This window comes from Drosophila nasuta, chromosome 3 (assembly GCF_023558535.2).
Source record: "Drosophila nasuta strain 15112-1781.00 chromosome 3, ASM2355853v1, whole genome shotgun sequence".
In the NCBI taxonomy this organism is placed as follows: Eukaryota; Metazoa; Arthropoda; class Insecta; order Diptera; family Drosophilidae; genus Drosophila; species Drosophila nasuta.
In genome coordinates, this window is record NC_083457.1 from 26423904 (window position 1) to 26696125 (window position 272222).

Genomic DNA, 272222 nt, shown 5'->3' on the forward strand with positions numbered 1-272222 from the left:
GGCCCCTAAGTAGCCCGAAAAAGAAGCGAGAGTCGACAAAAGCGGCGCACAGACATCTGATAAATAATTCGCACAGTTTGCAGGCGAAGAACTCTGCTTTGGCAGAAATTGAAATGTGAATTGGTTTCTATAATTAATCCAAGTTTTTGTAATCTTACCACACAAATCGCTTGCAAAGTTTCTCTACATCATTTCATTGGCGTCGTCGTCTTCTCTGTGCATCTAATTTGTCTTGGCCATGTTCATGTCGTCATTACAACTGCTAACTGAAAATATCAATGCAATGAGCCGCATAAACCGCTTAGCCAAATACATATTTGCCTTTCATTGCCATTGCCAAAAATATATAGTATAGTATAGCGAAGTAATACTCGGAAGTTTTGGCTGCTTGAAAAGTTTAGCCGCAGTTTTAATAATGCAAAGTAGTCGAAGGCAAAACCGAAATCAAATTGATGCCAATGTCGATACTTGAAGAGCGACTTCAAGAACTGCTGTTGCCCTGCTCTCAGGTGGAACTTCTACCTAGAAAAATAGAAAAGCAAAAAAAAATAAATAAATAAAGTTGCAACAAAATTAAAACAAAACGAATACGAAATGCAAAAGACGACTTTGAACTACTCTGAAATGCAATTTAATTATGAAACTATTTGAAAAGCTAAACAAAGTAAAAAAAAACTGCAAATTTATTTAATTACGTTGAGAATATAAAAAGAATTTTTCGAGAGCATTTGCGTATTGAACAGACAATTAGTTTAGGCAAAGTTTCTTAAGCGGCCGCCTTAAAAACGATAACAACAATCTTGAGACAACTTTTAGCTTAAGTATATATAGAAGAAGAAGTACATATGTAGATGTGCACACACTTATGGGTATATTTGGGTTTTTTGAGGCACTTCCTGCTGCTGTTGTTATGGACTGCGACTATTGCCATTGCTTCGCATTAACTGCAGGCGCATAACTTTTCCAATTTGCTTTTGGCAATTATTGATATAAGCCAGCGGCAACAACACTTGAGCTTAGTTTTTCTCCGCTCCCTCTATTTTCACTCTGTATTATTTTGGGGGCCATGTGAGAGAGGGCTACGTCCAAGCATATTTTCTTGCATTTTGCGCATATTTGTGCAACATTCTCAAAATTCTTGAACAAAGTTTTGTTATTATTGCCTTTTTGCTTGAGAGCCAACCGAAAGAGAGAGAGTTGGCTTTGGTTTGGTATGGTTTTGCAACTGACTACCACTTTGATTACTTTTGCAGTTGCCGTTGCAATTAGTTTGTTCATTAGACGAGGCAATAAACAGCCCATGACAGAGACGGCAAGACAAAGCTCAGAAGGAGAGAGAGAAAGTCCTGGATGTTGCCTTGAGTTGATTGGAATTCACACACTTAATTAGTTACATGCCCAGTTAATTTGGTCTTTGTTTTTGCTGCTGCTGCTGTTGCTGCTGATTGTGCACGGCGTTTGAAACATTGTATCTTAAAGTTGCACATTGCAACTGATTGTGGTACCTTATCACCATCCAAATCCACCCGCTGGGCATGCAAATAAGCCAACAAGCGAGCAGAGAGAGAGAGAGACACACAATCAGACAGACAGACAGACAGACATACAGACAGATAGTCTGGCTAGAGGGTAAGAAGTTGAGTCGAGTTGAGTTAAGTGATTTGCAAACTGTTTGGTGTTGCATTCATTTTTATGATGATGCCAGCCAGCCAGCCAGCACAGTCTTCAATTCTAATCCATGAGTCCTGGCCTTCAATGCACCTCCCCAAGTCGTAGGTCTATGTCTACGATTTAACCAAAACGATTTGCATAAGCTTATCTCCAATCTCCTCCTCTCTCTCTCTCTCTCTCTCTCTCTCTCTCTCTCTCTCTCTCTCCACTATCTGTCTAAGCTCGGGCTTTGTGTGCATTGCATTGTACACATATTTGTTGCAGAATGCCAACTTATGCGCTGGCACAATGTTGACCAGTTTGGCCCCGGCATTCTGTTGCAGACAAGCTCGCTCGGTGATCCTTTGTATTTATATTATTTGCCGATAGTCTAATGCTAAAGCGTTTTAGTTGAAATCGCATGCCGCAAAACAAAAGCGAAAAATGCCAGAGACAAACTCGCCAAGATGAATGACAGTAAGCAAATCCATGCGATTCCTTGCAGCATACCAGCATTATTTCACGTCAACCTCTTGGTTGCCTTCCCTCCATCCTTCCACACATTTCAAATTGCACATGTCCAGAGCTAGCCGAAAAAGAAACCTAAAATGAGAAACTCAACCAGTACTCGTATGTGACTTGGGGCAGTCTCAGCTCAACTTTGTGGACTGCAACTTGCAAGTACTCAAGTAAATTTCATTGAATAAAAAATAAATAAGTAAATACTTGAAATAACTCTAGACTCTTTCTTGGAGAGTTTTCCTTCTACATTTTCGTCCCTCCCCTCGTATCGTGACAATTTTCGTGCAGCGCTTTCAATTTAATTTTTACCCCGTTTTCGAATAAGACGTGAAATTGCAAAGGCTTCTTTAATATGCAAAACACATCCGTAGCAGCATTTAGGCGCTTTCACTTGCCAGTGACTGAAATCAATAATGAACTAAGCCAAATCTCAAACTCAAACCCAAACCTGAACCCAAATTCAGTTCTCAATCCCAAACCAAATCCAAACGTTCAAGATAAGGGATGTGCGAGTGTGTGTGTGTGTGTGTGGCCAAAATAAATATTGTACACAAGTCTGACAAACCCGACGTCAACGCTGCACAAGTCAAGTAAACAAATGTTAAAAGGCACAAAATGTGAACGTGCCAAATTCAGTTGACAGGGAATGAGTTAACCACAACGTATACTTGATATTTACCAACTTATTTAATAGTAATATTAAGGACCAACACAGAAGTGCTACCTGTACGCGCTCCGCACAAAGTGTGTCATATTTGAAAAGTTATTTGCATATCACATAGAATTTATTGCATTCACCTCAAATACTTGTAATTATTGCAATGATAGACTCTCGCCACATACATAATAAGTAAATAAAATTGTCGACGTGAGTCGCATACTTCTCCATAACTTTATAAAGAGCATTCGTAATAGTCTTGCATTCAAATTGGAATTTGCAATTTGTGAAACGTTTTTCGGCAGGCAACCACAAGACACATGTGACAGCGCAAGTAGTCTACAATTTCACAGAGTCCCGCAAGTTGAAGTTGAAGTTGAAGACTCAACACGCATTGTTTGCCGGCTGCCTCGTTGCCTGACTGCCTGCCATGCGACAAGCATCCCGAAGGCCCGTTTAAGATCCAGTTCCAGGAGGAGTCAAAGTCAAAGTTCACTCTGGAATTCCTTGCCGCTGACTTTGCACAGGGCACATTAGTTTGATAATGGCACTAACATGATGCGGACAAAAATAAATTTCTTCTTCGTTGCCACAATATTATAAACGTATACTATTATTTTGTGGCAGCAGCAGCAGAGGCCGCAACTAGCTGCTGGCAACGTAGCAACGTGGCAACGTCCTCGCAGCTTTTGCTGCATTCTTTTGTGTCCTAGACATGATCTCATTTTGTTTGGCGCTTTTGCTTAGCTGAGGCCCAAGTCGAGGCCCAGTGCACTGATTGTAAATTAAGTTTTAAGCAACATGTCTGCAAAAATCATGCCCGAGGACAACAGCCTCAGCTTTAGTTGTACTCCAGGTCTGCCCCCTCCTCATACCCCTCCTCATCATCCCTCTTCTCACCGTTGATGCTGTCGCAGGCAGTTGCAAGATTTCTTTTCTACTATTTGAAAATGGAAATTGTGTTTTGTGTGCTGCTGCAGCGGTCGTCCTGCAGTTCCTTGAGAAGAGAGCGAACGCTGGGCTGCTGCTTTGCTATTTTCGCATCATGTTTCCCTACTTGCTTTCTTTTTGTTTTATTATTGGTTTTTCCCTTGCTTTGCTTTTTTTATTGTATTTTTGCTCTCGCCGTGCTATTTACACTGCAACAGTCAACAGTCGGCGTCGGCAGTTGCTTTTCATGTGCCTATTTATATATGTTTATACATATATATAGCATTCGCTATAGTTGCAGTTGCCAGCAAGACGTCTCGTATTTGTATTTGTATTCGTATTTGTCTTTTAGTTTATAGGACTGGGGCCAGAGAACAACAGCTACGAAGTTTGGCTGCAAGTTTTTTTGTGTTTGGGCTTCGTTGAGGCAAGGAATTCAATTTTAGAATCGCAAAGGACTCGTCGCAATTGTTGTGGCTCACTGCCTCAGACTCTGCCTCATCCGCTGCCTCCCAGACTGACTCCGACTAACTGACGGTATTTGATTATAGCTCGTTGTATTTTAAATGATTTGTGCAGTTGATCAGTTTACGTACAACAAGCAAGCGCCTAATTAATCTGAACAACATTGCAATAAAAGCATGCAAGACTGCAAGACACTCTGTAGACCAACAAGAATACGTATACTTAATGTTGCTTTATATAATTCCAATTTAATGACTACAATATCAAAAAATATTTGCTAAAGAAAATGCTAAACAACTCTGCTTTAGCCCAGGCGACTTAGTGGAAATGAACACTTGCTGGGCAATTAATTAAATCGTAATAAGGCTAAGGCGGAGGCAGTCAGACAATCAACAACATTGATACAGCTAACGAAAAGACAACAAACCGACACAAAACCAACTAAATATATTGCAATTAAATGCAGCCAAAGCCGCTCTTAGACTTGCATGCTTTGCAACGTCCCTCGAAGGTCTTCCACCAGCTGTCTGATGGCCACACTGCAGCCCACAATGCCAAAGATAATACCAATTATAATAAGTACTATGTCCCGTATTAGCTTCCAGCGCAATCGACCATAACCCGGTGCATAGTTGATAAACATATCGATTAGAGCCGGGCATATGAGATTTAAATTGCACAGAGAAAATGCTCCTTCCAATTCGGTTAAGGCAGCCAAATTTGGCACCACAGCAGACACGATACCTAAAACAATACCAAAATTAACAAATTTTGATTTCTGAAAAGAGATTCCTCAACTCACCCGTTAAGAGCAGAAAACAAACACGCACCACAAATTCCAGAGTATAAGAATAATTCGATTCAGATCCCTGGCCATAGTCCTTAAATATAACCGTGATGACAACAAAACCATTCAGCGGATAGCTCAAAAAAATACCCAGAGCAATGGCTACTTTGATGATCTGCGAAAGGCTAAAGAATAGTTCAATTACTCATATTCAATGAAAAAATTTACCAACTTTCAAGATCAAAAACATGCGTCTAATAAATTGTGGTCTCAAATAAGACCATTTTAAGAACAAATTCTTCAAACTAAGAACATTAGTTTAAAAATTCCAAGATCTCAAAATAAGACCAAAATTACTAGATTTAACATAGGTTACAAAATTTAGTAATCCATCGAAATTCTTATAGTTTTTAAGAACTTGGGTCTTATATCAAATGTTCTTGAAATCAAGATGTGTTTTCTAACTTCAAGATTTTCATGTTCTTGACGCAATTGTTAGACCAAAATTCTTAGTACTAAGAGCAAAATCTTGATTTCAGAATATATTTTTAGTGTACCAATTAAGAGAACAATTTCTACTCACATCTCATTCTGCGGCACATTCAGCGTAATGCTCGCCTCCACTTGCTCGCCATAGCGCCAATAGCCCATGATGCCAAACAATATGTTTGAGAACAGTATGAAAAACACGGCCAAATTGAGTACACCAAAGATGCCCAGATAGCTTTGAGGATGCGCCATATTCGCCTCAACAACCAGCATCTGAGGGAAGGAATGAACGTTGAAGATGAAATCACATTGCAAGTTTTTCACGCACCGAACCCACGGCTGTCAATGAGAAAGCCGCAATGCCAAAGAACATTATCCAATCTGCTGGTGGTTTAATCAGCTCACGTTGCTGTGGATTGGGCAATCCCCTCACCAGATAATACATAATGCAAAGAAAGCCCAAATAGAGGAAACAGTTCGAGATGAGATTCAGCGGTACCAGATATTTCAGTTTGCGTATCAAAAAGAAGGGCAACTGTAACACACAGACACCGACGACATAGTAGCGTTCATTGAAGTCGCGGCAATAGTAGTCGCCGATTTCCTTAAAGTTCTTGGCCACAAAGACAATGTAGACACAGCAGAGACCGAACTGGCCAATCACCAGCACACAGCTGGTCAAAAATCCAGCCACATTGGCAAAGCAATGCACACATCGTGGCCCGCTTTGGTAGGCAATCTGTACGGCTTGCGGCATGGATACCTGAGGCACTTGAATGCGACGACAGCACTCGGTCATGCCACTGATCTGTGCGGGAAAGCTAAATGCAAATAATTCCAATTTGGACATAGCATAGGCAACAACAACATTGGCAACGGCTGCCACATACACACCAGCAAATGGATGCAATAGGTCAGCAGCATCATTAGCAGCAGCGAAAGCAACACACCGGCCACAACTCCAGAGTAGCGAATGGCCAATGGCATGGCTAAAATTCCAGTACCCATCACGCATTTGAGCAGTGAAATGAAGGCATCCAGGTTGCTATTCGAGCGAGGGAGAAGGAGAAAGAAAGAGGAGAGTGAGTAAGAGAACAAAGTGAGTTAATTATTGACCGAACAATGCATACTTCAGTGGCACCTCAACTGTACGCTTCTCGTAGGGGTCATAGTAGTAATACGACGATGCCGATTGTCTGCCAAAGTGAAACAAAAACATACAGATGAATATTAATCGTTTTGCACACACACACACACACATATACACAGAGTTGTACTTACAGCAATGTCAGTTGAGTGTGCTGTGGTTCAAGCGCTGCATTTGCATTTTCCATTGCTAGCCAACTATCGTCGTTGCTTTTATGAAATCTGACTAGATAAAGTTACAATTATGACGGGCAATTTTGACAACAAATTCAAATGAGTTTCGTTGATAGCTGTGCACACACACACACACACATTCGCACACACATACACTCGCTAGCATACACATTCAATTCACTTTAAACTAATCAGCAAGATTAGCGCCAAGCGGCGAGAGACAGAATCAAAATGGCTGCACATGCGCGTCGGCCATTACCATAATATACGCAAATTATTGCCTACTTTGGGGCGCTGCATAAAATGCACCAACTAGCTGAGACCCGGAGACACTTACAAAGCCAGCAGCGACATTGCGCCAGCAGCAGCCGCACAACAAACTTGCAAAGCGGCAGTACAGTCCTCTCTAACTATAATGAACCCAACACATTAGATAAAGCGGATTTCCTTATTAACTTATTTTTTGCTTATTTATTTTATACTCAATTTATTTTTACATTTAAAGTCGACTGTGAGCTGTACCTAAAGAAGTTATTACTTTTTAAATACTAAGTCTAATTTAAATCTAATTCAGTTATATAAAATGTAAAGAATCTTATGTTAGACTAGCAGCTTCTAGAGAGGCAGAGCATAGGCCAGTAAAGAGTCTTAGTTGTAGAAAAAAAGAATTTATAAATTTATGGTTTGCTTTTAAATATACAAATACGATTTTAATTTAATCAGCAAACGAGCAAATAAATTTGCAATTAAACAGAAAATTATATTATTATTTGCAGTACGATTAACTTTAAATTGAAAATGCACTCTTCTACTTCGCTTTCATCATAATCAGCCACTGCTTAGAGTTATCCACTTAAACTTAATTTGTTTTACCAGCATTATAATACTATACAATCACTTCCCTAATCTGCACATCCCACACTTGCATTAATAAGTACATTTGCAGCGTCGACCATCACATTGTTGTTCACTGTAGCCTCTATAAAGATAACCCAGCACACTGCACAGCTCAAATTTCAATTCCAGCTGCAGACGACTGCGACGACTGTCGACTGTCGAGTCCACGTTTGCCAGAAGAGGACGATTGTCATGCCAGAATGTGCACTTCCGCGTCCGTTTAGTTGTGTGAACTTAACAGTAAATTGAATTAAAATTTATTGTGAAAATTGCAAAATTCCAAAACGCAGCAGCAGCAGCGGCAGCAGCTACAACGAGCAATGGAGCTTCAAGGAGACATCAGCGCAAATCCAATACAAATAAAATTAAGTAAAAATGCACACATTCACATCGTTTGGCATGAGGGTTCTCCCTCGAGGGGGCGCCGTGTGTTTGCACAAAAATATGCAAATGTGATATTGTCGCTGGCGACATTTACAACAATTACAATAACAACGCAAAGCATGTCGAATGGTGGATGGGGGCAGGAGGAAACAACGATGGGTGTAGCAACTAACTGCGTGCGACATGTGACACGATATTCAGATAAAGACGGCCCACAGGCGGCGCAGCAGTGACTTAGGTGGGTAGGCGTGGCATTCATAGCATACTACAATACTATATGTACGTTCTGAATGCGTACATACACATATTTTGCATAAAAAGAAAGAGAAATATGCTGAAGCTGAAGCCGGAGCTGGAGCAGCAGAGCAAGAAAACGAGCGAAGGCAGCACAGAAATCAAATAAAACAAATTTGGAATTTCACAGCAGACGAACAGCAGAATCTTTTTATACATATGCACATACTACACTACACATATGAGTACACTCATACTCATACACCCACACACATTCACATTACATGTGCAACAGCAGCTGACTGTGAACGAGAGCCCTGCACACTGTTTCCTAAACAGTCAGTATGGCGAGCGAGTCAGTCTTGACTCTTATTTTTTTCTGCTTTTTTGTATGTCGTATGGAAACAAACAAACTGACATTCAATTTAAATTCCTATACAAATAATTGCGTGGCAGTTCAAAATCTAAACAGATGGGTTGTAGGTCGATGCTTTCACAGCTACTGCTGCTGCTGATGTTGCTGCTTCTGCTGCTGTTGCAACCTGCGCTTAGATTATGTTGATTTTTGCGAAACTGCGACATTTACCTTAATTTGCCTAGCTCGAGTGTCTGGGGAGACCGCGACGTCATGCAAATAATTATGCATTCCTTGACAGTTGCCCGGCAACGCTCGACACGCAAAATGAGTTCATCCTGTGCCATTATTTTGTGCTCATCACCTTTTTCCACCTGGCAAAGCGAAAGTGATGACAAAGAGTGCGTATCACTTTGAGAATAGTCGCATTGCAAATACCCTGTATACATTTCTTATTAAGTTGTTGCAACGCTTATGCACTCATTGAGACAGGGTATATAATCAAATTCGAATTGAGTCAAATATTTAAATATTCTCAATGCAGCGCACGCATCCGAGTTGCCCGAGTCGCTCTTCTTCCCGTCCTCTGTCATTGGCAATTGGTGGCTGGCTGGTGCTTACCTGACTGTGGCTTCAAACATTATCACTGCGGTTATCTATCTTCTCTTTGTTGCTGTTCCTTCCGTCCTACGCCATCTACTTTGCGCTATCATCATCAATGTTATCAACAGCTTAGCTAAAACTTTGCGCGACTCAAAGATGCACCACGTTCGACGTTTCGCTGCAGCAGCCACTTCCTCATGCTGCTTGCATCAATGATTTTGATCAGATTTACTGACGCGCTGTCCAGCACAGCTATGCTGATGATGACGATGCTGCTGTTGCTGTGGCTGCTGCTGCTGCTGCTGATGGAATGATGATGATGATGACGTCGCGGACACAGACTGCGTTTACCACTACTTTCATCTCGCTGCCCACAATATTTTTGCATTTATAATGAAATTCATCGTCATTTTTCATACTTGCACAAAGTGGATTTTTATTAGATTTGCATTTCTTGCAAAACCTTTTATATGACCGCGTACTCTCTACATACATATATGTTTGTGCGTATGTATACAAAATATATACATATACTCATGCATTTGTATATTCATCTTTCGACCATATGGTGGTAAAGTGGCTGTGGCAAAGAGCTTTGCTTCAATTGGCCGTCAAAAAGCATGATATATTTTCTTTGTTCTATTAAACGTAATAGAATAACCATTAATATTATTATTAAATGCAATTCTCATGCGTATTTTCCACACAATTTCATATTACGGTCGAAACTATTTATAGTATAGCAGACAGTGCTATTACAAACATATTTTTCGAGAACGCATCGTGCAGCAAATATTCTATTAAATTAACTGTCAATCATTTGCGGTGACACTAGAAGTAAAGGCATCGATGACGTAGCTGCCGTACGTGAGACCAGTAACCCTAATACGAAAGTCATCAGATGATAATTCAAATTACAAAGCGCACCCTCTAATCCTAAGCACTCTTTTGTCTAACCTCGACTAGAACATACCTTGTAAGGACAGCATTCACCTTAAATTTTATATCCGGATTAATATTGAATTTAATTAAAAGAAAATGGTTTTATTCGTATTTTTTTGTAATAAATGTTTTACCGTCTAATTAACACATTTTCTCATTTTATAGCCATATTAGCATTTTTACTTGACAGTCAGCGAGAGAGGTGCGTGCCAAGGAAAAGCCATGAACTAAGACCAACTATTGGTCTATTTTACTTGAGCACACACATGTACGTTTGTGTGTGCGTGTGTGAGCTGTCGTCTGGGCCATAATTGAATGTTACACGTAAAATATTGAAAAATGCAGTGTGTTCATTATGTGGTCACAAAACGTGAGCATAGAATACATCGACAGACTCTTAGCAACGACGCAAAAAATGCTCGGCATGTAAGCTTCGAGTGACAGACGAAAAAAAGAAAACAAATTGCGAGTTTTTGAATTATAACAAGGACGCGCAAATCGCTGGATGGCAGTGCCCTCAACACGCAAGAGCAATTTCGAAATTATACAACACTGTAGAATGGCGCTTAGTATTTCCAGTATTTTTGAAAACATGTGTTGCATTCACAACTTGGTCACACTAATTTTTTCTATTGCCAAAATAAAGACGCCGCCGCGTGCTTCGATCTCTGAAAAGTTTTAATAAAAATTAAAATATATAATGGATGACGAGGCGGAAACCTACAAACTGTGGCGCATTCGCAAAACCATCATGCAGCTAAGTCATGATCGTGGCTATTTGGTAACCCAAGATGAGTTGGACCAGACACTGGAGCAGTTCAAAGAAATGTTCGGCGACAAACCCAGCGACAAGCGTCCGTCGCGCTCCGATTTGATTGTCTTGGTGGCCCACAACGATGATCCGACTGACCAGATGTTTGTGTTCTTCCCCGAAGAACCCAAGATTGGCATCAAAACTATTAAGACTTACTGCACCCGCATGCAGGAGGAGAACATCCACCGCGCCATTGTTGTGGTCCAGGGCGGCATGACGCCCTCGGCCAAGCAATCTCTGGTGGACATGGCGCCCAAGTACATACTCGAACAGTTCCTCGAATCCGAGTTGCTGATCAACATAACGGAGCACGAATTGGTGCCTGAGCATGTGGTCATGACTGCAGAGGAGAAGCAGGAGCTGCTCAGTCGTTATAAGCTGAAGGAGAACATGTTGATGCGTATCCAAGCTGGTGATCCGGTGGCTCGTTACTTTGGTCTGAAACGTGGCCAAGTGGTGAAGATTATTCGCTCCTCGGAGACGGCGGGCAGATACATTTCATATCGTTTGGTATGCTGAAGGAGTAGTCTAAGTACTTTATTATCAATATAAGCGCAATAAAAGTCATTTTCTTGCAATTTTTGCATTTTTAATTCAGAAAAGTAGTTTTAAAGCCGGCTTTACAGTATTCTAACGGTCAACGAACTCTCTACTCTTGCTGATTTTAGCATTTAAATTAAAGCTATTTATGCTGTAAAGATTAGCACCTTTGCATAAATTATATATTATATTATTTTAATATTTTCAACAATTAATTTCAAATAAATTCGAAACTGCGATGGAACAGCTGTTTTGCACAACTTGAAGTTGGCTACGAACGCAAATCGGAGACTGAATTCAGTGTGTACATAACCCATTCAGAAAATATTTACAGAAAACAAAACATTGCTAAATGTCAGCTTATCAATAAATTCGAATTTAAAAGCAGTTTAAGTGCCGGAAACTGCAACACGCGTTGACCGAGATGTCCTCAGAGGAGCCTGATGCCGCACCGGCGTCCGCCGAGGAGGATTCATCGGTGCACGATTACATAGAGTTGAAGGCCATGGAGGATGTGGAGTCAATGGAGCAAAAGCAACTTTATGCCTACATTGAAAAGCTACATGGAATCATTAGGAAATACGACACTAAGCTGGCATCCTATAAAAAGAAACTGAAACAATTAGTGAGGGAAAACTTTTAAACGAAAGTATTTCCACTAATTTTCTTGCATTTACAATTACAGCTGAACAGAGAATCAAACAACGTTGAATGCAAATGCAAGCAAGCTGAAAATGGAGATTTGCCAGACAAAGAGAATGATCAGGATACGGAAGTCACCAAAGAACGTGAGTGAAAGAAAAAACAAGTAATCATTTTATTAAGTATAAGCACAATTCATTTGGTTTTGCTGGCAACAGCTGCCACCAAAGCTGCTCCACGTCCCGAACCGTCCTCGGACAGCATAATATCGAATTCTTTGTCCGATTTGACCAGCTTCTGCATCGTATTACGTATGTAGGTATCGAACTTAGGGTGATATCGATACACAGATCCATCAATGCCCACAACTACCTTGCGATCAGCAATGCGATTGATTAATCCACTAATTCCAATGGCCACCAGTGTCGCTGCTCGGCTTGAGATGCACTCACAAATGTATCTCAGCTTCTGGCAATCCTCAACGGAAGCCTTTTCTATACCGAACAGCTGATTGATGATGCGTCTGGTATTTGCGAGCTCAGGGAATGTATCACTCTCGATTTCCGAAATATGCTTCGTCTCGAAGATATCAATATTATGCTGAAGAATCGCGGCGTACTCAGCGCGTCTGTTGCCTGCGCCCTTAAAGATTGCATTCCGCTCGAGAGCGCGTACCAAGACGAGACGCACCAGCTCGCCTAGATACATGCCTGAGGTCATCTTCTCGAACAACTGCTGGGCACGGTTAATAGACTTGCGATCCACCTCGTTGTCGTACTCGGTGCGCACAAAGTCCAGCTGTCCACTCTCACCAAAGGCGCCCCACTCGCAGTTGACAATGATCTGCTTCTCCTTACGCTTGAATTGCGCATCCAATAGATCCACGTTGTCTACATGTTCCACGTAGCAGGCATTGCATCCCGTGCCCACAATAACGCCCACACGGCACTCGGGATTGCGATGCGCACAAGACATGAGTGTTCCCGTTGTGTCATTGAGCAAGGCCACGACTGCAATATCCGCATCGCCACGTCGTCTAATGGCCTCGTGCAGCATGCGACCCACATCCTCGCCCTCGACGCCGGGGCAGCCGAAGCCTTTGGTCCAACGCGTGAGCATTGCCTCCTTAAGACCCGCTTGGACGCAGGGAAACGAGAAGGTGAATCCCAGCGGCAGATAAGCGCTGCTCATGTTGTGCTTGTGCACAAACTTGGCCAAACACTCGGCAATGTGGTCGAAGAGCTCCACACCAGGTCCAATCATCAAGTCCTTGGGCACTGCATAGATCTGTGATTCCACCGTGGCATCGTGATGACCTTTGAGTGAGACGAGCAGCACACGAAAGTTGGTGCCACCCAAATCCAAGGCCAGATACTTGCCCATCTCATCGCCAGTAGGCAACTCTTGCACATAGGTGGGAAAGCATTTGGTATTCGACTGCGAGTTTGTCGAGCGTCTTAAGCCCTTGGCGATCTCGAGGCAGAAGCGACTGTACACCTCTTGCACCTGATAGTCGCTGAGCACAAAGGCTTGCATAAGTTCGCGCAACTCCACGTCCATCACTCTGGCGGCTTACTATATATTTTATAATTCAATTTGTTTTCACTTTGTGAGGTTCCAACTGACCGACTGAATGCCTCGAACGATGAGTAACAACTAACCAGGCACCTGCCCAGCGTGTCAGGCTGTATCACTGTATCACTGGTGAGGCGACGGCGTTAGTGGGTTGCTTTGCACCTGATAAGACACAGCTCTAAAATCGTATTGCCATTGCCATTTCCTAGACGTAGTAGCTAGTTTGCAATCTTGGCATCGAGTAAATAAAAACAAAATTTGCCTTAGTTGTGCCAAAGCGAATTCGAATTCAAAATACGCAGCGTATGCTAAACAACAGCGTGAGCCGATTTTTGTGACAATTTCCATTGGTCATTACCAGACTCATATATAAACTATATATAACATATTAAGATTTTGCTTAGTATTGTATTTATTGAAATTATCAATTTTATAAAAACTTGTATGATGAACAGATAGAAAGTCGTATAGAGTATTATAATTATTTTGTTATCACTTTATAGACATTTTAATTGTACATTATTTTATTCGTCAAAATCTATAATAGTTGAACGACTTAAAAGATACAGATTGTAAGGTTTATAGAGTATTACAATTATTTTGTTATCAGCTCACAAACATTGTCATTGTCTTTTATTTTATTCGTCAAAGTAAAAAATATTTGAAGAACTTTTGAGGTACAGACTGTGAAGTGTACAGAGTAGTGGAATTATTTGGATTTCTAATTTATAAACGAACGGATCGACTACTAAAAGTATTTGTAATTAAAACCAATTATTTTATTGACATATTGAATGCTTTAAATTAATAATAATAATATATTAACTAGGCAGATACAAATTCCAATTGTAAAAATGCAATACAGTACTGTTTACTGTTTGTTATCAATATTAAATTACTTTATTATTCCTAAGATACCCGTTGTAAAGCAGCACATCCGCTAAGCGAGTTGAAAACATCAATATTATTATATATATATATGTAGTTTATTGTTAAAAAATCATAAAACGTGCCGTCAGTACGTCAAACATCGAGTCTTCTGTAGTTAATGCGATTGATTAGCGCCAGCTAGTCGATTAAGGTTGGGGGACATCATGATGTAAGAAACTTGACATTTGTACACGATTATGATTGGATTTGCTGATAGCGTTTAGCTACTCACTTGGACCAATATTATGAATTATATAGTATATATACTAGTGCGAATAATTTGAATTCTTCTTGAATTTTTTGTTTAGTTTCGGCCAGCGATGCCTTCAGCTTTGTGGATGAAATGCGTCAGGCTGCGAAGCATGCAGAGAATCTGAACAATTTCGTATACGAGCCCACGTCGGGCATGTACTACGATCCCAAGACGGGCTACTACTATAATGCGGTAAATAATTTACAACAACGTAATCTTTATGACGTGCATTGCAATGCAATTTGCTGGGTGACTTTTGGAGGTTATCACTAACGATGAGCCTACATCAATGCCCACCACTATATATAGACTGTTTGTTAGTTGAGTTTACAATCGTATTTATAAAATTCTCTCTTTCTAGGAGTACGGGCTTTACTACGATGGGAAAACGGGCTGTTACTATAGCTATGATGAGAGCAAAGATTCGTACGAGTTTCACTCACAGGCCCAAGTCCAGGTGAGTGTGGAGTGGTCGCTGTAAAGGGACCATCACACACGTATATTCTACGCTATTTATTCTTGAATTAATCTTGAATTCTTCTTCCATCTTCCTTGTGATTGCAAGTGTGGGCAGCACGAGCGCCTCGATCACTGCGTCAATAGTAGACTCTTAGCTGATTTTCGCAAACTAAGCATAGACCGAATGCGTAGCAATGCATTAGGTAAGAGCTAAAACCCTGAATGTGTGATAAAAACGCGGATTTCTTTTTCTTTTCGCTGGTTTCAGGCTAACACCACAGCGAACGGCGAACAGCCAGCAAATGACGGCAATGTTTATGACGAGGATGATGTCCAAGACGTTGATGTTGAGTTCGATGAACACGGCGGTGTGATAACAGATCTGAAAACATTAAAACAGATCAAGGCTGAAAAGCAAAAGGTCAAAGAACGTGCCGAGAAAAGCAAACGCAAGGCCAAGAAAAAGCATAAGAAGGCAAAGAAGCATAAAAAGAAGCATCGTCGTCACAGTAGAAAACGACGCAAGCATTCCGACAGCGATGTGGACGATGATGATACCGAAAACACGCGCAAGAAAACAACAAACAAGAAGCCCGATGCAGAAGACGGTGAACTTTCACAATCATCGAGCAGCTCCAGCTCCGAGTCCAGCGATGAGGACAGCAGCATCTCGGACAACAGCGTGCCTGTATTCAAGGCATCCGGACGCTTTCAAGGTGTTAAGAAATTCGCGTTTTTGTCTCGCACATTGCGCAATGCGTTTCACACACTTCTAATCCAATCTATATTACTGCAGATATTGCCAAAAAGTATCCACCTTCGCTGCGCATTATTGTGCAGGAGACCAATGTGCAGGAGCTGACAGTTGGCAGCCTTCACTTGATAACCTACAAAGGAGGCTCTCTGGGTCGCGAAGGAGCACACGATGTCATCATACCGGATGTCAATGTCAGCAAGTCGCACATGAACTTTCACTACGACACCAAGAAGGGCATTTACAAATGCCAGGACTTGGGCTCTCGCAATGGCACTCTGCTCAATGGTGTACGCATGTCGGAGCCCAAGATAAATAGCGGGGCGCAGGATTTGGTGCATGGCAGTGTCATATGCATTGGACAGACCAAGCTTTTGTGTCACGTGCATGAAGGCAATAGCACTTGTGGTTTGTGTGAGCCTGGATTGCTAATTGGTCCAGCTGCGCCAGCAACAGCAGCTGCCTCAAGCAATGCCAAAGTACTGTCGCATCGGGAGCAGCTAAAAAAGCTGCAAAAGAAGTACGGCCTGGAGAATGAAAGTGAGTTGCATCGAACTAAATAAGACTGGGAGTGTATTTAACATATTTTCTTTTAGAATTCATAGACTCAAATGCCAGCTCGGATCCAAATTACAATGATCGCAGCGCACAAAGACGCATCAAAGTGGGCAGCAGCACAGACAAGGAGAAAACCGAGACTGCGTGTGTGCACACGTGAGTTGAAAGATTATTTCTGAAATTTAATTCCAATTAATTTATTTGTGTGAGATTTCAGTGAGATTGCCAGCTCTAACAAGGGCTTTAAGATGCTGAGTAAATTGGGTTGGCAGAAAGGTGACACTTTGGGCAAATCCAATCAAGGTCTTCTCACTCCTGTGAGTAATTAAATTTGAATATGCTTAGAGCAATTTGTAAGCTTCCTTTGTTGCTAGATCAACGTTGTGGCCAATGAGGGAACCACAGGACTCGGCAGCACGGAATCATCAACTGCAGCTCCTTCTCGATCTGTGGACAAACGCAAATTGGCTAACCTAAAGATTACTCAAGCACGCTATCAGCGTGCCAATGATATCTTCTCGGTATCCGATGAGAGTGATTAAAACAAGAACCTTAAACTAGTTTTGAAACACATTTAATTAACAATTACTCATACAATTTATGATCGTAAGTATACATATATTTCGTATAAGAGTATACGCATATGTTTATATAATTAGAAGATCTTGCTATATGTGGTTAAGCTATCAGTCAATTAATTAATATAGCTTCACTCAATAAACAAAATACATTGAATGTGAAAAGACAAAAAAAAAAATAATAATAATCATACAATGTGTGTATATTTAGAGTTATAAATAAATTAAATACATTCGCTTAACTCTTGATTCGGGTGAACAAGAGAGTGAGAGAGTGATGCGCGTGCCAATCAATAAATTTCTATAAATTATGAATTAGTTTATGTTTAATACAAAAGCCTCTTAAGATATGTGGTTTTCTTGTTGCCACTAATGTGTGACGATTTTACATACGAATCGTTGCAATAGGTGTGCTTAAAGTTGTTGTGGCCAGTGTTGTGGATGATAACGATGACGATGACGACGACGACGATGATGATGGATGGATGGATGGAAATAGTGTTAATAACGGAAATGCGCTAATACTTTGCCATTTAGTAATATCGTATATATGTATGTAGTTATATGTATGTGTATATATGTAATCGTATTTGTATATATGTATGTATGTATCTATGCTTGCTATACGCACAACGAGAATCTTTGGATGTTGGAACTACACAGAAATGCGCTATATAGTAGTATGTATGTATGTTATGTATGTATCGCGTTATGAAATTATATTTTTGCTAATTTGTTCTAACAGACGCCCGTCGATCGAACGCCAATAAAATAGCCCGTGGCACACGAATCCTTGCGCATCTCGCACCACGAGTTATACGTGTGATTGTTGTTGCCACAGATTTTGTCCGCCCGAAATTGCTATAAATATTAAGAATGAGTTGCTTGTTTTTACGAGTTGAACAGTTGCTGTTGCTGTTCTTGTTACTCACCGTCCGTTGCTGCTTGCGGGCGCATTTATAGCGACAAGAGACGCAACGTGGCATGTGCGTACGCAGGTCGATGAGGCAAGTATCCTTTGGGCCGCACTTGATGTCCTCACAGGTGACGTGGTCCGCTGCAAAAAAAAATCGAGAAGAAAAAGCAAAACTTCAGTTTACGAGTCATACACATTTAAAACAGTCTTAAGTTTTTGCCTTGTTTTTATTATATTTCGTTGCATTTTATGTCTGGCAATTTCAGGTTTTTGCTTTAATGGCTCCTCGTGCAGATCCTGAACTTTGCCAGCTGTTACGTTAACTAAGAGGAAGCAGCAGCAGCAGGCTGGAAATGTCGCGAAATTCTGTTAATGTCGCGGAAATATATTTCGCTTGCAATCATAGCAGCGAATTATTCACTTATTGGCAGCACATTTGTATGTGCAACATTCTCGATTATTGTCATTATTCAAGAGCGCTTACAGCTGTTTTGGCGTTTTTAAATTGGGTGTTGTCCTTGTTGTTCAGAGTTCGGTTAAGCCGCAAGGCAAGACAAGACACAGCACACAGCAATTTTCAACGCTGCCACATTATTCACACCACAGGCGCACGTTGCATGCAACTGCAACTGCAACTACAGCTACAACAATGTACGAAGAGAGTCCGCCCCTTTCTTGACATGCGCAAGACGGTAGCCAAGTGGCAAGTACCACAAGTGGCCACAGCCAACTCAACGACGCAGTCGCCACGATGAATGTGTGTATGTGTGTGTGCTTGTGTCTGACATATATCATTTACATGATCTTGCGTCGAGGCAACAATGTTGCAGACTGCCTTGAGGGCAATGTTGTGCACAATTGCTTAGCAGTCAACGCGGCAGTTGTAAGCAGAGACGTTGCAGCAGTTGCAGATGCATGCGTCCGCTGCACACAATTCGTAACAGTTAACGTTTATTAATTTCAACTACCAATTATTACTGTAGGCTGCAACGTCCTTTTGCCTTGCCAACCGTTCACGTTGTTGTCGTTGTTGTCGTCGTTGTCGACGTTGTCGCCTGCTCCCATTCTGCGACACACCTCGTCGCTGCACTTGTTGATTGTGATGGATATGTCGGACTTGGCGGCCTGGCTGCCTCAGCTGATAATGCCGTCACAATGCAAGCCAACTGTAATTTGTTATGTCGACGTGGTTTAATCAACTCCACTGGCTGCAGCCGGTTTCCATTCAGTGCCAGAGTTAGAGCAGTAGACGCGTCTGATACGCTGCTGCCGCCGTTGTTGCTGCTGCTGCTGCTGCTGCTGCTGCTGCTAGCGGGAGGGCGGAACTCATTGCAACATTGTGTGGCATGGCTAAAGATTCGTCGTGCTCTTGGGTCACATACAAACACACGTTGGGTTGGCTTGCCTTGCCTTGGCTTGGACTGTCTGGCCATTTTGGTATTGCGTGTTGTTTAAGGTGATTTTAATACGATCGTAAACTTCAGCCAGCCCAGACGCAATGGACGCTGAGCCAGACACGAAAGTGACGTCGTTGTTGGGGACACAACTGTGTGAGTGTGTGTGTGTGTGTGTGTGTATACAGGGGACCAGACCAAGCAGAAGTTGCAATCACAGTACCTGTGTTGCCCTCCTCTGCAGCGCGTCGTCGTCGTCGCGAAAATGGCGTTTTTAATGGCTTGTACGTGTAGTCATATTTCTTGGGGCAACACTCCGTGGCAGCGGTGGCAGAAGAAGATGTGTCTGCTCTTTTTGGGTTCTCGCTTATAGGCTCGATCGGGAGGCAAGCAAATGTTTATGTGAAAGCAGTCACATACACATACACTCTTGTTGGGGGGAAACCATAAACTTACTAACCATAAAGATAAAATACTTAAAAACCAACAACAGCAAAACAAAACAAAAAAAATGCATAAAGACACACGCACTGCAGCCAGAAAGAGAGTTATACACGATTATGTGTATGCATTATTTTATCAGATGAGGACACAGACGCAGATTAAGACACAGACAGAGGAAAGAGCAACTGCAGCAGCCGCAGCAGACTCTAGAACCTGAATCACTAAGAGGAATAGCAGACAGAGCAGCAACGTGCAGGAACTGAACAGAAGCTGGCTAAAAACACAAAAAAAAGAGTATCCTCTTCATGCCAAGATCATCAGCCAACTAAACACACACACGCACTCGCACTGCAGTGCTAAAAGCAAAAGTGAATAATTGTTAATGATCTTAATTTATTTTAATATCCGGCTACCGTGCAAACAGCTCGTGCTAAAGGGGCCAAAGCTACAATCAGCCGAAGGCAATGTTCTTTGGAATTTATTGCACGCACACTAAATAAATACGAATATGTCTGAATACAAGTAGCTTAGCACTCACACTCACACTGTCACTCGCAATCGTAGCTCTAACAGCTAAGAGAACAAATACCAAGAAATAACTATATTTTTGGCATGAGGATATAAGTAACAAATATCAGCATTCAGCATCAATTCTGGTTTAAATTCGATGTTATCTCAGTGTAATTCTGTTAAAATTACATTAAATTAAGAATTAACTTATGCGAAAGTCCCATAAATAAATGAAAATATGTCGAACAGTAATTAAAAGTAAGTATACACACCGAGAGAAAAAAATCTTGAATGATAAGTAGATAACAAATATTGATTTAAGACTTTATCGATCTAACAAATAAACTATCTTGAAATACGATTTTTAGATTGAAAAAATCTTCACTCAAGATTTTTATACTAAATTTTCATTTTTAACTTATCTAAATTTAAGATTGTTTAATCTTGATTAGGATTTTGCCTTCGTAATTAAATTATGAGATTTTTCCATTTTTCTTGACACAAGATTATAATCTTGCAATTCAAGATTGGGTAATCTAATTTTTTTTAGAATTTAGAATAATAATCCATCTTGGTTCTATTTTGACATCATCTTGCTTCATGATTTTATTCAAGATCTTAGAACATTTCTTCTTTTTGTGTAGTTAACATAAAACTGCAATACACTTTTCACTTAACTGCTTATTTTCGTTCTGTAATTTAAGGTGCTTAACTTTAGCGTAATGCTTACTTTAGCCGTCCATTGCAGTTGTCATTGCAACTACTAAATACCGATTGGCAATCAAGCAGTTAGCACTTTAGGAATCGAATGTCTAAATGGTTTAATTGATTAGCCCACGTATTTGCTTACAACAAATGAATTTGGCACATGCTAATCAAAGCAAAAGAGTGAATAGAAAATGGACAAAGCTGCTATTAAGTCAGTATTATGTTTGTAATTGCTGCAGTTCGATGTGGATGTGGATGTGGCTGTGGAGAATTTAAACGAGCAGCTGCGCTTGGTTGTTAAGTAGTTTTCCTTTTTTAGTATTTGTTTTTGTTTTCAGTTACTTTTTAACGTTAATTACAGGCTGTAATTTGCAACAAAACACTGCAATTTGCACGCAATTGCAGCCGGCAGCCGCCTATGACACACTAAACCAGTTTGGTCACTCGTCTGTCTGTCCGTCTCTCTGTCTGTCTGTCTATCTGTGTGTGTGTGTCAGTTTTCCAGATATGTGTAGATATGGCGCGCGAGAATGCAACACCCGCCACGCCTTTAATTGGCTCGTAGACTGACACCAAGGCGGCAACAACGACAGACGACAATGACTGAGATGCAACAACAACAACAACAACAGCGTCAACGGCAACATTTGATTGTGGGCGGTCAGCGGCTGCAGCGTCTGTTTTGCATGTAATTAATTGGAAATCGGAGTTGATCAATCGCATTGTAACCACAAAATTAATAAGCATGAATTATGCCGAGACCCATCGTCGTTGTTGTGGAAGCACACACCACTCAATGTAGACCAATGCTGACAGCGACAACAACAATAACAAGAGCAGCTGCGGCAGCAACTGCAACAACAACAACAGCAACTGGCTAATCAAATTGCTGGCAATCATGGAACCGTATAAGCAAATGTAGCAATTTCAGCCAACAAACACCGAGAGCAACTTAATATGGCTCGGCAGTTGCAGACAGCAAACAGCAGACAACAGTGCGACAGCGACAGCGACAGCGACAGAGACACACAAGCAACACAGCTATGACAACAACTTGTGGTTGCAAAGTTGACTTGAAACTTCAGCCAAGCCAAGTCAATCAAATGCAAAATTGCGGTTTCGCGTTGATTGTTGTTAAATTTGCACGGCCGCTTACGTTACCAACAACCACATGGATAACAGCAGCCACAGCAACACCAACAGCAACATATAGTTGCAATTGCAATAACAAGAGGCAAGCAGCAAACTGCAATTGCTGGCAATAATTTGCCCAAACCACCAGTAAAACGGCATCGAACTGACTTTCAAAAGCTTATCAATCAACAATCATCAAAATACTTGCGAGTAGGAATTCGAATACGATTCCAATACGAAAAATTACATACCTCGACACGGTCCCGGATACGCCACAGCAATTGATCGTCCAATTTTGCAAATCATACGATTTATATCACAAGTGCTCCTGTATGTTTTGCCATCCACCCCGCACACCGCCCGTCGCTGCTGCCGCTGCGACTTCTCCTCATCGCTATCCAGATCGTATGCAGCGCTCTCATCATCAACATCATCATCATCGTCCCAGGGGCAATCAATTTTGCATACTATGCAATGTGGCATCATGTACTGATCCTCCACACAAGTCAGTCCGTTCACACATTGAACGCCATTGCAGCTGGCTGCAAGGATGCGAAAAATTTAATTAAATTATAGTGGTATGTGAAATCAATTTGATTGCAATAATATTATGGCAGAGTGAGTGCACAAACAAGGTCATACTACATGGTAAGAAAATTACTTTTTAACTGCACTATATTAAAAAACGATTTTATGATTATTGATAAAAGTAAATTGATTTCCAAGTAATAGGTTTTTACTTGCTTATGAATGATATTGCGCTTTTTTAAATACAATATATTGTATAATACAATACATACATATATTATATATTGTACAATATATATATTAAAAGAAATACAACTGTTGTGAATTATGTTTAATTTGTTACTTTAGAGTGATTTTGGGAAATAAGTTCTACATATAATATTTTTGTCTGAATATGATATTATCTTAAGCAATCTTTAAATGAAATGTGAGCAACGTAAGTTCAACAATAGCTTTATTGAATGAATTTCATATGAATATGAATCTTAAGTAATTTTTAAAACGTAAGGGAAATATAGAATATATATTATATTAAATAATTTATATATAAGTCTTAAGCTTTTTTTCTCAACAGCACTTGTTAAGTTTGTACGCAGATCGTAGTAATTTTAAATCTAGAATTTTGGCACAGACAATAATAACTATCGTATTTATGATTACTGAGAATTTTATTGCGAGAAAAATGGAAAAATTGGAAAATTGCGCCTACTGCAAAGGAGTCTTAGCTGCTTTGACTGACAATCTGATGTATTTAGACTACTTTTTTATATTTCGAATGTAGTTCTTCAACGATATACCAAATATGGTGTTTAGTATACTTTTTTACATTTGAGATAAAAGTAGTTTTATTTCTTACTTTTTTATTTTATTATTGTTAATGGGTATAATTTTCATTGGTTAACTAAATTGAATACCTCAGAAATTCCTTTTTTAATGACTTCTTAAAATATGTGCCTTTAAATGCTGTCGCAAGCTTTTGCAACTTTCTCTTTAAGTACCAAACGCTTTTCATATTTTTACATGCAAATCTGAGATCATATTCACAAAATTACTATTTCCAATACTATGTAGATGCAAAATCAGTTTGCCCTTGCAATATTGACGCCATGACATGTGTTTTGTGTGATTGTTCTATAAATAAAAACTGTTGCCAATTTCATTGATTAGCGCCCAAAAATGCACGCTTGAACACTTGAATGCACAACCACACATTCGAGTTTGTGTGTGTGTGTATAGATGTTTTTATCCGCACAGCTATAAACTGTCAAATTTATCAGTGCACATGGCCCGTTGAAACGCCTTGGCGCCAATCGTGACACACGCAGCAGCAGCAGCATCAGCAGCAGCAACCAGAAGAGAGCAAAGAAATCGCATTCATTTTTCTGCACAAAATTACGAGCAAGAAAGTCGCATTGAAGGCGTTGCTGTTGCCGTTTGCTAGCAACAGATCTGCATTGCCGCAGCCAATAGCCACAGTCAAGATTGCCGATTGCAGATTGCACATTCCACAGATCTGAAACTGAGGCTGCAGCTAAAGTCGAAGCTGGAGCTGAAGCTGCTGTTTGTCGTCATTGGCACGCGCCAACATTAGATGCTTGGTTGCTTGCTGCCTATGTTGTTGTTTTTGTTGGTGTTGCTGTTGCCTGCCACTGTCGTTGCCGTTTTATGTCTGGCAAGCAGCAACAACAAGCGACAGGCGGTGCGCCGCTTGCGGCTAATCCAACAAGTTCTTTTGGCCGTGCAAACAGTTGGCTCTCCTCATCGTTCTTGTACATTTTTATTGATCATTTGAGCATGTTTGCGAGTGCTTCCTGTATCATTAAATTATTACACAACATTCGCCAGCGGTGAGCGGGGAGTGTGTGCAAAAAAAAAAATTAGCCAAACAGCTCTCGATGGCACGGTCCATTGATCGGGCGAAAAAAACCATTAGGTTGCTATGCGAACAGTGTGTCCAGTTGATCAGTTGATCGGTTGAGCAGTTGATTGCTTGATTTCAGTGCAATGCATTGGCGGCGACAACTTGTTGGCCGTAATTGAAATGTGCAATAATTTGTCATCTAATCTAATTGCGGCGCCGCTGTGTTTTTGGCACGCAAACTCTCAAAGCTATAACTGAGAATACACTGACATATATAACACATGAGTTAAATTCCTAACAAAATAACCTACATCTCCTTTAACGGACTAAAATTTAAGCGGCAAAATGATAAGTTTTACAATAAATAATCATAAATTAGTTTTCATATGAGTTTGAGGTTTGGCCCAAAAAATGTTCTCTATAATGTTCCCTACTAGCTTAATTAGTTAATAAATCTTTAATCTAAATAAGTAAGAAACGTACAGCCAAATGTGCTCGACTGTGAAATACCAGCTACACATTTACATTAAAAAGGTTGATGCAAGGTACTTACAACAATAACTACAATATTTACGTTTCCTGAAAATTTTATAAGTTACGGAAGAAATATTTTTGTATAGAAATAAATGCCTTCTGCAAAAGGATCTTCATTGCCTTGGCTGTCAGTGTGGTATATTTTGCACATCTTAGTATATTTTGTACTGGTTTTTATTAATTTGGTATATTTTTACAATATGGTGTTTAAAAAATGGGAAGCGGGTATCTCACAGTCGAGCATACTGGATACTAGCTTTCTTACATGTTTTTATTAGGTTTTTGTGGAACCTTTAAGCAAAATAAATTTGGTGCAAAAAGAATTTTTCTTTACAAATGTTGGATATGGAAAAGTTAGTAAGATTTGGTAATTAATGTAGATAAAAATTTTGTATTTCTTTACATTTTGTAGCTGTCGCTATTAAATGCACTGTGGCAGCTAAGTGTAAATGAGGTAAAGCGCACTAAAGGCGTAGCTAAAGTTGCACACAAAATTGTTTCTCAGACTTAGACTCACATTCATACTTATTGTACTTAATATACTGATAGCGATTGCGATTGCGATACTCACTCTTGCAGTGGCCGCGATAGGCGACCTCAAGTTGGGCGTTGTTGGTGCGGCAGGCACGTTTGCGCAGCTGGCATTCAGTGTTGTAGGTGCGACCATCATTGCCACAAACCGGATTTGTGTGGTGTTGTTGCTGCTGCTGTTGCTGTTGGTGAGAATAAGAAGTGGCAGAATGAGGCAATGTGTGTTGCTGCTGCTGCCCTAAAGAGTATGCAATGCTTTGCTCACTTACCACCATTGGCGCAGCCTCATAAATTCCAGCCAGAAATGTTAAATCATCGGTATTAGCCAAGTGGCTGTTGCTGCTGCTGCTGCTGCCGCTGCTCGTGCCCGATGACGCAGCCGTTTCACTTCCGTGTTCAGCCAGATACAGACGACGACGTGCGCCAGTCCCAGACCCAGACCCAGTCCCAGACTCAGACCCAGACCCAGACATTGTGGTATTCGCTGTCAGCAATATGCCTTCTGCTGCTGTTGCTGTTGCTGCTGTGTGCGGCTTATCCTTGTGGTTGTGCTTATGCTTATGCCTGCGCTGCTGCGATCCATTGTCGTATTGTTGTTCGTGATTTGGAGCAAGCTGCTGCTGCTGCTGCTGCTGCTGATGTTGGTGTCTGACTCGAGCTGGAGCATTGTCTTTCTGCTGCAGTTGCTGCTGCTGCTGTCTGTTAATGTCGTTGGCGGGTTCATTAGCATTTGCCAACTTGTGTCTAGACTGAGCTGTCTGCGCAGGCGTCGTGGACGACGAGTCATTGGCTCCTGTCGCCGTCGCCGTCACCTTCAACGCTGTTGTTGTTGTTGTCGACGTTAGCGTCGTCATTGATCTTGTTAAGTGTTTGCCATTGTTGTTACTGCTGCTGCTGCTGCTGCTGCTGTTGTTGTTGTTGTTGCTGCTGTTATTTTTTCTATGTCTGCGACGATCGTAGCCCCGTATCGGCGCCAATCTCTCCATCTCCAACTCTTTCTCCCATTCCGTCTCCCTCTCCGCTTTTATCTGCATCTGCACTCTGCCGCCGTTGCCGTTGCCGTTGCCCTCCATATGCAATCGTCTGGTTGTCGGCTGCTCTTGCAAATTGCTGTTGCTGCTGCTGTCTATAATCAAAAGTCTTCTGTGTTTCGTTTCGCCCAGCATCCCCCTTCGACGACTGGTTCGCTTTGGCATTGGCATTGGCTTCTCTTGCAGTTGATTTCTTTGGTTATCAGTACCGTTGCTGTTGTTGTTGTTGCTGCTGTTGTTGCTGCTGCTTTCGCCTTGACGTTTGGCGCCATCTAAACCTAAATTGGCATTTGTAATTTCACTAATTAGACTACGTGAGCCACGCGGCGGCATTGCGGACAACAACTGCGCTGATGATTTCGGTGGTTGCCACGACTGTTGCTCGGCAACATTGTGATGTTGTTGCTGCTGCAGCTGTTGCTGCTGCTGCTGTTGCAGCTGATGCTTGCGCCGCAGTGTTGCACCACATTCAGGTGCACACACACATTTGGGCCTTCCTTTGCGTTTCACGCACTTTTTGTTTGGCCCACATTTAAAGCCCTTGCAACTCTCTTTAAATATGACAAATTCAAAACAGAATACAAAGATTTAAAATCTACTTCTGGAATATATGGGCAACCTTAAATAAATTCGATTAAACTTACCTATGCATGGCGCACACTCAACGCCACCTCCAATGGCTGTGGCAAAGAAATACTCCACACTGCTCAGCTCGCGATCCGTGTAGGAGAATGTCTGGCTGACGCCGCAGCAATCAGACTTTGTGATGTTGGTGGAAAAGATTTTATTGCATTTCCCGCTGCCAAGATGCGTTTGCCAACAGGTGCCAGCTTTGGCAAAAGAAATACAATAATACAATTAAGTCATTTGGCAAATATGATTAGAGTATGTGACAAGAAATAAAGCTACAGTTGAGAGTTTAATCAGATGAGAAATTATATCTATGATTGTAATGAATGAGAATGCGAAAAGAAATAATAGTATAGATGCATTGCAACTCTTTTTTTACAATGAATTCTTTAATTCAATGAATTTATTAATTTATCCAATTTGTATATATGAATCTACAATGAACAATCAGTAGGATATGAACACGTGCATAAAGTATTTGGGCTGCCAGCAAATTTTATGGCTGCTGTCCCAAAAGTAAGTCGATCGTCTATAAAGTTTGCCAAAATATGAATACACTCTTATAATGACAACATCCGCTAAACACACAAACACAATTTCAGAAACATGTACTTCTAATATTAATAATGAATTGTTGAAAGACTCAAGATGAAACTATTAACAAAATTGTGTTGACAACTATTTCCTGTACAGAAAGATGAATGGGGACTAGGATAAGAGGCAAAGCGTTATTAAAAGCATATTTAATATAATATTTATTTCTTTATTTTTAAGCTTTTATAGTATTCTTTTTCGCTCCACTAAAAAGAATTCGTTTCAAATTAATTTTTGGCAAATGGGATAAACAAATATGTTGTGAATGCTGTGAAAAATTGCGTCATTTTGGGATAAAATGTGTCACATTTTTTAGGCAAATATTCGCGGAACAAAAAAAAAAAGAATAGACAAACAAACGAGGCGAGTAAGCGAAAAATATGAGTACTTAAAACGATCGAGCCGGCAATGAGTGTGAGTGTGTGTGAGTGTGAGTGAGTGTGAATGTGAGTGTGAGTGTGAGTACTCGTAAATTGGCAAGCTGGCGCCACTTTAATATGATTCGAGTAGGTTTTACGACCACTGGAGGCGATTATTTTAATTTTTTGAATGAAGACGGTCTGGGAGTGAGTAAAGCAAAGAATGAAATGAAATGGAATGTATCTGAGTGAGCTTGTATCTAGTATCTGGCCTGATGCTCATTGACAGTTACTTACCCGATGTGAGACGCATGCTCAGCAGCAATGCAATTAACAAAGTCATCAATGGCAGTCTAGACTTGGCCGCCGACAACATCACGACTCTAGTTGTTGTTGTCGCTGATGATGTTGCTGCTGTTGTAGTTGCTGCTGTTGCTGTTGTAGTTGCTACTGCTGCTGTTGTCGTCAGGCTGTTGCTGCTCTTTTGTAGACTAGAACTAGATAAATGTTGCTGCTGTCGTTGCTGTTGTTGCTGCTGTTGTTCACGTGCCGTTGACACCTCGTCATTAGCGTCATCCTCAGCGTGCGTAGTGCGTGTATGTGAGTGTGAATGTGAGTGCGAGTGCGATTGTGGAAATGCTACCAGTTGTAGATGTCTCACTGCGGTCGCATTGACGTCATGGTCATGGCCAAACACATACGCATACGCATTCTCATGATCATCGGCATTGGCAATAATGCGGCCAGCATAGCGCAGGCAGCAATTGGCTGCTGCTTGCAAAACCTTCCATATGATTACTATAAATAAACTTAGAATTGTGCTACATTTGCGAGCAATGGTTGTTGTTGTTGTTGTTACTGTTGCTGTTGCTGCTGCTGACGTCTTCGAATCCGTCTTTGACAATGTTGCCGCTAATTGGTTTGGTGTACGAGCTACGCAACAGGCAGGAAGTGCGCGCATTGTCAGAATGTTTCTGCGCTTATATTTGTAATTTGATTTTAGAAATGTCAAATTGTTCTGACTGTTTGTTTGATGCTGCAGCATGACAAGGCAAACGACAACGGTTGACGACGATTGCTGCAGAGCAAAAGAGAAAGAGAGAAAGAATTAAAAAACAATGCATACGTAAGAAATTTCAATTAAATAATCCACAACACACAAGTATTTTAGAAGCAATGTTAGGAGGGAGTCGACTGTAGATCGAGAAGAGAAGAAGAGCTGCAACAAGCACTTGAATGAAGCACATGCTTCAAGCAGCATGATGCAACTCCAGCAACAGCAACAACAACAATAACAACCATTGCAACAGTCAAGACAGTCAAGCACAAAGAATTTGTTGTACAAAAAATACAGCAAAGAAGCAACAATTAAGTCTGAAACGTTGAGTTGACATTGAGCAGGCGGTTTTCAAAATGCGACTACTAAAAATAAAGAACCTGTTGCTCTTGCCGTTTGCTGTTGCTGTTGCTGTTGCTCTGCCTCTGACTCTGAATGTGGCTGTGGCTGTCGTCGTCGTCTCCGCTGTCATCGTTGTTGTCTGCAATGTGCCCCAGCTACGTCGCAGACAAGCCGACAGACAGACGGACAGACAGACAGACAGACGGACAGACAGACAGACAGACATCAGAGGCAGGTTCGCGAGCTTTGGTAGGTTTGGCGCATAATGCAATCGCGTTTGTCTCCAGCTGCCTCCGCTTGCGTCTCCTTCTTCATCTCCACAACCATCGCTGCCTCTTCAGCAGTATATGTGTGTGTGTGTCTGTGACTTGCATTTTGTTTGTCGCGCTAGTTTGGCATTTGTTTTATTTTGGCTGCTCCCGTCATCGTCACGACATTAAGGACGTGCTCAAGCCAACATATGCAGACAGCCAGAGCAGAGCTCGATAGACAGATAGACAGACTGACAGACAGACGGAGAGACAGAGAGACGGAGCGACAGGAGGACAGACGAAGGCAGCGACATGCAACAATTGCAGCGAAACGAAACGTGACTGGAGTGTGACTTGTGCAAGCGGCTGTTAGTTAACTAAAGCATCCTAATTTGGCCAACTTGTTAACGTCCTTGAGGCCAAGCAACAACCACAACGAGTATTGTCAATGCCTTTTCATCCACCTGAATGAGAGACCGAGAGAGGCAGAGAGAAAGAGAGAGAGAGAGAGAGAACTCAAAGCTAAGAGCAGCTGCCTCGAGGCAGCTACCTATCAGAAATTAGCCCCATCAACAGCAGAGAAATGAACTCAAGAAATGCTGTTCGCTCTGCGTGTGTGTGTGTTTGTGTGTGTGTGTGTGTGTGTGTGCCTTGCCAGACATTGCACATTTCCTTGTAAACAATTAATGACCTACTGCGTCATGGTTCATGTTCATGACCAGAACACGCGTGCAGCCAACAGCCAGCAACCAGCAGTCAGCAGTTAACTGTCGGCAATGGGCAATCGTCACTTGGCATTCGGATATCGGCAGTCAGCAGGCGGGCAAAAGAGGTTCCAAAAAATGGAAAATTATTGCGTTAACATGCATTGCGACATTTTATATGATGGCTGCTTGGTCGTTTGTTCATTTTGGTTGTCGATCGCAGTCGCTGTGGCTGTGGCTGTGGCTGTCGCTTGACTTGGCCGTTTCCAGGTTAACCTGGGCAGCCAGACGCTGTCTGCACTTACAACCACACACACACATACACATAGAGAGTGCAGTCTGTGCACTCTCTAGACTGAAGCTGTTGCTGTTGCTGTTGCTGTGGCTGTTGCTGCACTTGCATTGGAGCTGCATTCCTGTCGTGCCTCGTGCAAAAGCGCTTTGGCTATTTTTAGACCCGACGCAGTCAGTGGGTTTGATAATTCTCGTCGTCGTTGTTGTTGTTGTTATTGTTGTAATAGTAGCTGTTTTCCACGTTTTTCCTTTTTCCGTTTTTAGTTTAGTTCGAAGCTTGAGTCTGAGTTTTGGTTTCGTTGCGGCTTGTCTGTTGTTATTGATTTAGTTTTTCCATGTCATATGGTGCCGTCTGGAGATGAAGGCTCTCTGCCACGCTGCCACTTGGCGCATAAATTTCGAGTGTTTACTGTACTCCAGGTTTATTTTTTTTTCGTTGCTGTTGTTGTGGTTGTTGTTGTGCTGCTCAAATGCTTGAAATTCCACTGAGTTTACAAAGCACCACACATAACAACAACAACAACAGCAACCTCGATGGCAGCAGCAGCAAACTGCAGCAAAAATTAGGTTTGAAGGAGCACAGCAAACGACAAGAGCAGCAGCAAAAATTCAAGGAACAACAACAGCAGCAACAACAGCATCAGCAACAACAACACAACAACAAGAACCGCATAAAATGCATTCACCTCAGCAGCAGGCAAAGCTTAGCAACTGCATTGCCAAACCCCAATAACAACACACTCACACTCATATACAAGCGCATACAATGCACACACACACATGCACACTATATATATTCTTATATAGCCAGCCTTTTTCTTGATGCAGTTTGACCGTTGGCCGACGTCGCTTTAAAGACCTGTTTTCATGTTTTTTGGGCATTTATTCTGGATTTTCGCAAACCAAAAAAAAAAAATCAAAAATTTTTTTTCTACTTTGTTGTTAGTATTGAATTGCATCCTCTGGTATCTGTTGCTGCTGCTGTTGTTGTTGTTGTTAGTGTGGTGGCTGTTGTTGTTGCAGCTGCTGCTGCACTTCAGCAACAAGTGCATCCTACCAACTGCACTCAACAAAAAAAAAAAAAAAACAAAATGCAGCAGCTCTGGCCAAAGTTAAACAACCTTCAAATATGGTGCTAAATTTCATTAAGTATCACAATTCAGTTGCAGTTGCCGTGTTGCAGTTGCCAGCAGCAACCGCGCGTCGCATAACATAAATTGCGATTTAAAATATTTGAATGATTCACCTAATCCCAATACTATTTGGGTCCATCTTGCCGCTGTGCTTCCTGCTTCTGGTTGTGGCAGCAACACACACAAAGTTGCCGCGATTGCGCAATAAACGACGACGCAAAACGCTGCACAGACACAGACACAGACCCCGCCAACAACATCGCCGTCGACCTGAGTTATTTTTAGCGCACTTCGCAGTTTTGCTGCTGACTTCGATTGAGACTGAGACTGAGTCTGAGACGGAGACGGAGACTGAGACTGAGTCGCAGTCTGGGTCTGGGTCGCGGTCTGGGATTCGGTTTTTGGGGTCTGTGACTCTGCGATTGCGACTGTCTGCGTTGTGTTGTTGATCAGCAAAAGGTTTTTAATCCGAAAAAAGGGTCAACGCAACGTTAACGTTACGTTTTCAGTTTCAGTTTCATAAATAACAAAATGAAATCGTTTCGGACAACACACGCGAGCTTCTTAGGAAATGTTTTCCTTTATTTTTGTTGCCTTGGTGGTCATGCGTTTACTTTTGGTTAAGGAATAACAGGAAATTCCTTTCAGCAAACTCATCAAGCTAAAGTAAACGGCGTGTCAAATGGCAACTTTCGTCGTTTTTGTCGGCTCGAAGGAGATTAATGACATTTGGATAATGTTGCCCAGTACTCAAAGTCCCGCAGCCTCGACCTCGTCTCCTATCTGTCAACTGAAATCCGCCCACTTACGCATACACATTTGCATTTGCCAGCAACCACAGCAGCAGTAGCAACAGCAACAGCAACAACTGTCGCAGCAGCGTCGTCGTCGTCGTTTGTTACGCAAGCAGTAAATTTTCAATAAATATACATAAACCAAACCAAACAAAACAAATCAAATCGACGACCGCAGAGCCACACGACGACGACGACGACGACGACGACGACGGTCAACCGACAAACGACGACAGCAGCCAAAGTGACGTCGACGACGACGACGACGACGTCGCTGCTGGCCAATGCCGGCTCATATTGTGCATATATATATGCATGTGTGTGTGTGTGTGTGTGCGTTTGTTTGTATGCGCATCAGGCGAGCCTCCCACAGCAGCCAGAGCTAAATACGTATACGTAGCTCTTGTTGTTGCTGCTGTGGTTGTTGTTACTATTTTTGTTGCTGTTGTTGCAGCTGCTATCATGTGAGTCTGGAACTGTGTGATCCATTCGGCCAACTGTTTGTTTTCTTTGCGCTCGAACGTCACGCGTTCGTTTGCATTGCACATACGCAGTGTTGCCCGAAAACCGACACTCCAAAGTGCTGGGCACACATTTGTTGTTCTTCTCTCGTTGTTGTTGTTGTTGTTGTTGCTGTTAGAACGCTGTGATCTAATGCACATAGACGTCAATGACAACAACGCCTCATTAACGCCAACAGCAGCCAGCCAGAGCCACACTCACAGCCACAACAACAGCAACCACAGCCGCAACAACAACAAACTGAAGTAAACAGGAAATCTGCAGGATTTGCAATTGCTTTGAAAGTTTAGAAAAGCGCGCGCTTTTTTCTTCGATTTCGATGTTCGAGACTCGCTTCTCTTTTCTTTTTTTTTGTATTATTTTGTCACTCTACTATTGATGTTGTTATTTGCTCGCTTAGTTGCGTGAAATTGTTGTTTACTTCAAGTGTTGTCTCTTTAGAACAGTTGTTGTTGCTGTAGTTGCTGCTGTTGTTGTTCTGTCTGCATCGAACGGCGAACAGCGAACTGAGTAAAGGAAATAAACCATCTCGTCGACGCAGCAGAAGGAAAATAAATATCGTCGCACTTGTAATTGGATCTGTTATTGAGTCTTTCGATAATTTTGTTGACAACTATGCAAGAATTTTGTTATTGTCTGAGACTTGCAATTCTACGTGGAAACACACTCTCTTTCATATTTGTTGTTATCTTTCTTTTATTTTGCATTATTATAGCATTTAAATGGGAAATGAAAATGCATTTAATTGTGCCATTTAGCTGAAAAGTGCAACGGATGTCTCAGCTGCTAAACAAACAACTCAAGCTGTCAGACACTTTTCTAAGGCATCGTAAACATTCAGTTAATGTTCTAGCAAACAAGCAATAAATAAAAGCCATTATCTGACTGTTGTTTGCAAATTAATTATTTACGTTTTCACGGCTAAGTACAATATAAAATGCCTTACCTTTTTCCGCTGTAATTGTTGTCAAGTAATTTAGCGAAATTTCTATAATTTTGTAATTAAAAAATTCACAAAGAAATTCGCAATGAAATTCGCATTCGGTAATTATTTGTTTATTCAGTGTTTGAAAACAGTCATTTCAATATTGACTTACACCTTTTGATTTGAATTGCAATTAAATAAATTAAAAAGCAATAACTTAAGTAAACTGCATAGCTTGACAATAAATTATGCGATTTATGCCTAACGTTAAGATTTCACATCGACCAAACGAAGCACAAGTTAAAAATAATATCGAAATGAAATTGCAAGAAAATTGATTGAATGGTGATAAACAAATTTAGCGTTTTGTATTTGCACACGATATTTACACTTCTGGCGAACTTAACGCAACGCAACACACACGAGACACTTTGTAGAATTTAAACAGTTTGAACACTTTCAATTTGTTTTCTGTCCGCCTTGGGCAAGTGAAAAACGTGCGCCCCAACTGATGGTCGAAAGCCGACTGAAATTTGAAAACCAAAGTTCTCGTTTAGGTAGGAAAAGAGCCAGCATGAGTGAGGGTCGGTCGGGAGAGTGAGTGAGCGAGGGAGAGAGAGAGAGAGAGTGTGTGTGCGAAAGAGAAGCAGAGTGACAGAGAGAGATGGCGGCAGCAGAGAGAACGTTGTTGATGGCTGTTGTTAATGTTTTGGTATTTAAGAATTGGCCAACACTTTGGCAAGCCATTGTTACTTGTTGCTTCGCCAGGACTTATTTAAATATATTATTGAATTTGAAAATTGATAAAGAGAATTGCCAAAGAGACGGAGAGAGAGAGAGAGATATAGAGAGAGAGAGAGAGAGCGTGTATGAAACCTGCTGCAGTTGCAGTTGCTGCCTTTGCTTGCAACTTGGCGTGGAACAGCTGATGTTGCCCATGATTTTCAATTCTTATATTTTGCATTTTTCCATTGATGTTTTGTACTCGCACACACACAATCGACGTTGTATTCTCATTCATATGTGTGTGCGCATTTCCGGCTGCATTGCAGCGTGTTGCCAATTGCCAATTGCCAGTTACCAGTTGCAGCGTGCCTCATTAAATGCCGCATATGCCATGCTGTGGCCATATACTAAACATAAACATAAACATAAAAATATCTCCTGGCCTTAACTATCTATTGTTTGCGAGCAGCGTGCAGCGTGCAACAAGCGAGTGGCAAGCTAACTGCCAACTGCCAACTGGCATCTGGTAGCCAAGAAAAGGCAATTTCTTTATGGCACTAACAGCGTCATAATTTTGATCTAATTGTCAGATATTTGCAACAAAAAACAAACTGCACATCGTGCACTCTGTGCTGCAAGTAACTTTCTGCTAGCTTCCGTGGCAAGAAATTAAGAAATTTTGATGAGCCCTCTCTTCCCCTTCTCGCTTACTTGGCGCCTCTCTCTCTCTCCCCCTCTCTCGCTCACGCTTTTAGCCACGTCGCGCCGTCGTTAAGCGTTTTATTGGGCAATGGCGTGCCGGGTGGGCATTAAGGCCAACTTTGCAAATGCAACGCGCTTCTTCTCGCGCTTTACTTTTCCCTTCACCTGGCCATCATTAATGACATGGACATCAACAATGTACCACCGAAACAAATGCTCCTCAGAGCTAGTTTAATTGTGTTTTGGGACCACAATGAAATTCATTCAATTTGATATTTGATTTTTGCATGAATGTTGCCTTGCATCATTAAAATCGACAGAAAAATTTGCATTTTCATGGCCGTCTTCATATTTATTTATACTCAAATGGCAAATGGCAATTTCTAATTTATGAGTCAAATTCCCATGCATCACATAATTGAAAATACTGCTGCTGCTGCTTCTTCTGTTTTGTTTTGATTTCCGGCCGTCGAAATAAATCAAAATGCAGCGTGCGACGCAATCGAAAAACATCAAAGTGCAATAATATTTATTCTATATAGTCTGACATTTGAACTGGAAACAGGAAATGAATCTGTTTCAAACTAAAAATATTTCATTTTTGTTAAAAAGATCATCCAACTACTGGATTACTTTGGGTCATACGCTGCGTATACGTGATGGCAAATGCAATTTGAGTGCACTTTCAAGAGGTGCGCTTGTATCGTATATCAAATGAAATGGATGACCAAACAAGCCAGCTTATGGGCAAACATCAAAGTGCCACACATGGATCACAATGTTGTTGACATTTGAAGGACCTGCAACTGTCGCAGCTCAAAGTTTAAAGTTGTGCTGCATTTATCAAATTTGAGCACACGTTTCTCACGCTAATTAGTGCACTGCACTTGCAACGTTGCAACAGCAAAGAGGATCGGGAGGGGGAGACCAAGGGGCAGCTTAAGTGGCGGCAATTTGCGGTGCCTCAAGGATATTCGATGACAAAAAGAAATTGTTTTGCGTTAAGCTGTCTGCCAGTTGTCTCGTCTAGACTGATTTCTATGTAACAGTCCATGCATATGCACATGTGTGTGTATGTGTGTGTGTGTGTGTTTGCGTGTGTCTTAGTCCGCTTAGGCTTGTTCTGCTGTCGGCAATTTACATCAAAGCGAAATCCATTGCAATTGGCTAGACAGCGTCATTATAATCCTTGTTAGTCAATTTGAAGTTCGACCATCAATGTGTTTGTGTGCAACACACACACACACAGCAACACATATGGTTAGTCGGCTTATGTGTGTGCTGCAGCATAGTTGATGTGTTGACATTTAGTTCAAATAATGCATAAATTAATAGATAGCCGCAACACACACAGGTAATTCTGCGGTCTTCGCATGAAAAGACAAGAATAATATGCCATGATTAGCAACTATGTTGCAACGATTTCTGCATGTAAATGTAATAAAATTAATTTGTCATAAATAAGACTTTAAGTGTGCTACACTTTATTTGTGTGTTTCTTACCGATTTACTTAATTCGAATTTAACGTATTTTTGCCCAAGGGCTGCAGAGCAGGCTAATATATGCACAGCCTAAAAGTAGGCAACATAAATTGCTTGAGACACATACGCACTGCTTACTTGCGCACTGCCTGCTGCACTGCTTAGCACAAGCGCAATCAATGGTTCGTGGCTGCGCTAAGTTTGCGTAGTTGGCAAAGCGTACACCTACTAATAAATTTAAAACAAGGCAAATCAAATAAATAATAAATGCACAACTTGATGGCGACTTTTTTAATAATACACATTATGCTAAATACTTGTGCATGACTAATGCCATAAAATGTGTGTGCTCTTAATATTCTATGGAGCGCATTACTTTTCAATAAAACTGATAATTAATTATTTATGCAGATCTCTCTGTGTTTTATTTTTTTTATTCTGAAACGAAGAACGACGAAATGCAACTAAAGTTATTTACGCTTCGTTGCACTCCCCATTCCCCCCTTTCCTCACGCACTCTAAACCCGTTTATCGCAGCATTTGTGTGATGTGAATTTTAATTATAACAAACGACAGAATTTGTGTGTCTGTTTGTGTGTGTGTGTGTGACGTTTAACAGATAGATTGATTATTAAGTATTTTATGAGGATAACGTGCCAAACTCTATGGACGGCTGCCAATGCACCCGCTAGAGATCAGCAATAAAATGCGAGTAGAACATGATGAGTACAAGTACGAACGAGTATGAGTACACTCATGAGTATACTCATTGAGTCATAAAAGCGAGTCGCTACATGCAGCAATAAAATTAGTTTGATAGAAATAGTAAACGTGATATGAACATGGCCCTGAGTTACATATTGTATTATGCGGGCATTGTCTTGGTTTTTTTTTTTCTTTCTATTTTGTTTTTTGCATACTTATCTTCAATTACAGCGACAATTCTGCACGATTGAATGGCTGTCTCAAAAGACACACTTAATTGTGTTGCTGAAATGGAAATCGTTCGATTTGAGGCAGCGAAAGTGCGATTGCAAAGTGCTTTAAATGATTTCGGTATTATGATATACTACGAGTATTTCATTTGAAATGTGACATTAAGTAGGCGTCTCGCCTTGAGCGAAAACCATTTCGGACCAGCATTAAAGCTGAACATTAGCATCTCAACCACGCACCTGCATGCCACACACCGCACACAACTACTTGCTACACTTTCGGTTTCAATTAGTGCAACGACAGCAACAACAAAAACACAACAACAACAACTGCAATTTTTTGCTGCCTTTTGTTTCCGGTTTTCATTTTTATGGACCTGCCACAAACGGCGCCTGCTAGCTCTTTAAAGGGGTTCGTCGGGGCTCGGATTTTATGGCAAGGCAAGGGTTAGACATTGTCTGACACTGTGATTGGCATGCCTTTCAGTTTGCCCAAAAACAACTACTGCATTACTTTATTTACGAACTGCAAACACAATATTTTGACGGACACGGCGAAAAGGTGACTCAATTAACGGGTATGCAGCACTTTTGGCAGTTGTTCATTATTTGCAATATTTCATTATATTAATATTCGATATATAAAGGCACATCAACTTTTCTCAATGAAATCATAAATAAAAAATTAATGAAACAAAAAGCGTTCGAGAGTTTTGCAGCATGACGAAGTTGAAATACACTTTGAGATTTTATTTTAATTACTTTCATAATAAATATTTAATTTTTTAAATAATAAAACGTTTAGAAGCAGTGTTATACTTTAGCTGAGTTTTAGAAACACTATCACAAAAATAACTTGTACACTTCATAGAAATATCTTTAGCTACATAAATGATAAACTAATTCAACGTTTTTCAATGCTTTTATGTTATATAGAACATTCATAAAAGTAGCTTGAATTCAGTAAAATGCATTAGCTTAGAGCCTCAACTGCAGCCAGACAAACGGATACGGCTACATAGAATGAAAAAACGTGTTAAAATCAAAATATAATCTTGATTTCAAGACTATATGATGTTAAAATTGAACCAAGTGGGTTATTGCAGATGAAAATTCTACAAGAATTCTATATCTAGAATTGAATTCAATTATAATCTTGTTTGAAGATCGAAAATATCTTTAAAGTGAACAAAGAAGGCGAAATCTTAAGTCAAGTGTTCAAAAATTCAGATTATTTTAAAATCGCAAAAATGTTAAATCAAGATTTGCTATCTACTTTTCAATCTATATTTTTCCCTCAGTGTATAATACCTACTTTATTTTGACTATTTCAAACTTTTAATTCTTAATTTATGAAAATTATAATATGCTCTTTTAGGGTATTTTAAAGCAACTCGTATTCTAGCGATTGAATGCTCGCTGACGTCAGAGGGAAGCACACCTGCATTGATTTCACTGTATACGAGCTCACTTCCTTTTGGCAGTTGTGTGTGTTGTGTGTTGTGTTGTGCTGTGCTGTGCTTTAGCCTCGACTCGCGATGACCAAATAAGGCGCCGCTTCATATAGTAATATTGTCACAGCTGCAACAAAAGGCGACTTTTGCATTTGAACGGCACAAATGAAGTGAAATGGAAATGGGAATGAAGAGAACAACAATGTAATCGAAGGAGGGAGACGATTTAGTAGTTACTTTGTTGTTGTTGATACGCGTATTTACATTATGAATGTTGATAAATTGATAACCGCATGAATGCACACACACACACACACATACATACTCGTATGTATATAAAGTGTAGCGTGGAGTTGTAGCTGAAATGTGAAAATGTGCATGAAACTTCCGTCAAGTGTGGCGACAGATAATTATGAGAACGAGTGAGACCCATTGGGGGCCTGATAAAATCGATGTAGGAGAAGGAAGAACGACAGCAACAGGCAGAGAGGCAACCAGCTGGTTGCTGCAACAACATTGCTAAAGTGAATTGGAGTGAAGATCATCTCAAGGGCAGCTAGAAGCGAAACGAAACGAAATGAATCCAATGTTGAATGCTGCAATGCTGCAACCCCCGATGCGTATGAAAGCGAAACTCATTTACAACAGTTCAATTTGCGCCTGTTTTCTTGTTTGCCTCCACATGTTGCAGTCGTTTCAATTGTGGCAGCAACATCAAGGAGAGCGAAAGATCAAACTCTTGTGTGTGTGTGTGTGTGACGCAAAGACGCGTGCGAGGGTGACTCTCGGGTCATGAACTCCAATTATGCGTTGCTGCTGCGGCTGCTGTTGCTGTTGCTGTGGTTGCTGGTTGGTGTGGTTGCCACGCAGGTGCAGTTGTTGTTGCGGCAAATTCGTGCCACTTGGCGTGGCATTGCCAAGCGCATAATGGCCATCAAATCAGCTAGCAACTGCATAATCATGCATTTCATTACAATTTTCAACTTTAACTTAAATTTTGGGGGCATCTCAATCGCAAGTTGCATCAAAATGTTTACTTGAAATCGATTTCGAGCTTCCAGACAACATAAACACAGATGTTTATGGCGTGTTCACTGTATTTATTTATGTGTATTATGGTTCTTGTTATGGTTTTTTACAGAATTCCCTTTTATGGAACTTATTTTCACATTTTCCGAGTTGAGAATTGATATTTATAGGGTGATTATAATGTGTGTTGTTATCAGCGCTTGAACTTTTCTTAGTTTTTATTGCTTTATAATTGCATATGATGTATAGTATTTTTGTAGGAAAGGGAACTACTTCAACAATGAAGTAATGTGAATGCAATGTGTGGCACGGTCTCTTATCAGCAACTGTGCGTGTGTGTAGCGAGAGAGGGGGAAGGGGAAGGGGAATAGAGTTCTAATTGAGCCAGTGACCCGCCACATGCCTCTGTGGCATGTTCGTAATTTGGTTCAATTTCATGTTACGCCACCATTAACTGCGGTCAACACACAACCTACCCCAATAATGATTTCGTGGGTTGCCTATCGTCGACCGTTGATAAGCACGTTTATTATATATAACAACGTAAGTGTATGTACAACGTATACATAAACATTATACGTAAACACATGTGATAGCATCGCAGTCAATGACCAAACAATTCGGCAATCTAAAGTACTTTACTGCAAATGCATATATAGTAAATATATATATACTATATATGTTCGTATGTCTGTTGCTGAGTCGTCATCTTTTGTGCATCTTTATGGACGACATGTGCTCTTCATTTGCATGTCCATTGATTTATCAGTGCATATTATTTTTTTAATTACGAGCGAATATGTATTTATGCGCAAAACTTCGAATTAAAAGCTGACAAATCACCCATCCAGATGGAACAGTTCCTTATAAGTGCAGTGAGTGGAGCCAAAAGGAATAGCTGCAAAGATATGCACTCACACTCTACAAGTGACAATCACTGTCTCTCTGATTGTACGTGTTCGTCTGTGTGTATGAGTGTATTCCCTTTGTGTGATAGTGAGAGGGTGTGATGAGCACAAACAACAGAGAGTGAGAGAGCGACTGTAAGAGAGCGCGCTCAACCAACAAAGCGGCTGCAATTGAGTAGAGCTTGCTGCAACAGATAAGAAAGCTGCAGCAGAAATATTGGCCAGCGACAAATTTGTCGGCTGTACCTTTCAATTTACAAAGCAGCCAGCACGCACACACACACACACACATGCACAAACAAACCAAAGCACAGCGCAGCGCAGCAAACTGAGAGCGCTGAAGAGAGCGCAGACGAAGCAGTGGCAATTGAGCTGCCCTCGACGCGCATTTCATTTCACAGTGAGCGGTCGTCGTGAAAAGATATCCGAGTTGAAGCACCGGGAACACTGATTCAAGAAAAAAAGCACGCATGATCTCTTTGAAGGCAGCACAACACAACACACAGTAGTCGAGTGTCTTTGCAACATACGCGTACGCGAAATATAATTTAGGAATTCATTTTATATAAGTGCAATTACAACGAAGCCGCTTTAAAACGTGTCGCGGCGCGAAATTTACACAACAACTTGACGGCGACGACAATAATAAATTGTAACAAAAGGCAGGCTGGCAGACAAGTTTGACTGCTGCTCCTCGTCGTCGTAAATAATTAAATAACCCCAAAGGCGATTTTCAAAAATGCGTGTTCTCGCGAATTATTTTCAATTAATCATAAATAATGCAGTGCTCGTTTTAATTGTGATTTATTAGCTCAATAAAAGGAATTATTCAGAGTATGTGTGCGTATGTGTGTGTGTTGTTCGGCTCACTCTGAAATAAACAAATTCAATTTAGTTTAAGTGAAATTACGCATGCGCAAATTAAATTCGATGTCTGTTAATTCAAATTGAATAACAACAAGTAAAACAACAACTACCAGCAAAAAGGAGTATAACACAAAACACAAAACAAAGATGAGCCGCATATTCAATTCGCTGCCGGCGTTTACGCTGCTTCTGCTGCTGCTGCAGCTCTGCCCACACAACAACAACAACAACAACGTTGCGAACGCCTTCAACTATTCGCCGCGAGCGAATTTTGTGATACGCGCACCGCAACATCTGAAATTCCAGTTACCCCAAATGCGCAGCTCCTACTTCGGCTACACATTGGTCATGCGTGAAACCAGGTGAGTGTGCTAATCTGTTATACATATATAACACATGTATGTGTGCCTGTGTTTGTGTGAAAGCCATGTTCGCAGGCGCCTTGTGCAAATATTTGCATACACATATTTTTACGATATGTTTTTTTTGTTGGCTATTCGATAAACGAGACAAGCGACGCCTTTCAGGCGTTCCACAATTATGCGATCTGAGTCAATAATAATTCACAGCTGCCTCTTCCCCTCTACCCTCTGCCATCTAAATTGAGCAATCAAAGAAGTTACTTCAGCACTGAGCAAATCATAAGAGAATAAAAGTTCAAACTTGATTTGCGTCAATTAGCATGTGCTGAAGCGCAGCTTTTGGCATTTAACACTTTGACTACTTTTCTGTTATGTTTTTTTTTTTTTGCTGCACCATAATTAAATCTGTGTTTTGCCAAATAATACAAGTATCTTATGTTCGTGTGTCAGCAAACCACAAATGGGTTCACTTTTGTGTGTACTTTTGTGGTAAGCAAACTCGTTTCCCAGTCATCAATTTCAAGTTAGCAGCTGCACAAATAAAACACACGCCATAAACAAAACATAACGTTGGATGATAGCGAAATATCTAATAGTTAAACTCAAGCACTTTAAAAGAATAACAACTACAAATTTCTAAAAATAACAGACACTTCCACAATTGCCATCAATTTCAATTGCAACACACAGATCTCCGCGAGGGGCAATTGACAAACCCAAAAACCAAAAAACAAAAGAACTCAGTCCCAAACCCAAACCCAACTCTCTCTGTCTCCGAGTCTCTTCCGAGCCGAATCTGAAGACCGGCGCGACCCACATTTGTTATGGATACACTCATATTCACTACTCATACTCGAACATACTCGTACTATGTGTGTGTACTTGTCTGTAGACCTGGCGTCCGCTTTTGGTTTAGAATACGGGTCCAACAATGACATCACATCATCGCAACTAACAACTAAAAAGAAGCGAATCAAATGAAATCAAGTTTTCTAGTAAATACACAATGAAAGAGTCCCAAAAGGAAAGTAAACATTGCCGAAAAGTCCGAGCTGAGCATTAAAAAAGAATTCACACTTTAAGTTCGCCAACTATCTCACACCCTTTTATTATAATCATTTCGAAAACTTTGCGCAAGTTTTCTTCTTCTTGTTTGATAATTAAAAATACGTGACATGCGCATAAGTGGAACAATGTTATGGACCACAGAAATTGACCTCTTGCATATCAAACTAAAACCAGTTAGTTACTTAACATTTAAGCATATTTTCACGAGGTTCCAAGAACTTAAATGAAAGAATTCAGTTTCCTCAAATGTGTTTGTTGACAGTCGGTAAAGAGTTTGTGTGTGCTTCTTTCTCTAGAACAATCTGTAAGCGTATTTGATCTTCACTACACTCGTTTTTTTTATTGTTATTAGCCTCGTTTCACTGCTCCCTGAAATTAAGTTCGAGTACGCCTAATTATTTACGGAAATTACGCGTAAAATCACGACAACCTGTAATTTATTTCACATCAATTGAAGCTAGTAAAAACATGAACTCGGTCTCTTTTTTTTAATGGTGACTTCCGCATTTTGAATAGCGCTAAAAAGATTATTAGTGCATTAAAACAAAATATGTATTATTTGCAATGCTTAAAGTGGGAATATGGAAAGTCTTCTCAATGTGTTATTAGAGAAGCACTTATTTATAAATCTGTTTCCATGTGTGAAAATAATTTCGCTGACTTTATTCTGTTGTCGTCTGTTTGCTTTGCTTCTTAGAAAATTACCGCTGCTCCAAAAGTCGCCGACGACATTTTCCATTTCGGGAATAATTATGATTCATTTGTTTTGCACAAGAATATAATATGATAAAGTGATCAGGCAATGCATTGCGCAATATTTTGACACTCGTGGCGCCTTCATGCCACAGCAATAACAACAACATAGCAACAGCAACAGCTGCATATTGTAATGCATAAGCACACTTTACTGCAAGCGCCCCCAACGACAGCGAAGAGGAGACACACAGCAACAACAACTCCACGGACTTTGACGCCACAGTTTACACCGCAAAAATATTTTTAGACGCCTTCTCTTTGGTCATTAAACCCAAATCCAAAATGAGCAGAGAGTGAGAGCACCAAAAAATGCAGCAGCGGCTACTTTTGTTCTTAAGCGTTTGTTGACCGCAAGTAGCTTTTGTTATTGTTGTTGTTATTATTATTGTTGTTGCTGCTGATGATGATGGAGATGGAGATGGCAGCAATTACACACACAAGGCGAAAAGAAAGAACGAACATTTGTGTGGCTTTTGACGTCCGCTTATTCTTTATGTCTGCTTACATGGTCGCATAAACTGTTTCATTCGAGTTCCAATCCCCCGCAGTCAACACACACACACACACACACAGACACTCAGATTCAAACAAAGCGCCAGCCAAGGCAGCAGACATACATTTGGACACCCAGTGGAACTTGCCACTTCCCATTGCCACCCCGACAATGTCAAGTTCCTTTGTGTAGTTACAAAGTTTTCTTACAAAACTATCCACACTCCTTACCCCAAAAATATATGTACTCACATCGAACAAAGCAAATCTTCTTCGTATTGCTTTAAATCGAGTAGAAAAACTATATTTAATATGTATAATGGAATACTTGGAGAATTCGCACAACTGTAATTTCGTTAAGCGTTTTCAATTTATCATTCAACAAATAAAAATTATTTCCATGTCGCTGAGATCGCAAAGTGAAAGTGAAAAAATAAACATGTGCCAAAACGGTTTTTTGTTTTGAACAAAAGCGAAATTTATTGCTCTCGATAAGGTCTTTAATTGGTGCTAAGATTGAAGTTGTTAGATTTTAAGAAAATTTGCAGCAAATTAATAGGTTTGGGTTAAGTCATTTCAACGTAACCTTTACGAATATTTTAATGCCTTTATAATGTTTTTTATTCGTCTTATAAAAGGAAAATTTAAAGAAATATATCCCATAGCGAAAAGATTAAGATAGATCTACCGAAATATTAAATAAGGCTTATTCTTAACTAGTTATATAGTTAGTTAGAATTTAGTAAACATGATTTATTTAAAAATTCATTTCATAAAATACTTGGAGTATTCCTATACCTTTAGCTAAATCAAATTCACAAATCACAGAAATGCACTTGAAAGTTTATTGAGCACAGTGAAATTTTCAAGAATTTGAATATTATTAATTTCATAAAATTAGCTTCCTTTATGTTATATATTACTTTTTTTTCTTTATGATATATATTGCAGTTGTTTACATCATGTATTTTTAAATTTAAGGGTAAACCACTTTCGTATTTAATCATCGCAACTCATGCAGTTGTATTAGTATTATGACTATACTATGTATATGTATAGTATACTTTAATTTAAATTAGATTTCATTCTAACTTAAATATAGTATTCACATTGTTAGATATAAATAAGTGCGCCTTCCAAGAAATCTTTATCCGCTTCCACTTAAATGTCCGGCATTGTATGTAATCACGAATCCCCTGCAGTCTGCATGCTCTGCTATAACATATATCTGGGTGACACATTACATAGTGAGTGAGTGAGTCATTCAGCTGAGCATGCGCTGGTTTCAATTTTTTTGGGAAATACGCGTACTCAAGTCTTGACTTTGATGTGACGACGGTCAGTTATTGTATGTTTTGACTTGTTATTGTTATGTTTACTCGTTATTGCCGAAAGTAATAACAAATATTTGTTGCTTGTTTTTGTTGAGTTTTGCATAAGTGCCGCTTCCCATTATTAAGTAGCCAACTGGCAAGTGCTTGTCATGATGTTGCGAACTACTGACATTTTTAATTACATTCGCTTTTTTATGGACCATAACAAATTTGGCCCGGAAAATTGATTACAACTATTGTGAGCATCCCATTGCAATGGGAGAGTGTGATTCATCTACCTGCTGACTCAGCAGCAAATATTAGTTGCAGGCAAAACGTTGAGGGAGCCATCTTATCAGAGAGTCTTTTGAATTGGAGAAATCAGCGTTTGAAAAGCAAAATTGGTTTAAATTAAGTAATTCGCACTCCGCCAGCATGCTAAACAAGAAAGCTTTGTAACCGGTCGGCTATGCCTTTTTTTTGCAATTTTGTTTTGCTTTCGGTGTTATCTTATCAGCAACAACAACAACGCTTTGCTGCAAGTTGCTCTTAGGTCACTTTATTTATATTTTCAAGATATTTAGAGTCCATGCAACGGCTTTTTATTTTACTATATTTAAATGTGGGCGCTCTTAAGCTAAGACAAAACACGGCCATAAAAACGAAGCTTTTTTCACTTGCACTGCGATAGGCAACGGTAAAGTGAGTAACCCGCTCACGCTTATTGAGTGAGTGAGAGAGAGAGAGAGCGCGTGACAACAAGAGAGCCAAGAGAGTGCCGCGACACGCGCTCAAAAGCTACCTGTAAGTTGCGGGTGAACGAAGCGAACGAATTCGGAAACAATGAATTCAGTCGCGTTTAGACGTTCGTTCGACACACAACGAAGTGTGCTTTGCTGTTAGCTCACCTTGGGCGTGAGTGTGTGTGCTTGCGTATACGTGTGTTTGTTGTGTGGCAGTTGTGATAATATATAATCGAAACATAGCATAGCTACAAACATATAATAAAACCCGTTTAATAATTCAAAAACATAAAAAAATGGGAATTTTTCCATTTACAATATGCAACATGGTGCGGCAAGGTCGTTGGTCTCTGCCGCCGATCCTGCTGTTACTGTTGTGCGTGCTGTGCTGCAGCAGTGTGTGGGCGTATAACTTGTCACCCCGCCCGAATAGTGTGATCAAAGATCCACAGTTTGCCACCGTGATGCCGAAAGTGCGTGCGTCATATTTCGGTTATAGCATCAACCTGAGACCTCACGGGTAAGTGCCGTTCCAAGATCAGACTTTGGTTCACTCTCAAAGCTTCTCTGTCCGTTATACTATTAGCAAACAGGTTGTGCATGTGTGTGTGTGCATGTGTTTGTGTGGCTATGTGAGTGAGTGGAGTTGTGAGCCATGAGCTCAGTGTGTTGGATGATTCATCCAAATCGGATCGAAGATCGCTGAAGTTGGGATGGGATGGGGCAGCAGTTGGACTTACAGCTTTGGGGGCCATAAAATATGTGAATGAAATAAAGCAGAGTTAAAAACTCTTTTTATAAGTTGTAAAAATGTACACTTAATACTTATTGTCAAGGCATTAAGCGGAAATAAAAATTGGATTGCAAAGAATGGCGAATGCACTTGAATTCCTATGAGCTAACAAATATTCATGAATGGCATTACTGCACGTTCTATATATAACTGGGCTGAATATGTCTGGCCGATACATATTCGAAGTCGATTTTCTAGCTAAAAGTTAGTCAATGCCAATTTTTCGTTATCAAGTTTTGCTTTTGGTCGATTTTCGTTGATAAGATTACCTTCATTCATATCGCTGTATTTGTGAGAGCAACGAATATTGCAAAATTCGAGACGGTTGCAAGTAGCAATAACTCAAAAAATGGAATAGAAAAAAACTAACAAAAAAATATGAATAGTAAAATTCTTTGTTCGCATAACTTTTTTAAAATTGCACGTGAAGCGGTGATAATTCAAGCTTTCAACAGTTGGAACAATTTCTCGCTGGCAACAACAATTTGTACACAAGTAGTTTATCAAGTATACGACAGTTATGCTCACAGATAGCGTCTTTATCTGGTTGGTCACTGAGCAAAAAAACACTCGACACACAACTGAAAAGCAAATACCGAACTGAGTTCTCTTTTTAGATGGAGAAAAATATCGACTAATGCTCGTAACTGTTGTTCATGATGATGATGATGCATAGGCAATTGCTTCTTCTATGTTTTTGTATTTTATTGGCTGACTAATGCAAGTCAATTGGGCTGCGGTTCAGTGTCAGATTGTTGTGTGTACTGAAGATATTCACATATCTTTTCTTCGATTCTAGTGTCTTTGTGGGTGCGCCCCAAGCTCAGTCAACATTGGAGGCGCAACGCAACGTCAATGAGACGGGTGCCGTCTACAAATGCACCCTTTCGACTGGCGTCTGCAGTCCGTATGTGTTCGATGGGCATGGCAATCGCAACATTGCGAATAGCGAATACACATGGGACTCGGAGCGCAGGGATTTCCAATGGCTGGGCGGCTCAATGGATGGCGGCACCAAGGATACGGACAAGTTGCTTGTCTGTGCACCGCGCTTCATAGCGCCCTCATCGAAAGATTACCACATGCATGGCATATGTTACTGGGTGTCTGATACTCTCGCCGATCAGCCACAGAATGTCACAAAGATCTCTCCGCTACGTCTTAAAACAGATCAAGTGCGCGAGGAGAACGATTACCGATACTATTACTATATACTCGCCGAGGAGGGATTCAGCGCCCATGTCTCCGATGACAACGAACAGTTTCTGATCGGTGCGCCTGGTATTTACACCTGGCGTGGCTCGGTGATACGCTATCGCAAGGTCTCGCTGGTGGATGATCCATCGGCGAGTCGTCGTGATACGAGCAGTCAGACGCGGAGTCATCGCAAGGCCAGAAGTGGTGGTGATTACATTGACTACGCACCGGAAGTTACCTATCAAACGGACATACCCAATCCGTCGCATTGGAATCAACCGGATGACTCTTACTTTGGTTACTCTGTTAGCTCGGGTCACTTTGATAGCCAAGACCTGAAGCGTCTGCTCTATGTGGCCACCGCACCTCAGGCTAATGAACAGTCTGGAGAGGGTTACATCTTCGATATACGCAGCAAGACAATCGATAAATATCACGTGTTCCGGGGCGAACAATTTGGCGAGTACTTTGGCTACGCTGTGCTCGCCGAGGATCTCAATGGCGATGGCCTCACCGATGTCATCATCTCAGCGCCGCAGCATTCCTACGAAGACTCGCATGATAACGGCGCGATTTACGTGTTCCTCAACAAGGGACGGGTGAGTAACACTCGATTGACACTCTCTTCTTTCGTTATTCTGACTAATGTGGGGCCAATCAATTGCAGTACAATTTCGAGTCCAAGATAATCCGCTGTCCGTTGCCCATTACGGCCAAGGCACGTTTCGGCACCACGCTGACCCGACTGGGCGACATTAATCACGACGGCTACAACGGTAAGTTACTCGCCACAGTTCCCGTTTCCCTCTCCCGCTTGCCCCTCTTTTGCCTGTTGCCTGCTCCACTTCCTTTGTAAAACATTTCGTGTTGATGACAGTAAAAAAAACACATTCCAAAACTGAATTTCGACACGTCGATGCTTAAATACTCTGGACAGCGTAAAGTCAATTGAATTAAGTGTTAATTATGATGCATGATCTAAATATTTTATCTTTTCTTCTTGACATTCCTTTTATCATTCGTAATGATGACAATTTTATACAGAAAACACATTTCGGTTTCTCTATTGTAAGTTTATAGACTGAACAATAAATATGCAATTTCGCAAGGTATTTTTAGAAAAGAGTTTAAATTTTTCTTTTAAAAGGTTTCACATAAATGAAAAACAAATCTAAGAAAACATAAAGTTTAAGAAAAATTCCATTTGTAACGATGCGCGTAAATCTGCTAGATATTTACTATAATTCCGACGAATAAGTTATCATTCACTATTTTGTCAAATGGCTAGAAAGCTGTATGATATAATGTAATCCGATCCAATCAAATTTGCAGCAGAATGAAAACAAATTTATATCACGTTCTATTAAGTTGACTTCAATGTTATTCTAGTTTAGAGTTATAATAGTGTCAAATTACTTTTTAAAAGAAATTAAGTTTCATTAGAAGATTAAAGATACATCAACCATATGAATATATATGATACGATTAATCTATTCTTTATGTATATTATATTGCATGACAATCTGGATTAAACTCCCAGTGAACTTACTTAAAGCATATATACAGCTTTGTGCGAAGTTTCATTAAGATAACTTTCAGAAGAATAGGTCAATTATCTATCAAAAATAGACAAGCTAAACTCTTATTTTTAATACCCTTATTGCCTGATATGTCACACAATGTGCGCTATAGTCTTAAGACCCGCGGCTTGACTTTGAAAGAAAGAATTTGACGCAGAGCACTCACTGTTTTGGGTGTGGTTGTGTGTTGTGTTTATTCAAGTTGAAATGAGAAAACACATTTGTGAAGCAGTTCCGCACATCAGCTTGCAAATTTGTAACACTTTCGCTCGCATTGATTGCGATATTCATCAAACTGTTTTCCCCTTCTTCCAGACATTGCTGTGGGCGCTCCCTTTGCGGGCAATGGCTCCGTCTTTATCTATCTGGGTGGACAGCAGGGACTGCGGGATCAGTACAGTCAGCGCCTCGACTCGCCACAGACAACTGACTCCAAGTACGGCAGTCACATGTTTGGACATGGTTTGTCACGTGGCTCTGACATCGATGCCAATGGATTCAATGACTTTGCAGTTGGAGCACCCAATGCCGAAGCATTGTTCTTGTATCGCGCTTATCCTGTGGTTAAATTGCACGCAAGTGTTCGATCCCAGAATCGTGAGATTAAACCAGAGCAGAATCATGTAGAGGTCACAGCCTGCTTTGGACTGACGACGACATCCACGGCGAGCTCGGCCAAGCAACAGGACATGGCCATGCGAATTGTGATCGATGAGCAGCTGAAACGTGCCAAGTTCACGCAATCACAATCCAATGAGTTGAGCTTCAATGCCACAGCGGGCACCACGCAACAGTGTCGCGTGTTTTCTGTGGAGGTGCGTTACAGTGAGAAGGACATCTTCCAGCCCATCGAGCTGGAGATGCACTACGAGCTGATCAAGAAGGTGCCCGACTCCGAGGAGTTCTGCGAAACTTGCGTGGCCGTCGATCCCGAGGATGCCAAGGTCTTCACCGAGAAGATCATATTCAGCACCGGTTGTGCCACTGAGATTTGCATTGCGGATCTGCGTCTGACGGCAAGAGATGCCAGGTAAGAGAGAGAGAGAGCGTGTCAGCAATAAATCAATATTAAACTTGATTGCCTATTTATTTAATACTTTGTTTGTTCGTCAAACACAGCTCCAGCTTTATTCTGGGCAGCGCGAAGGTGCTGCGGTTGACTTATGATGTCAGCAATGAAGGAGAGTCCGCTTACCTTCCGCAGTTGAATGTCACCAGCTCCAGTCAATTGAACTTTGCACAAATACCCGGCAATTGCAAGGTGAGCGAATCCGTCATGGTCTGTGATCTGAACAATGGACGTCCCCTGGGCAAGGGGGACAAGGACAGTATTACCATCAGCTTCGATGTAAGCAGTCTAACGGGACATGCGCTGACCATCAGTGCGGAGGTCTTCAGCACGGGCTCCGAGAAGAGTCCGAGTGACAACAAGCTGCAGAGTTTGATTGCGCTCAAGGAGTACACGGAAATCGATGCCTCAGGGTAAGCTAGAAAATCAAGAACTATTTAAAATGATTACTAATTTAATTTCCTCTTGCAGTGGTCAGACAAGTGCTTCGATCGATCTGGAGCATTACAAGAACTGGGCAGACATCACCAACAACTATGAGATCAAGAGCAACGGTCCCAGCACAGTAGATGGCCTGGAGATTGTCTTCAACATTCCCGTAGCCTACAGAGTTTCGGGTTCCACTGCCACCATTCCCATCATCAATGTGAGCAATCTGACCATGCAGGCCACCTACGATTCCCAGCTGGTGGCCATTGAGCTGCTCGATCAGAACAACACACAAATCATCATGAACACAGTTGAGATCTCTTCGAGCAGCAGCCGCGTTGAGCACACAGTTGTGGTTAGCCAAAATGGGGCACACTACGACTCGACCACCAGTGGACATGTGCATCAGTCGTGGCAGGAACTCGACTCGGATTCGGTGGCCACAGCATCCATGACACGCAAGCGTCGCGATCTGAAAGCGTTGACCGCCAATCGCGAGCAATATGCGCGAATTACGAACATCAAGGCGCACGATTTGCTCAGCGAGGACTTCAAGGGCAAGTTGCCGGTGAATCGAACTATTGTGTTCAACTGCAGGGATCCCGAGATGACCATCTGCCTGCGTGCTGTGATGCGTGTGTATAATTTCAAGCCGGAGAAGCCAGTCAATTTGAATATGCGCTACAGTGTCGATCTGAATGAGATCAATGCCATTCTGATTGATCCCTGGGAGTTCTTTGCCATACTCATTGATCTGAATATGCGCAAAGAGGGCGATCCTCTGGGCTCTTCGCTGGCCATTAAGCGAAAGATCGATCCTGTTGTTATATCAAAGCATCTGGAAACGACGCTAAATATCTGGATTATCATTTTGTCCGTTCTGGGTGGCTTATTGCTGCTGGCAGCCATAACTTACGGCATGTACAAGGTAAGACCAAGAATATTCAAATTAAAGATAGTTTTTTTAATAATATCTCATCAATATTTTAGTTGGGCTTCTTCGAGCGCACGAAGAAGGATGAGCTGGATAAGCTGGTGCAACAGAGTCCCGTGGAACCCGAGGCTGAGACCCTGAACAGTGACAATAACTAAGCTCAAGATTGTGATAATCATTGCTCTTAATTTTTATGTAAACTTTGTGCAACTTTCGCGTATACAAACATCACATTTTAAATGGACGTGTCCGAGGAGAATCGAAATACCAAATACGACCCAATAATGAAGGATCCAACGACAACAAACAAAACAAAAAACAAATTTAATATAGGAGTAAATGATAATCTAGTGCCACAAAGCATCGAATGCTCTTGTGGATTTTTTTATTGAACAAGAAGACGACGAGGAATCGAGAAGACGAGAGGACGGGAGTGAGTGCCTTGTAATTTGTTATTCATTCGCATTTAGTTTATGTACAGCTGAGCTTGTATTCAACCCAAGCCATATTGCCATTAAATTGTAATTATTTATAAACAAAAAAAACAAAAGATTTTGTATTAAGCATAAATGTTTAAATAGCTTTCTTCCTAGTTTGTAAGCTGAAATGGCAACAAAAAAGACTTGAACTTTGTTTACAATGTGAGATGAGAAATCCGATGGTAACTAAAACGAGAATTGTATGCAAAAATTCATCCTAGTATCATATAAGAGAAAGTATTAAATAAATGAGTTTTTTAATCGAGTAACCGAAAGTGATATTTGTGTTTATTTTACGGAGGGGGAATTTCAATACTGAAATGAGTTCTGCAATGCGATGTTTTACACGAGCCATTAATATAATAAAATTTATTTTTCTTAAAATCAATAAGTACATTGCCTAACTCTAATAAAATGCAAAAATTTCATAAAGTTTTCAAACATTTTTGTTTTTTCTTTCATTTTGTTTTGCGTTACAACTAATCATGAAAATAGCAGCGCATTGCGGCATTTAACAAGAATCAAATCGTTAACAATAATTTAACCGAATTCTTTTTTTTCGCATTTTTCCGTTGTGTTTTCTATATGAAAAATATATTTTTTGTTTATTTATATAAGTATATACACAATTTGATTTAGGTTACTTACAATTACTAGTATAATATATAGCATAGATTATCTACACACATGTACGCATAGACATTTCGACATTTAAATAAGTAACAACTGGACTAACTAATTGCTCTGGCAAACAACAGACAGACAGACAGACACATACATAGCTATGTTATATAGTATATAAAGTACACGCACAAATATACACAGTAAGTTGATATCGCGGTATTGTGAAGGTGCAATTTACACACACAGTATAAGTACTTGCAACACGTTGCATTGAGCTAAATATCGATATCTTTGTTTTTGTTTTTTCATCTTTTTAGGAGCGATAAGTTCATAGTTTGAGTTTGAGAGATATGTGAAAGTTTGCAAGTATATATGTATCGATGACTAATTCTAGACACTGTAAACATTTCATAGCTTAATTGGTGGTATTATAATGTTTTTGTTTGCTTAAGAAGTGATATTTAAAAGATATATAGGAGTTGTGAGAGAAATGCACGCATTTATCGTACTAACATTTTGTGTAACATTCTTTCCTCGGTAATAACATCATCATCATCATCAGTGATTAGTAATCTATACGTATGAGTTGTAAATAAATACATCTTATAAAAATACAGAGAATCTGTGTACTATGTATTGTCCAAAATCATTAACACATACGTAAATTGCGTTGCATACACCGGGGATTCATTTCGATCTTCATTGTATATAATATTTCATTTTTGCTTCCTTGATATGCGCTAAATGATGACTAAATCGTCAGGTGCATCTCTGCCTCTGGCTCTGCCTTTCTCATGAATAACATACAGTGATTTATCATTAATTTGTATTTAAATATTGTTCTCTCCTCTTCTTAACATTCCATTGTCGCAGTACTTTCAGCAACTGGGATATATGGGGGATTTAAAAAAGAAGAATCGTTGACTGAATAACGATATTGAGCACAAGGTGGCTTCACTTATACAACTAGTTAAACATACTATATAGTATTCTTAGATCGATCTGTTGTGTGTGTGTGTTTGTGTTTGGGCGGGTAAAACACTTAAGCACTAACTATTTTTGGTTTAATTGCAACATCAACAGGAGGGACACAACGACGACGACGCTTAACACATTGTCTCATTATATGGTGGATCCTTTTCCGACTCCGTGCTGCTCTTAATGTTCGACGACAGCTTGGCAATCTCGTCCTGCACCAGATGTGTGCTAATCTGTGGTATGGCCAACGGTGCATGGCTGCTCTTCGCCGACGACGAGGCTGTGGATAGGGCTTCGCCATCGCGCGACTCTTCGGTGCTGGAGCTGCTCTCCTTGAGCACATTCATGCCCAGTTTGCTGGCCTGATACGGCGGCTTGAGTGTTGAAATCAGTTTGGCCGCTGGAGTCACGGGCTCCGCTGAGGAGGATGTCTCGGCGCTGGTTTGCGCCGACAGCGGTTTGCCTTGGTCCATGCTAAACTGTTTCTTCAGCTGCATGGGACGCGAGGGCAGTGCTGGCAATGCTGGCGTCTGCGCCTGCGTCATTACTGGCGCAGCACTGAGATCCAGCGAACTGGAGCTATCGTCTCGCAGACGTCTGCCATCGGCAGCGCCCACAGACGCCGTGCGCTTCGGCTGGTAACGCGTTGTCGCAGCGCCGCCAGCAGCGCCAACACTCATCATGCTAATCCCCGTTGCCGAATGCGAATCGCCAGCATCCAGCGATGGCTCCGCCGTCAACGATGGCGTATCAATGTTATACGATCCCGTTTGCGAGGTATTCGTCTCATTCGAGCTCTGCTTGATGAAACGATACGGATGCGCCGAGTAATCGGTGTCCGTGCTCGAGTTCTTCTGCAGACTCTCGCTGGACTTTTTGAACAGACGTCCGCTGCTGTCGTAGGGCGGATTGAGAAAGTCGCTGGTGGCACGCGTTGGCACCAGCGGTGACTGATACGTCTGCTGTTCCATCGATGAGTTGCGTTGCCAGGGACGTTCGTGCTTCAGTTGGAAGCCACTTGTGCCCGCACCGCTGGTGTCACTGCTGTCTCCACCGCCGCCAGCGCCACCCACGGCACCCATGAGTCCGCTGTCCGCTGAGGGTTTCGAGGGCGACAGCTCAATGGCTGTTTCCCGTCGCAGCGGATAGCGATGACTATAGTCTATAGAGACGCCAATCTGTAGAGAAATCGATGAAGCATTTATAAGCAACAATAACTAAGTAAAGTATTTTGTGTGTTACCTCATAGGGCTGAACGCTGGCATCGATGGAGCCGCGTGCCTCGAAGAGACCCTCGAGTATGCGATAGTCGTTCTCCTCGCACTCCTTCAGATGCTTCTTCTCCAGCAACGCTGCGGCCTCGGCGCGTGACATTTCCGTCTTGGGGCGATCCAAGGAGGCTGTGAAACGAACGAAAACACATCGTATAAATTTAAGTATTTGACAAGCTGTTGCGTTAAGGCAGGCGTAGTGCATTTTTTTGTTTAGGGGTTTATTTGGCACAAGCAGAAGGCAAATGAATATTACGCATACGCCTGGTTAGCTATTTACAAATTACAATTTCAGTTTAAGATTTGTTTCTTTTTTGCTGGAGTTGCAGTTGGAGTTTGGCAAACAAATGATAACGCTAAAAATATATACTATATAGAAAACGCTAGGAGAGTAGAAGAAAGTAGGGGGGTGTAGTTGTTGCTTTTTGTTTGTTTGGGGGGTGTGGAAGGGTTGGTTTGGTCTTGGTTGTGGTTGTGGTTGCTTGTGGGCGTTGGTGGCTTGCCCTGAGTCGTATTGTCAACCAGCTGGGTGGATGGCCACAACACCAACTTACCTTGGTTGCTCTGCAGCGAGACGGTCGGCGAAGCAATCAAATGGCAGACGCTCTCCAGTTCGTCCGTTATCGATGTGTACTCGCTGTGCAGTTTCAGCAATATATTTCTGGAGGGTTTCGCATGCAATACTGATTTACCTAGAGTTGAGTCGAGTTTAGGTTACGGTTGGTTTTGGTTTTTTTTTTTGTTTTTGATTGAAAATGCGTCAACAACAAAAGAAATTTTGTAGTAGTGTGCGGCGAGAGAAAAAATATAGTACGAGTTGTGCATTGTATGAAGTACTCATATTTTTTGTTTATCTTTTTTTTTGGTTGTGGATTAATGCAATTTTTTAGTTGCCAATTCGTTTGCTTGGATTGGTCGCATGTTTGGTACTTTTTTTTTGGTATTTGGTTGGATTAGTTGGAGATTAGTTAGACGGATGTAGTTTTTTTGGGCATGAAAGGGTTAGTAACCAGAATTTTGGAGCGCATTTCTTGCAGCTACTGCATTCTTTCATTCTCATTGAATGTGTATGTGTTTGTGTGTATTTCTCTCTACATACAATAGATATATGTTTATGCATATCTATCTTTTGTTCTTTCTCTCTAATTTAGTATTTGTTCAACATTTACCTGGAGGTGGGCCACCACTGGCCACTGGCGTATCCTTGTCACTATCCGGCTCAGACTGTGTCAGACTCAGCTGGCGGCGCGACAGCGTTGCCAACTGATTGAGGCTAATGTGCGAGCGATTGATGTCCGCTCCGGTCAGCGAGTACGTCTCCGAGTTACGGCGGCAGAGCGAGACGGTGCGTTGTCGCATCGCTCGGTGCCTGGCAGCTGTGTAGTATGCGAATAATTTGGGATACGTTTTTATTGAGGTTCAAACAAGGCGATGGTGTCTTGCTGATGCAACATAGAAGCGAGAATAGAACACAAGGAAAATAAAGCAAACAGAAACGAGAAAACACAGAGAAAGACAAACAGAAAACAGGAGAATACACAGTAATATGAGTAAAGCTAAAGTCGAGATTGCTCGACTATGAAATAACCTGTTCCCAAAACTAATGCATATAAAAGTATATTTCACTAATGCGTAATTAACATAATAAAACAAATAAATTAATGGGTTTGTGGCAGAGCAAACAAATTAGAAAGCTACGACTGTGAGATATCCATAATCTATTCCAATAAATGCAGTCTTAAAATATACCGCAGGGCTATATTTCATTAATCAATATACTACTACATTCAAAATATACCGTACCTTACGGAAAAAATAGACCAGATTGCTAACATATTATATATAATTAAGAACATAAAAAAATATTAAAACAAAACAAAATTATATTAAAAAAGTATTTCTTGAATAACTTTTCAATATTCAATTTTCAATTTCAATATTGATTTCAAACAAAAATATGTAGTTCTTATCACTAATAGACTCTGAGTTCTTTTTGTTTATATGTAGATACAAAAATTCAGGCAGACAGACGAATATACATATATGGTATCGGATCAAGGACATATATACTTTAAGCGGTCTTAAATAGCTGATTTTTCTTATTAGGAACATTATCTGTAGACAGTGGGTATAAAAATACGTATAACAATTGTGGCTACACGTGATTATAAAGAGTAAAACAAACTTGAAACATAACATACTATGAATATCGAAAGTATTGTAATACAATTTAAACATATAGCTCTTATAGACGGACATGGCTAAAGCACTATGACAGTTGATGCCTTCTTCCTATTACGCTGCACTTCAATGGGAACAGGGTATTAAATGACACCGAAACAAAAACAAAAGAAAAACGAAACGAAACAAAATGAAACGATAGAAACAGGTGAGGCAAATTACCCTCAAATGTCATATCGGGCGCCGCATCATCGGAATTGTCGCCACCAACGAGCGTCTGATCGTCATCGTTGCCCATCGGTGTGAGCGTGTCCTTGCTCTCGGTGCTGGCTCCCGTATCCTGGCGCACAGTCACATATGGCGTCCGCTTCACTGTCTCACAGGTCGAAGGCCGCTGTGACAGTGGCAAATAGATGTCCGAATCGGGCTCGGATTGCATTGAGGCCTTGCGCACCACCTGCTCGTTGAGGGCCTCCCGTGACTTGACCACTTCGTCGGGCTCTTCGGGCAGCGGCACAACCTCAAAGTGTGTGCCCTCATCCAAGATGTACGCATCCGGCCGCACTTCGGTTAGCGAGCGATTGAAACGCCGTCGATTGTTAACCTATCAAAGAAGAGAACAGAGAGCAACAGCATCCACACACACACAAACAGTTTTGTGGTAAGAGCAACAGGCTAAAGGCAAAAGTAAAACGCAAAAACAAACTGAGGCAACGCACCTGCAGCGAATTTAAAGTAAGTGTTGCACTCAGTCCCAGTCCCGCAGCAATGCTGCTGCTGCCAACACCGCCACCACCACCACCTCCTCCTCCGCCTCCACCGCCACTGCCTGGACCAGGAACACCGCCAATGACGCCACCCTCGGTGTCGGTCATTGAAATGGTGCGCATGCGATGCATTTCACCTGGAATGTTCATCACGGAGCCGCGCAAATCGTCGGTGCCAGCGGTGTGGGTGGACATGAAGCGATGTATGACGCCCAGATGCGACAGTATCTGCTCGGCAGACTCCTCCATTTTGCGCAAACGGAATTCAATGTTCTGCAAACAGAAAGCAAACCATAGCCCCATATGATATCGAATGAAAATTGCAATAAGAATTCAAATACTCCTAGTCCCCTTTTCTCCCCTCCCCATCACTTTGAGTGTGGCCACAGCATACGAATGAGCTCGTGTCCAGCTGCTCGACATTTTGTGAACATTTCCAATTTAACTACTGCTCGCCTGATGCACGATGCCTGTTTGTCTGTCTCTGCTGTCAATACGAGTAAAAATCCAAATTAATGTGCCAAAGACTCATTCAGCAAGCACAGAAAAAAAGAAAACCTACATAAGAAAACAAGTAAGAAGGCTGCACACTTTTGTGTTCGACTGTGAAATACTCGATTCACATTTTTAGAGTATACAATGATTTCTTCGATTTTAGTTCTTTGCTCTAATGTTTAGTAATTACTCTTAGGTAACATAATTATGAATTTGTGTACTATAAAAGTTGATCATATTAATATGTAAATACCTTTTATCACTACAAGTTTTTTACATTAAGTTCCTTACTTTATTTTGCTGCAATTTCTGTTTAAGACAAGTCAGACAGACTTGTGTGTTCAACTTGGAGATATCTGATATTCATTTTTAGAGAATTTTATTATTTGTCATATCATAAATATAGATACATATAAAGTATTTAAAACAAATCGAACAGTTCTTTATAGTTCTTTATAGATTTAAAATTTAACATTCCAACTGCAATATACATTTGCCCTTTCGACTAACCTGTAATACCCTTCTACCCCATCTCGTACATAGCAGGTATAAAAATTGGCATATTTGCATAACAACTAAAATTTGGGCATCGAATTGAATGCGTAGATGAGTGTTTTGTGTGTGAGTGTATGTGTGAACGTATGCTACGCACCTGCACAGTTGCTGTTTGGATATTCTCCTTTTGATTGATGTCCTCGATTTTCTGTGACATGGTCTCGACACGCTCCGTTGTGTTCTTGACACGCTCATCGGTTGACTGATTCAATATGATTTCCTGCTCATGGAAAAAGCCCTCAACGCACTCCTCCTCAAAGTCATACAGACGCTCCAGATCGTCCTTCTCGAGAAATAGCTTGAGACCATTGTCCCGTTGCACCTCCAATCCTATATAGACAAACAGGACAGCGACACATGTCAATTGATAAGTAAAAGCACAAAAAAGAACATACAGAAAAAATAATCAAGAGAGCAGAATCACAATAGAAATTGAAATATAACATGTATATAATAATTTGGTTGATAATTCAATAATCAAAGTTGCATATCAATTCGATTCGATTCGATTTCGGTTCGATTGTTAATCGGAGATGACAAAGTCAGTTGTAGAGATGGCAGCAGAGGAAAGAGAATACAAAGAATTGTACATTATTGCTGTTCGATTGGGAGATGGGAGCGTTGCTCGATTGATTCACTCACAGGGAACAAAGCTAAACTTGCTCATGCCGGGCTCACCTTTCGCTTTTCGTACACAATACTTGAGCAAGGAATAGAAATGGCAAAAAGCGATGAACGGTGGCGGCAGCACGGGTTTCTGTTGGTATTCCATGACCACTGTAAAGCGCTGAAACATCCACACCTGCAATCAGAAAGCAAATCGAAAATGTATTGAGTTTCCGCATTAAGTGGACATTAAGTATACGCAGCGTAAACGTACCTGATGAGACACCGAGTTGACTTCGTTGAATATATTATTGAAGACGGCAATCAGCAGATTGATTAGCAGTATATTGGCAATTAAAAGGTACATGGACATCGTTATCGGCGTTACCCAGTGGCCTGTGGATTTTTTATATTAAAAAACACACACACACTAAGTGTATAAGTAAATGCCGGATGAGTGTGTGTGTTGCGTGTTTAACTCACCGGTGACACAGGCCGGTTGACGTGGATCCTCGCCACAGGGTGGATCGATATCATCGGCAAACACCTCGCCGTACAACATAAAGTAGGGTTGATAGGTGACCTGTGAAACGATAAATTAAAAACAGGCATCATTAAACGGCAGCTGCTGCTGGGGCAACACACACAAAAATGGCCAAGCTTAATTCAATTTGGGCCTTAACCATCGGCTACCGACTGGGTCAACATTTATGCAAGTTTTACACAGAGAATTTGCTGGGGGATTCTGTCAAGCGTGTGAATGTGTGGGTGTGACGGTGTGTGTGTTAAAGCGGATGTGGATGAACATTGAGTAGTTTTTTCTTCTTTTTTTTCATTAGCAATTTGCCAAGCTTAACTGCGGGAGAACTAGTTTAAGGAGTTCTGATTAATTCAAATTAATTAATAAAGAATTCAACTGCGTTCAATAAAAACAGCAGGTAGTTGATTGCAAATATTCATCAAAAGAAATTTAATCAAGGAAAACATATTTAAGCGATGTTATACTTTAATAATAATAAAATCGGATTTTATTTTTATTTATTTTTGTTTGTGAGCTAACGCTTTTCAAATCAAATATGCATCAGGATATTACTTGGAAGGAAGCACAGTTTATTTGAGCAAACAACATTTGCATATTGCGAAATTTATGTAGAAAGCAAAATGCAGCGAAAATATGCTTCAGCCCCCGGTTGAGTTGTGTTTAGGCTACGATGATGATGATGAGACACAAAGCTCTGTTAGTATCTCAACTGGTGCAGCAGAAACAGCTGCATAGAACAGCTGCAGGACATGCGCATGAGACGGGAACGGGGACAGAGTCGGGGTCCTTGTGTCCACATAAAGAGCTGCAAGGCATTGTGTAAAACAGCGAAAGCATTTCGCATGCAAAACAATAAATGAAATACACACTGCATTATTCAGAAAAGGCCTCAAATTAGAATGTAAAACGAAGAAAGGCGAAAAAGGGGATAGAAACAGAGACAGTTAATGTAGGAGTGAATGAATGAAAGATATAAGAAATGTTTACACATGTAAAACACGAATTATAATATATTGAAAACTGAGTACACACATTTACTTATCAGATGCAAGTTCTATAATTTTCTAAATGAATTAATTCAACACATGCCTCATGCATAAATTTTTCAAGTATGTAATTATTTACAGTCGAAAGCGTTTATCAAATTATTAATCATAAAAGAATTTTTGTTTTTTCCAATTCCCGATACGTTTTCTTTAAGTTATGTCTCCCAAGAGTATTGTCGTTAATTTAATGCGATTAGAAACACTTTCGATTGTACATATGCTTAATATACGAGTGCAAAATAAGTGTGAGCTTATGATATAAAATAATAAGTATAGTACATATTTATTTATGCTCCGAGCAGAAACAACAATAGCACAATATCAATCACTTTTTGGGGGGAGAGGGGCAACAACAGTCAAAGGCTCAACGCAGCATAAAGTGAAAATTGGGAGCAGAAATCAGAGAGAGAGAGAGTCACAAAGACACAAAAGGGTGGAGGGAAGAGAAAGAGACAGAGAAAGAGAGAGAGAGATATATATATAGTAGGGACAAATCGCAGCGGGTCAAAAACACGGATGTTGTACATTCTAAAACAAAGAAGGTAAGAAATCGATATGAAACCAATTAAGACAAAAAGGAGAAAAGAAAACTGAAGAAAGAATATTTTTGTAGGCACAACAATAACTATAGACATCTATAGCCATATATATATATATATAGTAAGTATATATCCATTTAGTACGAGCATCATATGATAGTATTCTAAGTATATTTCGGACAGCGGGCTCAATTCAATTTCTACACATTTCTTCTCTAGATAGCAAACCAATTTTTGTTGTACATTTGTCAGATTTCCGCCTAAGAAATTGTGAAGTTCTGGACTATCGGCTCTATGTTCTGTTGTTGTTGTTGTATCTGTTGTGGCAGATGTAGATGTAGTTGGAGTTGTTGTTGTTATCGATGGCATCATAACGTCAGGGGCCATCGTTGTTGTTGTTGATGATGCTGATGTTGTTGTTGTTGTTGTTGTTGGGCTTGTTGTCCCTGTTGCTGCGGCTGCGGCTGCTGCGGCGGCGGCGGCTGCTGCTGCTGATGCGGCATAGCTACGATGATGGCCAGCAAAAGAGCCGGGTCCAAAGCCAGCGACACGTGTATTGTGTGAACGACTATTATGGCCGAGAGCCCCTTGAAATCCGGGCGCTACAATTGAGCCAGCAATAACCTGCCATTTTGAGCGTATTCATTCAAGGGATTGCGAATGCGAATGCGATTGAGATTGCGAAATGCGAATGCAAGAAATTTATGATTGCATGGATTTGTAAATACATTGTGAGCAAAGAGTGAATAGAGTTGTTGTTGTGAGAGAAAGTCAAGAGTGAATAATGGTGAATTGGAAGCATTATGTGTGAGTGTGTGTGTGTGAATAGTGCGATTTCATATGGTGTTGCGATCGAGCGAGTATAAAAACGGCATTTTTAGAGTTTCCGTATTCAGTCAGATGTGTTCAAAAGATTTTGAACATATAAGGAAAGAAAGAAGAATACAATACAAAGATAAAAATGGGAAAGAGTCGTTAGTCCAATCAATAATCGAGAATGCTTGAGCAATGAAAACTACTTATCAGAATATGAAATATATGAAAAACATAAACATAAAACCGAGTTCTACTTAGTTACGATTATATAGATAGCATATATATATATTGTTTATTTGATTTAGTACTACTTGGAAATTGAGTTAAAAAACATTTTCTTGCTATTTAAGTAAATGCATGTACTCCGTTTTAGTAATTTTCTTTTCTTCAACAATACACAAGTCAAGCTGCAAATGGAAATTGTCAGTGTACATAGAGCTTATACATATATACGAATATACATATGTAAATATTTGAAACACACACATACATACATACACACTCGCTCACACAGACTAACAAAGTGAGCAGCTTAACTGGAGATTTATTTTTATTTACAAGAATTTCTTTTTTCGTTTTTGTTTTCCATAATTAATTACAAGAGTGTTTGCTCAGACAGCAGCAGCTCATTTAGCTCACAAATACACAAACACATTCACACCCAGACATACAAATATAAGTACATGTAGTATATGTATATTTTCTTTGACCTACCTCTCTGATTAGACGCCAGGTGGGCTCATTGTTGGGATAGAGAATGGCCTGACGACTGACACCGAAACTCATGAGCACCACAGCCAACAAGACTACGAAATATATCATATTCTTGACCATTTTGCCCATCATGGTAACCAATGGACCTATGCGGCAAATAGAAAGCGCGAGTTATTCAGCTTATATATACACAAAGAAAAAAGTACACAAAAAATCAAGGTTCATTTAAGCCTAGATTTGAACTATTTATTCTGTTTAAAATTGTTAAATTAACCGGATTATCACAATCATACGTATTTTTGATTAAATTTTTTAATTAATCCTGATTGAGAATTCAAATGACTATATATACCTAAAATACTAAATTTAATACTAAAATAAATACTAAATTTATTATTTTTACTACTAAACCAATACTAAATTTAGTATTTATAATATAACATAATACTGAATTTAGTATTTACATTTAGTATTTTAATACAAATTTAGTATTATTACTAGTAAAGAAAATATTTTAATTAGTATTTTCACCACTAAAATAAATACTATATCTAGTATTTTAGGTTTTAAACTTTTAATTTACGCACTGAGTATATCGAAACATTCTTTAGATGGGCTGAGAATCTAAGTTTAAATAGTGCACATAGGACGTACTAAATAAGAAACTACAACTGAATGCAATGAATGCAAATGAAATGAATTTATTACTTCTGATTTTGAATTCAAATGGCAATATATAGGTAAAATACTAGATTGAGAAATACTAAATCTAGTATTTTTTCACTTTTAATTTATGCATCGGAGGCCTCGTTCATAGCTCAGTTAGTAGAGCTATCACAAGACATTCTTTAAGAGGTCTCAGGGCATGGGTTTATATCCTGCGCGATTCTATAATAAAATACCACTAAATAAGATAATATTACAATAGCGTATGTATATTTAGTATATCCATTCAGTATTCAAAAAACAAAAATGTTTTTTGGTTTTACAAATATTTAAATTTTCAACCCATAAGCATGTTTTTCATTTATTAACACCACTTTTGGCATAATTCGTCATATTTATTGCATATTTTTTGTGTGTATATATAATAGTTAGCTAGACTGGCACTTACCCAAATATTTGTTGACTCCGAGAATGTTTAATATGCGCAAATACCAATAGATGCTGTCCACGCAGTAAATAACGCGACCAATGTCCATGGTGGCGGGTCGAAAGCGAAATGCGAGGCCGATGAGAAAGAGTATTATGGCAGCACCATCGCATGGATTCCACATGTTCCATGCCCACACCGAGAATTTATGCCTGCAATAACAACAACAATAACAACAACAAGAGCAACGACAAGCAGCAGAAGCCAAGTAGCAACCGCAACAGAATCGCATTAATGAATGTTGAATGTTGAACGCGTTGCGTCGAGATGGCGTAGAAATCGAAAGCCGTAAATCAAGAGCGAACAAACTGAGGGCCTAGCCTCTGGTTCTGGCCCTCGAGAAGCGCATTAAAAACGAAGCCAAGTAATCAAAATGCACAGGGGCATAAAGTATGCCCAGATCTTGTACTCGCTTGTGCCTCATTTATAATCATTAAATTGAATGCAATTAAACCGAAAAACGAACAAAAACGAAACACAAACGAATGAGTGAAAAGTTCACGCTGAACTTGTTTTTTTTTTTGGAGTTACTTACGTAATGGCCACCGGCTCGGAGGATACAATCTCACGCACCTTCTCAAACCCGAGCGTGGTAATGTATGCTATGGAATACCATTCTTGCCACCTCGGCATCGGTCCCATTTTCACCAGCACCGTGAACGAGAACATTATCAAAAAGAACATGTACGCAATCTAGGATACAAAAAAACAAGGTGTCAGGCGAGAAAAACAACATGAAATAATTAAATACAGCGAACAGCGAAAAACACTAAACACTTATCCGTTAGTCAATGCCACACAGGCTGTCTGTCAACGGAAATTAAAACACTGGCTGCTAATTTCCGCTAGCTAATAATTAAAAAAAAGAAAACGTATACGAAAATGCGCTTACCGAATCAGCCCAGAACTTGGTAATGGGCGCCGTGTAGAACTCGTAAAACTTCTTCTTTAAACGCAGCGGTTGATGCTGCTTGATCTCGTTCGTGTATTCCGACAGATGAAAGAATTCTCGAAACTGTGACGGATCCGAGTCAGTCAACGAAACCTGTGTATGTGTGTGAGTTTGTGTGTGTGCCCACGCGGACAAGAAATTGAAATTGCATTAAAATTGCTTTCGTCAAATGGCAGCAGCAAATGTTTTGCAGCTGGTGAAATGCAGGTGAATTAGTACGAGTAGTATGAATATTGAATATTGAGTTGAATTCAATTATATCGTAAGCATTCAAAGTGCAAAAACGACTAGCGAAAAAAAAAATGAAAACTATTTGAAAATGGTGCATTTGGCAAATATTACGTATACGCCGCATCTAACCTACATAAATACAATCGTATATACATATTTATCGATGTATGTAAGTGAGGTAAATTGATGCTATTTTAATTGCGTGTGCACTGCATTGGAAAGTGGTTGAGTTCTAATTAATTGACTGCCAATTAGTTTAAAGCCTCTCAATAAGCAAGTGAAACATGCAGAAAAACGTAGCAATCAAAAATTTGTATTTTTTGTTGGTGGTTTTTATGGTGGCATTTTGCATAAACATCTGTAATTAACTATGAATACTACAATACTTATGCTTATGCTAGGCTGCAATAACTGTACAACAAAATTCAAGTAATACTATTTTATATTTTAGTTGATATATGGAAAGCATCAAAAGCAAATCTAACCCAACTCATATCGATATCGATTGAAACTAGACAGCTAGATAGACAAATTTGTATTTGTATTAGCATATTTACATATCGAATTGAAATAAATAATGTAGAGGTGAAAATATGAAATACTAGAAACGAAAATTTCTAAATGAAATAAACTATAAACTTGGGGTTCAACTAACTTTGGAGGGTGCTTCTTCCGCTCCAGCAGTGAGATTAACCTGCAAAATTGATACGATACGAGTACGAGTAACATACTTTTTTTTTGGTATTGGTTTTGTCTATGTGAAGTAGTATATTTTGATAACTGAGCGAGTAAATTGAGAGTGTGTGTATTTAAAAATAATATTTAACATGTGAGAGGTAAGAGAGTAAGTAAATGGAACGAAAATTTATTGATCATATGTTTTGTCATATGTTTTCTTTTTACAGCAGCACTTTTCACTCAGCTAAAAACCGGGGGAAACGGGAGCAGGACTACGGGACGTATGCGTAACGTATGCGCACACACATATCTAAATATATGCATGTGATCGCAACTGCTAAAAATCGTTTTATTTATAATTGTGCTAGACAATACATTTGTAATTTATTTATAATTGTTTTTTTTTTTGTTTTAATTGGCTGCCACACACAAATGAAAAGTATTATGAAAAGTTTACCAATATATGTAGATAAAGAAATTTGTAGCGCATTCAATTCAAAGTTCTCAATGAAATGAAGTGTAATACTTGTACTAGTATATGTTCGTGTGTGTGTTGTTGTCTGAGTCTGAGAGAGTGTTGTTTCGATTTGTATGTAGTTGTGAATCTACTCACTTTTCCATTTTCGTGTACTTTTGTATCGCGCACTGAATAAGTATCCGCCAATAGAGCCTGCAACAGGTTGAGGGGGGGCACATAGATCGCATTTTAAATAAATAACAATTCACGTTTACGTATTTATGCTTTGCTTTTTCTTATTCTTGTTGTGTGTGTTTATAAGTTTATTACTCGCTAAATGAAGTCTATAAAAATGCGTGTGAATAAACTTAAGAATTGTTTCGATGAATGTTTGCAAATCTATTTACACACACACACACACGCGCGCACACAAAAGACACACACTTAATGCATTAAATAACTATATGCTTTATCAATTTTTACACATGCATTTCACAACAATTCGTGTTTATAGTGTAGTAGATACAATATTACAACACAAAACTGCAACGAAAAGTAGAACTCAAAAACAAAAAAAAAGGGAGGAGAGAAGAGAAATCCATTCAGCTAGTTCAATGGATGTTAATTTGATTTTCTGATTAAAGGATTTTCAACGGCTGTCATAGAATTCAATTTAGCATATATGAGTATGTGTATATAACTATGTGAATGTGTGGGAGTGAGTTTAAAGGCCTCTCTGTGTGTAAGTGAAAAACAATATTTGCGCAAATGCAGAGATTTCCTCTTCAGAGCTGGCAGCACAACACAAGCAAACAGTTTGATAGACCCTCAAGTAGGAGTCTAGAGAGGGAAGATGGGATTGAGGAGAGTATATACATTGCTCTGTGTGTGTGTGTATGTGAGGGTGCCTGTGTGCCCATTAAGATTATTACTTAATTGAACTTTAAATGAAGCCTTAAGCCTTGGGACACTGACTGCCATTAATATTATGATTATTAAATAGCTAATGGTCATTCGCACTTAATATGGAACTTAAAACAAAAAGTTGAACTGAATATGTGTGTGTGTGTGTTGTGCATTGAAAGCAGTTGAGATTGAATCCATATGTTCAAGTGGATGTGTGGTTGAAGTGTTTTGGCATTTGCTCTATGTGGAAGTAGTTGAAGACTTACATCTGTTGAGTTCCTAACACTGTGAAAAGATGGTGAGCTCTTTTCAACTTGTATTAATTTGCTCTTTGACGCGATTCATTTTGCATCGTATATAGAATACAGAGAATGAGACAAGAGAACGCAAAGAGAGAGAGAGAGAGAAAGTAGAAAGAGGCAGAGAAGACGGGGACTGTGTATGTTAGATCAAAAGTAAAACTAAACCAACTGCAATATCTATTTAATTAATTAAACATTAAATCGAGTGTGCGTGTGTTGGTGTGTGTGTGTGTGGGTGTGTGCGTGTTGCCTCGCCTGACTTGACCAAAAATAACTGACCAATTGACGGATTGCCAAGAAAAATCAATAAAAATCAACTAAATACACAATACCTTACAAATGTGATGCCATAAATTAAAGTAATGTCGTTACACATAATTAGATTGGTACATAAAAACGGAGATATATAAGTAGAGTAGAGTAGATCGAAGGAGGGAATAGGAAACAGAGATAACAGAAACGAAACCGACAGACAAAACAGACTGTGGAAAGCACATCAAGTAACATATGCGAATAAGTATAGTAAGTATATAAACGAATACATAGATAGATAGATAGGTACACATATGTTATGTTTCGAGTAATGTTGATTTCATATTATTTTGTTTTGTTTTGTTTTTGTTTCTTTGTATCTGTTGACATTTTTTTTTACTACCTTGTCGCGATTATTACTGCCCGCGCCCATCCTATATCTCAAGGAAATGGATCTTTTGGCTTTTAAAAGGGCATTCTAAAACAAATATAGAGTGGGTAGTAGTTTTTTTTTTTGGTAGGGCATATTGTTAGGTATGAATAGCAAATATATATATATATATAGTAGCAGTAGTAGTAGTAAGTATGAGTAATGCTCTGTATATATAATAATTATATTTTTAGCTTAGCTGAAATATTTATCGTAATTACAAATAAAATTTATAAACAAAACACTTGGTTAGAAATTAGCAATAAAATAAAAAATCAATTTAAAGAAAATTTCGGATACACTTAAGGATAAAATTGCAATCAATTGACAATTGTGGAACTTACCTCCGCATCGGGCTGCGAACGATCTGAATCGTCATTGTCGAGATTTTGATTCTCCAAATGCTCCTCCTCCGTCTGGGGCATCTGTTGCAGCTCCTCCTTCGACTTGAAGTCCAATTGCCTGATGTATAACGGCATGATTAGCCCCAAAATTACCTGTCAGGTGGCAACACAAAAACAGTTTAATCAATCAGCAGGAGAGAAGCTTCACAAAACGCACCTTGAAATTAGTATTCTTGCGTGTTCGCAGTCCGCCCATCCAGAGATCTGCCAGAATGACCTGACTGCAGGGATGGGCGAGTAGAGCACGATGGTTGGCTGCCACGGCGAGGGAGAGACAGCTTTGATTGGACCACGAGTGCAGTTCGCAGGTGAGCAAACGTTGTGCCTTCTCTGCGTCCTGTCGATAGCTAAAGTCCAACAGTTTGTTGCCTGCCACAACACATAACCAAAACGACAACCGCAAAAACGACAACCCAAAAGGCAATTAGTTAACCGCAAAAGGTCAGCAGAAGAAGAACTCATTAATTGGAGAAGCGAATGACGAACGAAATTGTAGTGCCATCAGCCAAATTAAATTGCATCACACTCCACTCACCTTTGCTCTCAAACTCTTTTGCATAGGAACGCAACTCCTCATAGATTTCGGTGTCCAAATCATCCTCGGCCGCCTCGTGAGCCATCGCTTTGTACAGCTTGCAGGCAACCAGCGATTTGGCCAACGCCTCCTCGCCATGTGTCCACATCAGCAGCGCCATTTGCTGACGCTTTGTTAGCACTGCCCAGATCTATAACAAGTGGTAAGAGTGAGCTTACTTGGAATTGGCCAGAAAATCGTGCGCGATTTATTACAACAAAAATCTCACTCACCAGCAGCTCGTTGAATGGAAACTCGAAGAGAGCCATTTCGGTGGTGAATGGCAGAAGTCCTGTGACCAGGCTAAGCGAATTGGCACCCGCATAGCGTTGATATTGATATGTCGAGGACTTGCGACAAGCATTTGCATAGCTGTTCATCACCTTCGCATAGATTGGACGAAATTTGCGGCGCGTGTAATAGGATCTGCAATGCGTAACGAGAATGTTGAATAAAACGACTGTCTAACTGTCGGATTCACTGACTGACTGACTGACTGGTTTATTATGCCGCCACAAAGTAAAGCAATTTTATTACTCCCAAAAAAAAAATTTGCATTTAGGCAAATCAAATAATCATAAGATGGCTAGCAGAGAAATGCGTCTGCTTTTCGCTGTTTTTATTTCGTATACCCGCTACCCATAGAGTAGAAGTGTATTATAAGTTTGTACCGCCAGGAAACTATAAAATATATATAGTCTTGATCATCGTCAACAGCTGGGACGATATAGTCATGTCCGTTTGTCTGCCTGACGGTATGAACACCTAGATTTCAAAGACTATAATAGATAGATATAATTTTTCAGCTTGTAAAGTTGTATCTTGTAAAGTTTGTTTCAAACATATCGAATATCAATTTTAATCTGAAACTAGAGTTTAACTAAGTAATTATGATTCAGTGATAAAGTATTTATGATTCCTGAAAATTTTATTGCGATCAGATTTGAATTGTATATTTTGAATTTAGCAAAATATCTATATACGAAGTATAGGCTTCGGTATATTTTAGTTTTGGGGTATATTTGTAGAATATCGTTTTATTACAAATGGGAAGCGGGTATCTCACAGTCGAGGTATATTTTAGTTTTGGGGTATATTTGTAGAATATGGTTTTATTGCAAATGGGAAGCGGGTATCTCACAGTCGAGCACACTTGCTTACTTGTTTTTTATTTTCATTTAAATTTTGGTTCTTTATTTATTTGCTAAGCTTTTTCGCGCAGCATTTATTCGTGCTCTTTTGCTTCTGTCGTTTATCATATTTTCTGTTTGTTGTGCTCTCTAGCAGGCCGAAGCGGCTTAAGTGATTTTCATCCAGTGTTTGTGAATATTTTTGTTGCTTCGTCACTAGCGAAATATCCAACAGCTGTTTGAAAGGAATTTAAAAGTGTTTGCTATCTATCGTTTTCAATTTGCAAATTGCAGCAGTCCAATTAATAGACTATTTTATGACCTGAAATTTATTTATTATGTCTGCAAACGGATATTTTATTTTACTCAAGTCAAATAAATCGTTTTGCTTTTAAGCAGATGTTGTTGTTGTTGTTGCTTGTGTTTAACGAGAGCGCAATTAAATGGAGCTTTTCAAGGGGAAAAGGAAAGAATAAAAACAAAAGAATGGAACAATTGCCGTAAATAATTTATGACACATAAACGTGCGACAATTGAGTTGGCCCGTTGGCAAATCAATTCAAATTTTATGCCAAGGCAAATCAAAAAGTTGAACGCTTTTAATTACGCACAAATTGGCAGCTCTTTAGAGCCAGGTTTCACTGCCTTTTGCCTGTTGCCTGTTGCTGACGACAGCATTGAAAATGTCTAGACAATGGCATCCAACAACAGGCAGCAGTTCCCCAAAAACAAAAAACAGTTGCCCAACAGCAACGATAACAACAACAACAACAAGAAAAACAACAGAATGGGGAATGACAAACAAATACACCAAATAAACAACATCGAAGGTAGTTGTCGGTAAGTAAGGCAGCGAACCGAGAAAAGACCAAAAAAGCAAGAACCGTAATTTAATCTAAACAACAGCAGCTTCGATGCCGATTTTGCAGACAGTGAACAACGTTTAGATGGCCATTTGTCAGATAGCTTGTGCGACCTTTGATTGAAGCTTTTGCACCCACTCGCAGTTCCACAAGGAATATTCACACACACACATACACACAAACGGGCAAAGGACAAAGAGCATTGGAGTAACATTAAATTAAGTAGTTTGTCTAGCTGAATAACATCAATGAGAATATCAAGCCGTAGGCCTCATGCAGACAAAAAAAAAGGGCAAAAGCAGTTAAACGAAAGTGCCAAAAGCAGCAGGCAATTTATTTAGTTAGTTTCGCCAAATTTATTCACATCACTTGTTGCCGTTCTTGTACAATTTACATTGTGTGTAAACTGAAATATTGAGCAGCTTGAAAATTTAATTAAATTTCGTCAATTGATACATGGAACTTTAGACAATTTGCAGCTGCCAAGCGGGAGAACAATATTTAAAGATATCTAAGCTTGGTACAAAGCGGCCGCAAAAGCCGCGGTAACTAAATTAAAGCCGCAACGTTATTCGCTTCGCTGGCCAAAATGATAATGTGGCATAATTACAGACGCCTTTTCTGCTGGCGAGGGTCCTTTTTTTCTGTGTAGAGTCTTTGACTTTTTGAACCGCGTGCTTTTTTCACTTGTTTGCCCAAGACAAGCGCACACAAGAAGAGCAACAACTTGTGCAAACTGATTACATTTTCATATACAAATTTTCCACCACGACAACGACGACAACGACGACGGTGTCGTGTCGAGCGCATCAAATTTAATCCGGCAATAAGTTAAAGGCGGCATGCCACACCAACGCAGAGGCAAGCAGAGGAAAGGAGGGAGGAAAGAGTCAAGTCCATGACATAACCAGGCCACGTTCTCGCCCACGTGCGGCACTCAGACTTTTGGCAACAATTTTTATGGTTGGGCCAAAGTTAAAAACACAGACATAAACTGAAAGCGTTGCAGTGATAAACTAATTTGCACAGTCCCTCCTCCTTTTAAAGGATTGCCACCCACTGTCTGCTTCTGCTGCTGCTGCTGGACTCAGCTGACCTCCCACTGACCATTTGGGGTAATTCTGTTACCGTTACTTTTAATTGCCAAGCGTTTTTATATTGTACTTTACCAAAAGATGATCACCACCACTTTGATGTCGAGTTTGTCGCTCGCTCTGTTTTTGAATGTTTTTCGCTTGGAATTTACGACAGCTCTCAGCTCATTTTGCTAACCTTTCACAAAAATATTTCTGACAACCAAAAAAAAACACACACAAAACTTTTTACTCTTCTAATGTTTCACCTTCTGTTGCTGAGAAGCTAAAGTTTAGTGCCAGCCCATTGTGGTTTAGATGAAGAAGAGCAGCCACAATGAGTGAATGCTGCTGACATTTTATCATAAAATGTGTAGCTGGTTGCGCTTCATAGAATTAGGTAACAAGAAATGGAAATGAGCTCGATTTAATTGTACAAAAATGTAATAGAATCCTTTCATTTCCTACCAAAAAATGCAAGTTTTTAATAATAACATCCTAAACTATAAAAGTGCACATTAAAAGTTAAAGTCTTTAATGCAAATCTTTCTATTTTAAATGTTTTCTTTAATAATCGTTTATACCATAAAAAGAATAACTAAATTCTCAATATTTTAATAAAAACTGTGTGTCTATTAAAAATTTGTTCTTTTATAATCGTTTATACCATAAAAAGTGTCTGCTGAAAATTCAAGTTTTTATTGCTTATTATAATGTTTGTTGCTCTAACAGGAAAGTCTCTCAAAACTTCAAGTTTTAATGCGATTTAACTGCCTAACATCACAAAAGAAAAGTGCATTCTTTGTGTTGTTTATTGCAAATAAGCTAAAACAATTTAATTTGATAATCTTATTTTTGCAATGCAATAAATAAATGTTGAAAATAATGCACACTAACTAGATTGGTTTGCGAGTGAGCAGTGGAATAATATCACTGAGAAAATTTGCTGGCTATTCTAAAAACTATTAAATTTAATTATAATTTGTGCACTGCAGCAAATATAAATATATTAGCAAAGGTTAAATTTGCCGTCTATTATACAAATTTTATTTGATAATCAATTTTGAGCATTTGAACTAAACATAAATAACTTAGTCATTTCAACAATTTACACAAACTAGACTATAATAATAATTATAACTGACTAAATTCCTTGCCTATTCTAAGACAATGGAATTTATGAAAGTTGTTTGTACTGCAGTAAATATAGTTGTTATATCAGATCTTAAAGAGCTTTGTTGTCTATGTATTGTACACATTTCATTTAAAAATCATTTTATTGCTTTGCTTGATAATCTCGATTTTTTTGTATTATAAGATATTGTGCAATTATGGTACACAGGATTTCCATACAGACCTTGACATATTTTAGAATTTTTATTTTATTGATAGAATTTTTTTTATGACACAAATGGCACATTATTATTGTACACATTTAACTTTCAAATCATTTTAGATCTGCTTTACATAAACATAAATACATTTTGTTAATGTCCACAAGCGAGATTAATTATTAAGAGTACAGAGCAAATGCAGTGTATTCAAAAGTTGTAAGTAAATTCGCTGTATTTTTACAAATTGAATTTAATAATCATGCTTAAGCTGCATAAAGTAAATGTAAATAATATAAGTACATATTTGTAATGCACACAAACTAGATAATAAAAGAGCTGAATAAATTCGCAGCACATTCTAAAACTTTTTAATTTAATAATCATACTTTACAGTCATTTCTGACATTTTACATAATATATTTACATTTCTATAATGCCCACGAATTAGATAAGTTATCAGGAGTACCCGCAATTGCAGTGTATTTAAATAGCAGTGAGTAAATTCGCTGTCTGCCCTTTTCGTGGCATACTTTTGAGCGCAGCACGTGTTCGCTACTGCATGTGTGTGGGTGTTTATGTGTGTGGGATGAACTGTACTCACCGATAGGCGCCGCCCATTAGTTTATTGATGACAAGGCCAATGTCGTGCAGGGTGTAAATGTAGCCCTTGGGTATATGCGGACGCACATCGCGCAATATGTAACTGCAATTGGAGGCAAAAAAGGTTGCCGAAAGGAAATAGAAAAACACAAATACACAAACAAACGGACAAACAGACAGACAAAGCCACTCACTCATACACAAATAAATTCAGCACATATATGTAGAGAATATTTGTGTAAAAGTTGGTAGCAGATAAAACGATGCTGAGCTCGTTTTTTACTTTTACTTTTTTTTATCCCCGGTGATGTTTCATTTACTCACCCTAATGTATTGGCTGGACCGTGTTTTGTATTGTAGAGTTCCTCAAGGCGTGGTATTGTTAAAAATTTCTTCATCGAGACACCATTCTCCAAAAGTAATTTGACAAAATCGATTCTATCATGTTCGAGTGCCTGCATCATTGCCTCATCCAGAGCGCCTAAGGGAATGCGCAGCCAAATTACAATAAAAATAATTGAAGAGAGTATTTTGTGCAAAATTATGCGATACTACTGAATGGAAAGCCCAAAGTGAGTTTTGGATTTTCTACAATTTTTTTTTGCCTACCATTTGGCCATTCCTGGCCGTAGACAAATATCTCGCTTCGCGCTATGTCCACACGATTCCATGTCAATGCCAAACTCAATTGCTCCGGTGGACTGAGATGCTGGGACTTGAAGAGCGCCGTTAAGATGGTCTGATCTAGCTCCTGTGCCTCGCCTTCGGGTTTCTCTTGTATGCGGAATACAGTAATCTGCCGGTGAAGCAAAAATAATAATGGGCAAAGGAAAAAACCTTAAGTACCGCTTAATGTGAACTGTGCTCTACGTACGCAAAAATATTGTTTGCTAAAGACCCAAGGGAATACCATTTGAGGAGACGGATGTTGCCCTCGTCTTCGAAAACCAATTAAAATCTTAATAACGATGAAATGCTATTTGGTTGTGTGCCACACCAAATAACGAACGAAATTCGTCAAAATTGTTGACTAGAAATAGCTAAATGTCTGCGCGAGGTGATTTAAAATTCATTACACGTTCAATTTAATTTTGTAGGCTAATTATTTTCTCAGCACTCTCTCGGTCTCTATGTTAACCTTACAATTAACTGAGCGACAGACGACCAATCCACGACCAGTCCTAATTAAATATTTAAATCTGTGCGCGTGAAAGTCTTAAGTGATTGAAAAGTTTACCTCTAATTTCAATTTGAATCTTAAACTCAACTTATAAAGAGTTTCTCCTATGTATGTATGTGTGTGTGTGCGTACTTTATGTGCTTTTAATTGCTGCTACTGCGAGTCCTTGACAGCAATCCCTGGTGTATGCTTTTCAAACATTCTTTGTGTACTCTTGGCATAATTAATGATTTCAATGCAAAACTAATGCTGCTTATTCAATATGTAAACAAGCAGAGTCTTTTGCATAACATTTTAGCTGCTACTCTGCTCTGCTGTGTCATCAACCTTTAGAATTCATTCAAGTGTATTGAGAAATTTAGTGAATTTCGCTGAGCTCAGATTACGGGTTAAGATGTTAGTTGCAAAAAGTGAAAGTAAAATCAATTTCATCACATCTTTTGTTTCCCAAAAATCATAAGCTATTAAAAACCTTTTTACACACTTTTGAATTTGCCAAATAATTAATCAAGAGCCGGATGCTTACCAAATTCTTGTTGCGTGTGCATTGCAAAAGCTCCTGATACAGCTTCTCGGCCTGATCCAGGCCCACTTCGAAAGTCTTCTGTATGGTGCCGATGAGATAGTCTCGCATGGACTCTAATACGGGTTGCTCCTCGCCATCCGATGCATATCTAAAGTCCGGGAGAGACGACAGACACATCAGTTGAGATATTAAAGAGACAGTGGCAGATGTTGCCACAATTATGCTGTCTAATTAAACACATTAAATTAAATAGAGCAGTTCGAAAGGCAAAGGCACAAAATTGTAAGGTAAACAAAACAAAACAAAACACACAAAAAGTTTTTGTTCAAACAAACACACACATTGTCAATGGGTTACACATTGCGTATGCGTAATATTGTGGGATACATTTTGATGTCGTTGTTGTTGTGGCTGTTGTTGTTGCTGGGCTGCTTTCTGACTGAATTTAAATAATTTGCTAAATGTCGTGTACTTAATGAACTCGACGCTGTCGACGCATTTGACTGCCTGAAGCTTTGAGCCTCAGTCTCAGTCGCAGGTTCAGTCAAGAGCAGCAGGAACAGCACCACTAATAACAATATCAAGGAACAACAACGAGCAACGGCAGCACCGCAAATTAAATAAGGAAAGGACATGGCAAAGGAGACAGACGTGCGTTGTGCGTGCGTTCTGATGAAACAGAACACGTTCCTAATTAAATTTTATACAAACTGCGGTCGCTCATTAATTAAGTTGATAAGTCAAGCAAATTGTCTACTACTTCTCATAGGCTGCGCAGCCTGGCCTTCATTCAATGCATTTGAGGCCGGAAACTGTGGAAATCATGGGGCCAAACAAAACGTTTAAACTTACTTGTGCACAAAGGCCAGGAGGTCAGCCGCACGACCAGAGCCATCGCAAACAACAACTGGCACTGGCGGAGAGTCCGTTACGTACTCGAGGACAGCACGTATCGTGTTCGTACCGCCCTCAATCACCAGACAGACGACCGGCGTACTGGAATGTGTAACTGCAAAGAGAAGAGAGCAAAGCGAATAAGTACTTAGGCATAAATAAATTATGTTAAACGTGCAATAAAAGGTGAAAGTCAATTAGGACTAAACTGTCTGGTCCAATCAAAATGCTAACAATGCGTCGTACAACAACGATAATAATAAAAATAAAACCAACACAAAAACATTATGTTTTGTGAATACAAATACGGCATCTTTAAGCCATCAACTTACACGGATGTAGCTTTAAATTGGATATGAATTTCTCCAGTTTGCGTCGCAAAATCAATTCGGCACCATATTTTGCTTGGGTTCCATTGTCGACTAGCAGAAAATACGCATGTCGATTGTTGAGCACAGCCAATTTCGATCTGAAAACATACAATACGTATAATATATAAATCAAATCAAGCAAGCAATTGCAACACATCAAGTGACAGCCATAAATATTTGATGTGAGTTCACTTTGCATGGCAAGTGCAACAGGTGCGCTTCGTCCTCCAATGTTAACTTCATCAAATATGCATTAAAAACTTCTTTTGATTGCGGTTTCACTTTGCCACCACACACTTGCCTCGGTGAACTAATACTGTGGCAGGGCACCTCACGATTGTGGCCCAGAAGCTCATGATTGCGCTCCACAATGCCCCAGGGCGCAATACCGATGCTGACCACACGTCCGGTGCGTTGTTGTCCCTCCAGGAGCAGCGCATCGCCGACTTGTTTGGTGACGCCTAAAAACCAAAAAAGACAACAGCCAAAAAAATACAATTCAGTGCCAGCAACAATGACCGAAATAAATAAGTTTTGTTCTGTTTTTTATACCCGCTACACATTGAGTAGAAGAGTGTTATAACTTTGTGGCCAATTCTGAATGGCAAGAATAATTTTAAAGCTAGAGCTTACAAGAATAACTACAGATTTTATGGCTCCTAATAAATTTATATGACCAAAAACGGAAACTGAATTCGAGCTAAAAATGCTTAGATTGATAATCTTGAATGTTTTCTATTCTATAGTATATTGTAAATGTGTTAGTATATCTATATACTATATAAAGTTTTTGACATATTTTAGTATATTTTTGGTTCAATTTATTGGTATATTTTATATGACTAATGCTGAATTCACATCTTAATTGCTTTGGCTGATAATCTCGAATATTTTGTATTCTAGAAGTTATTTTAAATGTTGTGGTATAGTTATATATCAAATATAGCTTGTGGTATATTTTAGAATTTTATCGGTATATTAGTTATATATATTTTAATGATATTCCAGTAGTACATCGATATACCAAAAATATATATTTTATAATAGTACCCTTTAGTTTGGTATAATTTAATACCGCACTGTTTTGTAGCGGGTATCTCACAGTTGAGCACGCTCTTCCATGTTTTTGGTGTTTTTTTTTAAGCCCAAGTACCTTGACATTCACTTTCATTTAAGTTTAGTTTTTTTGCTTGCCTATACAAGAGGGCAAGTGAATGTCTGGGAGTCTGGGAGCGTGTCTAAAATGTAATAACAGACGAAGCACAAAAGAGAAACGACAAAAAAAAGGACAATATTCTTGAAGAAAACGAAGCCATGGCACAGCAGTCTTTTTTCATACCCTCACAGCATTGTTCTAAGGCTCAAATATTTATAAGGATTTTTGCTTTAATTACATAGACTAAACCACAATTAAACATAAGCTAGTTTGACAAATTAAATATACTTTAATGATTGTTTAAAGATTGCAGAGTGGCCAAGAGATGTCCTTTTGTTAGGGTATTTAAATATGTTAGTGCTCCCATACACATACACACAGAAAGTGGAAAAAAGGAAGGAAAGGAAAGAAGCAAATAACTGTGCAATCACTTGGCTGCGCGATTTCCGCTTGGGATTTTTATTTATTTAATTTTCAACTGAGTGCCCCACTTGCGTATTTGCGGGCACTGCGTTTCATTATATTTGCTTACTTTTATGAAACTTATTTAACTTTGGCACTTGTTTTTTTTTCCCCTCTTGTATTTCTGGTTAATGCTGAGCCATAAAACTTGTAGTGTCTGTCATAAAACTTAAATGAAAAACTCACCCGTATTGGTACCGCCGGTGAATATCCAAGCGCCTGTCGTTTTCGCTGCCTTCAAAAGTCCTTTGCGTATCTCCTGCAAAAGCGAAGAAATCATTTTCAGATCCAAAAGTCAAAGCCATTCAATTAGCGTGTGAAATACGACACTTGGTATAAAAAACTTTCCCCTCAAAAAAAAAATACTTCTTCGACTTCTTCAGTTCGCTCACCTTTTTCAGCTTTGCCTGCAAATCAAAGTTGGCTTTGCCTCCCTGCACGGTGATCAAAAGTTTTGGCAATTCCAGATTCCATTCCTTTGTGAATAGCTGTACCAGCAGCTCCGGTCTTGTATCGAATGACAGACGCACATACTAAACTCGCAAAAAATATATACGCACAGAGAGATAGAGTGTAAGTATTTTGGGGCATCTTAGTCAAAGTCAAAGTTATTGCCGACTAGAAGAAGTCAAACTCAAGAGATACCAACTCAGAGAGAGTCAGAGAGAGGCACTAAAACAAATTTACTTTAAATGTGGCACGTGGTCAGGGCACGTGGCACGTGGCAAGTGACCTTTCCTCTAAGTAACCAGTGGGAAGCTCGCATTTGTAACTAATGAACTCACCTGCGCTTTTGTTGGATGTGCGCCACCTTGAAACTCAATGGTGCCATAAGCATCTGTGGGCTGTGGACGCGTGTGCTTCGTGGGCAGCCACAAATCACCTGGCGAACCACTCTCGATGCCTGCAATCGTCTGATGTGTGATCTGTGCCTGGCCGCAGCAACATCTGTGTTGATAAATATAAAAAAACAAAAAAAAAGGAAACACACATTCGCATTTAGACTATTCAATTATACGTTATCTGGCGTGTAATTAAATAAACGCACAGTTTGCTGCTTAATTCAATAAATATCAATAAAAAATAATTGAATAAAGCTACTGCAAATTAAAGCATTAAATGTAGAGATATACATATATTTGTTGGCAAATTAGTTGACTATTTTTGGGTTTGAGGTGTTGATTTATGGTCAATATACATACGTTCGTATACGGTATAAATGACACTTGACTAACTGCCAGCGATATGTGTAAGTAAACACGCACACACTCTCACGCACACGCACACGCCTACACCTACACACACGCTCATCAATGTCCAGGCAAATCTCACGTGTCGAATAAACTGTTATTTATTTATGCATGTGCGTCTCTTTTGTGCTGCTCGTTGTTGTGCAAGAGACTTTATTCCACTCTGTCTCTCTCTCTCTCTATCTCTCTTGCCATTTCAGTTGTTGATTTTGTAGAAGCCTGTCACAATTCCAGGTGTGTGTGTGTGTGTGTGTGTTGTGCGTGTGCTTGTCGCTGTCAAGGGGCTTGTCTGTATTTCTCTTCTGACAGAATTTTCATGCCAGCGTTTGCTCAAGCGTTTTTCCTCTACAAATGGCAATAAATTTCAAATAATACACAACTCACACACTTTGTTTTCCAAAATATATGTTCTGCATAAATATTTAATAAAACAAAATTCGATGCCTCATAAAAGCAGTCATTTAACCGGAAACACTTTGTCTAGATCATCGGTGGTTATGTTAAATATGGCTAAAGGCACATCTATTAAACAGATTAAAATATCAACATATTGACAACTCAAAAAAACATTTTTCACTTTGGCTGGATTAATTATTTATACTTTAAAATGTTTGTGCAAACTATAGAGATTTACTATATCTACTTGTACGTTAAATAAACAACTACAAATGTTTTTACATAATGTTTACTCCTCCAACTGAGATAGCTGAATTAAAATGTAACTAATGAGCAACAGCTTATCAAAACAAAGCAAGTCAAGTCTCTGCCAGACAAAACCTTAACCCTCTGCCACATCAAATATGCCCTCTTACATTCGCTATTGTTTGGTGGCACATGCAACACGTGCCTATCACGCCACTGAGGCGAGACTAAGCCATGAATAATGTCGAGCACACTCGGCGAGTGTTTGTAAATAAAGTAATTTATTTTGTCAGCAGCAAACACAGACAAAAGGCAGAGGCCAACAACAGGATGGTTATGGAGCATGGCGTTAATGGATTTGGCCAGTCAACAATTGGCAACAAGGCGAGAACTGCTGTTGAGTGGCATGTATCAAAATAGTTGCACAGTTATGTAGGTCTCATTGGTTGCATGCAACCCAGGCAACAGCTGGTTGACATTATTTGATGCTAGTGCGGGGGTGTGGGTTAAAACTCTGAAACAACTGCTAACCGAAATCAAATATTTGAGTAGCAAAAAGCCTGATAAGAACGTCAGCAGAGAGTTGAGAGTCGAAAGTCATAAAGCCGTCATAAAGCCGTGTGCGCCTGTATGCGTTATATACGTAACTGAAAACTTTCACCCAAATAAGCCAAGTTAAGTTAAGGCAACTTATACACTGAGGGGCGGAGGCAAAAGCGAAGACGAAGACGTTTCTTGTTAGACAGGCTGCCAAGTTTATAACGCATTTATCTCAATTGGTAAGCGAGGCGGCGTCGTGACAACGCCAGCGGGGTGATGCCGACCGCCTGTCCGCCTGCCCGTCTGTCTGCCTGCCTGCCACAATAATAAACAATAAAATGCCAACGCCAAAAATGAAACTAAATACACAACGCGCTGCTCCTCTTTCTCTACGAAAAACTAGGGCAAATAGATGTGCCGCCTCACTGCATCAGGCGTTGAGTTCGTTTTTTTTGTATTTTTTTTTTTCATTCTTCACTTGTTTGATACGCAAAAAACTGGGTCAAAAGTTTGATCCAGGCTGCAGCTGCTGTGATGCTGTGATGCTGTTGTGGGGCTAACCTAGCAAAGCCATCGGTTTTACGGGGTGGCCACATCAGATGCACTTCACTGGCTTAATTAGTAAATTAATGCAATTGGATTTGGCAGGATGGCACTTACTTTGTATCGTCCTTTGGGCATGGGATGAATTTGATGCACTCGCGTTTCTGAAAATTGGTCTCGATCCAACTTCGGGGCTGATGCTTTTTTTGTTTTTGGTTTTTTTTTTGGACAACACAAAATAAACGTTAAGAAATGGTAGAAATAAATCGATTAGTTTTCAGTTTAAGACAAATGAAATCGAAAAGCTAATTACATTTTATGTACATAAAACATTTTGAATGTTAAATCGCGTTTTTCTTTTTTTTTGCCATTAAAGACCTTTATCATTATTTTTTATCATACATAGTATGTATATATATATTTAAAGTACAGCTAGAGTGGAAAATACTCAAGGAACCGAAATAATATCATCTACAAAATAGTATAGAAAAACATTATAGTCGCAGTTTATGAGTGAATTCATGTGTGCCACTGCATTGTTGTTGCTATTATTGCTATTGTAGGTTTAAAGAGTGCTACAGAAAATAATTATATATTGCCAAGGGAAAAAAATATACATGAAAACGATCAATTTATAAACTTATTTAGATAGTATTTTAAGCAGCAATATTTTTTTTCTGTTCTACAAAATAAATAATACTAGATACTATTTTAAACAACAGTATTTTTTTTGTGTTAAACAAAGTAAAAAGTACTGAATATTTTAATTGGAAGTATTTTCTTTTCTTTTTCTACACAACAAACACTCATGGATATTATATTAATCATTAGCATTTTTTACTGGTTTAAAAATAAATACTACTGGGTAATCAGCAGTATTTTTTAATGTTACACGTTATAAATAGTACTGAGTAGTATTTTAATTAGCAGTATATTTTAACGATAAACAAAATCAATATTACTAGATAATACTTTAATCAGCAGAATTTTGTTGTTCTCTAAAAAAAATACTACCGAATAATATATTAATAAATTCTTTTTTTCGCACCACTACAAATAACATAAATACCTATTTCGTATATTAAACAAAATTACACAATTTATATAATAATTGAACCTCCACAAATAAAATGTTTCTTTTGTAGCTTACACATTTATTTCATAAAGCAGAAACTTATTTAAAGTTGAACAAAGAAATCGGTATTTACCATTTACAACCAATTGAATAACCATGGATACATGCTTAAGGCTTTGGTATAAAAAATATGGCAACATCAAATCGAAACTTTACGTATAATCAACTTTAACTAAGTATTATCGCAGTTACAAACACCAAGCAAAGCCATGCAAAATACTTCCCAAGTATAACAAAAATAAAACAAAATGAAGCCAGAGAAAAAACGATACGAAACGAAACGAAACTTGCGCAATAAGTAAGTATGTTAAGGGAAAAACTATTCTCTCGCAAAACTCAATCTAAGCCCGATTTGAGGGCTCTCAAAGTTGGTAGAAAATGCAACAGTTTGCCATGGCAAAACAATTGAGGAGCACACAAGAGCCAACTGTGATTTCCTCCTCCTCCATCTGCATCTGCCTGTCCCACTTCTGATTCTAAATAAACACTCAGAGTATAGTTTCGAGTACCTCTGTTGCTGGTGGCTCGCAGTTGGCATGCGCCTTCAGCAAATCACGCACATTGAGTATTAAAACTTTCGATAGCGTCGACGATACCGAGGAACGTTTGCGCATCCGTTGCCGCTTTCGAATACCACGCGGGGTGCTGGGCAGATCCTCGGCTCCATCGGTGGCGGTGGCTATGGAATTTTCCAGGGATAACGAGCCTGGAGTGTTGCTATAGCGACGCACTGTCGAGAAATCTTTCGAGACGCGGCGCAGATATTTTTGTGCCACAACTGGTGAATCGATAACCATTATGCGAGTTGTTTCCAACAAAGTTTTTGGGATGCAATTAATTAGCAGTTGCATTTAATTGCAACATCTCTACAGGCATCTAGTGAAGTACTACTAATGCAACCGGCTGGCAAATCTCAACTGACACGCATCGGATGCTGGTTAGATGCGGTTAACCGGCCAGATTTGCCTCTTGTTATTCAAAGCGTATATTTAGGGGAGAGACAGAGAGAGACACAAAGTGAGAGCAAGCGATAAGATTAGATATGCCAAGCTCGTTACACAGCTAAAAATAGTCGAGCGACAAGTGTGAACCGGTTGAAGGTAAAGGTCTGTTCGTCAACACCTCAATAACACCTTCCTTTCGCCCTCGACTTTTTGCACTGTGTACGACGACAGTTTTGCTGCGGTGCACTCGAGTGCAACAAATCAATTTAGCTTGTGTCCGGATCTCGTCGAGTCCTTTAGGAGGTCATTTAATGCCATTTGCGAAAGGCGAAAGCAGTTTCAAATTTAAATTTCAACCAACTTGGCAAACAACTCAACTGCTCAGCTGCTCAAAACTGTGAATGCATTCTCATTAATGATTCTCTGAATGCACATGGGCATTTGATTACATGCCACTTGACTGCCTACGTTTGTGCTCAACATAATTGATAGCACAATGCACAAATGACAATCAATGCTATAGCATTTCATTAGTTTAATTACTGCAAAATAATACTGCAACTATCATCTAATCAAATTTTGGCATTTTGCTAATCAAAAAACATGTAATTCAATTCAAGTAAGATTCAAGTTAAGAAAATATTCTATTTCAAACTTGTGCTTAAATATTAAATTGCAACCTTTGCTCTTTGCCAAAATATTTACATAACCAGAATTTCAATCAGAGAAACATGCTGAGAAAGTAATTATTCAATGCAAAAGTGAACAACAGCACAACACAACACAACAAAATTACAAATTGCATTTGGATTTTTGGTTTTTTGCACAAATATACAATATACAATATACACAAATTTACGAAAGCATTACTCAAAAACCTTAAGCGAAATGAAATGGAATTCATTTCTGATTGATATTATATGCGATACAAATAAACAAATGTGTGTTAATGGCTAAACAAAAGAACAAAATAACAACAAGAGTAACGAACAACATAAAACAATTAATTAATTGCGCATATTTGCAAAATTATAGTTTGAAGTTGGACGTTGATAGCTTACCCTGGGCACAGTTATATTTATCAGACCCCAACAGATTTTTTTCAGTCCCCATGGTATCTTTTTTTTTTGTATTTTTTAACGTTTTTACGTGTGTGTTTGACATTATTCATAATTTTGTTTGGTTTTAAATACAAAAGTTTTGCGTGTGTGTACACATATACATATTAATTTTAATTTTGTATATATATTTTTGAATGTAACACGCATGTTTATCATAATGTAATTGTTGTTGAATCGCGTGTATTTCAAAATCAGTTTTGTGCATTAACGCAGAGTAGTTTTGTAATTGAATTCAGCGAAAACACACAAAAAAGTGCATCAGTTGTTTTCACACAATTTTAATGTTCGTTTTGTGAGTGTGGTTTTTTTTTGGTGGCGTAAAGTGTAAAAAAAAATACATATGGAAAAAAATATAATGTAATAAAAAAATTAATGCATAAAGAAGTTGTAATAAGTGTGTTATTATGTCATCAAAATTAACAACCAATTTTCGTGTAGGGAAAGTAAAGTGTAGTGAATATATAGAGCATATATATGTATATATAGTTGAGTAGAAGAGGCGATGTTTTATTGTGTGTTCAGAGGAGATTTTTGGTGTTTGTTTGTGTTGTGTGCAAAGCAAATGTTTGTAAATAGAAGAAAAATATTATTGTTGTAAAATTAGTTGGGAGCGTTTCACATACTACTATGTTCTATTAGTATCGCATTATATGTTTGTATTATTATGATCAGGGGCAACTTTTAACTGATGCATTTCGTTGAGACGGACTTACTACCAGACCACTTTGCAGCTGTAACCGTAACTGTAGCTGTAGCTATATATTTTATGATTGATTGATTTAATAAAAATAAATATGGATATATATTTGTAGAACACTTTTGGGTAAAAGGTAATAATTGTCTGAAAATTTAAAGAGTAAAATTTAATAAATTGCTGTTAGCCATGGCTAAGCCTAAAAGTATGCACTACAAAATGTTAGTTGCCTTTGGAAGCAACGCAACTGTAAAAACAAAAGTAGCTCTCGAACATGCAAAACCACAAACTCCCACACAGACACACACACACACAAATATTTGTCATGTGTGCTGTGGTGTGGTGTGGTGTGATGTCGTGATGTCCTTGTTGATCAAATCTAAAATTGTGTGGGAGTGCCATGGCATACACACATACATAGACAGACACTGAGCCCCGCCCCCTCTTAAGCCACTCAGGCAGTCAACAAGTTCACATTTCATTGCCACAGATGAAATGTGACTGTGGTTTTGTCTGAGTGCAGTCGCACAAAAAAAAATACAAATAAAAATAAAAACTGTTGCACTGCAACATTCACTCGTTGACCAGGTGAGTGCTCTCTCTCTCTGTCAGAAAAAGACTTTTAGTCACCACAAAGTTGGGCATTTAGGTAACCGCAAGGCAAGCACATCGTTGCGGTCATATCACAGTTTCACCGCAAACAAACTAACCACACAAGCACTGGCAAAACGTAATTCAATATTTGGAATTTCATTAAATGTTTAATAAGTTTGTCTGCACACAAAATGTTGATCTAATATTGATGTAATTGATGGTTGCCCCGTTCATTCGCTTCACTGCTTCGACCCTGCTTTTATGCTACAAAACATTAAATGTAATTAAATTTGAAATTAAACTAATATACCCCACACGCATAGGGAATCGAGTGTGTCCACTTTACGGCACTGTCAAAAAGCCTCCTCATACATGAAGTATTATTACCTTAAAGCTCCCCGATGACATGCCCATTAAACTAAAAGCATTGACATGCTGAAAACGAATGTGAGTTCAGCTGGAAATATTATGCACTTGAATGAAATCGAAAGTGATATAATGGATATATCAACATATTGCTTGTTATTAAATCTAACCGAACGGACAGTTGATTAACGCTTTATTTGTCGAATTATGAAATGCATATTGCTGGAATTATTCGAATGTTCGCTGCAATTCACGAATTTTTGCGGAAATTGCCAAAAACCCAATTAGCAATTTTATGCCAATGTGCACAATGCATCCAAATAGTAAAACGGAAACAATTTTCATGAACATTTGCACTGCGAATGCAATTGGGACTCGTTGAATCCTCATATGATTATTATACACACACACACAGGCGTGTTTGTTCATTTGAATATGGCTACCAATTAAATTGTCAGTTCCACCTGCCTTGTCAATGAATATTAATTTTATTGCGGGGGATGGACATCAACAAATTTGTTTATGGAGAACAACCGCAAAAGAAATAACCTGGAACCCCAATTAAATCTATGCCGCAAAACAAATAAATCCAAAAGTTTTTTTTAGTAATTTGAAATAAAGTTGACGCTAGATCAAATATTTTTAATTACACTTTGGAAATTAGCTGCAACGTCTGCCCTTTTTTCGTGCTTGGCGCAACAAAAACTTTAATCCACAATGCAGCTTCAATTTGTTGGCTGCTTGGCAACGCAGCGCAGGATAAAGTTGAATCCTTGCCACGCCTTGCCACACACACACACCCACACCCGTAAGTTTTGCTTGCATTTTATTGAACTGAACGAAGAGTGCAGCTTGGCAGAAAGGCAAACACAAAATTGCATTTAATATCTGCATCAAAGCGATCCTGTTCGAGAATAATGTAAACCAACTTTTTGCCCACAGGCCCTTGACAAACAGAGCGACTTTTGCAACAGCATCGGCAGCAGCAGCAAGCACAACAATAAGTTGCAGCTGCAGCTACAGCTGTTGTTGTTGTTGTTCTTGTTACAGCAGCAGCTGTTTGTTACCTTTTTACCTTAGAGCTGTTGGCAGTTGGCAGTTTACCTGTTGTCGACGGGGCCATCGCAGTAAATCGCCAAAGTGGAAAATTGATATAGAAGCTGGCGTGTCTGATGAAGTGCTGCATCTATTTTATTGATGCATTGATTGCACTCGCTTTTTTCTTTTTGTTTTTTTCGTGAACAGCCTTAAAGCGATTCGCTTCATAAACACATTTTCCAATAACAAACTGTAATCAATGAGCACAAGAGCGAGAGCAACCACTCACCATCTCTCGCTCTCCCTCTCTTTGTTTAGAACAGCAAGTGAGTATGAACGTGAGCGAGAGAGAGAGGGAGTCGAAAATAAATAGCTGCTGATTAATAACAATAGCGAACGAGCAACAACAAGACGAATGCACTTCAATTCAACTCAAATGGAACTCGCTTCAACTTAATACAAACAAGCCAATTAAAACACATTAATTACCAATTAAGATGGTATTTTAAGGGTTTTACTTACAAACACCCAATTGGTCTCAAAGTACATGGTCAAGCTGCAGTTGTTGTCGCCTCTGTTCTTGTTGTTGTCGTTGTGGTTGTAACATCTGCAGTCAACGGCCAATTAGCAGCAGTCAAACAAACCAAATATATTACACTTTTCTAATACACTTGACGTAAACATAAAATGATCAAGTAACGAAAAAACAAAACAACCGATTTTTTGCAGAGCATAAACAACAACAAAAAATAATGTAAATGACGCGCGCGTTCTACCAAGAAAGAAGAAAAGAACACACAACTCTCACATGGCGGCGTCAAAGTCGCGTTGTACACTGAGTACGAGTAAAGTTTTTTTCCAAAGCGCTCAAACTGTGTCAATTAAAAGCGCAAATAATCACACGAGTACACACACACATACAAACATACACACACACATCGTACATATAAAATCGAATGTCAAGCAATCAGACGAATGACAAGAGACAACAACGCAGATAAAAACTCACTCGAGCAGATAGTCAACTGAGCATAACAACAAATGAGAGAGCGACCAAACGCGTGAGAAAGGGAGAGAGGGAGTCAGTACAAATGCTCTGCAATGCGCTAAGTAACTTAGTCATGAATCGATCACAGCAATACATCTCTAATCATCTACACTGCTACTCAAAGTAATAAGAACGCAACAATTTGGCAAGATATAATCAACAAGTTATTTTAAATTTGTACATATTTAAATTTTAAATTTCTATTAAATTTTTGTTATTATTTTAATTAGAAAAGTTTACCGCGACAAAAAAATCGTAGGGTTTCAAATGTTGGCCAGTAGTGTAAATGCCAAAAATAAAAATTTTAAAAATATATAATTATCTTTCATAATTAATAACTCAGTAGATTATAAGAGCATTCTCTATTCGTTTACCTCAAGGCAACATCTGCTCGCGCTTGTTGTCTTGTTTAGTCACACGCTTGCTCACTCTCTCTCTCGCTCTTAATCTGTTGCTCTCTTTTTGCGATCGCTGAGAAAAAAAACTTCATTATAAAACTTTTGGACTTGTGGGCGCGCTCACAAAACTTTTAATGTACATCATAAAAGCCGGCAACTGTTATAATAATGTTGATATCATGACCCCCCACAACTTTAAGCAATTTAAAGTTCGTCTTGCAATTACTCATATTTCTTGTCCGGTGACGTCACAGCTGCAGCTCAGCGCAGATAAGCAGAAGCAGCAGCAGCGGGAGTCACTGATAAGAAAAGATAACCCAAAAGAGAAACAAAAAACTGTAAGAAAAAAAATATAGAACGCCCACGCGTTCAACAAATTGAGTGCATACTTTTAGGCTTACCATTTGGCATACTCTTAATAAATTGAATAAACGATCAACAGAATCAGAATCATACTTAATTACGATAATTAATATTTATTTTAAAAGCAATCTACGTATAAATATTTTTGATATGCAAGGCAGGCAGCCAACTAAGTACAAAAACGCAACTAAGCTACAATTCGCAAATAGTTTTTCTACTTAAAACTTTGATGCTGTTTCATTATAAAGTTGTTCAAGGCCAGTGCCAAAAAGTTGGGCAACCATAGATTGAAATAGTAGAAAAATAGCAAATATTTAACGTAAAGAAATGGAAAAAGCAAACGCTTTATAATTAAAGCGTTGACTTTTCCTTCATTTTTAATGTGATTAATTTTCTTTTTGCTTTCGCAACAAAGCAGTTTGGCAGTCAGTCAATGTAGCAGTTAGCGGAGAAAGATTCAGGAAGGAGTTAAGCGAAAAATAATAACATATGCGTTATATCATTTTATGGGGGAAGAAGATAGAAAGCTACTCGATAGATTGGATAGATTGAGGAAATTTTACAGATTTAGAGAAGAGAGGTTAAAAAGTAAGTATTTTTCTTCTTTTTTTCCTTTTTTTTTGATTGGTTGAGTTATTGTAATTTTGATTTATGTTATGTGATTGAGAGGTGTGAAGATTTTGATTGAACTTACCGGTTTTGCTTTGGGCTTCTGTTTGGCCAATCGTTTTGGTTTCAACATAGTCCGCTATGGACGCACAGGGACGCACACATACACAGAAGATATAGATATATATATGTATATTCGAAAAGAACGAAACCGATGAAGTAGAAACACACTCCAAAGTTCTGTCACGTTTGCTGTCGCAGTTGCAGTTGCTGTTGTTAATGATGATAACGCTGTCTAGTCAAGAATAATCCTGGCAATTTGATTTCTATTTAATGAGCACAATTCACAGGGTTCTTGCGAAGGGGAATGAAGAGGGCGAAAAAGAAAAATATAATTATGTTCGATAAACTATATTTTTTTGATTTCATTTTAAATACTATTTTAATCATGCATGCGTAAAACGTGCTCTCGAAACCATTTTGTGCAAAGCTTGCAAAATGCTTTAATTAAATACTAAAGACTCGGTGACATCAGCAAAAGCTTGTAAATAATATAATTGAATGACTGTTTTACCCTAAGATGTTTTGCTTTTAAAGCTTGTGCATATTAAAGCTTGTGTCATTCGCAACAATCCCCTCTGGCATGCAAGAAGACTTTAAGAGTGGAGCGAGCAGCAAAGCAAATGGAAGTGGAAGTTGAAGTGAAAGAAATGGAAAGGAAACGTAAGTAAAAATATTACATTTAAAACGCAACGCGTGGGCATGTTAATAATAAATGTACAAAACAAACAGAAAAGGACAAATAGAAAGCCCCCGGAACCTCCCAGCACCCAATTATGAATGACAAAAACACAAAAACACAGAAAACAGAAACAAAAAAAAAAAAAACTGAACGCAATGTAAATGAAGAGTGATTGCCTCATAGGATTTTAACCCTGGAAGGCATTATACCTAATGCATGATGCTATGCTAATTGTGTTTACTTAGGCAACAACATAAATAAATCTGTGAATTAAATATGCAGGAAAAAAAGAACACACACAGAGAGCAGAGCAGAGTTATGAAAACATTGAGGACATCGCGAACTTACCTTTACGATTTTCTTTACGGTAACAGGGCGCGAATATTGATGATAAACCTGGACATGATTCGATGTAAATTTCCCCAACATATGGAGCAATTTCGCTGGCAAACGGAGTTAAGTGCTTAAGATGCAGTTGGCTTCTCTTCCTAAGGCGCCTGTAATGAAAAAATAAAAACGAGACCCATAAAGAGTTAAAGCCAGAATGTTGCAAATATAACCCGTCCAATGTTGTACTAAAAATAAACAAGCAAAAAATAAAAAAAGGCTACACCCCAAAAATATTAACATTAAAATGCAAATGACTTTGTTAAATGTCGATTAACGTCTCGCGTTGCACAGTGTAAAATAAAACACTTGCCATGCAAATTGGGCCCGCAGCTACAGCTGTATATCTATGTATAGTCAACCGTCTGTGCTCTGCTGCCATGTTGAACCCATGTTGATAATAAAAGGACAACAAAACAAGAAAGCTACAGTCGGGTGTGCTCGACTGTGAGATATCCGTTATTCATTTTATATAAAAGCAAATCAGAGTGGTATAAATTTTAAAATTTACCAAATGAATATACCGCAAAATACTAAAAGGTATATTGATATAATACTAAATTCAAAATTTACCCTAGAGTGTAAAATATACCAGATTGACAGCGTAGTAATTAGGCGTTTGACAATACAAAAGTATTTCATTAATAACTTCTAACATTTGTATCTGATCTCATAAAAATTTTAAAGACTACAGTTATTATTGTAAGTACTAAAAATCGCTATTATAGCTTAAAAACTTCGATTGTTATTCGATAAAAATTGAATCAAACACGAACTTTCTTTATCACTTATAGTCTCTGAGATCTACGACGGACAGACGGACATGTCTATATCGTCTCGGCTGTTGACGCTGATCATATGTATATACTTTATGTGTTCGAAGATGGCTTCTTCTGCCAGTTACATACATTTTTTGTCAGCCCAAAGTTATAATACCCTTCTACCCTAAGGGTAACGGGTATAAAAAGATATGTGAAATGTTGTTGCCCGCCCGCATTCGCTTGCAACGAAGGCGACAGCAAATGTGCTAGACTGACACATGGCCAGTCGCTAGCTCAAGTTGCCCACGCATAGCTTCATTTGCAGTAAGTGGAATACAAAGACAAATACATTGAGACACAGTCAGCGAAAGAAGAAAACTGAGATGTGGGGCAGAGAGATGCTGTGAGAGTTCGCGCAAGGCCAAGAAACAAGAAAACAAGACGCGACAAATGTTGCTCCCTCCGAATGCCGCTGAAATTTGAAATAAAAGAAATATTCGCAGTGACAGCAGCAACAGCAACAGCAAGCAGTAAAAGTTATGCCAAGCATTTCAACAGCTTAGCTTGAATCACAAGCGCCACAATACAGAGTGCAAGAAACAAACAAGTGGAACATCAAATAAAACAAAAAACAAAAAAACCCTCAAAATGTAACTGACTAAAGGGATGCCCTGGCAGTAGTCAACACCTAGGAAGCAGAAACACTTAAACCATAGCAATTTTTAATTATAACGACTTTAAAATTACCCATTCTTTACCTTTGTATTATAATCTAATTTTACACATGTCAGTTTAAATTTGCAGACTCTGGCTCTTCTCTCAGACGAACGCACACAGAAAACTGACAGAAGGTAATCACTGACAAATGCTGCCCCGCTGCTGTCAATCAAAAAACACACTAAAATACACACAAAGGTCAGTCAGACTGCTTACTGCATACCCAATCTCTCAAGCAGCTTGGCGGCAGGGTATGAAAAGCAAAGAAAACGTGTAACGTGAAAGAAAATGCCAAGTTTTTCGTATGTTATTTTTGTTGTAGCTGTTGCCGCCGACGCCGCCGCCGCCGCCGCTGAGCTGCCTTAATTTGCGGAATTCAAGAAATTCGCTTTCATTTGAGATTATGTGCGTATTATAATCCACTGGCCATGCGACTCAAGGATATGCTCACAGAAGTCAGAGTACAGACTCTCATTCTTTTATTCTCCCCACAGCTCAGTATCAAGCCAAAATCAATACTTAAATACGCCTCAGGAGCAGCGAACGTATGTGATTAACTTTTGTGCAGTCAGTTAGGCACAAAATTAAGATAACAGCCCATTAAATTTATGCATGAACAAAAGACATTTTAATATTGTGCAGACACGTACTCGTCGTCGTCGTCGTCGGCTGTCGTTATTTTGGATAACTAAGTTTTGTGCCTTTTCTTTTCTCTCTACTCTAATGATTGCTCAAAGTTCTAATTTGACTTTAATAAGCAATTGCGTGCCCGTCGATGTGTGAGGCACAAAACTGAGAGTCTCAAGCAGAGATAAAATAAGCAATAAGCAGAGATACTCAACGTTCATCCTGGCATTGAGCCTGAGCTTATGCTGCGCTGTAAAGTATGCTACACTTTTTCACAGGTGGTTGTTACTCGCACTTGAATCGAAACCAAAATTCTAACTGTCGCTGCATGACACATATTTTATACGCCGTGCAACTGAAAGCCATTATGTGGCAATTGTATTATTCAAATTCGCTTTACGAAAACTTAATACATCATTCAACGCGTTGCTCAAATACCGCATCAAAGCAACAAAAGTGCCGCTAGCGAACCATGAACAACCTCTCACAACGAACCTCAAGCCGACCTCTCCTTGTCAACTAGCTAGTTCAACTTAAAGGTAACTTATAAAGAAACTTTCGAACTTTGCAGTGCTGCTTCTTCTTCTTATGTAGCACTTTCATCGGCAATTTCGCAATGCAATGTCGCAACCTCAGTTTCAGTGATTGACGACAACGACGACGCCGATGCCTGGCTGCCTGCGGGTGAGTAGTTAGCACAATCAGTCAGTCAGCCAACAATAACGCGCGTAAAAGGACATGAAAGGAGCAGAAAAGCAGTAGCCGAGTGTGAAATTCATATATTATATAAAGAGTATAGTGATGGTTGCGTACTCACAAGCCCGCATTTACGTCACGTTTTTTACAGATTTCTCACTTTAGTTGTCTAACCGTGGTCATGATGTGTGTGTGATGGGGTAAAAACAGTGTTTTCAACTCAGCTATTTTCCGGTTAGATTTCTATGGATTTCAAGTGCTTCAGCCGTAACGAATTTTAAAGTATTTTTCGTATTTTTTAAAGATTTGGGGGTTGGAAAAGTTTAGAAGTTTAGAAATTTTCGGATGGGGGTATGTGTAACTTCTTTTTAGAAGAGTGCAAAAATGTGTCCTTTAGATTGTATTTTTATGAGGAAACCTTTAATTTTTAACTTTTAAGATAGGTGGGAATTTAACTCTTATTCCCAAACGTTAGATTCTTGCCATATATTTCATTGACATAAATTATGTTAACTTACTCTCTAGCTATTATGCTTTAAAGTTCGGAAGGTTCAATTATCTAACAATTATTAGTTCATAGTCTAAAATCATCAACAGAAAAGTAGCTGCTACAAAAATAAGGTTAAGAACTTCTTATAACCATTTAAACAATTCAAATTACCACCCAAACCTATTCCATTAAAATAATAATTGTCTTATTTTTCCTTCTAATTTTAGGCACATTCTAGCCTTTTTTTGGTTGTTTGTTTTATGCTTCTTTTGTGCAATTAGTTGGCAACACTAAGGCAAGACTGACAATCAGTCAGAGAAGATAGACAGGACACAGTTGGAGGCAACATCTGAGTTGAGTTTGAGCCACAAAACGTCATCAACTGTCAAGTGTGCTCAGCTGTCTGTATGAATGAATTCGTAATTGAGATAAGACTTCAGCTTCTCATGAAAAATGAGCCGAACCAATTGTCAACTACAATACACATGCCCTAGACACACACTTTCACACACACACACACACACACACACAAACGCACCAACAAAGAAGAGGTCGTAAGAGTGATGTGTAGTTTTTATAGCTGGTTGGTCAAAAGCGCTTAGCAGCAAATTAGCAGTGGCAAACAAAAAAAAAGGTCAATGGTAATGGATGTGTACTGCTGTCGAAACCTGATTACATATTGACCTAAACCAGCTGGCCAACAAGAAGGATAAAAGTCCAACAGAGACAGAGGCAGAGAGAAAAGTAGAAACACAGTCTCGTTGTGTGTTTATCGTTTAGCTGCAGACAAATGGCTTAGTGTTTGTTTCAGCCCAACAAAGCATCCTTCAGCATTGCGATACTTTCATAATAGTACTTCACTTGAATTTCACATTTGTGCTCTTCCTTCTCCCCACATCCTGTTAAATATCCTGTTCTGCTAATGAACTATCGCCAGTGGCAATATGGAAAACAGGAAACTTCATTTAAAGCCATTAAAATAAAAGAGGTTATGGCAGGTAATCGATTACACGCAAAATCACTGAACACTCAAAAATTCATCAAAAGGATTATTAAATATAGGTTTAATTGATGTCCTGCAGCACTTTTTCACCTTTTTTAAACCTGTTTGCCTTTGTAAGAGCTCTATTAAGTTTATCGAAAGTGAAATGTGAATGAAAGTTTTGCAGTTAGAACAAGTAGTAAAACTACAGTCAAGTGTGTTCGAGATACCTGTTGTCTATTCCTGGTATTATTCTTAAAATATACCGAATTAATATACCAAACTACTGCAATGTACTTAAAGCTATATTTGGTATATCGATATGGTATTGTACTCAAAATATGCACACAAACGCTAAAATATACTGACGCTTATATTTGGTATATTGTAAGACTAGATATAAGCTGCCGCTTTCGTCACGCATTATTCTTGAAATATACTATATTAATATACTTAAAAATAATAAAATATACTGACTAGACCATTCTTAAAGTAAACCAAATTAATGCTAAAATATACTGATGATAACATTTGGTATATTGAAAAACCAGATAGAAGCAACCATTTTTGCCGTTCAAATAAAATTAGTTCTTAAATATCTTCTACAATTTGTATATACTCCTTGATAACGAGTATAAAAATTCATTGCCAATTATTATATCAGTTACCACAAAAATAGTTATATCGTAATAAAATTGCACTCACACTTAAATCAATCTAAATGCAATCTGCATAACAATGACTTTGAGAATTACACAGTTAAACTCTTGTGAACAGGTCTCTTAGTGTCACCACTTGACTCTAGCATTCTTCATGGCTGTTTTTTCAAATAGTTTCGTTCAACCCAGTGTGATAATAGCGCATTCATTGAGCACAAATACGCTATAAAACTCTGGCAAACTAACGAGAAGCGACAAGAGCAAGCAAGAATGGCAAAGGATATCAACGACAGCTTGAGTCTTCGAGTAGCCATTTAACAGAAACTCACACAGGCATCATCCTTGCCCCTGGCTGACGGCTGCCTGAGTGACTGGCTGTTTGTCTGTCATTTCCGTCAATGGCACGTGTGACATTCAAATGCCAGGAAGTCGCAGAAAATGCGGCCAAGGATACACGCTAGCTGACTGGCTCACTGGCTGGCTAACAAAACAGGTGCCCTGTGTTATGCTCATCCAATCAATATGCAATTCAAATTCAATTTATTGGGCAAACAAACAGACACTCACACATACTCAGAGTCAGAACTGTCAACAATTTGATCCATACTCCAGAATACGCTGTTCGATAAGTGGACAAAATTGCTGAATCAAACCTACAGCAACATTCGCCTGTGACTCGGCCAAGGCACAAATGCAGCTGCCACCACGCATCTTCTGTTGAATCGTGTCCACAAACTGAATCATATGCGGATGCGATTCTCCCTTGCTAAAGCTCTTAAAGATCTCGGGCAACCAAATGGCACCATCCCGACACGGCGTGCACTGTTTGCACGTCTGCTTCATGTAGAACTCGATGGAACGCTGCATCACGAGCAACGGATCACAATCCTGACAGACGACAATGATGCCGCCGGTGCCCAAGCTGCTATTAATCGACTGCAAGCAATCGAAATCCAATAGCACATCGTCGGCAGAACATTGACCCACAAATGGGGTGGACAAACCACCCGGAAAGACGCCCAATAGATTGCTCCAACCGCCGCAAACGCCGCCGGCATGCATCTCAATCACATCACGCAACGGCATCGACATTTCCTCCTCCACGGTGCACGGATTCACAACATGTCCGCTGATATTGAATATTTTCGTACCCGAATTCGAATTTCTGCCCAAGCCTGTCCACCACTTGGCGCCACGTCGCAAGATGGTTGGCACCACAGCCACACTCTCGGCATTCAGCACCACCGAGGGATGATCAAAGTAACCCTTCTCGTGCAGATATGGCGGACGACGTCGTGGTCTGCCCATCTTGCCCATCAGACAATTGACGAGCGCTGTCTCCTCGCCGGTCAAATAACGATCGCCGCGCTGCATCATCATGTCAAACTTGATGCCAGTGTCACAGGCATTGCAACCGAGCAAACCGTAACGATACGCCTCGGCAATGGCAAACTGCAGGTTGCATGCCTCATTGTAGAAACGATTGCGCACATACACGATGCACTTCTCACAGCCCATGGTGAAGCCAGCCAACAAGGCGCCTTCGATGATTTTATGCGGCTCATGACGCAGTATCTCGCGATCTTTGCAAGTGCCCGGCTCACCTTCGGCACAATTGATAATAATCACTTTATTGTCGGCCTTGACGCTCTTCAAATAATTCCATTTGGTGGCTGAAAAGTAGCCAGCGCCACCGCGTCCACGCAATCCACTGCGCTTCACCTCGTCGTGTATCCAATCGGGACCCATCTCGAGCAGATCTGCTGTGCGATACCAATCGCCACGTTTGCAGGCGCCCTTGAGACGCCAATCGTGGCGTCCGTAGAGATTTTGAAAGAGGCGATCGCAATCTTTGAGTGGTCCAAATTCGGTTTTCGTATTCGTTAGCATGCCCTCGGGAGGAGCATTTTTCTTTACCGCATCTTTCTTCTCAGGCGCAGCTGCAGCTGCTGGTGTCTTCGCATCCTTCGGAGGAGTTTTTGGGGCATCCTTGGCAGGTGTCTTTGGGACATCCTTGGGTGGTGTCTTGCTTGCATTCCTTGTCACGGTGCGCAAGAGAGGCAATCCCCTCAGAAAGTGTGTAAGCATTTTGTGTAAATGAAAAACTAATATATACTTGTGTCTAGTCAACCGACTACTAAATCAAATAATTTCAATAACACCAACTGATTTGTAACGCATTTCTATAAATTATTTAAATTGGAAGCAATTGCTTAAGTTTACTGTGATTTATCTAGAATTTTTTACGTATTTCCAGGTGCAGCATTTTCACTTATTATAATTAAAATTTTGCTGCTTTTGTATATATTGTTTCAACCCGAGCATAATTCACCACTAATCCTTTTCAAAATGGAAACAAGCAAACGCAGTCAAAAATTAATGGCCATAGAACAAAATTAAATTCATTGAAAGCCAGCAGGAAAAAAATTTGTGTAGCGAAGAATGAAAATGAAAAGAAAATGTATTTTTTTCTTTTTGTATTATTATACGTATATCCGAAAGGTGCGCATAAAGCAGACGACGACAAATTGAAGCCATTGCGTCTAATGCTCGACAAATGCTGCAAAAGTTCTCGAGCTCACCCACACACACACACACACACATGCACACACTCACACTCACTCCCACACAATAGCCCACGCAGTTATCGTGCTGTGAAAAAGTATACGAGTACGTATACGTAATATTATCTGAATCGACATTTGCTGTGCGCACTGCGAGCATACAACGGACAATCTCAACAATTTTTGTAGCAGCAGCCGGGTAACTACAACAGCAACAATAACTCGAACTCGAAGCTCATTTAATTTATGCGCCCATGCGAAGAAGACTTTAATATTATGTAGCACAAAAGGCAGCTCCAATGGTAGAGTGAAAGACGAAGAACAAGAACAACTCAAGCAGGAACAAGGCTATCGCATGTGTCACTGCCAGGTGCAGAAACAGCAGGCAGCAAGCAGCCACATGCCCCATGCCCCATGCCCCACGGCCCCCTAACGATGCTCAATTAGTCGACATTGTCGTGTTGCATTATGGCGCCACCTTCGCATTTAGATTGTCTGTTCCATCCCCCTTAATGAATTGCACAACTTTAAAAATACGTTTTTTTGTTGCATATTTCTCGCTCTAAGTGCTCAGTGCAGCAATTATGCTTTCCCTCGCAGCTGCAACGGCGGCAAGTTCATTATCATAATGGGGCAAATGCCGCATGACTCGACCACCAGCAGCAACAGCAACAGCAAAATCAGCAGCAGCTGTTGCAACTCTGAAGACTGTCGCATGCAATTAAACAAGATTTTGAACTGATTAAGCAAACCGCAAGACGCAAGTTGATATGCACCTGGCAAATTTGGCCACCGCAAGCTTTTGGCTCTCAAGTACCCTTAACAAGTACACACAAGTTCAATAAACTGCCGTGCGAAAATGTATTGTGTACAATTTACAATGTTGGTTGTCTGCGTCGTTTATTTATGGTCTATGGTATATTATTGTTGTGTGTTGTCCCAGTTGGACGCATGCTGTTTACTTTATGTGCCCATTTGTTTGGCTTTTTCTGATTTCATTATTATTATGGCTGGCATAAAAAATTACGTTGCATACTTTCGTGCGCCGCGCCATGACCGTGACAGCGAAAACAACACGGAAAGTGGCACAGTGCACGACCGTAATGCACACAGATTAAGTCTAATGGAGTGGCCTCTCGCTTCTTGCCTTTCTCCTTTTTCCGCTCATCTCCCTTTTGCACTAAAAATGCGGCTTATTCGCTGCGAGTAGCTCAAGATTAAGATGTCCTGCTATGCATTTATTTCCAACTATTTCGACCATTGTTCAACTCGGGGCAAATAAGGCTTAAATTTAATGGAATTCCGACAAGGTTGAAACAACATGTTTTGTGTTTTGTGTTTCGTATTTCGTATTTTGTGCTTTTTGCTCGTTGTCGATCATAATCACACGATTTATTTATAAAATGTGTTGTGTATTGATTTTATTCGTGTTGTCGCAACACGAAGCGGTTAATGGCCAGCCATTTGGCCAATGGCAATGCAGATGTGGATAACAATGCCCGCAGCCATAATGTCACATGCAATTAACGCAAAGCTTATCGCTAAATAAACCTAGCTAAAAGCTAATGACACACACAAACACTACGCTAGCTGATGACAATTTGAATGAACAGCAGCACACGGATTCGGAGAAGGAGAAACAAAACTAATGTGCTAAGCAGCTGCGTCTTTGGCGAAAAAGGTTTGCCTATAAATAGCAAACAGCAATAATGAAACGATTTGTCTGCATTAACGGCACGTTTTCTAAACACTCACACACTTTGGCCGTGTTAAACAGCTACAAAAGGCGTCAGCTGAACAGCAATCAATAAACGCCAGAACAGGCGAAGCAACAGCAGCAGCACCTCAAGGACCCTGCACATTGTACCGCCAAGTGGCGAAAGTTAGCTAATTTGCATATGCAGCACACACATGACAATGTGCAGGAACGTGAAGTACTCGCAGCAGAGACGAGCAACAACTCAACCACAACAACAACTACAACAATAAACTGTCTGTCTGTGACCCCCGACCCCAAACAATTTGCCCAGCTGTCACAGAGTAGCTGCCGCAGACTGAAGTTATTGTTGTGAACGTGGCAGCTGCACAGTTAGTCACACACTCTGTGTGTGTGTGTATGTGTGTGTGGTTGTGGTGCAACAGCACTAAGTGTCTCCAGGGTTGCGACGTTGTGGCCGCAAAACTGTTGCAATGCGTTTGCTGGCCAGCTGACGATTGACTTTGTTGGCCGCTGTTTATCGCCACAGTTTGACAAGCACTGGCAAAACTAAGCTCTTCAAAAGTGTTACAAATTTGTTGTAGCATGCTTTCGCGCGCAGCAAATTATAATTACTGAAAAAGAAAACAATCATAAAAAGAGTGGAAAACTAAGAGAAAGCCAAACACACAAAAAATGGGAAAAAAATAACAAAGCTCCACAAGGTTTAACAGTTTTGCAATCTCAGTTATGAAAGCCCGCAGGTAAAGAGCGTTAAATTCGCATTCACGCAGAGTCGCGCACACCTACAAATATGTGTGTGTGGTGTGTGTGTGTATATGCGAGTGTAATATGCAAGTTGTTGGAGAGCCATAAACAAAACTGAAAGTATTTATAACATGCAAACACGCGGCGCATTGGATCGACACCGAGACCGAGACCGAGACTGGACCTGGTCCCCTAGTCGGTTCTGGCCTGGCCAACTCATGGTCATTTGCATATGGCCAACTCACAGTTACACACATACAACCACAAAGTAAACGGGAATGGGCACAGCGCTGACATTAAGAGTCATGCAAGTTAATCACGTGGCATGAAAAGTCACGCACACACACTCTAGCACACACACAAATGGACGTGCAACATAGCTGACCTCCGGCTGCTGCAGCTGCCCCATAGATACGCCCTTACAACGCCTTACAAAAAAAAAAGAAAAAACATAAAATAAGAAAGAAAGCTACAGGCTAGCGTACTCGACTGCGAAGTACCCGCTTTCCAATTTCTGTTAAGTTAAAGTAGATGATTAATTTTATACTGAAAAGTACTAAAATATACTACAAAATAGATACGTATAAGGGGGACAGCGGCATGTAGAAGCAATCAAAATATACTAAAAGATATAAGCGGTATAGTACTACATTTCAAATATACTATAGAGAACAAAATATACCAGATAGTCCACTAACCCTATAAAAATTCGACCTCTTAGCCAGTTTTTGCCGCATACAATTATTTTTTAAATACTTTACTACACTTGAGATCAGCTGTTGATGCTGATCAAAATCAAGATGCCACTTTCGCTTTAATACAGACATTTCCTGTCGGCACAAAGATATAATACCCTTTTGCCCTATAGCTAGTGGGTGAAAAAACACACATAAAACAAGAGGAAAACATGCGAATACAAGTGTAATATGGCGCACGAAACTGCAACAAACGAAATGAAAATGAAAATGAATCTCAAAACTGCGGCTGGCAAGGCTTTTGAAGGTTGCCCAAAAAACAATAACGAAAAACATTGCCAAAAAAACATCAAATGAATGAAAATGAAATGATTGCCAAATTGTATATTATATTCCACACATTGTTTTATCTTTTCTTGTTTTCTTTTGTTCTCTTTACAACATGTGCACTTGTAATTATCGGATTTTCTAATAAAGTGTATCTACACATATGGGCGCCTACTATCTTATTAAGTAACAGACTATCTTATAATATTTGTTAAATCAAACCCAAATTGCTTTCACAATAAATGCAAATGACATTCAACTATCTAAATATTTTGGAAAAAAGTCAAAATTGAAATGCAAAGAAAATAGAAATGCAAATGGCATATTTTTGTATGCGGTTTTTCCAGCCGCTCCAAACGAAGTTTGGTGTCTGCTTTCTCGCTTGTTGTGGGGCACGTGCATAAATAAATTCCCAAAAAAAATTTAATTTGACCTGATTCGCTTGCACTGGCAATGTCAGGTCGACGACTATAAAATAAGACGTTGTCAGCCATGTCCTTTATACCCTGTTTACAAAGTGCAAAGCAGTAATATAAGCTATTCATTTCAACTAACTTTTGGGTGTCTTTTGCCAAGTCAGAAAATTCTACAGAGTATTCTAGGTGCCAGCAGTGAATTCGGTGCAATGTTCGTTGCTTTTCACAATCTTGTGGTAAATAGAAAAGTTTGGCACTTTTTGGCCAAAACGAGCACGTAACTGGGCTGCAAACTTCTTGTGTTTCTTGTTTTCTGAACAACACAGAAAAAAAGAAAAAAAGGAGAAAAGAAGAGAGAATTTTTCACATTTGGGCTTTGCTTTGCTGACTTTGCCGTGACAACTGCTTAATGGGTGTGTACAATCCAAAACTTCACGTGGAGAGTTGAGTGACGTAATGCTTTAAGCCGGTTTGGTCAAAACTAAGCTGCTTAACAAAAAATGTTTGTGTGTGTGTGTGTGTGTCTGTGCAAATATTCAATTGTAAACCAGGCGCACAATTTAAAAAAAAAACAACAAGGAATGCAAAGATCTTTTTGAACTTTGTGTAGCTTTGATGAATTCCATTTGAATGTTAAGTTGCAATAACACGAGAATTAATTTCATATACTCCGTATGTATTTCCGCAACACTAACGCATCACACAGGGGGGCAAGCATAGCAAACGATACCCAAAGGGGCAGACAAAACCAGACCCCAAAACACAAAGAGCCAATTTGCCCACTTGGCCATTCACAAAACACAAAACAGAAACGAAAAGTGGGTGGTGGGACAGTTAAATGGTCGGTTCGGTTACTGTTTGGCATGAGTCAACAATACACGAGGATTTGCACTCATATTTACAACAGATATTCAGAGCCTCGAAATGTTTTATAAGCACAAACACGAGTGGGGCAAACAAAAAAAAAAAAAAAGAGAAGCCATTACAAAATATGTTTGTGTTTCATTAAAAATTTAAGACTCGCCTCTGCGAAAGGTATTAAAAAAAATGAATGTGCAAAATCAAGACTCGTGTTTATGACATGCGACAAATTTTGTTTTAAAGCGCATCGAAAAGCGATGAAGTTGTAAACATTTTGCGCTAGCAAATGTCGTAAATGTATAGAGAGTATAAACGTGCCCAAGCCGCTCATAAATTGTTAATTCACACAAAGTTCTTTAGTAGCAGAAAGCATCTATCTTAACAATGGCAGCTGCAAAAATGTGCGTATCAAGCCGCAATTTAATGTATGACTGCGATAATCGCATTTTTGTGGCCAGATCCAAAAATTTATAGTATACTTTTGGGGGCGCCTATGTCAACATGTTGCCATGAAATTCACTTTCGGTTTTTGGCCTTCAGCTGTCGCATGCATTTTGGCACACATTTTGGCTGCAGCTCAAAATCAATACAAGCGTTAGAAGACGTAGGCAAACATTTGGCTAATAAGATGCCAATGAAAAACTTGCAGTTGCCATCAAACTGTAAGTATGTACATGACCAAGCAAACATGTGGCTACGAATGGGGTAACGAGCTTGAACCATCTGCAGTATATGACTGGCAATAATACAGAACAGACAGAAGATGTTGTCACACAAATTGTGTGTGCGTGTTTGTGTGTTGTCCTTCGGACAGATACAAATGCAGCCACCAGCTCACTCTCTCTCGCTCTCTCTATTGTGTTCATTAACGTCATTTGGGCATCAATATTTATGGGGTTCGTATTTATTGTGGAAACGAAACTGATACTAGTCCCCAAAAATGGGAGGCTGAATCCTAGTGGGTTTATTGGCATTTGATGTTATTGTGTGCGGTCAGCAGTGCGTATACTTAATATGCAAATATCACACAATCGAATTACGGCAGCCCGACCACCCCCGCATTTTCAAATATTGCCATGTCACTCGCAATTTGGCATCAACTTAACGCACATCAATTCGTTAATTTATTTACAATTTTCATATGATCCAAGTAAAAGGCTTTGAGCGAGCCTCAATTGCCATAATTAACTAATATTTATTTATCATGTGAACGCTTGGGCATTTTAACATTAAACAATCTGTTTTTATTGCCTCTGGGCCATAAACAGCAGTTTTACAACACATTCTCTCGTCGCTTATCGCCAACATTTCATAGCAGCAGTAGCAGCAGTTGAATCTGATTTTTGCAGTTGCATTTAAGTATTCAATTTGAAATCATGACTATGCAATTGGCCATGCATCAACAAATTTCTGCGAAGCACTTACAACATTTTCGGATGGAAAGTGAAATTTTTCGTTTACGTTTTTACTCGAACATATATCACAATTTTCTCACTCATCGCTGTCAGCAGCGCTGTGCAATAAATTTGTTTTATTGCGCATACGCCGTGTGATCATACTTTGTTGACTGAGAATAAATTCAAATTTGATGAATTTTGCAAACAACTTAGTATACATATTATAGATGTGCATAAGTTATGTAGTTGTAAACATTTCAAGTTTTTGCGAACTTCTCCCAAAAGTTTTAAATGCTGAACTACTCTCGTATAAACACAAACAGAATGAAACAGTTTTAATTGCGGCTTGCTGTGACGCAAGGCGAAAATATCTTATTATTTTTCGAGTTTTATCTAAATCACAAAATACTGACTTTAGCTGACATTCAAAACGTGTGTACCTTGAAAAATTTCTATGTTTGCCCTGTCAGCTGCCGCTTAGCTTAGCTGTTCGCTGTTCTTCTCATGACGCTGACGTCGCGCCCTGTTCTTTCTCCTTCCAGTTTGTCTGTCTATTTGTTTGTCTGTCTGACTGTCTGTCTGTGTGTTTGTTTTTATTGCGCCTTGTTGTCGACTAGTAGTTGTCGACGTAGTCGTCGTCGTCGTCGTCGTTGTCGTCTCAAGTTTATCAGCTTGCATAGCAATGAGGCAAACGATATGAAAATGCGTGTGTTCTTTTTTGCTTCTTTGCTTTTCGAGCCAATACACTTGACTGCAAAATGCAGTGCACTGTCCTCGAGTAGAGCTTTTATGGCGTGACGGCGGCATTAAATTCTTATGACAGCTTCTTCGAAATGCAATCAAAAAATATATCGCAAAAAACCCAGAGAATATTGACAACTTGAAAAATCCAGAGCAATGTTTTATTAATACCCCAAAAAGTGGAGTTCTTGCTAAAATTTTACTTAACTTGGCTTAATGCTAGCAACATAAGCGTGTTGAATTTGTGACAATGACGTGAGCTGGCCACTTGAATAGAATAAACGCCCACACACATACACACACACATACGCATACACCTATACTTAAGCACAACATAAGCTGCAGATGTTTGTTTTACGTGGCTTGCTGACTGAGAGAGTAAGAGTAAGAGAAAGTGAGAGAGTGAGGGATTCTATATTTGAGCTTAGTCGTATGTGGGAGTATACGAGTTTGTCTTGCGGCTTTGTCAGTATTCTGCTGCTTCTTCTTCTTCTTCGTCTTCTGCTTCTTCTTCTTGTCGTCGTCTATTGCATTAAGTTGATTTCGCGCTTCAATGGATTTTGTTGCTGCCACAACTGTGACTTTGGTTTTTGGCTCCGAGGATTTGAGGACTCGCTAGCTAAGCCACTTTTATACGCTCAATCAAATGCTTTTCGCCTTTCGCATTGTGAAAGTAAACTAGAATATATATATTTTATATTATTTATATACGAAAATTAGTGTCGAAACTCAATCGAACGTTAATAATTTGGCCAGTTTCAGCACACACACATACGCACAAAAAATCGTATTTTTTAGGCTCTGCGTTATATATATATATATATATATATATGTGTGCATGTATTTTTATATATTGACAAAAGAGGATTCTGATGAGACTGGAATTCATAATTAATTGACAGTTTGCTTTTTGAGAGGACTTTTCATGGAAAAATGTTGCTCAACGACCTTTGTAATAATGAAAACTAATTAACTTGCCCAACAACAAACATTAATATAAATCTGAGAGCAATATAATAAAGTTCCTTAAACAGCGACCCACCCACATGCCATCAACAGCAACACAGCAACAGCAACAGCCACAGCGGCAGCATCTGATAAAAGTCAAAGGGCAAACTAAATTAACTCAAAAGAAATTTTTTGGTTGTTACTTTGTGTACTTTGTGCACTTTCTAAACCAATTAAAATCCTTTCAAAGTATTGATTGAGGCAAGTTCCTTAAATTCTACGAAATCAACGTTCCTTACACTTTCGCCTCACAAAGGCCTAAAAGTGTTCTTTTCCTTTCTATTATTATTTTTTTTGTTGCTTTTTGTTGCTGTTTGTTGACATGATTTAAAGTTATTGTATGCATGATTTGGGCTACCAATAAGCAAAGCCACCAGACTGGCTGAATGAATGAATGAATGGCTGGGCGTGCACAATGAATACGAAAAAAGGCCCAAACAGACGAGAAGTTTTTCAACAAGCAGCTGAAGCAGCAGCGTCTTAACAAGTCCCACACATACACTATACACACAATGGCTAATTTATGCAAATATTTTCAAAAGGACCTTGAGCACAGTCGTCTGCAAAGTTTGTGCGCCTTCAAGTAGGCAACACTAAATCACATACGCAAGTCGTTTGTTAAAACTCTACGAGTGTAAATCTTGACAGAACTGCAAACAAAATTTGAATATTAAAATGAATTGTCAAGGCTTTGATTTTCATTTCCAAAATCGCCGTTTCATTTTTTGTTCTCCCTTAAGCGTAACACAAAAGTGTTGTCAAAATAATATTTGAAAGTGTCAAAACATATTTTATTAACATCAATGCTAAATTCCTTGCTTCAATGTTATTTTTGTCCATAGAAAATACATGACAATTGTAAAAGAATTAAATGAACAGAATTTAAATTGTCGTTCACATTTTATTAGCTTAAATTAAATGTAGAAAGTAGAAGAGAAAGTCATATTTTGATTTAAAGCTTGCTCTGTATTGCCTAAAATTTCAAATTTTTATATAAACTTGCATTGAATAACTGCAAATATGCTAATTTGAATGAATTTTGAAGCTTAAACTTAACTTGCTTTTAAATTAAATTTTAAAGTTTTATGCATTTTTAATAAACTTCAATAGATTAAACTTAAAAACTGCAAAAATTCTGAGTTAAATGCATTCAATTTTTTACTTACATTTCGCTTTAAAATTCACTTTAAGCTTTTTAGCTTGCTCTAAACTATCAAAAATATTTCTTCATTTTTAACTTGAATGCATTTTATTAGAAAAGCAGAAAGGCTCTAAATGAAATGCATTTCATTTTTTTATCTATATTTTAGTTGATGGTAAAATATAAAGTAACTGCATAGCTATCAATTAAATTTTAATATTTAAATACCTTTTAGTCAAGCTGAATAATGACTGTTTTCTATAGAAAAACTAAAAAGAACTAATAAAATTTGTTGTTTAGATTTTTCTTGCTTTAAAATTGACTTTTTAGGCATTATTGCAACTAGTTCTATCTAATGAAAAATATAAAATTGTTATAAAATTAAATAATGCAAGCATTCTTTAAAAAGAAAACTGCAAAGATTTAACTTAAATGCTTTTATTTTATTAAATAGCATTTTACTTGCATTCAATATAATGAAGGAAAATTTAAAATTATTTTTTTTTCAATTTTCAATATTTAAATGCCTTTTAATCAACACGAAGAATTGTTGTTTTTTCCATAAAAAAAAACTCTAAAAGTTATAAAAATAACATTCATTGCTGTTTACATTTTACTTGCTTTTTAATCAGCTTTTAAATTTTTATAACAGCTTTCTTGATATACAAAGACTATTTTTCCATAAATTTCAAACTACAAACATTAAATTGTTGATTGAATTTTTCGTACTTTTTAATCCACATTCAATACTTTAAGCTTATTCTCATATGCATCAAAATTTATTAGAACTTTCGCTTTGTTTTATTATTTACACTTTATACATAATTTAGTGACTTTGACTATTATTTCATGGCTGCTATTTATCAAGTAGTTGTATTCCACGCTATTGACATTAATTACGGCTGATTAAGCTTAAGATCCTTATCAGCTAAAAGCCACCGCAGAATTTTGGTCGAGTTTGGCAACAAAACTTCAGGACTAATTTCTGTTAATTTACCATGTGCAGGCAACAGACACGACGACTGATACTTGCAAGGAAAGTGGAAAGCGCCAAGTGCCAAGGAAAAGGAAAAAGGGAAAGTTCGGGCAACTTTTATACATTTTTTTTTTTGGTAAACTTTAAGCGCCGCTCATCGCGTGCATGTAATGTTAATGTGTATGTGCGTGTGTGTGTGTGGATAAGTGTGTGTTCTTTGCGCCTAATTGTATGTAGTAATTTATGTTGAAAGTTTTGCAAATTTCTCATTTCATGCGCTGCTGGGTATGCAACACTTTTCGCGTTATTAGAAAATTCTAGCAGGTGAGAGATTTATGCCAGTGCCATTAGGCTGCCAATTGCACAAATGGAGGCACTGGCCTCGAGTCTTCTATATACATATTTATATATAGTACACTGTACTATCTAGCTGTTCAAGTCATTTGCCAGGGACAGACAGATAGACAGGAGAATTCTTTCGTTTCATTTCACATCGCAATTTTGCTTAAATACATAATCTTTTATTCGTACTCGACTCACCTTTAAGATTTTCCTGGCATTTGCCGTGCTTAATGGAACGATGCGAACGAAGCGTCGAAAAATGCTGAAATAGCAATTATTGTTGTTTTCGTTTTGTTGTTGTTGTTGTTGTTATTTGGTTATTGTTGTTTGGCGTAGTATAATTCTATTATCTGCTTGTCTATTAGATTCGTTCCAGCTTATTGTTTATAATTGTTTTTATTATTATTTTTATTGTTATTGCTAATTTCACACAGTTTTAGATTAGATAAACAAACTAACACGGTTTTACAACATTTTCAAAGGTTCATTAGCCAAAAAAGCAAATACAATTTCTTAAGCACTTTTTCATTTATTTCCACTTGCGCTTTTCGCCTTTTCGTTTCTCAATTGTGGAATTTCAATTTCATTTAATTAGTATTTATTTAGCATTTTTTCTTGTATTTTTGTATTTTTTTTTTTTTTTTTATTGCAAATTACTTTATTTGTTTGTCTTTTTCCTTGAGTGTTGTTGTCTTGAGCAGCACAAAAGGAAACCGTTAAACTCAGCAGCTTCGAGTTAAAGTCGAAAAGATTCAGTTGAGTTGGCCCTGGCAATAACCCGGAACAACTTTTTGGCCGAAAAAAGAATTATTTATCTCAATTATGTTGTTTGTACGCCCAACTTGTGATTGTGCCTGAGTCTATATACTGAATATATAGTATGCATGTAGTATACTTAGTACTTTACGTTTTGTTTCATATGAAAATAAACATCTTGGATTTTCATTTGTTCTTTTCGATCTTGTTTTTCGCGTATTTGTTTGGTTTACGATATTAAAGATTTACGAGATTAGTTGACGTGTTTTATTTAAGATCTCCTCCATGAAGACGAACTATATAATGTGGTGTATACGTAATATCCAAGTGGGTTCTTGGCCTTGTTGATTGAGAAGAACTAACAAAAAAAAATAAGGCATATGACTGTAAACCTTTTTTAAACAAAACTCACACACTACATAAAGTGCGTAATTTATGGTTAGTTTTGCTCATTAACATTTTGTTTACATAAACATATAGAAAATATATGTGTAAAAAGAGTACATCTCATGATATTTATATATGTTGCCAGCAATAATAATCGTAAAAATCTATTGAGAAGTGTTATTTATTAAACCGCAGTGTTAATTTGGCAACACTTAAACGTTTTTAATTTTAATCGCTTTTGTGGTCATAAATATAAATAACCAAATATTCAATGAAAATAAATGGATGGAAAAACACTAAAAACGTTGCCTTCATTAAAAATGTATACAAATTAATTCAAATCAAACAGGAAAGCAAATTAGAAAATGCATTTGCAATGCAACGATCAGAGTATATTCGCCCCCTTCCCACTCGCCATCTCTCTCGCTCTCACTCCCACTATTGCATTCATCTCACTCAGTAGCTAAAACGAGAGCGAGCACGCGTCACATGTGGGTGAAGTGACGAGCGAGAGCGAGAGATTGCGGCGTAAAGTGGAGAAAACGAGATGGAAATGCAATGACAGATCAAACGAATTGAAAGGCTCTCGCAAAGTTCATGGAGAGCGAGCGGTCCATAGGGCATCATTCTGATCGCACAGCAGCAGCAGCAGAGTGAGTGGGAAAGGAGGCGGGAGAGCACGCACTGACTGTTCGTAGATTGCGAGATAAAAAGCCAAGGTACATTCTACATACACATGTACATTTGTACATATATTGTAAACCAAACAAAACACACGAAAATAAACGCTATGCGTTTGTATTTGCTCTACCGAAATAAACCATAAACCAAATATACATTGAATATTTTGCAACAACAGCAGCAGCACCTCACACACACACACACACAGCTAGACTCTTATTGCGTATGTGTATACTCCATATATATTATTAGCATTATTCAATTGTTGTCAAGTTCAATGCACACGCACTCGAAAAATCACATGGCGTGTACGACGCGAAATAATATGCACAACATTTATTTTGTTTTTGCCGCCGAATTCACATTTTTGTAATTAGATTCGATAATTTTTTGTTATCCGTCGCTAACTTTGTAAGTTTTGCGTAATATTTATTGTATATCTGCATACCTTGCTTTTCTTTTTGGTTTGTTTAATATTTACACTAAGCCACACGACGCCACAACAAAATGCTGAACGCACAAAATAAAACACAACGTCGGCATTTAAGTTATTAATTGATATGAAATTGAATTTTATTTTAATGTGGCCTGCTGCCGCGGAACATAAACCGAACACGTTGGGGCCGCAAACACAAATAAAAGCACAACACAACAAATGCGACGCTAATGTTCTTTTCTTTGCTGAGCGAGCGCCAACGTTTGCTTTGCGTTTTACTTTTTTACTTTTGTCTTTGCTTTTGCGCCGCCGAACAGCTGTTGATCAAAACTGGGGTAAGAACAGTGTTACCACACCGAAAAATGCCCAATTCCAATACGGAAAAAAAACGTTAGCGTCGCCCCCATTTAAATAGTAGTTGCTTTGCAATTGTCAAGGAATAACAACGGAATGCTCTTAATAATTATACGTCTCACATGTGAGCATGTTTTAATAATTACATTTTTACCGTTTACCTAGCTGACCTTCGTACTTTCAATTTAATTATGTACGTTACGTGCAGAAGAATTTTTTTGTATTATTTTAACACGCACAACGGTTATGATTTTTCTTTTTAGTAGTTAAACACAGGCGTAGCAGACGAAACGCAGCCAAACAACACGTCTAAACACAGCCACAGTCCGAACGCAACTGAACTGACAATTCGGAAACTTGCTTTATATACCTCAAGGATACTCACCGGCTTCAAGGGGTTAAGCAGCGCAAGATGCGCAGGCGCAAAGCGAAAACGGTGTCAGCAGCTGCAGGGTGAGAGCGGAGCCTTTGGCCTGTAAAGCAAACACAGCTTTCGCTTTCGCAACTCCAGGGGAAACTTCACGACGCAGCACTCCTTCCGCACCTTACCACCCCTCTACCATTCTTAATCTACAAAAGCAACAGCCTGCAACGGCCAACGGTTGTTAACGTTCAGTGTGTCCACCCCAACCAAAAAACATCACATAGGCAACGCGTAGCTCGGCTTTTGCCTGAGGAGGTCAGCACGACACGTGCTACAAATGTTTGTTGTGTCAGTGTGTGTGTGGGTGTGTTTTTGCTTGCTGCCCTGACCTAGGCAACCGCGAAAATGTTGTGTTGCAGCGACATTAGCCTAAATTCAAACATAACAGAAATCAAATGCGAATTATTTTGTGGTTTATTTACAATTTCAACATCAGCTCAACTCATGCCGCAGTCTGCGTTCCTGTCGCCAAGCTTGTAACTTCTCTTGCCTCATTTCGTTGCGTGTGCGATGTCGTGGCTGTTGCCCACTGCGTCGCCTTGTGGCTTCCGTGTCAAAGGCATTAAAATGTGTCACTCGCGCCGGGGATTGTTCAATTCCCAATCCGGTGCGTTGCTTGCGCAGCACCGTCTTCACCGGATAGAGGCGTCCGCTTTGTGTTGGTCCCAGGCCATGTTCGCGGTCCCAGCCCTGCTTCACCATCAGTTGCAGGCCGCGATTCTTGCCCGGAATGTTGAACTTTTGGAGTTTGTTGGCGGTCACTTGGGATTTACTGTTGAAACGATGTATGGTGGATGTTTGATGTGTGCGCCAGCTGGACTCCTTGTAATCCCTTTGGCAAAGGTCGCAGAAGAATGGCGTTGTCATTGCTGTAGATTCATCATCAACTGCATCATCTGTCGCATCAACAGAATTTCCCTGTTGCAGTAATTCTACAATAGTTACATGATTTTTCCTTTTTGCAAGTTGTAAAGCTGTGTTTCCGCTTCTGTCTTTGATTTCAGTACTTGCACCAAGTTGCAGTAACCAGGCAACAGAGTTTGTGGCGCCTTCACAAGCTGCCATCATCAATGCTGTCCAGCCATAAGTATCACAAGCGTTTAAGTCTGCCTCCTCCTCAATGCACATTTTACGCAATTCATTCACATTGTTACTCTGGGCCAAGCGGAAGAAGCGATTTCTGTCGTAGGGCAACTGTGGGGGTTCCTTAGGCCTTGAAGGACTTTTGGTTACTTTTCTAGCGGTTGCTGGCGTCTCCAGAACTTCCTGGTAAAACTGGTGCACTTCGTCTCCAGTGATGCCATCGATTTTATGCTTCTCAGGTTGCTGCTTTGCCTCTTCAGCAGCGCCAGCGCGTATAAAGCGTTTTAATGGCACATGCAGTGTAGTCAGTGCTCGCCAGTTTGGATGCAGCTCGTCTCCATTAGAATTCATGTCAAATGTTATTTTTTTAATATTTCTATTTCTCGAACAAAAATAAACAAATGACGGCCAGCGTTGCCACACAAATTTCCACTGATAAGAAAGGTTGACAATTTACGGTCACTCTTCATATCAATATATCGATATATTGCAAAACACATATTTTTGTTGTTATTTAAAAGTTTTTTGCCAAGTCGAAAGCAATATAACAGTTTTCTCACATGTGTTTTCAAAAACCTGGCGATTTTTTCTATATGTTTGTATATCGCATAGCCATTAAAATGCATATTTTCGAAATCTTGCCTGGGCACATTCGTCAAATAAAACAGCTTTAAAAAAAGCTTATTTTTAACAAACAAAATCGAAAATCCATCAGAATTGTTTGAAAAATTAATGAAATTGTTTAATTAATTCATTTTAACGGCCAAAACATTCATGTGTAGTATGAAAATCGATGTGTTAAATCATATTTATCGATAATTATTTCCCCGCTTCCGCCGCCAAGCAAACCAAGCGCGGAAATGTTAATTTCGCAAAATCGTTAAATTTCTGAAAACCAAAGCGAATTAAATTGTGTATTTTGCTGTGTTGATAATAAACAAATAACAAATGCGAATGCAAGTCAATTTAAATGTGTGTGAGCAGCAGTAAAGGAAGCTTAAGCATTCCAAAAACTGCGCAGTAAAAATCAATAACTGTAAGTGGCACTCACACACACACGGAGAGGTAGGAAGAACAGTTCGACAGCGAGCAACAAGCAAACACACGATGTCCGACGAAGAAGAAGAGTCCTTGTCCGAGGGCTTCTCGGCCAGTGAAGAGGACGAGTGGAAGCCAACAAAAGATGCACGCGGTGGCGAATCGTCTGACGATGATGACAGCGAATTTGAGGAGCTGCCTCCCCAAGCAGGAGCCGGAGGAGCAGCTTCTGCTGGCGCCAGCGGACGCTCCTCGGCGTCGAGTGCATCCAAAAAGAGGTAAGTCCAGATAGAAATTATTTCCATGTATCCATGTCATTTAAGTAATCTCATTGTCACAGAGAACAAAAGTCACCCAGCGGCATCAAAGGAGCATCCGTTAAGAAACGCAAACCCAGTGGTCAATCATTGCGCTCCAAACTGTACAACAAGTATCGGCCGCCGCCAAAAACATTTCCCACATCGCCCACACAGAACTCGCCAACGGCATCGGGTTCAAACAGTCGAGGAACGGCTTCAAAAAACGCCAAAACGCCCAATGAAAGCAACAACGGTGACTCCAGCAGCGAATCAAGTGTTGAGGATTATTTAGTGAATCCGGCAGAGTTGGATCTACGATCCAGTTTCTTTACGGCCACCAAAGAGAAGTCGCCAGCGCCACAATTCGATTGCAATGCAGGCATCACGAATCTCACAGATTCCGGTTCGGGTTCCGAGGATAACAACGACAGCAGCATGGAAGATAATGCTGCTGGCAATAAAGCATTCGATTTTCGTGATCTTCTCGAGAATGCCAACAGCCTGGAACGTACCAGAGAGGCACTGCTTAGCAAGCGCAATGTGACATGCAATCCAACATCATCTGGATGCCCCGATGGGAATCTCACAACAAACGCTGCCACAATGGATGTCAATGCATTGCTTGCATTGGGCGAAAACCAAAACTACGCAAAAGAGACGGACACAACAACAACAGCAACAGTGACTAAGGATCGCCGACGAGTAGCAGGAGGTGGAGCAGCTGCATCGCAGCCACCACCACTCGATGGTCCATCGCGTCTCAGTAAGACGAAATCGACGCGCATCAAACGCCACACAAAGACACGACCAGCGTCCACTGTGGTGGCTGGCGGCGACACCGATGACTCTGACTTTGAGGAAGTTGCAGGTAGGAAACGCAATTAGACACACAAAAAAAAGAATGATTGTCGAAGTAGTTTTAAATGTGTAAGCGAACAAAAAAGGGGTTGTTTGTTATTTGTTGTCTTGTTGAATGGTAGTTAGAATTCCTTGTATCTGATTACAAAACACAAAAAAAAGCTTCCAAATTGCTCCGTATGAGACTGCGTAGTGTTTTTTGAGAGTGTGTGCAAGATATGACAAAAAAAAATCATATATATAAACTATATTTCTACAGTGTAATGCATAAATTACAAATAAGCTAAGTTCTCACAGTTTGCATATTTAGTTGTCAGTACTATATATTCCAACTGAACTGTGGAACCTAGATCTTATAGTCGATTAGACTGAAATAGCGTTGAAACCAAGATATAAACGGCTTTAGTTACAAAAAAACGCTTAAACGCTCCCCTTCCATAAACAAAACTGCGGCCTAAAAATACTCACTAAAACTCATACTACCTACTAAACTCTTAACTAACTCCAAACACTAAGCGATCTCAAAAGTGTAAATGCTTTTTAATCCAATTATAATTTACGTTCGTTTAATTTTCGTACAACAAAATCGGAAGAGAGACAATGAAGAAAGGGAATGAAACTACAACTACAAATATTAAAAGCTTCTCAATGTCATAAAACACAATACTTTGATTAGATGTTTGTGTCTCAATTGTTGTTTAATCGTAACAATAGCAAACATATTAACGATTCTAAATGTGGTTGAAAATAAATACATAAATACATATATACAAACATAAATACTTCGCATACTTTAAATATTATTTGCACACATGCACACATAATAAATGAAACGAACTAATTAAGGATTAACAAGTTGTATACTTCAAGGATGCATTTATTTTATTGATTTCAATTCATTTCATTTGCCTAAGATAGTAAAAAGACTAGCGAGCGCATCGAAATCGAAATCAAAATGCTAAATTCGAAATAAAGAATAATAATTATACAAAACGAAAAAGAGAAAAATGAATACGTAAAATGCACTTACTTTATGGCAATTTCAAGTGTTTCAGTAACATTAAAAAACAAAACAAAAATATATATATATTAAATGATGACGAAGGAAATAAATAGCTAACTGATTAGAACTGATGTTAAACGAATTTACTTTAGCAAAATTGTATTCATTCCACAAAAAAACACTAAAAAAACATATACATATAAATAAAATGCATTCGAAAAAGAAATGCAAAAAATAAAGAGATATAAAGTCAATAATAATAATAAATGCATAATTTTAGCGCAATTTAGTAAATGTTAAATGTATTTAATTCAAGAATTAATTAACAATTTGAAATGCACATCAAATGAAATAAATAAATGCAAAGTGTTTGAATGAAATAAACTAACTAAAAATGAGCAGAAACTCACTAAAGTTCTTTTGTTTTGCATTTGTGCTTGCCTAACTAAAACTAGCAACAAAAACTAGATTGAACATACATATGTAGCTCTCCTTTTGCTCCTCCAAATCATCAATACCTAGAACGTCGCCTCATTCAAAACACCCAACTTCCCCCACTTCCATTCACAGACGCGCAACTGAGCAGCGACAACGAGGATGCTGCCACACCAAACATATCTGGTGATCTGGAAATCCATGTGGGACTCCCATCGCGTCATCCCACCAAAGAGCAGAAGACACAGCTTGAACTGGAGAATGCACTGAAGCGTCGCATGAATCGTGACATCAAAGATCGCCAGTTGCTCATGCACAAAGTGAGTCTGTTGTGTCTGATATCACGCAGCCTCAAATACAATCGACTGCTTAGCGATACCGCTTTGATGGAGGCGTCCCTTAAGCTGCTGCCAAGCAAGAATTCGTATCCCACCGAACGTGGCGTTGAATTGAAGTATCTTCAGTCGTTTATCACCTGGTTTAAAGTGGCTATCAAGCTTCGCAGTCAAGACTTGTATCCCGCCAAGACGGCGAGCACAAAGCGTGGCATTATCGACGAGCTGTTGGCGCAAATCAAACGCAAGGAGGCACGTTGCAAGCAGGATATGATCCTCATATTCATTGTACTTGCACGTAGCATGGGCATGAACTGTCGCCTCATTGTCAACATGCAGCCAATGGCACTAAAACCTCAAGCGAGTGATTTGATAACAATTAAGATGAAGCCGGATGACAAGAAAGGACAAGCAAAGAACGATGCGGATGGGGCGGAGTCGGAGACGGATGAAGAGTCCGACAGCAAGCCCAAAAAAGCAAAATCCACAGCAAGCAAATCAGCACAAGTACTTAAAAGTAATGCAAGCAGCTCAAAGGCAACTAAAGTAGAGGCGAAGACAAGTTCGAAAGCTGCAACAAAAACCGTCAACAAAGAGACCGAAAAGGAGGCGAAGACAAGCTCAAAAGCTGCAACAAAAACCGTCAACAAAGAGACCGAAAAGGAGGCGAAGACAAGTTCGAAAGCTGCAACAAAAACTGTTAAGAAAGAGACCGAAACGAGTGGATCAAGTGCTGGTCGCAGTTCCAAGTCTAAGGTCTTGCCAAGCAAGAGTCTAGATAGCAACTCCGAGCTGGACATGAAACCCAGCACTTCCAGATCTATCTCCTCCAGTCGCAAGGCAACAGAAAGCAACAGCAGTGCTGAGAAGTCTACAAAGCCGCAGTTGACGCGTCTTAAACGTAGCAGCAACCCAACTGAAACAGAAGGCGGAAAGAAACCTAAGCTGAGCTTGAAAATCGAAGAAACGCCGATTGCTCGCCGCACCCGCAAAGCATCTGCCGATGCAGAGAACGTGGCCGCATTTCCGGCGGACAAAATTGGCTCGCCCGTCATACCCAAGTTGGTGCTGCCCTGCGCTAAGGTGAAGAATGCCAAGCACAGCGACACAGAGAATGCCAATCCCAGTCAAACCCTGGCAGCTAAAAGCGATACGCGTTCGCGCAGCAAATCGCCCAAAGTGCACATATCACCCGTGTTTCTCAAAGGCCACAGCAATGAACCCGAGGAACCCAAAGCGAGCAAAGTAGTCAAGAGCAGGCGAGGTGATGTGAAGCCTAAAATCTCACCCACATTTCTGCAAGCAGCTGAGCCTGCCCAGCTACGCACTCGCCAGCAGCGGGCAAAGGCGCAAAGCATTCCACAACTCGATGGCGGCGACGATAGTTTGCCTGTGCCTAAGAAGCGACCCAAGCTGGAGAAGCTCAAGGCTCACAGCCGATCCACGGAGGATACAGATGAGTCGACGCCCACTAAGCAAATTAAGAAGGCTCCTGTGCTGCCTAAGGCGGTGCAGCACTTACGCAAGGATCGACGTGTGCTCTCCACGGACGATGAGAGTGTCAAGGATAAGCGGAAGACAACGGCCTCGGATATGTGGGTGGAGGTTTGGTCCGATGTGGAGGAGCAATGGATATGCATTGATTTGTTCAAGGGCAAATTGCACTGCGTCGACACCATAAGGGTAAGCAAGGTTTATAAAGGTGGCTCGAAAAGGATATGCTAGATTCGCTTGCTATCCTCAACACCATGCTACATTTTTCCCCCAAGTCTGATCTCTTTGAGCTTGCAGCGCAATGCCACCTCGAATCTGGCCTATGTGTTTGCCTTCCAAGACGATCAGAGTCTTAAGGATGTGACAGCACGATACTGCTCCAGCTGGACGACAACAGTGCGCAAGTCGCGTGTGGAAAAGGTCTGGCTAAATGAGATTTTGGCCCCATATTTGGGACGTCGCACCAAGCGCGACATATGCGAGGATGAGCAGATGCGCCGCATACACTCCGACAAGCCGTTGCCCAAGTCCATAAGCGAGTTCAAGGATCATCCGTTGTATGCGCTGGAAAGACATCTACTCAAATTCCAGGCCATCTATCCGGCCGATGCGCCCACGGTGGGTTTCATACGCGGCGAGGCAATCTATTCACGTGACTGCGTTCAGGTGCTGCACTCGCGTGACATTTGGCTGAAGAGTGCGCGTGTGGTGAAGCTGGGCGAACAGCCCTACAAGGTTGTCAAGGCACGCCCCAAATGGGATAGGGTAAGCCAAGTTTACTCACTCAATAACAAGACTAAATGGTATTCTTTATTGTAGTTAACGCGCACTGTTATCAAGGATCAGCCGCTGGAGATATTTGGATATTGGCAGACACAGGATTATGAGCCGCCCACAGCTGAAAATGGCATTGTGCCACGCAATGCTTACGGCAATGTGGAGCTTTTCAAAGAGTGCATGCTGCCCAAGAAAACCGTGCATCTAAGATGTGAGTTTTAAGTCTATCTATTTAAACAGATTTGGATTCAATAAGTTTTTTTCTAGTGCCCGGTTTGATGCGTGTCTGCAAGAAGCTGAACATTGATTGCGCCAATGCTGTGATTGGTTTTGATTTCCATCAGGGCGCTTGTCATCCCATGTACGATGGATTCATTGTTTGCGAAGAATTTGGCGAGCTTGTCACTGCCGCCTGGGAGGAGGATCAACAGGAGCAGGCGCGCAAGGAGCAGGAGAAATATGAGGCACGTGTCTATGGCAATTGGAAGAAATTGATTAAGGGTTTGCTCATTCGCGAGCGCCTCAAGAAGAAATACAACTTTTAAAAAGCAAAATGTGGTTGTAACGTCCTTTTTTTATGTTATATTGTATTTTTGTACTTTTGCCTAAGTTGTATTAATGTTAAAATAAACAAACTGAGTTACATTCGAAATCTATTTTCTTTTTCTGGAAGAATCAAAAGTTTGGAACTAGGTTTGGAATGCATTTATTTAGCGATTGTTTAAAATTGCATTTTGCTTTAACTTTACATACATAAATATAAAGACAATAAGTACATAATTATTATTAAAAATAAATTCCTATCTTCCGATAATATACAAAATGATGTCTTCAATGGAACAAGAGATTTTAGAGACAATAATACCGAAATGGCTATAGTAGTTACAGTTATAGTTAAAAGTTATAAGATATACATTAAGTAAATGGTTTAGTTTAAGACTCTTCGTTTGTGTTCTTGGAAATTGTAAGCGAATTGAATACAGATTCTTTGCGCTATCATTCTCTCTATCATAAGTACATTTTTTGTGTGAAGAAAATGCTGTTGAGATACAAATGAAATAAAATCGAATAGGGAAATCAGAGATACGTTTGGCAACATAACCATTTATGGTTTGTTCGGCTTGGCAAATAACAAAATAATAGTTACAAATTAAAACTTTGGTGAGCAATACATAATTTCAACAAGTACGTGCTGGATTCTCATCATCATCATCATCATCAAATTCGTTAACAATTCTTCGACTAGTTTGTGGCTTCTGTAGTGTTGCTAGCGCCTCTGCTGCTGCTCCGCGGTTCTCTACGTTGTGCCTGCAGATACTCGGAGTACATGCGTCTGGCCTGATTGAGCACACGGGTCACATCATGTTTGCGCACCATCTTATCGAAGTGCATCGCAATCTCATTGTAATCCATGGCCGCCTTTATGATCGTGTTGCGATGTTGCAGCAACAGCGTCAGGCAGAGAAACATCAGGAACGCATTGCCACCACCAAATTCACTGGGCGGCGGCAATGCTGCTGCCGAACTATTCAATCCGTTCATTGGCGAGGAAGTGGCGCGATTCGGTGACCGTGAGTAGGATGTGTAGGCGCTCTCATCGTCCGCATTCGTTGCAATCTCCACCATGGCGGGTGCTGCCACACGATTGGGTTCCGTTGAGATGGGCATTATGACCTCGGGCATGCTGCTGCTGTTGCGCATGACGCCGCCGCTGCCATCCAAGAGCAAATTGTCCTCGATGAAGGGGTTTGCCGTGTGCGTATCAGGTGGTTGCACGCTGTTGCTTTTAGCGGCAGTCAAACGCTGTCGTCGTCGCATGTGCAACTCACTCACATCGGGGCAGGTGATAATCTCATTCTCCTTCAGATCGTCGACCATGTCGAGTGTGTCCTTGTCGAGTTTCTCGTACTCAATGTCATCGACAACAGTGACGGGTATTTGCTTTTCCGTAAACGGCAGTCCAAACACTTGACGATCCAAGTTCTCAGCCTCAAGTCGAAGTTCACGCGTTATGGCGTTTGTCATGGGATAATACTCTTGATCTTGATCCTGATCGGGTGTGCTTTCTTCTGGTTGCTGCTGTTGCTCCACAGTCTGTGCTTGCTCCGGGGGACACTGCATTGAGATCGAGCTGTAGACTGTAGCTACTAAGTTCCTGCGCCTGTTGAATGGCTGTGGCTGCTGTTGAGGCGCTCCAGCTGGTCTCGGGAATGGACGAGGAATCGGATTCATCTAGCGAACTCCCCAGATGTCCGCTCTTGGTCAACTGCACCACTGGTTTGCTGATGTGCTGTTGCAGTTGTTGTATTTGCTGCTGTGGCTTTTCGCTGATTTGCAGCTGCGTTGCCAAACGATCCGAAATGCGATTTTTGTTAATCGTTGCAAAGTTGAGAGAAATTCGTTAAAGTTCTTGACCAGTTTGGGTGGCGTCTTATTAGTGGTGCTATCGTCGCCACCGCCGCCGCCATCAAATGACATGCCCATGCGACTGGTGGCCGCAATTTTCTCCTTGAGATCCTTAAAATGACCGCCGCTTGTGGTGCTGACGCGTTTGACGCTTTCACTGACTGTGGTGGCATTGGATGCCAATTGCTTGGCAATGATATTGCTTACATTGAGAATGCTCTTCTGCTGCAACTTGGCCAAGCCTTGGGCCTTTCTATCGGCCATACTACTCTCCCTCTCCTTTGCTCCCTCCAGCTGATTGGATGACGAAGACGAACTGCTTAAAAAGGCGCGTGCGGCATTCGGATTATTGTTATGATTCGGTTGCAGTGCGTCATCCTTAAAGGGATTCGTTTCATGGAACTGCGGCGGCGATGCTGACAACAACTCTTCCTTGCGATCAAACACATCGTCATCGGTGTCCTCGCTAGCCGACAATTCCTGCACTGACTTCGCATTGCTTTCGGCAACGCCACCTTCGATTAGAGCCAACATTTTCGACTCATCCAAGCTCTGATGTGCCTTGGACGAGACGCGTCGCTGTCGACGCGCTGCATGCCGTGACATATTGTCATCCAGACTGTGATTCAGTCGCTTCGAGTTGTCCAGCGCATTATTGCCGCCAGCTGTTGTACCCAACGAGGAGCTGAGTGAACTCAACGATGCCGAGGAGCTTTGTCGCCGCAATGCGCACACTTTGGTATAAGGATTCTCTCGTGGCTTGGTCAGCAGATACGAAGGACTTGTTGGAGTGGCGCTGTACGAGGTTGAGAAAGTGCTCGCACTATTCGGCGCCGAAGCCTCCGCAACAGGCACAAATTCCTGCAATTATTAATGCGAATATTAATAAAGTAAATAAAATATAAGACTCTTAATATGAATATGAAACTAGACTATATTTCATTATGGAGTAGTTTCGAATTATTATTCGCAATTTCCATAAAATTATCTTGGCTGTGCAATTAAATTTACATGTCTATCGACTTGCATAATTAAATAAAAAGAAAACCAACCTTATCGAAAAGTGACAATTCCTTGGTGCCATTGTTGTCATAGCAAAAGGAGCTCCATTGCACCTCCAGCATGCGCAGCGCATCTTCGAAGGGAAACTCCCGCTTCAACTCCAACAGCAACCAGCGATAGCAGAACAACAAATCATCTGCTTGCTGCGATTTGAGATACTCCCAGAATTCCGGATCATAGAAACTCAATGCCTCCGTGAGATGGGCAAACTTCTGTGTCATGGCAACGCCATCGAGCATAAAATTACCCCGCACTCTCGCCATGATCGCACAGAAGCAAATATAGGCCTGTGCCTCGTCATTCATGGTGACGAGCAGCGGTGATGCGATGTCTGACATGCCCTGGCAATAGCTGACCACCGGATGATTCAGTGCATATGTGGTCAGTATGTTGAACAATGACGCAATGTTCTGATTGTCATCACTGCCTGCATAGAACGGATGCAATCGATCCGTGCGCAGCACATCCTTCTTCACCATGCTCGTCACATACGCTAGCTCACCGGCCACATTGCCACGTTGCACCGCCGTCTTCCACGTATCGCGCAGCTTGCAATATTGCTCCGATTTGCGACGCATAAACTCCATACGCTGATGCCCATCCATGGGCAGGCCATGCACACCGCTGGGATACACGTTGAGTAAGTGCTTCCAGACAACACGTCGCAAACTGGGCTCAATTCCGCCCAAAAAGATAATTTTGCGCAGCTCATCGTTGCGCTGAATCTGTCCCAACGCATCGAGGAATAAACGAAACTCACTGTCACACATGGGCGGACGTGGGGGCAAATTGGCCATGTGCTCGTCGGATAGATTGAAGGCCTTCTGCACTATGGAAAAGGTCTTTTCCATTTGATTCATAATCAGGCCCGGCAGTTTTGTTTGCATATGTTGTACATACTTCTGCGAGACGCCCAGAGACTGCAGAGGCGAGACGCTAGCGGACAAGGATGCAGAGCTGTTGCTGGAGACTCGGCGCTCCGAAGCGCTTGTGTCGTTGCTTGTGTCACATTCACGCACTACGGTAAAGGGTTTTACATCGATTTGCAGCATTAGACACGGTTCTGAGGAGGTTTGTATGGATATATTGTGTATGCGAAGAAATGCAGCGTCCAAATCCCAATCGGAGAGCACAGCAAGATAGATTTCATTGCCAGCTGGATCGAAGGCCTTGTACTTGATGGCAAAGTCAGATTTAATGTCAAAGGCCTTCGCCAACAATGAGTAGAGTACCTCCAATGTGGTGATTTGTGGATCCACAGAGAATTTACGCCATTCTGGCGGTCTGGTGGCTTCATTTTTCTATTTTGTGTGTGGGAGAAAGCAGAAGAATGGTTGAAAAAATGTTAGTCCTTTGTTGTCTCGTTTAAGGGATGAGCGTGGCCACGCCGCGACATACCTTAACTTTGACGCGTACCGCCTCTCTGGGATAAATGCCAGCCATATTGTTATTGTGTTTGCACTTTGTAACTAACTTAATTCCATTATTATTTTATTATAATCATTGAGCAATCTATTAATGCTCTTTGTTGTTACGCCATCTATTGGAAGCAGTGCTGGTAAGCGAACTATATTACTATTTTAACTGACAGCACTTCAGTCAGGGCTGCTACACTGCAGCTAAAATACTGAAAAATTATTTTTTGACTGCTGTCACATATCAATCTTTAAATGCCGTTACTCATATTTGTTGAGAGAAGAGTACTAAAGCAAACACTCTAGACAGTCTGCAGTTTTCTGTTTTTATTTTTTATTTTATTAAAACAGACAATAACATTTTGAAAACAATCAGTTTTTTAAAACTATTTTCAAAAAACTAATAAGTGTAACCAGTTAGTGAGTTAGCCAGAGGTATATTTTAGTATCTTTTATGACGTAAAAGTGTAGATTACGAAATTGTGCTTGCGGTCACGCTGATGGTAACACTGAAAACAAGAAAAACATACAAATATGAGAACTTTAGTGCAAAATTTGTTGTTGTTATAGTTTATTATTTTTATTAGTTTTATTTTGCAAATGCGTTGTTTGCACAAATAAAACGCAACGTGTTATCGTTTAATGGTAAAGCAACTTGGAAGTGTGTCGAACGAAGCAGCGTAATCTCATCACATCATTGTCGTCTAGAATTTGGGTGTGTATGTATGTATGTGTGTGACTCGGGCGTGTATGTGACGTGTTCGGCGAGCAAACACACGCTCACGCTCACAGACACAATCTCAAAAAAGCAGCAAGCAAGCAGCACTTTATGGCAAATTGGTTCAAGGATCATAAGGAATTGGCCGCCATGCCGGCAACGGCAACAACTCAGTTGCATTTTGCCCTCTAAACGAATATTCTATAAAGTTGGGGGTCATTGAGATAACTTTTGTTTAATTTATGATCATTCGCTTATGTACTGTTTATGTGCTATATGCGTGCCCAATTGTACTTGAGTTTATGCGCCTCTGTCTCTGTGTGTGTGTGTGAGTGAGAGTCGAAGCGATAAATTCTCTCAGAACTTAACGCTGTTGTAGTCGCCTGTTGTAGTTGTTGTGCACAGCAAGCACAATGTAAGTTGAATTATTATGCAAAATAATGCTCTTAACTTCCGTTGACGCATTATGTTTAAGTACACATGAATGTGTGTCTATGTGTGTGTGTGTAGATGTTTAACTGTGTGAGCGCGCGCCTTGTAGCGACGTGCTTATATCACAAAAAACACTGATACGATAACTCAACTCCGGCAATGAGCAGTTTTTTTTTTATTACATACAATACAATGACATTATCAAGCAAATTCGCCGCCGACTGCATAATGATCTCTATGGGTGATAATGCTGAACTTACAAACGATACTTACGAGATGCATTTTATTTATTTGTATTTACAGTTTGGCGAGCGTTTAATGGATGACACATCATCATGGGAAAGTTATTATCAAAAATTTTCGGCAACAAAGAAATGCGAATTCTTATGCTCGGCTTGGATGCTGCTGGCAAAACAAGTAAGCATCCCATTGAAATTACAAGTTTATAGCAAGTACATTAATTGATTCATTTTGATCATTTTCCAGCGATCCTCTATAAACTAAAACTGGGGCAATCAGTAACAACGATACCAACGGTAGGCTTTAATGTCGAGACTGTCACGTACAAGAACGTAAAGTTCAATGTCTGGGATGTTGGCGGACAGGACAAAATTCGACCGCTTTGGCGGCACTACTACACAGGTAAGTTTAATATATCAATATCAAAGGAGTATCTAACATAACACTATCTTTCTTTTGCTCTAAACAGGTACACAGGGTCTTATATTCGTTGTGGATTGTGCGGATCGAGATAGAATAGACGAAGCTCGCAATGAACTGCATAGGATAATTAACGATAGAGAGATGCGGGACGCCATTATACTGATATTTGCTAATAAACAGGATCTAGCTGATGGTAATTAAATACAAGCGAAGAATACATCACATGAACTAAGTAATATAATTGTGGAATTTTCCTTTTGCAGCAATGAAACCCCATGAAATCCAGGAAAAACTAGGCTTAACTAGAATAAGAGATCGCAATTGGTATGTCCAACCATCATGTGCCACAAGCGGCGATGGCCTCTACGAAGGTCTAACGTGGCTAACTTCGAACCATAAATTATGAGAATCATAATCCTACGTATTTCTATGGCATGTATTATTCGATGCGAAGCGAAGCAAAATTATTATATTTTTTATTTATACAAACTGCAAGACGCATAGTGAAAACAAAACAACAAACCATAAAAAAATCAATACAAAATACCAACAAAATCGAACAGAAATTAACAGAGTTGAAAACAATATATATATATAGAAGCCAATATATATTACACTGATAATATATATATGTGTGTATAGATGCATATATAGTAATTATACATATATCGTATATGTATACATAATTAATCAATCTATATTCTCATTAGTAAAAAATACACATACAAACGATGCAAACTCAATAAGTAAAAGAACTTCAAGCACAGTCAACCATACGAAACGAAAAAAAACAAAATAATTAAATGATAATACAAAAATTAAAAAAAAAGAAGAAAAAAAAAAACATAAAAAATAAATCAGTATAACAACCGCAAATTTAGTGTTAAGTAAGTTTTCTTGTAAATTATAATGATGAGCCACGTAAGCAATTAAGTTGAATGCTTGTTTATTGCAACTGTTATTTGACTTGAAATGAGAAAGTCGTAAATAAAATAAATAAATTGTAAATAAATATTCAAATTAAAGTGCATATACCACAACAACAAACAACAACTACAACAGAGAAAGCAACAATATACTCCGATAAATAGAACAAACCTATTGATTGCTATAGATTAAACATAGTCTTCAAATATAACGATTAGTAACTGTGCCTTCCTCAATTGTGTATCAAGTCGAAGTCTTCTTCATTTTGGTTGTGGGCTTCTCTCATATTTTTCTTTCTTTTGGATGTCGCTAATTCTCTTCCATTCTTTGCAGTTCACACTGACTTGGGAATTTTTGTGTTATTTGCTTTGTTGGTAGTTTTGCTTCTTCAATTCAACTTGATTAAGATGTCACGACTATTTATTATCATCCGCACAATTCTCTACAATTCCATTTCATCCCCTCTGTGTTGTCTTGTCAATCAGTGTGGCATCGATTGTGGCAGCCTCAACTTCAGTTGCAGAGCAGAGCAGAGCACAGCGTGTCCTTATGCATTGTTGATGGAAAGTTGAAAAGTAAATATGCCAAGTCCATGGCCACAAATTATACAAATAACTGACGAGCGGAGGCTGAGTGAGGAGTGAGGGAACTAAGCAATATTAATTGCTAAACGAGGCGTTTAAAACTGTTCTTTGTTTTGTTTTGTAAACTGGTTTTCTGCGTCTGCTGTGGTAGATACATGACTTTACCTGAAAACGGCACGTGTCATTGACTTTGATTCGTATTTGTATTAGTATTTCTATATGTGAGTTTGTGTATTTATTGTTGTTTTGGTTAGAGCAATTCAAGCGAGCAATGTGCTATCCCAAAAATTGTGTGAACTCAGTTTGTATATCTCATCTTCATCGTCGTCATCATCATCATCATCAAAAGTTTGTATATATACACGGGCCTCAAGCAGACGGAAAGGCATTTCGTATAAAGAATATAAATTATGAGAAAAGCAAGATGTACGTTTATTTTTTATGCATAATTCATTGTTTATTAGGCTTATCAGACCAAATCTCTTGGCCACGAACAATTCAAATAAGAAAAATCTGACGTTTTATTACCTTATTAGCATAGTATTTATTATGTTCCCTCAAATCGTTTTATCAATAGCGGAAACCAATTGTGAATGAATTTTCACCTTATTTTCAGAGTTTAATTTGAATGAATATTTTGTAAGAGAAACACGTTATGTTAATAAAGAGTTAAATGTAATAAAATGATCTAAGAAATTGTCTTTTTTTTTTTGGTGAGATGGGGCAAACTCTATGAAACTCTTAACATGCTTGTTTTACTGATAATAAATTACTTTACAAGTAATTCATAGTACTTAGTTTAGTGTTTCGTAATAAAAGAAATCCGGAAATTGTAATAGAAATGTATACTTTAAAATTATAAACGGAAGACACAATGACACTATGTATATATTCATGCATTTCCATCTATTTGTAACTGCAAGTTTAACATTAAATAATAAAATAATTTGCCTATCAGGTTAGTAGTATAGATAATTCATAATAATCAAAATTTAATTTACTATCTATATTTGATAATCTAGAAAATCAATGAATTTTTTTATCGTATTTTTCCCAACTAATAGAATCAGTTTTATAATAATTTTTAAATTAATTTGAAAATAACAATTTTTTAGTAAATTTTCGAAACGTTCTCTTGACTTACTTTCCACTGTTTAGAATATATTCTATATTAATCAATTTGAAAATCATGATATAATAATCATATTTTATAGATTTCATATAGGAAATTTGATGTTGGAAATAATTTTCTTATATTAATTTTCGTTGAACTGTTGAAAATGAACTCAACTTTCGAAGTTTGATTGATTAAATAAAGTGTACTGCACTTGATAATACCACCAACCAAAAAGGACAACAAAACAAAACAGCAACCAACGAAGAAAAACCAAAAAAGAAGAGGAAACAAATGCAACTCTTATTCACATTCACACACATACTAAAAGCCACGCTGTGCGTGAATGTGTATGTGTGTGTGTGTGCTTGTATCCAGGCAGAGAAGAGATGTCGCCCGTTCAAATGTCAAGAACCAACCCTCTTGACTATAGTCGTCCCGCTCGCACAGCGGCAGTCGTCTCGCTTGTGCTCGATGTTGAGCAGTGACAGTATTTTCTATGCTGCTGCTTGTTGTTGTTGTTGTTGCTGGCGGGCATTTTTGATGCACGGATATTACAGGATAACGCTCTCGCTCGCTCCTCCTACTGCATGGGCGTGGCCAGCGCTCAGCAAAGCGCTTTGACTTTTGCGTTTGTTTCACTTTTATCCTGGGCATAAACTTCTGCCAGCGAGCGTTAGGTGTCCTCGCCATGCCTCCTCTTCTCTTTCTCCGGTGTGAGGGAGATAGAGCACAGAGAGCGAGAGAGTGAATGTGAGAAATATTGTGAAGTGGGGGAGGGACGCGCGGGTGGCGAGCATGAGAGTGTAGGAGCTGGGTAGGTGATGGTGATTGTTGTATTCCGACATCTCATTTGTTACAAAGTTAATGTTGGCGTATTAAGCGCAGCAAAAGCCTCAACAACAAAAGCGCCACAGCAAAAAGGGACACGTTAAGAGGATGTGGCTGGATGAACTTTTATCGATTATTGGATTTGCTTCAGCGTTTCAACCATTTCCAGCTGCTATTCTTGAACATTGAATACATTTTGTGATGCTCCCAAAAACGCAGTTGATGGAACGATAAGGAATTAAGGGAAATATTCAGAATATTACTTAATAGAAACTATATTTTCAGGCTTTTCCATATCTAAACCTTATTACACAAATAAGTCATTCATTTATAATGTGAATTTCCAAAAATAAATATTTTTAAATTGGTTTACAAAATAAAAATAGTTTAAATACTATTCTATTTGTATTTTCGATACATATTCATAAAATGAAATTCCAAAATATTTGTAGTTTATTTATATCTGCAGTTTATACGCAATTAATTGTGTCAATTTATTAATATAACGTATTTGTTATATTTGCTATGTTATTTCTGCCAACAATAAAAATATATATGATGCATACGTATGCAAGAAATGAAATATTCTTTTTAACTGGAATAATTTTTATTACGTATACGTATCAAAAGAAATATAAATTTTACTATCTTGAACTGCAATTAGATTTAATCACAAGTATTATTTCATTATGAATTTGCTAATAAATCTGGTATATTAGGGAAATGAACTTTAAAACAGCAAAAACAAGCCGAACGCTAGCATCAAAAAGCCTTGGTCCTCAGCCCTCCACCCAACAGGCTGGCGTTCAATTCAATTACAGTTAACTGGTAGCATCGGGTTCGAAGAACCGTTCGAACTGAGGTCGAGAATGCGGTGGCTGACACAGAGAAAGAGAGAGAGTGGGAGAGGGAAAGCAAAAACGAAAGAGGGGGCAAATTCGAAAGCACTAACATCACAAAGGTATTACAAAACAAAAACAAAATGTCAAAACCCAAGACGATTATGTGAGCGAGCACCCCGCGCACCTGCGTCCCACTCACACACCAAGACCTCAACTAAAGTGTGCGAGAGCGAGAGAGAGAGGTGGGTGGGCAGAAGAGGGTGTTGCTTTTGTTGCCTGCTGGAGCTGCTGCTTCTTCGCCAGCTTTAGCAATGATGGCGGCCAGCATGCTCTTTGTATGTATGCGTGTGTATGTGTGTCAGAGCAAGAGCAAAAGCGCTGAGAGAGCAAGAGCTCTGGTGTTTATTGGAGATTGAGATTGCGGCTTGGCTTACCTACACTCAAACAACAGCAGCGTCGTCGACGCTGACGTCAGCAGCGACATCGACATCGACATCGGCGTCGACGTTGCCACAGCATCAAGAAGGAACGAATCAAAGCAAGCCAACAAGCAAATGCGCCACCAGAGTTGCCACTAAAAGTCTTTGGCGTAATATGGGAGAACTTGCATAGAGAGAGAGGGCGCTGGCTGGACAAGAACGGGCAGGAAAGTGGGTGGGTGTGTGTGTGTGTGTATTGCGGGTGCGGTTATCCTTGTTGCCAACAGGCAGCTCGCTTCTGCTCGTGCTCTCTGCTCTTATTGAGCTTGGTGGGTGGCAATGGCATGGTTTGTGTCCTCTGCTCTACTCAATGCTATGCTGTGGTGTTGTGTTCTGTTGTGTTGGCCTTGCTGGTGGTGTGCTTTTTGTTCTGCCACATACACACGCACACACACACACACACACATGGCCGACTTCTGCCCACTCACCGAGCACGGATTATATCTACAGGATTTTTTTCCTATTTCGGGGTTGGCTGGCTGGCTGGTTGGCTGCCTGGCTGCTGGAGTGGACACATGACTGTTTAGCTTCTGTCATGGTTTTATGATAAATCTGAAATCGTACATCGAGACGTTAACATCATCATCGCTATCGTTGCCATCGTCGCCGCTGCTGCTGTTGTCGCCGTCGGAGCAGCACGAGCCTTGCAAACACTCTGAGTGTGTCCTGCTTAGTTCGTCCTACATTCGGATTCGCATTTCATTTTTGGACCGTGCGCGTAACCGTCGCTTAACATTTGCCTTTTGTCACGGATAAAATATATTCATATATCTACTATATAATGCCAACAAATCAAAGTGCTCAATTAACATACAATCAATAAAAACCAATACAAAAATCATTGAAATAAATCAAGCGTGACAAATTTAGTGTGCTAAAAAAGTAAAAAAAAAAATACTTGTTACATTTGCCAACTAATTACAATGAATAAAGAAGAAAGTTTATCGGACACGCGCCCAGGATCGCAAGGTAAAATTTTGAAGTGTTTTGCAACAACAGAAGGAAACTAAAGTGACAAAAATACTGTAATTACAATAAGTGTTTGTCTACAATATTTAAAAAAAAGAAATTCTGAAGAATTACATAGAAATTTAATTAATAATAAAATATAGAAATTAATCAACACAATCGTATTTTCAAAAAGACATTTTATAAAGGTGAAAAGTTGAGCAAAAGTTAAAGGAGAAAAATAAATATCTTACATATAAAAATGTTGACTTTGCCAGCATAGAAAGTTAAAAATGAAATATGGAAATTATCAAATCAGTTGAACTTTCAAACAGACATTTTGTATTTGTGAAAAGTCTAGTAAAAGTTAAAACCAATTTAATAACATTCTTAAATATTAAAATGTTTACATTTTGTGCCAAGCAAGTAAAATAAAATCTTAGAAAAAAAACCATTAAAATTCCGAAATGCAGAGTAGCTAATTGTTTGCATAAATACACAAATTAACCTCATCCTTTCCTTTTATTCTAAAAGAAAAAACCAGCGCAGTTAATTTAGTCCCTTTTTGGGCTTTACTAATATAATTAAAAATGGACTGACCTCACACTCAGAATAATTTGCATAAAAAATTCATTTACATCTAATTTGTACTTGCAGCAAATGAAATAAATAAATTTTAGCTATTGAACCCTAGATATTATACTTATAAATAAAAATACAACAAGTTCAAAGAAAATGAATATTCAAATCGAATCACAGGCGCACGAAAGAACGAAGCTAAATTCAATTTACGATAATCAGCAAATTGAATTAGATGTCGAGTCAGGCTGCCAAAATTTCAAAATTCATAACACAATCCAGGAATCGGGGGCGGGCTGGAATATATTTTAACACTTTTGCCGGAAGGATACGCTAAAGTGAATTTCAACGAGCTCATAAAATTAACAAAGGCAAAATGCAAGCATATGACGCTAATCCGGCTGGCATTAGACCACAGTTGGTGTACCAGACAAGAAACCAGTAAAGCCGACGGACAGACAAGTGAAGTCAGAAAGAGAGTGTGAGAGAGAGAGAGAGAGGAGAGAGTTTGGCAACAGACTGCATGAATGCCAGAGAATTGAGAATCGCTCCAGTGCACGGCCAAGTGGCGAGTGTGTAACAAAGTCGAATTGAGTTGAGGGTTAAGTGCATCAAGAAATCAGTAGCGAAAACTACAATCAAATTAGGGTGTGATGGCAAAACAATTGTCCCCCGAGAGCAGCAGACGGGCAGAGAAAGAAGTCCTTCGAGCCGTTTGGCTTAATGGCACCCTAATTGAATGTGTAAATATATTTGCGGATTACAGGGCGTCAATGTCGGCACGCAGGGATTAGATCTCAGACGAGCAAAGGTTCTTTCTCCACCCCTCCTCCCCCCCTGCGCCTTTTGACAAATTGCAATTTAATTTAAATGAACTACATAAGTGATTTTTTATTGCATATCCCCTTTTCTTTTCTGTTTCTAGAGCTGCACAGTCCAGCACGTCATTGCTACACACCGCCAACACATGGCCAACAACAACAACAACAACAACAGCAACAACAACAACCGCCGCCGCCATCAACACCAGCCCACACTCCGGTCTCGGCGGCTCCATCGTTGTCCACTCCAAGTCGCCTACTTGGATGGAATCACAGTGCAGCTGCAGCCGCAGCAGCTGCCGCGGCATCCATTGCCTCCAATCATCAGGCAGCCAGTCAGGCATCGGGGGGATCAATCTGGGTTGCCACGCCTCAAGGGCCAGAATCTGGGACTCATCTGTGTGGTGTGTGGCGACACCAGTTCGGGCAAACATTACGGCATCCTGGCGTGCAATGGTTGCTCCGGTTTCTTCAAGCGCAGCGTGCGACGCAAGCTCATTTATCGGTAGGTAGAATAACAAAAAGCAGCGAAGGACTCTTACTTGATCCTACCATAAAATGTCTCTTGCTAATTATGTAATTTTTATACCCGCTACCCATAGAGTAGCAGAGTATTATAACTTTGTGCCGACAGGAAATGTATGTAAGAGGTAGAAGGAGGCATCTCTGACCGTATAAAGTATATATATTATTGATCAGCATCAACAGCCGAGACGATCTAGCCATGTCCGTCTGTCCGTCCGTCCGTATGAACACCTAGATCTCAGAAACTATAAGAGATAGATCTTTTTTTTTCGACAGCATTTGTTCTGTTTGCACGCATGCAATGGTTGCTCCTGTTTCTTCAAGCGCAGTGGCGACGCAAGCTCATTTATCGGTAGGTAGACTAACAAAGCAGCAAAGGACTCTTACTTGATCCTAGCTGACCCGCCCATGACCATAAAATGTCGCTTGCCATTTAGCAAGTGGCTAATGGCAATGGGCGGGTGGTGGCGTTGGGTGTTGGGTGGTTGGGTGGTTGAATGTGCCTCGCCTGGTGTCTGGAGGCTTACGAAATGTTTCCTAAATTTATTACAATTATTCAAATCTTTGGGATTTGGCGCGTCAACTTTTGAATGCGCACATTTGCCATCGTTGACTTCGTTGAAGTCGCGGCAACGCAACTTGAACTCCAGCTGAACTCTATGCAAATCCTGGCCGAGCATCATGTGCAGCTTCCAAATCCATTTGCTGCCGCTTTTCGATGTAGAAAAAAACCGAGCGAGTGGCGCAAAATGTAATTGAATTTAAAGTGCGGATTTTATTTTATGTTTGTTTTTTACTTTTTCCCCTAGAACGTTGACGCCATTTGTTTGTCAACTTGCTCTTGCTATAAGTGGCATTGTCCTTGGCACGCAGACTGAGAAAACTAGCATAATTTGTAGGCAAACACATTGGGGCCATAATCGTATACTATTTTATTGTCAGTATCCATTTCCATTTCCATTTCCGTTTTCAATTATCATTAAATCATCGTGGAACAGACAAATAACTTTGGCGACAAAATCTTTGCAGTCAACATAAAATTATGATTTCGTAATGTATATTCTTTGTGTGTGTGTGTGTGTGTGTGTGTTTTTGTGCCCCATCCAGAAACTTTGTGACGGTAAATCAGAAACGTCGAAATCTCTATATCCTTGCGGTCCCATGAGATTGATATGGAGGGCTTAAGCGCAAAACACTTGGCCAAATGTGACCGCACTCCGCCCCCTCTTAGTTTCATGCCACAACAGACCTTCGAAACGCGAACTTCATCCTCTCATCCATTCACCCACCAGGCAGCAAGGCAGCAGGCTAAGCCAAATCGCAACAAAGTTAGAAGATGAAAAAAGACAAAAAAAAAGGGGCGGCTCAATTCGCCCTTCAAACGAAAATGGAGCAGAGTCCTGTGAGTCCTGCACGACGAGGGTATGACACGCACACATACACACATACACACACACACACATGCAGACACTCATATGCAGACAAATGGCTTAGGGACCAACTAGAGGACCAGAACTAGTAAACGAGTATATTTTTCTTTTGCTACGTGACGTGTTTTTCCGATAGTCAGCGAAGTCAATGTGCGCTCCCAAAAAAAAAATGGGTTTACTTTGTATACTATATAATGTATATATACAAGGTATATCCCTCTGGTGCCGAAGATTTCAATTATTGTCAATTGGCTGCAATCTGAAAACATTTTATTATCAAAATTTGAGCAGTTTATTAAATTAAATTGTATTTATAATAAGTGTAATATTATTTAAATGTATTCTATTCAATTGCACTTGGCTGGGATAGTTTTTCGGCAATGTTCATTTGTTTCACCAGCGTGAAAACAGAAAATGAAAATTTGGTGGCCTGCAAGAAAGCAATAATAATATATTAGTGAAGAATTTATATTTGGCATTTAATTAACTAGTTAAAAAAGGCCAATCTAAAAATCTGAATAGGGTTTTTTCTATTTTGAATGTAAATCACAATTTCTTTTCGAAATAGGCATTTGAAATGGTTTGTTTTTAGTTCATATTTTTGAAATTCAAGTTTTAAAATCTAAATAGACTTTTAAAACTTCTTTTAAATTATCATTAACTGCATAGTCTTTGTGTATATAATGATTTAAGAAAATTCTTTACGAGTAAATTAAAATATTTTTACTAAACTGTTCGCAACCTGGAAAGTTTAAATAACTTTGACTTTTCGAAATTAATTTCTCGGATTTTGCAATATTTTTACTTACACTAATGTTGGTGGCAACGGAAATGGTAAAAACATTTCCGGCCATGAAAACAATTGGCTTCTGAAGGCTCTGCAAGAACTGAATCAGAGTTTTCTTATAGCGTTGCTCCTTGTCAATCCAATTTGACTCAAACAAGGCATCCGCCAGATCGAAGCAGTCATCGGTCAGATAATTGCAGAGTATACAGAAAGGCGTAGTCTCCAACAGCACAGCTGTCATGAATGAAAGTGCCGCTATGCGAGAGGCAAAGTTGGCAAAAAGCACAATGTTAATGATGGTGAAGCCCAGCACTAAACCCACAACAAGCAGCTGCACAAAGATGGTGCCCGAGATGACAGGACGCAGTGTATCACAAAAGCTGCAAGGCAAAAAGTAGTAGCATTAGATTGATTTTACATTAGAACTGAAAGAAAACTTCTAAATAAAACCTCGCTTAACGGCGAAGCAGTTAAATGAAAAAGACTTCAAATCAAGCAGCAGAATTTTTCATTGCGAATTATGTGTGTTTTTTGCAAAATTGTTGTCTATGCATTAAGTAAACAGTATGGCCGTTAAGTGGATGTGATGCAATACGAAGTGGCCGTTAAGAGAGGAATGATTGGAGATTACTAACAATAGAAATATTTTATTCTAACGTAGTGTGTTTTTTTAAAATTGTAATCAGTGTATTTGTTAACAGTATGGACGCTAAGTAGAAACAAAGTCATTAAGTGAAAAATGGGTGTAAATTGCACTAAAATTCACTTATTGGCATGTTTTTATTAAAAATGTAATTAATGAATAATATGAAGTTAAGGACTTCAAAACAACGCATGCGTTTAAACAATTGTACACCAAATTTCACTTATCTACACCTTTTTCTCACTTAATGGTCAGACTTAGGAAAAAAGAGATTAAAAAAAAGTATGAAAGTTTCTTAAATTGCACTAAAATTCACTTATTGGCATATGTTTTTTATATAAAAATGTAATTAATGAATAATATGAAGTTAAGGACATCAAACAGCGAATGTGTTTAAGCTACATCAAATTTCACTTATCAACACCGTTTTCTCACTTAATGGCCACAAAGATATTAAAGAACGTTTTACAGTTTTTTAAGCCAGTCATAAGTTAACTTCACAACTTCTAAACTCATACGAACCGCAGTATAACCTTGTGATCCAGTATGCACTCAATGAGCTTCTCGTGGCTCTCTTCCGGTGTTTCATTGGGATCCTGTCCCAGTTGCCTCAAACGCTCCGCAAAATTCCGCATGTGTGCACGCAACGGTAGAATAAAGTTGATGGGATAACAGTCGACACAAACATCCTGAAAACAGGCGCCCAGCATGGCAAAATACTCCAGTCCAGCTTGCAGCCAAAATTCCCATTTACTCGAACGCCAGTCGAGGAACGGATAATAATTCTGGTACGGTGGTCGGCCAAAGGAGACGGCGCTAATGAAGGTGCTGGTGGCATAGACCATGTAGACGGTCATGAAGCCAAAGAAGATCCGATTGCTGAATGAGACGGCACTGTGAACCTTGCTTCTTTCTCTCGGTTGTGTTAAGCGTTTATCCATCTGATCCAGTATCAAGTTGGCTTGCTCAAAGCGTTTGTGCAGCAGCCAGACAATGATCACTTTGGTGGAGCACGAATACGCGTTGAAGGTCACCTGCATGGAGGTGAGAAAATCACCTGGTGAGAATTCCGACAGATGACTGATGAAGCCCGATATGAAGCCAATGGGTTGATAAAAGGTCGAGCACAAATTGAGGGCAAATGACCACAGAATGTAGACGAGGAAAAAGTTCTTTGGCGGCGACTGTATGCCCATGAAGAAGACGCAGCGCAGCAGATAAAGCGTTGCATTTCGTGACTTGGCCGGTTCGGTATCCTTGGCCGGGAACATGGCCGGAAAGAGTCGATGTAGCACCATTCCTATTGAATGTTTGTGTTGAAATTGGAATTGAAATTGAAATTTCAATGCGATTGCATTGGCTTTTTATATGCGACAGACAAATGGCGTGATTATGCTCGTAAACTCATCATGAAACATTTATTAACATCAGTTGAAATCAATTAAAGTTAATATTTCAATTTACGCAGCAGGATACCAAAGGCGGCTGCAAGGACTCTCCAATGGCCTCCTTCGCTGTGTCCTCACAGCGCGTAGCGTATTGAGAACGTTGCAAATGCCACAGCGAAGACAGACAAAGTTGTTGTTTTGTTGTTGGTCACGTAACGCTTCGAGAAGTGTAAAAGTTTACACTTGGCCATCAATAATTGATGTGTCCTCAAGGCTGCCAGACTGACTTCACGGGCTGCATTAGTTCTCAGTGTTCATATTTTGTTTATTAAACGAGTTCATTCGTTATATAATTTTAGAAGCTCGCGTTGTTTGGCACACATTCGGAGCTAACAAAATTCATAGTTTTTTTGGATTCATATTTCTTAGTTTCAAATTAGCAATTTGTTGTATTGATTTTTTTCCTCCTGCAACTTTTTAAATCCGCTTTAATTTTAAATGTCTTTTTTTTTGTTTTGATAACGTTCATTTTATTTATTTTTGACATTTAAAAATTTTGCAATTTTGTATTTTGTTTAGCTTATAGTAAACCAATAATTTTATTGTTCATTTATTTTATTTTACTTTAAAATGTATTATTTTATTTTTGACTTATTTTATTTGCATTTATAAATTGTATTTGGTATTTTGTTCAAGTTATAGTATACGGTTTATTAATAATTTCAATTGTATGTTAGAAATTGCATTGATTCCGAAACATATTATTCATCTTTTGGTATCTTCAGCAGATGGGTATAAAATACATGTATATAAGCTTCGAAGCTAAAGCCTTTAGTATATTTGGTATATTTTAAGAATATTACCGCACTGCCTTGCTGTTATTCAAAACTGGCAGCAGGTATCTCATTGTCGAGCATACTCTGGCTTTTTTAATTGGTTTTATTTGAAAGTGTTTTAAAAATACATGAGTTAGATTAGAAATGTGCAATTGAACTCTTGACTTTGATAAGGCACAGTACAAATCCATATACGAAGATATATACTTAACTTTTAAATTGTATTAGTGCTATGTTATTCATACACACTTTATTATTATATACTATATACGTATATGTGAATTTGATAATATTTATAAATAGATATTGCACCTTAAACTTTTAGTAAATCATCAAAATGCAAATGACATAATTAAAATAGTCAAATATTGGGAAAAAAAAAAACACATTTGACTATTTCAATTATGTCATTTGCATTTTGATGTGGCTCCAAACTGATAATCGAGTAAACGAGTATATAAAAGCATATATTTATATTGCAAAAGGACGTGAACGGAACGTGAAAGTAAAATAATTGACTCTGGTCGCCGCCCAGCCTCAATCTACGTGATTTGTTTTCGAAATCGAAGAATTTGCATATTTTATACACAACTGCTAGTGGAGAATGTGGCACACACACACACATGCGAGAGTAGAGTTTGAGTAGTATAGAGATACATTTGGCTAAGTGCTTTGTTAGTTAGTCAAAACTTTAGCAGTGGCGCCACAAAACACATAAAATAGGAAAAAGATGGAAATAGAAATGGATGGATACACTTGCTCTGCCTCTTCGAGGAGTCGCTGTCAGTTAAGAACCTTTGCCATTTGTGTTTTTTGTGTTTTGAATTTTGGCGCAGACGCTGTCTGCTCTGTGACTGTCTGCTGGGTAGTGAGTGCGAAAGGGATGCAAGGACTGAGCACTAAGCTAAAGTGACAAAGCGATTGCCAAGAGGGGGTGGTAAATGATTTCATGCACGCCACTCAGACTGAATCGTGATTTGATTAAAATGCCACAAGTGCACACACACAGACTCCGACTCCGACTCAGCCATCGAACAAAAGGCCGATAGATACGAGTACGAACTGAAAGATACTTTTTGCTCTACTGCTACTGAAGTGGCTTTTGTCCTAAGGTCTTACGCTCTTTCGATTCGTTTGCTCGGGATCTGACAAATGTTGCAATTTTTGACACGACAAATCTTGTTATCAGACTGTATAGTATAACTCAATTACGACCGAGGTCGTTAAATTCAACTTGAATTAATCGAAACACGCATTTTTTCATTTCTATTTCGCATTTGCAGCTGCCAGGCGGGCACCGGACGTTGTATTGTGGACAAGGCGCATCGGAATCAATGTCAGGCATGCAGGCTTAAGAAGTGCCTCCAAATGGGCATGAACAAGGATGGTAAGCAACACAACAGAGCAGTGACTATTAGTTTGTACTTATTAACCTCGAATTCATATTGATAATCCCGACAACGCTCTAATGAACTGAAGCACGTTTAATTGCTGCTCAATAGAGAGACAGAGTTGCACACGCGTCTAATGTAAACATCGCTCATCAGCAGATGAAGAGCTCTAGCTCTAACCCTTTCCCACGAATGAGCAGCGGCAAAATATATATTTTCGAATAGTCTCCTGGGGAGGATTCATCTCCAAAAGCGTGTCGTGTCGTGTTGTCCTCGTTGGTTTGGTTGCGCTTTATTTACATATTGCTCACTCAATTGATTTGTTACCTGCTGGCTGGTTTGTTGTCTTTGACAGATTTTTGAAGAGCTTTGCGGCACTTGAATGAGCACACATTGTCTCTTCTCATGTCTATATGTATACTTCGACTATTGATCAGTCTTTGATGGACTGACAAACTCACGAATTGTTTTCTTTAACTCACGTGTTAGTGTAACAAAGTTTCAACTGATTTTTTTGTTAATGACACTAAATGTGTACAATACAATTTATTTGCAAAATTAATAGAAAAAGGATTAAAGTAAATTATTTGCAAATTTTAAAAATGCTTCAACATTTTCGTTGAACTAAAAGTTTTTTAAATTAGGTTTAGCAATTCCAAATGAATCAACAGAAATCTCTTTTCTGTGAGAAATATTGCAGTTGTAATGTCTCCACTATTGTCACAAGATTTAAGAGGCGGAAATCTTTTTTTCAATAATTAAAACTTTCTTGGATGTACATCCAATGTAGGGCCACTTCTGTCCATCCAAGAGGAGCATCTGGTTAAAACAATACAAAGATTGGATTTTTATATATTTTTATCGCCGTCTCAAATATTTACTTAAATTTCAATTACTTTACTTCAAATTTGAATAATAATGTTAGCTAATTCATTTCACAAAATATTGTCTTGATTTCAAGGATGAAAAACACACTACAATTTCATTACCAAAATAAAACAACAAAAAAAACTCTTTAATTAATTAGGTTTCAGTATGGAATTTTTCGATTTAAAAATGTATTCTTAAAGTTTCTTATTTCCCAAACCAGTTGTTCAAAAAAGTATTTAGAATTGCTATACATTTTAAATAGGGAAAACAAATTATTAAATTAAGAGTTGCGAAGTTTAAAATATGACTAATTCGTACTTTGATGCGTACAAACTTAATTCTGGTTAAAATAAGATCCAACATTTAAATGGAGGTATTTATTAAATGGAAGATTACGTTTATTAAACAAGAATTTTCCGTTTCGTTGAAGTTTTGGCAACGCTAAAGTCTTCATTTAAGAACGAGAATATATATTATATATTTTTTATCAGTGTTTCGACACTGTTCTCTACATCTAATATTTTTTTTATTTTCTATTATTCGACACATGATATGATTATGAAATGTCTTTTAAATCACAAGTTGCAATGTACAACAAATTCAAAGACTGAGTTTAGTTCGATAATTGTTTGAAGAAGCTCTAAAAATAAAGTCTGAAAAATAAAGGCAATATTGACCCAAAAACTCTATAAAAAGAACGTCATAGAAGGTTTCTCTTTACAAAAGGGTTTGCTAAGAAAGTTTTCACTGTACATTTCAAAATTAAATTAGACACCGTGCTATAGAGCACACTTTATACTCGTTGTACTTTTCCTAATTATAGTTGAAAATCAGTTGTAACATTTGAACAAATAATGTAGATGCAGTATTCGTGTGATATCACTGCGGGTATTCGTCATTCGAATATTCACACGCTTGTAATTTGAGTGCTTTATTAACAGCGTTTGAATCAATAGCCGCAACTCAATTGCGGATATGCAGCCTCTAATTATTTAACCATAATTTATGCTCGGCATATGCAAAACGGCAACACTCAGTGTGCGGGCGGGGAGGGGGGAAGCTGCGAGGAGGAGGAGGGAGGAGGGTTAAAGCCAACTCGAGCTCATTGTGTGGCAGAATTGCATAAACAAATGGGAAAACAATTTGTGGGCGTGAACGGCACGTGACCACAAAACCAATTTAGCATGTTTTGCGGGGCGGGGGCGGGTTTGAAATCGGGCGGCGATGATTGAGAATCGCAGCGAAGGCACGCGCTGCGCTACCTGCTGAAAATTTAGTGAGGCGTCAAGCAATTTTGTCACACTGACATTTCCTCATTATGCAGACAGACACACATTAGGCAAAGCAGTGGCTGAGTTGTGTGGTCGAAAGAGAGAAGTGTTACTTATGTGTGCTTCGTATTTGTTTTCCAATTACAGCCGTGCAAAATGAGCGACAGCCCCGCAACACGGCCACTATACGGCCGGAGACACTGCGGGAGATGGAACACGGTCGAGCACTGCGAGAAGCCGCCGTAGCCGTTGGTGTTTTTGGGTAAGTACTCACTCACTCACTCTGTCTGTCATTTGCATAACTCACTCTCTCTCTCTCTCTCTCTTACTTGCGTAACGCCCTAAATCTGCAGACCTCCTGTGCTACTTTCACCGCCCTGCTACGGCTCGAGCCTGCTGCCACCGCCCTGTGAGTATCTCCTCCTTCGACATCAACTGCCCCTTAGTTTAGTATGTGTGTGAAACTAATGTCTGTGCTTCACTTTGTAGCTTTGGGCAGCCTGCCGACGGGACGTCTGCTGCACCACAATCACCTCAGCTCATCGATGCAGTTGGCCACGAATCACATGAATCATGCCAGCGGTTTTCCCATCTTCAACAGCGCTGGCTTGCACCATTCGCCTAAGGAGAAGGCGGCCTATGGCGTCGCCATGGAGTTGTCCAGCAGTGGCAACATCTCGCACTCGACCAACTCCAGCAGCAATCACTCCATTGATCCCAGCTCACCGGCTCCAGATGCGGCCAATGATAACAACAATGCCGGCGGCAGCGTCTCCTCCATCAGCTCCGCGAGTCCAATGCCAGAGAACGATAATGATGGTAATACTTTACAACAATTTATTTTTTATTTATTCATTTATTGATGCACAGAGCAATATAAAAACAAGTAAGAAAGCTACAGTCGAGTATGCTTGACTGTGAGATACCCGCTACCCTTTTTAAATAAAAGCAGCGTGGTTTTATTCCTAAATTATACCAAAAAAATACTGAAAATGCTATGTTTTTGGTATATTGATATAGTGCTATTCAAAATATACCATAGAGTTAAACCACATTGTCAGCCAGGGTAACGGGTATAGAAATAGTAAGGAATATTAATATTATTATTATTTTTGATTGTAGTAACGAATATAATTCCCTATTGTAATCATCTTATTACAATAGGGAATTATATTCGTTATTACAATCAAAAATAATAATAATATTAATATTCCTTCCTATCTGGCTCATCGCCAGAGCGAATTAGGCCTTCAGACTAGCAAGGAATAATAATTTCATATTGATTTAATATTTCTTGTTTTTGGAATTATTCATTTTATTATACCCGCTACCCATAGGGTAGAAGGGTATTATAACTTTGTGCCAACAGGAAATGTATGTAACAGGTAGAAGGAGGCACCTCCGACCCTATAATGTATATATATTCTTGATCAGCGTCAACAGCCGAGAAGATCTAGCCATGTCCGTCTGTCCGTCTGTGTGTCTGTCCGTCTGTCCGTATGAAACACTGGATCTCAGAGACTATAAGAGATAGAGCTCTAATTTTGTTTCGACAGCATTTGTTATGTTTGCACGCAGATCAAGTTTGTTTCAAATTTTTGCCACGCCCACTTCCGCCCGGCCTCAAAAAAATCGAATAACAAGCGTAATTTTAAAGCTAGAATTTTGGTATAGACAATAAATTATGATTCCTGAAAATTTGGTTGCGATCAGATAAAAATTGTGGAAGTTATTAAAGAAATACTTTTGTATGGCAAAAACGCTTCTTAGTTGCTTTGGCCGAAAATCTGGCACATTGTGCCGTCTATGGTATACTTTTAATGGTATAGTACACCATATACCAAACATACCTTTTGGTATTTTTTAGTATTTTCGGTATATTTTGAAAATGATACCGCAATATTTTGCCTTTATTAAAAATGGGTAGCTGGTATCTCACAGTCGAGTGTAACTTTCTTACTTGTCAATTATTTTTATTATTATTTATTATTTTTAATTATAATTATTATTTGTTTTATAATTATTTTTATACCGAATGCAATTCATTAAAGCATTGAGATGTGACAGAGGGATTGAGGTCTTCAGGCCAGCAAGGAATAATAATTATTTGTCTTTGGAATTATTAATTTTAGCTTATGTTATTATTTTATTCTATGCATAGAATTTAGTTTTCGAAGATAATAAAATTTACTTATATTTGAGTGCCTTTTTGATAACCTTAAAATAAATGTACGAATTCCACTAGACATAAATTCCTGTGATATTATTTTTAAATGTATTTGAACACATAATTCTAACATGATAACATCGTCTTTACAGTATAAAGTTTCAATGGCATTTGTTTTTATTTTTCCTTTTTCTTATATATTTATTAGTTAAGTCAACTGTTCTAATATCTGCAGTTAAGTTGTGCCAATATATAGTTTATTATTAGTATTATATATATTTTAATATTATTTTTAAAACAACCTCAATAATTTAAAGCTCAAAAATTTGATTTGGTTCCGAAAAGGATACGTCAATACCGAATATAGTTAAACTGGTATAAAATATTATTTTCTATAAATATTAAATAAGCGTAAATTATAAATAGCAATATTGGCCATAAATTACTATAATTGTAATATATATTTTTGATTAGGCTCAAAAAATGTCAATAGATTAGTGCAATTTATTTAAATAGGATTTAGCTTGTTTATTATTTATATTATTTATTTTATTTTATTTTATTCTAGAGTATATATCATAAGACAATCTGCAATCAATATTATAACTAAAAACTATAGTAAAACTACATTAGGGAGAAAACCATTGGCAAAATTTATAAATTATTTTAAGTTTTAAAACTCAGACTACAATGTGAATTTTATTATTTAAGTGTATTTTTAAATATTATAAAATTCTGCACAGTTAACTTACCTCTCAATCATTGCCTTTGCAGATGACTCGATTGATGTGACCAACGATGAGGAACCGAATACGGGCAGCAGAAGCGATGCGAGCTTCATAATGCCGCAGTTCATGTCGCCCAATCTCTACAATCATCAGCACGAGACGGTCTACGAGACGAGTGCCAGACTTCTTTTTATGGCTGTAAAGTGGGCCAAGAATCTGCCGAGCTTTGCCCGGCTGTCATTTAGGGATCAGGTTATACTTCTGGAAGAGTCGTGGTCGGAATTGTTTCTCTTGAATGCCATTCAATGGTGCATTCCCCTGGATCCCACAGGCTGTGCGCTCTTCTCGGTGGCCGAACATTGCAATAACCTGGAGAACAATGCAAACGGTGATAATTGTGTCACCAAGGAGGAGGTAAGTTAATCTCCTTCATTCCTACAAAGTAATTTTAATGATTGTTCTCTTCTCTTTTTTAGTTGGCTGCCGATGTGCGAACGTTGCATGAAATCTTCTGCAAGTACAAGGCTGTGCTCGTCGATCCCGCTGAGTTCGCCTGTCTCAAAGCCATTGTGCTCTTCCGACCCGAAACCCGTGGCCTTAAGGATCCGGCACAGATCGAGAACCTGCAGGATCAGGCTCATGTAAGTTAAATTTTTCCAAGATTTATATTGCATTCTATTAATTTATTTATTGATTAACAGGTTATGCTGTCGCAGCATACGAAGACACAGTTCACAGCGCAAATTGCTCGATTTGGTCGCTTGCTGTTGATGTTGCCTCTGCTGCGCATGATCAACTCCCACAAGATCGAATCGATCTTCTTTCAGCGCACCATTGGAAATACGCCCATGGAGAAGGTGCTCTGCGACATGTATAAGAACTAGATAATTTAAAGCTTAAGTTTTTATGTAATTTAAATGAATATATGAATACGTTTTTATGTCTTGGATGTTAAATTCCATCGAGTCTTTATCTTCAACAACAATTGCTACTAATTTCTAAGCTTTTGTGATTGTGGTGGGATTGGAGATGATTTTGGAGAATATATTAGGTTAGGGAATTCTTGAATTGCGAAGTCTGAATAGAGTGTAAACATTTTTGCCACAACTTGCTTTGACAACTATATTAAACGCAAAAGTCAAAGTTTCCGTTAAGAAAAATATCCAGGTAAAATAGTAAGGTGTTCGTTAAGAGAGTTTTCACTGTAATAGGTTAATTTCTTTCTAAATCTTTTGCCTATTTTGTATTGTCTACATTACCGCCATAGCTCCGCCATATTTTTATAATTTCGTAATATCTTTGAGAGATGCCTGGAAAAGTTCCCATTATATCTATGCTATCCTATCTCTGGAAGTACTCTGTCATCTGGTCATCATGTTTATGCAATTTAAATACATTTTATACGTTTTAATTAACCCTTACTAACGTGCCTGTAGGCAACTTTGACCTTTGAGATTTTCTCCTTTATAAACATATGTCCGTATGTGTGAAACAAAAATAAACTCAATATTTCTTATTTCAATTTAACATTGAATCATGTTTTGTGAAGAAAATGAGTGTATTTCCTATATATGTATATTATAACAACAAACTGATTGCGCTGAAATTATTAAGTATACGACTTGTTTCAAGATTGCATGTGCGGGTATTTTACTACGTACATGTACAATGTGTATTGCAGCTCTCTGATATACATATGTACATGTTGTATAGTATACAATGTATACATTTATTTTAATTATGTGGTTCATTATGAAAGAGGCTTTTAATCTACAGTAAATGAAAATAATATATATTATCGACAAATATAGAGCTAATTGTGATTCAGTTTGGGTGAATCAAATTTGTGAATGAGTGACCTACGTATAGTTTCAAAAGAGTATATGTGGGTAATTCTCTAATGTCAAATGCGACATTTGTACGCATTCAAACTGAAAAAAAACATGTGCCAAGACATTATTTTAATTTTGTAAAAACTAAAATTTATAGATCTTGTTTAGCACTATAATTGGTGCTAAGATTGATTTTGGGCAATTGTTCGTTTTCAACAAAATCAAAAAAGTTTTGCACGCGACACAGACAGAAGTTACTTTTTCAAAAACCAGATCAAGCAAATGTATTATGTATATATTTATCTAAATAATGCATTTGGTTTGACTTAAAAATATTATGTTTTTTTTTTTTAATTAAATTTTAATCACTGTCGCACGTGACATTTTTTTTCATCATACTTATTATGCTGTTTTAACTAACTTATATTAGTTAAATTTAATGTTTTCCCTATAAACAAATGTGAAGAAAACATACTTTTATAGACTTTGAAGTTTTTGGCGGTGGTTGCAGTTTCTGGAGAATTTCCCATATATACATATGTTGGTAACTTTTGCATTTCGCTTAGATAAGATTAAATCTCAAGATACGAAAAAACAGGATTCGTTTAGTAATGAAATCACATAATAAGAAAACCAAAAGACAAATCATTTTTCGGGGGATGGAAAATTTCCATTGGAAATGTTTATCTCACTTATTTTAAACATGACAGTTTGAGTATAACTGTCAGTACAGTTTCAGACGCTTCGATTATTCTTCAAAATGTGGGAGGTTTGTGTCTAGGCTACATGCAGTAGACAGCTGAGTTAAGTGAACGATTCTTAACGAATACGTTTAGCTAAGAAAATGACTCAACGAATTTATCGATTTGAATCGAAATGTATCGCACTATCGAAACTGCGTGCTTCACACTATGCAGCTTACTGCTATAACACGGTTACTGCCATGCGCAGCCGCTAGGTGTCGCCGTTCTTACCTTTTCATATCAGTTGGATGCTGTAAACTTCAGGAGCAGGTTCTGATTGGCGACGCTGCTGCTGAGTTATGCTATTGGAATGCGCTCCTTAAACAAACGACGACAAACAAACCAAAAAAAAAATAACAACGAAAAATAAATTAATCCGTGAAAATTGCAATTTGTGAATATTATTGCAAAAAGTGAAATGCCGCTACATGTTTGTTTGAGCCAAAAGTGAAAAGACAACGCAGCCAGACAAAAAGTCTAAGACTCCTCCTGTATTTGTGTTTGTGCTTATGTGTGTGTGCGTGTGTGTTTGTGGGTGCGCGCACAACAAAAATATAAATAAAACACACAAGCAGCGCCCCCAACGTCAATGTCAATGAATGAAGTTGATAAAAAGTGAAATAAAAGGCCTTTAATTGCCGCTGCAGTCAATAAATCATCAAACGAAAATATGAAAGCATCTCTGGAATTTCGTGTGTAAAATTAGAATCACAGGAAAAAGATACAAAATACACTAGTGTAATGCCAAAGAGGCATACATCGTAAAGTGCGTCCATAGTTTCTCCACTGTGTGTGGAGGAGAGGCGAGGCATCATCGGCAACAGCTCAATGCTGCTGCTGCTGCTCCCCACTTCTACTTCCTGCCCATATGCTAGCTCCAACAACAGCAACAACAACAAAAACGCAACGTGCTCTCCTCTATTGCTACTGGGGATGCTGCCAATTGCCGCCGCTGTTGTTGCCTTTTGCCGTTTGCCTGCGCCAACTTCACAACTGAGCTGAGAAAGGGCGCTCTACGTAAAGCCAACTGAAGTGAGAGAGCGAGCGCCAGTGAGCGCGCGTGAGAGAGAGCGTGTCGTGAGTATATCGCTATGTGGTGGCTGTGAGCAGCAGGCAGCAGGCAGTAAGCGGTGCCACAAGTGAGCAGCCTGTGAGAGAGAGTGAATTCATTTCAATTCGTAACGTCAACGTAATCGCACGTATCGCGCAATCGTCGTCGTGTCGCGCAACTGCATCGAAAACGAAAAACGGTTAATGGCGAATTTTATCGCGCCAAACGAATAATATTCGGCAAACACATTGAACGAAAGATCGCACGTTCGAGCGAGATCAAAAGTGTGTGTGTTTTATGCGGGAAGTTTTGTAAGCTACACTCAAGTGAGTGCCCGTGATTGTGACTGTGAGTGTTTTGTTTGAGTGCTTCGAATGTTTTGCTGCCGACAGCAAAAACAACAATAAGAACCTAACAACAACAGCAACAACAACTAGCAATAACAATAACAATAACAATGCCGCAATGCTGCGATGCTGAGAAGTGATGATGTTATGATGTTGTTGATATTGTGAGTGGAGCCAAGAGCACCAGCAGGATATTTGAAACGGTGTGCGTGTGCGTGTATGTGTATCTGTATGTGGATGTGTGCTTGCTTGCGTGCACTGCGGCACCACAGGCAACATTATGTGAAGTGTTCAATTTAATGAATAAATGAATATACGCGCACACACACACAACCACATCCACACAAATACACATGCAGCTGGCAGCAACTATGAAATATTGACGTGCAGGACGCAGTGCAAACAAAACAGCAACAACAACAGCAACACAAAAAAGTGAGACTCAACTGAATAGCGATAAGGTTACAGATGCCCTAAACACACACACTCTCACACACAGAGACTGCTGGCAGGCTTAAAAAGGATACGAAGGAGTATACAAGGCAGTAACTGGATACATGTTTACTCATAAGAAGGCGCTCAGTCTCTGTCCCTTCTGTCTTCGAGCAACGTTGCCGCAGTGCAGCAGACAACAAGAACAAATAACGCCAACGCGTAAGTAGCTGCTGCCTTGCTTACCACTATAATAAGACACACTCACTCTCTATCTCTCCCTCTCGCTCACACTCACACACTCTCTGGGTGGACATTTGTGACCAAAGACAAAAGGGAACTTAGCAAAAGCGTTGACAGTGGTCGCTTCCTGCGCCGCTAAGTATGCAATTCTATTTTAAGCGCACTGCAAAGTGCAGCCAAAGTAGGTGAAGTGGAGTGCAAAGCGTGTGTGTGTGTGTGTGTGCAAAGTGTGCAAGTGGGAAGAGTAACTACCACATAGAGACACACACACACATTCGCATAGCGGACAGTTGGACATACAAAACGTATTCAAGTGTAACTAAAGACGACCAATTCACAAACAAACAAACAAGCGGACGCCAGCGAACCATGAGACCAAGGAGGCGCGAGAGACCGAGACCTAAAGACCACAGCGAATAGGAGACGATGCAGGGGCAGAGCGGGGTCAACTCCGATGCGACAGACTGAGCGAATGACTGACTGAATGAGCGACTGAATGACTGCATGTCGCCCGCTAATGTTTATTATGAAAAGCGTGCCCTTTTTTGAACGCCATCGTGTATTTCCATTTTTATTTATTTTTTGTTTTATTTTACGATTTCGGTGCTGCATGTGTATTTTGTATTTTGTATTTTGTATTTTGTATATTTTTGTTTTTCTTGTCAGCGCGCGGCACGATTGCATTTGAGTTTTTGGGGTGGATTGGGCTGAGGAGGGTGAGAGGGAGCCCTCATAAATGAGAGCGACTGCGTCGGTGGCACTTAATGCATTGATAAAGAGATGCAACAACAATAACAAGAGTATGGAACATGCCACAAACGAGGCGACGTTCGCGCAATTACTGTTATAATTTGAACATGTAACCGTTATTCAAATTCAAATTCAAATTCAAATGCGTACTGCAATTAAACAACCCCCCCAAATGCGAGGGTTACTTCAAACTTATCAGTTCAACACTTTTGCTATCTCTAACCACACACACACACACACAAAACACACTCTATTAATAAACGTTCTGAATGAATGAATCACCTTGACATGAGGCCCCACAAAAATGGTGACCATTAACTTCGAGCCATAAAACCGAAAATGCGACACCAAAAACAACAATCAGTGGGATACCAATTTGTTGAAACATTATAAATTTGGATATGAGAAAACTATTTGGTTGATGGAATTTTAAAAAGTGAGATAATTGAGGGATTTGTGAAAATATGTCAACGATTAAGTAACGCAAGTTAAAGTCTGTTACGGTCTATTTAGCAGAATAGAAAGATTAAATTACAATCCAGTTTATTTGATGATAAGTTATTTATTTACAGCTTCAAACATGAGATTGAATTTCATGATTGTACATTGCTAATGTTATTTGCTTTATGCGATTGAATTTCACTCCAAATGTGCATTTCTTTCATCCAAAAATTCACTCTTGAGTTGTAATTGAATTGTCAACCAACAAACATATAGTATTGTGTCACTAATTTGCAGCAATTAAAAATGATTTAAATTGGACAGAATGTAAATTGAGCCGCTACATCAATCGATTAATTTACTTAAAAGTCCATTAAAATTGTGTAACATTAGATCAGAAATCAATGATCCCATTTTAAGTAATTGCAATTTGGCCAAGTAGCGAAGAAGCGGGTATTAATTTAGCGACCCTCGTATGTAACGAGTGGGAAACAAACAATCGCCAATTGGCATATAATGATCCCCTTTCAAAAGTGGCAGTCAGCCGGACTGACTGGCAGACGGACTGATGGACAGACAAGCTGACAGAACCAGCAGCGACATTCAAAATAATTCTCAGGCCTTGACAAATGCATGGTAATGATTTGAACGAGTAATACTCACACTTTTTTGATATTTGGCTTTCATTTCACTTCATTTTTTTTTAACAATTTACGCGAGCTGTTACCCTTTCCAAGTCGAAGTTCCTGTCATACGTTCTCACACACAGAGTAATAACAATAATACAAGAACATATACATATATATGGAGACTCGAGAGGAGAGGCGGCGGCTAGTCATAATTTTAGGGGTTGTATAGAGTGTATTTCTGTTCTCCTCCCTACTAGATTACAGCTGTTGTTTCTAGCGTTCTAGCAAACAAGGGTTTGGTTTCAGGACAGTGTCAGCATACCTCGAACTCGAATCCGAACGAACACACAATATCCATGGGAACGGGAAGAGGGATGAGAATTGAGAATGGGAATTTCGGAAAGCGAATGGGAATGGGAAAAGATGGAAAGGAATGGGATTGTAGGAGCATCGAACATCTTTGACTCCTGCGGTGATTAATTGTCATTTGAGCACAACTTGAAAGACCAAAGACCAGAAACGCATGTTACAAGTAAGACGAGCCCGAAATATTCTGGGGACTGAGACGTTGACAGAGAGCATAATACTCTTACCTAGGCGAAGAAACAACAACGAAGCGGGGCATTTGGGTTCATAGGCTGCGACTTAACATTGGATTAGATGTCGATCATCGATACGCGTAACAAAAAGAAATGAATTCAGAAAAGTAGGTAGCTGATAGGGGAACACCTAGAGGAACCATCATAAATTGTTGGCTTAGAAAATGGGTATTAGAATGCAACGTTGATATGCTAGATAAGTTTCATGCATTATCTGCTCGAGGTAAGCGTATTAAGTAAGGGTAGAAAGTTGTTTTACTTTTACTACTACTTCTTCTGTTTCTGTGTTGGCCAGTGTTCAGCGACAGCTTGACATTGCCACTGAGAGTGTGTGTGTGTGTGTGGCATCATCATCAGTTGGTTGCCATCGATTTGTTACTTGTTGTTGCTGGGCATCATCATAAATTATTGTGTGAGTGTGTGTGTGCCAAATAAGTTTTGCGAACAACAACTGCTGCTGACCAGCAGCAGCTGAAACTTTGAGCTACATACGATAGATTGAAAGAAGTTCTCTCTAATGAGATACAAATGATAAGAGTCATCAGATGTTCAGTTTTGTGGGTTTGTGCCACTTATTTAACTGATGGCATAATAAATAATTTGCTTATTGCATGCATATGCTCGCTCTTTGCATCTCGCTCTCTACGTCTGTCTCTTTCTGTGAGTGTGTTTAATCTATTGTGTTGTATCTTTGTATCTTGTAACTACACGCGTTCGCAATGTACGATTGCATGTAACAACAGATACGGGACGTCACAGCGCAATCGAGCATAATTCATGGCTGAAACTTTTGTTTCTAATTCAACAACAATTACGCTTAATTAATTTAAAGATGTTTGTTGTGTTTGCTTTCGTTACTTCTTGTTGTTGTTGTCATCATGTCTAATGCCTCTATCTCTCATGGAACTCACAGCTTGCCATCCCATTCAGTTTGTCCTCCTTCCCCCTCGGGATGCCTCCCTTCAACTCGCTGTCGAATAAATTTTTGAGCAGTTATGAAGGCTGAAACGGAGGGCGGGTTTCCAAGTGAATGTGCACGTCGTCGCTTATAAATAGATTAATTAAAATCATCTTTAATTGTTTGATTACAAGACAAGCCAGCGTTGGCCCGAAAAAAGCAAAAAGCAAAAAAGCAAACAGCAGCAAGGCATTGTTGCCTCTGCCTTGGCTCTATAATATACTTTAGAGAGTTAAAGTGTGCGAGTGTGTGTGTGTGCGAGTGTGTGGGCAAAATGCGCAACATGTGAATTCCACATGCGGCAGCGATTGCCACAGTAACCATCAGTAACTAGAAGCAGAATCGGAGGCAAGAACATTGCCAAGCAGCACGGTCCCTTGAGTTCTGAAGATTTCATTTGTGCTACAGATGTTCAGAGATTGTACAACATAACTACACACACTCTGACACACACACACACATGCACACACGCACACTCAGAACACAAAAGTCACACGCAATTGAAGCAGCGGCATCTGCCAGATACACTTCAGTTTCAGCTTCAGTTTCTCTGCTTCATCTTCAGGCAGTCGCGTAGTAACTGCCGCTGAATTTCGAGTGGCATTTGATTTTAGTGTGTAGTATACTCAAGTGTGTGTGTGTGTGCTCCAGAGGCATAAAAATTATTGCTGGGGTCTGAGTCAGTCAGTCATCAATTATTTTATAGAATGCTCACTTGTTTTCTGCTTGTAGTACTCGCATTGTCTGAGCACACACACAAACGTATATATAACATAGCTCTGTCCCTGTGTCTCTAGTTGTCTGTCTGTCTCTCTGTTCTGTCCTCTCATCTGTCGTCAGTGAAGTTTTGAAAGTTCTTTGTGGCACACAGGAAGGGCTTCGGCGTCAGCTTCAGCTTTAGATGCAGCGTCGGTGGCAGCCGCAATAGTTGTGAAATTAAATTGAATGCGACGCAGATTATCCCACGCAATCTTTCATTCATTCATGCTAGGAAGCAGTCGCACTCCTCCGCCAAAGTTGAGAAATCATCAAAAGTTCAGGCGGAACTTCAGCATCCTCCTCCTCTTCCACCAGAGAGAGAGAGAGTTCCATATTCCATACAATATAAGATGATTATATGCTCACGCAATCTCCCTCTTTCGTATCTGGCTATAAATCTAAAGCACTCGTCTGTCTCTCACTTGTCTGTCAGTTCAGTTCACTTCTCCGCCTTCATGGCTTGGCGTGCCAAAATCAATGCAAAGTTCTTTTCTCTCTTTTTTTTTTGTGTATGCGTGTGTATGTCTTTGGCTTCCAATAAATAAAATCCATTCGATTACAAAGTGCACACAATGAAATGCCGCTGATAAGCGCTTTACACAATCCATTTGGCCTACTTCACTTCATTAAAAATCTATTTAAAATGTGCATGGAACCGACGCACACAAAAAAATGTACAAACTGATAACGTCATCGGACAACTGCGTGCTGCGAATCTCGAATTTAACGAGTCTGTGCCACATTTTGATTAATCTTCTCACAATACGCGCCTGCCGACAATTTTAATAGCCATTTTGTGTCTGATATATGCCATTATAATTGTCATAAATTTCATCATTACGTGGAAATTGCTGTGGGAAGCTGATACACAAATTTGGCAAGGATGTCGCACATAACTTTCAGGTTGAGGCACATGCGAAAATCATGTGAGTAAGCTCGACAGAGAGACACTTGAAATCGGCAATTAAATGAGTGAAGTTTGAGAATGTGAATTAATTTTTTAAATGTCAACATTATTGCCAAATTTAGCAGCTCTAGTTTTAATACAATTTGTGAACATTTATTGTAATTGAATTTGGGATTTATAATGTAATAAATTACTAAATGGAGTTGGCAATAAGCAAAGTGCGTAAGAAAGCTACTGTAGAGTATGCTTGACTGTAAGATATCCGCTAACTGTTTTCAATAAATGCAAAACAGTGTGGTATTTAAATATGGAATATTAATATACCCGAGAAATACTGAAGTGTATTAAAATGTATATTTGGTATATCGATATAACCAGTATTGTCAAATGAAGGCGAAAGAACAGATCTATCTACTTTTAGTCCCTTAGGTCTACAAAGATATTTGTTCATACGGAGAGACAGACAGAAAGCTATAACATCTTGTCTGTTGATGCTGATCAAGAATATAAATATATATAATTTATTAGGTCAAAGAGGTTCCTACTGTCTGTCATATATTTACCCTGTAGACATAAAAGTATAAGACCCTTCAATCCCATTCTAAATGAACAGTATGATAGTATGGAACGTCCAGTCTCGAAACATATAATATTTAATAAAACAAAAATTGTGAAATTACAATTTGAATTCTTTTGAAAAATGTTACCAATTTTAGAAGCTCTTGCTCTAATAGTTTTCGAGATATAGTTATTTTTAGGTGCGGATAGACGGGCAGACGGAGCTCTACTTTAAGCTGAATACTTTTGCTCATTTAATACATACATTGACACTCTTTAAGTACATCCTTCTTCCCTTCCGCATAACGTGTATAATTAAGTTTCATATTCACTCTTTAATTACATTTGTATCTTATTAAGCACAGCAAATTGGATGATAATTATTTTGCTAGAATTATCTAACACAAGCACACACACACACACACACACACACACACACACACACACACACACACACACACACACACACACACACACACACACACACACACACACACACACACACACACACACACACACACACAGTGCAGTGAGCTATCAAAATATCACACTCAACTGAGCTTAGACAAAGGATTTAGTTGTTTATAGTTGCTGGTAGTTGCTGTGTTTCGCTTTTGTTCACTCTCACAAATTAATTACAAATGCGACTTCGATTTACTATCCGAATTGTAGTTTGGAGCAGAGATTTGTGCTGTTAACATATCGATTTGGAGGCTGGTGATGCCACACCTCGGGGCAACAGAAAATGTAATTTCGTTAAGCAGCCTAGCAAATATGATAGATACAATGCATACAGGCGATGAATGCGCTTATGTGCTGGACCAGAGCGTTCGTCAAACAATGGTCTAGACAAATCGAAAACAAAACGAAACTTCAATATCCACAGCTATAATTGAATGCACACAAACAACAAAACGCTGAGTATGTGTGCATTACCATAGGGAATACTATTATTATCTGGTCAGTTACAAGAGAAGGGGAGAAGGGGGACACACACTCGCTTAGCTAGCTGGAAGAAGAATATTGACAGACACTCAAGTGTCCACAAGCACCCTGTAAATCCAATTGAATTACGCATAAAAGGCGCTTAAAGCAAAAGAAATGACAGTCGTGACGACGAACACGAGGATGACGATGACGATGGCGATGGTGATGAGGATGACGATGTCGATGGCGATGATATGATAGAGACAAGATAGAGAAAGAGCGGAAAGAGTCGAAGCCGCCTATCAAATATATACGAGCATTATTATTTCCTTTTAATTTCTGATTACCCGATATTTTATAGCCTGTGTGTGGAGCATGCTAGCCCACGACGATGTTCACGATGATGTGAATGATGATGATGATGGGCTAATCATAATCACATTTCACATACACTCGTACATTGAGCATTTCCGCAACATTTACATATCGACTTTTAACTTATGCGCCTTTTAATAGCTGTCGTCGTCATCGTCGTCGTGTCATTAAAAATGCGACTGGGAATCGTATCAAATGGGAACGGGTTGAAGTTGACTTTAAGCTTATGCATGATTAATACATAATTACATAGGTAAACGCATAAACTCTGCGTCGCAGGTACAAAACAATTCATAGTAGAGAGTTCTGTTGGACATTTTAATGGTTTGGGCCAACACACACACAGACACAACTCCACAACTAATAACATTTAAGAGGCATAAGACAAAAGACAAACGACACGATAAACGACACTGAAAGTCTGTAGACAAAAGGCAGAGTTCCCACCAAGGCACGTCCTGCCTATCGGAGATTGTAGAAGAGGTGGTCATGCCATCGTACCGTCTCGTATTCATACTCCTCTACTCTGAGTACTCGCACTCGCACTCACACTCACACCCGCACTCAGAGCTGTTATTAATATTTCGATTAGGTAGCAGCGATTCGTAGAACTTGACACATGACTTGCATAACTAATAAGAACACATTTTGTAACTTGTGGCCTATTCTCGGTTGCCCTACACACAAGGCAAGCAAGGCTCTTGGCCTCAAGGCATATCGATTCAACTTTCGCCTCAAACAAAATCAACTGATTGATGACAAGACTTGACTCCATCAAAATGTAATCGAAAAGCATCACAAAACAAAATTATGTGGCCATCATATGCCTTGAGTGATGATATTAAAATTTAGTGCGCTATTCATTAGGTAGATGTAAAAAAGAATTAAATTTTTGATGAAAATGTTTTTCGGATTGGGTTTCCAGCTCTCAAAGAGCATGCTTTTTTTTAAGTATGACAGTTCAGTGAACTACCAATTGAGATTTTTTTTTAAGATTTTGTTTTCTTTTTGATGTCGTAAGAATAGAATGCAAGATGGTTTTTTCTGAGCCCATTAAAAATGCATTTTCTTTGTCTGTCTGACTTTTTTTTCCGTTGGTAATAGAAGGAGAATACTTATAAAGTATTAGTTATATCCATTTTAAAGTCAAAATCACTATGAGATGTCTATAAGTAGATTGTCGTTATAAATTATATCATTATGATTTATGAATTGAATTAAATGCTTTCCAATGTTAGCAAACAGTTCTGATTTCTGTAAAGATATTTCAAATTAAATTTATTTATTTAATTTGGTGTTCTAGAGAAATTTAGCTTCGTCAAATGAGTTGCCAATAAATTGTAGTTAAATAAATAAGTTTCTCAAACTCTAATAACAAAGTAAAACACTTAATTAACACACAATTGCTTTATAAAGTGTCTTTGGCTATGCTTTAGAAAATATAAATTGCAAAGTTATCGACTTGAATTCGAAGTTGCATTTAGCTGTCTTATATTAATAAATACTTTAATAAAATTATATTCTAATTTGCCTTTAGCTGTGTTTAAATAACTTCATTTGTCAAATGATGATGACACAGACAAATACTTCAACACTATGCAATTACCTTTTAAACTGAGCTTTAATAAATTAATTTGTTTTGTAATAATAACAAATTTAAATACTTAAATAAAATAGCACTCGAAACTGTCGCTGAGCTGAGCTACTTGTTGAAAATACTTGGTATTTTGTATATAAATTGTGCTGTCTCAGTGGCAGGTGATTAATAAGTCGCATTGACGGCACATAATTCAATGCTGGGCATAATGATTATTAATGAACAAACTTGTGGTTTATGTGCTTATGTCTCTTTGTTACTCTCTCTGCGTGTGTGTGTGTTTGTTTGTTAGTTGGAGTGTTCCTTTGAAGATATAAACACTTTAGTCCATTCATGGACACTTTTAGTAGTGTCTCCACTCTTGTGGTTTCGCCAAGTGGCGTGCAAATTGCATGCCAGCAGCTTGGCTAGAGGCAATTCGAATAGTATTTGAAGTACTCGTGTGGAATGCAATTGCAAGTGAAGTGCCGGTAAAAGCCATTTAAATGTATTTCTTATCTGACTTTACAGATCGTCGTTGTGACATCAACGTAATCCATCTGCAGCTAATGCCAGCACACAACAGCAACAGCAACAGTCGCAGCAACATTCTCAGCAACAGCAGCAGCAGCAGGTGCAGTTGTTGGTGTACAGGAAACGAAGAGGAACGCAGGACAAGACAAAAACAACGACGTGCTTTGCAGTGATAAAAAAAAAACAAACACACTCAACACACACTGACAACGAATTATAAACGACGAGTCAAGAGAAGAGCAACAGCAACAACAGCAACAAAAAAGAACATCGAAGCATGACGTCGACGTCATTGTCATCGGTGATTAATAAAGCCGGAAATGTGATTGTAGTTTTAGTGAGCCTACAGCTAATATGGCTAACATTAGCCGGCTGTCGGGAGCTGCCACTTGGCATTGATTATGGCAGCATGTCCGCCTCCATAGAGGATGTCGACGTCATCGACACACAGGTCACCGAGGAGAGTGCATCACCGCATCGAACTAATCTCGATGCCGCACTCAGTGGCGAGGATAACAAATCAGCTGGCAGCGCATCCGGCGGCGCAGCAGCAGCAGCGGGAGTAGCTGGAGCTGGCACTTTGCTGGAGGAGTTCAATGGCGGCAAACTGAGTGCAGCCGAGGCGAGCAACACGCTGCCGATCTTCCTCAGTGAGCCGGAGAGCGTGTTTGTGGTGAAGAATCGACCGGCGGTGCTCAAGTGCAAGGCGTCGCATGCGTTGCAGCTGCACTTTAAATGCAGCGGCAGTTCACAGCCACCGCCATCGACGCACGACAAGCACGTGGATCCGCATACCGGTGTCCACATGGAGGAGGTGACTGCCACCATACATCGCGATCTCGTCGATGAGTACTTTGGCAAGGGGCCCTTCAAGTGCGAGTGCCAGGCGTGGTCGTCGCGCGGCGTGGTCAAGAGTCAGGCTGCCACGGTGCACATAGCATGTGAGTATACCACAAGGGGTGAGGGAAATGTAGGGACGCAGTGCACTGCGCGAAAATTCATGAACTGCATTCAGGCAGAACCAGGAAATTCTTTAACTCTTATTTTAACGTTCAAATTTTGAGCGAAATTGTGTTTCAAGAATAACATAGAATTTGGAAGTGAAATAATTAAGTAAGCAAATCTTACTTCCCTCGGCAAGAACAAATAGAATTGATTTCTGCAAATAAGTTAAAGTAGAATATTCAAGCTAATATAATAATATTTTAAAGTAAAAAACAGAATGATATATTTTCGTATATATATTTAAGTGAAAGATTGCGTAGCTAAGCATTGATTAAATCATTTAATTTACAGACTTCGTTTAAAGTTTCTGTATAGGGTTCAAAATCGAATATAGAAAATATTAAAGTATAAAAACAAATCTCAATTTTGCATTTAATCTATCTGCAATTATATCAAAGTGGAGAATTATTATTGGTTCTTATGCAAAGAAAACAAGTTAGACGACCAATTAAAATCGAAAATGTATTAGGCAATTAATTATTATTAAATTGTTTAATTAAGCTTTAAGCTAACATTTTCAAGTACATTACAGAATTTAAATAAATAAATAGTGTCAGGAGCATATAGAAATTAAAGTGAATTATTTAAATGCTCATCTTAGATTTATCTTATAAACTATCCAGAATAATCGGATTGCTATAGGATTCTTTGTTAGCTTTGTGGCTTTCTTGATTTGTATTTATTGTGCTTATATCATCCTTTTTCATGTTATTGAGAGAATTACAAAATTCGTTTGGCAAGGAACACAAATAAACAGGTCCAACTAAAAACCAACAAACAATTATACAAAATTTGCAATTCAACAAAGAAAAGAAAATCAGAATTTGAGTTTAGATCGTACAATTTCAAGCTCAAACAAATTGATTTATGAATTTTGGGGGAGCTTCGTTGATTATTCATTGCTCTTAGATCAAATGTGAATAGCAATATGTCGAATTTCGCTTTCCAAGAAAAACAAATGAGTTAATCAAATTAAATAATGAAAGCCAGTTAAGATTTTTGGCAAAGATGTATGTGATGAAATCAAAATGTTGTGTTGTTATAGGCAGAATTTTGAATTATTGATTGTATGTTGATTTTTCTTTCTGTGTAGCGAATAAACTTATTTATGAATATGTCGCATTTTTTCTCTCTCTCGTTTATTCCACCCCTCTGTAGACATTCGCAAGTCCTTTGGTCAGTCGCCCACATCGCTGCGCCTCGAGCTGGGCAGCCGGGCGGAACTGCATTGCGAGCCGCCCGGCGGTTTTCCGGAACCGAAGCTCAGCTGGCACAAGAACAATGCAGTCATCGGTGTCGAGCCAGGCGAGCCAGGCATCACTGTGGCCGGCAGCAGTCTCACCTTTCGCCAGGTTGCGCTGCAGCATATGGCCAACTATAGCTGCAGTGCGGAGAATATTGCTGGCAAACGCGTCTCCGACTCGGCTGTGCTCATTGTCTATGGTCAGTACACGAATTTTTGTCTACACATACGAGTGTTTCCCATACACTCACACTTCTCTTTACACTTCTCCCCTCTTGCAGTGAATGGCGGCTGGAGCGCCTGGAGTCCGTGGCGTGAGTGCAAGTGCAGTGGAAAACCGAGTCAGGGACGCAAGCGAACGCGCACCTGCACCAATCCGATGCCCTTGAATGGTGGCGCCCAATGTGCTGGTCCCCAGATCCAGAAGTCCGCCGACTGTGCCGCCTGTCCAGGTATGTGAAACGCTTCTTTTTTCCTAGTGGTTGTGGCTACCCACAAATTGTGTGCACTGTGCGGCGTTTGTGGGCGCTTCTGGCAATGTGGGCGTCGTCCTCCACCCTTCACCCTCCGCCCTCCGCATTTCGAGGGCGTCGCCCACTTTGCGTTTTTGGCAACTTTAAAGTGTGACCGTAATTGAAGTGCCAACAACAAAATTGTCAATTTAAATGTCCCCCCTATGTTGAGTGTTGCCTGTGGGAACGGCGCCACCTGCGTCCCTGTGACCCCAGTTTCCAACTCCCTCAACCTCCTCCCTTCCACCTCTGACACTCTCTGCCGGATTTGTTGAAAACGACGCACATTTTTCACACCAGGCAACGAGAAACTGCTTTGCTGCTTTGTTGCTTTACTGCTTTACTGCTCTGCAGAGCTGCGACAGCAAAACAGAGGCCAATACAAAGCAATGTGCCGCAAAAGTTCAAGGGGCGCTCCAAAATAAAAAAAAAAGGAACAAAAGCGTAGCACAGAAAATTTAGCAGGTCGCTATATACATACACTAACTGTCAGGTAGTTACTGCTAAAGTTGTGGAGCAGTAAGGAAAATATGGTCGATAGACAGTTGTTGATTTGATAATTATGGGGGAAGTAAGTTTATGGTAATTGGGGCAGTAGTGAAGACCATTGATAATTAGTGAAGGGAATGGGTTTTAAGGAGAACTACGATTACCTAATTTTAATGAAATAACTCTTTTACTCTACGAGTAGAAGTTAACAGGAAATGTAAAATCATGTGGAAGTTAAGAAAGTTAAAAAAAAGTATATAACATAGTTGAAAAAGAAAAGTTTTACAAAAGTGGTAGGCCAACAACTAATATTAGAATTGAATGACTTTGGCTGCTTACTTGGGTTAGTAATTATTTCTATGTGCTTTCCTAATAATAGTTAATAGTAAAAGAAGTATAAGAATGTTATTTATAGTATACCCAAGCCACTTAATAGTTAAATCAGGATTGTGCAGGGCAAGTTATTAATATTAGTGTATATAATTTTAGGAGCAGATTGTAGAAGGGAATATAGTAAACTTCTTTGAAATTTACAATTCGTTCTACAAAATAAAATTCTCAAATCAATCTCGTTTTGATCTACAACTTTCTTAAATAGAGAATTGCTTATTTAAAGTTTTGACCCCCAAATTCTTTATTTAAGTATTTGATTCACCTCTTAGTGCTCAATTTAACTAAATCGGAAGATAGAAAAGGACAAAGCAACCATTCATTTATGACTTTCCTGATGTGTATAAGATATAGACAGAAAGTTGTTAAAGTTAACAAAGAATTCGATTAAAAAGTGAGTGTATAATATCCAAGCTTAGTGATAGAAAGCACTAAGTGCACAAAGAGTCTTTTCAGTTTATCTCCAAATGCAATAGCCAATTGGCTTTTATCAGTATGTTCCCAACATTCGCTTACACAAGCCATTAGAACAGTCTATTACATTTTACATGGACCCGAAATAGTCGGGCATTACGCACGATAAAGTCGTAATGCCGCATTTTGAAAGCGGAGTGTAATACATTTTTGAGTGAGCGCTGAGTATTTCATTTAAAACACGCATTCGACTGCGGCTGCTCTTGTGGCTGATGGTGCCTTTGAAACGCGACGACAGATATCTCCACATGTACGATATATACAATATAGTATATACATATATAGACTCGTTCGTAGAGATGGATAGATTGGACTTGCTGTTGGAGAAGAGAAGAGCAGAGTGGGGGACAGGGAAAGGGACCCCGGGGGCGTCTGCTGGCGGCATACCAGAGAGAGAGTCAGAGAGTCACAGTCACAGGCACTGACTAAATGGTGACAAAAGCATTGAGGCGGAGCAAGGGCAGGGACGCAGTTTTGGGCACCGGAATGGGAAGAGATTGAAGAATTGGAATTGGGATTGGGATGCACAGGCGAATGGACAGACAGAAGGACGGTCGCTTGGTTCGTTGGTTGGCTGGTTGGCTGGTCGATGGGGCGCTCTTTTTGACAGACGCACGGGCGGCATGTGTTTGAGACTCTTCACTTTTATTCATGTAAATTTATTGTATTGCACATTGTATTGTAGTGCTCGCACACACACACACACACGCGTACACACGTATACACTTATACACACGCAGGCTCACAGCGGGCACAGCAATGAGCAATTGTTGACAGACATCCCGGTAGCAGCATGGATGAAAAAGACACGAGGGGGGACGATGCTGACGGTTGACGGTTGGGGGAGATGCTGTTGAAGAAGCAATAGCAATACACTTCAAGTGGGTGGCATTGTAGAGTGGGGAGTGAGGGAGGAGGTCGCGGTACTCTGCTGCTGCTGCTGCTGCTGCTGCTTTTTTCTATGAAAAGTGTGTCATAAAATTAATTTTAAATTTCGCTTCGGTTTCGCTTTTTTTTCTCTCTTCTTTCTTTCTTTTTTGTTGTTGCTGTCGCTGTTGTGGCGTTCAATCTACATCTTATGACTTTTCATCCCCATGGAACGGTGTCAACCTTATGGTGCTTCATCTACTCCGACTGCCTTGAATTTACCTCGACGCTGCTTCTGCTGCTGCAACGCCCACAACGACGCCTGTGATTACGCTGATGCTGCCTGCTGACTACTGCCTGATGCTGACAACAACAGAGGACACTCAAATTGTGAGCGCTGATGGATTTGACATTTCGTCGAGTAAGCGCAGTAAGTTGATTCAAACGCCTGACAATGTGCATCTCATTCAAAAATTCGAAAAAAAGACAAAAGGGGAGGAATGGCAAAACGGGGGTGGGGGTGGGAGATTTATCAAGTATACGAGTAGTGTTCAATATGGCATTGTTCGGCAGCCGTTAAAGTTGAATGCTTAACGAGCCAAAGCCTGAAATTGTTAGTTGGATGGGTCGCTCGGTGTGGGGTTGCGCTTTACAATTCAATAAACAATTGTGTTAAACTGAGCCGAAGGCCGTAACATCATCAGCAACGGCAACAGAGACGGCATCACATCCTGCTCCAGCGGACCATGGAGTTATTCATGTATTCAAAGCTGTTAAGCTCGAGTCTGTTACTTAGTTTTTGGGGCAGTCGACAGAGAGTTGGAGAGTATGCTAGCTTGGTGACGTCATTGTTGACTGCGAACAGCAACTTAAAAATCACTTACCACGATTTACGCTGTCTGATTCATGCAACAGTCTGGCGACGACCCTTCGCAAGGCAACAGGATGCGTCCCTTTTTCATATTACAAGGAATGCGAACGAATGTGTGTGCGAGTGAGCGAGTGTGTGTGTGTAGCCAAGTGATGATGGGGCAACGACGACGCCGAAGACGTCGTCGACTGGCGACTTGGGGGTGGTTTTTGGGCTGCTCGAACAAAAACAGGAAGTGGCAAATGCCGATGTTATACTATACTATATGCGAGCCTAGGCATACATCTTTTTAGCCAACAACATGCACAATTTGCGCTTTTTGTTTAGTTTTCGGACTTGCCTTCCCCCTCCTGTACAACAAACAAAGCAAAGTGAAAAAACTGGGCAAAAATTGAAATAAATGAAGCAAAATGCGAAAATAGAAAAGCATTAAAATGACAATCACTTTTACTCACACAACATACAAGAGAGATAGAGCAGACAACAGCTGAGTTTGGGGGAAGCGCCTCTCTGTTAAATATGATGAGAACATTTGAGTGGATTGCTCTCACCCATGGGGAAAATAGGCTCATTTGCGGGCCCTTGATGGCCATAAATATTACGTAGCCTCCATTCATTCAGCGTTCAGCGTTCGAAAGGTGCCATAATTGCGACGCATCTATTAGCCAAAGCAATGCTATAAAATGTAATGCCAGACCGCCCTAGAAGCGACTCAATCTCTGGTGTGTGTTGTATGCCACATGCAGGCACGCACGTATGGCAGGAATATATTCCCTACAAATCCCATTCCGGGACGCGTCTCCTTCTGGCTGCGCTGTTTGTGATAAATGGCATTTGGGCATGCCGCTGTCGGGAATGTGTGCTAAATCATGTTAATATGACTTTTGATTTCTAAACTGCCTTTCTTCTTATTGTTGTTGTAGTTGCACGCTGGTCCTCGTGGAGCGAATGGAGCATCTGTTCCGCGGAATGCATACAAGTGCGTCGCAGAAAATGCCTGACACATGCCACTGGCAACGGCAACGGCAACAGCGATGTGGCAGATGAAGCCGGCGAGCTGCTGCCTGGAGGTGTGGGCGCCGCAGCCCTAAGCAGTCTGGGAAGTAGCAGCGATGGCGCCACGAGCAGCGATACTAACAACAACAACAACGGAGATGCTGATGGTCCAGGATATGGCAAATCATTGTGCGCCGGAAAAGACATACAAACGGCCGAATGCCGTGGAGAGCAGTGTCAGATTGGCAAGGATGGTAAGTGTGCTTATGACAACGGCAGAAAGTCGGTCTGTCTCTCCTGTCCTGTCTGTCCTGTCTGCCACTCCGTTCAGGCAGTCAGTCAGCAACAAAGTAGACAGTTAGACAACAATAACAATCACAGTGGGCACGACAGTCGCAGTCACAGACAGAACACAACCGACCACACACACAATGCCGAGCACTCAGCTCTGATTGTCACAATGGAAAATTAACCAAGTGCATTTTGTTTGTGCATATCCGTTGCCCTCCCCCCGGCTCTTAACTCGAACCCCAAACTCTCGACATAAAAATGGTAAAATAAATCAAGAGACCAGGCCACTCGTTCAGCACTTGTTAGGTTGGCCAACAACTCTCAACCCCGAAAGGGTCGCAAATCAATCGCAGCCCCCAATCGAGATTAAGAATTAAGCGTGAGTTTGGCCAATGTTTATGTGCTTTGCCAGATAATTAGGCAAGCGACGACAGCTGAACCACTTTTCCTCTTTTCCCCCCCGTGCTGACTGACTGACAAGCACTTTGAAGCTTTTTACGTGTTATTGTTATTCTTTGGACTCGTCTGCTGCGTCTGCAAAGCAACTCCAACTCTCAGTTCAATTTGCCAAAAACAGGGTAGAAATAGCAAAAGTGCGTGGGCGATTGGAACCCAAATCAAACATAGTTTGGGGGTGAACGATTGCGGTCCATTGGGATCAATTATATGACTGTCACAGTGCGTAATTGAAAGGATCAACTTGGCATTTTGCCCACCATTCGCACTTAATTATACCCTCTATTCAAGCGGCAGCGGGTGTTTCAGCAGTAGATTTGTATCTTTATTGGCAGCCCACAAAAAAAGTGTCACACAGTTGAAAGTCAAAAGTCCTGCCGGCTGTCTGTCTGTATGCGCTTTAGAGTGCATGACACTCGGAGATTAAAAGTGATAGACACTCCAAGTTTTGCATGTGGGATACATTAAACCACAAGGATATCAGATTTCATTTCAATTTTTGATGTCACACTTACAGAGTATGTAAAAAAGGGGTGTTGGTTGTATACTTTTTGGCATTTGTAATACTGAAACTTGTTTCAATTTATTCACAAATTGAATTTTTATTGGTTACTTATGACAGAAGTAAACCATGGAATAATTTGATACTTTTTATGTACGAAGATAAAATTCGTGCTAAAATCAAGAATAAAATCTTGGATCAAGATTATATAATGTCATAATTGAACCTGAAAATTCTAAAATCTGAATTCTTAGATCAAGATCCAAATTCTACAATATCAAGATTAGCAAACCACTTTTCAATCTAAATTTTTCTCTGTGTGAAGTATATAACCTTTCCCACATTCAACTTTATTCAGAGTATTGTATGCCTATTCCTAGGGTATTTCCCAGTCGAACCTATTAAGCTCACATACTGGATTTTTTTCGGGTTACATTTTTTGTCGTTATTTGATTGCAGTTGAAAAGTTTCTGCGAATGAAGAGTGACACTTTGTTGGTTTTTTGACTTGAGCCTTTGGCTTATATCCATGCCATTTTATTACATTCACCTCGTTTCCGGTTCCCAATCCGGCTCCGGCTCCAGCATCAGCTCCAATTGCCCCGGGGCTAATATCCCCCGGGGGCAAGCAACTGTTGAAGCCGAGTCTAAGGCTTTATTATGCGGCTATTGTTGTGGGTGGCTCAGTCAGTCGGTCGGTGCTCGATGCTCACTGTTCGGTACTTTTGGTAGTTTGATGTTCTCCCCCACTGGTAATCTCTTAGCATGACAAATACGCTTTTGATGTCCCACACAGGAGTCTGGTATAGGAATAGGGAAAAAAATTCAGCATGCAAAATGCAGAAATGAAAAACGAAAGCGCAAGAAGAAAGAGTCTCAAGTTTTGTATTTTAGTGGAAGGGATGCGCTGAGAAGGATGTTGCCGAAGCAGAAACAGAAGAAGCGGCAGCATCACTGTCGTTGATTTACAGCGAATATAATTGCTCATTTCATACATTGTATAATGCGTCGTTCACAGTGTTTGTCTGTGTGTAATAATCATAATATACACATATACTCTCTTATATTCGTATTTGTATTTGTATTCGTATTCGTTCGTAATTCCTTGCGCTGCAGTGATTCCTTTTTGCTCGGTCGCAGTCCCGGCACAGCGCCAACCAGTCACCGCCAGCGCCACCAACAATGACGACAACAATCACAGCAACGGAAACAAGGCAGCGCAACAATGGCGCTACTTCGACCAAGGGGCGACTATGGCGAGGGGGAAAGCGACGCGACGGGGGGCGACGACAGCGAACAATAATGCGAAATAGACGCCGGACTGAGAGTCTGACTCTCGGGGTAATGGGAATGGACAGGAGAAAGGGGAGACAGAGAGAGTTGGGGGATGAGCATACAAACATAAAACATTAAATACAGACATATAAAGAGAGCTGATCCAAGCGGGAGCAACAGTGGATACGGATACGCATGGCTGCTTTGGATTGATGGCAACACAACTTTCGGGATGCGAGGATGCGACCGCATTTGGTTCGCTTCGCATTGGTTTTTGGTTTTTGGTTCTGGTTTTCATTTGGTTGACTCAACGCTTCACAATCTGTGTGTGTGTGCGTGTGTGTGGGATGCGAAATTTTTGCATGGCCATCATCAGCGTTCAAGAAAAATGGGGGGTGCACAATTTACGCAGCGGCATGAACAACTTTTCTCCATCTTCAACGGCTTTTTTCCTTCTTTTTTTTCTGTTTAATACAAAAGACAAAGATTGAGATTGGCATGCAGGCAGGCAGTTGACAGAGGACGAAGACGAGGGAGCTCTCCGTTCTGAAAGTGTATATTAAAAACCAAAAATCAGCAGTTTTACTTATCATCCCCGCTTCGTCTTCTCTCCCTCCTCTTCTTTGCAGACTTCGATTGGACACTGTACTTGGGTCTGGCCTTCATCACGGCTGTTTGTTTTGCCTTTGGAGCGGCCCTCATCTGCTGTGCCCGACGCGGCATTCGCGCCAATCCACACTATAACATGGCACGTTCAGGTAAATCGAAGGAGACAGAGATTCCGCACAACAAGCACGGCAATTTGAATCGCGTATCTTTTTTCGTACTCGTTTGCAGTTATGGATGCGGATTACATGCCCGGCGTTGTCGACAAGAAGGAGATGCGCATGCACATCGAGGCCGCCAATTTGGGATACGATTATGTCAATCCCGGACATCGTTATTTACCTGGCGAGCACATCGTCGGCATGGGCATGGGTGTTGGAGTCGGTTGTGGCGGAGTTACCGAACATCATTACGATGTGCCCAATCTGTCGGCCAAGTAAGTTGCAGTTACCCAAACAACATTCCTTAATCGATTTATGAAATTACGTAAAGACTTGTAGGGTAACTTAATAGCCTGGAAGAGGGTAAAACACTTTTGTTTTGAAGTGTGTAACGTCTGAAAGAAGGGAAAGATTTCACTGTTTAGTTGAATTAAAGTGGGGAAAGGTATCGGGACTATGACTACAACTTAAACAAATTTTATTTATTTGTCTAAATTAGTTTCATATTCCTCACTACATGCAATACACAAAAAGTTTTCCAACAATTTTCAAAATATGCTTATTGTATCAGCTAATGAATTTAAGCTGTTTTTGGTCTGTCCTTGCAGCCTTCTTAGGTTCTTAATTATCTTGGTTACGCTTAAAGAATATGAAGCTTTTTGAATTAAGTTTTAAATACGTAAAATTTTCTAGCTGGGAAAGAAAACTGAGATATAAAGAACAGAATATTAACAGCAACTAAATAGTCAGCATAAAAGTATGAAGAATTTATTTAAAAACTAACAATCAATTAGAATAAGAAATTTTAAATGAAACACAATTGAATTTAAAATATAAAATATGCAAAAAAAATAAATATACTATATTTAAAATTAGGTATTTATAACTAGTTTCATCTGCGTAAATATGAGTTAACTTGGATTACTTAATTTGAATGCAAGTATAATGAAGAAAACTTGATTCTTTATCCAAATATTTTGATGAACTTAAATTTGCCAAATATCGAAATAATATATTCGAATATATTTAACGATAAAATGAAGTGTTTCCTTCAAGAAAAATATCTTTCATTTTAAAAGTGTTAAGTTGCCTTCAATACATAGGTTAGGGTATTTACTGTTCGCTGTGCTTTCAGTTGTTAATTCATTTCACTCTCTTTTGCAGCTATACAAATCCCATTGACGATCTCAGCGGGGATTACCTGTCGGACACAGGTGACTCCTCCACAGCTGACACCTGTAAGTAGAACCCCACCTCAAAATGGAATTCCTCTTTAACTAAAGTACTTCCTCTCCCCCACAGCCAACTCAACTTTCGATATGAATGCCAAGCTCTCGATACTGAATACCTCGAAGAGCACAAGCTACGAGCTGCTGGGCAGCAGTGGCGGACAACTGCGACTCTATGGAGGCGAACTACTTCTCTTTGTGCCCGAACTGGCTATTGGCAAGCATCTGAAGAAGCACGTGTCGCTGATGCTGCTGAGCGACGAATGCAGTCGCATTGCCTGTGCCACCGAGAGCTCCATTCTGTGCAGCAGCGTGGTGCACTGTGCCCCTCGCAACTACAGCTTTGTGAAGCCCGTGATACTGAAGATCCCGCACAGTCTGTTGTCCCCAGAGCAGTGGCATGTGCACATCTATCATGCGGATAGCGAACACGACGATCTCAATGTGAGCTGGCGACGCGCGGTGTCTGTGGGCGAGGAGACCATCAATACCCCGATGTTTGTGCAACTGGAGCCGACGCATGTTTACATCATGACCGAGCAGCTGGGACACTTTGCGGTGGTCGCCGAACCGCGGATTCAGCAGCCGGCGATCAAGATGAAGTTGTTGGCCTTTAGTCAACACACGCCGCCAAGCAGCGCCAATTGCAGTCTACGCATCTATGTGGTCAAGGATTTCCCCAACAGCAAGGATATTTGTGCGAATGTCGAGTGCAAATTGGGTGGCAGTTACCTCGGTGAAAGTGAAGTCTTTGCCTTTGTGCTCAACAGTCGCAATTTGAACATACGAGTGCGTTCCACCGACGCCGATGCAGCGCCCTACGAACATGCGATTCCCTATCAGCACATCCTGAGCAACAATTCCATACTGCACTGTGAGTTCAGTGTGCGGCAGCGGGATCAACATGCTCTGTGCGTTGACTTTGGCCAGGGCGATGATCTGGACTTTTATACGTTTAGCATTCCTTCACAGCCGCTGGGAGGTTCAGCGGAGGAGTTGGCCTCGACGACGAATACGACGATTTCGATTGATCGCCAGGGCAACTATGTAAACGAGAGCTGTGTGCTGGACTTTGTCCAGCTGCCACATGCCACAAAGCGTCTGATATGCGCCGCCCTCGATCCGCCGCGTGCCGATGAGCGCGATTGGCGGCTGTTGGCGAAGAAACTTAGCACCGATCGGTATATTGCATACTTTGCCACCAAACCCTCGCCCACCGAGCAGATCCTCAATCTGTGGGAGTGTCGGGCGAACAATTGCAGCAACGGTAACGGTAACAGTTCCACGTCCATTTCGCATGCCAACACCATTATGGCGCTGCTGTTGACGCTCAAGGAGATGGGACGTCAGGATGTGCTGGACATCATTGTGGAGACAATTGGACCGCTCTGGATATAGAGCGATAAACACCACGAATTATAAGCGAAACAACAACAAAACCGAAAATGTTCATGAGTTGCCTTTTATTTGAAAAAAAAATCACTAAAAAACGAAAGAAATGTAATCGAAAATTGCATCGAAATGAAACGAATTGAAGCAAAGAATTCAAAAAATATGATTATGTAATCAAAGTTTAGATGTAGACATTATATAGACACATTAGTTGATAGATTGTACTAGTTACATAGCAAGAAAGAGAGAGAGATAAGTTAGATGTAGTGAGTACGATGTGAAATACTACGACTTCGACTACTACTACTACAACTGCTCAAACGAACTCTGTTCCCCATGGGTGCCATGCATTTTTGATACTACAGACATAAGGTAAAGAACGCGTACTCTAGAGTTAAAAGTTATGTATGTGGCTTAGCAAACTTATAGTTTTAAACACTCAAATTCTAGTATTACACACAAACTAAAATATTTATATATACCATATATAGTTATATATATTATATATACATATTATGTATGAACGAGTATTGTATATTGTATTTGTAGAGAACCAACCGATCCCCGATAGCTCAAGCACACATATAGCCGGCGTCTATATGTGCGTCAAGAAGTTGCAAACTGTTTGCCAAATTGTTGAGTTTCTCAACCGACTCTAGTTATAGCCGATTAACCAGGAATGACATGATTTAGTCTACAACTATACACACGAACTATATAACTGAATGATAAACATTAGATTATACATACAGACACACACATATAACGCATATAAATACAACGCATACATAGTCTATGAATTTAGTTGGTAGTTTCATGAAAAACAAAAAACATAAAACAAAACAACAACAACCGAGTAGCTTGTTAGACATACTCAAGTGATAATCTTTGTATTTGTCTTTAGTTCATAAGTCAATAAACTGTCGTTTAAATCGTTAATCCATCAAACAACAACAACAACAACATCAACCAAGAATATTTCATCGAATAATAGCAAAACAAATAACCAAGTTAAACAACTACAAAAACTAATTACACTATGAATATGAATAGAATTTAGCCATAAATGCAACACTTGCAACGTGCAACATGCAACATTCTTCATGAACTAACTGAATTGACACAGTTCCGAAAACTGTGCAAATGTTTTGTTTGAGATACAGATAAACGATTTTTTTAACTGCTGTAGTTCTTATGTATTTATATATGATTTAAGTAAATGACAACACAACGGAAAATAAAAATGAATAAAGACGTTACTTACTGTAAAAACATAAACAAGTATTTTCTGTTTTATTTTATATATATATTCAAATTAAAATATTTGAAAAAGCTCAGTTCAAACCTAACGATTTTAGTGTTGAACAATGCGCTTGGTAAATTGTCCAAGCTAAGTATAAGCCGAGACATCAACCGAACTGGTTTTAGCAAAGACTTGCTAACATGCGTTGAACAATAGATGGCGCTGCCTTGCGGGTGGCGTTGCCACTTTGATTTGGTTCATCGCGATAAATAGAAATTATCGATAATCTTTTGGCGCCAATAAGTTTTATTCAAAAATAAACTATTGATTGGACCTAAGCGTTATCTCGCTAAGAGTTTGCACGTAACTTAATAAAATGAAAACTTGTACAACGCCATTGATGCAAATCAAGTATATTATTTTTATATAAATGAAAATTGAAGTAAAATATTTTAACTATTTTCAAGTATTTACAATAATTGCTAAGGTCAATTAAACTTTGAGCGCAGCAATTGAGTTGTTTAAGTGATTCAATACATTTTTCTGAGTAATAGCGCAACACTTGCCACATTTTTGTAGCATAGTTTCAAGCAATTGGCATTCGGCATTAATAAGAGAAAATTAAGATACAATTATTAGTTTAAGCAATCAACACAGTCTCATATACCGACAAGCATTTTAACAAGCCGCACAGCAAACGATCCCAACAAATAACAAATCAATAATTTCATGCAACACAAAATGATTGCTGTTGCAGCTGTTGTTGTTGTTGTTGGTGGTGCATTGCATTGGCGGCGCCTTTTATATCCAACAGCATCAAGCGAATAAATAAATTTAAACGATTTGGGTTTCTTATATACTTTATCTTCGTTTCTTATTTTTTGTTTTTGTTTTTCTGCTTTTTACTGCAGCAAATAGAAATCTACGAAGGCCACTTACAATCCCAGTTCGGGCAGATGAAAAAAGCGTGCAACGGCTGCGGCGCTGGCGAATCGATGCCTGTCCACACAAATGCAGAGAAAAAATTGTTCCTGCTGCCAGCCGGTAGCTTTGTCGATTATTGGCCCAACAGCAACTGCGATTGCGATGGGAAAGGCAATGACAACAGCAACAACAGCAGCAGCAGCAACAGCAGCAGCAACAGCAACTTCGACTGCTGTCATCGTCAATTAGTTTTCTCACCGCAGACATAACAATATATTTTATGTATCGTTTCGACTGTTTGCCATCGATTTTGTGTCCCCGTGCTCGCATCCTTGACCATCGCGAAGGTTTTTTGCATTTTTCCGCAGAAAGGGCAACAGCAACATCAACAGCAGCAGCAGCCGATCAATGTTTGAAAAATTTCCTAATTGGGTCGAAATTCCAATCTAACAACGATTTTAAAAGTCTTGACAATTTCTTGCTGCTGTTTTTGGCTGTTGCTGTCGCAGTCGCAGTCGATGTTGCTGTTGCTGGTGTCAATAGCTTGGCTAGTCAATAAAATTGGGGTCCTTGATAAGGTCATTGTCGCAATGTGGCAACGTGGCAGTTGTGGCAGCTGTGGCAAGGTGCAGCCGGAGACTATTTTATTTGCATTTGTTACACTCAAAGCATGCTTATTGTTTACACACAACCGACTCAACAACTGCACAAATATGCAAAAAAGCAGGAAATGTCCTCTTACAAACACACATCCACACTCACACACACAAGCACTTCAAGTAATGGACAAATAAAGCCCAATGCCAAAAGCGGAAGTTGCCACAAGGCAGCAACAATAAAATAACAACTTCAGTTGATACGGTTTCGTGTTCTATCACTTAAACCAGGTTGTAATCTAGATGTGGATCGATGTCGATGGGCGGCATTAACTAAGACTAAGCTGCCAAACAAATTGTTGCATGCCTCAAATCACTTGCTGCATGCATGTAATTTTGTGGGCAAAAACAAATCCGTAATGCGAGCCTTTGATTAAAAACTCAAAGCCCAAATAATTGTTGGGGCAGCAGCAAAAGCAGCAACAGCAGCAGCAGCAGCTGCCTCTCAGCTGCCATTTTGAATTTGTCTGAACTTGCAACAGCAACAACAACAACAACAACAGCAGCAGCGGCAGCAAAGGCAACGGCGTGAAACATGAATTATGCTGCTGGGGACGGACGGTGGAACTGTTGGCCAGACAGACAGAAAGACGGACAGACGGACAGACAGACAGACAGACAGAGAGCCGTGTTGCCACAAAAGCGTTGATGGCGAGGCGTTGAAAGCGCTGGATAAGCCGCAAAATACAAAACAATACAAAATGCTCCAAAGCAGCAGCAGCAACAACAGAGGAGAAAACAAATAAGCAAAAGAAAATATAAAAAACAAAAATGCGCCACTGCTGCTGTTGCTGATGTTTTTTGTTGTTGTTGTTGTTGCTGTTGCAACGTGTCCCATGTCCCGTGTCCAGAACTCAGACTTTGGCTGGACAATGGACAAGCTTCTGCTGCTGCTGCAGTCCATGGCCAGAAGAGAGGCAGTCCAACTTTTCAGACAGCCGCAGTTGTATTACGAATTTATCTACCTGAGCAGCAACCATCGTCAATCGTCCATCGGGACATTGTTGTTGCCGTTGCTATAGTTGTTGCTATAGTTGTTGTTGCTCTGCTTCTTCTGTTGCTGTTGTGGTTCCACAGGTCTCAAAGGAGCTACACATAATGGCCACCGCACGTCAACTGCTGCTGCTGCTGTTGTTGTTGTTGTTGCTGTGGCTACAATGTGCAACGTTGCGACCTCCACCAGGCAACAGGCAACAACAGAGAGCAACAGAGCAACAGGCAAAACTGGCATCAATGTTTTGCAGTTTTCAGTGGAAAAAAAAGGCATGGCTCTGACTCTCGACTCCAGACTTCAGACTACAGACTGAACTGGCGTGGTCTGGTCTTGGCCAGGCCAAGCGAAGACAAGCCAGGCTAGGCCAGGCCCCGGCAGAGCCCAAGGTTTCTGCTTATCAATACATTTGATATCTGCGCTGAGTTTTGCAGACGTCGTTCGAGGCATCCAATTGGTACGCTGCTGCACATCCTCCACATACCCTCGACATCAATGCGATGTCTGCCTTTTTGTCCCCCCTCTTAACCCCCCTTAAAGATTCGCTGCGTTTGCGTAGGACTCACGTATGTACTTTGATGTGGATTGTTGGCCATTGTTGTTGTTGTTGTTGCTGTTTGCGACTACTGCGACTGTTGCTGCTGTTGCTGATGTTGCTGTTGCTGCTGCTGCTGGAGGAGCTGCTGGCAGTTAACATTTCGAATGCCATACAAATCGACTAGCGGACATTGGAAATGGCAACATACATAACTATCTCTGCAGCACTCTTTGTTGTTGTTGCAACTGTTGCTCTTGCTCATTGTTGTATTGAATTGTAGCTGCTGCTTGTGTTCTGTTCAATGTTTCAATTCAATTCCTGTGAAATTCAACGACAAACAAAACAACACAAAACGAGCAAAGCACAGTCGAAAAAGAAACGCCTCAAGTTTGCTACAAAGAAATGAAATCAAATCAAAACACTTGGCAGCCAACGCTTCGTATACGAAATTCAAGTGGCTTATGGCTTAAGCAGCTTAGCAAAAGCTTGCCACACATCTTTTTCGACCAGTGTAGACTGTTTTCATACTTATGTGGATTTTTGAACTCTTCTCTGCAGCAGGCAGACACATTAATGCAACTACAGAGTTTGTAGTCACGCCGCAAACATTGTTGCTATTGTCGGCAACGTTGCATTAGCATGCAGCATGTAGCATGCAGCATGCAGCATGCACTAGGCAGTTTTGCAGCCTGTACTTTCCACAGACTGACAGACAGACAGACAACAAAAGGGCCATAATCAAATTTTCATTTTCCGATTCCTTTCGACATTTGCATAATTCCCGGCAAAAAAAAAGAGGAAAAATGGCAAATGGCAAAGATGACTGGCAGGAAAAATTCCATTAAATCTATGATGAAATTTTGATGAGTTTCAAATGAAATTAAAGTGCTGAAATTATGTTTAATGCCATAAGTGAGATGTACCTTAAATAGTGGGTGAAGGAGGAGGGGAGAATATTAAAATGTATTGAAATGCAGTTTAACCTTTAGCGATAGACACGAAGAGCAACCAACTCCATTTCCTGTGATATGCAATGGCAGCTACAACTGGACTTTTATCCGCAGCGAAGTTGAATTGCAAAAGTAGCAAAAGATACATCAACAGATACAGATACAGCTACAGATACAGATACGGATAGAGAGTGGACGTACTCGGACATAGCTTGGAGAGCAGGTAGGAGCAGCAAACGTCAGCTTAGGATTGCCATGGGCATTGGCCAAGTTGGCGCTGTCATGCTGCGTATTGTATTTATTTATTTATGTATTTATTTCTAGTTGTTGGCAGCATTTCAGCTTTTTATTTTCTTTTCTTTCGTTGCGTTTGGCAGCTGCGTTTGCCTCGTCTGCCAAATGTCATGAGTTATGCTTTTGCCGCAATAGAAGAAAAGCGTTTGCCTTGTGCCTCAAGTTTGTTGTTGATGCCTATTGCCTGATGCCTGATGCCTGCTGACTTTGCTCAACAGATCCCGAAACCCAATGATGATGACAACAACGATGATAATGTTGATGATGATGATGATGTCTTTTATTCGCAGTTTGGCCGCCATTTCTTCTGCACTGCGCCTGTGCGCACATCTGCGTTAGTATGAGTATCTATTACGGTATGTGTGTGTGTGTGACTGTGTATTGGTGTGTCGCCATGGGAGCACAAGAGTTAGCAATGTATTGTTGACGTTGTTGTTGTTGCTGTTGTCGTTGTCGTATTGTTGCTGCTGGCACAACCACCGTCAACAGCATCAGGCAGCCATTGTTTGCCCCACCGCACACTCCTCCCAAAACACACACACACACACAGCATCCAGTTGAAAATTGCTACTTTTTCAAATGGAAAATAAATATCTAATATTTATTGAAAACGATACTCGTCGAATGCACATTTAAATTGTAGCATGAGACGAGAAAATTAAAAGGTTGAAAAAAAAAATAAAACAAAATATATAATATTTAAATTTATAAAAAAAATATACATTGAGAAAAAGCAAAAATAAATATTCAACATTTGTAGAATAATATTTTCAAATAACAATTATATGTGAAAAAGTCACATGAAACATTAAAAAGTAAGAAACTGTAGATGTCCATAAATTCAAACCTTAAAACATATGAAATTTTTAAATTCAGTCATATAGAAAATAAAATGATAATGGATATGCATACGATTCTCATTAAATATCACATATGTTTAAAAATAACATAAAACTTTATAGATAAATATATGTAGTTTCAATACTCACACAACAAGATAATGATATACAAATTTAGGAAATAAAAAAAAACACTTCTGATTCATTTAAAAGGGGAAAAGAAACAGATATTAATATTGAAAATTTAATATTTTATCGAATCTTTTTGTTATTTAAAAGAAATTTTTTTTACATTTTGCGTATCTCAGGCATATTAATATTTTAAATGCAAAAAAAATAGTTTATTATTCTTAAGATGCTGTTTTCTAAGGAGTTTTTAACATAGTATATATAACCATATTTAAAACCTTTCATAAGAATTAAAGAAATATATTTTTACATACCAAAGACTATTCCTAAATTTGTTTGTCATTATTTGAGCCTGGTCTAAAAGAGTAACAGCATAGTTTAGCTGCCACTGCGAAATCGCAGTCCATATTCGATATGCGACTCTGATTGAGATTACTTTGGAGCCAAGAAGTTAAAGACACCAAACAAACGGTGCTGTTCTTGTTGCTATTCCAAAGGATGTTGTTGTGATTTCCATTTCCATTTCCATTTGCAATTCCTTTTGTGTTTTCCTTTTCGGTTTCTTCTCGGTTTCATGTCTCGTTTGTTTGCCCGGCTGCTGGAATTTATTTTGCCATTTTGCGCATGTTTTATTCATAACTTGCAATATTTGGCATACAATGAATGTGCCCCGAGTTAAGTTTATGTAAATTTTCAGTGCACAACTATTGTATTTATCCCGAACAAACTGCATACACAATACACCATCAGCAACAACAATAACAACAACAATCAGTAAGAACATCCAATCAACAACTGCCGCAAAAAAAAATGGATAAAAAAATGGAGAAAAAAAGAGAAAAAAGTCAACGTCAACAGTTTGCTTTTTCATTGTTAAATTGTATAATAATGAATACCATTTTGCATATTTCAAATTGCAATAAATATTATGGCGGCCATTTTAAAGTGCTGCCATTTTTCGCATATTTTCGTATTTATGATTTCTTTCATTCTCCTCTTTATTTTTTCGTATTATTATTTTCTGCCAACGGGATCGATAAAATCGCAGCGCCCCCTGTTGAAAAGTTCGTTGAACTGAAATGCTTTGGACGTGCTCCAGGTCTGGTCTGGTCTCTGGCCTTTTTCAATTGACTATTTTGCATTTGTGAATGTGTGCGTGTGTTTTGAGTGTGTGTGTGCGCGTGGGTGTGTTCGCCTGCATTTCAAGTGCAGCACTCAGACGCACACATACACAGACAGCGGATAGAGTGTGAACGAGACAGAGAGCGCACAGCAGCGAGAGAGCGAGAGCGGCGTCTAATGCTCTTGAAAATTTCAAGTGTTAATTACTCGCATTTACCACACAAACACGCACTCTCCACACACACACACAAACAGGCACACACACGCTGCTGGGTGTATGTGTGTATGTGGGTATATGGAACATTCATGGATACGGATATGCCAGACCTGGACCCAGACACCGACACTGAACGCCCGAGCCTAATTGTTCAAGGTCACAGGCATGCGCATTTCTTCAGCAATGAATTTAAATTAATTAAAAACAGCTCCAACAACAACAACAGCAACAACCGGGCGTACAAATAATGCACTAAAATGAATAACAGCAGAAGCAGTCACAACTGAAGCAGCAGATGCAGTGGCAGTAGCAACGAGAGCCAATTGCCAGTCTGACGACCACAATTACAACAGCACAACAACAACAACAACAACTACAACGACACACTTAGCAAGTTAACTTGGGCAACGATGACGTCGAGGAGGCTGCGCTGCAGTCTGCAAATTAGCTCAATGGCCGCAAATGCTACGTAAATGTTGCAGTAGAAATTTCACTTTTAACATAACTGCTGCCCTCTCCTGCCGCCCGCTTCCTTGCTTGCTCAAGTTGGGTGTCTCAACGCGGCGAAAGTCTCAGTTGATGTAATTGCTGCTCAGCACAGCGCCTTTAAAGAAGCCACGACTGAAATAGCAATACTAGCAGAACACAGTGCCAAAGTCACAGCGTGCTAATTAAGAACAGCAGCGCACTCACTCACTCACACACAAGCACACACACAATGCATGGCTCCCAATTCGCCGCGCACGTTTTTCGCCTCTGGTCAGTTTGCATTTTGATCTCGGCTGCGGCGGCAATTTGCTCAGAACACGTGTTTAAATTTTTTGTTTGATTTTTGTTTTTTTTTCAATCACTTGAAGCATCATTTTCTGCTGGCTTTGCAATTTTGTTCATAGTTAAACATACATATGTATGTGTGTAAAAGTCTCGGCTGTTGATCTTGTGCCGCTGAATTCGCCGCCGTCGCCAGTGTAAATTTAACTAAAACATGTGACTTTAATTACCGCTCCAAAACAACAATTACAACGCCCATTCCATGGCACCTGGTCAAGTGCCTACGGTGTGTGTTTGTTTGTTTGTTTTTTGTATGTACGTGGTTCCGGATTAATTCAATTAGTCGGCAATTTACGTTTCGTTTAGTTATCATACGGTGCACGCTGTCGTTGACACTTGTAAAACGCAATGAATTTGTTTGCCTTTATCTTGCGTCTTGTGGCTCGCTTATTGCTCATTCATTGGCGTGATTTACGCCTCTCTCTCTTACTCGCTCTCTCACACTCTCTGGCCCATTGCGGGATTACCACCCCAACCCATCCCATTGCAGCCCGTCTGGCGGTTAGCGTGCCGTCGGTGTCGCAGCGCCAAAATCTCAATGCTCACTCATTTGCTCGCTCTCTCTCTCTCTCTCTCCACTCTCCTCTCTCCACCTCTCTAGCCCTTGCTGCACATGCGCTGCAGAAAAAAAAATGTTTATTCATTTTCATTTACATTGCAAATTGCTTTTCATTCGCCATTCGCTGTTTTAATCGCGTGCGTTGCGCGATTGTGCGAATAAAACGCAGTCAACGCTTATAATATGCATGTTTCTTCGTTTTTTCCTTTCCCCTTTCCTCGTGTTTGTTTTTTCTTCTGTTTTTGATTTACATTATTTGCATTTGCATTGTCAACACTTGCACTTCGTAGACACACACACACTTACAACATACACACTACACATGCATTCATTTGCATCCATGCATATTTGTTGTCTTTAGTGTGGGAAAATGCAACGATGAAGTTACAAACAAGATTAATTTAATTATCCGATCTTTAATGCGATAAGAAATTTAGACATACAAGCTACTGTCGATGTTTGTTATTTGTAAACAATTATTTTAATGACAACTAAAGATAAATGAAGAAAAAAATTATTATTATTATATTATTTTTATAATACAGGTAAGTATTTAACTACTGTATTAAATAAAAAGTATTATAATATTACAATACTATCATACAAAATATCTATACATATTAAACATAAAAGTTAGTTAAAAGATCTTAAGTTATCGAAAAAACAAACTTTATGAATTCTCTTTAAAATATTGTTTTTCAAATTGAAGCTTCAATTCAACAAATAAAATATTAAATTACCAAAAATAATGATTCCAAGAACAGAAGATAATACTAAATTGCTAAAAGAATGTTTTTAAAAAATACCAAATTAGAATCAAGGACAATTCTGCGTATTCCGTTCGGTAGGTATCTTAACTTCCCACTCTTGTATTTTATTTTAGAAAATCAAATAACTTGACGATAACAAGTGACTCTTACTTTTTTTGATAATTAGAAATTATAATTTCGATTTAGGACTTTTGAGATTCGCACCAATGCAATTATTCATTTTAGCAATCAATGCACTTCAATCAGCGTAACTCTCAGTTCTCGCAATCGTCGGTCGTCAGTCGACAGTCGACGACAGTCGACCTACCTTTTCAAAGCCAAGCGGAAAGCACTCAAATAAAATGTAAATACTTCAGATTTCATGGAACTGTAGGTAGCCAACGACGAACAGAATTCCAAGTAAGGCGCACACGAATAAGAACAATGGGCGCACATAAACAACAACAACTTTTTGTGTGCCCAGTAGCAATGGAGGCGACATCGTCTTGGACTATGGGGTTTTTTTTCCTTACAGCTTTGTTGTTTTTTTGGGGGTGAGTTGGGGGATGCGCACTTGCACAATTGTGTCGCCGTGTTGTTTTCAAACGTATGGTCGCTTTTTCTTTTGCTGTGTGGCATGAGGGGGCAAGCATTTTAATCGATGCCATCGCTGGCCGCCTTCTTCTTTGCTCGTTCACTATTAGTTACTTTTCTAGTGTTGCCGAAGCGCCGCCAGCGACCGCCCGCTGTTGCTGCTGTTGCTGCTGTTGGTTTCAGCTGTCACTGCGCAGAGCATATGACACCCTGTACGACGACGAGTGCAAAGTGCTCAGAGAGGAGAGGAGAGAAGAGTGGAGGAGTCAGAGTAGTGCTGCTGCTGCTGCTGTTGCTGTTGTCGCTTGCTTCCTGCCCCACGGCGCTGCCATTCGCACGCGTACTTCACACGTCGCCGTCGTGCCCCGCCGTTAAATGTGTCGGTGTCGCATGCTCGCTCTCATATTCCGATCATTTTTTCACACGCAAATTCTTATGCTTATTCTTTTCTACACGCCGCAAGGACCAATCGCATAATGGGGCGTGGTGACGACGACTACGTTGACGACGGCAACGGCAACGGCAAAACAACCAGAGTGAGGCCAGAGAAGGCTCAGAGCAGCTCCCTCTCTGCTAGCCTCGTCGCCTGGTTGACTGTGCAACAAAGTAGTCGTCGTCGTCGTCGTCGTTGTCGTTGTCGTCATCGTAGTCGTCGTCGTCGTCTCTCCACTCGATGTTGCTGTTTATGTTTCGTTTTGCGCAACAGCAACAACAATAACAACAACAAGAACAACAGGAGCAGAAACAACAGCAGCAGCTGGAACAGCTTTTTCTCAAGCATCAACATAGTTTTTCCCTCTGCTCACGCGTGCATCCAGACGCAGAAGCTGCCCCAAGCCCCAATCCCTTTTTATGCTCTTGCTCCCTAGGCATTTGGTCTTTCGGTGTCATGCTGGCTTTTTGTCTTTCCATTTTGGCAGCCATTTTCCAAATGCGTTAGCTTTGCTCTTGCTTTTGCCTTTGCCTTTGCCTTTGCCGTTGCCTTTGTCGTTGCCGTTGCCTTTTGCCACTGCTCCCTAACATCATCAGCATCATCATCATCATCATCGTCGTTGTCGTCTTTAGTATTTTCATCATTATCATTATCCACTTCACTTGGCTTGCTACCTCAATTGGGAAGCATAGAGCGTGGAAAATCAATGCGTTCTCCACAAGAAACCAGCATTGCGCATACGCCACGTTGAGCGCACACACAAAAGGCAACTTTGGTTTTAGCGGCAACGGCAACGGCACCGCCAACGGCAGCAACGTCGACATCGCACATCGCCTTGGCATCGACAGCATCCACAAGAGGCGGCAGACAATGGGCTTAGCAATTGTTAAGCTGCTGCATTTTAAATCTGCCATTTTGCACGCCCAACAAACTGTAAATGCGGCGATGCTGCTGGCAGCTTACTCAAAGTGAAACCAATAGCAACACATCGACCACCAAATGACTACAGACAAATCCAAACATTAAGATGCTTACACACACACACACACACCGAAGTACGCAAATAAATACACTTAAATGTAGTGAATTCATTTGATACAATTTCATGTCACTGTCGGAAACAAAAAGGCGAAATTTAAAACGCACACAAAACACGCTCACGATACGCATTGATAGAGCACTTCACAGTAAACTGAAAAAGGGAAAGAAATGAAAGAGAGAAAGATAGAGAGAGAGAGAGAGAGAGAGAGGGGGAAAAGCACAGAAATTGAGGGGCGAAAAGGCCAGGGCAAAAATTCACTTGAATCCAACGATAATTGGGATAATCCGTGATGTCTTCTTTACTCGCACAATGGCATTTCATGCCCAACAAGGCGTTCAGAATGGTGAGTTGAACGAAAAGAAGTAAATGCTTTAAGCTTTTCCTGCTATTCAAGGGCTAAGAACTAAGTTGGCACTCAGCAGCAAATGTTTATAAGAATATAAAAACAATATTTTGTTTCTTTATTGATTTCATACACAGCTTGAATTTACGAGAATAAAGAACGATTTCAATATACATCAGTTGTTTTATTAATTCATCACACTTTTGACAAAAAAAGTTTTTTATTTTATATTTTCGGTAAAATTGCTGTAATTGTATCCACTGTGCAGCAGTTATTCTTTTTTTTTTCATGTTGCACAATTTATATATTTTTGCACAGTTGTCAATACCTGTGAAGAATAAATTACTGTGCTTACAAAATTTGATTGATAAAATATTTCAATTAAAATAAAATAACAAAAGTTGTTTTCATTGGTTTCATTATAATACTTATTAATTTCTTTTTTTTTATATTTATACTAATTTATAATTATTTATTTCATTTGATTCATTATTATGCTATGAAATAAATTGATTAACAACAATTTCTTGTAATGTATTTATACAAATTAATTTCTTCCATTTGTTCTCCATCTTAAAGCTTAGAAAAAAGCACTTAAAGTGGACACAAAAGTTATGTTAAATCATTTTTTAGCTAAAAAGGAAACCAATTTTTCCCCTTGGTATAATGGATATATTCTCTCTTTCATTTTATTTTTGTACAGTTTGAATTGTAATTGTTATTTGAAATCTAAGCGTTATTGCCAATAGTATTTGTTTTTTGTGCATTCTTTATTTATTGTAGGCACTCAAAAAAACTTTTCCATTTAATTCAATATTTTTTAGTAAGAAGGATTTATATCCACTGTGCCATAGCTTTTTATGCTGTTGCACAATTCACATCCGAATCTGAATCCCAGTTCCACATCCAATCTTTCTGTCTTTTGTACACAGTTGCGTGTTCATATTGTTCGTGTGCGTGGGTTGTCTCTGTTGCTGTTGTTGTTGTTGTTGTTGATGTTTTTGCTGCTGTTGCTGGGTGCAAAATGCCAGGCATTGTTTGCAGCTGGGCAACAAACTGATTTTTAAAGTGATTTCACGCCACTTGGAATGGCACACTACCCACAGCAAACGAGTCCATCGATGCGAGCACTCATGAATAGCAAAACCAAAAAAGCAAAAAACAAAAACAACAACAACACCAAAAAAAAAGGGGCTCGATATATCAAAGCCCGTTTCATGGTTTCGCATTATTTGCCATGGTTTTATTCATGGAATATCGCAGCAATTGGTTACAACATTTGCAGCCAAACAAAGCACCCAAATCATACGCACAAACAACTTAATGCCCGAGGATGGGGTTGGTCACACTGGTCACAGATCACAGTTACAGTTACAGTTACGAGGGACTAAAGCGACAGGTTGCCATATTAACTTTTGAGCTTTCGATGGCAGCCATTTTCGATTTGCATTGCAACCCAAAAGAACCAGAAAATATAATGGGAAGGGGAAAGGGAGAGGAGAGGAGAGGAAGGGAAGGATGCAGGAGCAACAGCACGTGGATTGTTTGCTCATTGGATTATCCCTTTGCTGTCAGCTGAGGTCACTTTTCAGTTTGGCAGCGCCCCATTATCATTAACATAAATTCAACTGAAAATGCAACTTCGAATGCGAATGCGAATGCGGCGTTGCCTTTTGAAGGGTTATCTGTGCAGCTGCACCTGTCACAAGTGTCTCTCCCTCCTCGTATGTGTGTGTAAGTACTGACCCCATTCATTGCAGACGCCTTTTTAAATGATTTATTTTAATTTAATCAGCTGCCAAACAGAGCAATGATAAGCACCGACCGACGAGTAGGCAGCCACAGCAAAAGCAAAGGCAAAAGCGAAAAAAAAAAGGAAAACGAGAGAAAAACCCATAACCCAGGGGAGTCAAAGCAGCTCCAATTATAGCGTGCAAATCGGCAGCAAAAGCCATGAAGCAAACACAGACATATGTTGCACTCATTTCACAAAGCAGGAGGACGAAGAGATGGAGGAGGGCGCCCGGACCGGCGAGTCGGCAATGGCCACATAATTGAGGGTTCAAGTAGCGTGCCTCAATTTGTGGGAGCGTTTCGCTTTATTACACACTTTCGACACGGCAATGACGACAACGACGATAACACGGGGAAATTGTAATACCCCAAGTCAGCGGGCAGGATCTAGCAGGGTATCCAGCTCACATACGCTAGCTAAGTGCATCATACTACATACTACTGCGACTAGTACTCATCAACATCGTCATCAGCATCGTCATCAGCATCTGGGTGCTCTTGGGTTATGAGCAAGCGAAGCGTATCAAAAACGCCAGCTAGCTCTGAGATGCTCCAGCTCCTTCAGTGGCAGCTTGCTGCTGCTGCTCTTCTGCTCTAATGACTGCCTAATAGCAAAATTTGCCCTGCTTGCCAGGAGTTTCTTTGACTTGCATGATGTTGTTGATGTGCACACGTTCCATGTTCCATGTTCTTCTTACGGCCGAGGATTGTCGTAATAAACTTGTGTAATAGAATAAACGCCACACGGCGCAAAACAAACTCCCCGTCGAGTTGCGTTTTCTCGATTTTGGTAGTGGGTGATACTTTGGTATGGGATCCTTTTTTTTTGCTCTCTCTCGTTTTTGGTTTTGGGTAGCAGTCAAACACGTGCAGCTTGTTCGGCATTGGAAAAATCTTTGCTTTGAGCACGTGCACGGGATTTTACATAATCAAGCACCGACAACTGCACAACCATATGTGTGTGTGTGTGTGTGTGTGTGTGTGTGCATCAGAGTTACGTCAGTCACGTCAGTCAGCACTCGTATATGTAAAAGCCATAGCTTTAGGGTAAAATATTATGCTTTGTACAAATGCGTCGTCGTCGTCGTCGACGTCTCACCCACCGGGCAACCCGCTGGGCGCAGCTTAACCTCAAACTCAACCCACCTGAACTGCCTGAACTGAGTGCTGAGAGCGTTAGTCAGTCAGGCTTCTGTTTGCTTAAAAGATAGATTTTGACTTTTACAAATTTTCGCACAAGTTGCCAGCAAACACAGCCAGCAAAGAGCCACCACCATTAACATCAGCATCAGCATCAACTGCACTAACACCAACCAGCCATCCAGCCACCCAACCACCCAGCCACCCGAAAAACCCAGCATGTGACCGGTATAATAGCCTTGGCGGGGTTGCCAGCACCGCCGCAGGTATTTCCATGGATTAAAGCACGCAAACCGTGTCATTTGACACCACTTGGGTAATCTGAAATGCCGCAGCAGCCACCACGACAACGACGTCGTCGTCGTCGCAGTCGTCGCCGTCGTCATTCAACCTATGACACCCACCCACTCATCCACCCGCCATCTGCCCCGCCCCTCAATTACAATTCGGTTGCCTTTCCAATCCCCAGACAAACGCCAAGCATATTTATTTTTAATGACGCAAATTCTCAGTAGCAATAATAAGTTACTGATTTTTTTGTTTAAATACAATACACACGCTTTTTGCCCTTGTACTTCGCCCATTGCCAACGGGTGAGCGTGTCTTGCAGGGGCGTCTTTCAAATCAGAGCGAGCAATAAACTTGCCAGCATATTGTCCATAATCAATTAGATATACACACTCTGAAATATATAGTTATCTCTAGGGCTCGATTTCAGCTTGATTGAATTACTTGAAGCCCACTAAAATTGAAGATGCATTAGTCGCTATTTCAATTAATTGAAGAACATTTTTAACTGAATGGTTGTTGAGAAATTAAAGCAGCGATTTGCATAATAGACATAGCAAAATCCTTTTAAGCATGCGCTTGCTTACGAGTACTTAAGACAACTCTCTCTTTACTTATGACTAATTAATATTATGAATTTCAAAAAATTATAAATATTATATAATAGTGAATACACTATTTGGAATTCGATGGAGATTTTTTTGTTTTAATTTATTAATTTTGTAATTAAAGTGTATTCTGTTACCTTTTGTGACGACTTTACAAATTACGATTTTACAAAGAACGACAAAAAAGAATTGTTCACAATATGATCAATTTAAAAGTATTGAGTATATTTATTTGCATATTTAAATTTGTTACAATAAATTATTAAAAACAGCTTTTACTTAATAAATCTTCAATTCAAAAGTCATACCTTTAATAAAATTGTGATTTGATGATTTTATTTCAACAAAATTATACTAACACTATTAAGAATTGTAACTTTCATTAACTATTCATTTATTCATTTAGAAAATTTGAATATTTCACAATCGATGGAGAATTGTTTAATCAACAGATTAATGAAATTTAGAAATTGAGTGTGATAAATACAATATAGTAAATTTATAGGTGAAAATCAAGATAATTTTTAACAAAACAAATAGGTTCCTTTGAATTTATTACAACTTGAAGTTTATATTGATGTTCACTATATTTTCTATCGATTATTTAAATATTAAGTAAACTAATCAATAGGTTTTTATTTCAAAATGTTGGACGCATGCGCTGCAGTCTTTCGGCTATTAACAAAACGATCGAAACGAGTAAATAAAAAGGCAATCGTTTAACATCAGCCTACTCGGAGGTTAAGAGAAATGATCAAAGTATTTCACACCTTGAACCGAAGCAAGCCGCTAACGTGCTATGTAATCCATAGGCATAACCGAAAGTACGCCTCCAATCATGAGGCCATAGACTACGAATAACTACGAACTACGAACTACCAACAACCATCGATCGACTACCGAACTACACGCTGCGTTGGCGTTGATCTTCGACTCTGACTCCGATTCCGTCTTGGTCTTCGACTTAGTGTTTGTCATTGCACCTACACAAAATCGAGAGACCACCGATACTCGATCGGCGTAGCCATTGGCAAACAATTGGAGGCCTGACTGGACTGGGTGAGTGACCAAAAGTCGCACCTACGCCATGGGCATGCATATAATCAATATAAACAAAGCAGCTTCGATCTATGTGCTCAGTTGATTAGCAATGCAATCTTAAATACTTTTTATGAACTCGCACAGTCAAATAAAAGTCAATCAAGCGCAGGGTAAACAAATGGTTAAATACACACAACACACAACACAATAATGAAAATAAAAACAAAAAGAGAATCTCATAAGGTTCCTTTGAAGTGACCCCAAAGAGTGATCAGTTCTCAGTCACAGGCTAAGGTATTTTTAAGCTGAACAATGTGAACATATCGCTTCCGTTTGTCAGCAAATATGCGCCAAAAGATGTTGGGATTGGGATTCGAGGATTCAAATGGGGCCACAGACGCCACAGAGATGATAAAAATTACCACTCAATTGGCTCGGCACCACAAAATGAGAGGCAACCACCCAGAGATGCGACGCGACACGATGCGAACGTTCCTATGTTATTCATTCTCCCCTCCCAGAAACTCTGAGCGAGAGAGATAAGCATCTAATTTATGGCAGCGCCTATGCCGTGTGATCATCAACATGTGATCCTCCATGTGGCACGCAGGTAGCTTCGTTTGCCTGCGGCCAGGTTTGCCCAAAAAAAAAGAAAAAACATTCCGCAGCGAAATACTTTACTCAATATATATTTTTGTTAATAAACGGGCTACCGAATTTCGCATTTCCTGTCATCGATTTGGGCCTGGACTATTGCTATAATTTGGCCGGCAATTTTAGTTAGCGCATTGTGTCATTACGACGCCCCCAGAGAAGAAGAGCGAACGCATTGTGTTGCAGGCGTATGAGATATTCATAATTTGAGGCGTGCGTGCCGGCATTTTAGTTATGGCGGGGGCAAAGTAGAAGGTAGAGGAAGCCAGTTTGTCTTGCGGCTGGAAGGGGAAGGGGGAGATAAATCCCACGACAAGTTTATAGGAAATGCCCATGAAATCAAAAGCCGGCAATGATCATGCAAAAATTGTTCCGAACCGAACAATCAATAAAACTGTTGACGATTTAATTTTACGCTGACGCATGCAGAGAGCAAATACTCGCACTCACACTCGCACTCACACTCGATACTCATACACCCATTGAATCCGACATGGCTATAATGCCTCCATCTGACCGATGATGAACAACACAACAACCGGCAACTGGTTTCAGTCGCGTTTTTCATTTGTGGTCTTTGGTCTTCTCTTTATTTTATTTTTTATATATTTTTTCGGGGCCCCAAAGACCAGTAGCCAAACGGAAGAAGGCCTGTCAGCCGGCTACAAAGTAACTTAATTTACACTACCATCTCAACGGCCCAGAAAGTGTCCAACAATTGTTTTACTCCTTCAAAAAAGACATTATGTTGGGTATATGCATTCTAGAGATAAAGCATTTACTGAAGTAGAGCACAGGAAGTAAAGAATATATAATTTAAGCAAGGTGTGATTAAGTTTCTTTTTATTTCTTCAAGTGTGCATTTAATTTAAAGTAATAATAATAATAATAAATTGGGTTAAATTTCTTATTTTTTCTTCTCGATTCCGCTATATTAATTAATTTACGATCAGATTGGAATTCCTCAGTGGTTTCAACATTTTTTTTAGATCGATAAGTTTTTAATTCAATTCAGTTTTATTCAAGTCATTAAAAAGTCATGTTGTCTTTCTGTACAGAAAAAAAGCATTCATTTAATTTTTCAAATACAATTTTTTAATTATATAGAATAAAACATTATATTAATCTTAAAAAAAAGATTTTTTAATCATAAAATGCAAATTTTACATGGAATCGTGTTCGTTCTTTCTTAATAATGATCAATGATTCATTTTTTAAGATTGAAAAGTTCTTAAAACCAAGATTTTCAATCCGCTTTTTAATCTAGATTCAATTTTATTTGTAGTTTGTAAGTAAACAACTTATTGAATTTTGGTTAATTTTCATTTTGTAGAGAACCACAAAGTTTTAAAGAGAAGTAAATCAAATTAAAGTTAAGACAAATTATTATTATCACTTGTAGTTTGTAACTTAGTAGTTTATTATATATTCGTTCAAGTGTTTTTGCTTAATAATAAAAGAAAAAAAAAAAGCAATATTTTTAATCAAAAACGGAAAATTCTAATCACTGCTTTAACAAATTACAGAGTATGCTTGCGTTGTTCATCGGTTTCTTTTGCAGGTTATTCTCTGACGTGCTCATGACGTGGTCACAATTATTATTACGATTTCTTCATTTTTATTATTATACTATATCATTGTTGTTAGTGTCCATTGTTGTTAATCATTGTGCGCGACTTTATTCACACTTTCTTTCGCCTTGTCTGCTTGTCTGATTGTCTCTTTGGTCTCTCGGTCTCTTGGTCTCTTTGGTCTATTCGACTGTTTGTCTGCTGTTCAGATGGTTCAGATGGTCTGCTGTTGGGCTGTCTGTTTGCTACTCCTGGTGTTTATTGTGATTTACTTTTCTTTGGCTGCTTTATCAGCCGTAATCACAACAAAGTTGTACAAATACACAAATACGCGCTGCCAAACAATGTAACGAGCATAAATAAAATACACACATGACCAAAAAAAAGCGAAAAAAAAACAGTAAAGTACACAACAAAATAAATAATAATAATTTTTGTATAGTAGACAGCGAGAGTTGTGACTGGACAATTGGACAGCTGTTTGGATTCTCAGGCATCGCTAGAAAGCTAACATTATGACGTCACAACAAAAGACCCCAAAAAAGTTGGATGGTCATGCCCACAAGTGGGCGGTTACCAATGGGTTGGCTCTCATTAAAGCCCAACTAATTACAATTACCGCTTGTTTACCGTAAACAAAACCGAAGCACTCATATGCTTGAGAGTTTGCCGGTAAACAGAGCATAAATTTAGATTCGGGTATTCTCCCCCCACCCCACTCTCCCTTTCTACCACTCCCGCGAACCCCTTTTCCGAGCGTTTGCATTGAGACATCAGGAATTGTTTTGACGAAAAGCGAGTATGACGTTTATTTAATTCGAAGTAATGATTTCATCGCGCGCTCTGTAATCGATAACCATCTACAAATACACACACACACACCGACACACTCATACACACACAGTAGCAGAGATGAGAGGCGAGCAGACTGTGTGTCCTCATTGCATACTTTACGGGCAGGGCACAAGCACTTGAGATAATCGCCTTAGGGTTGTTTTTAGGTCGACGACTGAAGCCTACAAACACACACACACACACAAGCACACACACACACAGACAGATACGCGGCGGGTACCCGTTGCCACGTACCATAAACGATCCTGTAATTTTCGTAGTCCTGCAACATACAACAAGGGGGCACCCGAGAACCGAGGATGGTGAATGCGAACGGGCAGGACACAAAGGCCATTGTTGTTTCATGTCGATTATTATCGCGGCAATGAGCAAAACTATTGCCGACACATGTATCCGTTTATTTGTCATGACTTTGTTCCCTTCTCCACTGTGTGTGTGTTTGTGTGTGTGTGTTGGTTGGTTCGCTCTGTATTCTCTGAGGACAAACAGGACCTGTGCACACGCTTTTGAGCTTTTTGACATATTGTCTGCTAATCAGTTCCGCCGCAAAAGGTTCACTGCCAACAACAACTCCTGAATGAAATCCTTTAGCGCTCCCTTGGCAATACGCCTAAACGAGCAATCGCCCAGCAATGACATGCCGCATAATTTCAATTAGGGTTGTTTGCAACTTGCTTCTTGCTTCAGCTGCACTCACTCCCCCACCCCACCCCGCAATAAGCAACCCCAAAACACGGAATCACAATGCCCAAAAAAAGAAGTGTACAAGGGCGTTGTCGGCACGCTTTAGAGCGCATTATCGCAGTCATAACTCTATTTGACACTGGATTCCGTTCCCCTTGGAATCAGAAGCCAAATCAAGTAGTGACCACTTCATTAAGATTGTGTGTGTGTGTGTGTGTGTGTGTGTGTTGCACATGTAAACAGAGTCGCACCATCGATGTGTTTTGCTAATCAAATCAAATGCTCGAGCATATGTCGGCCATATAATCAGCTAAATGGCTTCAATGAAATCTCTGGCTCTGCACTCTTTACCTTGCTTTCGATCCTGTTCCTGCTTTGGCTGTTATTACGTGTTCAGCATCGGGAATCATTTTTTTTTTACGACAGCGCCGCCAAGAATTATGGCACTGCCAGCACTTGGGCTTGTGTGCCTTAGGGACACATAAAAGTTGTCGCCATAGTCGATGATGCTGCTGCTGTGTATACGGATCTCGTGCCAAAAGGACAAAGAGTCAATCTGGCGGCATCGCTTCGTTTGCCAATCGACATGGACATCGTGTTTCACAATACGCTGCAAGTCACAAATTAGGACCCAGGGGACCAAATTATTTAAAAAACCCTCCAATAGTAACCATAAACATGGCCAATAGACGCCGACCAACGACTGTCGACGTCGTCGAGTCGAGTCGAGTCGAGTCGAGTCGAGTCGGTCACACATTTCACTGCACATTATTGTAATGGCTTCTGCATGCGTTCAACATTTTTTATATGGCAGCTCGAGAAGAAAAATTGGCAACCTTATTTGGTCTCGGGGTCCTAACACATAACGGTCGCTGTTCTCCTCAAACTGGGAATCTTAACGGACTACGCAACGTGAGTAGCTGACAAATGTTTGATTCTAATTTGGCATCTAGACAGCGAAACACTTCCTATTGGCAAGCGAAAGAGAAATACAGAAATTCAACTTGATTGATATTTGACGAAGCTTTCAAATAACTTTTGGGATAGTAAGAGAGAGAGAGAGAGAGAGAAAGAGATACAGAGAAAGGGAGAAAGTAAGAGAAAGAGAGAGGGAGTGACTGATTCTCAGCTTGTTAAAATATCCTAACATAAATTTACCAAATATAAGTACATTCAAGAAATCTCTGTTCAATACTTTATTAATAATATATTTATTAATATTAGAGAAATGTATACAACAAAAATATAAATATGTAGAACTTTTTGTTATCAATATCAACAAACAAATGAGTTAAAATATAGCTTGCTGCCAAAATTAAATGTCTTATATTTCTCAAGTTTACTCGAGAATTTTAAAGAAGAAAAAATTTCAATTTGAATGACGAGAAATTGAAGTGAACTTTGCGACAAATCGGTTTGGGATTGTGAGCATTGAAAATAATATATTATACTATTTACCTATTTTTCCATGAAATCAAAATTATATAATTTTTTACTATTAGAAATTAGACTTTAAAATATATTTTAACACACATTTTTACACATACACAGAGAAAACAAATAAGAAAGCCACAGTCGAGTATGCTCGACTGAGGGATACCCGATAAGCATTTTGAATAATATCAAAACAGTGCTGTATTATTCTTAAAATATACCGAATTAACATACTACAAAAATACTAAAACTTACCGAAGGCTTTATTTGGTATATTGATATACTACTACATTCAAAATATACTATAGAGTAAAAAGCATACCAATGTTTACTGTCTGCACCAATTTTAACATCTGAGTTAAAATATCTCTTACGTTTAAATAATGTTCTCAGCTCTAAAATCAAAATTAATTGTATTAATTGCTCTATTCCATAATTTGTATACCATATAGAAGCTAAAGCTTTGCTATAAAGTGAAGTTAAGCCTTCTCATACGTACTGCTCTTAATTTAACTAATTTCGTTGCCTTGTCGATAATAACTTCCTCTATGGCTTAAGTCAATTGCAATATTAATGCTCTGGGAATGAAAATAATTATCTGCTCTAATGTAAATGCTAAAGGCTGGTCCATAATCGTTTCCCTCGCAGCTTAAAATGATTTAAATGTAGATACCTCAATGATTTTGAGTTCCCATGTGCTGAGTAAGTTAATATCTTGTAACTAATGATTGAATTGACTACCAAATAAGCCCATAAACCACTCTCGATTCCTTTGATAACTCGTGTTTTGTGTATGCTCAAACACTTGACTTGCTCTTTGGGACGACACGTGTTAATTGATATCATCAAAGGGACAAGGCAGGGATAAAAGTTAAAACCATAATCAGCAGCAACAAAAGGCTTGAGGATCTTGTTTGTTTTTTCTGGTTTTTTTTTGGGCTGCTGACTTTGGGTGCAGAGCCACTGATTACATCCACCGATAATTACAATATGCTTATGAGAGCTAAATGCGAGTGATGATGATGATGAACCCAGTCGCATTTTGTGTGAACCAAACAAACAAAACGACTAAACGACTGTCGATTGTCGACTGGTGACTGGCTATGACGCCCACCGCCCACCGCAAAGCTTATTGCAGCATTGTAGTTGATATCAGACGACGACGGCGACGATGGCGGCTCACACGCATCTGCATCCGAGCCCAGACAACCAGAAAGTGAGTGAAAGAGAGAGAGAGAGAGAGAGAGCGCGACCGACGGAGTGGAAGTTTAACGAGGCCGACACGTGCACGCCTTTAATTTGTTTACAAATCACTTCAGATGCGTTACACGCACGAGTACACGTTCCATTCGTTGGACCAAGGGGCATGCGGGGCAGCGGGACAGCGGGTGGTGTGGCAAGGTAGTAATAGGTAGCATGTAGCATGTAGCAGTAGCAGAGACCTTTGGCTGGTCGCACGCATGCCACGCCCGCTTGTTTCGCTCCGCACTCTCGGTACTCGGTACACACAATTCAGTTTCAGTTTCGCCGCCTCCTCGCATTGTCTATTAAAGAAGTTCAACCAAAATGACCGGCACACGCCTCACACACACACACACACACACACACACTCGCACATACTTATGGCCATTACCATTGTCATTCACACTGCATTAATGAGTGCGATTTTAGTGGGTGCTGCGGCATAAACTTTTCTCTTTCCTCTCTTTCTGCTCCTGTTGCGGTGTGGCATTCAGGTCTGCTCTACTTTGGTCTGATATGATATGGTTCGTTGTGCACTCTTCTATTGTGTTATCGCATCGCTTTTGTTGATCAATGAGCTGCTTAAAGGAGCTTAACACAATACTAGACCATTTTTGTATGCAACATAACCGTTGCCCAGACGATTGCTTTAGTGGCCCTTAAAAAGCGATTTTCGCGTATTTACTTTTTGTATCAATCATTTAAATATTAATATCACTGATCTTATCAATGAAAGTATCAGAGTCCCAAAGTAAATTTAATGAGCGACAAGCTTTTAAGATTTTCTTTAATTTTGTTTAACCACTTTTTAATTCTAGCAAAGTTTTAAAAATCAACTAGAACGTTGATCTTACTTGTTCAAGTTTGCGAAATCTCTTGTTTTTCTTATATTATATTTTAGATAGTTGAAGCATTTTATGTTTAACTAAAAATATAGAATTTCATTTCAATTATTTTGTGAAATGAAAAATCGAAAAATATTATATTGGTCTGCGTAAGTAAATGTTGTGATTTTTTGTATCATTAAAATTGATTCAAAATATTATCTTGTAAATTAAAATATTAATATTTTTATTCCCTCAGCTAGATATCCAGTAACTTATAAAAAAAGTTGAGCTTAAAGTGAATTAGGTTTACACTTTTTTTTTAGAATCTTCTAAAACGTTACTCTTGTTATATTTTAACATCGGAATTAATGTGTTTTAGCAAAATTATTCAAGTTTAAACGATCTTTTTTTTTACTTAGAAGAATTTATTTATTTGATATATAACTAAATTATTGTTAAGAAGTAAGTTAAATCAATAATGAATTAATATGTGGGTAACATTAAGAAAATTTTAAAGCTCTTCTCGTGTTAAATTTTAACATAATTTATTTAGAAAATTATAAAAGCTAAAACAAAATTTTGTGAGTTTCTTTTAGAAAAGTTAAATAAGCAAATTTTCCATGGAAAAGCTTAAGCTTGCAATCAGTATTTATTTTTTTAATATGAACAAATTCTTTATGAAAGTATACCAATAAAATAAACCCAAAATGAATAAATATGTTCATCCATTTTTAGAAACTTCCAAAGCTTTCTTCTTGTTAAATTTTATCATCAAATTAAATCCACAAAACTATCAAAGTCCATCAATACTCGCACATTTTGTTGTGAGAGAAACTTTTTTGGCAAAAAGTTTTCTTTTGCCAAGAAATAACAAAAACCCCAAAGGCACGCCCATTGGTGGTGAATTTCTCCCCCACTCCGAAGAGCTGCCAATGCCAAACTCAGTCCCCCAAAAGAGAAAAAAATAGAGTATCAAAATGAATCCACCATCTTACATTGATATGCGTATACCCCTTGCTCTATATCGAGCAGATTTCTCCCCTCAAACAGCAGCTATCGAGCCACCCTTGTGGATGTTTGTGGTGCACGGCTTTCAACGTAGCCAAGGCTCAAATGAAATACAAAAAGAAAGCAAGAAAAAAAAAAAACATATAAATAAAAAGAAATAAAAAAAACATACGCTACGCTCTTTGCTTTCAGAGTCTTTCAGTAGTCAATGATGCTAGGCAACGAATTGAAAAATCCAAGCTCACAAAATTGTACACAATTTTCTGTCTATTTAACTTTGATGGTTATGGGGAAAAGGAAAATGGGGTACAAGGGAGATGGAAATGGAAATGGGGAAATGGGGATAGGGGTGGCAACATGGCGGCTGTTGAAAATTCTTTTTGCCCAGCGCCCACATAAAGAAACATAAAAAACCATTTTGCCCTTTGAAACTTGGCTAAAACACACACACACAAGGGGTGACGGCGATGATGATGATGATGATGTTGATGATGTTGATGATGTTGATGATGTTGTAGCTGCTCCAAAGGAATTGCAAGGTGGAGCTCTTGTGACTGCGGGCGGTGTCGGTAGTTGGCAGTCGTCAGTTGGCAGCTGGTTGCTGGTCGGGTCCTTGCTCCAACCAGATGCTAGGACTCCACATCATCATCATCGTCATCGCCACGTCGTCATCGGCTACGGCATCTGGATGGTTGTCAAAGTTTACGTTTCACTTCGAGTGCGGTGTGCTGCTGTTTTGTTTGTTGTTGCTGTTGCTGTTGCTGCTGCTGTTTTGTGCAGGACGAAGCAGGATCACGGCGCAGGACAAGTGTGTATCTGTGCGTGTGTGAGTGGGCATGCCCTACAAAAGCAACCTTTTGGTGTTTCAAAAGTACATAGAAGCAGCAACAAAAACTACTGCGACGGCAACGACTCTTTGCCTCTCGTGTGTGTTTTACTGTGTGTGTGCCTGTGTCTGTGTGTGTGTAAAGGAACCGCAGTTACGTAAATACGAAAATCCGATATTACGTTTCCACTTCTCAGTGTGTCTGTGGCTGTGTGTGTGTGTGTGTGTGTGTGTTCGACGCTTGTTACACAAGTGCTGCGCTTTGGCGTTGCATTCACAAAAAACACAGAAAAAAGAAAAACGACTGCAACAGCAACAAAAACTTTGCACGCAAAACCAAAGCCCTCGTTTCGAATCCTTTTAGGAAATATTATGGAGCGTACAAACTTGCATATGTATATATATACACACACACACACACACATTCAAACTCTCGCATTTTGAAGCCGAAAACCTCAACGTGGGAGCTGTTTCAAAACAAAAAGTTGAAATGGCAAATTCAACGGCAAAAGACAAGTAAACTCAAGTCCAGGTTTTTCGGCGGCAGGCGTCCATACATTTCTCTATGTTTTGTCTCTAAGTGTGTGTGTGTGTATTCGAGTACAAGTGTGTCTCTGTGTGTGTGTGAGTATGAGTGGGTGTGCCTGCCACACCCAGCACAAAACGTGCCAGGAAGCTGCCAAGAAGTACCAGAAGCCCAACAAGAAACGATAACAAATAAAGAAGACTTGTTTACGATTTTGCATGATCTGCAAATACCCTGGCAATTAGTAAAAGGATCTATGTACATTTGTAGAATATTTTGTATATTATAAAGAATAATCATTTCGAAGATTTTTAAGCCACAAAAAGCTTAAAGTTACAAAACTCATTAATAAATTATGATAGAAAGACTAATTCCACAAAACGATATTCTTAAATCATAGAAAATCAAATGATTAATATATATGTATTGTATTATAGTACAGTAAAAGTTTATAGAAATTGTTAAAGAGGAAACTCTAAACTAAATATACATTTTAAGAGTTCATCTAAAAAGCACAAGTTTAAAATGTAATATGTGGAAATTAAATTGTCAATATGATATTGTTCTTTATTTATAATTTACATTTAAGTTGTGGACCAACTACGTTTTATAGATTAAATTAGTATTAGTATTAATTTTGATAAATCTCTTTAAACAACTTAAATGGAATCTTCAGTAGAAGATAATTTAATAGAAACAAGTAGCTAATAAAACGAGAATTGGAAATCATTTTGTAATATTTCAATTATTTTATTTTATTGTTCGATTTACTCTAAAATTGTATACAAATTATTATAACATTATTTTATTTTTCGACTTACTATCAAATATTGTGCCTAATATATGTTAAAGCTGTTCTAGTTTACAACGCCAATTTTAATTTAATATGTTTAAGGCTTACTATACATCGGTTTGCTTAGCTCATCTCGGAATAGTATAATTAAAGGGATATTAACTATCATTCTTTATGTCTTATGTTATACTACTGTGGCTGCTTGTTGCTATTTGTTTACTTTTATACATTTAAAGCTCATTGTTGTAATCGCTTAATCACTCTCGGTCATGCGATTATAGGGTATAACAAAAATTCAAACTTCATGTACTGCAAAGCGGCACAGAAAATGTTGAAGAGCGTGCCTCAGGCTCTGGCTAAGCATAGCAATGGGTCTCTCAGACTGTGAGACTGAGAATGGGGAATGGGATGAATACATGTATACGAATGTATGTAGGGATTGAGGTGGTGATGGCGGTGGTGCAGATGGGGGAGTAGCGACGACGCCGCCGACGACGACGACGACGACACCACCTTTGTAACTTTCCGCAGACATTCAACACTTTCGAGCAACAAGAGCAGCAGCAGCAGCAGCAGCAGCAGAAATACAAGAAAACCTACTACACAGAGCTTGCAAATAAAACCAAAAAAAAAAATGAAATGAAAATAAAATAAAATAAAAATAAAAAGCAAATACGAGTAAGGGGCAACTGCGTTGGGTTGAAATGAAAGAAAAGAAAAACAGAGAGCGGCAGCCAACAACAGCAAACTTGCAAAAGATTTCAGCACATTGTTGTTTTACGCTGGGCTCTTCTACTTGTTGTTGTTGTTGTTGTTGTTGTAGTGCTTGTTGTAGTTCTCTTTGTTGTTGTAGTTGTTGTTGCTGCTGTTATTCACAATTGCAAGCGCACACAACAAGCTAAGTCTCCTCTTTCTCTCTGTATGTTGGTTTGTTTGTTTATTTGTTATATGCGCGTTGATGTACAAACATGCCACACACACACACACACATACAGATAACCAGAAAACAGGTGTGTGTGTGTGTGCCTGTGTGTGTTACCCCCTTTTTGAAGCTGCTGCACATGCCCAGCACTTTTGAATTTTTATTCTGAAATGCGAAACTCAATGACAGCCATCGACAACGACAACGGCAACGACCACGACGACAACAGCAGCAGCTACAGCTACAGCAACAGAACGGCAACAACAACAACAACAAGAAACATCAACGTCAGCAACATCAGGAGCTGGAGCCGAGCGAAAGCATCCTCCATCCATCCTCCAGTGGAAGCTGAAGCATCACCAGCATCGCCATTGTGGCATAAAAATCACATTGTCAACTTGAGAGCATCTATCAATTCTTTTAATTGATCCTTCTCTCCTTTTATTTCGTCTTCATATCCAGCATGCATAAGAAATGGATGAATCCATATGGAAATATGATTAAAGGGTGCATATATTTTTGGTTTATCTCTTTGCTTTCTGGTTTTCCATGTAGCCACATAACAAGTTATTTAATGGGATCCCACAAACGCCAGAATTAGCATAAGAAAGTTGAGATACTTCTACCCCTATCAGAGAGTTCCTCACTTGGGTCATTAATTAATCAAAACATAAATTGAACCAAGCTACTTAAAGTAGTCTTAAACAACTTTTAAAGTAAAATAAAGATGGAAACTTTCAAACGACAAAAACCGTAACATTGCAAAAATGAAATACACTTTACATTTTATAAGTAACCTCATTTTAATAAAATTGTTATGACAAGCAGATACCACGGGACGTATACGTAATGTCGTAGCACAGCTTGCTAATGGATTATGAGAGTTTTAGGAAGTTGTAGCATAAGTTTTTTAAAGTTTTTAGATGTTCCCTAGTTGCACTTCATGCTTCTGTGTGTATATAACATAAAACATTTAACAGAACTCTTTGCACGACTGCAGAAAACATTTTGCCCAAAGCCAAAGAAAAGAAACGAGCAGAGTACGAAAAACTTTTATATAAGTTTTGTTGTACATAATATACGATATAGCACACATATGTATTCAACATTTCTCGTATGTACTCGTGTACCTACTTATGTTTGTTGTTGTTTTTTTTCGTTTTCTTTTTTAAAGAAAAATAAACCGAATAAGAAAAGCTGACAATGCGAATCCGATACTTGCGAGCAAAAGTCTCCAACCCAAAGTCTCACCCACCAACAGCAGCAGCAGCAGAAGGAGAAGGAGAAGACGCCATCCCTTGAATGCTTTTTATTTTTTTAGTTTTATTTGATTTTTTTATAAGCCATCAAAGTAAGACAACAACAATGCAGAAGAGGTATCAGAAAAGAAATCGACAACGACAGCAAAGCAACAACAACAACAAAACAACTTTAAAGCCAAGCAAAAAGTACAAATATAAAAAAAAAGAAGTCTGTAATAATAAAAATGTATAAAAAAAAATATCATAAAATGGCAAAAGAAAAAATCTAAATAAATAAGACCTGCTCGATTTTCTTCAAAACTTTTTGCCTTTTACAGCAACAGCAACAGCAAAAGTACTGAAGGAGGCCAGCCTTAGAGATGCCAAAGGCAAACGCATATACAACGTACAACAACAAAAATAACGAAACAACACCAACAACAACAACAACAAGAACAAGAGAGACAAGCAACGTCTTCTTAGTTGTTGGTTAGCAAGGCTGCCAGCAGCCAGCAGCCAGCCAACATCTTTTGCCAGCGAGCGCAAAATTCCTGTCATGGGGTCCAAGTGATGCCACAATCGGCGGCTGCTGCCACCGTTGCTGCCACCGCCACTGCCACTGATGTTGCTGTTGCTGTTGCATTATTCATGTTTGGCAGCCAGCCATCGTGCCCCCAACTCTTTGCCAGCGGGGGCAGGCAGCGGCAGAAGCTGAAGCTGAAGCAACAGCAGCCGCAACAGCAGCACACACAGAGTCAACACACAGTTGACTGACGACGACGACAACAACAACAACAATAACGACGACGACGACAACACCACGCCCTCAAACGGCACTTGCAGTGTGCGTGCGAGCGAGAAAGGCATACAAACACAAATCAGCTGAGAGCGCCGCCATTTGCTGTGTGTGCATAACGCACGAGAGAGCGAGAGCAGTGCACAAAAGAGAGCGAATGCCGCATTGGCAGCGAGAGCCGACGAGTGCAAGCGAGATACAACGAAAGGTGGTTGATTCAGTTGAATTGTGTACGTGTGTGTGTGTGACTGTGTGTCAGTGTTAGTGCCGGAAAGAGCGGGTCGTCGTCTGAGTTTGAAGCTTGTGTGAATCCGCTGCTGCAGGCCACAAACACACAGTAATACGCCGCTACGCTGACTGGTTGTCTGCGCGGAAGTTTCGAATCGAATCGAATCGGATCGCAACGCGACGCAACGCAACGTAACGCGAGTTCTCATTTCGTTTGTGGCAGCTTAGTTTCAAAACGCGTGGCAACAACAACAGTCGCTCATACGTCGCTCTCGGTTCGCAACGTTTTTTTCGTTTGTTTTTTCCCACAACAACAACTGTATAACACTTATAAAAAAATACAAAAGAGAGACATTGAAATAGAATTCTGGCCGAGCATCGTTTGTGTTTGCCGCGGGTGTAACCTTTAACCTCGCTGATTACGACGGCATCGCAATACTTCAATACCACATAATACAAGTGCCGTCGGTTGGTTTTTTGGTTGCTGAATGACAACGAATTGTATTCGCAGCGCAAACACGGAACACAACACAGCAAGATCAAGAACGCAGCTGCGAGACCGTCCACGTCCAATTCAAATTCTTATTTAGTTATCAAAAACGAAACGAAATAAAAAACATACTCAAACACAATCGGCAATAAACAGAACCGAACAGAGCTCAACTGAACCAAAGTGAACTGAAAGGCGGACAAGCCGAGCGCATCCGCAACTGCCTCCGTCTTCGTCTTCGTCTACGTCTACGTCTCTGCCTCTAGACGCTCAGCCGCTCAGCCGCTGCTCTCTAATGCCTTATCAGCAGCACGCATCTTCTGGGGCTGCCGTAGGAACACACAGAGACTGACCAGCGAACAGTGGACCGACCTTTTACTACTACTAAACAACTATATACATTTGCTACGTGTATGTCGTGTATGTCGTCTACCAACTCAATTTCGGAGTGCCATTCTCGCGCTGTCTCGTAAATTAATGTCATAAATTAATTTTCGGGGATCTGGGACTTTTCGTTCTGTTATCGTTTGACATTGCAACCGGTGTCGATCTCGGGAGTCGAGTCCGTGTCCCGTGTCGGGGTTTTTTAATATCGTTCAGGAGCGGCTGTCTAAAACAAGTCAACTTTACCTGCTAACAAGTCAACGAGAAGACAAGTGTTTCTCTCTCTGTGTGTGTGTGTGTTCGAGTGTTCGAGTGTGTGCGTGTCATCTAAAACCCAAATGTTCCTTAAATTACCTTGAAGCTGAAATTCAAATAAATTAAATACAAGCGAATGAGAATATCAATGCAAAACGTATTTAGTGAAATATATATGTAAATGCAAAACAACAAAATACACAAAACTAAATACCTAATAATTGTATAAGAAGAAGTTTCCTTGCTGACGACAACATTTGGCACACATCAAAAAAAAAAAGAAATAAAGAATCCGATCGTAAAAATGTTAAACCTATAAATCGATGTTCAGTGATTTGATGTTCAGCAAACTCGCTCGTAAATTGTGTTGTTTCATGAATTGAGACAACCAAGTGTCAAGTGAACGACATACACACAAATCTAATATATTAAAGTATATCGTGCATATGCTTATATATCGGGTATATCGGGTATAAAGCCAATAAATATCTTATAAGACAAAACGCCGCCACAAAAGCAAAAGGGATTACTGGACCAATAAACCAATCGAAAAGCCTTCAGGATATATTAGCAAACATTGACAGCAACAAAGAACAACAAAACACAGCCAACAAACAACAACAAAACAAACATACACCAGACAGACATCATCATCGTTGGAAATAGACCTCGTGTCATTCCAAAAGACGCACATGGGCGTCTGCACCGAAGAGCGCCCTGTGATGCATTGGGTAAGCATCGAAACATCCAACAATCAAAAAAAAAACAAATAAAACTTAACAGTTTAAAGTTCGATCAGTCCCCAACAACTGACCCCACTCTCTGAGTTCCTCTCTCTCTCTAGTTTGTGCTCCATTCTATAGACAATTTTGAGTCAGCAGCAGCAGGTCTGTGAGTGCTGATTAATTTGTGATTTATCTCGCGCTCGGGTTACAAATGTTATCAATGCCAGACCAAAAGCTACACTCCGCCCTCTCCTTCTCCTTCTCCTACTGCTCCTCCAATGAGGAGGCAACGATAACGACAACGCAGAGACAACGCAACGACAACGCGACGGCGATAAGCAAAACCCCCTTGTGCATATTTCATTTGAATACATTTTGAGAGCACGACGATTAGTTGTTGTATTTGTGGTTGTCATCATCATAATAATCATCATCTGTCGATAACACAAGATCAATCGAGATGAGCTTCTGTTGCACACAGATCACAGATATGCAGCATGAGAATCAAGTTTCCAACTCTGTCAATTTGTTTATCATCTACTCGTTTCTACAATTGATTTCTGTCATTGCTAGATTTCTTAATCAGTTGAATGCTATTCAAACAGCAACTGTCATATTACGTATACGTCAAGTAGACAAAGCTGAAATTCTGAAACTTGTAACATGTAATTTATGTTGGATTAGTTTCAATTCTTGCATTATTCATAATTGTTTTAGTTTGTAATCCATTCTTTTCACAAAGTCTGCTTTGTATTGAGTTGCAACAGCTTCTTCACAAAAAGCGACACCCGAAGCAAATTTCAATCTTAATATAATCTTGCGTGCTTAATCGGATTTCACACGAACTTTGCTGAATGTCATGATAATGGCATTCCTAGAAAATTATTACATACATACGTACTGTATACAAAATAAATGCTAAGATGATTTGCACATTTTCAGAATTTCATTTATCAGTGGCTCAGATTAGTTTTTTTAGAAAATTATAAACCAAATATTGAATAATTCTTACAGTTTTCGTGTCTTTGAGGCATGAAATGCACATCGAAAGAATAGATTGATGTAAGGATTATTTTGCAGTGGTATAAAAGTTTTCAAAAAGAAAATAAAAGTATTTATTACTTTGGTAATAAAAAATTTACAGATTTTAAAACTGAAACTGAAACTGAAACGAATTTCGTCAATACATTTATAAGTGCATTAAAAATAACTGCTCCAAAGAAGTAAAAATATTTTGATTTATAATAAAGTTGTGCAAAGACAACAACTTTATTATAAATCAAAATATTTTTACTTCTTTGGAGCAGTTATTTTTAATGCACTTATAAATGTATTGACGAAATTCGTTTCAATTAGTGTTTACTTTTATTAAAAATAACTGCTCGAAAGAAGTATAAATATTTTTATTCACAATAGAGTTGCTTTTGCAAATTATTATTTACTTATAGTAAAAATAACTTATTGAATCTAACATAAATATTTTGATTTATAATAGAGTTGTTATGTTTAAGTTATGTTGCATTAGTTAACTCTCTATTAAAACAATATTTTCAATGAATTTCGTAAGCATTATAGGCATGACTTGTGTAATGTGGCCAAGTTTTATGTTTATGGACTGGTTGCAAGCAAATCAAGCCATCATGTTGCACCAAAAACACAAAAGCAACAAAAGCAATGTAGCCATAAAAATGTGGTTATACTATCTTGTCAGTTGTGATTTGTTGTTGCAGCTAGCCATTGGCTATTTTAGTTGTATGGACAAACATAAAAAAAAAAAAAAACAAAAACAGATGCTGAAATATCTAGCAAAAAATGGCTGAGCACGAATTCGGTAGCATTGCTTTATGCTTTGGTACTGCAATTGCCCCTAAAGGTAATTGCATGTTTCCCCAAAAAGCAGAGACAACATCCCAGACACACACACAGCACACACACTTGTACAGAGTCGAAACAACAAAATGGTTGTAAATTTCAACAAGCAAGCGCAATAATTTCTTGGCAAATCAAAAAATACGCAATGTACAAATCTGAAGTTTTCGCATTTTATTTTTCGCGTTCGCATTTTCGTTTGGGGAATAGAAACCTGTCATCCTTATAACTTTGCGCAGCCAACCCAGTTGAAATCTATTTTCAACTAATTAATCAAAAATAAGTAAACTGGAGCATCGATGATACCCGGCTAAGCAAATCGTCTGTACACAATATTATTATGGTATATCTTTTTTCTTTTTCTTTTTTTTCAAGATGTCTGCGCTCCGTTTCGTACTCGAAATAATGTACTCGAGTATTCATACTCGTATTATATGGTCTGTGATCTCTTGGATTTTTCAATGAATGTCTTGTCTGGGGGAGAGTTGTTGTTGTTGTCGTTGTTGTTGTTGTTCGGGATCTGTCGTTATTTTGTCGCCTGTTTCACTTACTCACACACATCTGCCTTGCTCTTCAAATGTCGCGCAACGTTTTTCGTGGAAAAACGCTGCAAAAGTTTGCTTAATTGAAATTAACTTTTGTATGCTGAGCTGTGCCGCCATTGAAAATTTCATGCATCATTTGTGGCCAGGCTCATCCTTTGAAATTTGTGAAAAATTTCAGAGCTGAGTGACACAGCAATGAGCCGTCAAAGACCCCAACTTAAAAAATGAAAAACAAAAAAAAATGTAACTAAATTGAACTACAACTATATTTTTGGTTTTTTTGGACATTTGCAGCAGCAGAGCGCAAGATTTCTTGGGCCCGGCGCAAGGGAGAAAAGTCCAACACCACCTGTAGCACATCAAGGGAGCAATCAATGTGGCAGTGCTGCAGGTGCAAATAATAATCATCCATTGTTTCGCACATGCTCCACATCCTCATCGTGTCCAGATATTTGTGATCACAGTACAAAGCCATTTGGCAATGCATACGGCAGCGAGTCATATAGAAGGTGGGTTTGAAGCTAGAACTGATTATATCAAGCTAGAACTAATATATATATCTCATGCTATAGCTATGAGACCGCCGATCGCGCCACATTCGAGGACTCGACGGCAAAATTCTCAATTAGCCGCAGTCGCACGGATTGCACGGAGGTTAGCGATGAGACCACATCGGGCATATCATTCAAAACGGAACCCTTTGGACCACCCAGCAGCCCCGAATCCACCAACGATAGCAAAGTAACCCGCAATCCCGACGATTGCGCTGGCTGTGGCCGACAAATACAGGTAAGATGACGATTCCGACGGCAACTGCAAAATTTAATGCTCGATTTATTTGTGCAATTAAAATAATGGCAGAGCAGCAAAAAGAATTTTCGTATTTATGCTTAAACATAATACTCATTAGCGACTTACTAAGAATCATAATTGTTGGGAGGAAATAGTCGTTTATTTTATATGTATAGGTATAGTCTAAGTCTAAGTTTGTGATGCTTCATTGCAGGATCGCTTCTACCTCTCCGCTGTGGAAAAACGCTGGCATGCCAGCTGCTTGCAGTGTTATGCATGTCGGCAGCCGCTGGAACGGGAATCCTCATGTTACTCACGTGATGGCAACATTTATTGCAAAAACGATTATTATAGGTAAGTCGTACTTAAATAACAAACTCTGCAATATACACAGAGAGTGCCAATTCCGACGCTCATTCTGACTCTGACTCTAATGTGATGTGGCTCTATTCTGAGAAGCGATCGCAAGTGCAGAAGAGAGGGGAAAGGGTAACTGTGATGAATCAGATAAAGCCTCGAACTGCATGCCAAGACATTGACTAGAAAATGATTTCCAAACACGCAAATCAAATATTTATGCATGCATTGTTTTTGCACCACTGTGCGAAGGCTATGGCTAGGTGACGCTGCTGCCAAGAAGCAGACCGAGACCGCGACAGCCAAGACAGTGGCAGTTGCAGTCGCAGTTGCCTCCTACTACATATAAGTATCTTCACCTCTACCCCGCTGCTGCTCCTCCAGCGGCTACTGCGGAGCTGCGCCTGGTTGAATGGGCCTGCGTGTGTTCTGCTGTTTGAATTCCCATTCCGCGGTGTTTCTCAAGAACGCGACTTCAACGCTCGCTCACCTCGGCGCACGCTAGATGCGCTGTTGCACGTTGCACGTTGCACGCTGCACGTTGCTGCAGTCTTAAAGCCAAAAACCACGACGTCGCTTTTTGAGGTTGACACTCTGCGCTTGGGTGGGTGACGTTGCCGTTGCTGTTGCCGTTGCTTCAACTTCTGTTGTGGCCTCCACACTTGCTAGGAAGCTGCAATTGCAACTGCAATTTCACGCGCCGCACCAACGTGCAGCAAACACGCGAGATTAGCACAACAACAACAACTAAAGGGGGAAGCAAACACACACACACACACACACACACAACAACAAAATGTTAAAGTAAAACTCGTTATAATTATGCCAAATTTTAGAGACAAAGACTGAGCGAGCGAAAGAGCAGCAGCATTTGTTTTAGCTGGGTGTAGACAAGCATTTCTTTCAATTGTGCACAACAACGCCTACAATTTGTTAGGGAACTGCTCGAGCGGCAATTAAAGCTGCTGCTGCTGCTGCCACTGCCGGTTGCAAGTTGCTGCAGTTGCAAGTTGCCAGCGTCAAAAGTTTTCCTCAACAACGATGAACAACACCTGCCCAACGGGCTGCGTAAATCAAAAAGTTTATCATTCAAGCGGCCCCAAAAAGAAGCCAACAACAAACAGGCTGAAGCATGCAACATGCAACACATATACGCAGAGAAACTATACAACATACTATGCACCATAAATCCAAGCAAGTCACGCTCGTCACTCGTATTTCCTCTCAAATGATTCTTGTGACATTTATTACCGCTCCATATTTCAAAAAGTACGCAGTCAGCAGTCGGAGTCGCCGATCGCAGATCTCCGAATCGGAGAGGCACATCGGAGTTGTTTAGCTGGAGTTGAAGTTGAACTTGGAGATGGAGATGGAGATGTAGACGGAGAGAGACGGAGACTGTTGCAGTTGATGCTGCAAGCAGGCTGCTTCGATGTCTGATCCCCAACGCCAACCGCTTCGCTCCGCTGCCGCTCGGAGTCTCGGGTCGATCTGTCAGCGTTTTTTTTTCTTTCCGAGAGGGGGCATGGGGATGCGCTTCATGTCATACACAGAGTCCAATCCACAATCCATTCCGCCGTAATGTTTCATTTCGTTTCATTCCGTCGGCTTTTGGGCTGCTCGTCGCTGCTCGCTATTATCAATCAAATTGCAGCCCCCTCTCCCTCCCCCTCCCTGTATTCTCCACTCCACTGTTCCCCCCTCTCTGCACGCACAATGACAACGACATTCTTTGTTGATTTATATAGCTGATGTCAAATATGACAACGCCAAGTCGACAAAAAGTCAACGCGCAGGGGATGAGCTGGTGGAAGAGGGGAGGAGGGGAGGAGGGGCATGTTTGGGGGCCAGGCAAAATTTATGCCTTACTATGCACCGTTAACTCTGCACGGGGACAAAAATCTTGTGGGTGTTTTGCGGCGACCCAATGAGAAAAACGTATGAACGCATCGCTGCAATAAATTCATGTTTTGTTCAAAATTTGAAAACACTAAAAAACACACAGAAGACATTTTTCACATTCAAATCATATTAAATAAAAACACATGTTTCTCTTTGCTGCTGCTGCTTCGTCTTTGTGCATAATTGAAAAGCTGAAATCAATAGCCAAAAATATCAAAATAATGTTTAAGCACACTTACGGATAAATTTCTGTTCGACTCTCTCTCTCTCTCTCTCTCTAATCAGACTTTTAACTTGTTTGATTTGACTTTTCATTTATTGCCCAGCTTATTGAAAAACATTTCATCGCATTTATTTCCATCGATATTTCCATTGAATTTCACTCTCATGTGTGCGGTCAACGCAGGTCAAACTGTAATTATTGAAAAATAATTACTCAAACACACGCACACACACACATTCGTGTCATAAATGCTGTTGTTGGCAACTTGCAAAAATATTTCAATTGAAGCCGCATGACAACTTTGTGCACAATCACAGATCGACATCAAAGTGCACATTTGAGTCTTTAATCTATATTACGAGTATAGTTGTGAATAGAAGCTGGCATGTTTAACAATTATTTTGACGGTTAAAGCATATAAATTTCAATCGTATATTAAATAAATTACATAAATATTATAAAAAGAGAAGCAGTCATATAATTGCGACATCTCTACTAACAGACCGAAAACATTAATAAATAATATCGATTTGTAAGGGAAGATAATTTGATTAATATAATATTGCCTTTAGAAGTTAAATAGTTATACATAAGAAAATATTTTAAAAAGTTTATAATATCAAACGGTAGGGACAAGCAATATAATTTAGAAACATTAGCTAAGATATACACAAAGAAGCTAAAAGTAATAAATAAAATTAAAAAAGGTTTGATTGAGTCGTAGCATTCATTTTATCATTTAATACCATCACACAGAAAACATTGAACAACTCTTTCGTGAATGCAAAGCTAAACAAGTAAGAAAGCTACAGTCGAGTGTGATCGACTGTGAGATACCCGCTACTTATCGCCAATAAACAATATTCTATGTTACAAATATATTAAAAATATAGCGCGAAAAATATGAAAATATATCGAAGTCTTTTTTTTTTTGGTATATTGGTATAGTTCTACATCGAAAAAAGAGTACTAAACATTCCAGATTGTCAGTCAAAACAACCCAGACCATATTGCAGTAGGCTTTTTTTGACGTACAAAAGATTTTCTTAAGTATCTTTTACAGTTTTTATAGAGTCGCAGTTATTATTGCTTTATAGCTTATAGCTTTTATCCTATGAGCAGCGGAAATGAAAAAGTCTAAAATCAAATATGAAATACTTGACTTTTTTAAGCATAGTTTTTTTTTTTTTTGACAAACCTAAAATCCATTTAATTCAAATCGTGGCTGAAAATATACAAAAGTTCCAGCAATTTGAATAAAAACAAATTAGCAATTAATTTAGCTTGGCTAAAATCGAGTTAAAAATACTTTAATTTTATTGAGGATCTTTTTCTCTGCGTAATAATCCCTCTTTTGCTACATCTATTACAAATGAATCGTAACTATATCAACTCAATACGAATAAAATAGTTCCGCCATTTAATAAATGATTTACCATTTTAAGCTTTATACAGGATTAACAACTCAATCCTCAATGCAACTTAAGAAAACCTATTAATGTTATACATATATATACATATATGTACTTGATTATCGCTATTAATCGTTGCTGTAGCATCTATATCATTTACGTTAATAATTTCAGCAAATTAAATTGAAGCACATCAGCAATTAATTGCCAATTTTACGGCTCTAATATTACTTGGCTCAAATTATATGCAGGCATAAGAAAATTCAAATACATATTGACTTTATGAATATTGCTAGCAGATTTGTTATCTCCAGCACTTAAAGACGCCTTACCGCCAAAGCCGATCAAGCATATTTGGACTTTATGTAGCTTTTTGAGTGCTTAGCATTTAAAACACTTTGCATTCAATATGCATTTGATGCAATGGCCTTGCCAGTGCAACGAAATGAAAGCCAAAGTCTTAACAAATTTGTGGCATGCAATAAGCGGACTTTTGATGGCAATAAACTTAAAACAAAGCATCTGATAAGCACCAAAAACACATGTCACATCGGCTACCGCAAAACCCGGCCGAGAGTTCGTTCAAGACCCGCTTAGATCTGAGTTAGTATGCGAACGAGTATTCGAATGAGTGCATGAGTGTTTGAGTGTATTCAGTATGCTTTTTTTTATTTTGTCGCACTAATCTGGCCATCAAAACATATGTTGGGCATCGCCGTCTCAGTTGTTGTTGTTGTTGTTGGTTTGTTTGGCGGTGTTAACTATGCTCGTGTGTTGCCCCTCTTTCAACTCCCCTCTCTGCCCATTCTCTGTCTGAGCCTGGTCATAATTTTGTTGTTTAGGTTTTAAGCTCGCAAAGCAAATAATTGGATTTTAGTGGATTACTCTAGAGACTGGCAACGGCAACGACAACGGCACAAAAAAATCTAAAACCGCTGCCAGCCGTCGCCTTGTTGCAGTTGCAACTCCGACTTCGGCTCCGACTCTGTTGGCTATTGGCTTTTTATACCCGCTACCATTAGAGTAGAAGGGTATTATAGCTGTGTGACTCTCCCACCCCAAAAAGTATATATTCGTGATCAGCGTCAACAGCCGACACGATATAGCAATGTCCGTCTGTCTATCTGTCCGATTTTTGGTATACACAATAATAACTACAGTAGTTATAATTTCTGAAAATTTGGTTGCGATCAGATAAAAATTGAAAAAGGTTAGAAAGAATTAAAAGAAATACTTTAGCGTATCGGAACAATTGCCTACTTACTAAGGATTTTAGTTGCTTTGGATGGCAATCTGGTATATTTTGCGCTCTATTCTATATTTTGAATGGAGTACTATATCAATATACCGAATATAGTCTCTGGTATATTTAAGAATTTTTGCGATATATATGAATTAGGTATATTTTACTTTTGTTTTTGTTAAATATTGTATGCCACTCTTTGGTATATTTTGAATGGATTACTATATCAAAGTACCGAATATATGTAATCTCTGGTATATTTCAGCACTTTAGCGATGTATTAATTAGGCATTTTTCTTTTGTTTTTATTTAAAATGGTATATATTGCATTCTATGGTATATGTTGAATCGAGTACTGCATTAATATACCGAATATATTCTTTGGTATATTTCAGTATTTTTGTGGTATAATAACTTAGTATATTTTAAGAATAATATCGCACTGTTTTCTTTTTATTCAAAATGGGTACCGGGGTATCTCACCGTCGAGCACACTCGACTGTAGCTTTCCTACTTATTGCTGCTTGTTGTTGCTGCTGTTGCTTTAAGCCAGCCAGCAAGCACTCGTTGACATTTTACAATCAGGCAATGTACCTGTTTCGCTCCGCAATTCTCGTTTCGCTGCCAACAGCAACGGCAGCAACTGCTGAGAAATAATAAAAAATTGTTAGCTGTCACCTCGTTTCTGCATATTTCGTGGCCATCCTGCCAGAGCAGCGGCAACGTCATAAAAGTCGCAGCACAGCTAGTCTCCAACCCATTCCAACCCATTCCAACCCATTGCATCGCATCCAACTCAGCTCAGTTCGCGTCTTATCTATCAAGATGATGTTGTGCTGATGGCATGCCGGATAAGGCCGGGTAGCATCTGCCTCGGAGCTGCTTTATCGGCTCAGCATCTTAATACACACTCTCACACACACACACACACACACTCGCACACTCTCATGTTGCACTCACTGGGGCTTCTGCCATAAAGCGCCAGAGCCACAGCAAGAGAGAGGGAGAGTGTCATAATTTTTATGTGGCCTCCGAGTGAGAAGCGAGAAGTCAGAAACGTTCTTGTTGCCGAGACAGAGGTCTAAGGAAAATTGCTGATTGGCTTCGTTATCAGAGCGGACTGCGAGCTGCCCCAAAACCAAAGGGAAACATCATAAAAAAAAAACACAACGATGGAAAAAATATATAAAACAAGTAAAAACGAATAAGATGCGTTCGTCTCTTCATCTTGTGGCGAAATGTCTTAATCAGCGACTAGAGAGGAAAAAAAACATCGAGGGAGAAAAAGGGAAGCCAGAGAGGAGAAAAAAGAAAGAAAGATAGAGACGAGGGTAGGGAAAAGTTTGGCATAAAATGTTTACAGTTTGGAAAGTCAGCGAAGCGCGTCCATTTAATTGTGGCCAACGAGTGGCAAAGATACTCGAGCACCAAATTTATGGCCAACCTGAAATCGCGCGTTATGCAATAAAAATAATTTCTCGTTGCTCAAAGAAGCGCGCCCCATGCGAAAAACACAAGACACAAAAAATGTATAGAAAACTTACAGAATTCATTAAGTAAACAGAGAAGCAACAACAACAACAACAACAACTCGAAAGAAAACGAAAAAAAACGGAGATAAAAAAAAAGAGGCAGAGCGAGAGCGACGACTTAAACAGCCAAACAGTTTAATGATTCTATCTCACGACGTTTTTTTATGTTCTAGCCACTGGCCGCACCACCCCCCACTTGCCTCCTAACCCTTGCCCCCTTTCCCTGCCACAGATTCACCTTAAATAAAAAAAAAAAACCAGCACCAAGGCACTTCACTCTATGTGGCGTCATCAAAAACTTGAGCAATGTTGCGGCATGCACAAGGGACAAAAACTGCCAGAAAGAATGAGAGAGAGATAGAGCGAGGGAAAGGGAAAGGAAGAGCGAGATGGAGGCTGAGAAAAAAGCGCAGTATTTATTTTTTATGAGCACTTGTCAGCGATCCCATGTAGCGCCATCGTCAACACCCAACATCGAGGCAAAAACGCGGCATACAATGGCTGAGAATAGCTAAATAAGCGATCAGAAATAATAAGCTTAGATAAATAGCTATTATCAATAAAACAAAGATGAGGCAAATAAGCACCGAGTCAGCGGTTGTGTTGACAGAAATATGACAGAATTGGATTAGATTAACGGGATAGCAAATATGCTAAATTAACAAGCCATTATGATGCTAATTTTTATTGTTTATATACATCCTCTTTTATTTTAATATCTCATGACAAACCTCAACTCTTATTGTTAGTTCAACTAAGTAGTAATTCTATCCATAGCAAGATCTTATTTGCAATATGCTATGTAGTAGAAATATCAGAGTAAAAAGCATTAACAATATAGGCTAAACAGATTATCCAAAAGTTGAGATATTAATGTAGAAGAATTTGACCATATAAAGATTAAAAGTACACTAAAATTATCTGATTTTTGAAATGTACATTCAAGTTGATAATATTTATTTTGAACATTAGCAATATACAATCCGAAATTGTTAGTTAGGTAGATCAGAAAGAGTTAGATTAGAAAAACGAAATTGAAATTATTTACTATCTAAATATCCGATGATAATAATTCTATCGTATCTTTCTTTACATTCTTTTACTAATTATCTGTTTTCATCGGATTGTACTTTCTTATTAACATTTATGTCAGGTTATATTACTTTCTTATCGGTTATATTTATTTATACCTAGCATTTCTAGTTATTCTTAACTTACAGTAAAATTAGATTGGATTTCATTAAGCATCAAAATTTCAGTTTAATTCCTTATTTATCGTATAGATTAAAAATAGTTAGATTGAATTAAATAAAAAGAGTTTAGAATTCAACTTTTTCTGGATCTAAATTTCAAATGATTAGCTGACATTTATAGCCTTAATATTGAGCGCTAACATCATATTATTACGATCTGAAATAGTAAAATGATTCCAAATATTTAAATATAAATTTCCGATGCTTTCTTATTCTTAACATTTATTCATCGTTGCACTTTATGTTTTTAAAAAAATTATGAAAATTATATATACAACTCGTTTATAAAGAGAACAGATAAATCATGTAATATTTGTGATGACAGCAAGAAGTTAACATCAGATTAGATGGCCGCGATATCATTATGCTAAACGTAACCAGACATTAGAATGCAAATGAAGTAGCTTGAAGTATAGTTAGCTACTATTCTTCAAACCAAATATCAACTCGTCGTTTAACCCTTGCACTTGAACACCTGAGCTAGCTATTTATTCCACTGTAAGCCACATCAAGTTGCGGTGGCGGTGGCGGTGGCGTTGCAGCCATGACGTTTAAGCCACATTGCAGCAGCAGCGGGTCACTTGCTCGCTTCGCTGCTCAATGCCTAAACCTTTCTTGACTTCCCTCTTTGGCCACAAACAAAATATAAAAAGAGAAGAAAAACTACTCGCAGCGCGATAATTAAAATGTTTAATGGGCATCTTTAAAAATCATTTTACGCCGAATTTATGCGAGAGCACATAGAGGCAAACCGACACTTAAGAGCTCAACCAAAAAATAAAAACACACAGAAAAATATAAAGAGAAGCAGCCGCCACAGGCAGCCAAAGAAACCCTAAGGTCTAAATAAAAAAAAACAAAAACGAAGACCCGGCGTTCCAGCAGCTAACTGAAACAATGGGGCGCTAATCTAATCAGCTAAACTATAAAATAAAAAGACGAATACGAATAAAATTATACATGCAATTTCACTGAGCATGCGGTTCTTGGAAGCCGGAAGAGTTCTATTAAAGAACGTTTAACAATTCAAATGTAAATGCTCAAATGTAAAACCATTTAAAAAACAGAAAGAAGCGTTGCTTGTAACATCACACACATCAACCCAAAAAAAAAATTGATGTCTTCTTAAGAAGAAGATGCGGATTAGTGAACTAATCGACGGCCACATAGCGGCAAACCCAACCAAAATAAAAAATAAAAAAAGACAGCAATACAAACTAATTTTCCAGCGCATTTAACACGTATAGGAAAAACTTGTCGCGCTGCAATTTCAGGATCACAGTCATCACAACAAAACCAAAACACAACACTCAACAGTAAGGAGAGAAAAAAAAACACATAAATGCAAATAATTATTGTATATGTTTAGGCAGGGCGGCGCTCTCGGGAGGGGAGAATCAAAGGAGGGGTTTACCCATGGGCCAAAAGAGAAAAAAAGGGCCTAGAATCGAATTATCACCACGGGACGTCCTCCCGGGCGAACTTGCGACGCGCTCTCACGTTATCCCCGTCGACAGCGAAATCTACACGACTGCATTTATTTGTATTTAATATTTTGTGTTGTTTGTGTTTTCTGTTTTACTGTTTTCTGCTTTTTTTTTTTGCATTGCGCGCGCAACTGCTGCCGCTGCTGTGAACGGGGTGGCACGTCTGGGAAATCCGTTGCAGGCAGCGGCAAACTACTTGTAATCGGAAGAGCCGGCCACAGCGGGTGGCACTTGAAACTTCAGCGCCGCATCCAGAGTGAACGCAATCCCTGAATGCGTTACAAATGCTCTCACGTTACACACCCAAAAAAAACTCATGCAGCAACTGGTGCAGCAAGGCCCTTTGCATGAGGCAACAACAGCAGCAGCAGTTGCGCCACACGTCGGTTTACACTTCAGCGTGTCCTGTTCCTCAACTCAACTCTCAACTCTCAGCTCTCGGTTCGCCATATGCATTTCCGCCCTGAAAACTTCGGCTCTATTCAGGTTTTTTAACAGGAGCTGCATCATCGAGTTGTCCATGGAGTGGCCGCGAGAGTGGCCCAAGTGGCAGCAAACGCCGCGCGCCACTTGGCCACGATTTCGTTGTCTGTTATCAGCCACGTCTAAGTTGCAAAAAGCCACCACCAACAGCAACAGCAACAGCAGCCAGAGCAGCAGCAACTTCTCTTTCCTCTCCTTGAAAATGCAAACTTATCTATTGGCGTAATCAGAGGCTAAACAAAAATCTTGACTTCAATAAAATATAGTAGACCGTCTAGGGCCTTGCTATCATAAGAGCTGCATCAGCAGCAGCTGCTGATGAAGAGCATGATGTTGATGTTGCTGCTGCTGTTGTTGCTGTGGTTGCTGGTGATACTTTTGCTGCTGTTGTTGCTGCTGGTGATGCTGCTGGTGATGCTCACATGTGTCATAGCTTCGCACGCTTCAAGTGGGCAACGCCTCCGAAACAAGTGCAGGACAACAACAACAACGACAACAGCAACAACATCATCGAGCAGCAGCAGCAACCAGAAGAGCAGTGAACGATGCGGTTAACCAAGGCAGTCAACCGGGTCGAGTTCTTGTTTTTGGGATCGCACTCGCAACGGGATCGAGTCGAGTTTGGAGTCGAGTTCCGAGTTCGCGTTGTGTTGGGATTGATGTACGCCGTGTGGTGGGAAATAGTCGTTGTTGTTGCCGTGGTTGTTGTTGTTGTTGTCTGGGGCAACACTCAGAAGCCAAAACAGCGACAACGACAACGACAACAACACATCAACAAGCTGACGGTTGGAGCTGAGACTGCAATTGCTGGCCACACTCTGATTATATGTATGTGTGTATGTGTGTGTGTGTGAGAGTGTGCGACTGTGTGTGTGTGTGAGAGTATCAGATTTCGAAGCGCTCGAAAACATAATCATATATTAGGCGTTGTCACTTTGACATTTCGCCTGCTCTTTTACATGGCAATAATCATAATTCATTTTTCTCTCGCACTCGCTCTCGCTGCTCGCTGCTCGGCTCGGCTGAGGCACAAAAAAGGGGGCGTGGCAGGTGGAGAGGGGGAGCCTCAGAATGAAATAAAGTGCCACAGCGAAATGAAGGCATCGCCGGCTGCTGCTGCTCTGGCTGCTGCTTCTGCTTCTCCTCGTTGTTGTACGAGTCTGAAACAGTTTTATGAGTTGGTAGCAGGCAAAGCGTCGCCGTTTGTTGCCGTCGAGTCGCATGATGTTGACGCTGCCTGTACTGCATCCATGTTTAATATTATTTATGGGGCTTGCGTCTTGCGGCACAAGGTATCTCTCCTCTGCTGCTGCTGCTGCTGCCACAGTGAAAGATCGAGTGAGAGTCTGGGACTCTCCGTTTCTGACTCCAATTCCAACTGTATCTGAAGAATATCTCGCAAGTGTTTTGCCGGCGACAAGTTGTGCGACAAGCCAAATGTGAATGTGAATGTGAATGTGACAAAAATCTCGGCGTCACATCCCAAATCATTTTCAACGAAATGCAAATGGGAGCCAAAGGAGAGGAGCCAGGCACAGTACTACATCGAGGGGCATGCCACAAAAGTGCGCTATATAAATATGATAAATTTATATGGAATTGTTTTTGTGTTCAGCTCTGTGTCTGCAGTTTTATTTTAGCCCAACGACAGCGATGTGCGAATGAGTCTGTTGAGCGAAGTTGCGAGTCTGAGTAGGAATCGGCATCGGAGTCGGAGTGAAATGCGCCAATTATTTTGATTAATGTCAAAGAAATCGCGTGTTTCGCGTATTTGATGTTTCTCCTTTTGCCACACTCTTGACTTGGGAATGGATGGCACTCTCTGTGTCCAGGGTCATCATTATTTGGCACGAAATCGACAAAACACCCCGATGATTATGACTGATGTTGGTAATCTTTGATCTGTCATTTGCGAAAGTGAAAACAGTAGCAAAATGCACGAATATCCAACTGACGTTAAAGATGATGTTGCTGAGACGATGACGTTGCCGTTGCCATTGAGGATCGAGGACTGACGACTGAGGATGACGACTGACGATGAGTGGGCGTTTTGTTAACCGATCTATTGTGCCGCTCCCGTTTGCCTGCACCTCTGACTGCGACTGCGACTGCGTCTCGACAGTAGCTCAGGCAACTTCCTGACCAAACATGTTATTAGGCTGCGACTGAGGCACCATAATTTTGGCCCTGGGCTCTGCCGAGATTATTGCCCCAAACAAATAGGCTTCGATTTTTGTTATCATCATGCCATATAATTGTGCATAAGTAGTTGTCGAGTTCAAAGGCAACAAAAGCCAAGAATGCTTTGGGGTTACACTTGCGCATACTCTAGCACAAAAGCAGCGGAAATTGATTCACTAACTGTGAAAGTAGTTCACAAATTTTGTATCTCTAATAGTTATACCTACATTTATAGTTCTTTAGGGTGATGGACAGACAGAAAGACAGACTAAATAGTATTAAATTGAAATTAAAGTTCTCAACTTTTATAGTTGTCTTTAAGTTTTCTTACCTTACTTATATATTCAGGCAGTTCTGGTTAATGTTTTAATAATATGATGATTAATACTATAAAAGATGTTAAACAATTTTTTACAAATCTTGCTTTAATAATTGCAAAAATCTAGAAGTTTATGTCAACTAACAATCAGACAACAGGTTTTTATAAAATACACAAACTTGTCTTAAGAATATTTGTGATTTATCAGACAGATCGGCAATAATAATTGCTATAGAACTTCTGCTGAATACGAAAACTACATTTGTAAATCAATAATTTTTAAAATTAAAGTCAATGAGACAATGAAGAAATAGCGAATTTGTAGTTTTCATGATTCGTAGACTATAAATTAAAGTGCTGTAATTAATTCAATTGCTATTTTCATATATGCAGAATAATTTGCTGACTGCTGGAGTACTTTGCTTCTTTTTTTTTAAGATCGAAAAGTTTTTACGTCAAGTTTTGCTATCTCCTTTTCAATATAGAATACAAAATTCCTAAAGATTTTTTCATTTTTAATCTTAATCTAAAATGCAAATTTAGCATAAAAATCTTGATTCAAGACTTTTTCAACCTAAAAATCGTATTTCAAGATTGTTTTTTTAAGATTGAAAAAATCTTAAAAAGATAGATTTTTTCTATCTGTGAAGAGTCATTGCAACTCATTATTAATTTCAAATATAATGTTAAGTATTCTACTAAATTAATTTCAACAATAATTTAAATAATAATATAAACATTAATATAAACATTATTGTTTTCTTGAAGTTAATAAGAGAATAATTCATATTTTTCTATTGATGAAATTTGAAGTCTCTTAAGAGAATTCTACTTTGTATTGTTTCTGCAAATAAACTAAATATGTTGTAAATGTACTTCTTTACTTGCAGTTTTTTTGGTACTCGCCGCTGTTCCCGCTGCCTGGCCTCCATAAGCTCCAACGAGCTGGTCATGCGCGCCCGCAACCTGGTCTTTCATGTCAACTGCTTCTGCTGCACCGTGTGCCACACGCCGCTCACCAAGGGGGATCAATATGGCATCATCGATGCGCACATCTATTGCAGGTAAGTTTAGATTAGACTTTTCAATTTAACATTAATACTGAATTGATTGTTCCCATCTGCGAACAGAACACACTATAGCATAGCGAGGGAGGGAGACGCTGCATCGTCGAGCATGAGTGCCACATATCCGTATAGCACGCAATTTGGATCGCCGCACAATGACTCGTCGAGTCCGCACTCGGATCCCAGTCGTAGTATTGTTCCTACGGGCATCTTTGTGCCCACATCGCATGTCATAACCGGACTGCCGCAGCCGGCGCGTCAAAAAGGGGAGACCGCGCAAGCGCAAGCCCAAGGATATCGAGGCATTCACAGCGAATATAGGTAGGTTGTAAATACCAAAAAGTAGCCATAAAAAAACCTGCTTAATGGCTTGCAACCTGAAGCTGTGTTGCTGTTTAGCTGAACCTGGTTCAAACTGGCGCCAGTGCAGCGAACCAAAAGTTTTTACGAGTATTCCTTTACGAGCTTCAAAAAACCGCATGTTCGAGTCGTAAACCGAAACATTTGTGCTCAAGCTGTAAAAGTCGCGAACTGCACAACAACTAAATGTGATTTTTTTTTCTGATTTTTTGCTTTTTGTTTGACAGATCTCAACACCGAGTATGTGGACTTTGGGCGCGGCTCACACATGAGCGCCTCATCGCGGACCAAACGAATGCGCACCTCGTTCAAGCATCATCAGCTGCGCACCATGAAGTCCTACTTTGCAATCAATCACAATCCCGATGCCAAGGATCTGAAGCAATTGTCGCAGAAAACGGGTTTACCAAAGAGAGTCCTACAGGTGAGCAAAACTCTTCAGCACTCAAACAACAACAGACACTCATAACTAACACTCATCTCTCTCTCCTTTTTTTGGCAGGTTTGGTTTCAGAATGCGCGAGCCAAATGGCGTCGCATGATGATGAAGCAAGATGGCAGCGGCATGCTGGAGAAGGGCGATGGCACATTGGACCTGGATAGCATTTCGGTGCACAGTCCCTCATCGTTTATGCTGGGCGGTGCGAACAGCACGCCGCCCCACAATCTTGACTAACAGCTGCTCAGGGAGAGGGAGCAACAGCAACAGTCGCAGCAGCAGCAACAGCAACATCGCCACACTGACTCCAGCAATGTGAACACTAACGCCTCCAACTCCAATTCCACCTCCAACTCGAATGCCACCAGCGTATCCGCCTCTGCCACAGCAACGGCAGCGGTTGCTGCTGCAGCTGCTGCCTACGCAATTGAGTTGCAACTGCTGCACGCATCGAGTGGCAACAACGGATGTTGCTCGCCGGCGCTGCTCTCGTTGGCGGACCTGTTGAATGGCACTGACGATTAGTAGTTGTACTCGTACTTGGCCACAAAATACTCAAATACTAGAGAGAGAGAAACCTTTACAAACATGCATACATACACACATTCAATTACATCAATATGTACATCACATATTTACATACAAAGCACACACAAACGCCTAGAGAATGTTGTTTAGACGGGCTGCCTCAAGTTTGCTGTTTGCATTAAGTATTTTTGTAGTTGCTTCTAGCCATTCAGACAGTCAATCAATCAATCAATCAATCAGTCAGTCAGTCGGTCAGACCTTGAGATTGATTAGCGATTAAATACAAGAACTCCTCCAAGCAGCTTCTCCTCCATCGATCGATTGATCGTTCGTTCGATCGATCCTCTTTATCGAGTAGCAGTGTCTGAGATCAGATCTTATGCACCCATCAAAAATGTTGTTTCTATTTCTATCGTTCATTTGTAAATATGTACTAGAACCTTAGTAATTGCTTACAAGAAATTATTGTTAATACTTATACTATATATAGTATATATACATATACACATATATATGTATACATATGAATACACACATGCATACATACATACATATATATTGTATATCTACCATACATATTAAATAAACAAATCTAATATATAAATTTCATATTTATTGCCCAAATTATATAGTTAGAGATGAATTTAGTTTAACGAAGCGATCTATATATATATAGATATATATATTATTATTATCTGTCGTAGTATTACGCTAATTTACTTGCTTCGATCCACACATGATGAGACGCTGAAATATGAAATTATATTAAATGAATCGAGATCAAGTTATGATGAGCAATGGAAAAATGCAATTGAAGCAAAGTGAATAACAGAAATTTGTACTTACAAATAGATTAACCATAAGTCGTACCATAGAAGCCAAATAAAAGCGATTAAAAAATATATAAATGCTTTTTCTTTAATTTAAATTTAGTTTGGGAAGTTTTCTCTGCTGCATCTTCAAGAAATTCACATTTCTACTCAAATTTCAGAGCATTTAACATTTTAGTTAATGTTAATTCACTTAGAACAACAGCAAATGTTAACAGAATAAACCTAACAGTCAATGGTAATATTTTCACTCAAGAGCGTCTCACTCAATGACACCACTGTTAAGCAAGCAGTGCACTGCTTGAGGGGTTGAGTTTACTGCCTTGTTAGTCATGATTTGTATTTGGAATTTACGTAGTTATATTAATAACAAATTACTTTCATATTTTCCCCGATTGATAAAAATAAAATAATATATAATGCTATGACCTAATTCCACTGCTTAATCGTTGCAATTTATGATCACGCATTTCTATTAATAGTTCAAATAAAAAAATGCCCAGGTAGGTGAAAAATAATTTATTACAAAACATTAAAAATTAATAGAGAGTGAGATTGTTTTTTTGTTTATCATTTTTTTTTGCTTTTACTTGCATTATAACTTACAAATTATTAAATCTCAATACATGTAGCTAATATGCCAAAAAATATATTTGTATAATTTAGATTCTTTTACGTTGCGTTCACAAAATTTGAATATGTAATACAAAAGTTTCGTTTTTTTTGTCTTGTTTAGTTTTTGTTTTGTTTTCTTGGTGTTTTGCATTAGTTGTACTTAAATTGCTATTACAATTACACAAAAATAAATGTCTTTTATAAATTATGTGTATGTGTTTGTGTGAGTATGTGTAAAAAATTACAAACAAATTAATGTTGTTTAGAGTGCACAGCAAAATGATTTAACGAGCAAAAAAACACGTAGATAAGGCAAACTTTATAAACAATTTACAACGAGCCGTTAACGATGATAACTATGTAATTTGTGTTGATTGGTTGTATTTGTTTTGTATTTGTATCGTATGTCTAATTAATGGACACAAGAGCTTAAAGTCTTGCTAACTTGTTGCGGCCGTTAATTGTTGTTTTTGGATCTCATGTTGTTGATGTTGTTGTTGTTATTTTTATTGTTGTGACAATAGGTGACACCTTGTGACACTTTTGGATTAAATTATTATGCGATATATTAAAAGCTCCACACCGTGTGAATATATATATATTTTTTAGTTGGGACTAGTTAAGGATTAATTCAACTAGAAATTTCTAAGTTCTCTTTTTTGTTTTTGTTTCTTTCGTTGAAGTGTGTATGAGTGAGTGAGTGAGTGTTATGTATGTTTGTATATATGTGGTGTGTCTGTGAGTGAGTTAATCTAAATATATAACTAGAGAGCATGTGTGTATTGCTTATTGCAGACAAACAAAATGCAGTCAGCACGATTCAGCTGCTGTTCTTAACGGCAATGTTAACAGTATCACCGATTGTTGTTGCCTGCACTTCAGCAGCATTAGGATCCCCATTACCAACAACATCAACAACAGCTCCATTACCAACACCATCAGCCTTAGTAGCATCACCATCACCATCACAGGCTGTTTTATTGTTGTCCGCAGCGGCTGCGGCAGCGGCGGCCAAAGCCTCACGACGCTGACGTTTCATTTCCATCAATTGCTTGCGTTGCGCCTCACGCTTCATAGCAGCCACCGAATTGGATGCAGGTGGTTTCGAGCTATTACCAGTTGCGCCTCCTGCATTGCCGCTGCCAGAGCCGCTTGTTGATTTCGTTTTTAGATTGCCAGTCTTTGGAGTTTTTGTCGATTTAAGCGGCGTTGTGTCCGCCTTTGGTGGCTCGATAACACGCTGTAAACAAATGAATACGTATTAAAACAGATGATTGTTGCAGCCGTTTTGTGAATATGACTCACGTGCCAATCGTTGCTCTTTAATTGCTCAATATCAGCGAATATGGAATCCACATGCGTAACCTGCAAGTACACCATATCCCAGAAGCCTTGCAAATCATCAATTGTGGTCGGAAACGCATCTTCTGGAGACCGATTTAAATTGTTGTGACACAGACCTGCAAAGAGGTGTGAAAATCCAATTAGCACATTGAAATCTTTATCAATTTGTATGAGATTTACCCTCGAATTGTTTCATTTTCTGTGAGACCAGCAGACGTGCCTTGCCCGAGGCGGAACGGAGTAGACCAAAAGTGTCCTCTGTGATATCAGGATTGTTCTGCAAAAGTTTTGAACTGTTAGTTTTAGCTAATAACGAGATTACTATGCGTACTCACAGTCAAGGCATCGATATACTTCTCAGCTACGGCGGCCAGCGCAAGAAGACGAACCTGTTCGTCTTTGAGTATTTTCAGAAAATAGTTACCATCCTTCTCCACTGCCACAGGCTGTGCAACAGCAACAGGGACAGCAACAGCGACATCTTCAACTTCTGGTGTGGCTTTCATTATCGGCTCAATCTTGGTGGAGCTGATGTACTCCTCGGAGTTCAGTTGTGGCGTCTTGATTGGCTCATGATCCACCACATCCACATTTGTCGTTGTCGTTGCCGTCGCTGGCAATTTGATGCCATTTGTTGCGGGCAGCGGCACCTCGGGCGCCGGTGATGTGCGCGGCACACTGCGTTTGGGCGAAACCGTTGGCAACTGGGCGCGAAACTCGTGACTCAAGTGTCTGAATACAGGCAAATCCACATCACCATTGTGGCCAGTTGTTGCCGCCGCTGACGTCTCCAATTGCGAGCGTGCCGTCGCCGTTTGCGTGCAATTATTTTGCAACTTCTTGCGGAATTCACCGTAGTCTTTGCTGGGCGAGAGCTGTTTAAATTTACGCGACAGCTCCGTGCTCTGCGGTGGCACATCGAGTTCATGCTGTTGATATTGCGTTTTCTTCTGCCTGGGCACTGGTGACAAACTGGAGCTATGCTTTTTGGGACTGTAAAAGCCCTGCGCTAATGCGCCCGGTCCATAGAGACGCTCGACACGTTGCTGAATAAAGCTGCTGGTCGTTGTGGTGCCATGCGATTTATCGCCAGCCGCACCATTGCTATACAAGTGATCGCCATTCTCCAGCAAGCCATTGCTGTGATTATTATTATTGTTGTTGTGGGCCTCGTTGATGAGTGTTGTGTATTTGTTGGCTGTGTTGCTGGCAGCCGTGATGGGTTGCTTCGTATGTATTGGCATCGTGTGTAGCACCGGCGCTGCCAGCGAGTTGCTGCGCTTGCAATACTGCAGACTGCTGGTTGAGGGCCGTATGGGCGAGACTTCGCGCGATTTATTAATATCCTGGCGTATCTTGGAGTCGTAAGTGGTCAGATTGGAATAGCCGTTGACGCAGCAGGCTAAATTCAGATAGCTCGGCTTCTTCTCAACGGCATCCACAACAAGACTGTTGTTGCTGATGATGTTGTGCTCCAATGGGGCAGTCGACTCATCGACTGCAACAGCGTCGTCGTCGTCGTTAACTGGCGGTGACAGCACCATACGCACTCCACCCGTCCTCGTTCCGTCCAGGTTGACGTAGGCGGCGGTGTTTGCGGTTATCGTTCGCTGCGGCTGCGGCTGCAGCGGAGAGCGCAACGTGCAACGCTCACGTATATTGGCCGTAAACTCACGCGTTATGTCCTTCACCGAGATGGGCGTTGGAAAGTTCAAACTGCCGCTGGTATCTGTGAATTTACAATGTGAAATGATAATTTAATTCCGCAAGCAAAAGATTTTTGGCAATGCAAATTGGACAAACCCGAATATAACAATAACAACGGCAGCAGAAGCAGCAGCAAAAAAATAAAGAAATCGAAACAGAAACAAAAACAAAAGTGGTAACAGAAACAGAAAAAAAAGAGAAAAATAAAAGAGTAGAGTTGACAACACTTTTAGTAGTTTTTTTTTTTGTGGTTAGGTGTGCGCCACATTAACATGTGTGTGCGTGTGTGTGCTGTGATGATTGCTATACCTGATATATCGGATGAATCGGCATCAACATCTAGTGAGCAGCTGCCAATGGAATCCAAGCTGCGATCCATGAGAGGAATTTTGTCGGCTGCTGTTTTGATTGATCGAGAGTATTGCTTGATTTTACGTACATTTACACATTTACATTTAATTTGATATCTACTCATACAAAATGAATACAAATTGAACAACTAAAATTATTACAAACTAAAAACTAAACAACAACACTTGACTTCCGTTTGAAGGCAGTGAATAAAGCTCAGCTATAGCGATCGAAAAATGAACGCCCACTTTTGTTTATTTTTGTGCACTGGACAAAACAGGGGAAATGCAATAATTCGTAATCATGAAGAAGGAAAAGAGAAACAACAACAGTTACAACAACAAAAAAGAGATATACCATACATAATAAAATAAACAAAACAACTGAGCAAATGCCAAATGGGCGATTGCTTTATAATAATTATTTGCCATTTATGCAAAAGCGGAAACTCTGGAGGGGAGCAACAACAACAGAAACAGAGGCCAGACTGCAGATCGGTTGGTTCGTTAGCTCGTTTTGGACACTGTCAAGGCGACAAACTGAACAACTGTCTCTTTCTTGCGCTCTCTGCGTGTGTGTGTGAGGGTGGGAGGCAAAGCAGACAGAAGACTAACAACAACAACACACTCAGTTAAGCACTGCAGAGGCTGAAAGCTCTTTTTAAGCTGCGCGCTATTGGAGATCAGTTGTTATTGTTGTTGCTACATTGTTTTACTCTTCTTTGGCATTCTCTGCTTCTTATTTACGCCATATTTGTTGTTGTTGCTGTAGTTGGTGCTAAGTCGGCAAGCTTGAAAGCTGGGAGCAGCTCTAACGGCACCCAACTGACGTCTACATTTCCAGTTCCGCTTTGCTAACTTTTCGCCGTTATTGTTGTTGTTGTTTGTCTTGAACCAAATTTGTTCTTTCTACGTCTAATTCCCATAACATGAGACAACTTGGAACTAATTACACAAACAAATAATTGGCAGCAACAGCGCCCCAGGCAGCAAAACTCCGGCGCATAACAACAACAACAACAAAAAACGCCAACTATTTATAATCCGGGCGCAGAGCAGTGACACTAAAAGGGGAGAGCGGAAGAAAAAGCGAACAAAAAAGTGGGCAACACGTTAAACGGAATGCCAGCCAAAGAAGAAGTCACAGAAAACATGACTATGTCGCTCGACAGCGCAGCAGCAGCGGCCGCAGCGGCAACAGCAGCGTTCGCTGGTATTTGGAGTCAACAGCCAAGAACAACAACAACAAGAACTACAAGCTCGAAGAGAGCGGCACGCAATATGTTCTATTTTAGTCGCTGAAATTTATTATAATGACTTTATAAAACGAATACACTGCTCGCAGTCAAATTATCTAGCACAAAATAAGGCCAAGTCCTTTCCAATTGGAAGTGCCCTGTCAGATCGAAGGAAAAATGCAGATTTATCATAAAAATTATTTAGTCATAGACTCACATAGAAACATACAAACATAAAACACGCACACAGTCACAGATTTATAAATGCAAACGCCACACATACACGAAACGAAACCAAACGAGAGATGACAGCACTGCAGCAGCGCAGTTCACAATTGTATATATGGAAAACGGTACACGCACTCACAGACACGACCATGTAATTAATTAATAAACAAGGAACACCCACACACCTCTACCGCTCCTTCGCAATACTGCTGTCGTTGATGTTGTATGATTATTGAAGCGAATATCAGCTTTGTGACATAATTTTATTATTGCAATTAAAACTCGCGAGAATGTCTTCACTACTGCAGCGTTTGCGCCGTATGCGTGACCGCAACTTCAATTTCAAAATATACCAATTGGCACCCAAAATATACCGCTTCCGCAATGCAATTGACAATATCTTTACTAAGCTGGTAACACTGTTCCCAGTGGTGAGGAAACATGTCTGTATGTTAGCGCAATCTTTGAATCATCTATTTTTTTTTTGTTTTCTCATCAATGTTATATAGCAAAATATTAAATAAGCTACAAATTAATGAAAACAGCATATTTTATTTATTTATTTTACGCATAGACGTCGGTATACATTAACATTAATTAATTAGCTGATTACTTAAATGATAATAATTATTTCATTAAATTTTTTTTTTTTATAAAATTTAATATATTTGTTAAATATATAATTAAGTATTTCTAATAAATTTCTAATGTAGGAATTTATTTATTTGGTATATATTAATGGTCGTTCCGGCCACACAGTTTATATTGCTATCTCACTTTTGGGCTCTCTCTCAATATTAAACTTGTTGACTCTCTCTCAGCAGGCCGACCCGCTCCGTAACAAGAAATTGTTTTCTTTTGCACTTGCTATAAGTTCTTCCCGCATTCGCACGTTAAAAGCCGGATCGCAAAGACGTCTGGAATTTGTTGTTTGTGCCAATTAAAGTCACAGGAATTTAAGTAGTAATAGTACGTGTTACTTATCTTTGTTGCTACCATAAAAAAGTGTGTGTTTAAAAATGGCAGAGCTTTCAAATGAATTAAAGCAGTTGTTCGAGTAAGTAAAATAGCCGCTAATATTTATCTATGCATGTGTGTGTGTGTTCGTCTGATGGGAGATTGATGTGGTGGGATGACGTTGCGTTGGGTGCATACGTTCACCAACACATTTGCAAGCATCCCATATACGCACGTGTATGTGTGTTTGCTCATATATGTATATCCTGCTTATCGGCAACTTGTTTATGGTAAATAAATGTCAACTCACATTTATGCTTGATAATAAGGGCCGCAACGTCTGCGGGTGATAACGAGTTGTCAAGTCTCAAAATAAAAGTGCACGCCCATTCATGTCTTGAATTTAAAATTGCAATTTCACAAACCAGCTGCACTTGATTTTCATTATTATTATTAATTGTTAAAAGCAGCCGCAATGAAAAGGCGTTTTATTTTTCTTCTTTTTTCTGCACATAACCTATTGTCGCCTTTCTTTGTCAATAAGAATGGAAAAAACAAGATGGAACAAGATCAAGACGAACTGTGCTTGCGAATTTCAAATGCTCTTTCACAAATTATTTTTGCAAAAAAGAGTAAGGGCATGGGAATTTCCTTAAAAATCTAACTAGGACATTATATTAATTTTTAAAGATTTTTTAGAGAAAATTATAAAAATGTATATATTAGTTTTTTTGTTGTGTCTGAAACAAAGCATTTGCAAGCTTTTTACTTGATTTTGTATTTTTCTATTAGATTCTTTTTGATAAATTTCTATACTTTGTGTATATGTATATAGTATGGAAGATATTTTGCATACAGAACCTATTTTATGAAACAACTATTCATAAAAATTAATAATAATAATTATTCAAAGAACAAACAAATTAAAACCGCAGATATAGTATTATAAAAATTTAATAGATAAGAGAAGTAGCTACAACAAAGATATATTAGAATATGCCCAGTATTATTTAATAAGGAATTTTGTTGTGCGAACGATCCAATTTGGAAATTCCCATATATGCACGTTTTCCTTTCTGATAATAAATGCATATCAATTAGGTTTTCCGATAAGACTACAAACTAATATCGGTTAACCACACGTATCATAAATTTCCAACATAGTTATTGTTCTGAATGTTTTTATCAGTGACATTACCACAAGATGATCTACATAGCACAATCATAAAACTAATCGACTTGACCACAATAGGTTCGTCAACGGCAAGAAGGCTGATTACATCGAGACCCTGAAGACTGCAGTGGCCATACAATCGGTGTCCGCATGGCCAGAGAAGCGAGGCGAGATCGATCGCATGGTCGACTGGACAGCTGATAAGTTGAAGGCACTTGGCACCGAGATCGAGTTGGTTGATCTGGGTAAACAGACACTGCCCAATGGACAGGAGCTCCCGCTGCCTAAGGCACTGCTGGGCACACTGGGCAAGGATAAGGCGAAGAAGACTGTGCTGGTCTATGGTCACTTGGATGTGCAGCCCGCACTCAAGGAGGATGGCTGGGATACCGAACCCTTTGAGCTCACTGAAATCGATGGCAAACTCTTTGGACGCGGCTCGACCGACGATAAGGGACCTGTGCTGTGCTGGATTCATGCCATCGAAGCGTACAACAAGTTGAACATTCCGCTGCCATTGAACATCAAGTTTGTTTTCGAGGGCATGGAGGAGAGCGGCAGCGAGGGATTGGATGAGTTGTTGATGGCGCGCAAGGACGACTTCCTTTCCGATGTGGACTTTGTGTGCATCTCCGACAACTACTGGCTGGGCAAGAAGCGTCCCTGCCTCACCTATGGACTGCGTGGTCTTGCCTACTTCCAGGTGGAGATCGAGTGCGCCAAGAAGGATCTGCACAGCGGCGTCTTTGGCGGCACCGTGCACGAGGCAATGCCTGATCTCTGCTACATTTTGAGCACTCTGGTTGATAAGGACACCAACATTCTCATTCCTGGTGTCAATCGTGATGTAAGTGCAGCTTAGTCACGCTTTATATTGCATGTTGCTAAGGTCTCATGTTTTAATTTTTCTTCAGGTTGCTCCCCAATTGAAGAACGAGGAAGAAATCTACAAAAACATCGACTTTGAAGTGGACGAATACAAGTTAGTTGCTTAATCTAATCATAGAGTGGCATTATAAATTATTTGCTCTTTACTAATCTCATGCTTGCGCTCGTTCTCTTTTAGGAAAGACGTTGGCACCGAACACCTGCCCCACAACAGCGAGAAGACCCGCCTGCTGCAGGCCAGATGGCGTTACCCCAGTCTCTCGATTCACGGAATCGAAGGTGCTTTCTACGAGCCTGGAGCTAAAACTGTCATACCCAAGAAGGTCATTGGCAAGTTCTCGATTCGCTTGGTGCCCAACCAGGATCCCAAGCACATTGAGGAATGCGTTGTCAAGTACATCAACGACAAGTGGGCCGAGCGTGGCTCACCAAACCAAATTAAGGTCTTGAATCCTTTTATAATTATCCCCAAATATCGTTTTACTGACTGTATTTAACTGTAGGTTGTCATGTTGTCCGCTGGCAAACCCTGGACTGAGGATCCCAATCATCCGCATTACGAGGCCGCCAAGCGTGCGGTGAAACATGTCTTCAATGTCGAACCTGACATGACCCGCGAGGGCGGTTCCATTCCAGTGACTCTGACGCTGCAGGAGGCCACAGGCAAGAACGTCATTCTGGTGCCCGTCGGTGCCTGCGATGATGGCGCTCACTCCCAAAACGAGAAGATCGATATCTACAACTACATTGAAGGAGTAAGTTGCACCAATTCTACAACTTTTTTGCAATACTGATGCCTGAAAAATTCCTCTTTTAGACTAAACTGCTGGGCGCCTATTTGCACGAAGTGGGCAAATTGTAGAGCGGATTTTATAGGATCATATCCTAAGCTTACATCACGATGGAACATCACATTTTAATTGATACACATAACACACGACTAATCCTTGAAAAATTTTTTACTACATACGTTTTGTATTCAACAAGCGAATAAATATTAACAAACTGCACTTGAATGATTTTTGGATCTTTAATCTGTCCAGGAATCACCGTATTTATTCTTCTTGCCACTTGCAATTGGAACATTTTGATCCTGAGGAGGCAACTCGACAATTGCACGCTGCGGCTGCTGGGCTGGTGCTTCATATGGCCGGGAGTAGGGACTCTGCTGACGCTTCAAGTACTCGTCGCGATTCTTTTTGCGCAGATCCTCGTAGGATTCACCTGGCTTGGCCGGTTCCAATGGCAATTCCGTGTCCACCAAAGTGCTGGCAGCTGTCACAAAAGAAAATTGTTTAAAATGCCATAAAATAAAATGCCTTCATATGCGCTTACAGTCCAGAGTGGGTCTATAGATGTCGTCTAGACCGGATAGCGATGGTCGCGAGTCAGTGTCCAAGTTCAAAGCTGTATTTCGAGACGGCTGGAATCCCTCATCAGTGTACACATCTGCGGAGCTTGGGGTGAAGGGAGCCAGAGTGAATGCCCTGCCCAGATTCTCATCTGGTGTAATGGTGCTGATGACACCACCGCCTTGTCTGCGTTGACGCAGTATTTCACCCAGTCGTGAGTTGGGCAATCGCATTATTTTCTCAGCACATTTCTGCTGATAACTGAACTTTCCCACAAAGTAGCCCAGAATGACACCCAGAACCACTTTCGGCACAGCTCCGTATTTGCCATTGCCCTGAATGTAACCATTCTTAACGCCAAAATAGGCCAACAGTCCCAATCCCGTACCAAAGGGTAGTGATCGCTGGACAAATGATTCCTGGTTGCATTCACGTAACGCTTTCAATTCATCGGGACTGAAGTTGTAGTCTGCCTGGAAGATACATGATCAGCAGTTGTTATATTGCTAAGTACTATTTATAATTACCAGTGGATGCTGATTGGGTGGAGGTTGTTGCCTATTTCCATCGTTTAATGGCAAATCCATGATAAATGATTAAAATTTCTAAAAGTTTCACGAAATTGCAGCAGCCGGCGATTTCGGCAGCGTGACCGTACTTGAAATTTCAAAATATACCATATTGTTGCACAAAATATACTACAAGCAGCTTGCACTTTATTTAATACAAAAATACTACCACTGCATTGCAGTGTAAATCAATGTCACAAATTAAAGCATATCTTTTTAAATATTATTTTTTTTTACTCTTTTCTTAAAATGTTATTAACATTAGAAGAAAAGTACCGATGTACTGCTTATATTCCAGCGGACCTTATTTTTTACATGGGAAATGAGCGCTAATAAAATGCAGCATACTTCGAGGCACACGATTAAAAGACTTTGAACATTTGCCTAATATTTTTATAGCATACTTGTTGGCTGACAATTTAAGTTACTTTCTTTACTTACTTTTTGAATTTAGATTTAAATCGAAAACGTTTCCAAGGCGTTGGTCAGTCAAGTTTATTTAGTTGTATCGAATATTTGAAAACTGAAAGCGAACAATTGTAGTTGCATGTTGAATTCCAATGAGGTCAGACGCCATTGGGATACCCTTTATGCGAACAATTGACCACAAACTGCCGACGACTAAAACAATAAATGAAAGTCTGGTTGCCAAAATTGGTAACTGGTCAAAGTCAAATCAATGTCTAGATGTTACCGCTGCTGTCACGCAAAACGTCAGATGGCCATTCCCAGTCGTCGTCGTCGTCGTCGTCGTCCCAGACAATTGACAAAACATGAGGCATCGCCTGCGCAATTCGCAATGCGCCTGCGCTTGCTTTTGTTTCGCCTTCACATGGATATTTTCTTGTGAAAAATCTCAGCTTCGTGTACGCGCAAGTCGCAGCAACTCGTTGTGGCAGCAAACTGTTTTTGTGTTTGACGCATGAATAAAATCAAAGCAAGGCACAGAGGAACGCAGCTCGCAATGCCAGTGCCAAATACAGCAGCCAACAGATTGGGACTTGGGTGATGCATCGTCGCTGCCTGGTGGCAGCTTGTCAATGGATGCTATGTCTGTGTGTGTGAGAGCGTGCCACGCATGCCAAGTGGTGTGCAGCACGTCATAAAGCTCCTTGGAGTGTCCCTCCTCATAGACACAGACGAAAGTGAGATTCAGTTGACGCTGTTTACTTTGCAGCTGCTCTTTAAGCTAAACGATGATAAACAATACTGCAATGAGTTTGACCTTGACCCAGCTAAACGTCATCTTCGAGCCAAACGGTAAAATCAAGTTCATTACGCGACAACTTGAAAACCGGCTGCTTGCAGTAAACTTGGCTCATTCGATTCCTCTTCAGTGTCTAGAACCAAACTTAGTTGATTCTTGGCCTGATTGCAATAGTTGAGCTGCACAATGCCCCTTGATTAGCGACCACCTGCAAAACTCATTTGCATACGACGACGTCTCAACTGCAGATGCAGATGCAGATACAATCTTCACTGCAGATGCAGATACTCGGAGAGACTCAGCTGATTGCGTCTCTGTGCACAACAAGTCACTTAAATTGAAATGGCTAATAATTAAATAAATTGCAATCGCTGGACACAGCGAATAGTTTCGAATTATTCATTCGATCTATCGATGGCAGCGGCTTATTCACGCAAGCGAATTCGAATACGTTCTAGGAACAAGAGACCCAAAAGTGAAACTACAGTTACATGTAAATTATCGGTTGATTTTATTAATTTTACACTGCCCATTATCATCGGATTTTGGTAAGAAGAGTCGTCATCGTATTGTAACTGTAATCGCTGATAGCATAAACGGGGCCAAGCCGAGCCCCAAAAATGGGTATCACGTCTCGGGTAGATCATAATTCCATGCTGATATGTCGTATATGATGACTGGCGACAAGCATTTCTAGAACAGCACGTAGAAACAATTAATGCTTCCACAACAAATCTTATTTTGTATACTCGGTATCTTTGCACTAAAGAAGGCATCGGAAAATTACACCCAAAATCAAATGAAATGTCCAGCACAGTCGCTGAGCCGGAACGTGATCGTCTCTCTCTCTCTCTCTCTCTCTTTCTAGCTGGGTCTCCAAATTTGCGCTTTCCATATTTACATTTTTCGACTCCGAGTAGTTTGAGTACTGCACCCCCAAATGGGTTTGTGTCTTTGGCCGTTTGCCGATTGAAGCGATTTCGATGCAATTGGTTATGAAACATTGCCGGGGATTGACGGTTAATTGTATGTTTCCGGTTCAGTGCAACTCATTTGCCTAATTCGGTTGCAGCTCGCTCACTCAACTCCATTGTGCGCTCTGTCAGAGTCTCTCGCTGATGCAGATGAAAATGAAAATGAAAACCGGGAGAGTCAATAAAATTCTTCATTTAGGTTAACGGCCAAAGCCGCATGCGACGAGATGCGGAAATCAAAAGCAAATCCGCAAACAAAACGAAAAAAAAATGCAAACTAATCTTGAGCTAAAACTGTGTGCGTTAATGACGTCTCAGTTTCAATTATATAAAGCTAGAGAAATTATTTGCCATTTCAATTTAACATTATTCTTTTCATTTTGTGTTAGAAATTAATTTAAACGATCGCACAAGGCAGCCTGATATCATATCGGAAAAGTAAATAAATATTTACCGAAATTAACTTTAATCGCAATGTCAAACTTGTCAACAAAGGTATCATATGCACTAAATGAGAATTATTAGTCATGTGCCTGCCTAAATCGATTGAGTAAGCAATGCGTTAGTTAGTTGTTAACTGGGTTTTTTCCTAGGAACATATGGAACTGAGAAGACGCTACAGATTGGCCAAAAAAAATTTGCAATTGCGATATCTGTCTTTCATTTCCAGGAACTGAAGTAATTAATTGATACTAGGGAGCAGGCAATTGAAATCGATACTTCAACTAAATTGTTGTGGCATACAACACTTCTTTGAAGGACATCTGCTGCACAGCAAATAAACAGGTGCGATTGCATAAGACTCGATGAGATTATACAATTACTTTGGCTATATTGATTGCGAGTACTACGATAATTGATAGAAGTTTGCGCTCCGATTTGAGTGTCGCAAGTGAGAAATTTATTTGTCAGTTAAAGTAAGCTAATGGCATTAATAAATATCACGGCTATCTAATCAAATAATAAATCCGTTCAGTTTTTTCTTGATTTATTTATTTCTTAGAGTTTCTTTGAAGAGCAAGGAACTTTTCTCGACCTTGGGAAAGAAGTATTGTATAATTTAAGAAAACTAAAAATAAATAAGGCAATTCATTACAATTATCTTATCTTGCATGAACGTATGTTTTCTTTTAACCAGTTAACCAGTTATTTACTTAATTAGTTGTGAATAGCGAACTGCGAAACCAGTAAATAATTTTCAGCTTTCGCTTTGTGTTTATTAATTGTATCCTATTTCTCAGTTATAAGTATATATAGCTACATGTATATTTATTGACTGAGTGCAAACAATTTGCACAGCGTGTTACGCAACTCCATAAGTATGATACTCGAATGTTTCTTTAATCAAACAATCATTTGATACACATTGGCAATGACAAATAACGCTTTATTCGATAGCACTTCATCATAGGCCCCCATTTCAGATGTTATCATTATATTTATTTGTTCTTAGTCTTACTAGAGTCAAAACATATTAATTGTGTACTATACTACATACATGTATATGTTTATATAGCATATCACATTTTTTTAATAACGCCCACCACACCTATTGAATCCACTTTTGTATAAATATATTATTCAGTTTGAGAGATCGGCAAACTTTCTGCGGTGATCTCTTCACGTTCTGACGTCAGGTTTATTCAAGGTTAGACCGATTTGCAATTAAAATTTAGGTATTCTCAAACAAATTTCATTCAGCTCTGCTTCTGCTTTTATCATACCTGTTTTTTTCTTTCTCGCCTTCCCATTTTGCTTTCTTTTTTTTGTATTTTTAATTTTTGCCAGCTATTGGACACTTCCGATTCAATTGACGTGCGAGTGAGTATACAAAATCAGCAACAGGCACTCGTTTAGGGCAGGTGAGGAGTCTTTCACTCGATTTGCCTTTTAGCAAGTAGCGGCAATAAGATAAACAAAGCACAGAGAGAGATATAAATACATATATCAAGTTTAAAGTTTATGTGAAAACTGCTTAAAGTGGGGAATATCAGTTTAGGGATGGGTTGAAAATAATAAAATAAAGAAAATCACTTTTAATATGAGCCAAAATCTATAATTAATAATAATGATATATGAATAATTGGATTACTTAAAATATAATATAATATAATAGTGGAATAGTCTTAGTTTTATATAGTTAATATATATTACTGCGAATAAATACAAGAATATTTATAAAACAATGTACATTCGCTTTAAGATTATTTTCTCTTTTACTTATAATAATACTCTGAAAAAATACTAGTTTCTGAAATCAAGAACATTCATCTTAGAATTTGTGTTCTTAAAATAAGTCACTTAAAGATCGAAATTTTAAAACGAAGAACATTTTAATTGAAAAATTACAAAATTTTCAAAATTATTTCTTATATATAATAAGAAATGATTAAATTGCAGGGTAGCAGATAGTCGACTACATTCAGAATTGTTTGTCTAACATCTTATTTGGGTTTGTTGAGGCGTCTCTTTTGAATCATGCAAGGTTAAAGGCAAATACAATAATATAACATACTTGTGCCATGCCTTCTGGCATTTCGCGTTTGTGATTAAAGAAAAGACGAATTTTTCGTTGATGAGATAAGCCTTTTTTTAGCGCTAGACAACAAAAGGCAAAAAATTATGCAAACCTACGAAACGTACAAAATTAAAGTCTGTTTAATTAAAGAGACGAGTCAAATACAACTTATAAAAACAATACACAACAATGTCAGCTGAAGATACTACGACTGCAACTACATAAGTATGTGTATTAGTTAAAACTGTGACTTTTTCGGTATAGATTGCGTGGTGATATCATCGAGCACGAATATGAGTATGAGTATGAGAATGAGTATGAGAGGTATGAATGTGGGGGTACTCATATTGGGGAGTATGAGTACACGTACCTGGCAGAACAAATACACGTAACGCTCGTTGTATCGGGTTCAAAATGTGTGTGCGCGAGATACGGCGATAAGATAAATTCAACTCAAATATTTAACATTGGTATTAACACAAGTTTTGCCACTCAGCTGCCGCTGCCGCTGCTGCTGCCTTTACCTTTTCCTCTGCCTTTGGTGTTCTTTTTGTGGCTAGCAACCGCGACTTACCCAAAAACAATTCGCTCAAAATTCCAATACGAAAATTGAAATCAAACAAACAAGTATAATGTACTCTCTCACTCCCTTTTGTGCTGTGCATCTCGTTCTCTCTCTCCGACTCTAGCTGCGCATGCCTAGCTAAAACAATGCTGGCACGCACTTTAGCTAGACAGTGTGACCATTAACTTTGACCCAGAAACCCACTAAAACGTAAACAAAAGCCACCCACGCAGCACTTGACTTCTATTGTACCGCCACCTAAAATAAAAGCTTAACTTTAGCTCGTTGCGAGCATAACAATAATTAGCCAAAAAACAGCACGCAATCGGAACTCGAAATTCATGTGAATGCAACGAGTAATACACTTAGAGCGGTATTATCAGAAAATGCGAGATATGGCATTGATAAGATACGATACGATACGATTGGGTTGGGTTTGGTTTGGTTGCAAGAAAAACTGCCAAAGTTTTATTCAGAATTCTGTACACACACGGCGTATGAGCACTCGGCTATTTTTATTTTTACGTAAGGTGTGAGGAAACGCATACACAGTTCTGCAAACAGCAAATACAAATTGATAACACACCGACAGTTCGCACTGTCTGATAAGCTATGCAAGCTTTCTTCACTCACGAAATAAAATTTGTTCGGATAATTTCAACAGCAAACGTAAAGAGAGCGATTGAGTTATTTACTCAATGCTGAAAATTCATAGACTTCGATGTTTTACTGCAGCTGTAACTATTTGCGCGTGTGTCGACTGCTTTCCACGTGTTTAATGGGGCGATAATGATACTAGAAATGGCGCGGCTACCAATACTAGTGCAACACAATACGTATAGCGCACCGTTAGAGCGTGAGTGCGAATGCTTTTGGTTTTTGCGCTCAGCCAAAGAGAGATCAAAAGTTTCGCTCATCGAAGCTCACTCCAACAGCAACATCTCCAGCTCCAGTCTGATCTCTCTGCACTGCTCTGCTGTGCTGTAGCTTTATTTCGGCTCTCTCTCCCTGTGCTTGCCGCCATTGAGTGTGTGTGTGTGTTTCCATGCGTATTTATATGTGTGTGAACCGGTGGTGAAGTTTCAGTTCGGTTTACTCAGTGTCGGTTTGCGCGAAGGTTTTAGCACTGACGTTTTTATTCGGCGTTAAGCGTTCTCATCGAACGGTCGTGTGTGTCTGCGTGCTCTGTGATCCGCAAACGCCTATGCGCTATACTCTCTCTCTGGCCAGTCATTCTGTCAGACAGTCGAGTTAGTTTCGACGCGATTCGCAGCTGCGCGACAATCAAGGCGGCAAAACTGATTTTAGTTACATTCGTTGGCTCCGATCGTGCCGTGTGTCGTCGTGTGTGTTTGTGGAGTGTGGAGCAGATTCCAAAGTCACCGCTCAGTGTTCTTTAGGTAATTAAACAAAATTTTGCAAAATAAGTGAACCAATGAAAGTACTCAATTGAGTATAGGGTATGATGATGTGCACATAAGAAAATCAAAGTAGCAGACTTTAAGAGCAATTTATGGGCTTTCGATGCGGCTGCAGTTTGTTTGTTCTTGTCTGCTTCCCTGTCATCTGCGGTGCGTCTGTATTGGTGTCTGTCTGCGTGTATGAATTGGTGTGTGTATGTGTGTGTGTCTGTGATTGGTGCTCGCTCGGTTCTGTGTTTGCTGTTGTTTTTGCTCAGGTTTCGGTGACATTTGTCGGCTGCTGCGCGGCTGCGGCATTTCGTGTTCGTCAGTCTCGTTTTCGAAATTCTTTTTTGTTATATCTTTTATGTGAAATTGTTATTTTTTGCGCCGAAACCAAAATTGATAGCGAACACACAGCCGACCGAGCGACGACGGCAGTCACAACGCAGGCAGCCAAGACGCCAGATCGCCAAGATCGTTGCCAAGATCGTCAAGATCTTCTTGAAACGCGTTGAAGGACTTTCGGTGAAAAGCAATGAAATTAAATAGACCCAAAGATACAGCATAAAGAGCATAATTAAAATAGTGCCGGTGCAATCAAGAAAACAAAACAAGAAGTGGAAACAAGAAAGAGAATAAAATATATATAACAAAAAATATATATTTTATATATAGCCTAGCAACTGAGAAAAGTGTTTTAATCTATTTAAATAGATAAATAAATATATATACAATACAACCTACAAAAGAAATCAACTTTATAAACAAAATTAAAAAGTGAGAAAAATTGAAAGAATTGTTAAGAGTCTTTGCTGTGCTGTGAGTACAAAATTAATCATTCGCAATGTAGTGTTATCTAAGATCAAGGTCTGCTGCTAATGGAATATCAAGAAGCTTCGCCTAAAGCGTGATAAGGCAAACAACTCGCGTGCTTTGTGTTAGACTCGATTCGATTTGAAGCTTGAGTTTGAGTTGATTTAAGTTAGCAACAACTAAATTCGTATGTAAATAAAAGGCACAGTTCGCAACTTGGCTGTAATTCCATCGACAATCGATTCAGTTTGTTTGATATTCTCGCCCAAAAAAAAAACATGTGGGAATCGGATGACTTGAGCTAAGCTGAGCTGCGAGTGAAGCGAAATTGGAGCGTTTATGCAATTTCCAGCCTGAGTTGAAGTTGCACTTGCGCTCAGCTTATGAGTTTTGACTTTTGCCTGAATCGTCGTCGTCGTCGTCGTCTTTTATTACCTATAATTTCATTTGTGTTTTTGCGGTTGGCGCTGCTGATCTGCGGCAAACTTGACCCTGTTTCTCAACCGAACGAGCAACAACAACAGTAACAGTAAGAGCTACAGTTATATCGTTATATAATTGCCACGAAACCGACTGCAAAGACGAGTGAAGAGCTTTAATAAAAAATAAAATTGTTACTTTAACCCCCCGCGGGAAAAAGGCAGGCACTTAAAAAAAAAAAAACAGACGAAATGTAAAAAATTACTTAAGCGCCATGGCAACAAAAGTACAAGAAATAAACACACACACACTCAACCTTTTTTGCGATTACAGTGTTAAGATGTTGTGAAAACTCACTGACGCACGCATTTTACATTCATGTGAAATCTCTGAAACACACTCTGAGTACTCTGCACTCACACTTGCACTCACACTCGCACTCACAATCTATTCATGCAGTTTGCGTTTACGTAAAAACCAAAGAAATAAATAAAAAGTACGCACACGCCTCGCACTGATCTTCGAATGCGATACGGATTCAAATTGTATCTCTATCTTTATTTGCGGCTATGAATCTTGGGATTCTTGCGCTTCCGACTTTTAATTTACACAATATTTGTGTGTAACTGTAATTGTTTGTTTACTCGCGTTTTACTCGTGGCGATTGCAAAAATACACAACATTCTAATATATTGAGTTATCAAAATGTCGATTTCGTTTGAATCGTTTTATGATCTGTTTTTGTGTCGATCGATTGTAATGATTACATTCATAATTAATTGAGAATTGCTGGAATATATAATAATCTATGAGTATGTGTGGGGTGTGTGTGTAATTCTCATTCTCACATGACGTGGTCGAAAGGAGGCGGCGGCGATTACGCAACATTTGGAACATTCAAACATGCTGCGATATGTGTGAAACTCAGACTCAGAAATACTCAGAGCTCTTCAGACAGGTGCTAATTTGTGGCGCATAATTCACAGAAACGTGCGAGTGCGCGGCCCAAGTTTCAACGAACAACATTTCGTTTTTATGGCCAATAACTTCAACAACCGCCAACAGCTTGACGCCTTTTGGTGCCTGCTGCCTGCGAAAACAAAAAAACAACACGACAGATATAAAAAACTAAACTATATAACTCAAAACAGCCGCCCACAGACAAAAATATGCCAAAAATAAAGTTTCAGGCGAAGACAACGCCGAAGACGATAGCAAAAAAACGATAGCGATAACGATAACGATAGCGATAGCAATGCTTGTGACTATGACGCTGCCTATGACGACAGCACTATCTTTGTTATTTGTACTATGATTTCCGTTTGGAAATAACCAATAATAAACCCAGAAATAACAGCTGATTTAAAGGAATTCTTTTCGTCTTTCAATTTCCTAGTAAATGCAACAAAATTTCAATTAAAAAGTTAGTTTTAACAAATTTTAATGCATTCTCAAAAATCCCTTATCGGAGTTATAACAAATTTTTGAACTGTTCAACAAACTCATTCAGAATATTAACTTTTAATGTTTGCCAATTTCTTATGAAATCAAAATCACAATTTACCATCGCGTATACTTAATGTGTTTTTAATTGCACTGCTTATCGCATAAGTTTTGGTCTCTGGCGACCAGAGTCTGGGCGTTTCAATTTACAGAACTTCCTTTCGCATTGGATTCTGCAATCGGAGCGGCAGTCAAATAAATATGCTGTACATGCTGGCGACATCGGCGCTGCACTTCGATTGAAATGGAAACGCAGCAAATGGGAATTGTGTAAACAAAAATATAGAGAGTGATAGACTCATGCAACCTTGCCCCCATTGCCCCATTAGATACATGTAGATAACGTTGTAGTTTTTGGGGATGAGCAACACATAAATTTTGGGGTATTTTTTATGTTTCGATAAAGCACAACACGCACTTATCAGAGCGCAATCAAAACAAACGCATACTGACAGTTGCCCAATTACAACAGCACAATGAAAACAATGCAACGACTCAAGAGAGCTGAAGAACTGTTTCTGTAGATTTTGTATTTCCAAGCGACACTCTTAGTGCATTTTGTCATTTGAATCTTTTCGAAGCAAATAAAAATTCATGGGCTTAACGCCAAGTGCACATGACTGCAGAGTTGCCAAGCATAGCTATAATTAGCAAGTGCTGAGCGTTTCCCCAGCTCGATAGATAAGATAAGTTGCCAGCCAGCCAACTGCCGCCTTTGATAACAATATATAAAGTACATATAGTTGAGGCCTCGAGGCAATATTATTTGGAATTCGATAGGGAATTCTTCCTGCTTTTATAGCAATTTATTTGCCCCTTGGGAGCATGCTTGGCTTCTGTGCATTTACATTTCTTACATTAACATTTCAACTACATTACAATGGCATTTATCCAAAGTGCAGTTGAATTTCTTTGCACTTGCTGATAAATTGTGTTTTCTGTGTTCTTTCGGTTGCCATCGCTTTATATTAGTTGATCAATGAATATAAATTTGCATATGGATATTTATAGCCCACGCCAAACAATTTTGTCAATTGGCAAAGGCAAATCAAAGGCAGACACACGAGCAAACATTCATTTTTTTTTAGTTTTTTTTTTTCGTCATGTTTATTTGTATATTTTTTTTTTTAAATGGCATCAAATGTGGAGCATTGCGACCTCGTCTGGGATTACAACTGCGTTGGATGCAGTAGCTGATAGTGAAATGGATCGATTGCATGGCTTGTGGTATAGTCGCACTGTCAGTTTTACTGTTTCACTGTTTTAGTGTTGTGCCGGTGGCGTATGAGTAATCTGCACAGCAGTAGGCAGCAGCAGTCAGTCAACAGCAGTCAGTTGCCCCAGCGGCTGTGTCGAGTCGAGTTACGTGACAATATGTTGGGCACGTTCGACGCATATTAATCAGCGGTCAGACAAGCAGATAAACAAATTCGCTTGACACTCTTTTAAGTGCTCGGCGCTGTCCAGATACAAACAATAACAACAACCACAGCTCTGATGACAACAACGGAAAAGGGCAGCTCATTAGGGCGGTGATTTGTATGGGAAATGCATTCTGCGGTTTATGAATGAAGTGTTAGTTTTTTTTTTATACCCGCTACCCAAAGAGCAGAAGGGTATTATAGTTTTATGCCTACAATATCTTACAAAATATATATATTCGAGATGAAATAGCTTTATCCGTCACAATAAGAACAGCAGTCTTTATGATTTCTGAAAATTTGGTTGCGATCACATTAAAGTTGTAGCTATTGAATGAATTGTATATTAGTTGACAATTTGGTACATATACTAAATATATTTTAGTATTTTTTGATATATTACGAGTCCATTATAAATATTAATATATTCAGCATAATACTGGATTGCTTTGGCTAGAAATCTGGTATATTTTGCACTCTATGGTATATTAAAAATATAGTATTATATCAATATACCATATGGATCCTTCGATATATTTTAGTATTTTTTTGATATATAATATTAAGAATCTATTATTATATTGATATATTAAGCATACTACTGATTTGCTTTGGCTGGAAATCTGGTATATTTTACACTCTATGGTATATTAAAAATACAGTATTATATCAATATACCATATGGACACTTCAATATACTTCAGTATTTTTTATATGTTAAGAATGCATTATAAGTATTGATATATTAAGTATAATACTGATTTGCTTTGGTTGAAAATCTGGTATATTTTGAATATTGTGAATGCAGTATTATACCAATATACCAAATATAGCCTTCGGTATATTTTTGTATGTTAATTTGGTATATTTTAGGTGTTATACTTCACAGTTTTGCGTTTATCGAAAAAAGATTTTCGGGTATCTCACAGTTGAGCACACTCGACGTTCGCTTTCTTACTTGTTTTTCGATGTTTTCTTTGTTTGTTGACCACGCAGCTGCATTCAAATTGTCATATTTCTTTTGTGTGTTGTTTTAGGCGTTTTATAACCTTGAAAACTACCATAAAATTTCGCTCATTTCCTTTCCGTTAAAAACTTTCACAGTTCATTGCCAAAACTCTTGAGATTTGCAAATGAATTAAGCATGTAAAATAATGAAAGGCTGGCTGGCAGCAGCCGTCAACGACAAGCGTTCGTTAAAAATGAATTTAGACGCTAGCAATTAAAACGCTAATTATACACAATTAAAATCAAAGTCAGTAGCAAAGCAGCTAAGGCAACAGTAACAGATTGCGACAAGCATAAAAAAATAGTTAAATAAATATAAGAAATTATACGGAGTATATATGTTATATGTTTTGTGCAAAGTCATTTTGTCATTTCGAATGCAAACGACTCTCGGAATTGCCTCTGTCTATGAACCTGTTGTATCTCAGCCTCTCTTGGCTTATGACTGTACACACACACACACACACACGAGTTGCACTTTCGATTCGAGCATTTTGAGATTTACAATTTTCTCGTGTTTTTGTTGTTTTGTATATTTGCAGGTCTGGAACAGACTGCCGACCATTTATGTCTTATAAAAGGTAATCAGCTCGCACATTAGCATGCCACGATCACAAAACACAAAACTGAAAAAAAAAAACACAAAAACAACAAAACAGGCCTCCAAATTGAGCTGTTTGCTACTCGCATTGGCATTCCCAAAAAATCGCCAGGCCAAAAAGCCAGTTGAGATCTACCAATTTTGGGTTGGCAACTCGACAACGCTCTTCTGCTGTGTCTTTTAGCCGCATCGTTAGCCGGCTTCTCAGGCCAGACAATAACAGCGGCGTCATCGTCATCATCATCAACAACAACAACAACAACAACACGATCATGATGAGCATTATGAAACCAGTTCAACGAAAAAGAAACAAAAAACAAAAACCAGCTAGTAAAATTGCTATTGCTTTTGTTAAGTTGCAGCCAAGTCGGTGGGTGCCGGCCGGCAAAAGCAAAGCAAAGCAAGCCAAAGCCAAAGCAACAAGTGGTCATAACTGTCAAACGCTTTGGCATCGTTGCAACTGCCTCTATCTCGATCTTGGCTGCAGCAGTTGCCAATACTCTTTTTACAACTACGACTTTAATGGCAAGCAATCGTGCGTGCTCTTAACGTGTCAACTTGGCCGGCAAAAGTGGTCGACTCGATGCGGCTTATTGCCATTGCCACTGCCACTCGCAACAGCCAGCTGAGAGATCTGATCATGCGATCTGCTGTTGCTGCTGCTGTTCCTCTCTCCTTGGCCTTATAGATATTGTATTTATACATAGTTTATTAAACTGCTACCAAAACTTAACCGCAGGGCTATTTGTCCACTTAGAATCGAGTGTCTGGAGTCTGCGAACACGTGTCTTTAGCCCAAGCACTGTGCCACAAAGTTTCCCAGAACCAGTTTATGTTCTCTACTTCTTTGTGTTTTTGTTGTGCTGTGTTGCAAGCTCTTTGTAGTTTAAGATATTGCCACAGACAAACAGACTGAAAAGCGAAATCCGGCGGAACGCAATGCCAAATGGCAGGTGCAATTGGCCAATAATTTCACGCTGCAATTGGGATATTTATGGCGTGTTGTAATATTTTATAGTTGGTTGTTGAACTCTGATCGAAATGGTAGCACTAACCTAATGAATTTTCATTAATTAATCATTGTCTCAGCATATTGTTTGCCACTATAAATTACAACAAATGTGTATTAACCTCGAGACCTGAGCAAATTAAGCATGTTTGATAGTTCGACCCGAGTTCGAGTCGAGTTAATTGCACGTTGTTTTTAATCGGAAGTAGTTGAAGTGTGTTAATTAATGTGATTCACATTTTGAGTTGCAAGGTCTTTGGCTTAGTCAATGCTATAAATAGAGGCTGCTGCTGACTGATCACACACCCTGAACTTTGGCAACACGAAACGAGAATAGCATAAGAAATAAAACCCACGCAAATTCAGTTTAGAGTTCAAGTTTTCGATTTTGGTTTCTTGTTTCTTGTTTCGAATTCAATTAAGTTGTTATGTCATAATGTCACCATAGTTGGAAATTCCCGGAACACAGCAGGGGGAAAACTGTTCAACAGAAACATTCTGCTGATCTTCGTTGTCGTTCGTTGTACGCCAATTAACGCAGCTGCGGATAATAATTTAGCTTAACTATTAGTATCTCTATCTCAAGTATCGTATCTTGTTTTGTGCTTTACTAATTATAGCAACGTGGCTTGAGACTTGTTGAAAATGTAAACAATTATAAGGCATTGATTAACTACCGATGCTGACTAAATTAACGTCATTCTAATTACATTCGCACACACAAAGTTCAATGCGAGTGTCAGCTAAGCATATAGGAACAATCATAACGATAGTTTAAACGCTCGTAACAGACACTTTAATACATTCGCTGATTATTTTATACGGCACAACAAAAATTGATTGCAATTGCAATTGCAATTGTACTTGCACTTTGCGCATAACCATGAAGCTCTGTATCTAATTGTCATTTAAATGCTGCTTTATACTTTTGTCCCGTTTCCCAGTTAGATAAGCTCTTTAAGATTGCCCGTGAATGCGACTATTGTTAAGCGTTGAATTACGAAAGAAGCGACAGACAAGGTGCTTGGCTGGCGCCCATTGGCGTTTGGGTTTCATTGAAAAGTGTCGGACAAAAGTGCAGCCGCATTTGGCACAAATCAGCCTCGACGATAAACTCATCACTCGTCGCCTTTCTGTATCTGTATCTGCATATGTATCTGTCTGTTCAAATGTATCTATGCGAAAAGACAATGATTTATGTAGGCGTCGCTGTCACCGCGACAAACTTGTGCCGTGGGTGTGCACACACACACGGATACACTTACTCACACACATGCCATCGTAACCGGACTGCGAACCATAACTAAATTAATATGAAATAATCAAAGTGCTCGAATTGAATTGTTGTTGTTACTGGCTGGCTGGCTGGCCACCTTTCTCTTTGCGGTTCGTATTTCGATCCTCCTCTCCCCAAAAAAACATTTGCTTCAACTGAACTTCACATAAGGAATACATATATTTTCAGAAATAACTGCAACAGCGACAGAATGTTGAACATTTTGCGCATACTTGAGATATTTTCGTACGATTTAATGCAAAACAGTGGCAACCAAATGTATGCGTATGCGTGTAATAAACTTATTTTTGAGAGTGTCTATTGTTATTGTTTTTGCAAATTGTGAAATGCGAGGTTGTTGGGTTTACCTTTCTAACTTTCTCCTTCGAAGAGGTGTTAATCTCAGTTCAATAATTATTATTTCTGGGGTTTTTTTCTCTGTATGTCAGTAGTAAATACATAACAATGAGTGTCGGAAATGTATGCCATTTTAAAAGTATAAAATCATTTAGTAATTACATATGGGTAATTTTTTTTTTAATGAGTCATTTTGTGCGTTCACCATTTTCAGCAATACAACATATATGATGTATATTGTTATTGTCAGTGTGATTCAGTTTTATTGTGAATCGTGAATTGTCTATATACTTTTCTTGGGAAGCCACAAATGCGCCGACTGCCTGGCAATTGGCCAAGTGGCCAAGAGTAGAGTTGCGGCAAAGAATAGAGAAGGCGGCGTCGCTGTTCGATGCGATTCAATTTTTTTTTGACGAGGTTCAAGTTCAATGCAAATGTGCGTCCAACTAATAATAGGAAATGGCGCATGGTCGATTAAATTTGTAAATCAAAACTCAAGTTGAATGTTATTTTGGCAACGCTTTGGCCAACAGGTCGCATACGTAATGTGAGCTGCAATTCACTTTATTACTTTTGGTTTTTTTTGTTTTTTTTTTGACTAACGGTTTGAACTGAGCTTGGTGCATTGACTTGGCTACACGTTTTACGTTTTGTTTTTGGGGCGTTGTTGCTGTCCGCTGCCAGCGAGCGGGCCACAACACGTTTTGCATAATTCACATAATTTTCGCTTATGCTTTGCGCTTTTTGCCTCACATTTTAGTTACGTATTTTTTAAGATTGGTTTCTGTATATTTCATTTTTTTCTTTTACGACTACGAGTATGAGTACTTTTCGTGGAAATCAATAAAACTCTTGGCTTGGCTCTTTTTGGTATGTTTTTTTTTTCTTCTTTAGTTTCGCTTTTTATTAATAAAAAAGTGACTTAAGTAAGGCTCATTTGCAGTTGATTGGCGTTGCCACACTTGGTGGCCAGAGTTTGCCTAATTGGCAAATTGAAGCTGCCCTTGTTTTGCAAAAATTACCATATTGATAAAGTAGTACTAAACGACAGAAAAAAACAAAAACTTCGGACGTAGCCAATCGAAGGAGAGACGAACAGACGAAGCGCATCGAATTGGGTCATTAGACCCACAGCGACGACGACTGCAGTTGAGTTCTGAGTTTTTAGTGTTCCGATCGAGAACAAAACCAAATTACAATTCACATATGCTAATTGTCTTTAGCTCGCCGACTCTTTGCAAATGTGTGTGTGTGTGTGTGTGTGTGTTTGCGTGCTTTACCTGCCCACGGTTTATCGCAAAAAAAAACACTCATAGAACTCGTTGTCTAGAAGTATGACGACATGAGTGTGTGAGTGTGTTAAAAATTCACAGTTCGCCTTGAATGAACTGTGCCGTGTTTTTGTGTTATTATTATTCCTATTGCTATTTCTATTTTTATTTCCATTTTTTTATTTTAATTTTATTTTTGCATTGTGAATGGCAGCAAGCGAAGCGAGCGTAGCCAAATCGCCTTCACTGAGTCATGGCTTGTTTCGAGCTTAGACGTCATCTCTGGCAACGCAAGCTTCAAAGCTATCCGTTGTGTGTGTGTGTGTGTGTGTGTGTGTGAGTGTGATTTTATGCAAAAGCTGCGCAGGTAAAGACAACGAAATCACCTGATGTTTTAATTGCTGCGCGTCATCATTTCGACTGCGTAGAGCGGTCAAAAGAAGTAGAAAGAAAGTGAGAGAAAAAGAGATAGAGAACAATGCGAAGAGGGAAATCGAAAGCAAACTGCGGAAGAAGAAAGGTTGCGGCGCAGAATTGGCAACAGTTCAATAAACCACACAACCTGCGACTGCGACTATGAACGACCCCAAAAGTTAACGGTAACTGTAACGCGCTGACTTCGCACTCTCCACTCTCCATTCTCCACTGGCCACACTCTAGAAATGCCCCCATTTATTCGTAGTTGATCACGTAAAAAGTCGCACTCACTTATGATGATCTTTGTGGTTTTCATTTTGCATACTCAATTGGAAATACGAGAGCTAAATTGAGCTAAGCTTTGAGTACGCGTAGTTTTTTTTTATCTTTTTATCATATCTATTTATATATATAGTACTTTGCATATGTATACCGTTACGATACATATTCGAAATCAGGCAAAGCCAAATGCCTTTTATTATATGGCGTCGCACAGCGTGCACAATTTAAATGTACCTATAAAAAAGAGATTTGCACGAATCTAAATCCGCAAAAAACACAAGCGAAAAATGTTCGCAAATCTCTCGCTCATATATGATATGATATGATGCTTTTACGAGTATATTTCTCCACTTTGTTTTTATGTTTGCTCAACAATCAAATACGGCTTTAAACTATTTGCATACTCACTGTGTTGCTGCTGCGGAGACATCAAATGATGATGATGATGATGACCGACAATTGACCGAGAGACAAGAAATGTCTATAGAGCTAGATAACATATAGAAATTAAAAACAGTTCTAGACGCGGAATATAGATTACACAATTCGTGACCAGTAATACTTGTATTGCACTTTTTTCGAGAATATGCTGAGTAATTGACTTAAAATATAAAATGAGAGGCAAACCAGTTTACGCCAACCTCAAAAATATTATAATTATGTACTAAAATGCAAAAAGTCGAAATCGTGTTTATTTTTGGGATTTGTTATGAGAGAATAATGTATATTTAACTGCAGCGTTGCCTGCTCGTAAATTTAAATATATAATATAGTATCGAGACAATTAAACCACCTTCGCAGGCAAGCCAAAATAAATAATATAGGAAAATAATGAGTTCATTTCTTCTGCTAGAAAGAAATGTGAATGATGTGTTAATGCTTTTCCGGCGACAATTGCCATTATTTATAGCCGCAGGTATTTGCAGGGTATTTGTGCGTCTGTCAGATGCGAGAGCGTCACTCGTAATACTTGCTGCTAATGTTGTTGATTCTTCATTTCAATTTTTTGGACGCACTGAGTCAAGGTTAGGGGAGAGCATTTGTCATCGTTTAACTTAAATGCCGCCGTTGTTGAGGTTGTTGTTGTTGGTGTTGTTGTTGTTGTTGTCGCAGATTTCTTTCAATTTGCAAAATGTTTGTTCTAAGTTGATGTCGCCATTAAGTGGCATTTGGCAGCCATACGCTGCACAGCCAGCATTTCCCATCTTCGTTATTTTTTTTAATACAATATAAATATATTTTTTCGGCAGTGCCTAATTTGCACTTCCTGTCGCCGAACAACTGAGGAGGAGACAACGTTGGCAATTAAGTGAAATCACGATCAAATTATGATAACAAAATATACTCAAAACACACACACACACACACTCGCACATTTAAAATGCAATTAAGCACATTAATTGCCAACTGCAACAGCAACTGCAACTGCAAATGTTAACTGGTCGGGCAGGTGGCCAAAAAGGCAAATTGACAGATTTTGATAAATGCCTCAACGCCACCAACTGTTTGTTCACAATAAGCCTGAGAAACGTTTTGCTGTTTGCATTTTTCCCGTTGCAAAAGTCTGTGGAGAAAGTCTTTCCAGCCGCGTCTTGGCAATTTGTCAACACCAGCCCATTTGAAGAAGACATTTGTTGCTGTTGCTTTCCTGGCTGTGTTTAAGCGCAATTTGTTAAGACCACTTTTCAGATGTCACATTGAGGCGTCATCTCTGTCAGCCACAGTGGCAGCCAACTGTTTACAGTCGCCTTGACCTTGAGGCTGACCAGCAACCCAAAAACATAAAGCTAACAGATTGTCTCTCTCTCTCTCTCTCTCTGTCTCATCTTTCTGTTGAATCTGTTGAGCGTCTGTGGCACATTTGCATGCCGTGTGACGCCTCATTTCCAGTTGGCATTTTCTGCCTCGCTTCGCAGCCGCAGCCCGCATCATTATCGCAACGGCTGCTGCGACTGCGCCTCAATTATGTTGTGCCACCAATTGCGGCAGCTGCTGCACATGCCCCGGCATACATAAGTATATTTGTATTATTTTTTTTTGTTGCCGTCTGCCTGCACAAATTGGTGGCATACTGTGCAGGCAGAATTGCCCAAAAGTTGCCCTTGAGTTTTGGCATGGAAAACTTTGTTGCAAGTTCACGGCGAATCAGCATGACGAGGCATAAGCAACAGCTACGGCAAAACGCGAGTGTCAACTCATAATTACTCATGGTTAATTACTGAGCACAAACATGTAACTCAGGGTGGAATTCTCTAGAGTGAAGTCTTTAAAGACTTTGTCAACAACAACAATTTGCATACGCGAAGTGCACCTTGTTGCATCTATCAACGTACTTGACCAGTTGATTATCTACATATATATTTGTTTCCACGCTGTTCCCATTGTTCGTTGAGAGCTTTTGCGGTCAGAGCGAGAGATAGAGACTGCGGTTTAACTTTGCTTATCAACTGTGCTGCTGAGGAAGAGCGCGAATTGCACTTAAATTGCATCCACGAGACAGACGTCAATCACTTTGCGTTGCTCAGGCAATAAATGCCGAGCACACAGATACTCACATACACACACACTCGTACACACAGCGACAGTTGTAGTAGATTGAGATTAAAAGCGAGCCGCTTATTAGTCTGGCAACGGCATAACAGCTGCTCACCGACCTCAACCCCTTAACCTAACCATTCGAATGCTAAATGGGTTTGATCTTTATCTATGTGATAATGTTTGTTGAGATTCGTGTGTGTGTGTGTGTGTGGGCAGCGAGTAGTTGAATGCTGAGAGAGACAAATGCTGACAGGTGATTTACTTAATTAAGCGTTAAGCCGAAGAACAGTGAAAGTCTGACAACAAATGATTAGATCTATCAGCAACAAGTGCTAATAAACTAAACATAAATTGTGCATATTTATGTTAACAATAACAAAAGCTGTTAATTAGTAACTGAATTAAAAAATCCGTCTGACTGTCTGTCCGTCTCTTCAAATGCAAACTAATCACCCAGTTTTGTAAATATCATGATGAATTTTGGGGATCATCACTATATTTACTGAAGTTTTAAATTTTGTGAAAATCTGCCGGATCGCATTACTATAACATATAGTTTCCACATAAGTTTGCACTTAAAAAATTAATTGTTTTTTGGAAGTAACTCTCCCCAGTTATTACTGTTTAATAGTTGTCAAATAATGAGCTTGCAACACCTATTTTTTTACACCATCCCTGAGTCATCTTTCTACAACATTTCGGCATTAAAAGGTGCGTCAGGTGCTCGAGTTGCTGATGTCACAGTCCACGTAAATAACCGCACCGCAAAAAACTTGTCTTGTTGAACTTAAAAACTTATCAATAAAATAGAAAATAGCAAAAGAATTATGAATTGCCCGCGAGCTGTAGATAATGTTGTCAGTAGAGTTTTGGCGATAAGCAAATCTAATCACGATAACCGGCGAATTTATCGATAAATTTACCGCAGCGGAAACAGTGTGAGAGAGTTACGAAGATAGAGTGTCATATGAATGACGTAATTGCGATTCACAATTCGCGATCAAAGCTCATGGAACAGACTCGATTGTAGTCATAGTTAGTTGGTCTTTGTTGGCACATTAGTAATTATTTGATTACTTTTTAACGTGAAATCATTGACTGTAGAGCAATAAAGACAATTGCAGTTAAATACATAAAATTGATACTTAATGAAGTGCAAATCAAGTCGATGAGAATAAGGTTAATAGTAATTATAAAATATATACACTTTAATTAAAAAGAAAATATTTGAAAAAACAATTTTAGAAATAGTGTTAAGATAAATATAACATCGAATTAAAATAAATAATGTCAAAACTAAAATACAAAATCGAGTAAATTGTAATATAAAGTACTAATAATGAATAATATAAACTCCAAATATAATGAAATATATAAAAAAAAATCTTAAATTCTATTTTTATAACATATAAATAACAAAGAGATTAATGCAAGATAAAAATAAAGCACTAGAAACGAAATGAACTGAAAAATAATAATAAAATAAAAATCAACAATAAAAATGAAGAATATATCCACATAAATACAAAATAGACTAAAATCTATAATACTAATAAAGAGTAATTCCAAATAAAAATAAAATTAATTAAAACATAATATTCTTTCATTATAATAATTATAAATATTATTTGGATAATTTGATGTTTTATTTATTAAAATTACAAATTCTAAAAAAAATTTAGAATAGATTGAATTTTATCATTAAAATAGAAAATAAATCGAAATCATATTTAATAAAATACTTTAAAAATTGAGCATTATGATTTTCAATATAAATTTTAATATAAAATCGAAACCAACAATAATTCTGGAATTTTTTTATTCTGTTTTTCAGATAAGCACAGAGCAATCAAGTAGATCAAACTCCAACATCCCACTGCAGCCATGAAACACTCTAATCTGCCAGCTCTGCTGGCTCTGTTGCTCTGCATTTGTGCAGCAACCGCCTCAACGCCCGCCTCATACTTCTGTCCCGAGGACTGCAGCTGCACACTGTCCCAGCACACGCACACACCGACACTGCATGCGAAATGCAACAGCACCCGGGGATTGCAGTACTCTGAGGAGCCACTGCCAGCCAACATCCCCATACATTCCATCGATCTGTCCTTCTTGGGGCTGAAGCGAGTGGGACACATACTGGACATGCTGCCCAATCTGACCTCAGTGGATCTTTCGCACAACGAACTCCACGACATCGGACATCTGAGCAAACAGATCAAGAAACTCCATGTGAAGCATAATCGCCTCACCTCGGAGCAGCTGCTGAAGTTGCCACAGCACTTGACGGTGCTCAATCTGCAGCACAATGACATCACATATCTGCCCATGGAATTGACGCATCTGCATCATCTGGAGCATCTGGAGCTGGGCCACAATCCCATCAACTGTTCGTGCTCCACGCTTGAGGTGCGCAATTGGCTGCAGGAACGCAACATGTACATGGCCAAGCCTGTGGTCTGTCATCAGCCTCGCGAGGCTTACGGCAAGTCCTGGCTGCAGATCAAACAGTCGCAGATTTGCAGGAAAAACTACAGCTGGCCCGATGTCGACGAGAGCGATGAGAATGAGCTGATGATGGGCGATCAGCCTGCCGATAATGAGGAGGAAGTGGATGAACTTGGCAAGGATTTCTTGGTCATCGATGGCAAGAAGTCAACCAGAGCTGTAGAGCCAGCACCGCCAGTGCTGAATGATTTCGAGGGTTCTGGCGACTTGACCCAACCCAATATGGAGCTCGTGGCTGCCAAACAAGTGTCCTCAGAGTCCGCGACAGAGGAGGAGCCCAAGGTCGAAGCTGTGGTGGATCATCTGCAGCAGGATGAGGAGGACGATGGTTCTGGCAGCGGTGGTGGACCGTTGCCCATCGTTCCCATCGATTTCACGAACAACGCTGACAATGTCGATGACTTTGAGACACCAGATTCGGTAGAGTCTGAGCAAAAACACAACGAAAACGATGACGATAACAGCAAAACCAACGACGAGACTTTCGACAACAAGCCCGTGGAGACGCCAACAACTGAGTCCCCAGTCGTGTTCCCCAGTAACTTCAACATCTTTGGTGATGGCAAGGGTGCCCAGCAGCAGCCAGAGCAGTCTGTGGAGGAGAAGTCCGAGGAGGCGAAACCCGTGGAGGAGGAAGTCATTGTGCCCGTGGTACAGACCAAATTGGACACGGACCAGTCACTAGATGTGATTACCGATGCTCCAGTAGGGTCGGAGCACTCGGGTGACATACTGGCCGCCAAGATTGGCAAGAAGGATGACAGCAATGCCATTTACTTCCTGCTCGGTGTTATCGCTCTCATTGTGGTCGGTCTCATTTTGTTTGTGGCCATCAGACGTTGCAAGTACAACAATAATGCGGCAGCACGTGATTTGGAAGCACAGCGTGTAACCGAATTGCTGGATATGGACAAGAAGAATCTGGGCAAACCCTTGGCACGTAACGGACACGAACAGGCACCGCTCATCGGGGAGAAATCCAAACTGAACGATGCACAGATTGTCAACGGTTCCGGCAAGAAGCCATACGACAGCAAGGATGGCGCCGGACAGCAGCCGCTGTTGAATGGCAATGGCACGGCCAATGGCGAGCCCAACAAGGATGTGCCCACCATCCAGGAGCCCAGCACCGGCGAGCCAGCACCGCATGAATACTATCCCATCACACCCAGATACCCAACGCCACAGTCGCCACGTGCCTCGAAGTACGCACAGCATCCGCAGGGCGAGGGGGCCGAGCCGAACAACAACAACGAACCGGATGGGGCATATTTGCCATCGTCGCCCAAATCGGGTCGCTATTCGCCGGTCTATTCGCCAGAGACGGGACGCGTCAAGATCAAGCTAACCGAAACGCCCAAGCCGAAGACACCGATGCTGGTGACACGCAGTAAATCCAATGCTGGCGACATTATCACAACGCCCGTGCCCACACATCAGGTGCCAGTTGGAGGTGCCAATGGCGTGGCCAGTCACTGAGTGAGGCGTCAGTCCATAGCCAAGTGTAAGTGCCAAGCAGCAGCAACCAGCAAGCAAATCAACAACATTAACTTTTCAAACTACAAAATGAGAGAGCAGCCAGCAACCAGCAGCCGAAGCAGCAGGAAAAGCAGCCCCCAACTTGATCGAGGGTGATCGATGAAGTACCGAGAGCAAAACTATTCGATTTAAGCTCCCACACACACACACACTCCCCTCTTAAATATACTATGTGTAACCAATTGTAGTCTAGCGATTAAGTAAATTAATTATTATCTAAGCATAAATCTAGTTTAATACCAAAGTTATAAATATCTTAAATGTAAAGTTTTCCACCAAACGCGCGAATTACAAAAAAGGGATCAACACTTTGCGAAACTATTCCTCTTCTACGTTCTGATGCATACTAACCATCTGAACAATGATCTTTAACTGCATCTGATGTACATGTGATGTACACATCTTTACTTACATACATATGTGAATTTTATATGAATCCGTAATGTATAATACTTAAGCGCTTTTCTCTTGTGAAATTATATTGTGTTACTCTTTGTGTGAATGACTCTTCAATTCAATATAAGCCTATCAATAAAAACCAAAAAACGACAACAATAAAAACAAATAGTTTCGATAAAATGATGAGCTTTTTTTCTTAGCAACCAACTTCAAAGTTTTTAGCACTAAATACAAAACTAAATACACCATAGTCCAAAAAACTTACCACACTGAGGTTTGTGTCTGCGCTAAAACATTTGCCGATGAACGAAATGTGTCTGGGCTTGATTCGTGTCTCGGCTAAACGAACAATACAGTGGTGGCAAAAATAGTGAGACCATCCCTAATTCGAACAAACAAACGCCGTGTGTGTTACATGAATCATTTTTAAATAAGTCTTAAATGTTATGTACAACAGTATGGATTAGTGTAACAAATGAAAGAAAATTATAAAATAGAATATTGTCGTTTGTTTGGCTTAAAATAATGTTTCACGCATGGGTTTATGTACTTGAACCAGCCGCTCTCCCTCACTCGACGAAGACTCATCGGCCGCTGCGGCAGCCGCACTGAAATTTCCACTGACCCGTCGACTGGCCGAGTTCTTGCGCTTCTTCCGTTTCCCTTGCTCCACATCATGCTCGGCGCCCGAAGTGGAGACACTCTCCGGCAGAGAGGCGAGATCTGGTTCGTTCACCTCCTGAAAGTCGCTGGCAATGGTCGACGAGGATGGCGCCTTCTTGAAGTAGTCTTCGATAGCCGGCGCGAGTGGCACAGCTCGTGGCTGCTGTTGCATTGTGTACACTTGAGCACTGACCTGCATATTCATGGGTGACTTTGGTTTGCGCTTCGCAAATGGACTGCCAGGTTTACTGCCCAAGTCCTCGTACTCCGGATCGGTCAGGAACTCAACACTGTCGGCCATCATGTTGACGCGTTTAAATGGCGGTATCTCGGCAATCTTTGGCTTACGCTTCGTATACGGACTATTCTCGTAGCTCTGGAAGTTGCCAATCTGTTCTGCGCTTTGCATATTTTGGGTCTTAAAATGCGCGGCGGGAAAACGTGAATCTTCAATGCTAAAGCGTCGACTACCCGACTGATTGTTGTACTCCATGCGACCAGTGCGTCTATAGGGTCCATACTGCGCGGTCCTCTCCTTATCACGATTCGAAAGCATCTCCACGCTGCGGAATCTCTGCCGGTTGTCCAGCTGCAGCTCCTCCTCTCCGGCAGATTGTTCGCCATCCTGCTGCGTTTGTGAGCGACGCAGATATTTGCGCGCTCGGTCCGTGATGCTCAAGTCCAGCATGGACTTGACGGGTCGCTCCATCTTGGGCATGAGAAGTGCATCCTCATATGAGGGCAGAAGACTCACTTCTGGTGTCGGTTGCAGCGTTGCGCTGGATTCTTCTCGCATCATGCGATCATTGAGATCTCGTCTAAGGGGATGAGTTATTTCTTATAATATGAAGCAGCAGTTATTGTAACTTTATCAACTCACATGCGACGCAGTTCGTCGTGATTTTCCTCGTATTCCCTGCGATTGTTGTGCTCCTTTCGTTTGCGCACCAATCTCTGGCAGCAACCGTAGCAAAGTGCTGCAATACCCAAGCCTAGAATGCTGAGCATAACGGTGGACCAGACCTTCTCGCCCTTGCTGCTCCGTGCGCTGACTGTCCACTCGGTGAGGCAGGCATAATCCCACTGTTTGCCCTCATAACCAGGCGGCGAGCCACAACGCAGATGATAGCGATCCTTAAGCTGAAAATTTCAAGAACATTATTAACTACAGAGCTGCAATATGTTAGACTCGCTACTCACTTTTGTTGGCTTCGCTGTGAGAAAGTCATAGAACTCGACGAACAAGGGATCTTGACATTCGCAGATCCAAGGATTGTCGCCCAGTCGGATTTGATCGAGAAACTTATTGGCACGGAAGAAGGAAGGCGGTATCGGGTTAGTCAAACGATTGCCATTTAAATGGAGATCAGCAAGCTCTGGGAAACCGCTAAAAGTGCTGTTGCGTATTGTTGATATTCTGGGGAGAAATAAAAGAAAGTCAACACGAGGCGTATACTCAATTTTCTTTGTAATCTCACCTGCAATTGGCCAGATTCAGATACCACAGTGTTTCCGAGTGCATTTGATTGGGCAGCTCAGCAATGAAATTATTCGACAAATCTACTTTTTGTATCACCGACAAACTGGAAAATGCGGTGCTCTCAATCTCGGATATTTCACACCAACTCATGTTGATGTGACGCACCGAGTTGCTGACAATCCTCGTCAGCTTCTTTATGATATTTCGACTCAGGTTGAGCTCGGTGAGCACATCATTGCCGCGTATCAAATTGCGATTCAGATACGCAATTTCATTGAAAGCCAAATTGAGTTGCTTGAGTCGCTTCAGTGTACCGAAAGCTTCGTTTTCAATTGAACGCAGCAGATTCTCGGACAGATCCAAAACCTCCAATATGGTGTTATTGGCAAAGGTGTCGACTCCAATAGCGCGCAACAGATTGCCCCGCAGCCGCAGCTCGGAGAGCACGGGCAAGCCACTCAAATCAATCTCATCCAGGTTGCAGTAGGAGAGATCAAGTATACGTAGCTCCTTGGCCACAATGGGCGCAATGTCGCTGGCACCAAATTGCAACGCCGTGTTACGCGATAGATTTAGTGCCTCCAAATTGGGCAACGCCTCGAGGAAGGCGGCGCCAAGTCCCTGCAGACTGCAGTTGCTGAGATCAAGCATTCGAATGCTTCTCGAGGGCAAACGCGACAATTGCATGCGCTGATTGTTGGCCAGCGAAAGACGTTCTAGATTGGGCAACTGATTGACGGCAATGTCGCCATCCACCAGGCTGATGTGCGCCGCGGAAATGTCCAGCTCCGTGAGCGATAGACTGTTGATCTGTTGACTGTAGTCCGGGCCACCAAAGCTGCCCAAGCGATTGCCCCGCAAACTGAGACGCTTCAGATTTGTGGCATACTTGAATGCCTCGTTTGCGCTAATCGCTGTCCAGCTGTTGATCGTGTTGTTGGCCAGCAGCAAAGTGCGCAGTAAGGAGAATCCAATGAGTGAATCCTCCGATAGAGTGTCTATGAAATTATCCGACAAATCGAGGTACAGCAGTGAGGTCATATCCGCATATTGTCGTGGAAATTCTGTGAATTTGTTGCCCGACAAATCCAAGTGCTCGACGGGCGCAGTGCCAAAGCTGGGATAAATGCTGAGACCACGACGTGAGCAGTCCGCATACAAGCTATCGACGACCCAAGTGCACTTGCAGGATGCAGGACATTCGACTGCCGAGCTGTATTCAGCACCGAGCAGTGCGATTAGAAGCAGGAAGAATGATCGCTTGCGAGACATATCTGTAAAGAGGCAAATTTCGCAATCGAAATGTGAATCAGCTGTGAGATGCTTGGCGTTTAGCGATTTAATCGTACTCTATATATTGCGTTGTCCCCAATTGAAAAGTCGTTTTATTGCGCATGCATTTTATTTGGGCCTTATCATTATCTTTTTGTTGCAATAAACAAGTAAAGGGGGACCGACGCTTGGACTCAGCCACAACTTAGAGTATAGACAAAATCTATATATAAACTTTTAATCACATTTGAAAACTGTCTCTATTTGCAATATATTTCTAATTATTGGCAATTTAATGACGTCACTGCTGGAATTTATTCACCTGCTTCGAGTTTGTTTTGATTTTCGTAGAACGCACAACGCGCTTGCGCTAGCTCTTGGTCTAGCTCTATACAGTTGGAGCGCTTATCTTATCGATGTTGTTGGGGATTCTTGGGCTGGGGAAAATCGAAATTAGAGCACCAAACACTGAACAGCTACGCCGCACATTTAAGCAAACATTAAACAGTCGAATTTCCTTTAACTTTATTTCAATGACAAATTTCAGTTGCGAAAACGTGACATCGGCATTTAATCCGCACTCTACATTTTATTACGAAAACTCCAATTGCACTGGCGCGATCAACACAACAGGCGCTGATGTCTCTTCAATGTCGGCTAATACTGACTGAATGAAAATTACTCACCTGCCACTATACGAACCGTTTCATGCTGATAAGATAAGCCGCTGATAAGCCACTGATATAGTTTACGGTCTTTCAGTGTTGAACAACAACAGCGGCGTCCGTTGACTGTGTTGTGTAGCTCTACATTTGATGAGCAGTCTATTTGAATTCGTATACCATACAATATATATATATAATATATATATATATATATATATATATATATATATATATATATATATATATATATATATATATATGTATCAAAACAGATGTATGTTTACATTGCAATTGTGAAATTTATAAAAAGTGCAGGAAGTTTTACATTTTAGCCCTATCTTTTATCAGCAGAGTCTATTTGAATTTGTATTCCATATATAAATGTATATTTAATCAGAGGTAAATTTAAGCTGACTAATTTGTAAATTACATTAACAATTGCTCATAATATATATAAAACGAGCATAAATCTTGGACTTGTGATTATATTAAAGATTTTTTTAAATCATTTTGAATGGAATCCGTTTAAGACACTTTAAATATAAGATATTCTTTGACTATTCTTAATTTAATATAAATTATTTTGTTAATTTTATAGCATAAATATAAAAAAAGGAAAACAAGTAATATTGTTCAATCGCTAGGTTGAAAATTTCTTTTGTATTTAATTTTTCAATTTTTGTTGCATACTTTCAGGCATTTTACTTAATTACCGCGCTTTAATATTTGTTTGCTGGATATTATTCCAGACTTGTAAGTGAACTAAACAATGATAAATGATGATAATGATGCATATAAACCGCAATTTTGGGGATTACTAAAAATATCAATAAAATTTATAAAATAGTCGCTTCAGTCCGGTTGCCAAAAAAGGTAATTTCAAAGGTAAGTTTAAAAATTAAAAAACAGAAGAACAAAGAGACTACTTAAGAGTGAAGATCCCACCACCTACATTTGTTGGATGCAACTCTCAGATGCAGGTTGATGTTGAACAGACGCTAGACACCTACTAACCGGATTTATTGTAATGAAGCGTGCACAAAACAGAAACGACGGCATCGCTCAGACAGCGCGATAAAGATGCACTGGAAATGAAACGAAAATCCGGGCACAGCCAATAGCAACAACCACAACAATAAGAACACAAAAAAAAAACATTAAAAAACATAAAAAAACATTAATAAAAAACAACAAACTGACGTGTTGACAGCAACATATTTCTCTACAAGTGATGCGGGGTGGGAAGTGGAAAAAAATGAAAAAGAAAGGTGACAAAATGAAATGATTTTAAAATTTAAGGGTGCAGTTTGTATGCTCTAAAAAAATGTTTAAATTTGTATTCTGTATTGTTCAGTTTTTAGGGTAATATTTTGTAGCATAAGACATAATTAATTTATTTAATGGTTTCCTAACACAATAAGCTGAAAGTTATAAAATATCACTAATAGGTTAGTTTAGAATTTTGTATATGCTTTTCCTAATTCAATTATATATTAATATACATATTTCTATTTATATTTTTACATCATGAATATGTATATAAAATTGTTGAATGTGCTTTTATTAGTTTGCAATAAAATATGTATGTTATAATATGCGAAGTATTAATATTTTACTGTAATTTGTTTCTACATAAATGAATGCAAGTTTTAAAATTAAAATTGACAAAGTTGTCGAGTTAGCTTAGCATCCCTTGAGGATATATGGAATTGCAGATGTAGTGTATAAAGAGCAAATGATTCTAAAAGCGTAGCAACGATACAAATTCAATAAATAAGTTGACGCTTTGCTTTTAAAGACGAGAAAAACGAAATCGTCCAAGTAGAATGCAGAAGTCAGCGTCAGCGTCAGCATAACGCCAGCAACCTGATAAGCTTGACAGGATGTAGCCCGGCAGACCATCACCCGGTCGCATTTCTCCCTCCCCTCTCTAAGTTGGAACTATTGAATACGCTGCTAAGGTTTGTCTGACTGTCAGTAGAGAATTCATGCGACAAATTCTGTTACCCGGGCAGCAAACACGCGCTCGCGGATAACTTCATAGATAATGAGCGGCAGGCAGAAGATGTGAGAGGGGAAGCAGTAGCGTCCTTGCCATTTTAATGAAGCGCAACGACTTTGTTGCCCCGCATTGTACTTGGAAGGGGTCGGGGAAGGGAGGCGAGTGGCAAGTCGCCTTGTGACGGGATAATTAGCGGCTCGGGCCATGCAAAGTCAGCGATGTCCTTTGCGTTGGGCGTTGGGAATTCGCACAGTTGGAATCACAAGTTAATGCGGTGGTCCTTGGCTCATTGTGTGCTTTTGTTAATGGATTGATTTTGAATTTTCTCTCATCTAATCTGGGTGACTTGATTTTAACATTTCTACTTCTCGTTCCAACTCTCGTTGGCCTGAGTTGCGGCTTTTATGGGCAATTTCTGGCTGCTTTTTAATAAGAAAAGAAGTGCTTTTTATTTATTTTTGGGTTTCGCTTCGCTTCGTTTTTTTTTTTATTGCGCTACTTAGGAAGTGAAAAGCCCTGACAGCAAAACGCTGCAGATGGCAGCAGCGGCGAATGCAGTCGAAAAGTTTTGTGCGTTGAATGACAGCTGCGGTGTCCAGAGATAAGCGCCATCACTTCTGCCACTTCTGCCACTCGCTACTTGCCACAGGCTGTGACAGTGAAGAAGTCAGAGGCGATAAAGCAAAAATTGTTAGGAGTAACTTGAATGTGTCCAGGTGAGCTGCCATCAGCGGAAGTCAGCTGGCAATGTGAATAGCAATTCTCGCTGACTTGCTGTCCAGCTAGGAAGCAAGTTCTGATAGCTTAGCACAAAGTTGTTAAGCATTTGACACAAACACACACACACACACACACACATTCATTCACTCGAATGTCTTGCGCCGATGTCATAAAGATAACACTGAGGCCACATTATGGAGGCAGACTAATCGAGGTCGACTGCCAATCGCCAACGCACATAAACGACATCGTTTTGGAGAGGCTTTGATTATTTTTATGCCTTAGCGCCTTGAAGCATGCCCCAAAATTAGGTTTTTATTGTCGCGTGATTCGAGTGAGGGGCACAAAATCAATTTGCGTCTATCTGCAAGACGATACGTCACACATAAACATAACGATGATAAAGATGCTTGGCTCACACACACACACACATTTGAATTTGCATACGGCGCAGTTGCCGCGGCAACTTCCGTCGATTAAAGCAACAAATGTAACTCTCGCTAACAACAATTGTGACTGTGATTTCGATTGTGACTTCAACTGTGATGGCGACTGTGACTTTAAGTCAGTGACTTTAATTAGAAAATATCTGGCATACCTTGCAGAGGCGAAATCAAAGCGGCTTAGTAAATATCTTAAATAGCAATAAATTTCGATTTTTGCCCATTTAAATGCTTTATGAATTATAAGCTTAAAAGCAGACACCACCACTCACTCCACTCCACTTCTACACACCCCATTCAGTAGCAGTAATGTGAAAGGGGGCGAGTGCGGCATGCAACGTGCACCTTGAGCAATTTTCAACGTTCCAGGCAAAAGTTTTCTCCCGCCCTCCCAAGATGACAGCACGGCAAAGATTTAGACAAAGACGCCAGCCAGCCCGTTCCTGTTACTCGCATTTCGCACTGATAGCAGCAAGCGTAGCTGCCTCTGTCCCCCCCTCCCCGCCTTGACTCCTTTGGGAGGCTCAGAGCTCAGCGATTTAACTGAGCACCCCCGACTGGCATTTTCACATTTTTAAGATGCGGCTAGCAAAACGAGGCCAACAAAATACCTCCAAGTTCCAGCACTCGCACCCCATTCCCCCTCCCTCTCTTTTTCTCTTCCCCTTCCGCAGCAATCCTTTCGCCTTTTGCCAACAGCGGCACAACGCCATAAATCAATTCGTATTAGTTTTATGAAATGTGTACCTGCGGCGTGCAGTGTCACACACACTTACACCAGCGGGCTCAGCGTTTATGCCCAACACAATCGCAATCATCCGAAAAGCGGGTATTACTTAAATGAATTCACAATAAATAAAATGATGTATGGATAATAAGTTAGAGTTACATTTATGGATACATCTGCGAACTCTTATTACGTACGTACATAAATGTCAATCATTTATTCTTAGAGAGTAGATTGCGATTGGTTCATTACTTTCAACTTTTGTATATACAAAATGCTAAGCTTATGTTTACTAATACTAATTGTCTATTAGTTAAAAATAATAAAAGTTACAGGTTTAAATTTATTTTAAAATTACAAATATGAATTTTATAATATTTTGCTAATAAAATACATTTTTAAACATTTTAAACAGAAAATACTAAAGATAAAAGTGTTTTCTCTAAGATCGCAACTGTTTAAGGTTTTTTTTTTAATCTTATTAAAAATAATGATGTTATAATTTTCTTGAATGTTTTATAGCATTATCATATAATGCTCTGTAAACATAAAGACAATTTAAGTTTTTATAATATAATTTAAGCTTTTATTTACTACCAAATTTCACTTATCATCATACATTACTCAGTTGCAGTAAAAATAATCAAGATATTATGTTTTGATATTCTAAGAATATAATGTAATTTCAAGCTTAATCTATTCTATTTTTCTTTGTTACGATTTATTTTCATTGACTTTTTCTTATACCACATATTAATGTTTATCTACTACTTCGCTATTTCTTTCTAAAATCTATAAATTTGTAAATTTTATTTTCACGATTTGTTACAACGTGTAAACTTTACAGCGTTTGCTGGTTTAATGAGCAAATCTTTTTGGCGCTCCTTCTGAACATCAGCAGAAAACGACATCGCCAAACATTGCCAATTAAAAAGAGTCAAGCAAAAGGACTTGGACTTAAACTTGGCATAATTCATGTCCTTGAGCTTCTCGCTTACTCCATACAGAATCATACCAATACCCTCAAAAAACATTCATCGGGAAACGCATGCATATTCATTGCATACCTCAAGGCTGAGCATTTTTCGACAGTCGACGCTTTCTTTTCACGCTGCTTTCACAGTTTTTGCTTTACGGGAATTTGCATAAATCTCTTTCGCCCAAGAAGAATTATAATATTTCTTGGTTACTACACCGGCAGCTGGGAGCTGGAGTCGAGCTAGTCAGATTTATACACCTTAGTTGGACTATGAATATTTAATGGAACTTTTGAATTATCGCCTGACAATGGGATTATCATTTTTACATTTGCTGCACGGCAGGATACGGCCGGAGAGCTGCTGGACTGCTGGACAACCAAGGACAAGAAGGACATCCACACCTTGCTTGCAGTGTGGACAAAAGGAGACTCAACTAAGAAGCCAAGGCTAAGCCAAAACACCACAGAGAAGAAGAAGCAAGCAACCTCGCTCCCCTGGGGGTAATTCGCTGTTTGCCATAATTATCATCGTAAATTATGCAAGTAAGTAAAAGTTCTTGGATTTTATGAAAATGAATTGAGATTGAACCAAAAATGAAATGTGAATTTACAATTGATTTAAATAGTCGCGACTCTCACCAAGAAGAGCAATTGCCTCCAGTAGATCTAAGAATGCTGTAGAGAGGTAAGTGAGTAAGTAGTAAATCAAAGCATTTTCCAATCTTCCCAGTCTTTGCGCCCCTTTTGCAGTTAGGTTTTTCGGGCAATAATCTGCAGCGCCGAGTGCCATAAATAATAATTAAACAACTCGCGTTGTTAAGTCTTTTTATTACGGCCAAAGCGCGCCCAAGACAAACGACAGTTGACAGCGGGAGGCGGGGAGACGGGGAGACGAAGAAGCGGAACGACGTGCCGTGTGTAGGATAAGATGCGGGGCTAGGCACAAGCTCCTGAACGGGAAGGCTTAGAGTTTGGTAGCATGTGCAGGCTTTGGACGCTGCCCCCTCAACGGAAAGACGCACAATTTTCCACGCAGATACTTTTCATGTATCTTGCTTGCAGCACATGAGCTGGCAGACATGGAAAACACACACAACATCCTAGACCTTGGCTGGCTGGTTGGCTGGCAGGTGCCAGTGTTGTGAGTATTTGCCTGTCCCACTTCATGCAGGATGTTAAGACGTAATTAAGAAAATAAATAATAATCGCCCGATGCCGTAGCAGCCGACGCATGGACATGGACTGGGAGGGGGGAAAGGAAGGGAAGGACTACCAGCAAAGGATGAGTATGTGAGCTTGGCCATGTCAGCTGGCGCCTTTGAACGCCTTAAGCCTACGTTGTCATACACTTATAAAATATCTTAACTAGAACAGCAACAGCAACGTCGTCGCAGTTTTGTATTTCGAAAATCTTATCAAGTCCAACAAGAATTATTATCATTTGATGGCATGAGGGATGAAGCGGATGCTGGGCACTAAAACTATGGGAATGAGTGACTGAGAAGCTACGATAGGAAAACTAAAGCATTAGCCACTACTTTACTAATAGTAAATTTAATGGAAAGCTGAAAGTAACCCGATAGTATTCTTTGCCTTTTGCTATGCAATCCACACAGTTCTCATTAACTAATTTGGCCTTCAACTTTATAGAGAGAGAGAGAGAGAGAGTTCTGTAGAAGACACAGCGAATATCACAAATCAAAGCGGAATTATTATTACTTATGACCATTTAATTGGACTTGAGTTTATTCATTTGAGTTTGCCATTCGCCCCATTCGCCAATTTGTTTTTGTTTGTGTTCCTTGCACAGTCAATTTGGCAAATGAGTGTGCTGCTTTGCAACGGCAACAAGACCACAGCAGCAGCAGCAACATCAACCACCGACAACTATTTGGCTCGCACGCTCATTAGTTTTATTGCTCGGCATATCAGTCAAAGCCGCAAAACTATTTATGCGGCAAAGCAGCGGACAGCAACAGCTCCACCACCACCACCACAATATATATATTCACTTTGGTCCTGGCAACCATTCACGGTTTGTCCTTTATGCTGCCAGGACACTACACTTGCTTTTTGGCAGCGCTTTCTGCGAGCTTCTTTTGCTCACTTGCTCACTTGCTTTTGCTTTGTTTTGTGTGTGCTTTGCCAGGACATTAATTGCCCGAAATCGCAGCTGCTTTTGCCTCGTCTCGATGTCTAACGAAATGTTCTTTTAATGAATTGGCAGCTATGCTTTATAATATTTATTCGATTGTATTGCATTGCCATCAAAACCCATAATGAATCAAAAGCTCTTTTGATCATCTACTGCTAACTTAATTATATCAACGTGTTGCACTTCATTTTTGATAACATTACTCAGATTTATTTGCCATTAAGCATCATTATGATATCAAGTGGGAAAAAGTTTTTCGAGAGCACGATTTATGCATCGCACTTGCAAATTCCACGGCAGAAAAAACGAAATTATATAGAGCTCTGTTTTAAGTACAAAAAAAGACTGAAGGAAAGTTGCACAAACAACATCAACCGAAAGACGAAGGAAAAGAAGCTGTGGCAGCAGCAGAGCCGTAAAAGCCGCAAGTACGGCATAGTTAGCTATGTAAATGTTGTTTCGCAGCTGTTTATGTATTTACTTTTAATGCCACTCGAAATAGCGGCAGCCCCCTGAAACGAAGGTGAGCGAGCACAGCACAACGCAGCACAGCAGCCAACCACAACGCAAAGAAAATGCTAACAATTTTAATTAATGGATAAAGTTCTCTGAAATTCCACTTGTCTTACTTTCATTCCAAATTCTACCAATGGCCGAGGAGCTACTTCGGCTGCTGGTAGTCAAGACATTATATGCATACCTCTTCAAAATATTTCAGCACAAAAACTCAAAGGCATTTCTAACGCTCTTTCTGCGGGAATTTCTAGTCTACTTCTCACGCATTTCTGGCCAATTTCAATAACTGATTAACAGCCAAGTAGTTGGTCGCTGCTCAAAAGTATGCAACAGTCTTTTTTATTAAATTCATAAATAAAAGCCAAGCCCCAAGTTAATATGGGAAGAAGCCTAAAAAGGAGCTCATAAATTCAGTGTGACGCCATTTGCCTTAGCTTCATTTCGCCCGTTCTTTTCTATTCCAGCGTTTGCCGCTCACATTTTTAATTTAAAAGTTTGCGATAACAAATGATGCACATCCCTGCGCCCACACACACACACAGACACACACACACACCCCAGATACAATGTACTTAAAATAAGAAATAATGTTGACTGCTGATTTAGTAACCGCAGTGGCAGGACTTGTAACTCATATGAATACACTCACACTTCCTAACGCATTCATATTCGTATTCGTATTCGCCTCTATCTATACCAGGGAAAGAAAGAAA

At 39.6% G+C, this 272222-nt stretch overlaps 21 protein-coding genes and 1 long non-coding RNA gene across 58 annotated transcripts; 10 read left to right on the top strand and 12 right to left on the bottom strand.

Moving 5' to 3' along the window:
• Positions 1 to 4433: 4433 nt before the first annotated feature.
• On the bottom strand, positions 4434 to 6934 carry LOC132792777 (glutamate transporter polyphemus). Of its 6 annotated transcripts, XR_009633041.1 has the most exons (8): positions 6783 to 6934; positions 6632 to 6697; positions 6396 to 6546; positions 5830 to 6309; positions 5596 to 5774; positions 5028 to 5197; positions 4653 to 4969; positions 4435 to 4591 (listed from the first exon to the last, which is right to left on the bottom strand). XR_009633041.1 is itself a non-coding variant. In XM_060802249.1 (7 exons), the coding sequence occupies exons 1-7, from the start codon at positions 6833 to 6835 to the stop codon at positions 4704 to 4706; spliced, it is 1356 nt and encodes a 451-aa protein (XP_060658232.1). In that variant the 5' UTR covers positions 6836 to 6934; the 3' UTR covers positions 4434 to 4703. The 6 variants fall into 6 exon arrangements, 5 of the variants coding, with proteins under 5 accessions (XP_060658232.1, XP_060658231.1, XP_060658234.1 ...); XM_060802249.1 differs by having other exon boundaries at positions 4434 to 4969; positions 5839 to 6309; XM_060802248.1 differs by having other exon boundaries at positions 4435 to 4969.
• Positions 6935 to 10853: 3919 nt separating this feature from the next.
• On the top strand, positions 10854 to 11632 carry LOC132789491 (DNA-directed RNA polymerases I, II, and III subunit RPABC1). The gene has a single exon (XM_060797544.1). The coding sequence runs from the start codon at positions 10937 to 10939 to the stop codon at positions 11567 to 11569; it is 633 nt and encodes a 210-aa protein (XP_060653527.1). The 5' UTR covers positions 10854 to 10936; the 3' UTR covers positions 11570 to 11632.
• Positions 11633 to 11897: 265 nt separating this feature from the next.
• Positions 11898 to 17328, top strand: LOC132789286 (angiogenic factor with G patch and FHA domains 1). The gene is made up of 9 exons (XM_060797206.1): positions 11898 to 12215; positions 12276 to 12378; positions 15046 to 15182; positions 15352 to 15447; positions 15718 to 16165; positions 16246 to 16743; positions 16800 to 16917; positions 16979 to 17078; positions 17136 to 17328. Exons 1-9 carry the CDS (start codon positions 12015 to 12017, stop codon positions 17301 to 17303), a joined length of 1869 nt encoding a protein of 622 aa, XP_060653189.1. The 5' UTR covers positions 11898 to 12014; the 3' UTR covers positions 17304 to 17328.
• On the bottom strand, positions 12384 to 14014 carry LOC132789287 (hexokinase type 2). The gene has a single exon (XM_060797207.1). The coding sequence runs from the start codon at positions 13790 to 13792 to the stop codon at positions 12428 to 12430; it is 1365 nt and encodes a 454-aa protein (XP_060653190.1). The 5' UTR covers positions 13793 to 14014; the 3' UTR covers positions 12384 to 12427.
• Positions 17329 to 18059: 731 nt separating the features above from the next.
• LOC132789285 (putative uncharacterized protein DDB_G0277255) lies at positions 18060 to 35055 on the bottom strand. Of its 2 annotated transcripts, XM_060797205.1 has the most exons (9): positions 34925 to 35055; positions 34557 to 34709; positions 28811 to 29591; positions 27575 to 27760; positions 26169 to 27481; positions 25940 to 26081; positions 22697 to 22987; positions 18272 to 18396; positions 18060 to 18200 (listed from the first exon to the last, which is right to left on the bottom strand). In XM_060797205.1, the coding sequence occupies exons 3-9, from the start codon at positions 29556 to 29558 to the stop codon at positions 18078 to 18080; spliced, it is 2928 nt and encodes a 975-aa protein (XP_060653188.1). In that variant the 5' UTR covers positions 29559 to 29591; positions 34557 to 34709; positions 34925 to 35055; the 3' UTR covers positions 18060 to 18077. The 2 variants fall into 2 exon arrangements, with proteins under 2 accessions (XP_060653188.1, XP_060653187.1); XM_060797204.1 differs by having other exon boundaries at positions 34557 to 35047.
• Positions 35056 to 42629: 7574 nt separating this feature from the next.
• Positions 42630 to 54129, top strand: LOC132793009 (integrin alpha-PS3-like). Of its 2 annotated transcripts, none has more exons than XM_060802592.1 (7): positions 42630 to 43000; positions 48965 to 49961; positions 50030 to 50138; positions 51258 to 51972; positions 52062 to 52424; positions 52483 to 53368; positions 53431 to 54129. In XM_060802592.1, exons 1-7 carry the CDS (start codon positions 42786 to 42788, stop codon positions 53530 to 53532), a joined length of 3387 nt encoding a protein of 1128 aa, XP_060658575.1. In that variant the 5' UTR covers positions 42630 to 42785; the 3' UTR covers positions 53533 to 54129. The 2 variants fall into 2 exon arrangements, with proteins under 2 accessions (XP_060658575.1, XP_060658574.1); XM_060802591.1 differs by lacking the exon at positions 42630 to 43000 and adding an exon at positions 47486 to 47892.
• Positions 53623 to 113689, bottom strand: LOC132793008 (transient receptor potential cation channel trpm). Of its 23 annotated transcripts, none has more exons than XM_060802578.1 (35): positions 113465 to 113689; positions 111391 to 111612; positions 93290 to 93438; positions 84007 to 84089; positions 81700 to 81862; positions 81307 to 81447; positions 81101 to 81173; positions 79598 to 79757; positions 79258 to 79394; positions 78884 to 79040; positions 78032 to 78179; positions 76935 to 77121; positions 76650 to 76806; positions 76327 to 76428; positions 71559 to 71751; positions 71287 to 71476; positions 70909 to 71120; positions 70692 to 70844; positions 70321 to 70395; positions 68614 to 68670; positions 67978 to 68016; positions 67032 to 67184; positions 66675 to 66832; positions 66101 to 66291; positions 64987 to 65132; positions 61814 to 61913; positions 61605 to 61726; positions 61403 to 61526; positions 60822 to 61054; positions 59627 to 59947; positions 59130 to 59511; positions 57896 to 58102; positions 57281 to 57418; positions 56698 to 56855; positions 53623 to 56633 (listed from the first exon to the last, which is right to left on the bottom strand). In XM_060802578.1, the coding sequence occupies exons 3-35, from the start codon at positions 93368 to 93370 to the stop codon at positions 55584 to 55586; spliced, it is 5991 nt and encodes a 1996-aa protein (XP_060658561.1). In that variant the 5' UTR covers positions 93371 to 93438; positions 111391 to 111612; positions 113465 to 113689; the 3' UTR covers positions 53623 to 55583. The 23 variants fall into 23 exon arrangements, with proteins under 23 accessions (XP_060658561.1, XP_060658560.1, XP_060658558.1 ...); XM_060802577.1 differs by having other exon boundaries at positions 111391 to 111979; XM_060802575.1 differs by lacking the exons at positions 111391 to 111612; positions 113465 to 113689 and adding exons at positions 87030 to 87086; positions 92285 to 92553 and having other exon boundaries at positions 93290 to 93382.
• LOC132792424 (NADH dehydrogenase [ubiquinone] flavoprotein 1, mitochondrial) lies at positions 98784 to 100427 on the bottom strand. Its single transcript, XM_060801802.1, has one exon. The coding sequence runs from the start codon at positions 100346 to 100348 to the stop codon at positions 98849 to 98851; it is 1500 nt and encodes a 499-aa protein (XP_060657785.1). The 5' UTR covers positions 100349 to 100427; the 3' UTR covers positions 98784 to 98848.
• Positions 113690 to 114632: 943 nt separating the features above from the next.
• On the bottom strand, positions 114633 to 115745 carry LOC132793522 (G patch domain and ankyrin repeat-containing protein 1 homolog). Its single transcript, XM_060803483.1, has one exon. It carries the CDS (start codon positions 115662 to 115664, stop codon positions 114663 to 114665), a length of 1002 nt encoding a protein of 333 aa, XP_060659466.1. The 5' UTR covers positions 115665 to 115745; the 3' UTR covers positions 114633 to 114662.
• A 266-nt stretch (positions 115746 to 116011) lies between these two features.
• LOC132793521 (DNA repair protein complementing XP-C cells homolog) lies at positions 116012 to 122204 on the top strand. Its single transcript, XM_060803482.1, has 6 exons — positions 116012 to 116629; positions 116692 to 117518; positions 119082 to 120964; positions 121073 to 121540; positions 121595 to 121763; positions 121820 to 122204. The coding sequence occupies exons 1-6, from the start codon at positions 116421 to 116423 to the stop codon at positions 122095 to 122097; spliced, it is 3834 nt and encodes a 1277-aa protein (XP_060659465.1). The 5' UTR covers positions 116012 to 116420; the 3' UTR covers positions 122098 to 122204.
• Positions 122205 to 122262: 58 nt separating this feature from the next.
• Positions 122263 to 126598, bottom strand: LOC132793524 (uncharacterized). Its single transcript, XM_060803488.1, is given in 5 exon segments — positions 122263 to 123631; positions 123669 to 123944; positions 123947 to 124819; positions 125011 to 126321; positions 126419 to 126598. Coding segments are annotated over 5 exon segments (3342 nt in total). The 5' UTR covers positions 126464 to 126598; the 3' UTR covers positions 122263 to 122794.
• Positions 126599 to 126845: 247 nt separating this feature from the next.
• On the top strand, positions 126846 to 129129 carry LOC132793523 (ADP-ribosylation factor 6). 3 transcript variants are annotated; one of them, XM_060803487.1, is made up of 5 exons: positions 126846 to 126870; positions 127889 to 128002; positions 128072 to 128227; positions 128295 to 128441; positions 128512 to 129129. In XM_060803487.1, the coding sequence occupies exons 2-5, from the start codon at positions 127921 to 127923 to the stop codon at positions 128652 to 128654; spliced, it is 528 nt and encodes a 175-aa protein (XP_060659470.1). In that variant the 5' UTR covers positions 126846 to 126870; positions 127889 to 127920; the 3' UTR covers positions 128655 to 129129. The 3 variants fall into 3 exon arrangements, with proteins under 3 accessions (XP_060659470.1, XP_060659468.1, XP_060659469.1); XM_060803485.1 differs by lacking the exon at positions 126846 to 126870 and adding an exon at positions 126945 to 127150; XM_060803486.1 differs by lacking the exon at positions 126846 to 126870 and adding an exon at positions 126945 to 127080.
• Positions 129130 to 133597: 4468 nt separating this feature from the next.
• On the top strand, positions 133598 to 148343 carry LOC132790213 (photoreceptor-specific nuclear receptor). Its single transcript, XM_060798677.1, is given in 10 exon segments — positions 133598 to 133994; positions 135478 to 135725; positions 135727 to 135878; positions 142266 to 142369; positions 144662 to 144776; positions 144868 to 144923; positions 145004 to 145333; positions 147456 to 147823; positions 147886 to 148050; positions 148111 to 148343. Coding segments are annotated over 10 exon segments (1767 nt in total). The 5' UTR covers positions 133598 to 133948; the 3' UTR covers positions 148294 to 148343.
• Positions 137672 to 140056, bottom strand: LOC132792624 (odorant receptor 42a-like). Its single transcript, XM_060802056.1, has 3 exons — positions 139281 to 140056; positions 138138 to 138495; positions 137672 to 137758 (listed from the first exon to the last, which is right to left on the bottom strand). Exons 1-3 carry the CDS (start codon positions 140054 to 140056, stop codon positions 137672 to 137674), a joined length of 1221 nt encoding a protein of 406 aa, XP_060658039.1.
• Positions 148344 to 150245: 1902 nt separating the features above from the next.
• LOC132790509 (netrin receptor unc-5) lies at positions 150246 to 175088 on the top strand. 3 transcript variants are annotated; one of them, XM_060799054.1, is made up of 11 exons: positions 150246 to 151817; positions 151882 to 152036; positions 161068 to 162011; positions 163234 to 163518; positions 163600 to 163770; positions 166427 to 166480; positions 167845 to 168171; positions 171070 to 171198; positions 171278 to 171482; positions 172372 to 172445; positions 172510 to 175088. In XM_060799054.1, the coding sequence occupies exons 3-11, from the start codon at positions 161348 to 161350 to the stop codon at positions 173832 to 173834; spliced, it is 3234 nt and encodes a 1077-aa protein (XP_060655037.1). In that variant the 5' UTR covers positions 150246 to 151817; positions 151882 to 152036; positions 161068 to 161347; the 3' UTR covers positions 173835 to 175088. The 3 variants fall into 3 exon arrangements, with proteins under 3 accessions (XP_060655037.1, XP_060655038.1, XP_060655039.1); XM_060799055.1 differs by lacking the exon at positions 166427 to 166480 and having other exon boundaries at positions 150246 to 152036; XM_060799056.1 differs by lacking the exons at positions 166427 to 166480; positions 167845 to 168171 and having other exon boundaries at positions 150246 to 152036.
• A 29773-nt stretch (positions 175089 to 204861) lies between these two features.
• LOC132790518 (protein apterous) lies at positions 204862 to 225518 on the top strand. Its single transcript, XM_060799072.1, is given in 9 exon segments — positions 204862 to 206620; positions 209323 to 209537; positions 209601 to 209817; positions 210035 to 210174; positions 223103 to 223276; positions 223343 to 223541; positions 223543 to 223600; positions 223867 to 224063; positions 224142 to 225518. Coding segments are annotated over 9 exon segments (1413 nt in total). The 5' UTR covers positions 204862 to 206581; the 3' UTR covers positions 224316 to 225518.
• A 422-nt stretch (positions 225519 to 225940) lies between these two features.
• On the bottom strand, positions 225941 to 231253 carry LOC132788546 (uncharacterized). 2 transcript variants are annotated; one of them, XM_060796017.1, is made up of 6 exons: positions 231104 to 231253; positions 229412 to 229501; positions 227731 to 229124; positions 227576 to 227672; positions 227357 to 227511; positions 225941 to 227291 (listed from the first exon to the last, which is right to left on the bottom strand). In XM_060796017.1, the coding sequence occupies exons 2-6, from the start codon at positions 229479 to 229481 to the stop codon at positions 226872 to 226874; spliced, it is 2136 nt and encodes a 711-aa protein (XP_060652000.1). In that variant the 5' UTR covers positions 229482 to 229501; positions 231104 to 231253; the 3' UTR covers positions 225941 to 226871. The 2 variants fall into 2 exon arrangements, with proteins under 2 accessions (XP_060652000.1, XP_060651999.1); XM_060796016.1 differs by lacking the exon at positions 231104 to 231253 and having other exon boundaries at positions 229412 to 229634.
• A 544-nt stretch (positions 231254 to 231797) lies between these two features.
• Positions 231798 to 234947, top strand: LOC132788547 (cytosolic non-specific dipeptidase). Its single transcript, XM_060796019.1, has 6 exons — positions 231798 to 231975; positions 233128 to 233896; positions 233964 to 234031; positions 234116 to 234380; positions 234441 to 234692; positions 234755 to 234947. The coding sequence occupies exons 1-6, from the start codon at positions 231938 to 231940 to the stop codon at positions 234797 to 234799; spliced, it is 1437 nt and encodes a 478-aa protein (XP_060652002.1). The 5' UTR covers positions 231798 to 231937; the 3' UTR covers positions 234800 to 234947.
• On the bottom strand, positions 234882 to 235956 carry LOC132788548 (OCIA domain-containing protein 1). The gene is made up of 3 exons (XM_060796020.1): positions 235817 to 235956; positions 235273 to 235762; positions 234882 to 235212 (listed from the first exon to the last, which is right to left on the bottom strand). The coding sequence occupies exons 1-3, from the start codon at positions 235874 to 235876 to the stop codon at positions 234968 to 234970; spliced, it is 795 nt and encodes a 264-aa protein (XP_060652003.1). The 5' UTR covers positions 235877 to 235956; the 3' UTR covers positions 234882 to 234967.
• A 1618-nt stretch (positions 235957 to 237574) lies between these two features.
• LOC132788574 (uncharacterized) lies at positions 237575 to 242139 on the bottom strand. The gene is made up of 3 exons (XR_009632637.1): positions 240928 to 242139; positions 239764 to 239926; positions 237575 to 238164 (listed from the first exon to the last, which is right to left on the bottom strand). It is a non-coding gene; the product is annotated as an uncharacterized LOC132788574 (long non-coding RNA).
• A 113-nt stretch (positions 242140 to 242252) lies between these two features.
• On the top strand, positions 242253 to 260067 carry LOC132788573 (protein windpipe). 3 transcript variants are annotated; one of them, XM_060796057.1, is made up of 3 exons: positions 242253 to 242522; positions 248233 to 248271; positions 257276 to 260067. In XM_060796057.1, exon 3 carries the CDS (start codon positions 257326 to 257328, stop codon positions 259426 to 259428), a length of 2103 nt encoding a protein of 700 aa, XP_060652040.1. In that variant the 5' UTR covers positions 242253 to 242522; positions 248233 to 248271; positions 257276 to 257325; the 3' UTR covers positions 259429 to 260067. The 3 variants fall into 3 exon arrangements, with proteins under 3 accessions (XP_060652040.1, XP_060652038.1, XP_060652039.1); XM_060796055.1 differs by lacking the exon at positions 248233 to 248271 and having other exon boundaries at positions 242254 to 242522; XM_060796056.1 differs by lacking the exons at positions 242253 to 242522; positions 248233 to 248271 and adding an exon at positions 243257 to 243344.
• LOC132788572 (leucine-rich repeat-containing G-protein coupled receptor 5) lies at positions 259771 to 263958 on the bottom strand. Its single transcript, XM_060796053.1, has 5 exons — positions 263625 to 263958; positions 262029 to 263304; positions 261751 to 261967; positions 261431 to 261690; positions 259771 to 261368 (listed from the first exon to the last, which is right to left on the bottom strand). The coding sequence occupies exons 2-5, from the start codon at positions 263300 to 263302 to the stop codon at positions 260405 to 260407; spliced, it is 2715 nt and encodes a 904-aa protein (XP_060652036.1). The 5' UTR covers positions 263303 to 263304; positions 263625 to 263958; the 3' UTR covers positions 259771 to 260404.
• Between the last annotated feature and the right edge of the window lie 8264 nt (positions 263959 to 272222).

Coding starts and splice junctions, on each gene's coding strand:
- LOC132790509 (XM_060799054.1), top strand. CDS start 161,348: ATGACGTCGACGTCATTGTCATCGGTGATTAATAAAGCCGGAAATGTG. Junction 166,481..167,844: donor CATTTCGTCGAGTAAGCGCA/GTAAGTTGATTC, acceptor TTGTTGTTGTAG/TTGCACGCTGGTCCTCGTGG. Junction 172,446..172,509: donor CTCCTCCACAGCTGACACCT/GTAAGTAGAACC, acceptor TCTCCCCCACAG/CCAACTCAACTTTCGATATG.
- LOC132793522 (XM_060803483.1), bottom strand. CDS start 115,664: ATGAATTCTAATGGAGACGAGCTGCATCCAAACTGGCGAGCACTGACT.
- LOC132792777 (XM_060802248.1), bottom strand. CDS start 6,835: ATGGAAAATGCAAATGCAGCGCTTGAACCACAGCACACTCAACTGACA. Junction 5,775..5,829: donor CATTGACAGCCGTGGGTTCG/GTGCGTGAAAAA, acceptor TCCTTCCCTCAG/ATGCTGGTTGTTGAGGCGAA. Junction 5,198..5,595: donor AATGTGCCGCAGAATGAGAT/GTGAGTAGAAAT, acceptor ACTATTCTTTAG/CCTTTCGCAGATCATCAAAG.
- LOC132788573 (XM_060796057.1), top strand. CDS start 257,326: ATGAAACACTCTAATCTGCCAGCTCTGCTGGCTCTGTTGCTCTGCATT.
- LOC132788547 (XM_060796019.1), top strand. CDS start 231,938: ATGGCAGAGCTTTCAAATGAATTAAAGCAGTTGTTCGA. Junction 233,897..233,963: donor TTCCTGGTGTCAATCGTGAT/GTAAGTGCAGCT, acceptor ATTTTTCTTCAG/GTTGCTCCCCAATTGAAGAA. Junction 234,381..234,440: donor GCTCACCAAACCAAATTAAG/GTCTTGAATCCT, acceptor ATTTAACTGTAG/GTTGTCATGTTGTCCGCTGG.
- LOC132789286 (XM_060797206.1), top strand. CDS start 12,015: ATGTCCTCAGAGGAGCCTGATGCCGCACCGGCGTCCGCCGAGGAGGAT. Junction 15,183..15,351: donor CGGGCTACTACTATAATGCG/GTAAATAATTTA, acceptor CTCTCTTTCTAG/GAGTACGGGCTTTACTACGA. Junction 16,918..16,978: donor GAGACTGCGTGTGTGCACAC/GTGAGTTGAAAG, acceptor GTGAGATTTCAG/TGAGATTGCCAGCTCTAACA.
- LOC132789491 (XM_060797544.1), top strand. CDS start 10,937: ATGGATGACGAGGCGGAAACCTACAAACTGTGGCGCATTCGCAAAACC.
- LOC132788572 (XM_060796053.1), bottom strand. CDS start 263,302: ATGTCTCGCAAGCGATCATTCTTCCTGCTTCTAATCGCACTGCTCGGT. Junction 261,968..262,028: donor CTGAATCTGGCCAATTGCAG/GTGAGATTACAA, acceptor ATTTCTCCCCAG/AATATCAACAATACGCAACA. Junction 261,369..261,430: donor CACGACGAACTGCGTCGCAT/GTGAGTTGATAA, acceptor TCATCCCCTTAG/ACGAGATCTCAATGATCGCA.
- LOC132792624 (XM_060802056.1), bottom strand. CDS start 140,056: ATGGTGCTACATCGACTCTTTCCGGCCATGTTCCCGGCCAAGGATACC. Junction 138,496..139,280: donor GATCACAAGGTTATACTGCG/GTTCGTATGAGT, acceptor TTTGCCTTGCAG/CTTTTGTGATACACTGCGTC. Junction 137,759..138,137: donor CCGTTGCCACCAACATTAGT/GTAAGTAAAAAT, acceptor GCTTTCTTGCAG/GCCACCAAATTTTCATTTTC.
- LOC132793009 (XM_060802591.1), top strand. CDS start 47,669: ATGGGAATTTTTCCATTTACAATATGCAACATGGTGCGGCAAGGTCGT. Junction 51,973..52,061: donor CTGACGGCAAGAGATGCCAG/GTAAGAGAGAGA, acceptor CGTCAAACACAG/CTCCAGCTTTATTCTGGGCA. Junction 53,369..53,430: donor TAACTTACGGCATGTACAAG/GTAAGACCAAGA, acceptor TCAATATTTTAG/TTGGGCTTCTTCGAGCGCAC.
- LOC132788546 (XM_060796016.1), bottom strand. CDS start 229,577: ATGAGTAGATATCAAATTAAATGTAAATGTGTAAATGTACGTAAAATC. Junction 227,673..227,730: donor AGTATATCGATGCCTTGACT/GTGAGTACGCAT, acceptor AAACTTTTGCAG/AACAATCCTGATATCACAGA. Junction 227,292..227,356: donor TAAAGAGCAACGATTGGCAC/GTGAGTCATATT, acceptor ATTTGTTTACAG/CGTGTTATCGAGCCACCAAA.
- LOC132789285 (XM_060797205.1), bottom strand. CDS start 29,558: ATGCTGCAGCATCAAACAAACAGTCAGAACAATTTGACATTTCTAAAA. Junction 26,082..26,168: donor ATGAGGCTGCGCCAATGGTG/GTAAGTGAGCAA, acceptor TCTCACCAACAG/CAACAGCAGCAGCAACAACA. Junction 18,201..18,271: donor CCCGCAAGCAGCAACGGACG/GTGAGTAACAAG, acceptor TAATATTTATAG/CAATTTCGGGCGGACAAAAT.
- LOC132788548 (XM_060796020.1), bottom strand. CDS start 235,876: ATGGATTTGCCATTAAACGATGGAAATAGGCAACAACCTCCACCCAAT. Junction 235,763..235,816: donor CACCCAATCAGCATCCACTG/GTAATTATAAAT, acceptor TGTATCTTCCAG/GCAGACTACAACTTCAGTCC. Junction 235,213..235,272: donor CTATAGACCCACTCTGGACT/GTAAGCGCATAT, acceptor CTTTTGTGACAG/CTGCCAGCACTTTGGTGGAC.
- LOC132793521 (XM_060803482.1), top strand. CDS start 116,421: ATGTCCGACGAAGAAGAAGAGTCCTTGTCCGAGGGCTTCTCGGCCAGT. Junction 117,519..119,081: donor TGACTTTGAGGAAGTTGCAG/GTAGGAAACGCA, acceptor TTCCATTCACAG/ACGCGCAACTGAGCAGCGAC. Junction 121,764..121,819: donor GAAAACCGTGCATCTAAGAT/GTGAGTTTTAAG, acceptor GTTTTTTTCTAG/TGCCCGGTTTGATGCGTGTC.
- LOC132792424 (XM_060801802.1), bottom strand. CDS start 100,348: ATGCTTACACACTTTCTGAGGGGATTGCCTCTCTTGCGCACCGTGACA.
- LOC132793523 (XM_060803487.1), top strand. CDS start 127,921: ATGGGAAAGTTATTATCAAAAATTTTCGGCAACAAAGAAATGCGAATT. Junction 128,003..128,071: donor GGATGCTGCTGGCAAAACAA/GTAAGCATCCCA, acceptor ATCATTTTCCAG/CGATCCTCTATAAACTAAAA. Junction 128,442..128,511: donor TAAACAGGATCTAGCTGATG/GTAATTAAATAC, acceptor TTCCTTTTGCAG/CAATGAAACCCCATGAAATC.
- LOC132793008 (XM_060802566.1), bottom strand. CDS start 85,875: ATGCAACTGCTAATTAATTGCATCCCAAAAACTTTGTTGGAAACAACT. Junction 61,527..61,604: donor TCAACTCGGTGTCTCATCAG/GTACGTTTACGC, acceptor TTCTGATTGCAG/GTGTGGATGTTTCAGCGCTT. Junction 59,948..60,821: donor TCCAAACAGCAACTGTGCAG/GTGCGTAGCATA, acceptor TTCTGTTTGCAG/AACATTGAATTCCGTTTGCG.
- LOC132789287 (XM_060797207.1), bottom strand. CDS start 13,792: ATGGACGTGGAGTTGCGCGAACTTATGCAAGCCTTTGTGCTCAGCGAC.